Below are 288358 nucleotides of genomic sequence, written 5' to 3'. Positions count from 1 at the left end.
TCTCCTCTGAAGACCTATCACATAGTCAGTGACTCTCACTGGCTTGGGGGAAGGAGCACTCCCCAACCCCTCCTTAATCAGTGCCAAGGGACCTCTAACTGGATGGCCATAAAGAAGTTCAAAGGGACTAAATCCAACTCCCTCCTGAGGGACTTCTCTATATGCAAAGAAAAGGCATGGCATTAGAAGGTTCCACTTTCTCCTAAGGTGTTCCTCTAAAGAACCTATCATGCTCTTCATTGTATGGTTAAACCTCTCGGACAATCCATTTGTGTGAGGATGGTAGGCAGTTGAGAACTTGTAAGTTACTCCACAGTTTTTCCATATGGCCTGCATGTAGTGGGACATAAAATTGGATTCCCTGTCAGAGATAACCTCCTTGCTCTGGTAGAAATACCAAGTAGGGCCTTAGCCACAGCCTGAGCTGTAACAGTTCTCATAGGTATTGCTTCAGGATACCTAGTAGCATGGTCTACCGGTTTCCTGAAGATGTTGGTGGGTATAAGCGACCAACAATGTTGATTCCTAACCTCTCAAAAGGGACTCCCACCACTGGGAGAGGCACCAAGGGTGCCACATTCTTGGCTCCACTCTTGCCAGAGGTTTGGCAAGTGTGACAGCTCCTACAGTACTTGTCTACATCTGACCCCAACTTAGGCCAGTACCAGTAGAAGTACAAGGAGAGCATTTCCTTGGTCTTCTTAAAACCTAAGTGACCAGCCAAAGGTATCTCATGGGCTAACTGTAGGAACTGGAGTCTGCTTTCAAGAGGCACTACAAGTCTTCTGTAGTCCCCTGGGATAGACTAAGTTGGTTCCCTGTAGAGGAGGCCATCTTCCCAGTACAACCTTGTCATAACTCTATAGTATTCCTGGTGGGAGTTCTGCTCCGGCAGTTGAATCCGTTGTGTAGTCGATGAGTTCTTTCTGCCAATGTACCTCTCAGGGATGTATAACAATCGCCTGAGGAGTTAATTGACCCAAAGATGAATGGCTGCCACAGGATTCCGCTGACCTGCAAAGGAAAGTCAAGGTTAGTACAAAATGTATGCATGTGAACAAATGACAAAGCAAGATCGAGGAGTAGTACCTTTGGACTAGCAGGTAAGGTCCCAGTACTAAGATCAGTAATCCTGATGATATGTTAACAGGCATATCCTATGAAGTGGATAACAGTATAATGGAATTGCGTTAGTTAACCAAGAAGAGTAGCAGTATCACGAACAGTGTAACAAAACAAGACAACACTCTTACCATATGCCCAAAAGTAGGGTTCTGCAGATTGTAGTGTCCGGAAATTGATTAGTTAGGGAATGATGTTGGAAAGACCCACCAGCCGAAAAACAGTTCTTGTCCAACTGGGGTGAAGAAATGCTCCTCCTAACAACCGCCGACACGAGGACACGCCGACACGAGGACGCCTAGCAGAGTTCCCAGAAGGTAGTCCCAGGTCAACCAACATGAAGAAAGGCTCCTCCTAACACCCGCCGGCACAAGGACACCTGCCAGAGTTCCCAGGAAGCAGTCCAGGTTCAACTGAAGTGAAGAAATGCTCCTCCTAACACCCGCCGGCACGAGGACACCTAGCAGAGTTCCCAGGAAGCAGTCCAAATTCAACTGAAGTGAAGAAATGCTCCTCCTAACACACGTCGGCACGAGGGCGCATGATGAAGTTCCTGAAGGCAGTCTGCGTACACGCAAGGAAAAGAGTCTCAATCAAGGTAAGGGAGCAAGGATTCCTAGGGTAGTGGGGGAATAGTGTTTTGAATGCGTGTGATGAACACCAAGTTGCGAGAGCAGAAAGAGTAGTCGAGGGTTCTGGGCCAATATCCGTGCAGACAGAATCAAGTACAAAATCGGCAAGCGTAGCAGGTCAAAAAGCGTTCCAATGGTCGTAACGTGGATTTCATGAACATACAGACAGGGAGCAAGACAAGGAGATTTCGTACGACGTAGCCGGGTAGGAACCAAGAAAGCAAATTCACCAAAAAATGCAAAGGCCGCAGAAAACGAATTCAGAAGCAGTGAATCCAAAAATGGGCAGGGCATATATAGGAACCATAGATCACATGACAAGATGAAACAGAGCTTAACGTGAAAAGACACGTGACTGGATGAACGCAGAAGGACCACGTTTCCATGGTAACTTCCAACGCCGCCTGATACACGGCGGATATTCACGGCCTTAGGATTACGTCGAACAGTTGCCTGAGAGTGCGAACGGGAGGAAGAACTAGGGAGCGGAACCCTAGCTTGAATAAGAGTTCTTATTTTCCCCAAGTGTCTGGGCCGACTCAGTTTCCTGACAAACCTATGCTTCACTGGCTCTTGCCCATCCGGCTGGGAAGCTGTCTGTTGGCGAAGACCGTCAAGAGTAGGACACTCTCTTTGACCTTTGCAGAAGTCTGCCCTACAGGGTCCACCTTCTGCCAGTTAACACTGCAGCTCAGGGTGGTCTGCAGGATCCAGATCTCCAACAGGAGAAAGGTCCTCTTCCAGATCTGATTCCTCAGCAGCTGATTCAATCATACAAGGTTGTTCCACATACTAAGCCTCAGCTAGTGGGGGTATCACATGTGTGATCTTAGACAGTCCCCTAGGGGATGTCCTTGTTGGTAGCACAGGAGTACTGGCTGGTTTCTTCCTGGAGGTTGAAGGTTTCCCCTTTTCCTCCTTTTTATTTGAAATTGCAGTCAGTAAGTCCTGTGGGCTAGGAGTTGTAGTTTCCTCTATATCCTCCTCTTGAGAGCCCCTTAAGGTACTCTCTCTGGCCTTCCTAGTCTGCTCCTGTTTCCTTTTGCTGGGAGGCCTGGGGGTGCTTTATACAACTCCAAGAGTTTTTATGTCATTCCCCAACAGGACTCTCCCAGGTACTTCACTCTGCACACTAACAGGTATCTTGACAGTCATATCATTACTGTCATGATCTCTGCTTCCAAAAGATCAGGACTTGCCCGACTCCCGTGGAAGCAGACCCATAACCCCGGTTCCGAGTGCCAGCCAGTCCCAATTGGGACCTTTTGGACCCTGTCCTGGCGCCAGTGGCACCAGGCTCATAAAGATGCCCAGTCCCAGCGCTGGAAGCGCCAGGCTCATAATGCTTGGGTGGACTTACCTGCAGCAGACCATGCTGCTTACTTACCTGCCAGTTGAACCCCTGATCCTCTTCTGTTTGGGACTACTTTTCCTGTTGGGTGGGGCAGGAGCCACTCCCTAGGTTCAGAACACTGGAACTCTTCTGGAAAGCAGGAACTCTTTTCTTACCTAGGCGTGGCTGTGGAAGGAGACACCTAAGCACTACAGGAGGCTATTTAAACCACACCCGATGGATGAATCTTGCTTTGCGTTATTCTGCATTCTCTGCAGCAGAACGCTCATCGTGTCTTCTGCTTCTGATCCTGGGCCTAAGGGAACAAAGGCTTACCATCCTGGAATCCAGTCTTCAGCAGCACCTGTAAAGACAGTCTTCAGCAGCACCTGTAAAGACAAAGAAAGAACAGGTTAGCACTACGGTCTTCAATGGCAGCGCATCTCTTACCTGGTCCATCGGCTGTCACCAACGCCTCGCGCTGCATTCCGGCATCTGAAAGACAAAGGCTTACCTACTCTTCGCATGCTCCGGAGGTCTTCGCACTGCATTCCGGCATCTGAAAGACAAAAGCTTACCAGCTCTTCGCACGCTCCGGAGGCCTTCGGCGCTGCATCCCGCATCTGAAAGACAAAAGACGGTGCGTTTAAAGACATTGGGCAACTTTATTACTCACGTGCCATTACTCCTTCCCATGCCGAATCCAGTGGGTATTCCAGCACCCTTCAGCTTCTCTAAAGCTCCGAACTTGTACCTGCAAGATAAAAGGGACAGTTAGTGCGCATCGTGAAGCAGGCTACAAGCGCTTACTTACGTGCTTCCAGGCGCTTCTACTCCTCACGCGGGTTCGATCCTCAACTCTCATCAGCCCGCCATCCGCCATCGCCGGAACCCTGCAAAACAAGAGATATCATTACAAAAGACTTTTAAGACATTTGAAGTGCCCAGAACTTACAGTTCGTGCAGTTAACGATGGACAGCAGTCCTCTGAGGTCAAGAGGCCTGCACCCTTATCCAGTGAAGAAAGTGGTTACGGCACCCTGCCCCGAGGCAGATGGAGAGCTCGGCGTTCACTTACCTAAGGTGAGGGTGTTAACCTTTGGGGTTCTACAGGAGAAGAGAAAGGGAAGAGGAGAGAGGCACCCAATAACCCCAGTTCATTAATCCCATATTTTCTATCTGCAGACATCTTACTCTTCGAGTCAGACATACAGTGCACAGAGGTCCAGCCCAAAGAGCCAACCGTGTGTTACACATCACCTTTGAAGATACGGCATTCACCCAGTCAAGACCGGCGCCTCTGCGGGAATCAGGTGAGCGTTACAGAACGCAAAGCCCTATCGCAAAACTCCCACCCAGGCGCTATGGAAACCTCGGATACCGACCAGCTAGCCCAGTTACTTGGGGAACTAAGAGCAGAAGTGCATGCAGCCCGTCAGGAAACGAATGCTCTAAGAAGGGAACTGATTATTTCCAAGGAGCGAACAGACGATCTCGCTAGACAATTGCTACAGTCACAAGCCGGACAAACTCCGTTACCCGCATCAGGGGAAAATCTTCCTTCAACATCCTCTACGAACCCAGTGCAGATCAACCTACCTGGAAATGTACCTCTGGCTCCGCCCGAACGATTTTCTGGTGACCCAAAGAGGTTTGCAGTATTTATTAATCAGTGCCGGTTGCACTTCTTATGCCGGCCAGCAGCCTTTCCAACTGATCAAGCTAAGGTAGCTTTCGTACCTTAGTGGCAATGCGGCAGACTGGTCGATCCCTCTAGTTAATCAAGATGATCCGGTTCTCCATGATTTTCAAGCTTTTCAGCTCAGTATGGAAAAACTGTTTGCAAGACATTCACAGGTGCAGGCCTTGGACAATGAGCTCCTTTCATTGCGACAGGGTAATCAAGACCTTTTGGCTTATATTGCGTCTTTCAACAGATTGATAGTGGAAACTCGATGGCCTGAGGACAAAAGGATTACGCTGTTTTATAGAGGTCTACGTGGAGAGCTCAAAGATGTGTTAGCCCAGGTAGTGAATCCCCCGCAAGACTGTTCGGACTATATTGACTTAGTCGTTCAAATTGACCACAGACTGCAGAACAGGAAGGCCGATCGTTCCAAGTTTGATGCTCGAGTATTTTCCAAACCACCAACTCCTACCAAAGGAGTAGACTCCGGGGAACCCATGCAAATAGGGAGCCTGAAAGGACCACTAACACAAAAGGAGCGGGAAAGGAGAAAACAGCTGCAATTATGCCTCTATTGCGGAAACTCGGGGCACTTTCTTCGAGACTGTCCGGTGAAACCAGCCAAGAAGGCAGTAGGAGCTGCAGTTACCAGGGTCACAAACTCTGAGCAGGGAAACGACCTCGCCCGACAAGAATAGAGGTCCTCTTGCCGAGCGTTAAAACCAGTTCCGTGACCTCGAATTTCGTGATACCTATGGTCCTCATTAACCCTGAACATCCGGATCGATTACATGCGATTGAAGCTTACGTCGACAGCGGTGCCATCGGCAATTATGTGGATCATGAAATGGTTTTGAGGATGAATCTGACTCTTTGTCCAAAGGCTATAAAGGACGTCATTACTACGGTGGATGGTACGGAGATAGCCTCCGGACCAGTAACGGATACCACCCAAGAAGTGACGCTAGTAAGTCAAGATGGACACCATGAGAAGATCGTGTTCGATGTGATCAAGGCCCCTCAGTTCCAGATTATTCTAGGAATTCCTTGGTTAGAGAAGCACAATCCTCAGATCGATTGGCGAGCAAGAACGGTTCAGTTTCCAGAATGTGTCTCTACTTGTCACCCTCGACCTGGTGTTGCACTGGCAGCAATTTCCTCGGAGGCTCCCCAGTTACCTCCTGAATACCTAGAATTCCAAGATGTTTTCCGGTAGGATCAGGCTAACTCTCTACCTCCTCATAGGTCTTATGACTGCCAGATAGACCTGATACCTGGATCTACTCCTCCTTGTAGTAGAATTTATGCCCTCACCGAGCCTGAGAATCTTCACCTCCGACAATACCTGGATCAATACCTAGCGAATGGGTTTATTCGTCCTTCCAAGTCCCCTGCTTCCTCAGCTTTGTTCTTCGTTCCAAAAAAAGAAGGGGACCTTAGAACTTGTATAGATTATCACGCCCTGAACCAGATCACCATTAAGAATAGATATCCGTTACCTTTGATCCCTGAACTCCTGGACCAAGTCAGAAAAGCATGCATATATACAAAGCTGGATCTTAGAGGAGCCTACCACTTGGTACGAGTAAAAGAGGGCGATGAATGGAAGACGGCCTTCCGCACCAAGTATGGGCTATTTGAATATCAGGTCATGCCCTTCGGACTTTGCAATGCCCCGGCCGCCTTTCAATATTTTATGAACGATGTCCTCAGAGAGCTCATAGATGTGTGTGTTGTTGTTTACATTGACGACATCCTCGTTTATTCTTCATCGGAAACTGAACATCGGAAACATGTGAAAATGGTCCTCGAGAGATTGCGTCAACACAAACTTTTCGCTAAGTTGGAAAAATGTGTTTTCAACGTGACTGAAGTTGAATTCTTGGGATTCATATTATCACCTAGCGGAGTGCGTATGGATTCAAAGAAGGTCGATGCAATTCTCAAATGGCCATCGCCATCCTCCGTAAAAGGTGTTCAAAGCATGTTAGGCTTTGCTAACTTTTACCGCAGGTTTATCCCCGAATTCTCTCAAATAGTCCAGCCCATCACCGCCTTGTTAAAGAAAAACAAACGTTTTGAATGGTCTACCGAGGCGGAACAAGCTTTCCAGAATTTGAAGACTAGAATTTTCTCTGCACCGATCTTAAAACATCCTCGCCCAGAACTCCCCTACATCGTTGAAACTGATGCTTCGAGCCTTGCCATGGGGGCAGTTCTATCACAAAAGGATCCAGTAACCAATCAGTTGCATCCCGTGGCATTTTGGTCCCGCAAATTCTCGCCTCCTGAAATCAATTACACTATTACTGATAAGGAACTTCTAGCTATAACGTCCGCCTTTAAGGCTTGGCGGCATTATCTTCTGGGGGCCCGACACACCGTTACTGTGATTACAGATCACCGAAACCTGCAATATTTGAAAACCGCAAAAGCTCAATCCTCTAGGCAACTCCGTTGGGCACTATTCTTTGCCGAGTTTGACTTCATAATTAGCTATCGACCTGGTACAAAAAACGGTAAAGCTGATGCCCTTTCTCGGATGGGAGTGGAAGAACATTTGATCAATCCTAAACCTGTACCTATCATTCCCGAACAAAGAATTCTAGGTGTAATCGCCACACAATCCATAGAGGAAGTTAAGGATAAAGCCAGGCTACTGGTAACTCCAGCAGACATACAGAATTGGCATCTGCAGGGAAAGGACTTTACGGTGAAGGACAACCTATTATATTTCCAAGAACTGTTATACCTGCCCAGCACAGATTTACAGGAAAAGGTAATCTCTTGTTATCACGATTCTTTAATGGAAGGACATCCCGGTATGACCAAGACCTCGGAAAAGATCAAGCGCTACTTCTGGTGGCCGTCTTGGAAAAAAGATATCAGAGACTTTATAATGTCCTATGGAGTATGCGCCCAAAACAAGAGTCAAAAGGAAAAACCAGCCGGCCTCTTACGCCCTATTGACATCCCGCCTCGCCCTTGGCATACGCTTTCTATGGACTTCATCACCGATCTACCTCCATGCTCCGGATACAATACAATCCTAGTAATCGTGGACCTATTCTCCAAGATGGCGCATTTCATTCCACTCAAAGGCTTACCAACAGCAGCAACTCTGGCCCGAGAATTTCTCGAAAACATTGTCCGACTGCACGGTTTTCCTTCAGTTCTAATTTCGGATCGAGGTAGTCAATTTATTTCTCATTTTTGGCGAAGTTGCTGTCGGTCGGCTCAAATTGATGTGAGAGTTTCGACCAGCCACCACCCTCAAACCGACGGACAAACCGAGAGGACCAATCAAACTCTGGAACAGTATTTGCGCTGCATGCTACAACACACTGAAAAAACTTGGAAAGATATCCTTTGGATAGCCGAATATGCCTACAATAACTCTGTCCACTCGGGAACTGGGAAGACCCCGTTTTTTCTTTTATACTGTAGTCACCCTCGACCACCTGCATTCTACAATCACCCAAGCCTTTAAGGAAGCCGTTTCTCACCTTCAAAGGGCTAAAGAACAATACAAGAAAGGAGCAGACCAACATCGGAAGGAAACCCCCCAATATCAAGTAGGAGATCAAGTCTGGTTATCCACCAAATATCTACCTCTACAAGGACCACGCACATTCAACCCAAGATACCTTGGTCCCTATTCCATCGTAAATCCAGTAGCGGTCAAGTTGGACTTGCCCCCTCACATGAAGATACATCCGGTCTTCCACGTCTCTCTATTAAAACCCGTGCAACCTCAAACCCGACTAACTACATCTCCAAAACCTATTCTAGTTGATGGAGAACTCGAGTTTGAAGTCAAAAGCATCCTGGATTCCAAGATCTCCAAATCTAAACTATTTTACCTGATTGACTGGAAAGGCTACGGTCCCCAAGAAAGATCCTTGGAACCTGCAGAATATGTCCACGCGCCTCGTCTAATCAAAAGATTTCATCGAACATTTCCTAACAAGCCCAAACCCCCGGAGAAGCCCGGTTTGGGAGGGGCCTTGAGGGGGGGTGCTGTCATGATCTCTGCTTCCAAAAGATCAGGACTTTCCCGACTCCCGTGGAAGCAGACCCATAACCCCGGTTCCGAGTGCCAGCCAGTCCCAATTGGGACCTTTTGGACCCTGTCCTGGCGCCAGTGGCACCAGGCTCATAAAGATGCCCAGTCCCAGCGCTGGAAGCGCCGGGCTCATAATGCTTGGGTGGACTTACCTGCAGCAGACCATGCTGCTTACTTACCTGCCAGTTGAACCCCTGATCCTCTTCTGTTTGGGACTACTTTTCCTGTTGGGTGGGGCAGGAGCCACTCCCTAGGTTCAGAACACTGGAACTCTTCTGGAAAGCAGGAACTCTTTTCTTACCTAGGCGTGGCTGTGGAAGGAGACATCTAAGCACTACAGGAGGCTATTTAAACCACACCCGATGGATGAATCTTGCTTTGCGTTATTCTGCATTCTCTGCAGCAGAACGCTCATCGTGTCTTCTGCTTCTGATCCTGGGCCTAAGGGAACAAAGGCTTACCATCCTGGAATCCAGTCTTCAGCAGCACCTGTAAAGACAGTCTTCAGCAGCACCTGTAAAGACAAAGAAAGAACAGGTTAGCACTACGGTCTTCAATGGCAGCGCATCTCTTACCTGGTCCATCGGCTGTCACCAACGCCTCGCGCTGCATTCCGGCATCTGAAAGACAAAGGCTTAGCTACTCTTCGCATGCTCCGGAGGTCTTCGCACTGCATTCCGGCATCTGAAAGACAAAAGCTTACCAGCTCTTCGCACGCTCCGGAGGCCTTCGGCGCTGCATCCCGCATCTGAAAGACAAAAGAAGGTGCGTTTAAAGACATTGGGCAACTTTATTACTCACGTGCCATTATTCCTTCCCACGCCGAATCGAGTGGGTATTCCAGCACCCTTCAGCTTCTCTAAAGCTCCGAACTTGTACCTGCAAGATAAAAGGGACAGTTAGTGCGCATCGTGAAGCAGGCTACAAGCGCTTACTTACGTGCTTCCAGGCGCTTCTATTCCTCACGCGGGTTCGATCCTCAACTCTCATCAGCCCGCCATCCGCCATCGCCGGAACCCTGCAAAACAAGAGATATCATTACAAAAGACTTTTAAGACATTTGAAGTGCCCAGAACTTACCGTTCGTGCAGTTAACGACGGACAGCAGTCCTCTGAGGTCAAGAGGCCTGCACCCTTATCCAGTGAAGAAACTGGTTACGGCACCCTGCCCCGAGGCAGATGGAGAGCTCGGCGTTCACTTACCTAAGGTGAGGGTGTTAACCTTTGGGGTTCTACCGGAGAAGAGAAAGGGAAGAGGAGAGAGGCACCCAATAACCCCAGTTCATTAATCCCATATTTTCTATCTGCAGACATCTTACTCTTCGAGTCAGACATACAGTGCACAGAGGTCCAGCCCAAAGAGCCAACCGTGTGTTACACATCACCTTTGAAGATACGGCATTCACCCAGTCAAGACCGGCGCCTCTGCGGGAATCAGGTGAGGTTACAATTACACTGGATGAGAGCTGGTAACTATGGAAGCATTTGGACAGGGCCTCCAGCAAGCTTAGTTAGGTATTTAGGTGTCTTAGCAACATCTTCTACCTTGAAAAATGATTAATTAACTACGGTTATGCTGGCCCCAGTGTCTCTGATGGAAGGGATCTCCTGACCATTCACAAGAACACAGTCTTTGGAATACTCTTTAGTATTGTCTGGAATAGAGTTATATGCATCTAAGTTCTGTTGTTCACACAGACCCAGGGATACTAAAGAAACACTGGCTGAGACTTTCATAGGTTCCTCAGCCATTAAGTGAAAGTTTCCACTTGCCATTGGTACTTCATCCACTGGGGAGAAGGCTAAGGAGACAGTGTGGACCCCTGAAGGTTTACCCTTGCACCTGGGATCCCCTCTCACATGGTCAGTTGACCCACAAGCATAACATTTTCCAAATGTCTTTATGAATGGGGGTTTGTTCTGACCTCCTTCTGGTTTGTTACAAGAGGGTACACTAGCCTGATTTGGTTTCCTTTGGGGCTTACCCTTGTTATGTTTGTGGCCCTCTTTTGGAGTAGAAGTATTAGAATTCTCTTTGTTGTCTTTCTTGTGCTGCTGTCCCTCCACCTTCTTCTGGGTTACCCCAGAATCCTTGTGAGCCCTTGCTAACTTCTTTGGATCAATTTTCTTAGAGTCAGCCAAGTGCTGTCTCAGCTCAGGAGAGCAGGCACCATAAATAGACTTCAACATAAACAGATGTTTTTCAAACATTCAGTTACTCAGGTAGCCCAAGGGGTACCATCATGCTTTATGAGGGTTCTAAACCTCTTAAGATACTGAGAAGGGGTCTTCCTAAATCTAGCTATCAAAGCTAGTTTCACAGTTTCGTACTCCATTCCGTCTACATCCCCCAACTCCATTACCACATCAGTTGCAACAGGGGCTAGCCTAGAAAAAAGACAAGGAATCAACTGATTCCCTCTAATGTCTTGAATCCCATGGTTATATTCAAAAGCAGCCAACCAATCCAAAATATCAAGCTTAACCTCATACAAACTTACTGCATCTTGGGGCATGCGAGCGCTCTTAGTACTGGAAGACCTAGAGAACCAGTTTCAAGAGACAACTTTTTCATTTCAAGTGCATGATTCAACTCCATTTCTCTGAGTCTAACTTCTTGATGTTTGTTTTCAGTTTGAGCTTGGATTCTTTTAAATTCTAACTCCAGTCTCATCTTTTCAAGTGAGACAAATTCAGGACATAGATTTGGACCTGATGCGGTCCCTGTGGTCAAAGGTTGAGGCCTATGAGCAGGTAGAGTTAAGACAGGGCCTACATTCTGAGACTCTTCTGCCCCATCTAACTCATCCACAATGTTAGAGCTGGGCTCTGACATATTATCATCCTCATCAACATTTTCCACATTTGCTGCAGGGGTGGGGGTTTCAGACCCACTCCTCAGAATTTGGTATTCTAACAGCTTTTCTATCAATTCCACCTTTTTGCCTTTTACGGTGAGATTCCTAGCTTTACACATATCTCTCAATTGATCAACAGTTAAAGTCACTAGGGTCTCCTGTCTGTAGCTTTCCATATCAGTCATGATAAAACAATTGCTTTACTAGTGTTGCTTAGCCTTGTGAGGTCTGTTTGAACAAAGGTAAGAGCAGTTCTCTAAATGTAACATGTATACTTTATCCTCACCACTGCACACCAGTGTTAGGCAGAATGACATGCAGTACCCTTCGGGAACACTACATGCAATTAAGACTACAAATGTCAGTACAATTTCACCTTTGGTACAAGCCTTTACTACACAGTTATGTGATAGCAGTGGCTGAGCAGCCAGACTTATCTCAAGAGTTGAGTGAGGATTAGGAAAAGGTTACACATAGGCCAACTAATAAAGTGATTCAAATACACACAGATTCATGGTTTCTTAGTAAAAGAATATGCATGCATTTACTCTGTCAGTTGGAAAACATTACACTAGCATCAGCAGCTCAATATCACACACTAATAAACCACAAAAATCCAACCGGTAAGTAAATGAACAAGTTTAGCTCCAAAATGAAGTGGGAGCAAAATGGCACTTCAGATACTTAATAAAGAGGGAACTAGACAAGGTTATAAGAATAGACAGCCAAATACATTCATAGGCAGGACAAAGGGTTTCTGTTAACTACAACCAGCAATTATTCTCAATAGGCCTGGGCCAAAGTCAATGGTTCAGAGTCTTTTGTATAGGATAGCACAGTTCTGGTAAGTAACGGTTAAGTCTTTTCCACAGATTTTTAAAGAATTTAGCTAGGCAAAAAGTTTGACGAATGTTTTGGGAAGGACAAGCCTTTCGTAGTTGAGGAAAGTTTCATGCACTTTCTCGATGGCCGAAAAGATTTCCGGACCGCGTTTGCACAGTACCTTGTCAATGAAGAAAGCTGTAACTGAGGCAGTTGTTCCTGGCAGTTGCTGCAAAGCTCGCTGTTCCTGAGCTTCAGTCGTGGGGACAAGAAGGAGGACGTTGGGAGGTTCCTGCACTGCCCAGGGAAGAGGCCAAAAGCTGTAGCGAGACGTTGGTTTAAGGTGTGAGTGCCTTAAAGTCCACAAGCTGGTTTCCTTTCCTTTGGCTATCTGGTTTTCAACCGCACTCTGATGTAAATTCGACCAGATGGGGACGTTGTCCAGGTGGCTTGTGAGTTGGTTGGTCCCACCAAACTTAAGGGAAGAAGTTAACCTTGAAGGGCTTCTCTGTGGTCGGAGTTTCAGGCAATTCGGACCTGCAGCAGGGCTTCACCGGTCGTCCAGGAGTTGCAGCAGTCCTCTTCTTTCCTCTCCTCTTTGGTTCTTTCGTTCCAGTGGTCGACTCTGCTTTCCAAGTTCCAGAGACCTGCTTTTAAACAGTTTTCCCCCATTCATTCCAGCCTGGCTCTCACTCACACAGCAGGGTGGCTGTCTTTGCCGGACAGCCAGACAGCCAATCACACCAGAGTGCATTCAGGTCTTCTAGGAGACTAAGCACAGGGAGTTTCGGGCACCTCCCTCACATCCTGTTCACCCCAGACACCCTGGCGCCAGAGGAGGGCTTCAGCACAGAAGCCTGCCAAAGGCCAACGAACAAAGGGACCAAACCTGGTTTGGCGCACAGAGACAAACACAAGAAGGACCTTTCCTAAAAGACATGGCGAAAAAGTTGACCGGAGTCTGTTTTTACAGATAGGTCTTGGGCGCCATATTGAAAAACATGGCTGACCCGATTTTTAGCTACCGCTCTTTGCGGTCAGGAAAAATCATGGTAGTTTGATCTAAACCACTGCCACCAGTCATTTCAAGTAGGAAAGGGTAACATTTGACTGTTACATGAGTGTTTTGACTCAAGGGAAGCTAGGCAAACACCTCCAGCACTCTATAGGAAGATAGTGTGTGCTGGGTCAGTAAATGTAAAGTGACTAGTAACGTCAATTTAACTTTACATGCTCTGGGAGACAGTAGTCAGTCCCAGAGATGGTATTTAAACCTTGGGGAGTCTGAAAGACACCCCTGTGCCACTGCACTAAATGTGCTGTGTGACACACAGAAAAAGATGATGCCATGGAGTTTGTTTAAAACACCATTACCAAAGAACACAAAAATAAAACACACATCAAAATACATGGAAGAGTGGGAAAAAAAGGCTCACACTCTTCCCAGGTAGAAAAATCAAATCCTAGAAATCCTCCAAAGTTGCTGGGGGTCTCAAATGGTAAGGGAAATAAGCACATTTTGAGAATACTCCCTAACAGCCAGTATGATTATTTAAGTGGTGCTCATTTCACTGTTTTACCTACCTTGGCGAATTCATCTATGGCCGCACCTACTGTGGTGTAGAGCATGTCATTGTCCATCTCCAATCCAGGCAGTGTACTCCTTTATGTGGCGATTCCTTGGGCTTCCCTCTCAGGGTCACTCTCTCTCCCTCTCTCTGTTGTGGTACGCTACACTCCTGGGCTGATCACAATCTGTGTCCTGTCACCCTCTTGCACCCTGTGGTGCTCCTGCAGTGGGTGGTCTCTGCATATTTTCTGTATCAAATCATGTGTTGTCATGGATGTGGATGTTGTTTCTGTTGTTACTATGCATGTGATTGCATTCATGGGAAGCATCTCAGGTGGCTGGTGGTTACCCTGTACAGGTAAGTGAAGGGCATTAGCAAACACTTGTGTGGTGTTTGCATGGGAGTCTAGCCCTGTGTGTGTTCACTTGGAGTGACTTGATTTATGGGGCACCAGTACTTCTTCATCGGTGCATGTTTCACAGGGTGTGCTTCTGATGATGGGTCTGGGCATGATGTTGTTTCGATGAATTGGTGGGGCCACTGGTTTCATATTCTAAATTGTGGGCGTTCAAACTGTGTGGGCCTTTCATGGTGTGTTTGGGAGTGGGTGGCATGGCCAGCTGTTTGTGGCCTGTGACGGATGTTCCTGGTTGTGCTGGTGTGTGTCTCATGGCACTTTGAGCAAGTGTAATGAGTGAAAATTCACATCCCTTGCAATGTTTGTGGGGTTATGGACTGACAGCACATTTAGGCTGTCTTGATTATGGATCAACCATTATGGTGTGCAGCACCAGTTAAAAGCCACAACATGTGGGTATTTATGCACTTTTTTGGGATGCTATGTTATGTACTAGCACATTAGGGTTAGTGGTGTTGGTGCTTTCTCATGCATGTACTATGCATGCTGCATTATGGTGTTTGCAGCTTCAAGTTGACCGCAGCTGGGTGCATGGTACTTCTGCATTCTATTGAATGCAGTATTTGACCAATTGTATGCTGTGACAATGAAGTCTGCATTGACCATGCTCTTTTTGTTTGCATCCTACATTTAGCGTGCATTTATCCTTGGATCCTGTATCACATTGCTTTGTGCTGTCTGCTAATGTCTTCCATTGCAGTTCCCTCGGTGGCCAGCATTCCATTGTGATATCGGCCTCCGTGCGTGAATTTATATGTCAAGCATGATCCTGCCGGGAGTGGAAGAGGTGAGTATTTGTGTACTTGCATTCTTGTGGTTTGCATCACGGCTGCACTGTAAAAAATGTGCTGCCTACTTTCCAACTCATCCGCTGTATCTTCTGCTCCTACTACGTCACACTCCCTTTGTGATGCACTTGCATCTCAGTTATATTCAAAAAGCCAGGACATACTGAACATCTTTGTGACAGGCTCTTCCAACACAGCCCTCCTCCCTCTGCCCCCGCCCCCACCACTCACCCTCCTCCTTCCTTTTCTTCGCTCCTGTCTCCCCTGAAGAAGTCACCAGAGTTGTCAACTCCATGAAGGTCTCTTCCAAACAGGTGGGCCCATGCTCATCCAGAACCATCAAGGGCAAAATCCCCTCTCTGGCCCCTGCTCTTGCTGATCTCTGCAAACACTCCTTTGCTGCTGTTTTGTTTCCATCATCCCTCAAGCACTCCCTTGTGCGCCCCATCCTTACAATAGCCCAGCCAACTACCGCCCCATTTCAATCACCCCCTTCCTGGGGAAACTGCTCGAGAAGTTGGCCCTCACCCAAATGAACATCCATAACGTACTTGTTGGCGGTGTACATGTACAACAGTGTGGATTCCAAGCTTCCTGAGCCATGGACACTGCTCTCCTGAACACCCATGAAGAACTGCTTGCATCTCTCAATTCCTAATCCCTTGCTGTCCTCATCCTTCTTGATATCTCATCTGCATTTGACACAGTGAACCATTTCATCCTCGTTCAAAATGCTCCATGATACAATTATCTCGGAGCGGCAGGGGACTGGCTTAGCTCACTCCTAACCAACCATTCCTACAAAACCATTCTGTGCACTTTCTCCTCCCCTACTTCCTGCTCCACCTGTGGCATCCCCCAGGTCTCCATTCTTTTGCCCTGCATCTTTAATATATACATTTCCCTGCTGGAACGCTTCATTGCCTCATTCTCCCACAAATTCCAGTGCTCTGCTGACGACACACAACTCTTGAGCAAAGTTCCTACTGACACACTTGCACCTTCATTCATCCCTGACTGCCTCTCCGCCATCCTGGCCTGGTGCACTGCAAATGACCTCGGCTTGTACGGCATCCAAACCGAGAGTCTCCCTATTGGATCCCCTGCAGCCTACTTCTTCCATTCACTTTGGCCTTCCTCCATGGGCACATCCCCTACACCCTCTTCCGAAACCAGGAATCTTGGCGTCATCTTCAAGTCCACCCTTTCCTTCATCCCTCATATTCTGGACATTGTCAAGAAGTCCAACTTTCGTCTCTTCCTTTTCAAAGTAACTGTACCCGTTCACACTTTCCCCCAGAGACTCAATGTTACCTGTGATCTGGTTCTCTCCAGCCTAAACTACTGCAACAGCCTCCTCCTTATTCTTCCTTGGTCCACCCTGTGACCCCTCCAGCTTACCCAGAATAGGGCAGCAAGACTTATCCTTGGCCTCAGGTCCAGAGGCTGCATCTCTCCTGCCCTACAAAGCCTTCACTGGCTCACACTCTCACCACAGATTACATTGTAACACCTCTGTATCATCCACAGGGCTATCTGGGGCCGGGTACCACTCTATCTTCAACGCTTCCTGATCAAATACTCCCCTTCTAGACTCCTGTGTTCCGCTGACAACAACTCCCTGTGTGTGAAAGGGCTGTTGGTGCATGTGTTTCCTCAGTGGGCTGCCTTGTGTGTAATAGCCTCACTCTCCCTCTCCATCTTGAGCAGGACCTCCTTAAATTCCCAATAAACCTCAAGTCCTTTCTCTTCTCCTCTTCCTTCTCCCCCTCTCTTCCATTTTAAACATACAGTAGCATGACTGATGTGCAGGGCCCTGATCCCCCATATGTATTATCAAAGCAACTGTGTATATACTGCACTTGCTCACGTTCAGCCTCACCACGGGACGTTGCACTTACGTTTATCTTTTATTTTCTTAGCACTTCACCCCAAGCTGTTCTCCATGAACAACTCAGGACCTTTTCCCTTACCGCCCTCACCTGTACACTTGCACTTTGGGAACACTCACAAGGCATAGTAGGTATGTCTCCCCTCCCAGTTATTGTCATGATTTGTTTGTAATATTGATTCTATTATTTATCTGTTAGTAATTTGTTGTCTACCTTGCCCTGTCCCCACCCTGTTGCCCTGGGTGAACTTTGAAACATTTTGAATAATTGTATAAGTACCTTACAAGTGACCAATACATACGTTTAATAATAATGTGCTCCCATGACTGTGTGCAGTGCACTTTGCCAATACTACGCAGGTGATGGCATGCCTTATCATGTCATTGGTAGTCTTCCAGGGGTGTCCCTGCTTTTTTGTAGGATCAATTATCTGCATATGTGATGTCTTCTCATTTTCATGCAGCATTTTGACTGATGCGAGCATTGTGTATGTGCCATCGTCTTGTGAATGAGGATATGTGAAATGCACATATGCTGCATGTCATTGAGGGGGACAGGCAGTGTGGGGGATGTTGTTTGTCAGTATGTGTGTTTTGTGTGTTTGATTTGCATGCAGTGTGCAGGTGTTTGTGCATGTGTGCTGGGACACATGGTGATGGTTGTCTTGTGAGTTGTTGTTTGCATGTGTTGTATGTCACTGAGGGTTGCCTGTGGGTCTTCAGTTTTTTGGTGCATGGATGTGTTAGCTGTGCCGTGTTTCATTTTGTTCATTATCTGCAGATCCTTCCATCAGGGAATGATGGCTATTTCATGGGATGAAATTTGACTGTCAACTGCATGCCAAGGGGACAGGTAAAATGTTAATTTATATTGATTGTTATGGAATGTTGAAGAACTTGTGGGTCAATACTGCACTTCTTTTCTACACCCCACAATAGGGACATGTTTGTGCGCATCATGCACAATCTAGGACATGTGTGCATATATGTACAATTTTGCTTGTTGAATTTTGTGGACATGTAAATAGTTGAGGCCATGTATGGCTTGCAGCTCAGATATGATGTTTCTGGATTTATCGATGCTTACATATTTGACCAGTATGTTAGTTACTCCGATCTACCAGAGCAAAAGGGGACCACTACAATGGGTATGGTGCACAGTATAAACATCCTTTTACATTACATATGGGATAGTTTTGGTGACACAGAGGTGATTTAATTGAATGGTTGGTATGGTGGTAGGGGGGTACTCCCTCTTCAAAGTGTTTCTTTTGGAAACACAAGTTGAAATGTCTTTTAGTTCTACGGGATGCACACAATTTAGCACTTCCAAGTGCACTTTTTCAGGGTGGTTTTGTGGGCACAGTGAATTGGCCCATTGTCATAATTGAAGGGCACTTGGTATGTAGCGGGATCGCGTGCACTCCACAGGAGAGGGATTTTAGGCAAAATACAATTGCACAAGCTGGGTGCAGCCTCTCCATGTGCCCTTTGCCCAACCATACGCAAGTGGTGGGCATGTGGGTGTGGATGGGGTGCCACCACCATGTCCACCAGGACACCACGATGTGTTGCAACATTGTGCAGGACACATGCTGCCACAATGGTCCTGCAGACTACTGCTGGTGCATATAGCAACACACTAACAGAGTGGTCAAGAGAGCAGAAACGTGATTTGAGCACTCCGAATGTGCGCTCCACTATGCCCCAAGTTGCAATATGGGCAGTGTTGTATCTTACCTCGGCAGGTGTGTTGGGGCTGTGTATGGGCGTCATCATGTATGTGCTCAGAGGGTAGGCACTGTCCCCTGTAGAGGTGAGAATGGTTGTCATTGTCATTTGTTGACAGTGTCTATTGGTCTGTGGGCAACATGCATGCATGTGCATGGCCATTCATACTCACCAAAGATCACGTGTTGCCATGCTTCCCAGCTTCCAGGGCCAGTTGTAGAGGGGACATCCTGAAGTTGTAACTAACATGGTTGCTGCTCGGATAGTTGGTATACACTTCAGCAATGATGCCCTTGGCATCACACACAACCTGAACATTGATGGAGTGCCAGTGTTTCCGGTTGCGGTAGATGTGCTCTGTTGCTCGAGGTGGACTTAGAGCAATGGGTGTGCAATCAATGGCACCTAGCACTTTTGGGATGTGCGCCACCCCATGAAAATCCTGGATCACTGCTTGCCTTTCTGCAGGTATTCTGGGCATATCGATATGCCGGCAGACAGAAGGATGTGCAGTTATTATTGCCAACACCTGGTGTAGGCAGCATGACTGCATGGCCTGTGAGATGCCACCGACTATGGCGATGGCCCACTGGAATGAGCCAGTGGCCAAAACATGCAGTATAGTGAGCACCTTTTGCAAGGGGCTCAATGCTTGGGAGCACAAGGTGGGTGATGTGAGGTCATCTTCCCAATCCGTGACCAGATCTAGAATGACATGGGGTGGGGGGAACCTATACCTGGCATAGACCTGGTCATCAGGATCCGGGCCCTGGCCATTCTCCTCCTCCTGTGGTGTCCTAGGATGACTGCTGCAACAAATCGTGGCTGTATATGTGCGTTTGTTGATCGCGTGTGTTTTTTATGCTTTTGTTTGTTTGCATGTTGACGTTTATGCCTGCTATCGCGTGACATAGGTGTTTCGGGATTTGCGCGTGGTTTTTCGCATGCTGGCGATCCCTGTTCAATTCCATGAATATGGTTGTTTTGCGCGCGTATGGGCGGTGTGATTGTTTGTGGAACATCCCTCATAATGCCCACATTTTTGCTTGTTCTTCCTCATTCCTGTGTTCCACCCCCTTTTTAGTGGGCTGCGCAGGCCCGGCCGGCCCTTCGCTTGGATTCTCTCGCAAAGCGTGCGCGGGGTCACAGTGAGGTGTTGGACCAGCGCAGATTCCTCGCAAGTCCTGGGTAAGCCCAGCGCATTGTGTTCCATGAATCGATGAACGGGGACTTGCGTGCAATTTCACTTTTACCTACACGTTTTGACTAGAGAAGCAAAACTAAGAGCACCCGAATGCAGGGACACAAGAATCGTCGGATACACCACTCAGCCCAGAAATGGGACATGGATAGATCTCTGGTTAAGATCTCAAAGCGCTTTGGAATCATTGTCAAATATATCACCTTACAAATCAAGTAAATAAAAAAAACAGCCTGCTGCACACGCCATCATTTTGATTGTGCTCTGCAGCTTGCTGTACAAATATAAAACAAATAATCCAATACCAGGTAAGAGCAGCGTATCCATTACAGAATGTTATCTGTATTGTGGTAAATACCGTTCTGGGCTTCTGGTAAAATTAGCATACAACATGGGTACACAAATCCAAAGAGACAAACAAGGCAGAGACATTGTGTGAGGGGACATATAGCTCTGCATCAGATCTTTGATATAGGGTAAGTATGTTGAGGTGGGAAAGTAGCAATCCAGGGGTCGGTCCAACTTTTTCAGCCAACAGTCCTTAAAATGTGAGGATTCATAACTAGGTCCAAATCTATAGGAAAAGCTCAACTACAATTCCCAAAATACACACTGCTGTTGACTGAGCAGCCAATGCTAGGTGGAGATGTCACATACAGCAGGACCTAAATCTGTTTCTGTATAGGTATCTGCCAATGTCAAGTTTTTGATAATATACAAGTCCTGGGCCGTATGGCGAAATCACCACGCACATCTGCCACTTTATTTGTTGATTTTCATTTATAGGGTTACATTTAAACTTCACTGCAATGTAAGGGACAAAAATGGTATGAGCTAAAAAACAGGCCCGAGATAATTCATAGCTGCCATTCGGTACGTGTTATTCTGCATATTTTTCAGAAATTAGTGCAAATGAAAGAGTGGCCAGTAGTTTCTGAGTATTACTGCCCTTTAAAATGTTCTTATTCAGAAGTTACTTAGCATGTTTACTACTCTAACCAAGCCAATATTCGTTGCTTCACCATATTGCTAATTGAGAAATCTTAGAATAATTACAGCCTAAATGTTTCTGGCCAAGATATGTCACTGGTAGTAGTTTATAATGCTGTAAACTATGACCTGCCCTTTGTTTCCCCATGAGGAAAGGGGCATTGGAACTAGTAAAATGTGTGGTAAACCTTCTGGCACGGAAAATAGGGTACTTGTGCACCAAACTGCGTGTGTAATCCTGTGATTCATGAAATTAAATGCGTGGGATATTGGATTTTGCGCATGCTCGACACTGTTCTGCGAGCGGCCGGGTGCCTTGCCCGAGACTCCATGCAGAGCGTTGGTCGAGGCCTGCACAGAGGGCGGAGCAGGGGGCGGAACTCGAAAAATGAGGAAGCCCAAGGTAAAAAGTAGGCATTACTAGGGGCGGGCCGCGGGCAGTCCATAGCACGCCCACAAATGCTCACAGCAAAGCGCATTCATGGAGGTGACCGCGCAACCTTCTGCTTGCGAAATGCCCACTCAAATCCCTTGATCGCTCCGCCACCCGAAGGCAGCGTAACGACACTTGCGCATAGGATTTGCAGTGTGGCAGTGAGTTTGCATGTCGGATTTGGGGGTGCGAGCATGCAGATGGGGTTCCGATCAGACTTTGGGGTGCACGTACGCTGCGCAGTAGGGTGCTGGGCCGGTTTACGGGGGTTTCGCGTGCAGAATTTCCAAGTTTTACCCGATTTACAAAGTGTCATATGCATGTTGTCAGGGTGCCGGCAACAGTTATGGGGGACCATGCACAGGGTTCCCGAGATGCAGGCCTGCTTCTGGGGGACCCCACGCACTGTTTAAAGGGTGTGTGTATTCGTGCCAGGGTGAGCACGCAAATGTAGCTGTTCTGGCTGTTTATGCTTTGCCTGGGGGTGTGTCAGGGGCGTTCCGGGTGCGACTTGCGAATACGGTTACTTTGCACTGTAGATTTGTGATATCCCCTTACATCCTTGTGACTTAGTTTGATTAGTTGACAAATTGACATCCCCTACAAGTGATTCTTCTTGGTGTGCACTACACAAAGAGAATCACTCAAGCAGAATGTAACATATTACTGTTTTGCAGTGTATGTTATAAAAAATATACCATTTATATAGCCCGTGTTCCAAACTCAAATGGCTCTTATGCCACTTATGTCTACGCCAATATTGATTGGAATATTTAGGGAAATAAATTAAAGTACATTTTTTTGCGAGGTGGGTGTAGGATTGTCGGGTGTTTGGAGAGAATGCACCATTTTAGGTCGGGGGCGTGAAAGGATGTGATTACGACTGCGATGCTTGCTCCACACGTGAGGTATTACAGCGAATGACCTGCCTGCACAGCAGCCATAGTCAAACATAGCTATTGGTGCCTTTAAAAGTACGTCATGAAGTGCCCGTTCCCAACTCTCCTTTTTAGTTGGGGACACCAGGGAGCTTGCTGGGGAAAACTCAGCCGCACTCCCCTTCTCCCCCATAGTATTGGCTGCGTTACATCCCTGGGGATACCAGTGCACCATTGGAGAGCTGTGTGGATTGTTTAGTGCTGTGGTGTGGCGCATGGTGTAGATGAGGAAAGCGTTTCATTGTAAGGCCTTCGTGCAGAACAAGGCAATGAGGGCATGGCACCCAACAGATAAGCTGTGTGTTGATACAGCAGTACCAGGATACAAATGCATAGTGTAGGATAGAATACAGCTCCATCGCGAGAGCACGTATATTAGTGCATACTGCACGTGCGTTATGAGGCCGGTGTGGCTGTTTAAATGCTTGGATAGCAGTACCGTATGCGGAAGTGGACAGAGGTGCCTTGTGGGCAAAGTCTGTACTTTGGTGCGTTATGCTGGTCGGGATAGAGATGGATTGGGCCAGTGGTTGTTCCATTGCTGGGCTACACAGGACAGGTCAAACATATGTGTCCTTTGCGAGAACACTCCCCACCCCCGATTGTTTCAGAACTAGTGACCAAAGTACATAGTCTGTACCTATAGTCTCAACGCCTTATGTAGGTGCTGTGTCCTTAATGTTTACCTTTTGGTTGAACTCACTGTCTCTTGAATTATACACTGCTATGTAATATCAGGAACATTTGAGATAGTCTATCTGCGTTGTTAGGATTTCTACAATTTTTTTGTATTTTTATATTTCTAAATGTTTTGAATGTTTATCATTTATGAACTGCATCGTGAACGTTTCTCATGTGATCTTTGTCTACTATCTTAACATATAACACAATGAATAAATGAATTTAAAAAACAAAAAGAACTTGGGGGGCATTCTGCAGTTGAAGGGCAGCATAGAGGTACGTTTGGTGCAACCTGCAAGCCTTGGGGGTTCGCATCCTGTCAAGTTCACTCAAACGTTGTGTCCTTCTGCGTTGGGTAATAGTAACACCTTATATTTACAGCACTACAGAGCTGCGCTAGAAAGCACCATATACAGACATAAGTTGCAATGCTATTTGTGGGGGAACGGGCAGGTCAAGATAGTCGACTCGTGCGTTGTTAGAGTTAAGTTGCCAGTGGAGTAACTTTGCTGAAAACGTTGGGGGGGCGGGGGAAAGGGGGGGCATGACATCTAAAGGAAAGCGGCCTCTGTCAAATGAGGGGGACAAAATGGCGTGCCACAACATTTCTGGGGGGACAAACACCCTTGCCCGGTCCCTAAAATTACGCCCATGAGTTCTGTGCATCCCAATAAGTGGTTACAGAAAAGAATTGAATTGACTTCAAAGTAGTGAAAGGGAAGGTAGACCTAAAAACACGTGCATTGTAGCCAGAGGTGCGGTCATCAAACGCAACATCCACAAGGCAGGGGACAAAGCCACCGAAGATAAGAGATTGCCCAGCAGACCCCAGACCCAACCATCAGACAGGAGGAAAACTACTTCGAATTCCAGAAAGGTTTGAAGACATTATTTTCCAACACGCCTTTCATGCCCCATTGATTATAATGAATACGGTGCGGTCTCTGTTCAAATGTTGGCTGAGCGTATTGCTGGGGTGTTATTTCAGCTCTTCTCGCCCTCTCCCCTCCTTTGTACCTTGTCCTGGAACTCTAATGTTCCTCTCGCTCCCCATTTCCCTTTTTTCCCTCCGTCTTCGTCCAGGTGGCTCTAAAACGTCTGTATTGTTTGTAGCCCACTACAATAAAACAAACACACAGTCCAGGAGGTCAGGAGAAGTGCTAAGCGCTGCCTCCCGCAAGCCTGCCATCGTGCAGTGGATTTGCAGTTAGCGTTTGGTTTTGGGAGCGGCACGCATCAGTCAGTGACAGCTGTAAGGGCTCAGGGTGGGGCTCTGTTTATCGGGGCGTGCAGGTCTTCACCCGCCCGGCCACCGGGCAGCCTCTTCACAGCTCCCAAACTCCGGCAGTGACCGAGCGAAAAGAGACTCAACGGACTGCAACTCTTTAAATGTTCAGCCTGAGGCCTGATTCACTCACTCCTCACATGGACCGCTGAGGCTCAAATGATACAAAACAGGGGCCTACAAGTCCCATTGTTCCTAGACAGCACAGTCAATGGCAAGGGGTCATGGGAGCTGTAGCAGCTTGAAGGTGCCTGGCGTATAAGAACAGCCTGGTCTGATGCATCTTTACGAAGCGTCAAGGAGCTGGTTACAGCACATTAATGTTGTGCCTTTGTATTGCAGCTTCTACTGAACTGTCTTTCAGGAAAACACCTTCCGGCTCATTCTGCCCAACCCTATTTTGTCAAATATTTGGCTGCAGAAATGTTTTTTTATTATTTTATGTTTAGTGTTTAATAATAAACCTTAACAAAGACATTCCCCAACATGCGTAGAGTTTTAATGTCTAAAAGTAGTAACCCTCCCTAACACTTTTAAAACAAGAAAACTCACAAATTGCAATGACTGCAGTCAACACTTAAGGTATTAAAATGTACTTACCTCTCTGTTTTATCCCAGTTGGAATGATGTGCTCCTGTGGCCGTCGCTTTAGACATGACTTTCCCCACAGGTCCGTCATCATCCGCATGCAAACAACTGCACAAGCACACCTCAAGCTCACAGGCACAACCCAGCACTGCCACCCTCCCATTCATTAAACAAACATAAAGCAAATAGGTATAACATTTCACCCCGATATTCGAGGACCCTGTCAAATCACGCCACCTGGGTTGTGTTGCGGATTAAGTGCAATATAGAGAACTCTTTCTAAAGAGTTTGAGTGGGAGAGTTAATGGTGATGCAGATACACTAAACATATACCATTGCACGGACACTGTGAATATTCTGCGATTGACAAACTGGGAATAGGTTGCAACTGACACGTATAGGTATTCAGCACGGGGACCGTGGTAACATTTAAATATCCTGACATTGTGCAAAGTGGGGATATGTTGGGAAATGTTGGGATTGAGAAAAGTAAAATCTACTATGGTTCTTCAAACTTTAAGGCACTTGTATTGATCAAAGTGGAAATATTCCAGGCTTGTGCAAAGAGAATACACTTATCACATATCACAATGCAATTGTGTTATTTGTTAACAGCCGTGCTCAGATTGTGCAATCTGGGAATATTCTAGGAATGACAAACTGGGCATTTGTGTAAACTGGAAAGTTACTGTGATTGTGAAATAATATATATTGGTACTGCGCAAAGTGGGAATTCTACTTGGGGGTTGGGGGCGCTAGAGAGCCTGACCAAGATAGCCGCAGGTCCGTGAGCTCTCATACACCTAATCTAGATCTGGAACGCTATCCGGCGGATTCCCCCATTGGAACCTCTTCTGGAACAGTGTTAACAGTGTAGGAGAAGCTCCTGCGCAAGGAGGGAGCAATCTCGACAAAAATGGGTGCTGTACAACCCCGGATTCGTGCCTTCGAACTGGCCTGGAAACAACGTGTGGGCGAAGAGGAGGAGCCCTTCAGCACGCAGCCAAGACCTCCCATCCTGGGTACGTCGACCGACAGACGCTGGGTCTGTGTCTGCGGCTGCGTAGGGGGGACGGAGCCCCCGGGGCATACATCACCCAGCCGGGAGTGACCGGCACCCTGGTCGGAGTGAGGAACGTGGGGGAGGGCTGCGGAGCACTCAAGCTGGTGCCCGAGCACGCCGGAATATCCATCCGATAAACCGAGGCAGGGAACTGCTCCACCCGACCCTCAGGAAAATGGGCGAGACTGCTTAGGGGCATGTAGATCCCAGAACCAGAGGCGGAAGACCCGAGGCTGTAAAGACAGTGATACTGCCTGAATGTGGATAAGGCCTGCACCAAGGAGCTGGCGGAAAGTAAGGATTACTAATAGCACACTAACTCGTAGTACGGAACACTATAATAACGGATGTGAATCGGTGGCGGAAGACACAGGCTTAGAACTCTGGACCAGCCAGGAGTGACGGTGAGAGCTGCGAGGCATTGATGGATCCTCCTTCTGCATATGCGCCACATGGTGGTGTTGTAGCCCGGGACGATCAGGGGGCTACCACAGCATGCCATAAAACCCTGAGCAGTGACGGCACCACCCACCGACCAACGCAGCCTATGTGGCCCGGACCGATGAACAGGGCGCTCAGGAGCATGGCCGCATCAGTGACGCTCCCTGGGGAATGTGGAGTGTGGGTGCTGACTGTGCAAAACACAGGCCCTCCGCTGAATGAGACGAGAGGGAGCCGGTGCTCTTTATCTACCGCACACCCCACAGGGATTCACGCGCAGCACAGCCCATCATACTTTCCCCCCCTGGCTACGCAGGAGCCGAGCCTAACAGCAAATCCGACCTATGGTCCATCCGAATCCGCACAGGATGCTGTGCACCACAAAGTGAAACGCTATCTGGGGATACAGCAGGAAACCCAACAGAACAGATCTCTGACGCGGAGGACGCGGCAGGGCGACCTGCACATATTGGAGAGGTACACTAGACGACTCAATATAAGCTCCACATATAAGACACAGTGGTAAGACACAGTCCACTTCGAATCCGAATCAGAACCACCACAGAGCATTTCATACCACCGTAGTGTGGACACTGGGGTCACTTCCGGCAAACCAGAACCTCAGATAGTAATCGTACAGAGACGAACCTCAGTAAGCGGATGGTCGCATAACTGGGGGCCTGCACCGGGACTGAGACAGGAGCAGAGAAACCGGTGGACTGTCCCAAACCCCCTCCCATGAAGCACAAGCGACGTGGGTAAACAGGGCTATCAGTCCCCCCTGAGAATACTGGGACTGCATGACGGGGACCTTGTCGCACGGCCCGCCATAGCGATGGGAGGTATGGAGTCCCACAGCATATACCGTATATGCTGAGCACGCTAACTGACTAGGTCTGGGAGGGCGTCCTGTAGGAACTGCCACAGCCTGAAGAGTGCAGTACCAGCTACACAGTGAGTGTTGTGTGTGTCAAGATACTACCACATACTACAACAAATAATCAATAAGGGGGCATTACCGTGGACATACATAGTCCTGGGGGCAAAAAGCCAGTGTTGGCTACGAATAAACAAAGGTGGGCGAACAGCTGCAGCACCACCGATCCTCTGAGGTGTTCAGGTCCACGAGTGCAGCAGCGGGGTAGTGGCCCCCATCCGCATACGTCACTGCAGGGTCGCTGAGGCCACCCTAGCGGATCCCCAGATGGGGGGTGAGACTGGTTTGGCTCCCACTGAGAGCTCTGTAGTGGCACAGTCCAACAGAATACTCCACAAGACAGTCCTCAGCTGACCACGGTCGGATCGGTCTGTTGAAGCCTTAGCTCTGTGTGTCGTTGGCGCAGGGCGGCGTCACAGGCTTGCCTTAACTGTGCATGACTCAAGCTGGTGTGAGAGGACCTCCGCAGACAAGGATCAGGTGTGGTGACGGCCCTCCTCCCACCCAGAAACCAGGAAACCAGCAATGTCCAAATCAGGGAAAGGGAGCAAGCATCAGTCGAAATTACATTTCGACTCACCTGCGCCAGCTAAAACCAGCAAAACGATGGAGATCACACCAGAGGTGTACCTCCAGGCGCCTCCTCAGGACCTGGCAGGCGCATTTCAGGAGGACATTAAAGAGATGTTCACACAGCTGCAGTCCAGCATTCAATCCCTGGACGGCAAACTGAACTTGCTCACATGTAAGGTGGACCACATGCAGGTTCGCCTCGACAAACACGGGGAGCGGCTGGACGAAACAGAAAGAAGAATTTCGGAACTGGAAGATGCGTCCACCTCCACGACCAGGGAAATGTCTGGAGTTAAAAGAGCCCTGAAAGAACTTATTGACAAGCAGGAAGATTTGGTATCCAGATCTAGGAGGAATAACCTCAGAATTATTGGACTCCCGGAGACAATCGATCAAAAGGACATTGAGACCCTAGTGGAAGAAATATTGCGGGAGGCTCTGGGCCCTGAGGGGTTCTCGGAACTATGCATAGTTGAAAGAGCGCATCGTATACCGAGCGGAAGGAGGTCCCTCCCGGGAGCACCACCCCAGCACGTTTACTGAACTATCGGGAGAGAGATGTGGCACTACGCAAGGCTCGAGAGAAAGGGACAGTCCACTACAAAGACAACACGATCAAACTGTTTCCTGATTTCTCGGATAAAGTGCAGGCATCGAGGAAAACGTTTCTGGAAGTCAAAAGACAGCTATGAGACAGAGGGATGAAATATGCGAAGATGTTCCCGGCTAAGTTGCGAGCTGAACATGATGGCCAGACGCTTTTCTTCAATACCCCGGAGGAAGCCACGTCATTCCTGAAGACGCAACCAAGGAACCCCCGACAGGGGAACTTTCATAATAAAGTAGAGGTGCCCTCACTGTTTTACCTCCTATTTTGACATCCAAATCTTCTGTAAAAGGAACCGTTACTACAGCCCCAGAGAATCCTTGCGTTTCGAAATATTTGCCAGATAACAGAAAATCACCTTCTTTTATGCATGATTTTCCCACCCCCGAGTCCATGAACTGTTTGTTCCCTATCTCTGCCCCCACAGTGGTTCCTATTCTGGATGCAAGGTAGTTGATAGGACTGGACATGCAAGTGCTCTCTGTGGGCTGTCCTAGTCGGGATGGGTGTCTGTTCCCGGGCAGGAAAAGATGTTTTTATTAAGTACAAATGTTCCTTGATAAGGTGCAGGTGCACCATTTGCAGTGGTGGCGAAGGGATTTTGGTTTCGTTGGATTTGTTGAGTGGGGTGATTGTGTTGCGACAGCATCTTGTGGGTGGAGTGATGTAATGTATTATAACCGGGTGGCGGTGTCTGTGATTGTTGTTGTTGTGGGGGTCCCTTGTATGATCCCTGGGACAGTCCGTAGGGGCTTACTGGGTGTAGGTGTCTGCATTGGGGAGGGGTGTGCTGAGGTGTTGTGTAGTAAGGTTGATTGTATTGGTAATTTCCACCTTGCCAATTGCGGCACTGTCATGAAAAGTGACCCCACCTCCCTCATGTCCAGGACTGCCCTTGGTTTCCTCCTCTGCGGCCTGGCCCTCCATATCCCCCTTTCCCCTGTATCCTGCTCCCTGAGGTCCCCTGAACCCACCTCATCCTCTTGTGGGCCTTCCTTGCCATTGGGGTCCCATATGTGGCTGTTCTCCTTCCCACTGCCCTTGTCTGTTATCCATCCACACTGCCACCATTCTTGCCTGTGTGGCTACGGAGACACACCCCTCTTCTCACAATTGATCTGTGGGTGGTGCGGCTGTAACTGTAGCGACCTTCACTAATTTTGTCTGCACGAGTTTTGCTTCTTCAGCTAACCTTCTTTGAACAATCTTTTTTCTTTTTCTTTGTTTCTCCTACAATGGTGCACCATGATGCTTTGAATTTCTGGCCACCCCTTTGCTTCTATTCCTGATATTTTATCTAGGGCCTTCTGTACTTCCTTGGGTAATCCCCTTTTTATGATAAAGTAGAATAGGGAGGTCGATTGGTCCACGCGGTGCCCGTTTCCGCGCGCCACATCTCCTGTACGCCGAAGAATGAATTGCGCAGGATCTTCATCCTCCCCCATTGTACATGGCATTATAGAGTGTAAGTCGGGGGTGTCGGGGAAAGTTCTCTGTAATGCATCCCACACTTGTGCCCAAACATTATTAAATGATGCCCCATCGTGAGTGTCATTACTCAACGTTACTCCCGGGAACCCTGCTTTCACTCATACCGTGTCTACTTGATCTCCTACTACAGACACCAAGAGGCTTTTAATGTCCCCTATAGTAAGGGGTACTCTTGCAGTATTTTTCTCAAAGGCATATATCCATTTTCCCGCACCAGAGGTGAGCGGGGGAGGGACTTGAGGAGATTGTTTTTATCCATTTGAGCCCACGGAACATAATGGGGTCGCCCTGCTCCCTTATGGATGAGGGGCATTTGCAATTTTGACTTTATTTTTCCACCCTGAATTCCAGATCCTTTCTTTTTAGCTAGTGCCATTCTTCCCAATCTGTTCCTCAACCTCCCTTCCCAGGCAGCTTCTGCAGTAGGCATGATCCACTGGACCGGCTGTATCCCTCCTGCCGCCCCTTCGTCCGATTTGTCAAAATCATTCCATGATTCTTCATCCCTCACTGAGGCCACAGTATCATACCCCACACTATCGGCCTCCCCCTCCTGCTCTACTCGCACGCATGGCTCATATGGATGTGCTGTCAATCTTGAAGAGTATTTCTCCCGATTTCCATTTATCTTCCTGTTGGGGTACCCAGTGGGGTTTGGGGGTCCCCTTCTAATTCCCGTGTTGGGTCACATGTGGCCCGTAATCGAGCTAGTTCTGTGTGGGTGGATGCTAACACTACCTCAAGGTCTTGAACCCCTACTCCTGCAGGGGTGGGTGTGGTGGTCGATGGGACGCAAGGAGCGGGTGGAGCAGTGATCGGAGTTACTGACGTGCTCCCCCCAGTAACATACAGAGGACTTGAATACCCTTCTGCTGGTTTTGTGAGTAAGGGATAAAGTCATTTAAGCTCTATTTCCCCAGTTTCTTTGTCTTTCCCTTCACCTCTCTCCGCTGTCGGGGTTTCTGACCCTCGTTCCTTCTTATTTGTGGTCAGAGTTTCTTCAAACATCCACCACAAATCTAATATGTCCCTCCTATTCTACAACTGTTTCCCCTTGTATTTAGCTGTTAGGAATGTGGGCAGGGGTTCTAAAGTTCCCTTATCAAAGGATCCACCCTCCGGCCAAGCATGTGAGAGTCCCTCTCCTTTTGTTTCTGTTACCCACTGCCCATGGTATTTTTTAATACGCTCATTCTACAGGGGGAGCTGCTTACAAATCTGGGACAATGGCGTTTCTGCCCCCATTGTTTGTCGTCCCTGTTCTTTTTAGTTTGTTCTCTTTCTTTAAGGCTTGTGCAGGGAGAAATGTACCCTTCCCTCCACTCATGTTTCCTTCCTCAAGTTTCTTTTCCTAGGTAGGTATTCCCCTCCTACCGCACAAATCTTGTATGTGTTACTATATTACATACAATAACAATACATAAATACAGATATATATATATATATATATATATATATATCAACATGAAACAGTTTTCACATCAACAGGACATAATACATAAAACGTACTACATATTACTGAACAACCATCCCTCCTGCGTGCATATATATATATATATATATATATATATACATATATATGAAAAAACACTAAAAATAACAACCTAAAATAATAAGCTAAAACAACAATTTCTACTTGTTCCCAAGCCCTCTAACTATATGGGGCTCCTACATTTTTGTCTCCTTCTTTATTTCCGACACTGGACAAAACAGTTCCCTGTGGCGCCACCCTCCAACCTCTCTCTAGGTCAGGCTACCGTACTTACTCTTTTATCTTTTCATCACGTGCCTCATCCAAAAAATACTAATGCCCATACAAAATTGAAAGCGCTTTACTTCAACCAGTTACCCAATTCAGTCATCCATTCATCCACTGCGTGTTCCCCTCAATAACATTGCTCTATATTCCCCACAATAACCCCTGCTTTGTGTTCTTTTCAATTTAGTCTGATGGGCTTGTGTTCTTCCAGGAGACTCCATTTGCGGTCTATCCACAACTTCTGGGCCTCTCCTTTGGGGCCGCACCCAGCTCAGGTGACCAGCGGGGAATTTGCAAAGCCGGGACCCACAAGAACCTTCTCCTTTTGCGTATGCGTTTCTTGGGGACAGGTCAGCCGTAGGTGGGGGCAGCCTTCGCAGAGAAGCCCTGGATCTCGGAGCAAGTACGGGTGCCTCAAGGATATCACGTCTATCAGGGTCACCAAATGAAGGCACCCACAAAGCACGTGTCACAATATAATTGTAAAAATAAGGTAGACTCCTCGTCAGGGGAATGAGACCAGGAGATGAGTTGCAAAGATAACAAAGTTTAGATAATCATAAAAATTGTCAGCAAAGAACTCTGCTGCCCATGAGCGATCTGCCGAAACATTACACGGGCAGCACATTAAAAGGACACACAGCATCACTGATGACGACATGTATATGTATATGGTACATTTTCTTGTATTGGATTGGTGGGTGGCATATAGGACTGTCGATAATTTATGGGCTACAAGATTACAAGATGCTCATTGCTGGCTGTCTTGCAGTTGCTCTTGGCACCTGTGGGTCAGCTGGGCTCATTTCCGCGGTGTGAAGGTCAGGGCAAGGAAGCAAATTCTCTAACTAGACTAATCAACAGGAACTGATAATGCAGAAATGATGGCACACATAAAACCTTGCCTGAATTGGGGAATTTAGGTCAGATGAGCTAATATATCGGCATTCCGACCCCTGCACTCTGTATTCTCTTTGATACTGCAGGTCTCACACCCGGTGCCCACCCCTAAGGGTTTGATCTACCATCTGTCCTCCTGGGGTCCTAGTGATATAGGGGGGCGTGTGTTGCTTTTGGGAAGATATACTGCTACACAAGGTTAGGGCTGTGGCGGGGGTCCTGGAGTGATAGAGGTGCAGGTGGGTCAGATGGGTATCAGCATGAAAGGAACTGGGGGGTCGGGGATGGTGGGCTGTGGCCTGGCAGGGTGGGGGTTGAGAGGGCACGGGCAGTTTAGTGGAGATGAATGTGCACTAGGGTTTATGACATGTCACTGTCTCACGCTCTCTGCAGAGCACATTCTTTTGGAAATGATACTATGGCATTGCAACAAGGCATGGCTGGGCTTCCGTGAGAACAGGGCTCGTGCGGAGCTGGCAAGGGGGAGACGATGGTGTGGACTGCTGGTGTGAGGTGCTGGGGATCGGAGACCTGCATTTCTACTGAGAAACGGATTTTCAGGCCTAGTAAAAAAAGATGGCGTTGGGCCTAGTTCAAAATGGCTTCTTATTGCGGGGTTGGGGGCTACAGTATGTATATGTGCTATTCTCTATAGGATATGATGCAACAGAACGCCGTGGGGGGTGGCTACGCCTCCCCCCTTGTTTATTTCACATGTTATGTCCTTGGAGTGATAACAAAGAGGTGGGTGTTCCTAAAAGGGTTATCTAGGAACTCCCGTCCCCTACACACTATCCAGTATCTGAAAACAGATCAGTAATTTGATAAAGTAATCAAAGGTTCTTTTACACAATTTAGTATAAGCACTTAGTAAATAAGAAAGTTTTCCATATGACCATTTTTGTAGAACATAGAGATCGTCCTTTATTATTGTACAATGTTTAGGCCCAACGCGTTTCGAGTTTACACTCTTCTTCAGGGGCAATATCACAATTCTTTCAAAATATTTCTAAAAAGAATAGAAAAAGGTACAATTTAGCATATTGTTTGTTAACTGTGCTTCCCTAAGTAGGGGAGCCCAATTTTTCAATCAAAATCAAAAGACATAGTTTTGTAATCTACACTTCCATTACTTCATTTCCAACATTGGTTTAGACAGTTGTGAGAGAACTTGTTGTACTTAATTCATCTGAACAAATAGTAATTATCAAAACCCTTCTGCAGCAATCGAGTCGAGAAAAGTACGGGTGGTCATGCCCTCATGCACTAAACCTAACTCAGGAAAAGATTGTCGGGTAAGTAAGTCGCTTACCACAGGTGAGAGTATTTTGAAGAAATAATTTGAAATGGTGCATCCGCACGTATCTGTGGTAGTCAGTCCAATCACTGGTATAGATTAGGGCAATAAATCAGAGAGAGTATTAAATGGTAAAACAAAATGTCCTATATAGCGAAAGATCATATGGAAGAGAAAAAGTATTCAAATGAACACTTACAATTAAGTCAGAAAGTGATGCACTGTGGTGGACCCCGAAATAAAGGGAGAATACTGGAAGTACTCCTTCTGGTGATTGAGCTGAAAGATAGAGTATGAAAGATAGGAAAAATAATATAAGTACGGTTTAGAACCGAGATTTAGAGCAAAGCCGACCCACGGCTATCTATTACTTACATTTCAACAGGTCAGAGTGAGGGAGTCATGGTGGCGCTCATCCCGCAATCAGGATGTGTTGCCTTCATGAACGGTCCCTCTTTTATACTTCCGCAATAGAGATACGTCAGAGCGTTGATGGCAGATTGCTGCGTGCGCACGCGTGTGGCGAGTGTTATCAATCGTCATGGCTATGACGTCACCTCAGTGCATGCGCGGTAGACTGTAAACATACAGTTCCATCAATATAAGAACTACAAGTGGGTAAGTTGAGAAGTCCTGTGAGACAAAGGACTAACGAGAAGGTTAAGGGCAGTGAGTAAGTCAGCCTATAAGGGCCCCCCGCGGGTGCATGAAGTACAGGGGCGAAAAAACAAATACAAAAGCGCGGAGATGCCGTGCAAATAATAATCCGATAACTGCAAGGAATAACCCACAGGAAAGGAATAAATTCCGTATGTAATTTTCCAGAAGGAATGTAACTAGAATAAGAAGAATAAATAAATAAATAAATAGATAAATAAATAAAGTATTGAGATACCATTATTTATTTAAAAGGGAGGATACAAAAGTATTAGTGTAATAACAGATAGAATAAAAATAGAAGTAATAAATAGTTATGTATGGGAATATACAGTCATTTATTAAAATTGAGAAGGAATCTGTATCAGTCAGAATTGGACCAAGGGTGTAGTGGTCATAAGTAGAAGTTAGTCTAAGGGTGAAGTAGTCACAAGTTGTAGTATCCAGAAGTCTCTGTCACCATAGGGACTTACAATCTATTAACCCATAGATTATGCTCAGCAGTATATCCAATCAGGAAACAACAAAGTAAAAACGGTGGATGAGCCATATAAATGACAAAGGAAATAGCAATAATTGTCAGGTAGTCATTGATCAAGGAAAAATGTGACTAGACAAATACATCCTTTACAAGTACCAAACCCATGTTTATCAAAATCAGTTAGGTGTATTTCATAGGTAAGGACCCAGGTAATAATCCTCATTCATGCCTAGGGGGGAAAGAGAGTCAAGGCAGTGTATCCAGAACAGTTCTCTCCGGGATAGTAATTTCTGTAAATCTCCTCCTCTAGGGAGTGGGTGTATAACCTCTAGAATTACCATTCTCATTTGTGCTACTGTGTGTTGATGGTCTCTAAAGTGCCTATATACTGGTGATTTTATATTCTTTGTGCGGAGGTTGGATTTGTGCTCCATTCATCTCTCCTTGGCTTTTTTGATAGTTTTTCCAACATAATATTTTCCGCAAGGGCAGCGTAAGGCATAAATCAGGTTTTTGGAGTCACAGGTCGCAAATTGTTTCAGTTGGATCTTTTTTCCAGTGTTTCCATGTCGAATGTGATCACCCTTTATTATGTTGGAGCAATGTTGGCAGTTCAAACATGGGTAGGTACCATTTTTTGGTTTGTTCAACACAGTTTGTTTGGTAATTTTCTGTTTTTCTGCTTTGATAAGTTTGTCGCAAAAGTTCTTCCCCCTCTTATACACTAGCATCAGTGGTTCCGGAAAGAGATTGTTCAGTTGGGGGTCTGTTTTGATGATGTCCCAGTTTTTGTGAATTATCCACTTTATCTGAAAACTTTGGCTGGAGTATTTTAATGAGTGGATAAGTCCTGTTTTTTCATTTTTGATCTTTGGATCTAGAAGGTCCTCCCGACTCTGTTGTTTCGTTCTTAAAATAGCTTTGTCAATAAGATCTGTAGGAACACTTCTGTCTTTGAATCTAGATTTCATGATGGTATATTCTTCCTGTAGTTTGTCAGCTTCTGAAGTAATTCTTTTGACTCTGAGAAGTTGGCTTTAAGGTAGGTTTTCTTTTAGATGTTTTGGGTGGAAACTCCGAAAGTGCAGGGTGCTGTTCACATCAGTAGGTTTCCTGTAGATCTGTGTCTTTAATCCTTCGTTGGTAATCTCAATCGTTACATCCAGAAAATTCACTGATGGTTTCCTATGTCAATTGTGAATTTAATTCTGTCATTGCATTTGTTCAGATATTCCCAAAAAAGTAATAGTTCTGATTCAGTCCCTTTCCATATGCCAAACACATCGTCAATGTATCTGAACCAACTTTTGATTTTGTCTTTCCACATGTCATTGCCCAAGACGTGGGTATGTTCAAAGAAATACATAAATATATTTGCATAGGAGGGTGCCACTGAGGACCCCATAGAGGTACCAGAGGTTTTCAAAAAGAATTGCCCATTAAATCTGAAGTAGTTATTAAAAAGAATGATGTTAATGAGTTCTATAGCGAACACTTTGTGTATACTGACGTCTCCATGTCTTAAGAGGAACCATTCTAAAGCATCAATTCCTTGGTTGTGTGGAATTGAGGTATACAGACTACTCACATCCATAGTGAAGAGTAGCAAATTGAGTTCTTCCATATTCAGTTTATTTATATTTTGTAAAAAATGGGTAGTATCTTTCAAATAGATCTCTGTTTTTTGAATCAATGGTTGTAGTGCTGTGTCAAGGTATACAGCTAATGGATGAAAGATACTCTCTGTGCCTGCAACAATCGGCCTAAATGGTGGGGCCGTTTTATTCTTATGGATTTTCGGGGGTCCATAGAATACAGGAGTCATTGGATTTTTGTTGATTAGAAAATGGCTGTGTTTTCGGATATCCAATCCAAATTTTCAGCTTTGTCAATGGTTTTTTTGATAGTTTCCTTGATTCTGTTCACCGGATCGCTCTCCAATCTAAGGTAGGTATCCTGGTCTGCTAGCAATTTCTGGCAGCCTTCATTGTAGAATGAGGTATACATAATCACTAGAGCACCCCCTTTATCAGCTTTTTTAATCGTGATGCTGTTGTCCTCGGCTAGATCTTTAATAATTTTCAGCTGGTGTTTCTTAATGTTCTGTTTATTTGAGGTGGTGTATTTGAGGCATTTGAGAGCGCTGGTAGTCTTAGTTTTAAATAGATTAATTAGAGGATGATTAATCTGGGGATGAAAGTGGCTTTTGTTTTTCATTTCTAGATATGGAAATTTTTCTTTTGCTTCTGTTTCCATTGTTAGATTGTCAAAAAAGACTTTAAGCTCCATCTTACGAATGAGTTTGAAGAGGTTGACCTCTTCTTCAAATAAACTAGTATTATTAGTTGGTATATAAGAGATCCCTAGATTCAAAGTGTCCAGTTGGGTTGAGGAAAGTGGTTTGGAGGAAATGTTAATTATTATTGCTTCCTTTAGTGTTTGTTCTTCTGGCGAGGTTTTCTTTTTCCCTCTCCTTGCTTTTCTCCTCCTCCTAAAAAACTTTCCGGTGTTGGTGTAGGTACAGTTCCAGTTGGTGAAGCAGTTACTAGTCCTTCCATAGGTACTGGAGTTGGTGGTGTGGTCCCGCTAGTGGAGGGGGTTTCTTCCACTTCTCCGCTGGTTACTTCACTACTGTCTGTGTTATTATTTGCTGGTCGTGGATTTGGTTGTCTTGGTGTAAAGCTACTTGGTTTGTTGTTATAAAATTCTTGCCATGAATACACAATATTGCGGGCGTAATCAAGGGTATCACGACTAAATTTCCTTATTTTTCATTGTTCTATTTCCTTTTTATAGTTGTCCAATTTGTTATTGGTATCTTCCAAAATGGTTTGAATTCCGCCGCTGTTTTTAGTTTGGATAACTGTGAAGAGACCTCCTCAATTTCCTGATTGATTTGAGACAAGGATTTCGATAATTCTTCAATTATGAGTAGAATCAAGTCAAGGGAGCATTTATTTAATATTTGCTCCCAGCGTTTAACAAATTCTAGATTGTCTTTACAAAGTGTTGGACGGAGATATATCCAAAGTCCTCTTGGAATTCTTTTAGATTTGAAATATTGTGCCAAAGTTGTAGCGTGAAGTTTCTGAGAAATTTCTCTACGAATAAGTCTTTCTAATTTTTGAATCAGGTTTTGTGGATTTTCAATACTCAATGGTTCTTTACTGGTGTCTTTAATAAGTCCAAGTATCCTCTCGGCTTCTTCATCAGAAAAGGCCAATGTGGTAGCTGACTTATCAGTAAGTATAATGATTTTAGAAAAAGACATCACTTGATCAATCAGGGTGCCAGTGTTATCAATGCGATGCCAACCCCTCCCAAGATGGGAGGAGAAACAAGCAGTAAGAGGATGAAGAAACGCTAAGGCACACCTATTTAGTTTGTAGATTGAGATAAATTGAGGAAACAACCTAACTCGGTTTGAAAGGACTTGAAAACAATTTGAGGTGCGGGGAGAAAAGCTCAACCTTGGCATCTAGGTTGGATATCGCAAGAACAAAGAGGTGGGTGTTCCTAAAAGGGTTATCTAGGAACTCCTGTCCCCTGCACACTATCCAGTATCTGAAAACAGATCAGTAATTTGATAAAGTAATCAAAGGTTCTTTTACACAATTTAGTATAAGCACTTAGTAAATAAGAACATTTTCCATATGACCATTTTTGTAGAACATAGAGATTGTCCTTTATTATTGTACAATGTTTAGGCCCAACGCGTTTCGAGTTTATACTCTTCTTCAGGGGCAATATCACAATTCTTTCAAAATATTTCTAAAAAGAATAGAAAAAGGTACAATTTAGCATATTGTTTGTTAACTGTGCTTCCCTAAGTAGGGGAGCCCAATTTTTCAATCAAAATCAACAGACATAGTTTTGTAATCTCCACTTCCATTACTTCATTTCCAACATTAGTTTAGACAGTTGTGAGAGAACTTGTTATGCTTAATTCATCTGAACAAATAGTAATTATCAAAACCCTTTTGCAGCAATCAAGTCGAGAAAAGTACAGGTGGTCATGCCCTCATGTACTAAACCTAACTCAGGATAAGATTGTCGGGTAAGTAAGTCGCTTACCACAGGTGAGAGTATTTTGAAGAAATAATTCAAAATGGTACATCTGCACGTATCTGTGGTAGTCAGTCCAATCACTGGTATAGATTAGGGCTATAAATCAGAGAGAGAATTAAATGGTAAGACAACATGTCCTATATAGTGAAAGATCATATGGAAGAGAAAAAGTATTCAAATGAACACTTACAATTAAGTCAGAAAGTGATGCACTGTGGTAGACCCCGAAATAAAGGGAGAATACTGGAAGTACTCCTTCTGGTGATTGAGCTGAAAGATAGAGTAAGAAAGATAGGAAAAATAATATAAGTACGGTTTGGAACCGAGAGTTAGAGCAAAGCCAATCTATACCAGTGATTGGACTGACTACCACAGATACGTGCGGATGCACCATTTTGAATTATTTCTTCAAAATACTCTCACCTGTGGTAAGCGACTTACTTACCCGACAATCTTTTCCTGAGTTAGGTTTAGTACATGAGGGCATGACCACCCGTACTTTTCTCGACTTGATTGCTGCAAAAGGGTTTTGATAATTACTATTTGTTCAGATGAATTAAGTATAACAAGTTCTCTCACAACTGTCTAAACCAATGTTGGAAATGAAGTAATGGAAGTGGAGATTACAAAACTATGTCTGTTGATTTTGATTAAAAAATTGGGCTCCCCTACTTAGGGAAGCACAGTTAATAAACAATATGCTAAATTGTACCTTTTTCTATTCTTTTTAGAAATATTTTGAAAGACTTGTGATATTGCCCCTGAAGAAGAGTGTAAACTCGAAACACGTTGGGCCTAAACATTGTACAATAATAAAGGACGATCTCTATGTTCTACAAAGATGGTCATATGGAAAACTTTCTTATTTACTAAGTGCTTATACTAAATTGTGTAAAAGAATCTTTGATTACTTTATCAAACTACTGATCTGTTTTCAGATACTGGATAGTGTGCAAGGGACGGGAGTTCCTAGATAACCCTTTTAGGAACACCCACCTCTTTGTTCTTGCGATACCCAACCTAGATGCCAAGGTTGAGCTTTTCCCCCCCGCACCTCAAATTGTTTTCAAGTCCTTTCAAACCGAGTTAGGTTGTTTCCTCAATTTATCTCAATCTACAAACTAAATAGGTGTGCCTTAGTGTTTCTTCTTCCTCTTATGTCCCTGGAGTGATGCAAGGGGGGGGGGGAGAGGGCAAGGATCATCTCCTTCCCAACAATACCAAAGACCAGTTATCGCACTAATCACTAGTATTTTTCTCTCTGTTTTCTAGTGTGGCACTTCTCTTACAGTGAGAAGCAAGCATACAGATGGTTATCTCTCTAACCTTTACTACAGCTCCTGTAACTGTGATTATCTCAAAAGGGCCATGCCATGGGTGCCAGTGCCACTTTGCTTTGATACTCTTCCACACATATACATTTGCCAGGCTGAATGGAGTGGTAAGCATCATCAGGTTCCTTTGTGTCTCACAACTGTGTGAGTGTGTGAACATGGTCGATTTTGAGGCCCTGCAGGGGTCTCTCGCCCACGTGGTGCGTTCCCTGGTGGTCCAGGACTTTCGCAGCTGCATGGGACTACAATTCTCAGCGGCAACTACATGGGGCTCAATCCACGTGGCATGCCTAGGAACACAGGACACAGCCATTTGACTGATGGCGTGACACGCTGCGTTAGAACCAGTGGGGAAGCTGCAAACAGTGAAAAGTCGCAGTTAGAATAGTGCCCATGCTTTTTAGCTGTTCTTTTGCTGCAGTTGTATTGACCTTTGTTACTTCAGGATTCCGTGTTTTTTGATGAACACAAATCTACTATCGTGAAATTAGTGGCAGTCGGAGTCAGACAGAATATTATAGTAGCTGGGTTCAGACCTACTTGGAAAGTTGGTATAATTACTAGATTAACAGCTGTTAGATCCTAGTTTTCTTACAGTGCTTTGGCTCTTGGTGACTTTTCTTCTTTCTGGTTTGACCTCGCTTTATGCCTGGATTGTTTTGGCAACTTTATGGATTACAAATACTCTGGGATTATTTTGTGCTTTTTCCTTTGGGACTTGGATTCTGGAACTTGGAACTTGGCCAGATTCCTGGAATTACTACCATCTATTTCATCTTGAGAAGATTTTGAACAATTGGGACCACTGTGCTACATCTTGTAAATTACTCTATCTACCCTTCCCCCCCCCCATTAGTTGTGTGCTCGTTCTGCTTGGGGTAGGTCCCTGTGAACCCTGGTTTTCTTTTTCTGTAGCCAGCCTGTGTACCCTGTTTTTCTTTTTCTGTAGCTGCCTGTGGGTACGAGGCAGGTATTCCGTCTCATTCTACTTCCTGTTTCCCCTTGCAGATCTGGATTACCAGGTATTGGGACATCCCACAGCGGAAGTGTTCTGGATCTATTGGTTTTCATCATAATTCATTCTAACCTTTTACTTTGTTTTCCTTTTTAGCCCTGGAGTGAGCTGGGTACAGTCCTCCAACCTTTTGCATCCTCATCATCATCCTAGTGAAGTATACTATAGATTGTTAACTAGATTTGGGGGGATGTGTTTAGTCCACCTGTGGTTCCTGTGCACACCCTTGATCATGACATTAATAGAATCAATCAGTCTTTGCCAATAGTATATCAAGCAATCAGCAGTCAAGTGGATTCAGCTGAACATGTTATATAATAATGGTGATGAGGAATGATGTACTGTGTGCCAAAAGAGCACCTCGTGGGGGCTAAGCCCCATGTTTCAATTTGCAGTGATTGTGCATACTGAACAGAACCAATGGCAAAGCCTCTGGCCACTTGAGTGCAGATTCTGCACAAAGCTGTGCTAGACTATTTTTCAGGACACCATTTCATCTCTCCAATACCCCTGGTGGATGGTGTGGGCTGGGGAGATTGTGTTGAATGTTTAAGTCAGTGCACAGTCCCTGTGCTAACTGTCCATTAAAATGGATTTCCCTGTCACTATTCTACTGACCAACGCTGAAAATCTAGGTGTAAAATCCATGGTCATATTTTTGACTATGGTCACAGTAGCTGTCTTTATACTTTGCTTTTAGTGTACTTGAAAACGTATCTATCATTGTCAAAACGTTTTGAAAATATTTGCACTTTGGGAGCTGTACAAAATCCACCTGCAGGTTTATGAAACGCCCACTATGCTGCTGATGTGCTCATGGCACCGTCTGAACAGTGTTCCCCATATTATTTTTCTGGAACATTGTCTGTATTATTTCTGTGCCATTGTGGAAATGTTTGGAGCATACCAATCTTGGCTATGGATCGCGATCACCGCCCACTTTCAACAAAAGCAAGTCCATGATAAATACAAGACAATTAGGAAACATGACTTTTTGGGGCGACTAGACCATGTTCGTCATGCCACAAAGAGTCACATGCAAACAAAAATCACTCCTTTGCATGACTAATTGTCTATTTTTCAGACAGCATCTTAGATGTATGCTAATTACCATAGTATATTGAAAGGAGAGACCTGTGTTGCACCGTTTATTCTCAAAATATTTTTAGCCTGAGAATCAGGAATGGCTGCCTGCTTAGCAACTGCATCTGCTAATGCATTTTCCTGAGATACCTCATCATTTAGGGGTTGGTGTTCTGCACACTTGATTATGGCTATTTGTGGCACCAACATTAGAGCATCTAGCAGGTTTGCTTCATATTCATTGTTTTTAATTGGTGACCCAGATGATGTCAGGAATACTCGCTGCTTCCTTAACAGACTAAAATCATGAGCTACGCCAAAAGTGTACCGGTAGTCTGTACACATGTTGAATGTATTTTGCTCAATTATGGCGATTTGTTGTGCTGATATTAGAGCATCTAGAAGTTTTGCCACATATTCATTGTTTTTAATTGGTGACCCAGATGATGTCATGAATCCTCTCTGCTTTCTTAACAGACTAAAATTATGAGCTATGCTAAAAGTGTACCGGCAGTCTGTAAACATGTTGAATGTATGTTGCTCAGCTAATTTTCACACTTGTTTCATAGCTACTAACTCTTATACTATCTATCTATCTATATTTATTTTTATATAGCGATGTTCGCCCACAGGCCTCAGAGCGCTCTCTAAGACAGACAGACACCAAACAGACAAGCAATCGAGAAAACGGTCGGAGTGTTATTTTCCAGGAGCACAGAGGGGGGTGGAAGAGTTTGTTATACTGTTTCTCCATCAAACAACCAGATCTTAAGCTGTTTCTTAAATGTGTTGATGGCTCCACAATTTTTTAAGGAACACAGAAGGGAATTCCAAACCATGGGTGTCAAAAAGTTAAAATTGGTACTGCCAACTCTTAAGAAGTTGTCGCAGTTGATGCAAATCATAGTTGCTATTTGATCGCAGATTTCTTCTAATAGGAGCTTTATTTATTTTATCAATAAGATAGTTTGGCGCGGTACCCGCTAGGCATTTGTAGACCAAAACTGCTCCTTTGAATTCTATTCTTTATTCAACCGGGAGCCAGTGGAGCTTCTTCCTAGCTGTTGAGATCTTAGAGCATTGGCTGAGCCCATTGACAGCCCTGACAGATCCATTTTGAATTATTTGCAATTTTGTTATATTAGATTTCGACGTGCCTATTAGTAGACTATCACAATAGTCTAATTTAGAATTTATTCTGGCACCGGCGATCACAGCAAGATTGTGTTCAGTCAGGTATGGACGGATTTGCCACAATAGGTTGCAATAAAAGGCACATGCAGATTTTAGTTAAGAAGCATGACTCGTGAAGGAGAGATGTGAATCCATGAAGATTCCAAGTGTTTTTATGTGACCAGATACTAAAACACTGTTGTTATTGATTTTAAAACTTTGATATTGATCATCTAGTTGTATTAGTCTCTGCAATGCACTAACTATCAGCAATTCCTTTTGTGCTTATATGACACTGTGCAACTTTACCCTCCCATTGAAGTCACTAAAGAAAAAGCTCTATACCATGTTACTAATTGGCTGTTACTGTCTCTGTTACAAGATCAATCTACAAAGTATAACAACTCAGCATTCTGAATGGGTGTATCAAGCAAGTGTTTACTTGGCTGAAATATTCATCAGACTTAGCAACACAGTCATGTGGCTCCCAGTGATGGGTAGGTCTGCCCGATGTGGTAGATGGTAGGGAAGCTGGATTAAGAACCGGTCATTGGTTTAAGGTAATATTTGATGAGTTAAATAACATCTCGTGCATTGTGAATCGTGATAGTGACTTGTGCTGTAGCAACTATTGCATGAGGAACTGCTATTCCTAAAGTTCACAACAATTGTTGTACTGCTATCGTAGCTGTGGCTGGCAACCTAAAACTAAGTGCCAGCCCTGCTGCAACCTGGCTGTGCTGTAGTATGCGATAGGTCATTGATACTGTCTGTGTGCCTGCGTGAGGACAGCTGATGCAAATCTGTTTCTCTCAGAAAAGTAAAGTGTGAATGTCTTCTTGTAGTCTGATAACCCAAATGCTGGAGTACTTGACTGTGCTCTCTTAAATGCACTAAATGCCTCTTCTGCATCAAGTGTCCACTGTAGGGGTTTTGATGTGTGCACTTTAATGTACTGTTGTAAAGTTTTCCCTATTTCAGCATAAACTAATATCCCTCCCCATTACAATAACCTACAATTCCCAAAGATTTCTTATTTGTGTTATGGTCTGAGGTTTCGATACTTTCAGGGTAGGTTCTGTAAGAGAACCTGCTATAAATCCGAGGCCAAACATAATGCTGTGTCTTAAATGATGCCCCCTTCCCATGCACAATTGTAGTTTGTGTTTAGGTGTTGTCTGTCCCGTGTTAGCTAATGTGGTTAACAATACCTTTGTATCTTGTTTGCAGGCTTCTTATGAGGGTGAGGCAAGTAAGATGTCATCCACATATTGACCCAGAACTGAATTTCCAGGGAATCTAACATCATCTAGATTCTTCGTAAGCTGCTGTGAAAAGAATATGTGTTATTATGTGTACTCCTGTGGGAGCCAAGCCCTAATGTACTGAATTCCATGATAAGGACAAGTGAACAAAGCTGTCTGGTTGCATGTATGGGGATTGGAAGAATGATTAACACACATCTAATATTGGGAAACGAATGGCAGTTGGAGGAAGACAGGATATTATAGTAGCTGGTTAGGAACTGCTGTGAAAGTTGGTAAATCACTGCAGTAACAGCAGTTAGATCCTGAACAAATCTGTATGCATCTCTTCTGGGATTTTTGACTGGAGGTTCAAGCATATTGCAAGTGCTGCTTGTAGGGACTATTATGCCTTGTTTCAGCAGGGAGTGTATTATGTGTGCTACTTCTTCAGCTTCTGGGTGTTTTGGATAGTGTGGAATTTGGGGCAGTTTCTTGGACTGATATACCTACATTTTAACTTGTTCTGCATTGCTGATACATCCTACTTCATTGTCATGACTAGACCAGAGCGTATCAGGGACTGAGTTTAGCAAATCCTCTAGATCCGGGGACCAAAGTGTGCATATGTGTCAGCTTTTGTCTGTGTAATTTGTAATGTTTCCAAGACTGCTTCTGTATTCTTACGGGGGGGGGAGTGGGGGACATCTAAGAACACTCATTCCAGAGTACAGTGTATTGTGCAGTTGAATTTGCATAGTAAATCCCTGCCCAACAGGTTAACTGGGGCTAAAGGACTTAGCAAGAAAGCATGTTCACTGCTAATGGATCCCATGGCAATGGGCAATGGCTCAGTGGGTGGAGTGTTTGAAATGCCCAGAGCATTGACAGTCTCAGTCAACAAGGGGTTTTCGGGGAAACAGTCTAAATGGGTGGCTGATCTACTTGCTCCTGTGTCAACTAAGAATTAAATAGTCTGTCCACTAACTTCACACTGAACAAACAGTTCATCCTGATCTACAAGGATTAGGGGATTCATGATGATGTCTTCGCTCAGGCCATCTAAGTATTCATCTGTGTCTGGTGTTGTGTGTTCTGGTTTGTTCAACCTAAAATTGGGGCATTTAGGTTGGGGAAAGTACCCTGCTACGGTGGCACAGGTATATATTTCCTCTGTGGTCTATATGGACATTTATTCTTCCAGTTGCCCACTTGTTCACAATACTTGCAAACCATCGGATCTGGAAATTCCCCTGGCTGACCTTCCTGTAGGGGACCCATGTCCGTTTCCCATCCTCTTCCCCTGAAGCTGCCTCTGAAAGCCCCATTCCCTGCCAGAGAACCCTGGCTGTGGAGATTCTGTAAATGTAATACATAAGCATGCTCTGTTTTCTTTCTTTTGATCCTGGCAACCTACACAGTGGTTCGCCACTGTGACAAGTTACACTAGAGATGTATTTTTCCATCGGCTACATATCATATTCAACTGGGTCTGCAGGTTGGGCTGGAGCCCTGTGGGGATAGGCTACTGCCTCCTTGGCAGTACATTTGGGTTTGACTATGCCTGCATGTTGGGTGAATAATATTTTTAAACTGTCAAAATAGACCAGTGGTGACGCTCCCTCATTTTACTTGCAGTTAATATTGACCCAGTCTGTTTTCCAGGGGCATACCTCTGGGATAGTGGTCAACAGTCTGTTCAGAGCTTGTTCCAATTCAGTCTCTGTCTCTGGGTCTGTTGCAGGCCGCTGACTCTGTTGAGTAAGTATCTGTCTAGCTTCTGGTCGTATAATCACCCTCATGAGCTGACTCTTATCAATCGATGCAGGGTTGTGACAATGGATTACAGTCAGTACTATTGTTGTTTGGTTTGCTTCTGCACAAGCTCAAATCCCTCCTCAAGTGTATAGACTATCCTCAGCCTGCGCTACTGAACAGAGGGTCCCTGGAATGCCCCCAGTGATACCCATAAGCATGACAGCCTGAAGAGCCAGAAATGCAAGATGCCAGTCCGTGTTTGGCCAGCCCCCAAGAAGGCCAGTGACATCTACATATCCGAACAGATATTCTCTAAGACAACCATTCAAACCTTAGCCAGCTGACGTCTTCCTGGATACAGGTACCTGAACAAGGGTCATGGATGCAGGTGCCTCACTGGACCTGATCAACTAATGATAAATATTCAGCTGTGCTGATGTCATTAGAGACACCACGAAATAGTAACGTTAGCCATGAAGCAAACTGGCATCCCTGCTAGAAGTTACACAGACACACACTTGCACACACAGAGAACATGCCTACACAGTTGTGTAGATAGAGGACAGACACATATACATATTGTCGAAAGCCTTTCTTATTTTCTCATTAGCCAAACGCAGAAACGCAAGAAAAGCAAGACATGCAGAGCAAGCTTGCAGCCACTTATTGCAACTAACCATATGGAACTACAGGATCGTATAAGGAACCTGGAAGGACCAAGTAACACCAACCCGTAAGGAAAATGATGCAACAAAGATGTATAGAAATAATAGCATAACTGTAGTAGAATTACATGAAGCCACAGGTCTCAGAATATGGGACAAAGGAAAGCAGATTTTGCAGCCCACTGTCCAAGGCTGGTGCTCGCAGCCAAGGTCAGAGATGAGCAGAACATTCCTGGCCCCAGAGACAAGGAACCACCTGCAAAATAACAGAATAAATCCTCACTAATTGCAGACCGAAAAGCTCAGTTTTGCTGTCTACACCCACGTGGTATGGCCGAGCCGAACAATAGCCATTTACCCACGGTGGGAAGAGGAACATTTCCCAGCGAAGCAGAAAAGAATTGATACGTGTGTTGTTTTACAATGTTGCAACCCTTCAGGCACTCTCTAAGGCAAAGTGGTTATATCAGTGGCAACTATGGGGATACATAGTCTTTCTCATCACCCTGAGAAGGTACACAGAGCTCTGAGAACAGAGCTGGGTCCCAGGCCTGGGGAGGCCAGCTCCAGCCAATCAGGGAACACAAATCCAGGGGTGGATGGCAAAGGGCAAGGGCCAATGGTAATCCGATGACCCTGCAACAATGTAATAGATAGTTTTCGGGGAAGCCTCAGGCAAAGCCACCTGACATGAGAGGACCAGTCAGCTAACTTCTATAGGGGCGGCTATAGGTAATAACATTCCAGACACCCAATTGTGTGAACTCATAGGTATTTGTGGAAGAGCCCTAACTTGTGACAACACACCACCACAGCACCACACCACGAGGCCAGGAGCTGTGATTGCTGGAGATTCCTCTATTTCCTGTATGATCCCTGTCTCTTATGGAAAATAAAGGACAGTTCTAACTTGCCCTTGGCCGAGTCCTCTGTCTCTATACTGGGGAAGGGTTCATTGGGCTCTGGGTGCTCTGAACGGTGAATGTATAGTGTGAACCCGAAACCTCTGGTATACCTCAACAGTACCATAAGAGGCGAAGGAGGTATGGTTGTCGGACTGTGCCTGTTTCCCCTTTATGATTGAGATAACTGCTGGTTTAGTAGTAGTGTGGGCTGAGTACAATTTGTATTTACTGCTCATCCCTGTAATCCTGGAGAGCAGTAGCCATGCCATCACAGTGTGATCCTGGGCAACTCATATAAACGTAAAGTGCATGACATGTCAAAATTAGTATTCCCTACTTATTTGAAAATTATCAGCCATTCACAGTGAGTTCCTTCTCAAAAGTAAGATCTTCAAAAAAGTCTCACTCATGGTTTAGCTGGCTATAGTTTTGCCTCGTATATAACAACAATAGTGACGATTGATATATTGCACATCACAAAGTCATTTGTTTCTTGGCTCTCACAAAAACCATGTCCCCCTTCTAATCGCAGTCTGTGCATGGATATGTTCACCTTATTTTATTTACTTTTGCATTTATGTAGCGCCCAAACTCGAAGGTATCACGGCGCATGTACAGGGTAAGTAGGTTCGTACAGGAAAAACAGTGATCTTGGTAACTTCTAATAAATATCCTCTGCTATTGTGTCTGCTGTGTTATGCACACCTTTTTCATATGGCTGCTGGTCTCTGTCCTGAATCTAGGTATACGCCAACAAATTGCAACGTTTCACCGGGAACAGTGAGTCGACATTTTAGTGCATGTTACTGCCATATTTTTATGGCGGGTAAAGGGTCAAACCTGGTGAAATAAAAAGAAAATGGATTGGGGATTAAGAAGGAGTGGTAGAATGGATGGTGTGGGCAGCTGGACCCCCATTCAAATTACTGCATTAGCATGCAGTGAAATGTTCATTGTGGTGAGTTGCCATAGATCATGCATCTATACTATGACCTCTTTACCTTGCTTGTGGATGCTATTGTAAAAATGTGCCCTGTATCTTTGACAAAACACAAGTACCCTCAATGTGGACTCTAATGTTGCCTTTGAAATGCTACTTGTGTGTTATTCTGTTTTCAGCTCAGATTAAGAGGTCGAGGGCCTAAGGTTAAAGTGGCAAAGTAGTTCTTGTGCCTTTTTTTATCATTGTTGGCCTGGCACCGCATCAAACTCTGGTTGGTATTGTGAAGGTTGGGGGAGGGAGGAACAGAGATTCTTTGATACCTAATTTTTCTGGTTTGGGGAGGCACATTTGGCAGTGCTGTAGGTCCCAAATTCCATTAAGATGTCTCTAGTTTGTATTCTTGGGACACATGTTTCACCTGAGTTTTCACTGTATTTGGGTGATTCGGGTCCAGGTGAATTTTTAAGAGATTGGGATACATATTCAGGTTAAGATTATGACAATTCCTGCTTATTTAATGTTGCAATGAATGAAGAGGCATTTTCCAGCCTGCACATGTTCAAAGCAAACAAAGTATAAAGTTAATAGAATAGGTCAAATGTACAGAAACGTTCCTGCCAAGAATGCTCAAAAAAGGTCTTGCATCTGGCTGTTTCTTTAATATAGAAACCAAAATTAACTCTTTATTTGCAGATGGAATAAAATCGTTTAAAAAAAACTGTGTGAAAAATCACTAAAAGTAATGCAAATAATTAAGTGCAGAGGATGTGTCTTTTAATTTGCATTACTTTGAGAAATGTGCAGATATCCTTATTCACAAAGGTGACTTTGTATTTCCAGTGGGCTGTGCTAAAGCACATATAATGCACTGCACATCCCCCTTGCATACATAACTGCTGAACCCATATGCATGCATTAGTGTTGGCCAAACCCCAAACCCTCTCCCGTAATAATAGGCTCACAACTTGTGTCAAGTGTTAGCAATAAAAGGCTGTAGGATTTTATTGTACAGATATGGGTTATGGCAAATACACAATATCACATATCATAATGGTATCATACTTTTGGGCACCGGGTCCTGAGGTTACCCCCTCTGACCCGTGCCGCCTTCTTGTGTCCCACGACTTGTTGTGGGCACCGTACAGTGCCTTGTACTTCTTTTTGTTCTTCTCCCCTTTTTGTAGGGTGGGTGGGTTCTGTGGTAAAGAAGCAAGAAGATTTGGAAGACACTGAGTAAACAGTGAACCTCCTGTTTGCTTGGGTCCCCGTTCAGGGTCCACAAACAGACTGTGTTTACTCAGAGCATGCTGCTCTTATTTATAGGACCCAGGGAGGCCCTGGGTCTTTGTTATGTATGTGGTGGGGGCTGCTGTTGTCGCAGCCCCTGGCCGGATAGCCGACTGTCTGGCCCCCTGGTGGGGGCAGGTCTTTGAACCTGGGCCCTGCCTGACGGTTGGTTTCCTTATGGTGCTTAGCACCTTGCTGTTTGGAGGAAGGGTGAGGTGACTGTTCGCACCTCACCCTTCCGTGGCTTTGTGCTGCCGAGACTGTGTGTCTCTGTAGCTGGGGAGAGGAGAGGAGCAGGCACAAATAAGGTTGGGGCTGCCCCTCTCCCAGCTGCTGATGGTAACAGCAGTTACCCTGCCTTGCTTATGGGATGCCCATGCAGCATTGCCCATAACTGCTGAACCCATATGCATGCATTAGTGTTGGCCGAACCCCAAACAATCTCCCATATAAATAGGCTCACAACTTGTGTCAAGTGTTGGCAATAAAAGGCTGTAGGATTTTATTGTACAGATATGGGTTATGGCAAATACACAATATCACATATCGTAATGGTATCATACTTTTGGGCACCGGGTCCTGAGGTTACCCCCTCTGACCCGTGCTGCCACACGCGGGGAGTTTGTGCGGCTGACCGTGTTCCCCCAGAAGTATGCCCTAGAGACAGCCCCTGTAAGCAAGAGTTGCATTGATTTCCCGAAAGAAATGCTCCATGTCCTCGTTAGATAAATGGGTGCCATCGTGAAGAAAGAGGTCTGGGTTGCCTAGTGTAATGGCTGGGTGTTTTATGAAACCCAGTCCTCTTGTCATACAGAATCTCTCTATCCCCCTGTTCAATTTTCTTCTGGAGATGTCTACAGATGTGTAGCAGTTGGCCCCTAGCCATTTCTTTCTTGGTAAGATGGCTCAGAAGTATATTTCAGTACCCCTCCAGTTGTGCGAAATGCCTGCTAGGGAGGAGCAGATTTCTTCGCATATGATTCGTCTAGCCGTGTTGACTAGGTCGTTGCCCCCTAGATGAATGATCAGGAAATCTGGGGGGTCCCTGTATGCCACCAATTCTGCTAGTGTTTCGTGGACGTCGGCCCACCGTAGGCCTCTGTATCCCCACCATGAAGTAATGGTGTTTCTGAAAGGTGGCCCTTCTTTAGTCTCTTCTGCCCATCTGCCTGTCCTGAAAATGAATGAGTGGCCGACTATCCATGCTGATCGGAGTGTGGTCCTCGATTCGCCTATTGTTTCTGTAGTGGTGGGGGGGGGGGGGAAAGAGAAGAAAATTTGAGGGAGGATGGCTATATCAGTTGTGGTCTGATATATCTATTATAACAGTCTGACTTCCATCCCCCTATGTTTTTTAGTTGTTGCGGTGCTAGGCCTCCCTGCCATGCTGCAGTGGCGGCACCTATCCTGAAGGAATGGGTGCCGAAATGTTTGGGGTCCCACCCAGCCTTGCTGATTGCTTTTATCAGCACCCCTTTAAATTGGTAGCAGCTTAGTGCCGATGCATCCTTGTGGATTAAAAAACTCCCCCCCCCACTTTGGGTCGTTGTGCGTAATAGAGGTTGGTGATGCAAACCGGACAGTTTGTTGCTTCATCAATGCAACAAATGTTGATGGTTCTTTTTGCACCCGTTTTTGACTGTTGCATTTCTATGTTAACACTCTCCTGTCTCACCCTGACTTCCATGACACCCAGGCCGTTTGTGGCCTTGGTGCTGGAAGCAATGAGTTCTCCTACCCGGAAAGCCCCAAAGTAGGCTAGGAAAAAGGCTGTTTTGAATAACATTATCTCATAAGGGTGCCAACATATGGCTTCCAACTGGCTTGCTATCTGCACAAGATTGTTGAAATCAAGGGGTCGGCGGGTGTCCACTTGGGAACCCTCTATTCTGCCCCATCCTTTCATTGCATAAGAGATGAGGGCGTTCTGGGTGGGGTCTGAATCGCCCCGTATTTTTGTAAAATATGAAATTGCCACCAGGTGTCTTTTTGCCCAATCCCTTTTGAACCCTTGTGCCCGAGCCCATTTTAAAAATACTTCTATGTCTTTAATCGTTATTAATTCTACATGGTTTAAACCTGCGGCATTAAATACTGTCTGCAAACACTTACTGTACTGTGTTGCAGTAGTGCTTGCCACTGCCCTCTCTACTATCTCCGTTAGGAAGCCTGTGAGGTTGTTGGCACCCGTTGATGATGTGCCTGATTCTTGTTGGGCATCCCGGCCTGGGCTCTCTGGCGCTGGCGTTGATGCCAATGTGTTGTTGGCACCCGTTTTAGAGGTGCCTGTTTTATGTTGGTCATCCCGGCCTGCGCTCTCTGGTGCTGGCGTTGATGCCAATGTGTTGTTGGCACCCGTTTTAGAAGTGGCTGGTTTCCTTTGGACATCCCGGCCTGAGCTCTCTGGCACTGGCGTTGATGCCGTTATTCTTGTCTTCCCATTATTGCCCAGCATTCTGCTGGTATTGGCGTCATCTGTTCTTGGGCGTGTGGCGCTAGCTCTCTGAATCTTGTTCACTGGAAGCGAGATAAAGCATCAGCAATGTTATTATCTGCCCCTGAAATGTGCTTCGCTTTGACTACAACGTTTTCTTGTAGTGTGAATGTTGTAATGGCTCGTAATACTTTCAGTACTAAAGGGCATCTTGTAGACCTTCTGTTTATGGAGCCCACTACCGCCATGTTATCACACCAGATCAAAAGTTCTGTGTTCGCTAGTCGCATGCCCCAGATGTGTAATGTTAGGCAGATGGGAAATATTTCTAGGAGGGTGATGTTTTCTGTCCACCCTGCTGCTTGCCATGAATTGGGCCAGTGTCCTGCCACCCATTTAGAGTCTAGTATGGCTCCAAAACCCCTTGCTCCCGGCTGCATCGGTGTATAGGACCCTGTTTGACCAGGTATTTAAAGGCATTTGCCAAAGTAAAGACCCGTTGAAATCTCTGAGGAATTTTGCCCATGTTTCCAGGTCTTGTTTAACCTCTTTGCCTAGCCAGATATGCAAGTGGGGTTTGGTGAATGATTTGATTTTGAACTCTAGGCTTCTGGAAAATATCCTCCCTTGAGGTATTATTCTGGATGCGAAATTGAGACTGCCTGCTAAGGATTGTATTTCCTTTACTGTCCCCTTCTCTTTCATTATCAGGTTTTGTATTTTAAACAAGAGTTCTGTTATTTTTATTTTGGGGATTCTGCAGAGCCCCTTTGCTGAGTCTATTTCGATGCCCAGGAAAATTATGTTAGTGTCTGGTTTGGCGGTTTTCTCCTTCGCTAGGGGAATTCCCCAATGGGCGGCCATGTGCTCAAGTTTTGCTAAAGCCCTGCCGCATTCCCCAGAGTTTGGTGGCCCCATAACCATGAAATCATCTAGGTAATGTACTATTTTTGTCCCTGGTCTCTGCTTTTGGAAAGCCCATTGGAAAAAGGAACTGAATTGCTCAAATAGTGCACAGGATACTGCGCACCCCATGGGGAGGCATCTATCTACATAGAATTTGTTGTTAAAAGTGAAACCTAGCCACTGCTGTGACTCTGGGTGGACTGGCAAAAGTCTAAGAGCAGATTCGATGTCCAGCTTGGCCATCAAAGCGTTTCTGCCGCATTCTTGTATGAGCCTTACCGCCTCTTGGAAATGTGTGTAAGATACGGCGGATTCTGTGTGTGGGATGCCGTCATTTAAAGACTGGCCTTTGGGTAGGAAAGATGATGGATTAGCCTCATTTTCCCGGGTTCTTTTTTGGGGACCAGGCCTAGTGGAGATATTAATTAGTTCTTTAAAGGCATGCCGTCCCAGGGACCTGCTATCCTGCCTAGTTGCAGTTCTTTCTTGATTTTGGTTTCTACTTTCTGGGGGTTATCCCTGGCTGACTTCACTCTTCTTCCTTCTTTCAGGCTGTAATGCAATTGCTTTGAACAGTCCAATGTTCAGGAAGGAAAAATGACGCTGCGATGTACAGCGAACTTCAAGATTTGCTAAAGAAGCAAGAAGATTTGGAAGACACTGAGTAAACAGTGAGCCTCCTGTTTGCTTGGGGCCCCTTTAAGGGTCCACAAACAAATTGTGTTTACTCAGAGCATGCTGCTCTTATTTATAGGACCCAGGGAGGCCCTGGGTTTTTGTTATGTATGTGGTGGGGGCTGCTGTTGTCACAGCCCCCGGCCGGATAGCCGACTGTCAGGCCCCCTGGTGGGGGCAGGTCTTTGAACCTGGGCCCTGCCTGGCGGTTGGTTTCCTTATGGTGCTTAGCACCTCGCTGTTTGGAGGAAGGGTGAGGTGACTGTTCGCACCTCACCCTTCCGTGGCTTTGTGCTGCCGATACTGCGTGTCTCTGTAGCTGGGGGGAGGAGAGGAGCAGGCACAAATAAGGTTGGGGCTGCCCCTCTCCCAGCTGCTGATGGTAACAGCAGTTACCTTGCCTCGCTTATGGGATGCCCATGCAGCATTGCCCATTAGTGCTGAGGTCATGTATGTTGCTCCATGCACTCTTACTGTATATGTATGTTATGTGTTTTTTCCCATGTACAGAGCTCGTAACATTGCAATCCTACCTGACTAAATGGTAATCCTTTAAGAAACGTCCGAGTCTACATCATGAATGCTTAACAGGTGATTGACTGCCTGAGGCTTACTGGCCTTTCTGAGGTCATTGCCCACCAGCCATGGACATTCCCTATTATTAAATAAATAACCTCAGTAGTCCCCATGGAATAAAGCTCAGCACGATTAAACTTTATGCATCCCTAATGCATGACTGACTTCCACTCCCTGACAGGCTTTCCAGCAGTAGTTGTCTATTATGCGTTCCCTATAATGTAATATTGCAAACCTCAATGAATTGTCCACCCGTGAATGCTGAAAAGCAGACGCATGCAGGATTGACATGTGACTGACTCTCCTGGTCTGACATATCCTACAATTCCCCACTTCAACTTTACTAATGTGATCAGCTTCAGAAGGTTGAAAGGCTACGCTCTCCTTATGCATTCAAACCTGGGACTGGCAGGTTAAAGACACCTCTCTTTAGTACGTGCATTAGTTTACTTACATATCTAACTGCAGAGAGCAATGTGGACAACATTCACAGATGCACAGGACTCCACTTATTCTTGCTAACCCGTGCCCACCCACCTCTCCCGTGCCCCTAACCTTTATCTCCCGTCCTGAAGCCTTTTCGGTTATTTTGTACACTAGCTCGAACTTCTCCCAAACTTCCCAGAGGATTTATGGCTCTTGAAGGAGGTTCAGGAAGAAGAAAACTGTGCATCAACCAGAGAACCTATCCGAATCTCACTAGTAGATTCACAGGAGCCAGCGGATCACTTTTGAAAAGGTTTGCCCAGGCTTACTACTTAGGAGCACCGAAAGGTGGGCGGTTAGGTGAATGGGTGGCAGTTTAGTTTAAAGGTGGGAGGGAAAGTGAGCTAGGAGGAGAAGTTTCAGATAGTAGTTGGAGGAATGCAGTAGCGAGGACAAGGGAAGGATGGCAGGGCCACTGTGATATCTCATATTAGAAGTTTGGGGCAAAGCCCTCAGCTGTGTGTGAGGAGAAGACGGGGTGGGGACAAGGAGTATCAAGCATGGGCTCTAGGGTCTTGGGAACTTACTGGGGTGGGAGCAGAGAGAAGAGGTGAGGTTGGTAAATATACATGCATTTTGCAAACTGTACATAAAATTACTGACATTTTGCTGAACATACATGGATAGTGCAAACTGGAATGTGATTGATCGAACTGGGAATGTTCTGGTATTGTGCAACTAGGAGTATGTTCGAATTGTGCAAACTGGCCCTATACTAGCATTGTGCCCTCTGTGAATATGCTGGTAGTGATGAAAAGTGAGGTGAGAGCGGAAAGGTATGCTGCCCTAGCTTAAAGAAACGGGGGTCTTTTTGTAAATTCCCTGTGCTTCGGTTTTTTGGGCGTGGTCTGATGACAGAGATGCCCCGTGGTTTTGCATGTGTGTGCTGTCTGGTGAATGGGGGGTGGATGTAGGGTTCTTTGTTTCTGGGCAGGCTTTCATCATACCTTAGAATATTTGGTTTACGCACACTGGAAACACGAGGGGACTGTCGAAACTGGGACATTTTGCCATACTGGGATTGTGCAAACTGGGACTATACTGAGTTGTATACACTGGCTTTGTATTGGAATGAGCAAAATGGCAATACCTGCCACACTGAGGTTTGGTTACATAAGGTGATGGTACTAATGGCCACATGGTCTGGCATATTGATCACAGCACTTATATTACGGGCATGTTTTGCAGCCGCTTCAATCAGATTTTAATGGCGCACCGTGGAATCTTGAGCCAAACCAAACTCTGATATGTAACACCGTAGAATACTTAAGCACATAACACTAGACACGCACTGCCAGCACCTGTCCCCGGCACATGATGGCAGCCCCAGTAAATAAGCATGAAGCAGCCTTACAGTACTGAGTCTGACAGCAACGGGGCATGTGTATTGCAGCACCTGGGATGTGTATGCAGCGTCCAGGTGTTTACTGGAAGCGCACTCTAGAACATACATGCTAACGTTATCTTCCATTCAAGAGAAGCTAATTTAGTCCTGGTTTTAAATGCGCATTCTTTTACTTGTAGTCCTAATTTTAGGATGGGTAAATGCAGAACTACAAGTGCCAAAATGCAAAGTTATAACGGGCCTCGACTAGCGTATACAGAATGCAATGGACAGTACTGGCATCTATGTCCTATGATCCCAGCCCGTGCTTTAAAACTCTATAAACACTATATTTGTCCCTGCCGGTATTCTTGGACAAATTAATGAATGGAATGTGGGTGGTGACCACTGCACTGTCTCGCAATCATTACCTCTCTCTGCGGTTTGCTCTGGAGGCACTGTCTCTTTAAGGCCGTGGGTTATGAAAGAAATGTGACGCCCACCCCTACACAGGCCTCTCCCCTTCCCAGATAGCTCTCACTCCAGGAAGCAAAACTCGAATCATTTGCTCCCGTCACACTGAAAGCTCTGTAACTGCTATAGACGACGAATACTCCAGCCCCAGGACAGTTGTTCCATATCTCAGCTCACACCCCACAGCATGGCGTCCTTGGTAAAGAACGTTGTAATCTTCGGAGCCACTGGCATGACCGGGCAGGCGTTACTACCACAAGCCATCAAGGCAGGTGAGAAGCTGGCGCAACACAGGACCGGGGACAGCATGTGTTAGGCAGGGAAGCGGGTGAGAGGACACAGGCAGTGTATCATGTGACACGGAGAAAGGACACAGGCACCCGGTACGATGCTGTATAGAAGGCAGCATGAGGGTGGACAGTCTGTAGAACAGCTTCTCAGGCTTTGAGGAATTCGGCGTCTAGAGACGGGAGTGAATGGCTCTGATGTTAAGCCATCACCAATTCTGTTAACCCAAATTTGACAGAAGGGGCAATTGCCAAGAAAAGGCAGTCTCTATGCGACTTTTTCCTTTTAACCAGCTGTGTGCCTGCATAATGAAAAGGAAACGCCGTGGTGTAGGACGTTTTGATTTTGCAAAAGGGCATGGTTTATGCGCACAGGGAAAGCGATTAGCAAGTGTAATGTATGTATTTTCTCTGATTTCTCCTTGAATTGGCCCATTGCACTGTATTGTACAATGTGCATTCTTTGATCTACCTTGATAAATATGTTCTTTATTCTACTGCTGAAAAATGAATACAAATACTGCATTAAGGAACAAGGGGCATGTGAAAGTAGTACCTATGTATTTAGGGCGCACCCGCAGGTTTTTCAGTTGGTGGCCTTTTATTCCGATGTACGTGTCTGATCACACCACCCAAATGCGATGAACATTGTGAATAATTATTGGTTCGTTTCATAATTGCTGGCATTGTTTTGAAGCCTCGCAGAGGTTTTGGTGTCACACTCTTATCTTTCATGCTAACGTTCCGGTTCCCTTTTCTTCCAGGACACAGTTTGTGTATGATATGATAGGTTATTTATAACGTGCTTAATACCCAGAGGTTTCTAAGCGCGGACCGGGGATCGAACCTGTGGTGTGCTCTGTGTCGTCTTGCTTCCAAGGAGAGCACGTTGCCCCTGAGCTATCCTCCTGAGACAATATAGAGAGTTCTGGCCCCTTTATGGCCGCAGGGCTTCTACTTCTTTCTGAGTGGATTCACTCCTGCTGGATCGAGCAAGGAGTGCAGGCTCGCATACCTCCTAATCTGAATATCACTGAAGCCCCCCAAGTGTCGGAAGAGTCTGGCAGTGCCTACAGACATGGTTATGCAGTGACCTGCATCTCATCACGCCCACCACAGGTGCCCCTTGTCCTCATGACACTGAACCTAGCTTCTTTTTCGGCCAGCTTCTCATTCATCGGCTGAATGAAATTACTCTATTTCCATTTTTTTTTTGGGATTCTCTGTTTTTTTAATCCAGAAATTCACATTATGCCAAGCTCATTTCAATGCAATTCTACTGCGATAAGTCCGAATTAGTAACTATCGGTTCCTATGGGAAAATCCATTTGTCGCAAATATCTCTTTCTTGGTCCTCACTCGCAAAATTGATTAAACTGACATAACCAGTCTCTGGGGCCCAAAATTGGACTTAGGGGTTAGTTACCAGTCAATCATACCTTTCTGCAGTTCTTGGTGGTTTGGCAGTGTGAAATCAGTATTCTTGATGCTGTGCAAGCCAGTCAAGCTAAATTCTTTGGCAGTGATGTATTTAGGCCCAAGCAGGGAGCAAAGGTTGACGGTTGCTTAGCACAGTTCGAGTACAGTGTCCGAGCGATGCGCTTCAGATGGCTCACCAGGGTAGTTTAGAAGATCGGGTCTGATTCGAGACGTGGTTACTGCTGCTTACGGTCGGCATGTGACACTCCAGCTGTTCGAGTCCAGTGATCGTGATGATCCTATGTGTGCTTCGATGAGGTGGCAATTCGGTGTCAGGACATAGATCTCAATGGGGAACAATAGCAGATAGGAAGTCTTTGTCCGAAGCAAAGTATTCAGACTGAAGCCCAAAAAGTCTCTTTTGAAAGCAAAGCCTTTTCAACCCCCTCTTCTAGGGCCAGCCAGGTCCCTTCTGCCAAGAATTCAGTCTCTCTACAGACTGTTTTCGCTCATGCTTTCTACAGCTGGCCTTCAGGTCTTTCTGCTGTAGTTAAGTTTGGTGTATGTAAGGCATTGTGTCTATGTCAGCTGATCTCATAAAGCAGAGAATGTGAGTGTCCCTTGAAATTGTAGCTGTTGCTGCCTGTGAGATTGTATCGCAGTTTTCATGAACTGCTCTCAAGGTTTTTGCTCACCTGCCTGTCTCTGGTTACTAACTTTTCTGCACCCAGGATTGCATCTAGAACCTTCTCTGTTCATGGCCTTTGCCCTTCTAGCAACCTTGCTGACCGGACTGGATCCCTCCTTCCGCTGAAATTAACTTGGTGCTGTCCACGTCGTAATATCTCCTCTTCACCTTCTACAATATTCCTCTTCAGTTTCTTTTGACTCTACCCAACCTACGCCTATGGTGTTCCACTATCTCTTATGTACCAACTTCACTCTTTCTGCTTCTTCCCAACGTACTCCTTCCTTCCTTCCTCCACCTCCCTGCAGCTCTTTCGACATCTCTTCTGCTCCTCTTCTGCTCCTCTTACCGTGCTCCAACTCCTTTCTTCCAAAGCCCTTTGCTCTGACATCCCTCATCTGAAAGCACCTACCTCCGGCTGACTCCTGTGCCCTATTTATCTGCAAGGATGTTTCTGTGATTGTCCTCAGCTGTGTTTGTGTTTTTTTTTTTTTTGCGTCACTGATACATGACCAGGGATTGCACAGACGCAGGCCAAGTATCACAATGTGGCTTGGCGCACTCTGCCTCCTTAGCTACCACATCAACCACCCTTGGAGACAAATACGGGATCTTATCAATCACAACACTAGTCCCTGTAATGTCAAGCACTTCCTCACTTTCACTTGACTGCCCTTTCTTGAAAGGAAACATATTTCACAAGTTTGTCTCACTGAATGCGAGCGAGGGATCCCGAATATTCATTTAGTAGCCAGTAATACGGATAGGGAATTGAAGCATCCATTTTGTAGGCAGTGAGCTAACTGGGACTCAGACACCCATACTGTATTCTGTCCCTTTTTGCAGATAATTCAGACAGATCACTACAAACTGAAGCATCTCCCATAGCCTGTCCACAATAAGCTGCATGTTCTCTTGGGGAAAACTAATGGTGCTGGTCTGGTGCCACCTTCACAGGTTGGGCTACACCAGAGACTCTAGGAGATTTCTACCTTGTTGAATGTTGCTTATGCTTGACTGTGGGCTTTGCTTTGTCTTGAGTACATGAATGCAAAAACTGAACATTGCTTTAAATATCTGTCTGACCACTCTCTGTAATTGTTGTCTTGAAAGATCAGCCTGTTGTTCGGGTCAGGAATACCCCTGCAATAATCCTTGCCATTGCTCATAACATTGCCAACTCATTTGATAGCTTGTGGCAGGCAATGTTTGTTAACAACTGCCCCATTACCTTAATGTCAAGAATAGAAGGGGAAAGAACAGGCACCAGGACTGTGGCTTACACGTGTTGGCCGTGCCCAGACACCTTTCTTCAAAGCACAAGCATGCCTCATACTTGCTGAAAAATAATAGGGTCATGCAGGCGTCTACTACTGCAGTCCCCTTTGCACCTGTAATGAAATTACTATGCTTTATATAAAAAAAAAACGTTTGTGAGATACCAGGATGTAGGCTTTTAATTGCATATAGGGAAAGTATTGTCACAAAGTACCGAGGGGATTGTCGGTTTCTTAAAACAAACGTGTGAATGCCAACAAGTTTTTATTAGACTGGTTAACAAGAAAAGTGGATAACCTAAGCAAGCACAACTTAAATACTTTGCTGGGTCTCACTGGACCTCCAAGTGATTTTGGCAGAAAAGGTGGATTTCTTCAGACATTGGAGGGAGAAGGGGGGTGACAAAGCAATGTGTACCTGTCTTCAAAATGGATCTGATAGCTTAAGACAAAATCAAATTTCTTTAATGGAAAGCAAAAGAGAAAATATTGCTCTTGAATTAATATAACACGCCTCTCCATGGCACAGTCTAGACCCCAGGAGATAAACAATTGCTGCTTTCTCCAGGGACTTCTGGCACACCTGTCATTTCTTGGGGATCTCTTACTGGCACGTGGTAATGGAGTATATAAATAGAAGCTGTGGCCCTTAAATATTTCCAGCCTTGGGCCACCACAGCTGGATAGGTGACTGCACAGGTAGCCTATGTAATGTGGGGAATCCTGCGGATACCTCACCAAAAACCTGCCTAATGTCTCTTCCTAGGTAGCCAGGAGAGGGCAGACGCTTCCTGATCCCAACCCTGGGGGTGGTCTACTGTGGGAGAATCACCTGGGCGGGGGGGACAGGGCCCAGGGTAGTGAGGAGATTCGATTGAGAAGACACAGTATTTCTCCTCTGAGAGAGATCCTCTTTCCACCATGTCGGAGGAGGTTGGGCCTAATCGTCTCTTTAATATATCTCAACCTTCTAGTAAGACCGAAATGGTAAACTCCAAGATTGTAACCCTGCAACATAAATCAAAAGAGCAGGTCTTTTATATCCCTAATAATAAACATCTTCCTCAATGCCAAAGGTATAACAAAAGGAGTGACGGAAATGTAGCCTTTTCTACATCTGTCTCTAATACGATTAAACCCCATAATCCCTCTTCTAAAAATGTTAGGGGAATTAAAACCATCCTTAAAGGAATGGTTCGCCCAAAAAATGTTATTGCAAAAAAAGATGGGCAATAATAAAAAAAATCGATTGGCACCTTTTTTTTTTTTTAAGTCCCTAAGTAAAATTTTGAGAAAATGAAGCTCAAAGGGGAGCACATGGGGGCATCCATTTTGTGAAATGGATGCCCGCCGCTGTGCTTGCTTTGGCTTTTGTGGCACTAATGAAGGAAAAGCCAGCCAGCTGTAGTAAACAAAAGCTACCACTTGGTGGCTTTTCCTTCATTGGTGCCGGGACTCGGAGGACGGAGACCGGAGACTACAGGCAGAAAAGCTGCAGCTGCATCTCGGTAAGTGCTATTTTTTAAATAAAAATAAACCCTACCTGCGGTTTTATTTCTAAGTTTTCCGGGCTGGAGGAGCCCGGAAAACTTAGAAATAAAACGGCAGCTTTAAAAACTTTGTATTTATGTTTGCTGTAGCTTTTGAAGCTACCGCACACATAAATACAACGTTATTGTGTTTGAAAACGCTGCGGTTTTTATTTCCAATTTTCTCAGGCTCCTCCAGCTCGGAGGAGCCTGAGAAACTTGGAAAGAAAACTGCAGCGTTTTTGAAACACAACCGCATTGTGTTTCTGCTGCCGTGGCTATCACTTTGGGTCTCAGGTGCTCCCGGAGACTCAAAGTGAAAGCCAAGGCAGCAGAAACACAACGCGGTTGTGTTTCCATGCCGCAGTGTTTCTGCCTAAAGCTGTTTTTCCATATGGGGCTCTCGGGCTCCCCGTGGGGAGCCCGTAAGCCTCAAATGGGAAAGCAGCTTTAGGCAGAAACACTGCAGCGTTTAGCATTTCAGAAAACAACCGCGTTGTGTTTGAAAACGCTGCGATTTTTCTTTCCAAGTTTCTCAGGCTCCTCCGAGCCTGAGAAACTTGGAAAGAAAAACAACAGCGTTTTCAAACACAATAACTTTGTATTTATGTGTGCGGTAGCTTCAAAAGCTACCGCAAACATAAATACGTTTTTAAACTGCGGTTTTATTTATAAGTTTTCCAGGCTCCTCCAGCCCGGAAAACTTAGAAAAAAAAACACAGCTAGTGCTTATTTTTTTAAAAATAAATAGCACTTACCAAGATGCAGCTGCAGCTTTTCTGCCTGTAGTCTCCGGTCTGCGTCCTCCGAGTCCCGGTACCAATGAAAGAAAAGCCATCCAGTGGTAGCTTTTGTTTACTACAGCTGGCTTGCTTTTCCTTCATTCGTGCCGCAAAAGCAAGCACAGGCGGGCATCCATTTCATAAAATGGATGCCCCCATGTGCTTCCTTTTTAAAATTTTGAGCTTCATTTTCTTAAAATTTTACATGGGGACTAAAGTGGCAATCCGATTTTTTATTTTTTGAACATTTTTTTTTTTGTATTATTGTCCATCTTTTTTTGCAATAAAATTTTTTTGGGCGATCCATTCCTTTAAACTTATAAAAGGAGTGGAAAACGCCAATTTCCATAAAAATGAACTACATGTCCCAGAATCCACATGGATTGAGATGAAGAAGAGGGCTGTGGCGGCATGTAGAAGTAAAGAACAGGCAAGTAGGCCTAATAGCCTTTGCCAGGGTCAGGCAATTAACATTAAGGGTCTGCACCTGATTGTCAGTTGCCCCACCTGAGAGGCATAAAAGGATGCAGCAGGAAGGAGCTTGAGCTGGAGCAGGAGAAGAGCACGAGGCTGGCAGTTCATGAGGAAGTGTGATCACTTAAGGACAAGAGAAGAACAAATTTCACCTGCAGATTCTGAGTTGTTCCTGTGTTCCCAACCCCTGCCTTGCCGTGGCTGCACTGAGAGATGCGCTGAAGTTGAAGGTCTTTCTACGAGCTCCTAGTAGCTGTGAGTGCAGAGCTGAGATCTTGCTGCAACCCGAGGCCCATGTACAGAAGCAAGCCGAGGGACAGAGGAATGAAGGAGACTTCTCGTGGTCGAGGCCGGGCTGGAGACACCCATGCTGCAGAGGGGTGTGGGTCCCATGGGTGCTTGAAGCAGTAGTAGCAGGAAGAAAAGCTGAGAAGTGGAAGCAGCCCACAACCGCAGTGTTTCTGGAGATCTAGTTCTAATGCAAACATTGTACATCTTTGTAGGCAAAGGTTGTTGTTACATTCACAATGCAGTGCCCTTTAATAAAGTTACATTGAAAAACATTGGTTCTATTGCACAATGTTGAGGTCAAGGTAATAATTTAGATGAAAAAGAAAGTACTGCAAAGATTTAGTGATAAAATCACATCTCTGTTAAAGTAGCAAAGAAGGCAAGTTGAAGTTGCTGGGGAACTTTGATGCTGGAAATGCATCAGAGGGACAGGGCCTCTGAATCCTTTGTCCTTTATTGCTTTTAATCATGTGTTCTGTCTTGTTTTTCGCACAGGAGTTCATGTGGGACTCTTGGCGGTGCAGCTCTTCCTCTATTTGGTTTGGTGAACAGACCCTTGAGATACCCTTATGGCATCCATGGGTGGGAGTATGACCCTGTACACCTAGTGTATGTTTTTGGGCACCTTTGTGTGGCCCACAGAGCAGGGTACAGGCTGGTGGCAGCTCTGTGCTGAATTGGACAGGTGCCCTGCGCATCCTCCATTTTGGGATGCCCAGGCCCTGTCATTGGAATCAGTGGATTCCTGATAGGAAACAAGATGGCCTCTTGCTTTCTATTGCCTGTTACATTACTTTTCCCGAAGTCCTGGGAAGCCCTGACTCTGTCTCTTCCCCCTGACTGGCTGTTGAGTGGAAGTTCCATATATGGTATTATGGGGAAGTCCAGACCGGCTAGAGCCTTCCCAATGACTGTATGTTGTGGGTGGGACCTGGGTGAATGGTGTGTGTGACAAATATGCATTGTGTGTCATGGGTATCTGGTATTTGACACAATGACTGAGACAGCCCTGCCCGAAACTGGTATGAATGCAGTGTGTAGTGCTGAATGGCAGAGTGCTTGTCTGAATCCACATTCTGTGTTGTGAGTTTCTGGATGGAGAAGAATGGCCTGAAGGCACCATGTGCCTGATTGGCTGCCTAACTGCCCTTCTGAGTGATTGGTTGCCTAAGTATGACCCAGCATAGTGAATGGGAGATCAACAGTATATCTAGGGGCCTCTCTCATGAAATTGTTCAGAAGCTGAAGTTGAAACTGATGCTTAACTTTGAAGCCACTGGAAGAAGAACTGCTGCTGTCCTTCGCTAATCTGAAAGTTGCTGTGCTTTCAAGGAACTGATCCAAGAGAGGACCGGGCTAGGGGACCTCTTCCTGAGCTACGAGGGACCATTGTGCACCAGCTGTTCTTTGCCAAAGCTCCCTGTTAGACAGACCTATGGAAGGCTGCCGACCCTAGACTGGGACTGCCGTGGAATCACGAAGAGAAGCGCCTGGACATCGAAGTCCATCACAGTCGCCGACCGCCGTCGCCGACCGGAGCCGCAGTGCTCCTTTGCCTAAGACATTTGATCCAAGGACTCCCTTGCTCATCCTCATCGACCGCTTTCGTCCTGCCGGAGAAAGTGAAGGCCACTGAGAATCCGTCAGTGGGTTTCCCGCCACCCGAAGGCCTCGGAGACGAAGCTTTTGAAGCCAACCGTGGTACCGTCCCATTCGCCGACGACCCAAGTTCTTCATTGACTCTTTGCGGCAACAAACACTCGTTGAGGTGCACCGCACTCCTCAGCTTGCAGGACGTTTTCGATTGATCGTCAACTAGCACCCCAAAAGCCGAAGCTGCTGCTGCAACGACAGTGTTCACCCTTTTTCCCTTTTTCTCAACGATCCATGACTCCTGCTCAAGAAGAATCCGTCGATGACCCAATGTTGAAATCTGCTATTCCAGGTACATTGGGGTTGTAGAACTATTTAGAAGGAAATAATACTCTTGTGAACAATATATGGACTGGGCTTATACGATATATCTTTTTTTACAGGTTGCTCAGGTGGGGGTATCCTCATAATGAACTGTGCCTCGTGGTAGGGGGTCAGTATTCTGCCAACTGTTCTAACCAACTGCTTTCCTCCTATGTCTATTGTTGGTTCTCTTTATTACTTTATTTGTGTGACATTTAAACTAAGTCCAGTTGATGCACTTTAATTAAATCTGATAGTAATTGTGGTACCACATAGAACTGTGTATATATTTGCCATTGTAGATTAACTGAGCACAAAGTGAGTGATTGTGAATGTGTATATAACCTTGAACCTTAATTATATAAAGACTGTGGTTTAACTAACCGCGTGTGGACATTCCTTTGTGGGTGCTTGGAGACTACACTGTACTTAGGAACCAGCCCGCATCACCCCCTGAGAGCTAAGCCTTGATTGCTCGCCACGATACCAATAATAGAGAATCTTGGCTGGGGCCTTCCGTGCCTCTCCTCTGCCATATAGAGAGCAGGAGTATAGACACCCCCATCCAGTCTTTACAGGAACACACACCTAAAATGGACGGTTTTGAAAGTAGAGCAACTGTGATGCATGCAATGCACTTTTGTTGTGGAGAGAAGAGCAAATTCTTATTTTACATCTTTAGGAATAAGTTCATTTTCAATTGCAGCAAAACCTATCGTTTTATAACCTCTGATAGTGGTAAAATGAAGCCATGGATTATGAAGTAGGAAAGGATTCCTTTATAGGAATACATTGAGTAGCATGTGGCACACTCTTTGTTTTGTATGAGATAGTGTTTGGCTCAGGCTAAATGCACCTGAATCTCATCGAGGGATTCCTTGTGAGCGAGGAGCCATAAAGAGGTGAGCCAAATGGATTTTCCCATAGGAAATCCAAGTTCCACATTTGGACTAATCTCAGTAGAATTGCGTTGAACTGAGCGTATTATAATATGAATTTCTGGAAAAAAATACAGAATCCCAAAAACTAAATTGAAATAAGCTAATTTCATTCAGGTGGTGAATAAGAAGCTGGCCGAATAAGCAGCTGACTTCAGCCTGCGAATACACGCTGTCCGAAATAAGAAACTAACTTCAACGTCATCCTTCCCTCAGGTTCTGACAATTAAATATGTGAGCAGCACAGTACGTGCCTGTGACATTTGGTGAAACTATTTTCTTAATGTAGTCCCATGTCTGGTTGGAAGACTTCCCTCTAATGTGCTTCTGGTTATGAGGGAGGCTGACTGCAGGACCCTCCTGTCTGAGAGCTACTGCCTCTGAAAATCACCTTAGTCAAGGCAGGGGCAGCTACAGCCATGGGCGTGAGGGCTTACATCACCCCAGAAAGTAGACAAAAGTAAACTAGGCCAGGCAGAGCCATCCTAAGATTCCCCAGCGCTGCTGTCTTTCGCACAGATTCTTAATGTTAAGCCCTTCATTCGGACCACAGGGCTGCAGCGTCAGGGGTGCAGCGTGCAGGTGTCGGGGGGGGGGGGGGGGGGGGGTAAATAAACTATGAGGGGGACCATATTTTCTGACCAGTTGTCACTTCTATTAAGTGGCGATGCTTGCTAATTCTCTCTGTCATTGAGGGATATCCATTTCAGCCCCAAGCTGGGCTTTGACTCTTATTCCTGCAAAGTAAACTGAATCTCAAAGTAAACCTAGCTCTGAAACATTAGAATGCTGATTGGACTATCATATATGCTTGCTAAATGCACGCATAAATGTTACTATATCTGTCTTTCCCATCAATATGTTACAAGCCTGTTTCAAATGATGAATTAAAGTGAGTGAATTTATCACACAGACTCTTCTGGGCACCGCTTTTAGATCTTAAATGTAGTAAAACCCATTGGCAGTTTACAGCACTCTAAAGTTGTCTGATATCAAGTGTGAAATCGGCCAATGTTCCCTTTTTAGGCTCTCTTCGTATTGCATTCATATTCTTGTGGTCGTGCATTTTCAAACAAGTACTTCACATAGAGGCAAAGTGGCATGTGCTTCAAGAAGCCAGTCCTGCACAATATGACCTGTACACTTTTTCATCACCAACTGCTTTTCACTAGTGAAGTAAGGTGAGAAAAGCGGGCAGTGGTTTGTTGGCATTATTAGTGTTTGTGCACACATGACAACATCCCCCATTCCAGTCAGGAGATGCTAATCTAGGCCTCATTTTAACTTTGCACTCTGGGACTTTTGGTTCTCTTTCCCCTTTACAAAGCCAGCACTAAAAGTCCTAAAATGCAGTTCAAACCAGGATGGGATTAGCACCCCCTGACTGTAATGGGGCATGTTGGCATGTATATTTGTGGGCTGTTAGATTGTAGCAGTTATAATCTGCTACACATGCAGATTAATGTTGTGTGGCAAAACATTGTTAAGGATACCAATCGGGGGTCATACACCGTAAGAGGACACTTGGTCTTATCCTGTTATGTGGCACTCAATAGGAATGCTTTTTTAAAAATTTCAACGAATTCAAGTTGAGCCGATACCCGATCTGTCTCACGCCCCCCTTTTACAAATACCCCGGGTCACAATGGACCATGAACCACGCCGGTTGGTGAAAATACAATATTTATTTATTTTTAGAATTCACAAAAATCGCATATATTTTAATATTGCGCAGCAATCACCAATGGGGTGATAATTACAATAAAGACTACTGTAATACACTTGGTTAACCTTCTACATGAACATATCCAAAGCACAATTGAATAGGAACACTTTTTGAATTAGTATAGATGGCACCCAAGTTAAGGTTTCCCCCTGCAATGTTCCCTCAACCCACAAATAATCAAATTCTGAGTGGATGGAAAGAAGCAGCAGGTAGCTGGTGATAGGAGGCAGCAAACAGAATCAACATCCGACCTTCCCTCACAAAATAAGATTTTAAACCTTTTGTAATGGCATAAAATGACACTCAGAAATTGACAATTAATGTGCAGTTAAATGTATGAGGCATATATGATTTCTCACAAAGGCAGTAAGGCATAAGCACTAGCAATCACAAGGCAATGGATCAACAAAGGGCATACAATTCTAAAACAAGTGGAAAGCAAGAACATGCTGCAGCCGAATTCACACGTTAGAAAATTGCATTTTTGTTTTCAATTCCTGTTTAAAATGACACCAACTAATTTTATGAAAAACGGGTGAAATACTTGGATTTTAAATTTTGTGCTGAGAGACAGATGTATATCACAGCGATAAGATAGAGGTGAAAGGATGTTTCTAGCTACGAAACTGGATGAGATATACAAGCTAGAAAAAGGTTCGATTTGGGTAAAATAAAGCTGTGAAAGAGAAAAGAAAATCAGCTGAGAAAAGTACAGGTTTGACTTAAACTAGATTATCAAGACTAGAGGGACACAGTAAGATCCAAGAGTGATTTGCAACATCACCCCAGTGTTCAACCTTATGCGGAAATTACTTTGATTACTCAAAATATGACTAAGGATTTATGATCTAGGCAGGACAAAAAGGAATAAGAAAGTGGCGCTAATGTGTGGAGATAAATGACAAGATGCACAGAGAATTCTGACAGTTGCACAAGTTATCATAGGGTTGCTTAGAGAGTTGGACAAAGACACAAATCAAGATGGGGTTGACTGTGTGATGGAATGTGGATACTTACAGTCCGCTCATTTGAGATTAGGCACAGTCAACCGGGTTCTGGACTCCAGGACTCGGGTCACCGGATGGCGAACTCTCCTGGCAAAAGACACCTGCATAAACGTCTTGTCACAGCACAGCGACGCCTCGGCAGGATGGAGCGGGTTGCAGCGGGTATGCAGTTAGTGGGCAAAAAGCCAGTCTGGTTTCATGATGCTTCCCAAAAGAACACCACAGCTTTCCCTTTGGTTATTGGGATTTTAAGATCTGGGGTTTCTGGATTGAGTTCTTGCTGGGATGGTCGGCAATGCTTTGGTCTTGCAGTGGGATCTGGAATCGGCTATGCTTTGGCTTTGCATGGGGATCTGGCAAGATGAATGTAGAAAATCAGGAATGCAGGCGCAGGTAATTCAGGAAAGAGTGTCAGAGTTCTGTCAGCCACCCTTTATATAAAGCATGGTGACATCATAGAACTATACGGTGGGGCAGGCTTAGCTGAGCACGCCTCTTTGGTCAGGGGTAATGGTTGATGCCTTGATCTCAGTTGGTTGTGTTTCAAAGGCATGCTGTCAGATTTATGATGTGAGTGTTACAATGTCCAGACCCTCCCACAGCTACTTAAGCTAAAATCCAGTTTTGACATAAATGGCACATTTGTACAGTGGTAGTTTTTTAACAAATTACATAGGCAGGTTACATATTCTATGCAGCATATGCCAGTCTAACTCTGCAGTCTGTAAAACATTGTTTAGCCCTTCTGATAATTTTTGGTCATTTTTAGGGTGACATTTTCGGCCTAAAATTCTATAACTTTATACATGCATGTGGATTATCATTAGGCATGTCAGCATTGAAATTTGCAGTGGCATCGGGTATACTTTTCGTCGATTACCCAATTCTCTGCCATTTCTATTCCCAATATAGCACTGAAATCTACAATGTCTTAAATTAAAACCCACAATTACGTTAAAGCTGTTTCATTTTTTTTTCATTTGTGTGCATTTCTGTTGGAAAAATAACCGTCTTCAAAGTTTCTTAATAAAATAGTCTTTTGAAACCAATGGGCTGGCATTTGTCCTTCACTGGACCATTTTATTTTTCTTCAGCTACCACCAACTGTCACTTCAGCTCAGAGTGGGGCTAGGGGTGTCCCAGTTTGCTTGAAGGTTTTATGGCCGCTTCCACGTCACAGGTTAGTGTCCCAGATTTCCATTGTCCCAGCCTGGAGCACAGAAGAATGTCTGACGAGCATGTGAACTTTTTTTGTCTTGGTCCATTCAAAGTTTTTCAAGCTAGCAATTATCACTTTCGTGTCCTGGAAGTTTATAGTGGTCCCTTTTGGGGGAAGCCTTAGCTTAGCCAGTATGGAAAAACCTGTTCTGGAACTTGCAAAATTCAGCCAATGCAGTTTAATTCCTTTTTTATTTTATTTTTGTCCTGGATCAAAACAAACATGTTGGATAAAACATTATATATAATCTCTTTTCTTTTTTTCTTCTGGTTTGCAAAAGCCCATTTTTTTCCATGTGTAAAGCCAGCTGGCATTTTCCTTGCAAATTCAGTTGGTTTATTCCATCTGCACTTCCACATTGTTTTGTAGCCATAGTTAGCTTCTTGGACACAACAGTCTGTACAAAGCCAAGGTCTCTTGAGATTGACATGTGCGCAGAGAGCTAGAATTTCTTTTAAAGCATTGAATTTTTACATTTTATAGCAAAGGTCAAGCATTTTTCCGTGTAACTGAAGTAAAAATGTTGTTGATTTTTCCCAGATTTGGCTGACAGAGCCTGACATTCAGGGATCATGCTTTCTTCTGCTGAAGCACAATGTGAATATGAATGGGCATGGCAAGGCCTTATTAATAAAAGTAGTTTTATGAAAATAGTGTCAGAGCAACATCCTTTTCAATGTGAAATATTCCCTTTTTCAATGGGAACTTTGGGCTTGCAGCAAAGCAGTACTGCTTTTTCACTCACCTTATTTTGTACATGTACGCAATACACTGGCAGGCTTTTTTCTGTGCGCCCCCTTGTTACATCCTGCCCAATATGTGCTTGGTAAGCTGGTGCACCCATCTTTTTGTAGTTGCAAAATGCAGTTTTGGTGTGAGGCAGTGGTGCTCAAAGGAGCCAGCGCATCCATTTTGTTGTTTCTGCCAAAGCGCGGCTTGTTTATGGAGAAGAATTCTGTTGAGTGGGTCAATGTAGCCCACAACATGAGCATAGTAATGGATCTCCAGCATGCATGTTGGTATATGGGAATGTGGGGGGTTGTGCAATCATTCAAAAGGCCCCTTTTTAGTTCACATCTAAACCCCCTAACCTCAGGATATCTCTCACCAGATTGCAATCTGTTGCACTTCTTCACAGCCTGGATAGCTCCTTTTAAAAGGAGCTATCCAGACACACACATGAATACAATTCAGCCTTGGAGTCTAAAGGGTAATCCCCCTAGACCAGGGGTCTGCAATCTTTGGGTCTCTGGATGTTTTGAACTACAACCCCTCACCAGTCCTAGTCAACATGGTCAATGGTGAGGGATCATGGGAGTTGTAGTCAAAAAGAGCTATAGGTTGCAGACCCCTGCCTTAGACTTATATACTACTATTAAACCAGCAATTAACATCATAAAGGTCAAACCGGCAGAGCCTGATAGGTATACCTTCTACCTCAGTGTAAGGGCAAGTTATATCTTTAAGAAGTGGGTGAGCTGATAACATTAGAAACCCCAACTGCAACAGTACAAAGACCAACTCTGTCAAATCAAGGTTCTATAAAAATATAGACTTTTAATTAGCCAATAAAATGCAAACAAAAAAACCACCCCATTAAAGTAAGCACAGCCTGTACAAGGGCACTCTGGGAAGATGAGCAGGGGTCTTCAGGCAAGGTCTGGTCTTGGAAGAAAAAGGTAGAACATTTGGGCTAAAACGTCACTACTGTCCAAAAGGTGGATCAGGGCATGGGACCTCTTCACAATGCCTCGTCTTTGAGGGCTCAACATTGTTGAGCGAGGCTTCTAGGAGCTTTCAGAGGTGGTGATATTGGGTTGGTGAGTTGGTCAACGTGATCCAACACGTGGTGCGGTCCAAACAGCAACAGTAAGTGGCATGAAGTAGCTTTGGACAGGCAGGTTTTTATGGGTTGGTTCAGTTCAAAAGCAGTTCAATGGGAGCCCAGATCTGTTCCTTCACTTCTGGGAGGCCCAATTCAGGGTCTGCAGGGACAAGGAGAGTTCTTAATCTCTTCACACACTCCAGGAGGCTAGATGGCATGTACATGGGGCCCTTCACCTCCAGTGGCCTGCAGTGAGGCCTTGCTCCAACAGCAATCTTCCCCCACAGTTCTCTGTGGACAGTTGGAGGACAGAGCACACCCTGCCTTGGATGTCTTCTTTCTTCACCTCTATGGAAGAGGACTTTGAAGTAGCCAGTACTTCCAAAAGGGGTCCAAAGAATCCTTCTTTTCCTTTAAGAGGACAAAGATGAATCGAAGAATGAGGGGATCCCCCTCTCATTTTGAAGATAAAATGTAAAAGGGATTGGTCCAGAGCAAGCCTGCTGTGAGGGGTCCAATCCAGGTTGTTGTAACAAGTGTCCACTATCTTATGACATCAAACCCAGCGTACCATGCCTGCAGGAAATGGAAAAGAGTCCTAACGGGAAACCAAGATGGTGGTACCCGTCTCTGAGCCCACCTTTCCCTTCTTGCTACTCCAACTGCACCCCTTCCCATGCCTTCTTATTTCAAAGGGACTCTAGTGGTCTGCACCATGATGTGAGAATGTCTTTGTTATATCTGTGCTGCCTTTTGAAGCACCGCATCTCAGGAGACCTCCTTGGGGGGAAAGTTCCTGTGCCCTCAGGGAAGGTGTTACCTTTGCTGCAGGGGAATCAAAGGTGTATCATTTTGGCCATTGTTCCACATTGCTGTAGTGGAGACAGTCAGACCAGACACTAAGGCACATCTGTCCCGTCATTGCTGCAATCTTGCTCACAGGGCTGACTTTGTATGAAATCACATTTTTGGCTGTTTAATTGTGTGACCTGAGTAGCCCCTCCTCCCCCCTGCTACAACCAGGCATGGCTTATATTTAAAGGTGTTGGGATACCAGAATGACTATGGCATACATTTAAGTTTGGAAATGGGGGTGCAAAAGATTAAAAAGCCACCCCTACCTGTATGAACTTTGTGTTCCAGCAGCTGTCAGGAATGCATGTGTGACTTTTGAACCTGCTTCGTATCACTGCCCAGTGGGTACTGTAGCTGTCGGGAGACTGGTTACAGTACAGGCACATTTGTGCACTATAATTTTACCATGGAGCATTTCTGAAAGGTGTCTTAACTAGTGCACCTCCCTTTCACAAATAGAAAATGGATGCAGTAATTCTATCGATAAAAAGCTGCCCATACCAGATGGCCTTCTGTCACAATTATCAGCAGGAAACATGTTTTATTCAAGATACTCTTTACAGATTGCCCAGTTTGCGAACAAATTGCAATGGGATGTGTTTGTGAAATTCGCATTTAAAAAAAGGAATGTGAATATATTGCAGTGCTCTCGTCTTTCCCCATGCTATGCTTGAACTGGTACTCCTGTGTTTTTCCTTATTCTGCCCTTGTTTTTTCATAGTCTCATAATCCGTCCAGTTTCACAATATCATGTTCCTCTGTATTTATCGGATTCCTCAATATAAGCGCTTTTCACGTGTACTTTACGGCATATGGTTTCCCAGCAGGTTGATAGCTCTGGTACATTTCATAACCTTAACCAGACTTTTTTTAATTAACCATCTCGTGCACTTTTTTGAAATCCATTAGATATGCATAAATCTAATTTTCATATCCATAAATGTTTTGTATCTATTAAGTGTATATACACAAGCACACGGGTGTCATTATTATTGACTCTACTTTTTCCTGTGGCCCTCTCATAAATATGATTCCTGGAGATGCCACTGGTGGAATGAAGGAGGTTATTGGTGTATTTGGCACATGTTCCTGGCCATCTGATGTGGCTGGCTCCCTGTGGGGCTGAAATAGATGCCTCGGGTACAAAACATAATTGATGTATGCATTAACAGTATAAGTAGACAGAGCCGGCCTGAGACATGTGCAGTGGCACAGGGCCCCGCTGTCAGGTGGGGCCCCGCAGGCACCAGTGCCAGCCTCCACTATAGCAGGTTGCATTATTTTAAAGAGGTGCTGTGCTTTTTTCGAGTGAGGACAAGGCGTCATCTCCCAAGCCATTATGAATACCCCCTCCGAGCTGCCCATCAGATGCTGCAGGCCCCATAATTACTGCTAATCACTTTCTTTGAACTAGCTTGTCTTTTAAATGAGCCATCATGGCTCATTTAAAAGACCATTGTTTTGGGCAAGGCGTTTCTGTGTTGATTAATGCAAAGGGTAATTTTTTATCTTGAAGCACACACAAAGCACCAGTTGGCTGCCTAAATGTACACCTTCCTCCAGGCCACTTGCCATTTTAAACTAACTATATCTTCTGATGTATGACACACCAAAAATAGTTTTTGTTGGTAGCATGTAATATTTTCATCACACCATATATAAAGCTTGGATTTATCAAACATTGAAACACAAACAGGTAAGTTACCTTTTCTAATAGTTTTTCTTGAAAGTACATTTTCAAAACTCAAGGCCATCTTTTGCCTTCTGCTGAATTGCATTCTTGTATTTGTAGTCTCAAGAAGAGCAGCATAATGTCACAATCAAACCTAACCTATCTCTATAAGGATTTATATATTTGTGTGAATACCTTACTATGGTTTGTGTACTTTGTCATAGTTATAAAAACAGGAATACTGTTCAAAGCCAAACATGGGGGTAAGGGTAATCGATGAGCAGGCAAGCAATTCATTTATATATGCCCAGAGGTTGCAATCCTGGAAATGTTATTTTCCCTCATTGTGGCCATGTGTTGTTTTTTTGGGGCATAGGTAGAGGATGCCTGTGGGTGGGTACACTTTTTTCAGAGGGTGTCCGCTACCGAGGTATTTTGAGTCCGGGCAAACTTGCTCAAGTGTTTGGCTACAAGGATTTCACTTACCCACAGGACCACATAAGTGTCATCAAAACACATCTCTCTTACTGGGATTTTGTTTTCCTGGGAATATTTCACTATGGATTGTTGGGATTAAAAGATGGGCACCTTTTGCACTTAGCCCACTAAATTATTGGAAAAATCTCCCCTCTCAGGTGAAGGGTCATTTGAATCAAACATATGTATTTTACTTTAAGATATGTACACTCACTGGGCACATGTGCCAGCTTTTTGATTCTTGCTATTGGGCCAGAAGTTCCCACACCTATTGATGTGAGGGAACCATAGCCATCCCATAGTCGCAACACCACATTTTGCAGCAGCAGTGGGAAAAAGTCATATGATTTACAGGAAGATTTAAACATAACATATCAGCAACAGTCCCCTAACCTGCTCAGTTGCCATTGCAACTTTCTGTTATGCCATTCCCTGCTTCCCCTTTCAATTCCTGCGCCTCCCCAAACCGTTGTGGCCTGCTCGCCCCATCCAATGAAGGCTCAGGGGGTACATTGATGAGGCTCCCTTCTCATTTTGTCTAATACTACAAAATAAAGCCTCACTCCTGATACTGCCCCAGTGACAAAAATGTACTGTGGCCGCCCCCCCACCTCTGCAATTATCTGGTCAGGAGGGAGTCGTGATAAGCTTCCTCCTCTCAACAGAAGGGCTCGGAGCGTGCAGCTGCTTTTTGCTGAGTGAACCGTGACTCGGCACAAATTTGTGGAGGTGAAATGTCTTTCTTGACCAACACAACAAAAACTCGCAGGTTTCCAATATTCACTGCACGCATTTAATCCTGACTGTTCGAAGGATCTTTTAAACAAGCTTTTTGTTTTATCTATACAATGTTATTTGCTATAGATGTGTTCACTACTGCTGGATTTTCAAACTACAATATTTTTTTTTCAATCTCTTTTTTTATTTTTTTCCTACGTTTTCATTCTTAATTAGGGTTGTCCCCTTTTTGTATTTTTGAGTCTGAAAATTGTTTGCTGCATAAATGATAGCTGTACATTTTGCTTGAGAGGCAAAAACACATTGGTATCTTCTGCAAAAGAAATGTAGATCTCTTTCCTTAAAAATATCAACTCTAGGCTAGATGTACGACCTGGAATGATTGTAGTTCTGTTGCAATTCGGCCTGTCCGTTTTTTTTTTTCTTTTTATTTTTTTTCCCCTTTCACCAGTGTTCTAATCGGGTGTAAGACCTTGGGAGCTCGTTGATATTACACGTGACACAATCGGCAGAATAAAAGTGCTGCATGGCTTCCCCTGCAGCAGTTGACCACCAAACTCACGGACTCGTGCGTGTATTCCTTCCCAGCATGCAGGAGGGAGTCTGGCCATACCAGGCCCGTAACTGTGATGCTGGAAATGCATTGGAGGGTTAGGGTCTCCATGTCCTTGTCCTGTACTCCCTTATGTGTGTTCTGTGTTTTCTGCGCAGGAGTCCATGTGGGACTCCTGGCAGTGCCGCGCTTCCTCTTTTGGTTGTGGAGACCTTTGGGATACCCTTATTGCACCAATGGGTGGGGGTGCAACCCTGTACCCTCTTTTTGAGCACCTGTGTGTGTGGCCCACAGAGCACGGTATGGGCAGGTGGCAGCTCCATGGTGGATTTGACATGTGCTCAGAGTATCCTCCATTTTGGGATACCCAGGCCCTGCCATAGGAATCGGTGGATTCCTGATAGGAGACAAGATGGCCCCTGTGACCTCGTGGCTTCTATTACCTGTTACCTTGTTTTCCCAAAGTCCTGGGATGTCCCTTCCCCTGACTGGCTGTTGGGTGGAATAACGTAATATGGTATTGTGGGGGGGGGGGGGGAGTCCAGGCCAGACTGGATGGAGCCTTCTGAGTGACTGTATGTTGTGGGTACACCTTTGGGGTGGGACCTGGGTGAATGGGGTGCGAGATCAATATGCATTCCATGTTATGGGTGTCTGGTATCTGTGTGTGTGACACTATGAATGAGACGGCCCTGCCCGAAACTGACACAAATGCATTGTGGTGTGCTGAAAGGCTGGGTGCTTGCCTCAATCCACCCAGACACCAATAACAAGGAATGTGGAAGTGAATGGCCTGAATACACTGTAATCCTGATTGGCTGCCTGCTTGCATGAATGCCCTTCTGCATGATTGGCTGCCTTGGCTTGGCAGCCTGTGCATTTTAAAGGAGTCAAGAGTGAACTGTGGTACCAAATAGACATTGTACATATTTACCATATCAGATTTGCCAAAGCACAAAGTGTGTTATTAATTGTGTGTGTGTATGTATATATGTGTATGTGTGTGTGTGTGTGTATATATATATATAATATAATTTTAAACCTTATTTATATAAATAACTGTGTTATCCCATAGCATAGTGTGTGGACATTCCTTTGTGGGTGCTTGGGGACTACACTGTACTTAAGAACCAGCCTGCATCACCTCCTGGGAGATTTTGGTTGCTCGTCCATTGCTACCCTATAGAGAACCTTGGCTGGGGTGCTCTGTGCTTCTACTATAGAGGGCAGGAGTGCAGGTAACCCCCCCCCCCCAACCCTCCAGTCTTTACAGTAACAATGGTGACAAGGACTACGGCAACTTGCGTGCAGCCCGGCCACACATTATAGAGCTTCTTAAGCACCCCTCCTATTACTGATCACACAGCATTGTCACTTCATAGGGGAAATGCCACAAAGAATGCTCCAACACTAATCGCTTTTTTAAATACTCAGCTCATAATAAAGAGGCCACCTTGTGTCTTTCTTTGCACTAGAAATACAAAGTACATGTAGCAAGCAGACAATCAGAAACCTAGCTGTCGGAGTAGGCATACACCACACTTCTCCTTTTTCATCATTAACAAAAACAAAACCTGCAATCCTTGCACCGGGCAACAACATGTTAAACACATAACAAATGCACCAACGTTGCAATACAGTTGGGGAAAGTTCTGGCGGTCGTGCCGCCTGTCATTTAGGGAGTGCTGATCACAAAGGCCTTCAGATGCTCAGGCGGACTGCGTTGAACCCGCCTAGGTTAGCGCCTACTTGTCACTCCCTGTCGTTGTCTGGAGACCTTCTGCTTCCTTGGTCCGCTTTGATCATCAATGGGCAGTGATCCCTCTGCATTTGACTCTTCACTTTCAACCCCCCCCACCCCCCATTGTGGGGATACAGCAGTCCAGCTCCTCGTTCCTGTGACCTGCCAACTGCCCTACCCGGCAGAAGAAACTGGCATTCCTTGTCATTGTTGCTGTGCCATCAGAGGCTGTGACCATGGTTCCTTTCTTGTCCACAATCTCCATCGGATTGGGCTCATTGGGAAGGTCCACCCTCCCTCTCGGGTGTCTGGTGCATACCAGCACCCGGTCACCGACTTTGAGGTGATGATCCTTTAGGCCTCTCCTGACAGTCTTGCCCGTTGGCTTTCCTCCTTTGTTCGATCATTTGCTCATCATCGATCGCACCGGGGACACGGCTGGAATGTTCTGATAGTAACCACCTTGGGCATGGTTGGAATAAGGCTTCCACTGGGGAAACTCTGGTCGAGCAGTCGGGCATAGTGCAGTATTCGGACAAGAACTGGTATAGTGCGCCTTTCTCACACTCCCCTTGCCCATGTGCAATATGGAACACTTTGGTGAGGGTTCTCATTGTTCTTTCAACTTCTCCACTTACACAGGGCCTTACTGGTGTTATTTACCAATGATGAATCAGTAGCCCTGTGAGATAATCTGAGAACCCTCTGCTCTGGAATGCCGGGCCATTGTCCGTACATATTTCTTCATGGAGCCCATGAGTGGCGAAGATCCTTTCCAGGACTGGAACGACGTCCTCCAGTGAGGTAGATTCCACAAATTCTACCTCTGGGTACCTTGACCATTGGTCTATTAGCATGATGAAATGATTCTCTTGGCAGGTGGACCCGAAGTCCATGTGTACTGTACCCCAGGGGATGCTGCTTCGATCCATGGATTCTATAGGCAGATCCTTTTGATGGGGTAGTGCCGCCTGACACCAGTCACAATTGCATATGAACTCGTCTACTTTATCTTCAAGGCTGGGGAACCACACTTTTGTCCGGAGTCGGGCCTTTGTTTTCACCACCCCTTGATGACCTTTGTGGGCTAGCTCCATCTTGCGTGCTATTATACTGGAGGGAATAACCAGCCTCAAACCCCTTAGTTCTGATTCATTCTCTAGGAATGTCAGTTCGGATCGTATTTGCCACATTTGTTCCAGGGTTCTCTTTGCCTGTGTTGCTTCAGTTTGTCAAGAACCCGGTTCCATCAACCACTGGTTCTGGCTGCTCGCAGTAGGCAGAGGTAGTCCTCTTCAGTTGAAACCTTATGAATTTCTTTGATGGACATGGAGGCTGGAGTGGCAGCCACTGACACGGTGAGTAGGAACTCTTCTACCTCGCTTCCCACCTCCACCTCTACTTGATTTCTTGACTCTTTGGGGTGTCGGGAGAGGTAATCTGCTGCATCTGTGTTTCCTGGGTATTATGATGTAGTTCCTTTAGGGCTAGCAGCCACTTATCAATTCTCGCCGGGGGTTTTGAGGACGATCCGACCAGTATGGGGGGGGGGGGGGATCGGTGACTTATGATCGGTGACTGATTTTTCCATGCACGTAATGGTGAAAGTGTCTGCAGTCCCACAGCACTGCTAGTGCCTCATGTTTGATTTGAGAGTATAGCTGCTCTGTGCTTGAAAGTGCCCTGCTAGCAAATGCAACAGGGTGGGCACGCCCTTTTGTCCCTTTACAACAGTACCACCCCTAGACCAAACGGACTGGCATCCACTATGAGATCTGTGTGACTGGTGGGGTAAAAAAAATGCCATTTGTGTCATCCGGTGTCAGGGCACTGCTCATCTCATAGAAAGCATTTTGCTTCAATGCAGTCCACTTCCAGACACCCCCTTTCTTGGTGAGGTTACGAAGGTGTTCTGGGAGTGTAGGCAAGTTCTGGATTCATCTCCCACAGTAGGTGGCCATACCCAGAAAACTGCGCTTCCGAGGCATTTGATGGTGGTCCAGCCGTTTTGAATGTCTTTGACTTTCTCTGGGCCTGTGGGGATACCTTTTCTTGGAAGATAAAGAAATATCCAATGTTTTTCTGTAAGAATGCACTCTTCTGCAACGTGAGTCCAAGTTGTTGAATCCACCCAAGCACTTTACCCAGTCTTTCTAAATGTTATTGTTCAGTATTGGAGTACACCGGGATGTCATCGTTTATGTTGATGGCTCCTATCAGACCAGCCGGGGTGCTTCAGATCGTGTTCTGAAATACTTTGGCTGTGGAGGATATGCTGAGGTTAAGGCGCTTGTATCGGTAGAGCCCCTTGTGGGTGGTGAATGTAGTGATGTAACGGGAGGCCGGTTCTAGTACTAGCTGGTGGTATCCTGATCTCATATCTAAATTTGAAAAAAACATCGCTCCTTGCAGGTCTGCTAGGATGTCATCCAGGCTCTGTTGGGAAGTCACATCGCAACACAGATGCGGATGGCATCAGGCTGTCTCAGCTTACTGGCAGCTACGATGGGGGAGACCCTTGGGGTCGGGCCTTATACCTCTTCGATGATGTCCAGATTGACCAGGGAGTCTAGTTCCTTCTCATCTTTTGCACGAAGATGAAACTGTACTCACCTGTGCTGGAGTGCTATAGGCTGAGTTGTAGTGTCATATACAGGAAGATTAGGTCTCCTGTAAACTTGCCAATACCAGGGAACACTCTGGCGTACTTGATAAGTAGGGTTCGGATGTCATGTACATAGACACCAAAAGCGAAATTGACAATGTGCAGAGCCTCCCTCGCAGCACATCCTAGCAGCATGACCTTGCTCACCTTGGTGACAAATAATCTTGCTTTGATTGTGGTATCCTCGTGGCGGACTGGTGCTACGAAAACACCTTGCAGTGGAGAGGCACTTCTGCCCCAAAAGTGTAAATCTGTACCGAGTCTCCTTCAAGGGGGTGCATTGGATAGGCTGTGGTAGTGGTTGTTTGCCATAACACAATGTCGGCAAGTGCAGGGATTTTAGACCCACATATGTCGATGGTGCACTTCTGCTTTTGTCCTTAGGTTTTCATCACCGACACACTAGATATGAAGAACACTTCTTCTGTTGGTTGATCTTCATTGATGGGTATTTGATCCGCCATGGCCACCTTCCGTGCTTGTCTTTGAGGAAATTGTCTGGATGATCCTGCCGCACATGAGCAGAACCAGCTCACGGCAGACTCTCGGAAAGTGGTTTGCCACCCTGCATCTCCCGGAGGTGTGGCCTTTGCCTGGGCAGTCGGTAGAGTGAGGCAGATCGTAGCCACAGTTTGGACATGGAGTAACTGCCGTCCTGCGTTGCTCTTTCTTGCCTCATTGCAGACTTCTCTCTGCTATGCAGTATTGTTTCCCCATGGCACAGGATTCTTCTACTTTCATGAATTTCATCGCTGCAAACATCTTGTCGACTCCCACATCGGCCAGCTCATGGGAACGTCCGAGCTCCAGGATGCAAGGTAGCGTAATGCCTGGCTCTCTGGATTTGTCGCCGCAGTTTGACTGACGAGCACCCTTTAGTCCCAGAAATTGTAATAATTCTTCTGAAAGCTTCAGTGCGGACACCTGTATTGCTCCAGATCACTTCTCCTTCTACCACTTCCCACCTAGCCTTTTCTTTCTCGTAGTTGGTGTGGAATTAAGGGTTGCTTCCACAGTGGGCTAAGAAACCCCATCGAGCCACATAAGCAGGTTACAAACTGCACACCGGTCTCCTCTGTGCTGCCTCGCCAAATGATTCTGCAGTGGAAGGCTGTGCACACCAAACTGTTGGTTGGAGCCTCGCACAAGATTTTAACTAGCAGCTAAATCTCGTGTGATGACTGTACTCGGTTGCTGGATTCTCATCGGTTTGCTGGTGTCTCCTTAACATCGCGGGATACTGCAGTTCTGTGGGCCGGGGACGCCCAGGTGAGCCCCTGCTCTAGAGCAGTTTTGAGGACTGTCCTGACTCCACCCTGGCCCACTTAAAGTACTGCCCCCACCAATTATAGGGCAGAAGTCTTGTTTGTTTATTGAATTTACATTATTTGCAAAGGCATCTTTAGGGGTGCAGGCAGCCTTTTCGTGGTTGACGTTGGCTTCAACACCAAAGGCTGCTGCTGCTGCATGGTTGATTGAATCGGTTCACTTTTACTTTGCACTTAGTGGGAGAGAGATGTCAAAAGCAGTGCTCCTGTACCCGGCTACCTAAGTAGAAATCTTGTTTAAATGAATCCTGTGAGGAACTTGTTATTCACCATGGGGCGTGTCATTGCACGGCATTGAAATTGATATGATGGTGGGGTTGGGCTGTAGAGGGGATACACCTCACACCACAGCCTCGTCCCATTGGTCCCAAACTACTTTTGGAATTGCCGTCTCGGACAGAACCAACCACCATGCCAACCACTATGCTAGGAGTGCCACCTCCACTGGCTTTTCTGCAATGCCCAGGCCCTGATCCTATACCTTCGGCCCAGTGAAAAGAATCCTTCAATGCATATATTGAATCTATAGAAACTACTGGGTCTGTGTCTGCTGGCTTTGAGCGCTACTAGTGAATGTGTTGGGCTCAGAAGGTCAACACCTGTTCACCATTGCTCCTTTGGAAGCCCAACCAGATGGTACCACTTGTGATGATGTATACAAGGGGCACTTGCTTTTTTGGCTACACGCTTGGGCAAACGCATACTAATTGTGTTGGAATGTAAGAAGCTTTACAATAGATTACAAGCCCCTACTGAACCCATTGATGACTTTGACAAGGATCTCGCCAAGTTTTCGACCACGTGTGCATTTGGGAGAATGACTGATCAGATGATCCGTGTTCAGTTAGTGCTTCACCATTTCATTGAAAATGTGCAAGAAGCTCTGTGACTGTGCAAAGGTCCTTTGCTCGAGGAAGCTATTATGACAGCTGAAACTATATTCAGTTTTGCATGAAGCAAGCTACACAAACTGAAAAAACAGTGGAGCTTGAGCTATTTGCCAGAGCCAAGTGAGAGAACAATAGTACAAAGTGAAAGACTATCGTCCTCTGTTGCCCATGAAAGGTATAACTAGACAATTGCATATGATTCCACTCTCACTCTTGGTCCTCCTTGATCGGGTTTCTCTGGCGTTCTGTAATGGTAGCCACATTCAGGATGAACCTCTCGCAGAATTCTATCGTACCCAGAAAACCTTGCACTTCAGCATGGGTAGTGGGTGGGGAAACATCTTTGATGGCTGGAACCTTCTGAGGGTCAGCGGACACATCTGTGTCTTGGAAGATATATCCGAAGACAAAACAACACTTTTTCTCATGTAGGGTGAGGCCCCTTCTGTTGCAAGTGTTGGAACACCGCCTCAACTTTTCCATCCTAGAATATATTTGAGCATCATCATTGACGTTTCAGGCCTGTCATTACCTCCTTACTGCATGTTGATGGACTTCCGCTGCCGAAAAAGCCTCTTGTCGCAGAAGAGGCCTCTATAAGAGGAGAACGTCATGATGGGGCAAGAGTCTGTATGCAGGGGTATCTGGTGGTATCCTGAGTGGAGATCAATGGTGGAGAAAGTTACTGCTCAGCTAGTAAATCATCCAACATTTGGGTAAAGTAACGATCATGTTGAACCACCCTATTGGATATCCTTATTTCAACACTCTGCTGCTTGTTTTGGTTTAGGGGCTATTACTATCGGGGACACCCATAGGCTTTGCCCACTCAACCTTTCTTTTCCACTCTTCTACTTTCTTCCAGAGGAAGAATGGAAGGAAGCAATGTCTTAACGTCACTGGTTGTACGGTGGCACCTATGTGTAGCCTTAATTTCTAATTTTGCAGAACGCCCACTTATTGAAATGGGTATTGATATCTGTCCGCAAACCTTCAACATCCGTCTGGTGTCAATAAAAGCAAATTGTACCAGCCCTAAATCCTCAGCGTGTTGCAACTAAGTCATGTGTCTTTGACCTTTGTGACACGAACTGTAGCTGGCGTGGTCATTCGGTCAAATACGACGTGTGTGGAATGCTCGTCTAGTGGTAATGGGTGTTTTCCCCCCATAAATGAATATACTTATCTTTGGTTTTGCCAGATGGGATCAGGGTGGCAATTTGTAAAACTGAGGCAAAGCCATCCTGTGCACAGAAGCACCCGTGTCTATTGAGACTGCCACCTGACTGATGGGGACAGTGTATCGAGGTTGTCTCCTCTCCCTTTGAAAAGAAAAAAAAAAGGGCTTCCTCTAGAGCTGTGCCTCCCTGCAGACGTTGGCAGGCTTAGTCTCCTGGATCAGCCACGTTGTCTACCCATAGCCAGGCAGCTCTGTACAGGTTCCGGATGTTGAACATGTGGTGGCCAGATGTCTGTAGAACACACCCAAGGATTCTGTTGGGCCTTTATTGGCTTGTCAAAGGTGAAACCTTGTATATTCGACATTCACCATAGGAGTGAAATAATTTTAGGGCATTCCCTGTATCGAAATGGGAGACTTGAAGCGTTTTGAACAACTTCTGTACTTCAAGCAGCATCAATTTCTTGGAGTTGTCTTCTACTCCCACAGCAGCAAATTACTTTTCTAGATGTTGTTTCCATAATGCCCATCGAGGGTGGTAGGCGATCCAGGCACATCGAACTCTGGCACTGGAAAACAGTGACATTGTTGTGAGACTCTCGCCTCACCTGTCCTTTCGTGTCTCTACTTCCTCTTGGTCTCGACACTAAATCATCTTCATCCATGCGTACCCTCTCCCTAACTTGTCTGGACATGGGCTAGGAGGCACATGCCAGTAGGTTGATGTGCCCCTTGGGAGCAGTCATGTGCACTGGTGCTTTGGCTCTTTGCATCCGTTTGGCTTATTCGGAACTTAAAATCCCATCAAACACACAACGTTAAAATCAACAATATACATACAATAGGTCAAATTATAAAAACCATGCATAGAAAAGTCAGGAAAATTCATGTAAAGGCGCTGCTGCAAACCGTTGGGAATGATAGTGATGTAAAAATGTCAGTTTCTAGTAAACAGACATGTATTGAGAAGGTATTTTCGATCTAAGAGTAGATGGTGTGTCACAGATAAGTCTCGGACAGAAAATAGAAGCTTTAAGGCTGATTGAACGTGCCTGACAGCCCCCACGCCCTCGGCAAAGGTAAAATCTATCTTTCCCAGGTAAGAAATGTAGGACAAAAGAACAACAAATGTTGTAAATCATGCACATTATACCCGGAGCATGCACATTTCCGTCCAGTGATACTATCATTCAGCGAGCAAAATGCTGACGCATGCACAAAAAGCAGGTTTGTCCTGAGGTGGAGAATAATTCCCCTTTTCCTCTGGTTATTGAGCCAATAAGCGTAACTTGTCCATGGAGCTATGGGAATGACATTTTTAAGATAGAATTGCACGCTTTGCTTTTGCAACTCCATCCCTCTCCTAGTGTTTGCTCAGAGAGAGTTGAAGTTGCGTGCAAGCTCTCTTTCTTTGACCTTACTGGTCGCTCCTTCGTTCGGGAGGCATGCATGGCCAAATTTAAGAAAATAGGTCTTGATGTGGGTTATCCAAGGGGAAAAGCCACCGCCATGTCAATTCAAATTTTCTCTCACCAAGGTTCAAGTTAACGATAAATTTGGGTTTCCCCATAAGCGCAAGCAATAAATCGCGTTCAAAGATATGAGGTTCTGTATGTGAACTAGACCCAGTTCTTCATGCAGTAAATGTCCTGAGATACAAACATTATTTTCCTCAGAAGTTGATTTCCGCAGACTTTGACTGCAGATAGCTTCAAACGGCAGTGCTGTAAGTCAGTAACCGTGTCATTTTTGCTGAATAGATACAGAGAGTATGGCATATTGGCAGTCTGGCCAGTCTTGAGCCAAACCTCAAGATTGAGCCATTAATTTGCAAGGATTTCAGGGCTAGTTCCTGGCACAGACGGTACAAACGTTCTTCTTCCTCCCCACCAAAGCAGGTCACTGACTTGAAAAATAGTTAGCCAGGTGTATCCCTGTGAGCGGCCTCTGTTGTACTGCCCCTCCCCCTTTCCACTCTCTCCGTCCACAGTCATAGAGGAGCAGGCGGAGGAATGACCCATGGTGTTACAAGCCGCCACATCGTCCAAATCGCGCAGTCCATGCAGTATCTGCTAGTGGGGCCTTGACGCCAGAAGTCAGAAGACCAGACATTCCTCCTTCGTCCCCAGATGTTATGTGGCGAGGGGAGACCTAGTAGTCACATTTTTAGTAGCTACGTTGATGCCCACTCATGTGGCCCCTCTGCCACTTACTCTCTCTGTTGTCCTCCACTGACTCGCCCTGCCTTCCCCTATTGGCTCTTTTCTGCCCTCCTGCTGACTCACCCCTGCTTTGCCGACTGACTTTCACTGGTCACCCGTGACACACTCTCTGGCCTTTTGACTCTCCCTTGCCTCACTTCTTCACTCTGCCTCCCTTCCTCTCCCCAACTCGCCCTCTGGCATCAGGTAAACTATCTCCTGTCCCCTCCCCTGACTCTTCTGCTGCACACCACCCATCGACCCTTGTTACCCCCATTGATTCTCCCTAGCCTCAGACCTACTGGCCACTCATTAGCCCTCTACCCCTCTTACCTATCCCATTGTGAATTGCTTTTTCCTCCTACCACACAGACACCTGACTCCTTTCTACCTCATTCTTTAGACACCCATTTCTGCCATTTTTGACTTTTCATGCCACTTTTTCCTCCATCTTACTTTGCACACTTAAACCTCTATCGCCTGGATCTTCCCCCCCCCCCCCCCCCCTCTGTACTCTCGCTGGAAGTCTTTGGGAAGACGTGAAGGAGGGCAATGTGTGTGGCCAACGTGGGAAGGAGGATTTATTTATTGTGCATTTGTAAGGCGCTTCTACATCAAGAAATTGTGTTTCAAAGCGCCCACAGGGCAAAGGGGCAGGAACAATGGCACAAAACAAGGCAATGGAATAAAATAAAATGACAATGATGAGCAAAAGGAAGAGGCAGTCCTACTAGGCCTTGTGAACATTGTAATCTGTGGCTGTCCTTTTAAGCATGAACAGTTCTGACTGTAAAGGTCACCAGCCCATGTCCAATTTTAAAAACGACTGTAACTAAAAAAGGAATAGGGTAGTACCTAGACCTATGATGGCTTTAGCCTCACCTGATTATATAGTGGCAGTGCATGGCCGCATTGGCCATACCTGGGCCCATAACGGCAGTAAAGGTCCATATGTGCCTAATGCTAGGTCTAGGATGCCTGCAGCTGAGCTTCGCCTATAAAACAGCTACTAGACATTTCAGTCTGACCTGCCCACTGTATTCCTCTTCTTTCCTTCACCCTTCGCTGGTCTCCGCTGTAACCTCGCCATGCCACTCCCCTACTGTGCACCATGCTGCTCTTCTTAGCCTGGGTAAACACTGTGCCACTGTGATAGAGCTGCTTTTAGTCATCAGCACTGGTCAATGGGCCGACTCTTGCCGTGTCCGAGATCTTGGATCAGATGTCAGGCAGGATCTCGGACCCGGCCTGTTAGCCGTGACAAGGCTTCGCAGAGGGTAGCTGGGGGCTCGGTGATCTAATCTGCTCTGCTCTGTCCTCTTTACCCAGCCGGTACACGCGCGTTTGCCATGATCTATTTGCTTAGCCTGTTTTTTGCTTCTAGTCTGAAAGGGAAACCACGAGAATTAATGGGCCATGACTATCACGCAGGTGAGGACAATCGCGTTAAAAGCAGTGTTTCTACACGCTGCGCAAACTATTGTTTTCCAAATGTGCATCTTTCACTTTAATGGAAAAAAAAATAATTTCCAAACTCAGAAATGCTGCTTAAACTTGTATTAACTAGTTTTCTTTGAAATGCGTTTCTTTTTTGTCGCACTACCACACAAATATCCTGTAATTTTTGTGCCCCTTCCTTTGTGTTTTTTCACAGGTTATATTTATAAAGATGTTATACGCTTGTTAAAATGCTTAATTACAAATAAATGCTTCTGTTGTGCTGACAGCAGTTATTCGGAAACTAAACTGTGGGTTCATGGGTGCCAAATTTTGATTTTCACAACCCTGAATATAAGCAAACGACCAGCCCAATCCATGCTCTGGCTAAGCACATTTTATAACACTTGTGTTTTATAAGGAATTATAAAAAGTCATATGATGAACAACCCGCTTTTCATATATAACAGCAATTGGTCTCTCAACCTGCTAAGCTACCCTGGTAACCTTCTACTGTCGAGCGTGTCTACGGATCACTTGATGTACTAAAAATCACTGCATTACCCGCAGTATGTTGGGTGCACTACTGTCATGGGAGTGATTTCAAGTGGAATTGATACAGTATGGGGTTTGGAAAGCATAAGCCTGAAATAAATAGCCCCATTTTAAAACTATTTTGAACATTTCCTTTGAGCGGAGTTCGAACGCCAACTCAGCCTCCTCAGAACTCTACCCCCTCATCCACAACTCCGCCGCCAACCTTAACCTTGTGGGATCCCCCATTAAATCTTTTCCATTTCCACCACTGTCATTGATTCTTTAACAGGAAGTTGTGTATGCAGTGCTGAACATAACTAAAACGGACTCCACAATTCTCGAATTGTGCTTTACAGAATTTTAACCCAGTACAATGTGTAGAAAAAGACAGCAAGTTTAATTGAATCCGTTAACTTTTGATTTAGAAGTTCATTAGCATTGCAATTTACTTGGATCACACTGCAGTACAGTCCCACCACACTTGCCTGCTCTCCATGCGCGGGACTATTCTGCTCTTAGCCAAGTAACGCATGACGCGGTATCCGTTTCAGCCTCGGTGGAATGTAAGGATTATAAAAGGAAGGCAGGTGATTGTGAGGTCACTGTAACTCCATATGCAGGCACCTGCTGCTGACAACTGAAAGGTGGACAAAACGCTGATACCCTATACCCGGCCAACTTTTACTGGAATAGTCCAGGTGTTCTCGCCTACCGACCTCCAGCAGCAGTGGAGTAAGGCCCCTTTTGCAACATCAATGGGTTCAATGAATCCAGTTGCACAGGTCCATGGGTGTGACGGAGATAACGCCAGGGCCCAGGAAGAGCTAGCACGTCATCCTAAGTGTCCAGACACAGCTGCAGGATGTTTCCACCCTCCTACTTGATCAAGAGCCGATCCACTGTCACTCGCTCTTCTAGGAGTGCAATCATAGTTACTGTGGTGATGTCCCCTTTAAGTTTGTAAGTCATGACCACATTATGGCATGCTTCCAATAAAAGGAGCCTCACGCCGGCATGTGCAGCAGTACGATGGCAGACTCCATGCATGTAGTACCTGTCTCTGCTCATGGCACTGCTTCATGTAACTCTGTGATCATGGATCCAGTCGGAGAACGCTATGTGATCACAGCAACCATCTTGCTGTGGGATCACAGCCACAGCATCCCCTGCCGTGTGTCCATGGCAACGATCAGGCTGGCCGGTGTGGTCACCAGACCAGACACAACAATGGCGACAAAGGGTCTTGGAAACATGCTAGGCTGAAGTCGGCCACCCAGTGCCTGTGGCCACCGATGCAGCCTTGGACTCTGCGCTAATCTGTATTGCGCTTGTCTGGCACAGGGTGTACCCACAGCCCCCTCCTGCTGCCAGCAGCGTCTCAGTCCCATGGTGGCCCTGCTTCGCCCACAGCGGTGAGTGCCGCTTCCCTCGTGTTCCTGGACCACAAGGGTGGTGATTTTGGTGAGCTACGTGACCGGAGCGAAGAGAAAAAAAAAAGGGGGGATGAATTTCGATGTGCTCCATGATCGGAGCCGTGATAACAAGAGGACTGTGCGCTCTGTGACGGAGCCAGAAAAAAAGGTGGATTGTGTGATCCATGATCTGAGCTCTGCAAAAGAAAGGAAGGGTGACTTCAGATAAGGGAAAGTGCATTCGATGCACTTCGCTGTCGGAGCTGAATGGTGTGCGCTCCGTGACAGGAGCTTTAAGGGAAGGTGCCTGATGTACGCTCCATGAACAGAGCTTGAAAAAACAAGGGACAGTTTGCTGTGCGCTTTGTGGTCCGAGCTGGGGGACAAATAGACAAGAAAATACTCAGGGCATGTAAAGATTGCGGCTCCCAGGAGGGGGTGCTGGTGCGCCTTTGTTATCTACACACATGGCATGCCCGTGAGCCACCTTACAATTCCAGTGACTTTCCGGCACAGGGAGGCTTGCCATTTCCACCATCCGTGTTTTGTAAATGATGGTGAAGGAAATAATGACTAGCAGGTATACGTGGACACACCAGTAGAGACAAGCTGGCAGGGTATAACAGTCAGTAGGCTGTGTCTGCATAAGGTCTGTCCAGACAGTGTGGCTTGTTTTGACTCCGTGGGCTCTGAGGCTTCTTTAGAGACAGTGGGCCTCATTACACGGATGGCGGTAGGGATTTACCGGTACCGGTAAATCCTTACCGCCTTACTACGAGGTCCCTTTGCGGGTTGGGGGATTTAACGCCTGCTTTTTGCAGGCGTTAAAATCCAACCCGCTAAGGGACCTCGGAGCTAATTACGGCACCGCAAAATTGCGGTGCCGTAATTAGCGCCTTCCCCATTCCCATAGAGCCCTATGGGGCAGAAATGGGAATGGGGAAGGACAATGGTGGAAGGGGGATTTACCGCCCCTCCAACCTTGGAATGGGGCGGTAAATCCCCTTTCCGCCAAGGCGGTGCTGGTATTTTACCGGCATGAGCCATGGCGCTAATAGCGCCATGGCTCACCGCCTACCGTGTAATGAGGCCCAGAGGGTGTGTTGTTGTCCCTTTGCGTTGGGAGGTAAGAAAACCTGCCTATTTAATGCACCATCAAGATGGGGAATGATTAAATGCTTTTCATTTTATAAGTCATGTCGCACTAACTGCAATGCAATTTCCGAGAAGGTGGGCATGTTTGTTATTCTTTGTACCAAGTTCCAGGACAGTACAGGCCTATACAAAGGAAAGCAGAGATCCATGCTGCATGCTGACCCCAAAGTTCACTTTTAATTAGCACTTTGGCTGATGGGAACTGCAGATAAGGGTGGCAGTGTGGGAGCTTGTCTGTCTTCCACTGTGAATATTGGGAGGGACGCAGGATGGCACTAAACAAGTTAGCCCTTTCTCTCTGATCAGTCATTGCTTCCACCTCTGTTCCACAGCATTTTTCTATTTCACAATTTGTTTGCTCACTTTTGGACCCTTAAAGGTTCTACCCCTTTTTTGGTTCACTTTGCTCTCATGTATCCACCGACCCTATAACTTTCTCTTGCCCATCTCGCCTCATCACTTCTCAGAGGCTCTTCTTTCATCTATTTCTTTCGCACACATCTTGCTTCCTAAATCAATTGTCTAATTCCCCTCTCTTCGCTTTCCACCTTTGCTGAGCTCTATATTCCAGACTGCAATGGCCTTTAACATGATAGGCTTTGATGTGCGCATGCAAAAGGCTGTTGTATCATGCATCTGAAAGGATGTGAACGGCTGAGTATGCACATGTATATTTCTGGTGTGCATGCATGTGAAAGGCTACAGTTGTTTGTGCCTGATAAATATGCTGCATATGAAAGGCTAGGTGTGCACACGTAAGGCTGAGGTCTGTGTGAATGTGAAAGTCTGCATTGCTCATGAAATGCTACGGTGCCATGGTGTGTGTTGTTGTGCGTATTGTACATGTTACCATTCGGACACCATTGTAATTCAGTGACCACACCAAAAGCTAAGATTATGGCTAACCCATCTATGACCAGGTTCTATAGTCCGAACCAAGCATGCAAAGCGTAGGCTAGTTTTTATTTATTATTATTTTTTTTTTTTTAAATAATGCACATGCCAAGTGATGGGAACTTGATATGCATGCTGGCATTAAACTCATGACAAACGTGAACTTTGCTTTCCATTGAAGGTTGCCAGGTATATAACTTAAGTGGCTGTGCAATACATGAAGCCTCCCCTAATTTGCATATGTATTGACATCGCTGGAAGCGCTACCACAGAAAATGAGCTCATATGTAGCTTTGGATACTAAATGTGGTGATGGTGAGTTACATTGCAAAATGTTTTTATAAGTAAGCCAAGAGACAAATAGCTTTGCTGTGCAGATTATATACAAAACAGTAGAGTGAGCTTTTTTTGTGTAGCATACATATACCAACTGAATGGCTTGTGGGCACTTCTGTGAGATCAAATGATTTGCCAAGGATCACACACTTTAGTTAATTGTGAAGCTGGGATTTGAGACCAGTCTGCAACATAAGGCCCTTAACCGAATATCTTCCCAGCTTTAGTTGTTAGAAATAGTACTTTGGTTTTAAATAACACTGTTTTTAGAGTTCTTTGGAAAGTCCAGTAGGAGAGTTCAGCACGTAGGATGGGAGAGGGGAGGTTGCAGTTCTTGGCAGCTATGGCTGGGAAACTAGAGCCTCTTGAATTCAGGCGGAATGGTGCGCTTGGCGTAGGCAGCTCTAGGAATTGTCTATTGTTGACTACTTGCGAGGCACTAGTGGGAAGCCCTGTTGAATTTGCAAGGGTAGCAGTGTCCAGTCGCATGTCCAACAAAAGGCATTCTAATTGTAGCGCCAGTGGTGAAACAAGCCTGCAAGGTCCTTGGGGCCTCTGCTGCCATACAGGGCCATACAGGGCAAACCTGTCTTGCATTGGCCCTGATTGAAAATAAGGATATACAAATTTGGTAATCGTATATGTTGAATTGCTAATCAAAATATTTCTATTTAGCAGTCTCGACTAATCAATTTTGCAAGACTAATTTATGCCTTGTACCTCTACAAGGGAGAGCTGCTAGTGGACATTTATTCTTAAGTGTTACTTGCCTAACATATGCCAAGTTACTGTTTGCTTATAGGTAAAGAGAACCCGCCTGTTTATTGCGCCATCAATATGGTCGATGAGAATGACAGATTGACTGCTGGCAGAGCAGCCAGTCAACGGGGACAACTGGCACCGCTAGTTAAGTTTGACATATCTGGGGCCCCATCCAGACTTGGGCCTCAGTGGACCTCATGGGTCGAAATACTCAAACGGTATTTTGAGGCCGTCAAAATCAATGTACGAGCGAAATGACCTACCATGTACTGTGCGTACCTGGTGGTCCACACTCTCTTTAAGACCCTTCAGCCCAGAGACGACTCCTACACTACTACTGTCAAGGTGCTCAGTGACTATTTCATTGTTATGGTCAATCTTGTCTGTGAGCCTGAGACAGGAGGAGTGCAAGAGCCTAGATGCCTTTCACGGGAGAAGGAGACGCATCACATTGTCCTGTGCATTTGAGAATGAAGAGGAAGAAATGAGGCAATAGATAATCTGCATAAACGTGCAGCTCTGCCAAAGTGATGAGACGGATCCCTACGTAGACAGCCATAACCCTGGCTAGAATCCTGGAGGTGGGGCGATTCCCAAGAGCTTGCAGACGGGAGAGCATCTGCCATGGATGCGCCAATAGAAGCTGTGTCCTTCCTTTTCAGTGTACGCAAGGATGAGCAGAAGTTTGAACATCAGCATAAGTGCGACACATGCATCGGCATTATGCGACGCATGCATCAGCAACAAAAGCAATCTAATCCCGATAGACACAGATGAATATTGTAAAGACCTGGGGAGTGAAGAAGGGGAAAAAACCCCAGGGCACGTGTCCGACAATTGCAAGCTCTAGCAACGATCACCGATGGTGAGGCATCCAGCAGAGAACTGGTCACCCTGTCGGGACCACTAATGAGCATCACCAGAGGTCGAGGAAACGAGATATGAGAAGTCTAATTGAAAAGGGCACCCTAGCCCTCGAACTTGGCCCGCCCCAGGCCACCAATGCAGTAGAGAATATGGTGACGGTCTCAAGTGGACATGCTACCTTAATGGAGAGCCCCTCTTGGGTTAAAAGTCATCAGCTGGATGATGATCGAACTTCTGGGGTTGGAGTTCTGCCCTGAACTTGGGTCAAGCCTCTACGGGGTGAACTGAGTTACGTGTTTGACCCAGGAATAGAGGATTACCAGTTTAATTGCAGGACTAGGTTCGTAGGTAGTTAGTGAGATGGGTGCAAGGACTTGAATGCACCCACTGATGTAATGTTGATTAATGTATTCCTTGCATGTGGTTGTTGCGGTTCATTTGTTATGGAAAAAGGTGTGTGGTGATGTCCCCTTTAGTATGTAAGTCATGACGTACTCCCAAAAAAAAGTGTCCAGACACGGCTGCAGGGTGTCTCCACCCTCCTACTTGACCAAGAACCCATCCACTGTCACTCGCCCTTCTTGAAATGCAAGCATAGTTACTGTGGTGATGTCCCCTTTACCTTAAGTGCCAAGGATGAGGTATCTCGTCCGTGGGATCACCTCCCTGTTGCCAAGGATGAGATACCTCGTCCTTGGGGCTTAAGGGGTTAATGAAAGGGAAAACGTTAGAAGGCATTGAATGGCGACATAACCGAAATCACCAAAAAGGTCTTGGCACCGGGGGGAGGGGGTGGGAGGGACGATGGCAGTTAAAGGGTTAAGTTTGTAAGTCATGACCACATTATGATATGCTCCCAAGAAAAGGAGCCTCGTGGCAGTACATCGGCAGACTCCATGCATGAAGCGCTTTGAAACACTTCTGTGTATAGGCGCTATATAAATAAACAATCATATCATATCATAAGTACACGTCTCTGTGTCTGTTATTTTGGGGAAGGCTGTGTGCTCACGGTACTGCGTCATGTAACTCTGCATGATCACGGATCCAGTTGGAGAACACTGTGATCACGCAACTGGTTTAAAGTGGAATTGATATATAGTTTGGAAAAGAAGCAGCATTAAAGAAATAGCACCGTTTTAAACTATTATTTTGGACGTTTCCTTTGATCAGAGGTCCACTGCCAGCTCTGCCCCCCTAAACTCCACCTCCTATGGCACGGCCCCTCCCACCCCCCCACAAACTCCGCTCCCACCACGCCCTTGTGGAATCCCCCCACCTATTTATTTATTTATTTATTTATTTATTTTCTCCATTTCCACCACTGGTGCCCAGAGTGGCTAATCCCCCACATTAACATGAGATGGGGGTTTAGATTCTATTAAAGACAAGGAGGTGATTATTATGCATAACAATCTTTACTCTGAAACCACAGCAGCAAAGAAAAAACCTTTACAAACAAAAAAGTTGTAAAGAACAGAACTAAATAGAGTTCAATGTCAATGTAAGGGAGCTTCCCAATCCAACATGGAGGACAGGTCATGCCCTGCAGGAGACCATGAGCAGGGACCCTTCCTTATATAAGTCCATTACTCTAAACCCCACTCCTTTCTGTAGCTGTCTTGAACTAGACGTCCACTGCACAGATCAGATGATAAACAATGAAGGCAAATCCAGCGAAGCTCTCGTACCACGCACTCCACAACTTGTAACTGTGAGCCACACTCCTGATCAGAATCTCAACTCGTAGCTGTAACAACAACAAGCAAGAAGGGTGGGTGGATGGGAAGAACAACAAACCAAAGAATGTTCTATCTTGAAACACCTGTGTACATGCGTGTCATAACTGTCATATATCAAGGGTGGGTGGGTGGGATAATTATCGCCTCCTTGTCTTTAATAGAATCTAAACCCCCCATCTCACGTTAGTGTGGGGCATTAGCCATTGTATGATGAGACAAGAGGCTCATATTATGCAGGTTCCAAGCCCTTGCATCCCATTTGTACAACTTGATCAATCCAATAGAGACAATATAACAAATAATAGGAGAAGAAAATGTTTTAAATGCTTTCATTAGATCAATCAGCTGACCGCAAGAGAATTGCCCAAGACTAGGCTGCCCGAATAACTGTCTAAGGCATAGCCAAATCCACCGCAAGAAAAAAACAACTGGAAGATGTGCCAATTCCAGCGTTCCTTACAGGCCACCAAAACCAACTGGTTAAAAAGAGGGGGGAAAAACACTGAACAAAGTTTTCCTATACTAATAGGTTAGGAAAAAACCAATCGGAACAATAAACTTCTCCATTGTCCAATCAAACCTTTTGAAACACTTAAATTCATACCATCTTTTGGAACCTAGAGAGAAAACTAAAAAAGATAAGCACTTAGCTCTCCTGGAGATAAAGAACAATACCCCTTAGGAGTGAAAGCTTTGTAGGTTCCATCCCATGCGTTAAAGGAAGATATCGCATTAGAAACAGGGCATGTCACATAACTACACTGGGGAACCAAGCGGCAAAGGCAAATCTTAAAATGGGAGTAAAAGGTCATTTTAATAATCTGTAATAGGACGACCCATCCTGAGCGGAGCTGAAAAGCAATAGACTTAACACACAATTGTCTTCAGACATATGTGTATACTAAGGAAGCAGAATGGAAAAGAGGGGCCCCACCTGAAAAGCTAAACCTGCCAAAACGCCAACACGGAGACCTTCAGACCTCCCGAGCACTTGAAGAAGGACTCTGCTACCATGTCAAAAGGCAGATATTTACAAAACCCTCATCCTTAAGAGACCAAACTTGGCAAGGAGAAAAAATGTATCTTGCCTCCAATCGCTACTTATAGTGATATCTAAACCCCCTTGTAGATATGCCCGGTGCTTGAACCGTGTTCCTTCCTCCATGGTTGATAAATCCCCTAGAGGATCAAAAACTGACCGAAGGAGGACCCCTAAATTCCAAAGTCTTAGCAAAGACTCTAAACTGCAAAGAACTGATCACTAAACAGCTAAACTGAAGTTGGCTAACCTCTATCTTAGCCAATTTGAAGAACCTTGAAGCTCTCAGCACCCTGAGCTGGCACCTTATTGCAAAAACAAACTCCTGTGAAAAACCCAAAGGTCCACCTGCCATGCAGGTAACTAGGAGAATCAAGTCATTAACTAAATATATCCCAGCCCTTTGGGAATCTTACTGACAGACACCTTCTAAAAGGTAATGTAGAGACGCTGGAACGCATTGTGATAGAGGGTCGTAATAACTTGGATGGGAGATTAGTAGCACTCCCGGACCCCTCTATCCCACTAAGGGATATTGAGCCTTCCCAAAGGAGGAGAACCCTCCCCCACTTATCTAAGGAAAAACCTTGCAACCCAGAAGAAGGCTACCCTGAGGACCACACTAAAGCCCCGCTTTACACCCTTAAAATAAATACACTCTTGCACTTCTAACCAACCCCTTGACCGTGGAAGGGCTCTGCTTAACTTATTGAAATACCAGGAATTAGCGCAAAGAAAAGTAAACTGACGGGAGGGAAATGTTCAGTGCGAATCTGCACTGGTCACGACTCAGAACCTCTGTAAAAGGAAAAACGGAAAACCATCGGGTGTTACTCCCAGAGGTGTAATATTATGATGCAATCTCCCCCAAGGATGACGGGAAGGGGAATGAGGGGGAAAAGGACTCTGGGATAATTATCATGCCCCGTAAATGAAAGGTTGTGAAAGAATACTGGGACGACTGTCCCCTCAAACCCTGAGGTCTGAGTCTCTGTCTGCATGTGAGGCTGACTGGCCACTAAGGGAATCGGGGGGGGGGGGGTTTGGGAGGGGGAAATTAAGCACATTGCCCATAGCAAAATAGCACTTACATATAGTGCTACAAACCCTCAGGTATACGAGTGTTGCTCATCACTACTACCAACAGTGTGTGGTGTGAGGTGCTCACTTATCGCTTGCAGCAGGATGAAAGACTGATTTAGACCTTTCCAAATTAGGAACCTGCATCAGTATGGTGGGCACGGATGTGCAAGCCAGCACTCTATTCGCTGCACTGTAGAAAAATATATATATATCGAAAGAGGCTAAACAACTCTCTTGAGGGTACAGAAGCCTGCTTGTACTCCTTGAGCAGAGGAGAAATTGTAACACCCTGCTAGACGGTTAGCTGAACAACAGGCCAAGCTTTGGGAGGAAAACCATGGGGCAGGCGCCAGAAAGTTATTATTTGGGAACTCGTCCATCTGATACCAGCAAGTGTTTCCAAACACTCCATCCAAGTAGAACATGGTTGCTCAACTTGCCATGCAACAAAACTGAACAGTTACCCTCGAGCTGACCTTGTCTCCACCAATAGGCCTATAGTATAATGAATGTCAAAATGGGATAAATGGTAAGGGAAAACACGTCCCCACTAAAGAGAGCCTCAAGCCCTGCAAACCTCAATAGCGGCATAAAGTATCATTTTTTTCTTCCTCATGTCGAGAGAAATATTCTGCAGCTTAATCAGCACGGGTACTGGGTGAAGCAATTGCTATTGGTGAAAGCAAAACCTAAGGAACGGACTGAGTTGTCCTGAAACTAACTAAGGTAAAGGGCGACAGAACTTTACTAAAAGACGAAGGTTAACACCTGAGCGATGGCTAGAGAGGAAGGTACAACCCCCCCCCCATGGCTAAGGTAAAGGGCGACAGAACTTTACTAAATGACGAAGGTTAACACCTGAGTAATGGCTAGAGAGGAAGGTACAACCCCCCCCATGGGTCTGTATACAACCACCTCCACATACTCTTTTCTTTAAAGTACTCAATGAATAAATAAATAAAATTTAAAATGCCCACTGAGCTATCCGGGGTACTGACAATTCTGAAAACGCAAAGGTGTCCCAGGCACCACTTAAATATGTTGTTTAGCAAAAGAGTACACCGAGCAAGTGCACCTCTACTGCTCACCTTACCAGGGTGTGGAACCAGCAGTATACGAGGGGTTCACCTGCAAATGAACAGGCAAAGCCTGCCACCGAGCAGGTGACGGCACACCTACAGGGAAGATAATGACAACTGCCACATGCACCACATAAACAAAGCTGTCGACTTTAAGGGAGGAACACACTGAGCCAGTGCACCTCAACTGCTCACCTGAGCAGGGTATGGAACCAGCAGTACACAAGCGGTTCACCTCGCATTAGAACTCGGGCAGAGCCTGAAACCGAGCAGGTTATGGCAGACAAACAGTTAAGGTAATCACCAATGCCATATGCATCACCCAAACAACGTTGCTGACCTTAAGCGAGGAATACACTGAGCAAGCGTACCTCAAACTGCTCACCCTAGCAGGGTGTGGCAACCAGCAGTACCCGAGGGAGCACCTCTCAGTAGAACCCAGGCAAAGCCTGAAACCAAGGAGGTTATTGCACGCTTACAGCGAAAACAATGACATCTGCCATATGCAGCACCTAAACAAAACTGCCGACTTTAAGGGAGGAATACACTGAACAGGTGCCCCTCAACTGCAGGGTGTGGTAGCTAGCAGTACACGAGGGGCAACCTCGCCATAGAACGCAGGCAAAGCCTGCCACCGAGCATGCTATGGCACGCTTATAGAGAAGGCCATAACTTAAGTGACATGCAGTGCTTAAAGCTGCAGATTGGCAGCGCATCAGGCTCCTGAGTGGGTGCTAAAATATCGATATATTTTGGAAAATATCCCTATTAAAAATGGCAATTTAAAAATATATCTAAAATAAATATGTACTGGAAATATCGGGCAGTGAACCCAGGACCTCCCGCATGGAAAACATGCAGCTCCATTATTGAGCTAACCTGCTTTCTAAATGAAGCAGGGGCTGTGTTACACTCCAATATAAATCAATGAACATAGCCATAAAGGGCAGGCAAATCCCAGTAGCCTACAGCACCTGGTGTTACCAGGCGTCACCTTAATCATAAATCGCATTCAAAGTTACCACCTAATAATAAAATGCTCATACATGCGCCCAAAATATATTAAAATATTTATAACATTTTTTGAAAATATACATATATTAAAATATAATCATCCAGAGAGGTTTCCTGAACCATGTGTGACAGCACTGGAGGACTGGAGCTCTAACTGTTGAGCTATAGAGTCTCCACCTCCGCACGCTGGGCCTTAAGCAAAGCTTCTACCTGGCCGACGCGTGTTGCGTACAACGTAGGTGGGCCCTCCCGGGCCTGTAACTCCCGAAGAAAATGCCGGGAAGAAGACGCGAACGGACGCGTAATCAAACATGAAGCATAAAAGGCCCACACGTGTCGGGTCTGAAGTGAAAACCTCTAATAGACCCACACGTGTAGGCCAGTAGTGGGTGGACCAGAAAGCCGACACGCGCCTGGCCTGAAGCTAAAGCTTCCATCAGGGCCGCGCGTGTCGGTTTGAGTGAAAGCAGGACTCCGAAGCGTAGCTGCTTTCCTAACAAAACAAATACTTGTTAAAAACAAAGCGGCATTCGCACACATACGCTACAAAACTGCAGTGTCAGTGACACACGAGGATTAACAACACCTAATGAGTGACACCAAAGTGAAGCAGTTAGAGTGTAACTCAAAAGTAAAACACTATACACATTCTAACATATATATATCCCAATAAGGTATAAATATTATTATGCACTCTACTGACTAGCATGCAAGGCACAACTAGGAGTGACTTAGCTGTGGTGTCAGCAGCAAAGAAAGAGGAGTTGGGTTTAGAGTAATGGACTTATACAAGGAAGGGTCCCTGCTCATTGGTCTCCTGCAGGGCATGACCTGTCCTCCATGATGGATTGAGAAGCTCCCTTACATTGACATTGAACTCTATTTAGTTCTGTTCTTTACAACTTTTTTGTTTGTAAAAGTTTTTTCTTTGCTGATGTGGTTTCTGAGTAAAGTTTGTTATGCATAATATCAGCCTCCTGTCTTATCATAGAATGTGATAACAACATTTCCTGTGCGGAAGCGTGTGGCCTGTAACACTGCGCAAAACAGCGTGGTCGCGTTGAGCATCTATATGCAGGCGGCGTGGGAGCGGCACAGTAGGATGAGTGTCACTCAAAATGAATGCATGACAACGGCTCGGTGGACATGCGCATGTCCGACGGTGGACTACGCTTGGCACGCTCCAGGCTTTTGAAGTGCTTATCAATAATTTTCAGATGGCGCCGAGTGCTCTGAATGCGATCAGTTTCTGCTCTGTTTTCTTGTGGGTAATAGAAAGCACTAGAAGAGTTCTCGCAAGAACTTTTAAAATTGCTCAGTGACTTTTGTAGAATTAGCCTTGAGCCAAATTAGCATGTTAGTTTTCTTACTCGGCTAGGGTTGTTAAGCAAGTAGACTGTACGCAACTTATCTGTGTGCTGTCAGGTCGTGTAGAATGGATGTGTGCGTGTGACCGAAGTGAACGGGTAGGTAGCGCATTTTATACTGTCGCTATAATGACATTGTTTATATAGCGTTCAGCTCCAGCGTTTAGCACTGAATGTTAATCTTGTGAATTTATTCGTACTGGGCTAGGGCTGTGTTTAAGCATTTAGTTATGCATGTAGATTGTGCTGTTAGTGTGGCCATTTTCAGGTACCCGTGTAGTATAATTTTTCAGTTATGCGTAGCGGGTCTAGGTCTATAGTAGAGTAGCCTGATAGTGAAGATTTGCAAACTAAAACAAGATTATTAGACTTGTTGATTGGGTCATTAATTTTATGACCTGGATACGCGGAGTGATGGAAGGCTATACCCATAGTCTTACTCATCCAGGTACATATTGTTTCTTCCCACTTTCTGTTTGTGAGAGTATTCTTTGGAGATTCTGTTTTGTTGAGTTGTGTGTGAGGGTTGTGCAGTGATGTTTTGGGGGTGGGGGTGTCTAGATGTTGGTGGATGCTGACCCCCACGCCCTTTCTGAGTTCCCACATAAATGTTTTCTATATTCTCTCATGAGATGCTCAGAGTTTGTTCTCGCTCCTCATTCTGCTTAGTCAGTCTGTGAAATGGTATAATGACCACATGATCATTGCAAGTGAGTTAATATGATGTATTGAATGTGTACAGATATGTTGTACATTACCAATAAACATGCATATTCATAGTACCATTGTTTGTGGACAGATATTATTTTGCACTTTGTCAATAAAGCTATATATTTAAAGTACCTTTGTCAACACGTGTTTCACTCTAAAAGAGCTTTATCTGGGCATACCTTATTTTTATTTTTTATTTTTTTTATTTCATGAAGCCATTTGATCTTGAATTTTGATTCTCAATAAAGAAAGCACTCTTCATGTTCCCTTTAAAGGTTTACGTTGCCTCTGCCCTTCAAATTGATGTGTTGGAGGTTTTTTTCAGGTACTTGGTTCTGATGTACTTTTATTTATTTATTTATTTTTGCATCACGGTTATACGTTCTGTTTTTGCGTATACGAAAGCATGTGCACGGTAGTGCTATGAATTGTAAACCATCGTCCAACAGCTCCATATATATTTGATTTTGGAGGTTTCCCGGTATAGGGTGGGTGTACGCACTGAAATAACTTCCTGCGGTCTTGTGTTTTTTTTCCCTCTCTCTTATTCTGCTGACATTGTATACATGCATCCAGCCTTGAAAAAACGAAATCCGTGACTTGTCATATGAAGACCACTCAATTAAATAAAAAGATGGCAGACTTGATGAGCGGCTCAACCATTTGATTTGGTTTTCTTTAGATCAAGGAGCCTTAAGGTGGTATTACAATCCAGGTGAGACTTACTCGGAATGCACCCCAGTTATTCACCAAAGATGAAGCAGTAGGAACACAAGGAAACCTAAGAAATGACAACCCTGTTACATTCATCCCCCCTGGGCATGCACGTGGGCATGCACGTCAGTATAATGGGGGCATTAAGACACCTGTTATCACCACTTTAGATAGAGTTTCTGTGCAGATTAGCATTATCTAAGTAAGGACAGTTGAAACCTTGGAGAGTGAAGTCTCAAGTTGGAATGTTGGCAAAGGGTTACAATGTGGCGCTAAGCCCCTGTTCCAAGGGCTGGAACCGCGAGGGCCATTAACAAGGGCTCCAAGCCATTACTCCCACCCCCCCCCCCCGTTCCAACTTTTGGAACAGAGGCTTAAGGCCATTAGCACCCCGGGTTACCAAAGTGGTAGTCTGGGTTGTTAATTCCACCCCCTCTCCCCCAAAACACCCCTTTAAACTTTCCTTATTTGGGTGCACACCCGGGGGCACCGGACACAGCGACCACACCTGACCCCACCCTCCAGCTCCTCACTAGGAGTAGAAGGCCCATCTTAATATGATATATAGCAATTGGCCTGTTTCGTTACATCACCAACCAGCTGCTACCGGCCAGCCTCACCACTTCAAAGCTAACAGCACCACCTCCTCTAGCATATTGATCATAAACATTCCTACAGTAGTGCCAAGTAATGTTATCATCTCTCAGGTTGAGGGCAGGGAGTCTACAAAGGAAATCACCTTGACAGGATTTGTAAAGAAGAACATCTTATTGTTGTGGACCATCCGAAACTTTGAGGGGTACAGCATTGAGTATTGAATCCCCTTTTGTCGTAGTAGGCGTTTTGCTGCCAAGAAAGACAACCTAGCTGTTTGCACCAACGGGGTAAAGTCCTGATAGAATGACATTCTAGCCTCTGTAGTTCCCCCAGTTCACGTGCTACCCTCAAAATGGTGTCTCTATCTCAGTAGTTGAACAACTTAACAATGACTGGGCGCGGGCTTTGCCCTAGTCTAGGTGTCTGTCCCGAAATCCTATGCACCCTCAACGATAAATTGAGGAGATCCTGCAAGACCTCCTTGAAAAAGGACTCCATAAATTGTTCCATATTGCATGTAGTTACTGACTCCGGGATCCCCATCACTCTGACGTTATTAAGTCTAGCTTGTGCCCCAAATCCTAATTTTTTTACCTCCTTCTGTAACCCACGAAATGCTGCAGTCCCTTCACCACTGGTGTCCTCCAGCACTCCCACCCTATGCTCAGCCTCTTGCAGTCTGCTACTCTTTCTCAATTCTCTCCTGCATCCATTCTATTTTGTACTCCATACTGTCCAGTTTCGTATTGACTGCCGCAAATCCATTCTTCATTTCAGCCAGCACGAAGCTCAGCTCTGACCCCTTGTGCTTGCCAGAGTACCTTCATTCAAGTTGGGCAGCCCCTCCGCCCCACCCGAAGCACATTCAGGTGAGGCCATGTACCCTTATGTAGTGGCAGTCCCTCCTGTGTAAACTGCAGGTGGCCCTACTTCTTATTACATTTTGCCATCTGGTAATGGGGCTGCGCATAGGCCCCCGTAAATTGTATGGGAGTGGCTCCCCCTCAATGAGACTTCCTCCCGGCCACCTCTTCTCTGGAGCCTCATATCTGTGTACTCCACACTCAACGCCGTGCAGCTGCTCACTAGTCGAGTCACAATCAGGAAGCCTCCAGAAACAGGAAGCACAGGCCACAGAAGAGGGGGCCCAGATCTCAATATGAAGGTGCACCAATGAGCCGGATAGCACTCCCCAGCTGCACGTGGTCCACCCATATGGGTTCAGTTCATACAATGATCAGTCAGCCTCCACTACAGCAGCTCCAGTGCACATTCAGGACACCCTACCTCTGCATCCACGGCCAAAAATGAGCCAATTCAGTTTCTCCTGCACCGAGCACCGAGAAAATGCTCTCAATCCTGGCAGTCCTTTGATCCGGTGGACCACCGGCATCCTCCCCTATGGTCCGCTGAACGTCGGCTACACTCATGCCAGCTACGGCACAGGAAAGCATGGGCTACGGGCTCACTAGACCAGCCACTTCCCCAGCGGCACTCTGATTTACTTCCTCAGAGCTCTGGGGTGCTCTGCTGAGCCATCCGCCATGGACTCCACTTTCCCCTTCCCACGGAGGATCAGTGGTACCCAGGCCCAAAGGACTGCAGACTGCAGTTTAGCATCGATAGGCTGCCGGATCCGCTTTCAACTCAGTGTTCCCAGGCTCCTTGCCTCGCACACAGCTCCTCCGGAGGGAGAGGGTGGGGGGGCCCACTGCCGCCCTGCCGCCAGCTCGCCACTCAATATTACAGCTGATTTTTCGACCCGGTTTGGTATCCAAGACGTCAGCAGCGCTTCGCGCGAATAAGCGACAAGCTAACTCTGCAAAGACTAATGTATTGGAATTAGTGTGAAGTATCCTAAATTTACTTGGTCTTTAGGTGGAAATTATTTGATAGTTGTGCAGTCCGTTAAATATTTGGGATAAACCTTAACTAAGGTGTCACACAGGGCTGCATTAGAAAATATGTAATTGGAGAAAGGAACGCAGCTTGGAACTCGGATGCTTTTTATTTCTAAAAAATATTGCTGCTTTACGTTAATCTCGCTTACTTCCTATTGTAGTCCGAAAGGGATTCCAGCCATTTTATATGGTTTGGAAACCTCTTCTTTTTCAGAGAAATATGATTTTGGGAAATTAGAATGGAAGATATGGCCTAATGCCCTAAATTTAGCAAGCTGTGTCCCGTTTACATTAATAAGATCTGAGATGGGATTAACATCCATGTCCTGTGTAATCACATGGAAGTCACTGTACCTTCTATAGAAAAATTGTCATGGCAAATGTGCTTTCTTTATATTACTTGATATCAAAGCACATTGAGAGTTCCAATCGAGGGTGCCTAATTTCAGGAGAAAATGTGTTAATGCCTTGGACAAAAGGGATATTACTCTTAATCTCCTTATCAGCAATCCTGACCAGATGAAGAAAAAGAAATATAAAATATAGATTGGGTTGAGACTTGTGATAGGAGAAGCGCCTCTAAATTGTTTGGTGACTTGTGTTTAGAGAATAAAAAGAGGGGATTCCTCCCTGGCTATATCAGCCAATGCACAAATGTCGAATTATGAAAACCTTTAAAGAATTCGATTCAACCTCATTCACACACGTGACATTCTATTTATTAGACGCAAGTGTGAATAATTTGTGTAGGTTCAGCCATCAAATCGCAGAATCTCTTAAACACATAAGAGAATTATTTTTTAATTAATTTATACATGATGCTGTGTATTTGAATGTAAATTCTTTTTGATAGTGGTCAATCAACATCATTATCATTAAGCGCCCTCTTACCTCCGGGTCTGGAGCGCTATATAAATAAAATAAACAAACAAACATTATTATTCAATGTTGTCTCCTTTTTAAATATTCTGAAATTGGATGTTTTTTTAAATGTTTTTTTTTGTTTGAAATATATTGGATGTGAAAGTTTTGATATTCTTATTAGATTACACTTTAATGGAAGTGCAAAGCTGGTAGCCAATGTATGTTGGAAAGCATGACATTGTAATTTCTCTTTGTTTTTTATGAGACCATTGATTATATATTCTTTTTAATCCTAATTCTTGTTTGATGTATAAGATTTTGAATTAAGCCACGTACAATAAAAAAAAAAGAGAGCGAGGGAGAGAAAGCGAGAACATTATGAAGAACGAGCCGCAACAGTGCTGAAGGCGGTCCACCACTATGGTTCTAATAATTCCCAAGAAAGCCCAATAATCCAATCCATGCAGTCACTATGATCACTACCAAGACAAAACTGGCACCAATCACAGAGGTTGGAAATGGCACTCTCCTCAGGAGCCAAGGCAGAGAACAACCAACCAGGAGTCTGCTAAACCCATGCCGTCTTGCTACATCGGAAAGGGAAAGGAAAAGAAATGCCAAACGGCCCACAGGCAATCACTCGGGAGCCAACCAGAGAACAATAAAGATTAGCCTCAAGGCATCCCACATAAGAAAATCCAGAGCAGGCGAAGGACAGGAGTAGAACACCACAACATATAACACGCAAAATTTACCAACGACACAGACGTGCTACTCAAACAACTGGCACTGGCATACATGAGACGGATTGAAGATAAAGTTCACAGCTGTACGTGTGGCCAGGATCAATCCCTGTAGCTGCTGAAGTATACGCATTGGGCTGAGAACGATGGCAGCAGTCCCTATCCCACATGCCACCAACACAAGGACCACTCTATAATCAAGCACTACAACAAAAGTACTTTTGAATTGCAGACGTTCCCTTCTGTAACAACGAAATGAAACTAAGTGCCCAGATATAGAGGAAAGGGGTATTTAAAACTCCTGCTTCAAAGAATTACCAATTATCCATTATTGCCACCCTGTCCGATAAAGCTTGGGAGGGACTTAAGTAAGGGTACACCTATACTTGGTCCAGAGGAAGGCTTTTATTCTAATATGCCGAAACGTCCAGGGAAGGCAGGACATTGGGAACGTTTGAACTAGTGTTCAGCGACATTGACCGTGCAGGGGTCGTATGATTGATCAATACCGGATGGGTTCAGATATCAGTGTACCCCCCCCCCACCCGCCCTCTCCAAGATTCAGGGTCCATCAGACATGATGGTTCTCACACGTAGGAATGGTGTATTGGTAGACTATACCGTATGGAACACAATGAAATGGTGTACATTCAAGAAGTTAATTACCAGGCTTTGAGGAACCCTTTCCTTTCTGTATCTAAATCTGCTGTACTGGATTGTGATTTGCACAGGCTATAACAAAATGATTGAGATATTTAGCACTAGATATGTTAGACATTGATTGAGTAAATGACAGACACAAAATTTGTTTTACACTTTTGATATACACTTTGTATTTAGCACATTTTTTGCACAGGATTGTCAGTCTTCAGGTATCTGTTTTATAATATTGTATTTGTATATGTTTTCATGAAGTAGTGTGATAGTTTACTTTCGAAATCTAAAACACCAGGTTCCACAGATAAATGGGCACTGGTGTTCAACCAAAGAAATGTTGAAAACCTTGAAAATAAGATTTAAAAATGAAAAGGTCGGTGGGTAATAAATACACCCAAATGAAATATTGAATTATCTTTTTCTTGAAAGACTGCTTGGAATAACTTAACATTTGTTGTCAAACAAAGAATAACTCCTAAAACGTTATGTTAGACCACTTTTCTGCGTTCTGTAAGCTCAAGAGCAGGCACCTACCTAAGGCTGGATACTAAGATTGTACACACTTTTCTTTTACCTTTCAGGCTACAATGTCACTGTGCTAGTCCGAGATGAATCGCGACTCCCTGCTGGTGTTGCAGTGCCCAAAGTTATTGTTGGAGATGTGCTCAACAAAAGTGATGTGAGCCGTGCGGTCGAGGGGCAAGATGCTGTGCTTGTTGTACTGGGCACCAGGACTGACCTAGGTAAGAAACCTGGGATGGTTTAATGTTTGTCTTCTGGCCCCACTGCAGAGACAGCTTAGTAAGTGTTATGTACCTTCATGTATGTCTGTGAGGCAGTCCATGTGCTTCACAAACTGGATTGCTTATTATTGACCGTCTTCTGCACACCTTCATCCATCATATAGTGAATTGAAATCGCTGATAATTTGGTGGTAATGACCCAGATATGTGCTGTGTCATCTTACCAGTCAGCTAGAATGAGGTAATGGCCCGAGTGAAAAAAGAGCCATTACCGAGGGTAGCAGCAACATTACTGGTGTGGGACCACTCTTCCCTCAATGTCATTATCTACACTTCCAGCCCGGCAAGGGTGCTAAAGGAGTCTTTTGAGCATATTTTCAATTGCAGGTGAACAACTTCATTCAAGGAAAAATAAAACCAATCCAAGATGTCCACCATGAAAAAAGCAAAATGATCTCTACATCGAAATACCTTTCGATTTCAACAGCAGCCCCCAAGATGGAGGTGGTGGGGCCAGAAACAAGGGAAAGTATAATCAATGCAGCAGATCATATGTGGGTGTGCTTGGTGAACAAGAAGCAGGAGAGGCTAAACGTGTGGTGCTAGTGTAGCGATAAACTGAAGGGCTGTCTGCTTGTGTAGAACACAGCTATGCACCAGTAGTGCTAGCCCAGGATCCACGCAGTATGATTGGGCAACTCGCCTGCTGAGGGTGGTAATAAGCGGTTAATTAACTGCTGTACGAACAGAGAGAGAGGATGGGTGAGGAGGAAGTGGGTAAGTGTGGTGATAGTTGAACTGATTGTGTACAGGGCATTGCCCTCTGGGCAGGGCAAGCATATGTAAATGAGAGGCCAGACATTTGGCTAAGAACCACTTGTAACCCTCTCTTTTTTAGCCAAGTGCCCGCACTTTTGTGCAGTAGCAACATGGAGTGTATCTTATGCGCAGAATGGAATTACCATAGTAAATGACCTCCGACCCAAATGACCAGACAGACTCAAAGAATAAGGTAAAGTACTACTTTATTGTAGGGAAATATGACAAGCATAACAAGTCAAAGCTTACACACTCTGTTATATTTCTCTGACACAAAGACTTTTATTCTACGTGGCAAACCAACCTATTGAGAGTAGGGATTGGTTAGGGAAAACAATATATGCTTCTAGTATATCTAAGTGTTAATAATATCATTGGCTGCCACTATACTGATTATAGCCAAATTCCTAACAGCGGATTGGGTTATGCAACATTGTCTAGCATGCTGCTCCATGACCACTCATGATTGGTTGACATTGTCTCCCAACCTTGGACATTCGGCTCGTTAGCAGCAAGTGAACAAAACCATGGTGTAGCGAACAACGTCGAACACTGCCCACTTTGGTCAATTAGCCTACCATGTGTTGGGCCACAAGCCAACGCTTGTCCTTGATAGTTGACCTTGCTGACTGTTTTCTTCTCTGGATCTTTTAAGGTAGTCGGGGAACACCACTATTTTTGTTTGAGGCTTAATGAATAGACCTTGTTTTTCAAATTTTGAATCTCGTTTTAGTAGACCACGAATTTGTCCATTTCAACCTTGTATTTACGGCTATTTGATTTAATTATGTTGGCTGCTATTACTCTTCTTCGCCTTTGGAGACTTGGTCCTTCAATCTTGCATATGCTTTTCGTATCCCTGATTGTCCAATACTTAGCACGTGCAGATGTTTTTGTTTCTGCTTAATCTAAGAGAAATGTGCTGTCCATTTGAAGCTTATCCTGGTTAACCCCCTTTGTACTTTCCAATTATGCCTTGTTGTGTCATCCTTAGTCTTAGCAAAACTGATATTTTTTGTTTCTTGTCGGAAGCTGTTTTCTGCAGCGTTTCTGATCTGCAGTCCTGGTTTATCTCTGAAGTAGTTTCAACACAATCCAACGTCCATCTTTCCATCATGGGCGCTTTACTCCTGTTATAATTTCTACTGCAGTAAGCCTCTATACGTCACCTCTACCTTGCGGTTCTGCATATGTGCATTCATTGAGCTTCATCCCGCGTGTCTTCTCGACATAGATGATTTGTCCATCTCTTTATAAGCAATTACTTTATTAATTGAATTAGCCCTTCATTCTTTAAGTATTCTTATATTGTTTTTGTACACCCTTGTATCTTCCCTTTTATAATGTCACTTTACTTGTCAACTTGCACTTACAATTCTTCTATGTCCAGTGGTGAATGTCGAAGTCCTTCCACCGCTTCAGTACGGGGGGGGGGTTCATTTGATACGGTTGTTTTATTGCCTAACGTGTCTCATACACGCTATGTGGTACTGGCACAATACCTGGTGTCACACACAAAGCTCTTCTATTGGTGTTCACCCAGTATGATGGTGGTGAGGGGGTGGGCACTAGGGATGACGTCACCTGCTCCTCTACCATCTCATAGCAGAGCACTTAATTTTAAATCATCTTGTGTAATGTTCATAACCCTTTTAAATCCACCAAGAAATGTTTAAATCTGAGATACATTTGATTAATGCATAAACTTTTTCTTTCATATTCCAAATCACATGTTTCATGCCATCATTCCTTTGCGAAGTGAGGCAGGTCAAAAAAATGTGTATTTTTACTATTCTGCCTGGGAGGTAGGTAATGAGGCAGTTCGGGAATCGGGTAAGTAAATGTATGCATGCTCGGACCGGCCTATGTGCAATGCTTAAGTGCCAGCCCGTAATTCTAGTATGGGCCAGTTTTTGTGGCCAGAATGGGACACTTTTTTGCCAGACTGGGTCAGTTTGAGAAGTTCTTACCCTTTGGTAGTGCTCAAACAGTCAATTTTGGAAAGTAACGAACTGCAATGTGTGATTCTGGGCACCTGCATTTTTAGGTGTCTGGATAGATTTTTATGTCCCAGTCTGACCCCCAGATGTATGTCTTTATTTGTAGCAGCAGTTACGGGGGAGTGGATAGAGGTAGGAGACTACGTACAGCAATTCCCTTAGGACCACACCTCTCCCATATTTACCAACTAACACACTCGCCACACGCCGCTGACCGAGCATACACCAGCAGTCCACATTGCCTCAGCAGGCAGATGAAGCTAGGATAATGCACACCTCCTTTCTTTTAATAATGAACGAAAGGGAAAGTGTGCCTCCTCACTCCACAGCAAGCACCAACAACAACCTGCAAGTATCACGAACCACCGTCCACACAATACAAATATCTCACAGATCTTATAATGTTGAATTAACTCTTGCCCAAAGAACAAACACCCACGCGCAACCATTTGCGCCGGTCGCCACCACAACCAATCTGCAACACACAAACTCCTCCATCAGTCCCCAACAAAAATTCGTACCTAGCAATCAGAAATAAGCAATCCCATCAGGCAAAGCATTCTTCCGCCTTCCTGCCCCCTTAACAGAAAAACACTTAAAATAAGGAAATGACAGGAAAGTGACTTGCAACATAGGCAATCGCATTCAACACACATCCACTGCCCATGGGATGAGTCCCGCTGTAAGTTATGCAGACATTGGTTAATTACTCCCATGACCACATAGGCGCGGCGCGCAGGGGGATTTGTGAAGAAAATAAACTGAATCGAGCATGACATTATAAACCCTCCAGGGGAGATATCAGGAACAACATGCATATGTTAACAATAACGAATGGGTATGTACTGCAGAGGAGATGCTTAAAGGATACCATCCATATATCTGGGGTAGTACGACAACAAGGGGGGAAATTAACACGACTAAATTCCAGTAACATGGAACATACACCTGAACATGTGATTCGCTCAGTAAATAAGGGATTTGTGGTGGTGCGCTTCATCCCATGGGATTCGCGCCCATCCGTTCAATACTTAAGGAGTTAATGACCGTGTTCTCCCGGAAACATGTGATTAACGCCCATTCGTGAGCACGCGAAGGTCTAACGGTGACAATGCATTAGGTGGGGAGGGGAACTAATCCCATTTCTCATAACTACTCTTTACAAACGAGATCCTGTAAAAAGTGACATGCAGTAACCTCAGAAACATCAACAATGCATGTGAGAAAGAATGGATGGAGAAAAGCTAACTTTTCCCATGGGAATGAACGTTCAAACAACTAATTTGCTTTTACAGCATAAAGCTACAGGGAGAAAAAAAACAAATGTTCAATAATGCCTTGAATCGACATTGGCATGTATATCTTCCAAGTGAAATTGCCCATTACAATGTATGTTAACAAAATTGAAATCCAAAAAAAAGCACTATACAGCCTGGCATGTACCACTCGCACCTTAATAGGGCATTCGCATTACTCCCAATATGGGAATAAACCATGGGGAGAGACTAATATATTTTTTTTAAATGCAGTTCCCTCTACCATCGATCGCTCATAATAAGCACTAACATTGGCATATATGCGAATGAAAGTATCCAAACACCTGCACCACCGGGAACTGCAAAAGAGCAAGCTAAAACATGCCCATTCTACGAGATTAAACCGAAGTTATGTAATGCACCCAAGGAAAAGGCCTGGCTACTGCCTGCTTGCTGGAACCTAAGCAACCCAAATCCCACCCACACACACACGCTGGCATAATGACTGGCCGGAGATTCTGCCTATATTAGCAAGGGACAAAGACCATACAACTCCATCGAGTTAAACAAAAGCCATGTGAGTATATTTATACAGTCTGGACGTGAGTCCTGCATGAGCCCCAACACATACATACAAGTGTACACAAAATGGTTGTTTAATACAGCAGAAAAAAGTGGCTTAACTGCTAACTAATGATCAAGGGCACAAGTTGTTCATTTACTTGATGATCTGCATTCAAAAATACAATAAAGACACCAAGAAACGCACACACACACCGTGGCTGCCTTGTGTGTGTAGAGCATGGAAGAAATACAAAAATGCACTGAAATCACACAAACTTAAAAAGCAGAAGAAGCCTATAACTAAAAAAAATAAAAAAATTCAGACGAATCAAAACAGTACAGAAAATACACATAAAAGAAAGGGATGAATATAAGACGTACACTAAAGGTACAGTGTAACTTAATCACAAACTAGAATCTATCACATAGAATTCAGGGTGCAACCAGTTTAAATTAAACACAAATCTCCGCCAACGCGGAGTGGGTAACACAACCCACAAAAGTGTCTTGTCATCGACTGAGTTTCAGGCCAATATTGGGGTCTACATTCTAACAAAAAAACTTTTAAAAAGTGAACTCGGCCCTCTTCAGGACGTGTAAAGAATTACCTGAATCAAGGTACAACGTGCATGGGTAGGTACATTTCATCTGTGGTTTCCAGCACCAGCGGATGCTGAAAAAACAGATGCAATGAAATCTGTATGAGAATCAGGCTCGGTCCAATTTCAAAGTGTAAAGTGGGCCAAGCAGCCATTTAAAATATGATATGATATGTCATGTACACAAGTGTTTCTAGGCGCCACAAGAAAAGGGGTGTGGGGGGGGACACAGGGGGTGAGACAGAGGGAGGATAAGACAAATTATCTTGCTAGGCCTTGTCATTCAGATCGTGCAAGTGCAACAGCGTGAAAGTGCAGGGGGAAGGTGCAGTAGGAAGGGAAGAGGGGACAGGGCAGCATTGCTCTGAGTGGTGCAGCCAGGGCAGGGTGGCTCTGGGTAAGTGCGAGGAGGCAGGGGACGGTAGAGGTTACAGTTACAGTGGTAGGCCCAGAGGCAGTGCAATAAATGGAGGAGCCTGGTATCCAGTGAGACTCTGAGGGTAGCCAAGAATCAGTCGGCACAGCAGTTGGGTAGGTCAGCACAGGAGGGCGAGGGAGAAAGCGGAGGAGAGAAGGAAGGCATTAAGCTGCTTTCAGGGTCGGATTGGCCCCTCGGCCTTTCAGCCGTGGCCGGGCCGAAATCGTGCCTGGAGAGTGGGGTCCGGTTTCTGGCCATGCCTGGGCCGGTTTGGGGAGAAAAAAAATAGAAAAAGAAATATATATTTTTTTTTCAATTTTTTAAAAAAAAAATATATATATTCTTTTATTTTTTTCTTTCTTTTTCAAAAAGCCTTTCATCCTTCTTAGGTCAATAAATGAGTACCAGCACAGGTTGGGTGATATTGTATGCATATTTGTTGTATAAAAAAGAGCTTAAGCGTAAGTGCTATCCAATAACATTATCATTTGGCCTTGGATGTCTGCTTGGATTCAGTCATTTAGTGTACTTCTGAACAATGCTATTTGATGCCACTTCCTGTTTTGTCAGGGGGTGAAGGGTTGTGTTTCATCACTTCCCGGGATGTCACTTTTGGGGGGAAGGGAGGTCAAATGACATCACTTCCGGTGATGTCATCAGAGGTCTAGGGTCGTGAGGCGAGGGGTGGGCCTATTTCTTGTCCCAGTCCGACCTTGGCTGTTCCTGGAACTTCAGGAGGTCCAGCTCAAGTTTGAGAGGTGCAAGGAGGCAATTCCAGAGGGCTTGTGTCTGAATTTTCTGCAGGTTTGCTCACCTGGATTTTATGACGTGTGCTCGGGGCCAAGGCAGGTGCACTTCGAGGTGATCTTTGAGTCCTGGTGTCTCAAAGATAAGGGCAAGTCTCTTTGGTAGCCACAAAGTTGGCCGCTGTGGAACACTAGACTGTAAGGTGGTGCTTGTATACGCCATCTTGGAAAGGTTTGCACATCGGATACCAGGGGATGCAAAGCACCAGGAGGAAAACCATGACCAATGACTGTGAAACCTGAGAACCGGCAGAAGAGATTTCCCCCCCCTCCCCACACCTGCCACTCTCTGCCTGGAGAAGCGTCTGACCCTTAGAAAGTTGGAGGTAGCTGAGCCCTAGCCCCAGAAAGCCTTTTGAATGATGCAGAGGGTCTTTTACTTGATCCTTGCAGCCACCGAGAGCCAGTGGAGAGATTTCAGGGCTAGAGAGATATGGTCCCTGGGTTTGATGCCATGGATAAGTCCTGTTCAGGGGGAGCGGGGGGGAGAAGAGAAAGAGAGAAAGAGAGATTTCTCCATGCCTATGGCTGCTCAGAAGCCAGACTGATTCAGTGTGGAGAGTAAGCTGGGAGATGGCCAGCTTTTCCAGGTGGGCGATATTTTGCCAGACAGGTAGGATCAGCAGAAGGCTTTTTAAGGAGGGCGTGTACAAAGGAGTGCTTGAGGGGAAAGATCCAGTGGTGAAAGAGTGATTGACAATTTCTGCAATATGGTTCTGGAGGAGCAGTGGAGCACCTGTTTGGACAACACTTTCATAGATCAGACTTGTCTAGAAACAAGAGAGAGGAGGTGGAGGTGGAGAGGCGTCGAGAGGTGGGGGAGAACAGGAGAGGTGGAGACTGCAGAAGGGTTGGCCAGCTCCTTGCAGATTTTAGAGTTGGGCCATGGTGTTGGAGGCCAGAGACGCGGGCTTGGATGTGGACTCTTCTCGGACAGGATAGAGAGTCTGTATTGCCTTTGAAGCAAGCGGCAGGCCTGTTTGCCAGGGGATGTGCCCAAAGCCCTTCCCTTCCTCTAAGCCGTCCTACACTTGTGTTTCAGGGCAGCAAAATCAGAGTCATACTAAGAGGTACACTTGGAGGTAGGCTTCAGAGGAATTTTCACGATGCGGGGGCGGGGGGTTGTCCAGAGTGTTGGAGATGGAAAGATGCAGGTTAGAGAGGTCTGTGTCAGAGTGTGAGTCAGCCGCAGGAGTAGGAGGAGCAGAGTAAGTAGAGGCAAAGGCGTCCACTGGCAAACGCTTCATGGGCCGAATGACCGAGAAGGTAGGTGGCAGTACTGGGGAGGGCTTTGCAAAGAAGGTCTTCAACCCTTATGTTGATTTATAAGAGAAGGTGGTAGCAATCTGAATCTGGATCCAGTCCCACCATTATAATGAAAGAATGCCAGCACTGCATGTCAGGTGAGGCTCCTGAGGGGCAATAAGGAGAAATATTGTGAGTGCTAACTTTGTGCCACCTAGAAGTAAAGAACCTGCCTCTGTCCGATGGTTAGGAAAGATTTCCTTTTTATGGGTAATTTTCCCTCCAGTTTTGTACCCCCCAACTTTTTTGCTGATTTTTGCACACCATAGTCTGACTTTGCCAGAGGAGCACAACCTTCTGCTGCACTCCTCTGGGCATTTCGCTCACTTCTTATGGGGAAACTGACATGCCCTTAAGACAGTCAGTACGGGGAGACTTTGTTTCCCTTAGTCTTTTCCAATGTTGAAACTGTTCTGCAACCTGTAACAAGTGTACAATGTACCTTCCAGTACAGTACACCTGGGTCTATTGATCATTTCCAAAGGCCCTAGATATTGTCAAAGGATTTTTTAGGAGAAGTGCGGATGCGTCTTGGACTGGGCTGGTGGCAGCTTATCATTTCGTATCTTTTCAACCCTTTCCTGCCAGGTAAACCATGATTACTGCATTTGGTACGAATAGGTGGTCTGGCTCCAAAATGGACATGCCACGAGGTTCTTTGTCCTGTCCTTTGGCCATCTTGCCCCTTTCCCAGGTCGAGCCAACCCGGGGCAGTCCTTATTTGGGCATGCATTCTGCCACGTAAACGCCAAGCTTTCGCGGGCTTCTGCATGCCTTGTGTGTGTGTGCCTCCAGGATGTCGGCTGGAACGTCTGTCTGGTTCCAATACACATCTTGGGTGCCAGAGAGTCTGGAGTGCTGTGAATGCCTGGGACCGCTATGGTCCGTGATTGGTCCACGTATGGTATACCTGTATGTGAGCAGATCTCCCATTGGGTCCTCTTTGTTTTGGCACGAAGGAGATTCTGGTTAAGAGAAGGCCCCAAACACCCATACCATGTCGATCTCTGGAGTTCTCCCTGAACGAAGGATCTGATTCCAGTATCCTGAAACTAAGAAGCTGAGTCGAGGAACCTCTGGTGACCCGCTGGAAGGTTTGGCACCCTGAGCCCACTGCCATCCCGTGGGACCCCTCTGCATCTGGTCATCCTAGAAGGTCTGCAAAGACGCTTCGACCAATTGGAATAATGGGGCCAACTATTCTTGGCACCTTCATCAAAATCTGCAAGTAAGCCTTCTTGGAAGTGTCCCTGGCCCAACCAGTGGGCTGACCAGCTTACGCAGACTCTTTGCCCTGATACCGCCGCCGTTTCGAGGAGGCCCTCGAAAGTTGGTATATTGCTAGCTCTGTGTTCACGGCACCCTCAGACCGAATTTCGTACACTTGGCGTTCCCAGGTCTGAAGTGAGACGAGTGCGCCAGAACCGGCGCATACGCGGTTACCGTGTCGCACAGCCATGGTGACAATTTTTGCAGGTGCGCTGCATTTGTGAACCTCTTGCCCCTGAAGCCGGCTGCATTGAAACTGACCTGATCCATCCACCATGAGCGGAGAAATTGCCACTGTCCCATTTGGGAATCATCGCTGTATCTTTGCTGCTGAAAGCCGCAGAGCCGTCAAATTGCCGCACTTGAACCTGCAACGGAAGTGGAATCGACTGCCGAAGTTTGGTCTGGAGTGCGCCGGGGGTCGTGAGTAATCGCAAGCCTAACCGGTGGTCCCTAGCACCTCCATTCATTTTTATACATGAGTGGCCCCTGGGGTCCCTCTCCTTTCCACTGCTAGTGCGAACTAGCAAACTATTCCCAACTCTTGGAATTGACTCTGCCCTCAAATGGAGGCACTCCTCGAATAGTGGAAACATATTCTGCATCGCCTCACCCGCCTTGCTGAGCTGCTACAGCCCCTACAAAAGACCCTACTTTGCCCATTTGAACTACTGCGTGCGTAAAGCTTGCAAGTACATTTGAGCATTAGGCTCCCCTCATCTTAGGGACTGAACTGCCTTTCAGTTAGACTAGTATTTGATGCAGAAGGGTCAGAAGAGTATTTACACTGCCCGTTTTCCTTCCCTGTCTAGGTTGTGGACCCATTGGTGCAATTCATCCATCAGACCCCATTGGTCTTGTATATATGTGTATAGATAGTGTGTTGGTTTGATAGTATTGCTGTGATTTTCTACTGTGTTGAAGTGATAAAGGCCTTGTAATAAATGTGTTTATATTTTTTATACAAATCACTCCCAGACAGGTGTGTATATATAAGTGTCCTTTGCTCGGTGTGCTCATTGTGGTCCTTCAGTCACTCTCACCCCTCCTGAGACCTAGTCTTGACCACTGACATCGCTACCTTGATTGGTCTGGCTTGTCCAGAAGGTTACCCTGTTTCAAGAAACTAGGCTGGCCTTCTGAACCTCTGCCCACCAGGTCAGAGTTCCGAAATCCATCTTAACACTAATGTAAAAATGCTTGCAAGTGGTGGAGGTGGAAAGCCTCTTCATAGCGCGTCATGCACTAAGCTCTGAGGCGGTGTGTACTGTGCTGAAAGGGGTGACTGAACGAGAAGTGTTTAAGCGTGTCCCAAAGGGCTGTCCCGTAACCATGACCGAGCACGTGGGTCAACCTGTGCCTCAACCCAGCAAACGTGTGCTGTATCAGGAGGGAGTGAGATGTGGGTGTGCCCGAAGTTGTAACTGTCACCATGTGCGTCCGACACTGTGAGTCCCAAAATGTGGGAACAGACTGCAAAATGTCATCACACTACAGATATGCCTTACCTCACAGTGCATATGGAAGCCAGTCGAATCACGCAGTTGCCAGCCGTGTGTGCCTGCTGCCGCGGGCCAAGATGACCACAGTGGTGAGCCTGGCAGTCCTGTGCGTTGAAGGATATCCGACGAGAGGTAAGGAAACAATAGAGAGAGGACTAGAGAAGCCTGACCCGGCATTACTATCGGGTGGGTATGTTGGATATTACAATAGCGGCGGCCACCTTGGAGCAGTGACTGCAGATGGGTGGGTGGGGGAGGGCCTGTTGTCTAGATCACGTAAAGCTGGGAACTTACGAGGTTTTGTGCATACAAAGGTAACTGTGTGTAGCTCTAACATGGAGAGTTAAAGTACACTGCCACAAAGCCTATAGAGAAAGATGGATTACTGCCTGTGCTGGTAACCCCAGCAAGGTGTACAGGGCACAAGGTCGTAATCGGCTAGAAATGGCAACAGGAAAGATGGCTATTACAGTAAAATTGACCAGTTTATGGACTCATTAAGGCCGGAATAGTGTGTATCTAATCTGAGAATCCAGTGTTGTTCCAACTTGTGTAGCCTGCGAATAATGGAAAAGTTATTCATTATGGGCGAATGGCTTCCAATATAAACCACCAACGGTCATTGGCTGTGTGCCCTTTTTCCAGAAAATGTTTGACATGGGGTGCTTGCATCTGAGCTGAAACTCCCCCTCCCAGCAGCCTTACATCTACTTCTCTCATCATATCAAAGGCAAACCACAGCCACCCCCCATTCCGTCACCCAGCCCGCAGTGGCTCATTCTCACCCCTCACATTCATATACATACTCACACACACACGCGCTCACATCACACACTCGCAAAACACTCAAACACACTCACAGTTTTTATTTGAAAACAAACATGATTATGAAGATTCATCCAGAAGCAAGAGGAGCAGGCGTCACTCACTGAGCCCCGCCTCCAGCATGGCCAATAGGACGACGTGAGCAGAAAGTTCAATTGGTCTCCTTTCATGGCATCCTGTGAGCTGTGACTCCCTGCTGCCATCTAGCAGTGGAGGCTTTGTAGGCCTCCATTTTAAGCGCCCCAAATGAGGGTCTGCAGAGCCTCTCTCCCTGCAGCCAGAAGGTAATCCTTTTGGAGAGTACTCCTGAAACGGAGCACTGTGCATGCAGAATGACATCTGTTGCATAATAGGGAGCTGAGCCACAACCCACATTCTGCACTACTCTGCGCTGCTTCCGACTCTTGTATCAAAATTAAGTGCCTGGACGTCACTAAATCTAGCCACTAAGTAACAAAAGACTGCTGTGACGTAGGATGCAACAAGCACGAGAGTCAGACATGAAGATCAACACTTTTAAAATGTACTGTCAGCTGGAATCGGTGAACCTAGCATTTTCAATACGGATAACCATAATAAAGAGGTCAAGATAGGGTTACTCAAAATGGTGCAAGGGCCTACCAATGGAACCACCGGTTCTATCAGGATATCCCTAATCTAATGTGCAGTCATGTGGGATATAGCTCCCAGTTCTTCTTGACTTGGTCTACCAGAAAGTATTTCTCCTACCTTGTCTTAGGGTAAAAGTCGGGTATAGACGGTATCCTGTGAAAATGTAGCCAACAAAAATGTAGTCCGTGAAAAAGCTGTGGTGAAAATACCTCTGCAGCAATAAAGTTGCCAAGAAAAAGTAGTCCATAAATTCACTGAAAAGTAGCCAAAATGTAGTGCTGCTCGGGTAATAGTTAGGGTTATGGTTACATCCTTGTACTTTTGTGTATCTAAAAATAGCTTTTTGGAGACCTTATTACTGGCAACGGTTTCACATTCAAGATTGATTTGTATTGAATGACTTCATTTTTTTTAAACAGCTTTTTGTTGGCTACATTTTCCTGGGGACATCACATAGAACCGCATACACTCATCTTCCAGCCCTGGTTAGCCCTTCTAAGATAATATTAATACATTGTTTGTTGGGTTGTGTTTTTTTTACCCACAGGTTACGCACGGGGTCACACTGCTTGGCTATGCATAAACAGTCAATGTTGGTAAATTTTCTTCTCTCTCCCAATCTGATCTACTCCATAGCGTAAGAGATGGCAATCCAATGACATTTGGATCTCTCCTTCCAGCTGACCTCCCCACTGTGTGAGATCTAGCCCACGGTAGGTTTTCATTTCTTCTCCTTCTCTGTCTGGTCTCTGCCAGGGCTTGGGATCTAGCTCTCGGCGGGCTGTCTGATCTCTCTGGCTCTTCTCTGCAATCTTTATGCTTTGGTTAGTAGCCTGGTCAGTGTCATTACCTATCAAATTCTTCAATCGATTGTAGGGTCACGTGCCCTCTGATTGTCTGATCTAATTTGTGGTTGTTCCGTTACCGCTCGGGCAGCTCTGTCTGTTTGGTTATTCCCCAATTTCAATTGCTATCTAACCACTGTTGCCCCAAATATATTGAAGGTTCTCATTTTGGTGCTGCTTAATTGTCTTTTTGCTAATTTGGACAAATGAGGAGGGGTGCAACGATGACCACACTTAAAGAGGCAGACAAACAAATAAAACTTTCACTAACATCCATTTCTGCCCTCAACTCTATACTCGGCGTCTCTGTTGAACTAAAGCACATACCTTGATACTTAGTGAATTGAATGTCAAGATTTGATACATTGAGTAATTGGGCCTTTAAGCAGAAACGAGCATCTATAATCGGATGTGATAAACACATAAAATGTCTCGAGTTGTGAATTTAGTTCCCGATGCTAGAACGTAGATAATGGAAGAGAAAAGGACTCTTCTCTAAAGCTAGCAGAGTCGAACAAGAGGATTCAGGGACAAAGTCCAGATTATTAAGAACCCCTTAAAATATGCAAAGTGAAGCTATTATCTCAGAAGTACGGAATTAATAAGTCATTAAAAAAAAAAGAATCCGCTTTGGTGCAACTCCAGAAAGTTTTCAGAAATCTTCACCTGAAGCACCGGGAAGAGGATGGTTGTGCCATTGTTGGGAGACTTAGCCAGGAAATGACTAAGGGTGCTCCATTAGTCATTCCCCATCTTTATCAGTCACAGATGGCTACTCAAAAAGAATGGGGGGGGTCCTCTGAGTGTATTGACTTAACTAGTCAGCGCCAAATTGAACAACAAAAAGAAAAGGATTTGTGTTGTGTAAGAGTGAAGGATGTATTTATCATTGGAGATCTAGGAATTATTAATAAGGAGGCCATCCCGATGTCACAATCTACAAGAAAGACCCTGGGGCAAATTGATTTTGATGATTCACAAACCCTAGTATTTATAGATTTACAGAAGCCAAGAGGTTCTAATCCTGATTCCACTAGTTGTAATAAAAAGAACAAAGAAATGGATTAAGCTTCCGTAGTCAAGGAGGGTAATCTGGGGTGCAGACGATGGGCTGCAATTTCTAACATGCCAAAGCAGGTAGAAAAAGTTCCAATATCTTTGGGAAATTAAACTCACATAAACAAAAGTGTGGAAACTTTGGCCATCAACCTAAGTAATCGGGGGGGGGGCAAGGTGGGAGTAGGGGGGCAAATAAAATTCAAACTAATGCCTTTGGGCAAACTAGTGAATGCCCAGAGTTATTAACCATCTCTGAGTGGAAAGCAGGGGATAGAGAACGGTTGGTTAAATTGTTTGCTGCAAAGGAGAGGAGTGCAGTTAAAGAAAGATTGGGCAATATCTTTGGTATATAGTGTACGGCAGGATGCCTGTAACTCTAAAAAGGAGGAAAGCGGGATGCTCTTTTGAATTGTATCCACAATTAAACTTGGAAAAAGCTCTGACAAAGGAATGAAAATATATATCGGAGGGATTAGTGCTGCACAGGCTAAATACTCTGGGACTGATAATGAGTAATGAGATGGAAAAGGCTGGAACCTTTATTGAAAGGTAGAGACATATATACATATTGGTGATGCACAAGGAAGTTGGTTATGGATGCATGACACTCTGAAATATGAATTGACAAAGGAAGATGGTGGTAATAATGACCTTTGATAGCAGGCGCAGCACGCTTGCTATTTTTGGAATACAAGAGAATACAATCGATTTATGAAACCTAAGGAAGAAAATCAAACCTTTAACACTTGTGACATTGTCCTATTACAAGAAACATGGCTCTCCTCTAAACTATGGATAGATGGGTTCACTATAATTCAGCAACCAACCTTGAGAACAAATGGTGGGCGTCCATCGGGAAGATTATTAGCAACCAGAAATTCTAAAGTAACATCTACGACTATTGTGTCAGATAATTTTCCTGGTATTCTGGCAGTTTCCATAGACCTGGGGGAAAATGGAATGAAGTTATGTGCCCTTGTCTTAAATCTATACTGGAATCCAGCAGTTGTGGAATTAGACCTATTTTTTAAAGATCATGGGCTCATGCTTGACTAGTGGTGAATCCCATGCTATTCTTGCTGGTGAATTAAATTCACATTGCCTTAACAATTGTAAACTTGACAAGGGTCATAATAGTTTAAATGGGGGGCGGGGGTGGAGAGCCCTGCTTCAAGAATGGCACATGATGATCGCTAATGGTAATGTGACTGGGGACCTGCAAAAATAGGCAACTTGGAAAAAGGTGGGGGCTCAATCGTCAACCATTGACTATGTAATTCTCACGAGAGATATGTTCAGCCTATGTACTTTCTTTGAAGTGAAACATACTAACTTAAGTGACCATGACATTCTTATTTCATCAATTAAACTCGATGAAAAAGAACATTTTTCAATCGGTCATAGTGATCTGGTAGTAAACAGCGGCGGCAGTCGGATCCTAAAATTTAAAAGGGGTGGGACTTGATTGGTGAAGAAACTAGAAGAATTTTCCAATAGTGCTACCGTTGAAAAATTGACAGTTTATGTTCAAGTCTTGGCTTCAAAGAGTTTATATGGGAAAAGGAGTCACCCAAATGTTTACAGGAAAAGAGAACTCCCCATACTTACAGATTTGATAGGGTGCTATGGGTTAGAAATAAGATCCACCATCATAAGTTACGACAGTTTTGATTGTTAGGTTTGAATGATGTGAAATATCATGAAAAAGGAAACTGAGTTGGTTAGATCACATAAACAATGGATGCGCTTACATAGACCTCTGATGGTTCAAATATACAGGGAACTAATGCTTAATAATCGGTCTTAAAAATACATAGAATTTTCAGGCAATAATCAAGAATTAGTAATTTGCAAATTGAGATCCAGAGCAATGGGGTGTGTGAAGCGAATTGGCACTCACATTGGTTGGCAATGAATGGAGAAATCAAATTGGTCTGAATCCCTTAAATTATTGGTAAGGGATGTAAAATTTGAGAGGACACTGAGCGTCACATTACCAAGGCTTCATTTTCTACAGCTGCTGGACCCAATGGGTTAACTAATGCTATACTGAAATCCAACAGAGCGATGCAGTCTATATTGCTGACATTCATCTTTAAGGATATGCTCAAGCAACAAATATTGCCAATTACGTGTAAGGAATTCATTATAATACCAATTTTTAAGAAAGGCAAAAATGAGGGTCCTAGCAATTATAGACCCATTGCTCTGTTGGACGCGCACAGTAAAATATTTGCGGCCTTGATTTTGGAAAATCTGGAAGTCTGGGCCATAGAAAAGTGTATTCTGTCAAGTCCAGACTGGGTTCAGGAAAGGGATGGCACTGAATGTAAATGGCCTGATTTTGTCTGTACTAAAAGAGAAGATCTGGTCTACGAAGAACCCCTCTATCCTGGCTTTTTTGTGTGGCTATGATGGATTTCTCCAAGGCTTTTGATACGGTCAACCGACAATTGCTCTGGCAAAAAATTGCAAAATTGGAATATTCCCCCTTCATTGTTAGCCATCCTGGAGCATTTCCAAACAAATACAACGGTAAAAGTTAGACTTGATGGCACCGGTAACCTCACCGATAGTTTTGTGACTATAAGAGGTTTGGGGCAGGGTTGCGTCCTAGCTTCCCTGCCTTTTTAACTTTTAGCAGACCTAGAAGAAGCTCTTCAGGAGGTGGCGCTAATATGTCCGAAGATAGGAGAAGGCAGAATAAACTGGTTAGCATACACTGACGATGTAACCCTCCTAGATCTCGCCCCTATTGGTCGCCAGCGGCTACTCACGGCACTCGGTGTTACATATCTATCAATCATAAGCAATGAAACATCATTTGTTTCAGGAAGTATAAGAATGTAGGTTATACATTTAAATGGTTCCAAGATGGGATCCAGATTGTGGATATGACTATTTACTTAGGCTTCCTTCTGACAGACTGACCGAATAAGGAAGATGTGGAGAAAAAAATTGAGAATGAAATAGCCCAGTTGGGCTATCAAATGAAGAACATTTATCACAAATGTTCTAAGTTCTCAATTAAGTAATTGCTAAGATTTTATGTAGGGAAGGTAATTCAAAAGGTGCTATATTGTATTGAAATTGATCAAGTGGCGTATGGTTTGCCATGGGAGATATTTGGGGGCAGAATCTGGAAGTAGGTCTTGGGCCTGCCAATCTCTATGCTCATGGCCCCACTGCATTGTGAGCTTGGTCTCCTTTCTCTCCAAGGTTGGTTCCAATTGAGAATGGCATCACTATTGGGGAAAATGTATTCACCGTTGAAAAACACTTTGTATAAGGAACCCGTGGAGATGCATAAAGAATCATCAAATTTACTAACCCCTGTGGAGACACAAACTTCCAGTATGTAAGCTAATTGCAGGATTGGGTGGAAAGAACTGGTGGAAAATCTGTTAAGGGTAAATAAGAAAATCAAAGAAATGGACTGTAGTGCTACGATCGCTCCAACCATGAACTATAAAGTACATTCCACATTTGCACTAGTAGATAAACACCTGGGACATTTGCCTACCCCCGCCCCACTATTCGAGAACAATGTTTGCATTTCCACTTAAATTTACCTACTAGAGAAATGTTACATATACGTTCTAAAAATTGGAATATAAGTAGTAATATCTGTACTTTCTGTAAGGTTGCTGGTGTCACTCAAACCCTGAAACATATCTTGGTTGAATGTTCTATGTTGGTGGAAATAAGAACGAAATATCTTGGGTGCTTTTTTAGATTATGTAATGATGCAAGTGTCGAAGATATATGGAATTGCGTGAATGCAGGCCAGGAACTTTCTTAAGTACTGAAATTTTGAGAATGTTATGAGTATTTTAAAAGTTTAAAGAATTGATTATTGTAGATACATTATTGGGAATTCAATAATTTTAGTTTTGTATTTGTGTGTATCATCTGTATAGGGAAAATGGTGAGAAAGATGAAAAATTTGATATAATTCTGAAACATTTTCTTCTGTTTGTAATTGATATGTTCTATTTTAAGTTGTATTAACTGTTATTTCTATTTTTATGATGTTTTTGTGAAAGATCATAGTTTTGGTCATAACACAAAAAAAGAAAGGGCTTCATTGCGCATGTGTACTGCAAAAAAACTGTTTATCCAAACTCCACCGAATTTGGAGTGCCATTGGAGCTAGCTCTAGTGTATTGACTTTGACCTTTTAGAGGTAAAATATATTCCAGATAAAGCGCAGGATAGTAGCAAAGACCTTAAACTGAAGGCATATCATTCCAATCCACTACCAAAGAGCTGGTTGTGGCTACTCTGTGCGCGCACAGAGCCGCAGGCCTTGTATCCTATCCCGCGGCGGGCAGGATCTCCGCAGAGAATGCGTGATCAATATGACCGGTAACCCGAACCCTAACTGTGCCGGCACTGAGAGGGGGCATGGCAGCATGCAGACTCCCTCTCTGGTATCCACCATAGAACCAGGACACAGGCTGAGCACAGATTGAGAGTTTGGAGTGTTTAAGGAGCAGGGCTCAAGTCAAGGGTATGTGCGGCCGGACGGTGTCCCCTGGGGTGTTTTAGAGGCTGTGTGTAAAACAAGACACTTTGACTGTCTTTTTCGAAATTAGGATTTTAAGCAAAACCTGGAGATTCGAACCATGGTCGCTAAGTTCACAGGTCGGGCGCTTAATCACTACACCCTACACCGTATAACCTGGTGAAAAACAATCAACAACTAAAGGTAAAATGTCACATTTTGAGACTGCACTCTCCAGGGAAAACATTGGCATTGTTCCTTGGGGTTTAAAATGTGCACACTTTTTAACATTTTGAAACCCTATCAGAAGAAAATATCCTTGTTGATTTTATGAGGAGCAAATGCACATTTGTCCTGCGCAATTTGCATGGTTATTCAAATCTAATTGCATTACATTTGCATAGTTCACCTTGATATGCTCATTTCTGTTGACATCACATCACGCATGTGAGCCCCGCCCCTTTTTTAAAAATGTGATTTATTTTACATTTATAAAGCACAGAAAACCCTCCGGCATCACAGTGCTGACTCCTGGAAAGTTGTAGCGTCGGGAGGGCTGTCTGTAGGGGTAGACTTGGAGACCCGTTCAAAATTCTTTAACTATTCCTCTGCATGTCACACACACAGCATAGTAACCACGTGTGCTCTCATAAACACTGCCACAAATCCAGGAGACTTCTATGTCCATTGCTAGCATGTCGGTGTCAGTAGTAAATGGATTGATGTCCCATTTTAATTGGACGGATTTTCTCAACAGAAGAAAAATGATTCTGCTCATCAACACGTTCCCTGCAGAGCAAGCACGGATCTGAACACCTTGCCTCTGATACCGCGAGATATAAGCCCTGCATGGTATAAGCAGCCATGGAGATGCAGATGACTAGAGTATAACTACAGGATCTTGGGAGAGAGGTGCTCTATAGAGTTTCACAAGGCCTTCAGGTATGCTAATATGGCATTATCACCCCGTTCCAAGGGCTGAAACTGGGGATGGCAGCGTAATAGCCCTTAGAACAGAGTGATACCATTAGCACCTCTGGTTACCAAAGCAGTAACCCAAAAAGTAAACAAAAACAAAAAAAAAAGGAAAAGGATTTTCATTCATTCAATGCGCACGTCCAGTTAAATGAATGAAAATCCTTTGCTAAGATTGCCGCCATGGTACTGGAAGGTGTCCTGGAAAAGCGTGAGGTGGTGAAGCAGCGGGTAAGTAGGACAGGTGAGGGTGGTTGGGAAATAGTAAAAAGAAAAGAAAAAAAACGGGATGGAGGGGGAAAAGGGAGCGGGGGAGGCAGCTGGCAGGGTCCGTGGAACGAGGGCTGAGATTAAAGGTTTCGGCCCATGATCCACAGGACCGGATTGGCTGCGCCCTCTATGCTGGGTGCTAATGTGAGCTATTTAATTGCCCAGGCTCTGTTGATGCGGCCGGTGGCTCAAGAGTAAAGCGGGAAGTGACAATACACAGCGAGGCAGCCCTACATCAACACTAGGGCAGTCACGGTGCCAGTGGTGGGGCTTGCACAGCAGGCGAACGCTCAAACTAAGTGCCCAGTACGCCCCTGGCTGTCCGCTTCCAGCAGTAGCCAAGTGAAGGAATGGAAAAGATTTTGGAGCTACTGGTGACCCAATCCACCTTGCAGTTCTAGCTTTTGTGCAGCTCCAACACCACCCCCTGCCCCCACTTCCCAATTGCTATCTTCAATGGAGAACAAGATGATGAGTTTGGTGGGTGAGACTTCTCAACTTGGTTGGAGAAGCAAGGGTTTTTTTATAGCCGAAGTGTAGTTTTGTGGCCTTATGGTGACTCACCATGCTGAGCTCTTCGACCCTCCCCCACCATCGCCCTCTTGGACCGATGCCCTCTGTGTCCCAGAATTTGGTACAACTACCAACTACACAAACCCAAATATCCTGCTTTAACCAATCTAGGGAAATTAGCCAGTTCACATTCACCAAATTACTTTTTCCCTGATATTGTAATGTATTGAGTGTGAGCAAAACCTCGTAACGCAATGGGGTGCTGAGCATTGGTATGGGTTCGAGGAATATGGTAAATAGTTACATGGGGCCGCAGACCTAACAACATAGCATGTACTACTAGCATACCATTTGGGGTATTGGGGGCATAGTTATTATTTATAGTTGGTGGGTAACATGTATTAGTGTTGACATGGGGGGGCCGGTTGAGGATTCGCATCAGGGGGGCTGCTGGGCTGAGCAGGGCTCCAGATAAGGCGAGTACCAGGCCTTTTTACGCATGAAAATTTTGTAAATACGCAAGCTTTATTATTTTCCTGGGTACATTTACACACAGGTTTAGAGCAGAGGGCAGTGCAAAGGTCGGGTTACTTGACAGAAACCAGAAGGCTTCTTGTGATTTTTATCTACATGGATGTAATTGCAAGCCACCTCTGAAACAGAATGTATTTCTCTGACGCCTTTCAAAAAAATAAACTGCACACTGATAAAAGGAATGGTTTCTTTCCATTCAGCTTCAGAAGCACTGTGCATGTTTTCCTAGAATTTTAGTATTGTATAATTAATGAGATGGAAATCTAAGCTGCAATTGCGAATTTGTTTTTTTTAACAAGTTATGCTTTTTTTTCCAGTGAAAGCAAACCAGTATTGCACAATTGTATTGAGTTACGGTGCTATGTGTATAATCATGCTGAGGCAGATCATTTTTACACTTTTAATTTACAGTCTAATTATAAAAACAGTGTGTAACATGATGACTATGCACAGTCTAGTTTAAATCCATTCAACCTTGCAGTCAATGGGGTACATTACTATAAATGGTCAGTGGCAGCAGTGTCTTTGCCCAAGGGTGAGTAATTGTCATTACACTGATCACAGGTGTTCTATCCTCTCAAATCTTCAAGACTACAAATAAAACATCCAAAACCTGACTCTCAAGAAAATGCAAGCACCAAGAAAGTGCAAGCGCTAAGAAAGTGCAAGCGCTGTTCAAAAACAAACAAATGAAAGTTACATTGGTAATTGACATAGAAACTCAGCAAAGCCTGTCCCTGTGATAATCCGAATAGGTATTTAACTTTATGTAGCACTTCATAAATGGTTTGTCATACATCTAGGTACTGTGATCATTATACCTCAGTCGATACTCAGTTAACCAACCTCTGAAGGACTTTAGCCAATAAGATAGCTCAGCCGGTTGAGCACTTGTTGCTGCAATCTCTGCATGATCTGTGGGTTGCGGGTTCGAATCCCGGCAAGTCCAACTCAGCCTTTCATCCTTTCGAGGTCGATAAAGGAGTAACGACTTTGGTTTGGTGGTAATTGTGATAAATATGTTCTATGTACAGCGCTTTGCCAAAAGAGCTATATAAATAACCATTTGAGCATGAGATTAGATATAGAATTTAGCATGGATTCTTTGCTTCTCTGCACTGTTGTATCATAACACTGGCATACCATTAGGTAGTAATAGCTCCAGGAAATTAGGACTTTCATTAAACATCAAAAGACAATTCGTCTATCGAATCTCAAAAACACACAATACAAATTCATGTATGCTTTACTATATAATTGGCTAGGTTTTAGTGGTTTCAACATGTAAATATATACAGGAGAGCTCAAATGGCCAGAAATAATGAAAGGTGTATTCTGTCACAATGCAGAAAGCTGCTGCATAGTAATGATTTCCATACAGGTTTTGCACACGTCGGCTGGATGTCGCATACATTTTACTCTCGTGCGAAGGAGAAAAGTCATTTTTACTCTCCTAAAATCACATTTACTCTCAAAGTTTAAAAATAGAGAGTAAAATACTCCCATCTCAAAATCTTATCTGGAGCACTGCTTGTTGCATTTGGAAACTGAACATGGTACACTCCCAAAGGTGGATGCAGTATCCCAAAACGTATGTCTGATTTATCGACAACATTTTTGGGGTATGGTCTGGTCCATTGAGTGAACGTGCTAATATTTTAGAGTTTATGAATTGCATTGAACCGCGTATCAAATTCTCTACTACTTGTAGCTAAGCTATTCAAAGATCCATTTCCTGGATGTCGAGATACACTGCAATAATGATTTGTGCACAACAATTGTTTCAAAACCAACGGATACACTTTGCTTTTAGTAACAAGCTATCATCCTAAGAGAACACTACAGCGTGTTCCTCTAAGTCTGTGTTTATGCTACAGACGCATTATCTTTAGCGATTAGGACTATAAAAAACAGTTGAAAGTCCTGGAACATAATATTTTGGATAGACAGTACGACAGTGAACATATTAAGTCAGTTCCACAATGAGTGGGTGAGATGTTGGAACTCGCTGTTGATGCCTAGGGCTGAGAAAACTAACCCCGTTTTGGTTTACGTTACGTTTTCTGAACAGCGCTTGAACATCCATCAAGTAGTTAAAAATAACTGGCAGGTTTTGAAACTTGACCCTAATTTGGACAGACTATTTCTATTTCCATCCTGCCCTATCTTTGCATATGGAAAGATCTTTGAGGAATCACTTAGTGAAAGCGGGTGTGGAATCAAATGAATTGAGTGGATCCAACCATAAGGGAACGCAACCCTGCAGTAATTGCCAACATTGTGATAACATCATGAGAGGTGAAAGTATATCTCGCCCTCATTCTGGCAAAAAGATTGTGCTAAGGCATTAATGCACATGTGACTCCATGAACATTGTTTATAGTTTGAAATGTCCTTGCGGGCTATTTTATGTTGGTGTTACCACACAAAAAGCTAAAACATGTTGGACGCAGCATAAGTCAAACATCCGGTTAAAAATTACAAAATCTCCAGAAGCTGTGCATTTTATGGAGAAACGACATAATGTAGCACAAATAAAATGGGTTATTCTCGAGCAGGTGTTGCCACACAGGAGAGGAGATCTTCTGGATGGAGCTTTTGGGCTCTATGCTTCCAAGAGGAATGAATGCTGAGTGGGATTATTTTGCTAAATATGGGAATCTCCTTTGGCATGTTCGCATTTTGCACTCTGTCCTGCTATGTAATGGCTGGAGTGCGTGTAGACCATGATTCGAATTTTTGCCATGTTACTGTATTCACCAGAAATGTTTGATATTGAAGACTGTGAGCTGGTTTAATTATCATTTCCCGACAGTGGACACATGACTGTACATGGACCTTGAATACCTTCTTTAAGATGTTAGTAGGGAGGAGTGCTTAGTAGCAGTAGAAGGCTTCTCTTTGAATATGAATATACGTATGGGCTGCCCAATTTGTGAGTTAATTGTGATCATGCAATGTGTGATCTTCATCTCCATGATGCATGGTAATCAGTATTTACCAGTATGAATATTAATATGTGAAAATTGTGAGTGGGCCTTGTTGCCAGCTCCGGACCGGTAATAGAATGAGCCCTGTAATAAGGTGGCTAAATAACGACGCAGTTCCTGATGTAGGAAGACTAGGGTAATAACATCCATCCAAGATGTCTGCCAGGTGAACACCTTGCATAATAGGGTGGTTTAGTTCCGGGGCACGCAAGGCTGAGCGCCAGCATCTTTAAAAGCATGGGAGCAAGGCACCCGAGTGGTTCACCGGTTTTGTGCCTCACTTCTCGTGGGGAGTGCTTCATATTCAGGCAAGCAAGAGTGTAACGAGTGGTGGCTGAACAATATAAAATTGAATTTTATTGAACTTTTCAATAGGTGGTGCATTTACAATGTAAAAACAAACGTTGATATAAGTGCTTCTTGAAGTGGTGAGCCCCTCGCTGTATTACTTTTAAACTATATATTGGTGAATGTGCGTGAGATCCTTTATTCCATATGTGTTTTTTTTTTGTCTCTAGGCATTGTGTTGGAGTAATTTATCTACTGAAGGAAGGTTGGAATTAATTTTTATAGGTGTCGAGTTATTTAATAATGACTCTGAACAGAAAGGTATAGATAAAAATACAATTTATCGGTTTGTTTTTCGTAGGAAGACCGCATGATTTCCCTTGATAAAGGATATGTATTATCCGAAGTGCGTTGGGAGCATGGAAAGAGTCTGCAAAAAATGCGTGCATTACAATTTCCTTTTGGATTCTGTTATGCATTTGAAGACTGATCTAAATGGAACAGTGTCATGATCGGCATAATTGACAGCTGAGGGCTGACATGTATTTGGAAGTGGTTTTTTGAAGTATATATATTTATTAAAATCAATGTACGTTGTAGGAGATTGAACAATTACATTATATGTGAATCAAGAAGGATATTCCCTATTAGCGTGGATCTGGGTTGCTCATCGAATTGATGGGTCTTTAGGTTAAATATTCAGTCTGTCCTGTTGGCCGAGGACATTACCCAGTTGCACCAGAAATGTTTCTTAAAGTACCAATTGGTGCGAGATATTTATGTATTTAGTTTATATGAGGGACTGAGCTGTGCACCCTCACGTTGGTGGTTGTTGTTGCAATGTGTATGGCATACAGATGGCTTTGAAGCTGATGCTTGCTTGTAGCAGTAGCCATTATGTGGTCGTATTTATGGAGACCTTTAGTTGCTAGGTACAGTTCTGTAAGACGTTGAGAAGGATGCTTCCCTGCCAGATGAGGAAGGGACACAGCATGTATGGTGGGCCTGAAGCTCCTAGCAGGACATGTGTAACTTCCTCTAATAAAGGTAAGACAAAGGTAGTTTTTTGGTGACACTTCCAGAACTTGATTATGCCACAAAGCAGCCCGTAGTGAGCAGCTGGGTGGCAGAAAGAAGCTGCTGTGCCAAAGACCAGCGATCTTCTGGATAGCGGGATCTTGCATGTGCAAGATGCAGCTTCGAAAGGATGTATACCATCTGACTGCCCGCAGTAAAACTGTTAGGACCCCTGTTTTGACCGTTCATTGAAAACGGGTGCCCGAGCAATTTTTATCCCCCGCCATGTTCAGGTAAGTAGATGAAAAGGGAAGAAGGTAAACGCGCAAATCAGAAAATAACGATCAAAAGTGAACCAGCAAATGGGGCAATTCCGCTACTGAAAGCTATCCGTGCATTCCCAAGTCCTTTCCGCCTCAGATGACATAATGCCAACTGTGATGCTGGAAATGCATCGGAGGGACAGGGCCTCCGTATCCTTGTCCTTTACTGCCTTTGTATCGTGTGTTCTGTCGTGTTTTCCGCACAGGAGTTCATGTGGGACTCCTGGCGGTGCAGCTCTCTTTTGGTTTTGGTGAACGGACCCATGGGATACCCTTATGGCACCCATGGGTGGGGATACAACCCTGTGCCCCTAGGGTATATTTTTGGGCACCTGTGTGTGAGCCACAGAGCAGGGTACGGGCAGGTGGCAGCTCCGTGCTGAAATGACTGGTGCCCTGAGCGTCCTCCATTTTGGGATGCCCAGGCCCTGTCATTGGAATCGGTAGATTCCTGATGGAGACAAAATGGCCCCCGTTGCCCTTTGCCTTCCATCACCTGTTACCTTGATCTTCCCAAAGTCCCGGGAAGCCCTGACTGTCCCTTCCCCCTGACTGGCTGTTGGGTGGAAGTTCCATATATGGTAGTGTGTGGAAGTGCCGACCAGACTGGCTGGAGCCTTCCCAACGACCGTATGTTGTGGGTGGGACCTGGGTGAATGGAGTGTGTGACGAATATGCACTTTTTGTTGTGGATGTCTGGGATCTAGTGTTTGACACAATGACTGAGACAGCCCTGCCCGAAACTGGTATGAATGCAGTGTGTAGTGTTGAATGGTGTGGTACTTGTCCGAATACACATTCTGTGTTGGGAGTGTTTGGATGGAGAAGAATGGCCTCAATGCACCGTGCGCCTGATTGGCTGACAGACTGCTGAATGCCCTTCGTAGTGATTGGATGCTCCAGTGTGACCCCACGGAATGAATGGGAGATCAACAGTATATCTGGGGACCTCTCACTGCTAGGAATCGTGTTCAGAGTTGAAGTACAAACTACGAAGAGTATCTGGAGTGGAACTGACGCTTGACCTTGAAGCCCTGCTGGATGAGAAGAATTGCGCTGTTGCTCTCCTTCATCAATCTGAAAGCTGCTGTGTCTCCAAGGACTGACCCAGAGAGGACCTGGTAAGGCGCCCTCTTCCCAAGCTACGAGGGACCATCATGCACCAGCTGATCTTTGCCAAAGCTCCCTGGTAGACAGACCTATGACAGGCTGCCGACCGGAGATAGGGACTGCCGCGGAATCCCAAAGTGAAGCGCCCGGACTGTTGTCCGCCACTGTCGACGACCACCGTCGCCGACCGAAGCCGCCGTGCTCCCGTTTGCCTAAGAACTCTTGATCCAAGGACGCTCTTACGCGTCATCGCTGCTGTATCCCGCTGGATAAGGCCAGACCGTTGATGCGCTGAGGAGTATCCACCGGTGGGTTTCACGCCACCCAAAGACCACAGACGCTGATGACTCGACGCCTTTGCTGGGCCACAGTTCTTCAAACTCTTTGCGGTCCAGAACTATCGACCTCGAGGTGCCCCGCACGCCTCTTCCTTGCAGGACGTCTACGCTTCTCCATCAACGAGCACCGCTAGGAACGAAGTTGCCACTTCACCATCATAGCTCACCCTGTTCTTCGTCGGACGTTCGACCCGTGACTCCTGCCTTAAAGGGAGGACACGCAAGAAGGGCCGTTGATTCCCTGATGAGGAACGCTACAACGCCAGGTACTTTGGGGTTGCAGAACTATTGGAAAGTCTCGTGTGAACAATATATGGACTGGGCTTGTGATATCTTTATCCTACAGGTTGCCCAGGTGGGGGGATCTCCACACAGGACTGGGGCTCGGTAGGGGCCAGTATTCTGCCAATTGTCTCAACCAACTGCTTTCCTCGTACCTCTATTGCTGGTTTCCTTTACGACTTGATTTGTGTGCCATTTAACCATACATTTGATGCACTTTAAAGAGATCTAATAGTAACTGTGGTACCACGTACAATTATATATTTACCATTATAGATAACCGAGTACAAAGTGAGTTATCGTGATATTGTATATAACCTTGAATATTAATTATATAAAGATTGTGTTTTAACTGATAGTGTGCGGACATTCCTTTGTGGGTGCTTGGGGACTACACTGTACTTAAGAACCAGCCCGCATCACTTCCTGCGAAGCTAGGCCTTGATTGCTCGACTACGTACCAATAATGGAGAATCTTGGCTGGGGTCCTCTGTGCCTCTCCTCTACCATATAGAGAGCAGAAGTACAGACACCCCCCACCAGTCTTTACACCAACCCCCTTCCTTAAAAGTAATGTGTTCTCTTTCTCTCTGATTAATTTAAATCTGGGATTATGTAGATATCCTGCCTGGCCTCAATGTGTGCCTAATTCAAAGTTCCCTGGTCCAGAATGTATGTGTACAAGCTATCCATACACAAGCCCAGAGCAACCACTGGGCAAACGTGGTCCTAGACTACTGTGGCAAAGTTTAGGGGCGCCAATGAAGTAAAAACTGCATGAACAGTTCGGTTTAATAACGTGATGCATAGGCAGTAGTTTGTTTTTCAAGGCTCTGCGCTGCTGAATCTGGCATGAAGCGATGGATAAAGAATAAAATTACATTTTAATGAATTGGATGGCATAGAAACTCTTCTTGTCCCGCCCCGACCAGTAGTATTTACTGCAGTGGTGCAGAACATGCGGCCCTTCTGGACATTGTTTATGGCCCGCCGGGTCACCTGCGTTTAATGATGAACTGTTGCCTGGCCTAAAGTCCGTTTTTGTCTTTTGCATTCTGATGCCTGCAGTTTTGTTTCTATTTAAAACATGATTTCACTTCACAGTGCAAATAAATCGGAGTGGTAAGTCCATTACAAGGCAATGTATAACATAGGTTACAATTAGAAAAAATACCTGAAATAAATGGGTTGCACCTCAAATCCTATGTTCACATTTTTTGCATACTCGGGCCCCTACCACCTGCTCATCCCCATAGACCGCTCGGCCCACTGTACACGACCTGCGTGGTACATTTGACCGAGCAGCAAAATCAGTTGTACACCCCTGATTTACAGTGACAAAATCCTGAACCTCAGCTGCTCAGCTCACCGATTCATACCTCTATCTTTGGAGTGGGCCAAAAAAGCAGCGTGGAAGGAATCTCGCCTCCAGTGACCAGATGGTTCCGTGTAAGCAGGAGCACACTTTTACAGTCTTAGACGTTGCTCTTACAATTTGTTGCTAAGTGCGGAATTTAAAAGTGGAGTCTCCGCAGGGTTTCTACTCGAAGGTGGCAGTTTGGGGTGTTAACCCACCTGACCCCCCCCCCCCAATGTTTTCTGTGTGGTTAATTGGAGTGTCCTGTCTGTTCAGAAGGTGTGTCCGGTCCAGAACTGTAGTGAAGGGGTCCCCCGTCAAAGATGTCTGCTACCCTTTCATTTGTATTTACAGTCTCTGTTTTGCTCAGTGCTTTAATCCCCCTTGCTCTTGTCCGTTAGTAATTCATGGGGAAATGGTTCTCGAGAGCAGGTTTATCTTCAGTGATGCTCTTTTGTGAAAAGTTTACAAATCTTTGGAAAAGCGCTATTGCACTGGTGGTTAATGTGATGGCAGCCTGGGGGCGGCAGTCCAGCAGCTGGCGAAGATGGCCCCAGCATTTTACTTGGTTGCAGTAGAAGCCCAGTGTGACTAGGCACGCGCTGGTAAAATCGTTGCGGTTTGTAAACAGGCCACGTTTCCGGGCCTCACTCATTTAATTCAGCGGCTTGGCCTTCTCGGTTCATGATACCGCCCTCTGAAATTCTCTTTTTCGATCTCCATAGACACAAACTAATAACCCAACTCTTGGCAAAGTAATCAATTTCACAAATTCTCTGTCCAGCACCAGGGAAAAGTACGCTATACGAGGGCAATATAGCATAAATGGTTGCCCGCGCCATGGTTTTAAATATTCTCCACCAAGACCTGCTGCAAATAGTGCAGGCATGTTAAGCAGCTGCCCCATTGCCAGTGAGAAATAATGTTATACTGCAATATATTACTTTCGTTCTGAGACTAGAGGTGTGCATTGCAGCGTCCCTTAACGATCTACGTTTGCTGGCGCCTTTCCTGGCGTCACTTCCCGCTTGGTATACAAAAGTGTTATCATCTCTAGCCTTTTAACGCCAGTTACTCCACATCAGCCACTTGCTGACAAAGCAGGATTTATTGCTTTTCAGTGGTCATTTAGGGCCTGATTCACAGAGCTTTTACCTATGGGAAAAAAGCCATTATAAAACGTTTCTGTGAATCGGGCCCTAGGTGTTCTGACTCTCTGCTGGCTGGCCGTCCTGTAATATTTGACGGCTATTGACCGCCTGCTCTATTTCTTTGTCGCCATTATAATATGTGCACCCCACAAGTGCCCCAGACTGTGTTTCACTCTAAGCCAAGGGAGGCAAACATTACGTTGAAATGGGCCTCCACACATCTACAGCCGGGCCTGATGCAGTCCTCTGTTGAACGAAGGGATGGGACTGGAATAGCGTTGTCGTAGGTCATGGAATAACTGGGCAATGTTTAAATCCTTCTTGGATTTGTGGCCCATTCTTTGAAGATCTTTTAGGCTGTACCATGTCATGTGTAAAATACAACCATGTGCCTGGTTCACATATCTCTGCAAATACACGACTTGTAGTCTTGCATTCATAAGGGGTGGATCTTCTAAATGAAATTACTGGTGGGCCAGAAGACTGAAAATGGATGCCCTTTGCGCAACACATTCGTACTGTTCAATTTTGGAATGCTCATGGACCGGGACGGTGCGGGCGCCGTTAATTAATTAGTCCCATCACCCGTGATTGATACTTTCAAGCCCACTGTCCTCGGGATATAGGCATTTGCTAGCCCTGTGATGTCAAACGGGCAGCACAGTATATTCATCACACCTTTTTTGCTCTGAATTTCAACCCTTAGCGTGTGGTGCACCCCAGGGTCATGTGCCACCCCCTCATATTTAATGTGCATCTCAGCCCGCTAACGAATCCGATCTGCTCATGTGGCTTGTCGTTTGGTAATTATGCCAATGATGTTCAGCAGGTCCTTTAAATGAAACCCTTATCTTCTTTATCACAGCAGAACTGTCTTTCAGCATGTTTGACAGCTCTGAATATCTGGATTAGTCGAAACCCTCTGATGTGCAAACATTCAAAGATGGCACTCCTAACATGTTGGCAACCCATCTGTTCAAGTGACCTGCCACAGGCATAGTGTCTTTGGCAAATGCCAATTTTCCTTGATTATATTTTTGAATTTATATAACGCTTAACTAACTGCAATAGTACAACGGACAACACAACAGCGAGGACGGTAAAAACTCCAGCGGAAGAGGAGCAACCTGAATGGCCCTTATGAAATCCAGAAATCTACACAATGCTGCATCAGTGAAATCCTGGGAGGTGACGACTCTCACATGGGAGAGAGGCGATTCCAGTGCAAATATCGACTACTTCTTCATTTCCCACAGTCTACTACCGAACATAGAAGACTACTCGGACTCTAAAACCACAGAGAGCGACCATAATCTTCTGGCCATAGCATGGACATTGACACGCCCAGTGACCAAAAGTTATAATTACCTGATAGAGGTGAATAACCAACAAACCCGTTTACGCTTAACAGCTCCTAACATCAAAAGCATTACAGAGAATTACAAAAGGAGAACATGGTCTAAAGAAAAAAAGATGGAATGCCCAGATTACCTGCCTTTTCTATTACAGTATAGGGTGAACATGAAGGGAGGCAAACCAGCGGCACCCCAAAAAGACCACGTGTACGACAGAGCAGTGGTGGAAAAAAGAAGAGCATTGAGAAAAACAAAGACAAGCCATAAAGGCCAATTCACCGATGGCTTGGAATACATGGCTACTGGAAACCAGGAAATACAAATCGTGACTGCGAGGATAGAGACCCGCAATGTACCAAAAGGATGCGGAGGAAATGCTCCGGTCACTGAGTACAAAAAAAACCAGTGACTTCTGGGCCCTCATCAAAAGGCCAGACAAGGCGGTGGAAAATCGAACCGCCAACTCAGTAAGTGAAGATGCATGGGTCACATTTTTTGAAAACCTTTTTATGGCCCCGCCAGACCATAAGCCTCCGTCCCAAATAGACTCGGGAACTCCATGGATCAACCTATCCTCAAAAGAGGATATAAAGAGCGTTGTAACAAAACTTAAAAATTCAAGAGCCCCGGGCCTGGACGGCTTAAGCAACATAGACCTTAACCAGAACGCAGAGGAATGGGCTAATTTCATCAGTATCCTATTCGATCAGTGCAGACAAACCAGAGCCATCCCATCATCATGGTCCAAAGCAGTGGTGGTACCGATTTTTAAACGAGGAAACGGGGAAGAACTGGACAACTACCGCCCCATCGCACTGCTTGACATAATAGGAAAAATCTTTGCAACCCCCCTTCTAGGCCACTTTCGTAACTGGGCCAGAACGTCACCAGCCAATGATCCATTCCAAATGGGGTTCCTAAAAAAAGGGAAGCACCACAGTCAACATCTTAATGCTAAACCTCATAAAATCAAAGGTCAAGCAAGGTTCCCCCACAGTCTTTCTGGCATTTGTAGACCTATCACAGGCCTTTGACAGAGTGGAAAGGCAAATACTGTGGGCCAAAATGGAAAAATGGAAATGCCAGAGAGAAGTGCTTGACCCAGTGATGGCCCTTCACATGAACACAAAGCGTGAGTGCGTCTGAATAATCAAGGCCTCCTATCTAGAGAGTTACCTTCATAATGTGGGGTGAAGCAGGGTTGCCCTTTGGCCCCAGCGATGTTCATTGCCTTTTTGGGGGACCTTAAAGAAGCCAAATTATCAACCAGATCCTTCCCGCCCAAGTTGGGAAATGTCAACATATCATGTCTATTGTACGCAGATGATCTGATTCTCCTAAATCAAACCCAAATTGGCCTGCAACACGACTCACCAACTTGGCACTATACATGGAACTAAACAATCTAAAAATAAACAAAACAAAAACCAAGCTAATGATCCATGGAAAGTGGTCTGTGAAAAACTAGACAAATTATAAGTGCTCTTTGGACAAAGTCAACATCGAAGTGGTACCGAACTTCAAATATCAAGGAGTGTTTATTGACCATTCAGCGAACGAATCAACAATGCAATTATCACTATGGGGGAAAAAGCGAAAAACCTTGCAGCCCAAATGAAGATAATCGACAGAAAATATGGCAAATTTTCAGTGGTACCAGTGATACAGTTTTACAAAGGAAAAGTTTTTCCAACACTTACCTATGGAATGGGTGCAACCCTGAACATTCCAACTACAATCTGGCGGAAACTAGGTTACCTATGGAAATCTGTACTAGGTGTACCAAATTCGGCTTCGATGGAGATCATTGGGCGAGAGCTTGGGCTGCTTTCCCTGGAAGCAACAGTGCTGCAAAGTGCAATTCAATTGTTTAGGAACACCCTTTTTATCTGATACTCCGCCGATGTATAAGATAATTACGAGCGAAATAGCAAACCGCAACTTGACCATCCGATCGCATGCACCGAAGAGGACCTGAAAGTAAACCCTGTAAGAGTAAAAGCCAAAATGGAAGCCCAAGATTGGATTGTCACCCTTGAGAAAGCACAGGCAAACAAACTTACCAAGCACCTCCCTCCAAGTTTTAACAGACTGAAAGTGCCCCTGACCTACTGCATTAAATTTCCGAATAAACAACTAAGGAAAACATACATGAGAGCACGCCTAAATCTTCTTCCAACGCGTGAAATCCAATCCAGGCTATCCGGCTACAATCACACACCAAAGAATGCAGACTATGTGGCCAGATAAATCAACCTGAAACAATAAGACATCTCCTGCTACAATGCTTAGCGCTAAGAGATGTAAGAGCCGCTTACCTGAACAGCCTGTGCACAGACTTTCTGGGAAAGATAGAAGAATATCTACGGTAAAAATCCTAGAAAGTGCCTTTCAAAAGATCGCTACACAAACACACACTTTGAACGGCTGTCCGACCAGAGTTGCGGCTGAAAGACAATATCTGGACTGAAATGACCCTCAAGTGAGGGTGTCATTGTCTTCTTCTTTGTGGCGTTTTCTTGTCTTGTCTTCTACGTCTCCCTTCTGCTTCTTCCTCTTTTCCTCTTAAAAAAAAAATAACGCATATTCACAAGAAACCAAGCAGATGCTGCATCAAAAGAGGGATAACTGGAAATGATGGTCGAGGTGTGTTACAGTTTTCAATCGCTTTCTAAATTGTAGGAAAGATTACATTTTGCAAAGATCAGCAGAAAGCCTATTCCACGCTCGTGGGCCTGCAGTGGAGAAACATTTGTCACCCTGAGATGTGCACCTAGACTAGGGCACCACTAACTGGTTACTTACTATTCATTGCCCAAGTGTCTTGGTAGATCTTCTTGAGAGACTGCATCTGTCCACAGTGGCCTGTGTGAGAAGCAGGCATATGGACGGTGCATTGCCTATTTTCAGGTTCAGCGTGGGGTGCTCCAGGGTTCTTGTGCTGGCCCTCCCCCTTGCTCTTGTCTTTATATGAACTGCCTGTATCACCCATTTGCTTAAATCCACTCCAGATATTCAGAGGTTGGGCAATAGGGGTCTGCCACTATTGGCCTATGCAGACAATATGGTCTTGTTAGCCCGCACCCCAAGAGCCTTGCAGCGTCTTATTGATGACTATTCTTTATTTATGGACTCACTGGACCTAAACGTGAATGCCCAAAAATCGTCTGTCATGGTCTGTAGTAGGGGGAGAAACGTCAACCCAACTTCTGGTCCATGTTTAGAAAGGGTGTCCTGATCCCAAGAGTGGATAGTTTGGACTACCCAGGGGTCAGATTTTCATCAACCTTTTAAGGCTGAAGACAATATCAATCAGCAGACTGTAAGATTTAAACAGGCTATTTGGGCAGAGGGGAGTTGCCAGAGACTTTGCTGCTCAAAGTCTACAATGGCAAAGTTGCCTCTGTTGCTATGTATGGCATGGAGCTGTGGGGATATGGCAATATTGAACCCATCCAGGTGGTAGAACACTTATTTCTTTTCTTTATTTATAAAGAATACTGAGGCTTCCTCGATCGGCTCAAAATTTTGCAGTGCACCAGGAACTGGACTGTGTTACTAAGCGATTTATCGCAGCCCAGCATGTAAGAGATATGCTCAGAGTTTTGGGGCACTGTAAAGCTGTTCTGACTCTTGAGCTAATCAGATATCTAGTGCCCAGGGACCCCTATTTTAAGATCCCCTGGCAGTCTTGTGAACACATTTTAAGACCAGACATAAGATTTTGAATAGGACCCCCTGCTGCAATGGAAGCCAATGAAGGCTTTGACGGGCCTGGGATAGGGGTGCAGATCTAGGCAAAGAAAAGAGAAGCATTATGCGCAACCTGAAAGCTTTGCATTTGATGGGTTGGAATACCCATATAAAGAGAATTGCAAAAATCTAGTTTAGCATTGACCAATGCTCTGACCACCGCTAGTTGGTCACCTTCTGAGATAAAAGATGGAAGCGGTTTCAACAGTTTGAGATGGTAATACACAGATTTAACCGTTTCACTAACTTGGAGATGGCAACCCTGGTTTGCTTGTCAAATACAGCCGGTGGTTTTCACCTTGTGGGAGAAAGCAGTAGGCACATCAAAATGGGCTGGGCAAGGGGTACTTGGCTCAAAATTCGTGTTTTTGGTCCATGCACCATAATTGTGGGCTTGGAAGGATTTAATTGAAGCTTATTCACCAGCATCCATTTTTTAATCTTACTAGTGCAGGCTTGCACTCTATCCACTGCTTCCCTAGGTTGTTTTATTCTGACATATATTTGGGTGTCCTCCGCGTAAGCGGGATATTGCAAATCAAACTGGGGAAAAATGCTCAGTAGGGGGCGGATATAGATGGGTGGTTAAAAAAAAAATTGACATTTACATTGACGCCACATTGGCTATGGAACCCTGTGTCACGTGTTTTGACAATTTTCTTCTTTCAGCCCTGATCTCTAAAGCTCCGCTTCCCTAACCTCAACAAGTAACTCCCACCCCAAAACACAAGCAAATCACTGCCCTGGTTTGTTCACGCCAGGGGTACCTTCCAGCCGTTCTGGAAGGACTCCCACACGAGCTCCTTCACAGAACCACATCGCCCCGTTAATAACATGGTCACCTTTAAATCTATAGGTATTCATGGTTAATTTCTGGGATCTGGACCAGAATTCCTTTGCAACGAAGGACTTCCATACCCAGCATCCAGGCCTGTTCAAACTGCCATTCCAAGACTTCTGACCCCTCCTGCCTCTCGCCGTAGTCGAATGAAAGTCCAACCCTTCCCAGTTCAGGTTACACCATCTGAGTCTCTCCCCTCTTTGACCTCTGTTCTACCACAGGCCATGGCATGTTCAGGCTCTCACTGAAAACCTGGCTCCTCGCACATAAATCAGTCTCGTATGCTATTTTGCTTCTTTCATGGGCAGGAAGCCCTCTCGGTGGGATGGGAGGGCATTGGTGCTCTGTGCAAGTACACTATAACACAAGAAATCCCTGTACCCACCTTCATTTTATTTAGGGGGGCACATCATGGCTTGCAAATATTAGGCAGCTCGAGCTAGCCTATGCCCTGTGAAAGCAGGCCACCAAATCCAGATGTGTTCTTTGCATTTGAATACCTAAGGTTCTGCATTTGTAATTGTGTAATGCATGGGTACACGAATGCAAAGAAACTAGCACAGCAGGATTACCCACTCAGGTCTGACATGATGTCAGCAACACAACAGCACAGAGGGAAACTAGCTGACAAGTGGACAGGGTCGGACGGGGGCATACAATGGTCTCTGGCACTAATGAAAAAGTGGCCCACAGTTGCAAATGGCAATCGTTCTTTTTGTGACAAACTGTTTACGTAGTACCCAAGAGGGAGGTTTTTAAAATGTGATGCAAATTGTCAATTTTAAAGAATATTTTATTGAGTAACACTGGTCAAAACTACTGGCTGCATTGTGAAGTAACTTACCTGGCCCACACTAGCATTTTGTGTTTTCTCACCTATTGCGGCTGTAACCCCATCAAACCCTCCCCTCACATTGTTCTCAGAAGATCTTGCAGACTGTCCAAGTCCTGTGTAAGCGACCGCACCCGTCTCTGAATAGAGGTCCACATCCACTATTGTAGTCTTGCAGGAAACTGAAAATTCAATTATTGTTTAACAAAGGAAAATGATGTGCACCAAAAAACCTGGATAGACAGAATATCTGAAATCTGACATGGTACAACACAGGAGCTTTGTATCTGTAGCTCCGAGTTTGAGTGGGCAAGGTAACCAAAGCATAGCAGTTTGTTCATATCAAGACGAATAGGGGACGTCCTCTTTCCCTCTCAAAGCTGAAGGACCAGGCCCCCGGGCCCCAAATGGAAACCTCTGTTGGTTGCTCCCTTTTAACCCCAGACAAATTAACCAATTGAGCGATCGGACAATTCACGTGGCTTATCAATATGAGGCCTGAACTTCCATCTCAACACTTGCCACGTGACGTGGCAGACCAGAACTGTAAAGCAGCAGTATGGTAACCTATAGCCATCTACAAAATGCCCAAATAAATAATTCAGTAAATGTGACTCTCTCCATCAAAAAGGTCCTAATGCCCACAAGTAGACCAGCCAAAGGTGACAAAAAGGGGATCTATTTCTGTGTGTGTCCTCGCTGTTCTCTTCCCTCCCCTTTTTGATGCAGACTTTAAAACCATCTCAGTGGTGGAGCTGGAGTTTTTCATGTTATGAACATTGCATTCTACGGGTCTTTGTTGCCCTGCCTCGCCCCATCTTTAACCCTCATGCAAGATGTGCCATATGAAACTCCCATTTCACTACCCACTGTCAGTCCTTCCTCTCCTGAGCCCCAACCCTCTTTCCTCCAACCCCGCTGTCTGCCTGATTCCTCAGGGTTTGGGTTTGCATGTGCTCACACAACCAATACATTAATAACTAGCCAAGCCAAATACACACCATATCCCCACCTAACAGATGACAAATTATTTGGCTTACTGCTAAGGTTAAAGTGTTGGATTCTCTGCCTTTGTTGTTGTGTTGTATCCCAAAATACACTGAAATGGAGTGCCGGGCACAGTCTACCGGATCCCCCTGAGCTGCTGTAGCGATGGACCTCAACAGTCCTCAGCGCTTCAAGGACATGGCAATGGCAGATAAATGATAAATGTGCTCTAGAAATGCCATCTACTAGAATATTCTTGAGAAATTAGTGTAATGAAGATGTAATGCTACATGACGAACGTGGGCAGTTATTTGCTGTATTGGCCTCTGCTATCATATGCAGCAGTTGATGTGTATGCTCCTTCGTGTGACGAAGGAAAAATCCAAGCTATTCTCTCCCACATTGTTAGTTGGGAAATCTCCTCAAACACATGCCACAGAAATGCTGGCTACGATATTATCAATCAGCATAATGGTAATAGTGTTATTGAATGTTATTAGTCCTAGCATTTTTGTGAGGGATTGGAGAATAAGGCTTTATACTAAAACACGTAAAATGGTCATCCTGCAGAAGGGAGCATTGCTTTCGAAGGGTGCTCTACTTTGGGAGGGGTAATGTTGTAAAAGCAAGAGGACCAGTTGCAAGGGAAGTGGGATGATGCAGACTAGCAGCCAAGTTGCAAAGCAAACATTGATAGTAATGCTTGTAATCTGCATAGGTGCGCCTTGCAAGCAGGGGCAGATTGGCGGGGGCCTTCCAAGACAGCGAGGTGGCTCCTTGATCTAATTTAAGAACCTGGAGAGTGGCAATATATTTAAATTTCTGGGGGTAGAGGGTTCCAGTGGCAGGGTGCCATAAGTGAACAGGGGGACTAATGGGTTAAGTAGCGCCTGGCATTGAACAGCGCAGGAAGGGGAGGAGGGGCAGTAAAAGACGATGGGATTAGCAACATTTTTGGAGGGTGTGGGAGGGGGAGGGGTAGGTGCACAGATTGTTTTAGAAACCAGTTATTACAAATTGAAGTTGCATGGCAGCCATTCCCCATTGATTCTCGAGGACACTACAGAGTGTGAGTAGCAAACCTGAGCGCGTTGTTGGGTGGGGGTTTAGAAGTAGAGCAGGAGTCTGCAAACTTTGGCTCTCCAGATGTTTTCGACTACAGTTCCCATCTCCCTTAGCCATTAACATCAATAGTGAGGGATCATGGGAGTTGTATTCCAAAACATCTGGTGATGGGCAGGTTGCAGACACCAGAAGTAGAGGGTAGTAAAGAAGTAGTCATGACGACTGAGAAGAAGGATGGAGATCACGTTTTGGTGGAGTTTTAGGTAAGATGTGGATGGATTTTGCAGATGGTTTGGTGTTTCATTCCAGTCACTGCGGCAATGTGAGATCAATTACTGACGAGGTGAACTGTCCGATGGAGTTGGGTAATGCAATGACAGTGCAACTTCACCTCACGAAACTGAATAGTATTTGGAGCTAGCAACACCGATGCAGACGGATACAGGGAAGCATGTGAGATGAAGTGCCACCAGACCAAGTTCAAACATCTGCAGCCTCTGAGAAGCATTGCGTATCCTGGACATATAAAGGAATCTGTGCAGAGGGAGGAAGATCTCGCCATACTGAAAACAAGGTGGAAACTAAATTGGATGATGTAGTGCAATAAAAAGAATGGGAGAATATCATTGTTTATTAGAACCGGTTTAAAAGACCCAAAAATGGGGTTTATGCAACAGAGGACAATATGTAGAGTATATTGGATGCTCGAAAGAACGATCAAGTTTGGGATAAAAGACTGAACAGTGTTGGTACCATATGGCACAGGGTACATGTGATTTGGGTATGCATTGAAGACATTTTGGGAGGGAGATGTTGCACCAAATTAGCCTAGTGTTGGGCTGTCCCAAACGGAATGTAGGTAGCATAACTATTCGTAGCAATAAGGTAGGGAAAATATTAGAAAAATTAAATTGCCTGGCAACATTGCCCAATTTTATCATGTTATGCCACATCAAGGCCTCCTCACAGCACTGATGGCAGAGAGCCGGGAGGAAGGCTGAAGCTGCAGGCCAATAATGTAAGCACCAGTGTACCTAAAGGTGTAGCACTGGAGTTCCACTTCAGCCCTGAATGGCCACAAATGGCCGGTTCTACAGTAGGATAAGTGGGTGACCCTGAACGCACTCCCTTGTAAGGATGTCATCACTATTTGTGTTCCCTAATAAGAATACAGTCCTGAGGTTGCTGCCCAAGCTATCGTTGTGTCCTGCCAGTACACATATTGGAATTCATGAGGGGTTAGGTTGCTGATCTCCCCATGGAATATTCTGCAAATATACTACCCCTTTTCAAATGCCACCCTGAAATGCAGTTTTTTATGTTAACAGGTAGCAGTAGGATAAGCCAGACATTTTTGGGAAAACCTCCTAGTTTACTGGACAGGCCCCCAAACCCCCCGCCCCCACATCCCGTGTATGTCTTGGAAATTCAAAGCATGCTACGATTGGAAATGTGGGGCCGTTTTAAGGCCCACGGTGGAGTAAATGCCATTGCAGCACAAATTAATGTGCCTCAAAATGGACTCTTAGAAAAGGCACCTTTGCCACAGGCAAGAGACGTGGTAATCTGGCCAGCCGATACACACGAGACCCTTCACAAACCCTTTAATGAACCCAAGCAGAAATGTTTAAAACGTGTCAAAACACCAAAACGTACTCCCAGACATTTATTATAGTACATCCAAATACCTGATGTATTGTAGGGGTTGCAACCTGAGCCAGATGTGTATATTTGGCTAAGGTATTGCTCATTTTCCATCATTTGTCCCCTAATGGAAAGGACGGGGCCGTTTAAAAAACACTTTTCAGAAACCAAAATTGATTTTTGCTCAACCCTGCAAGCATCGCAGTCGAGTTAGTCACTGGACCGTTAGGATTTGTTTGTTTTCAATCCGAATTTAATTTCATGGTGTTGAAAAATATAAATGTGCACCGCTAGATGGCTCTATTGCGAACCATCGTCCAATTCCTTGGGACGTTATTGTTGTGGTTCTTTAACGTAACACTAGGTGGCAGTGATGCTAAAGCGATGATAAGGTGTCTGGCATTCCTCTGTATGGTTTACCGTGGCACCAACTATAGTTAAAGCACAATTATATATCTGACTAAACGAAAGCGTTGAAGGTTAGTGTGTTCTTTAGATCGGTGTAGTGTGCAAAGCTTCAAAGTATTGAAGCATAGTCTCCCTCCCGATACCTTGCGCAACCAATCGATGTTACTCCCTTACAGGAATGCAAAATAGTTGCGGAATTGTGTAAGGACTACTATGTAAAAATATACTTATTGCTGTGTATTCGTTGATTTGGTTACATGCATGTTGGGTGGTGATTGCAGGACTCTGTCGGGCAGTGGTCGCGGGAAGCAGTCGATGGTTGGTGCGCAACACTAGAGTCCTTAGTTTCATTTGGGAATAGGGTTGTCATTGAGCCGGATCGGGGAATCCCCCTCGCGATCCGGCTCCTTAATGTCGGGGCTGGGATTTCACCCGTAGTCGCTAGCTTGAGGGGTGAGGCACTTCCCCACAAGAACACTTGAGAGTTTGAGCAGGACTGCTCTGAATTCCCATTTCAATGTTGCACTACACCGGAAATATTGATGTGCATTTTTGGTGAGGGGCGAGGGGTTAAAAGGTGCACGCATTCTGTGCTTGGCTGACAACATAATAAGAAATTTGGCTTTATGGGGGGGGTGACTAAAATAACCCCCCTTCTGTAGTGCGCTGAACCCTTCCACCACTGGTTGGGAACATCTGGCGTTTGTCATTGGCCTTCTAACAGACAGAACGATATTCAGGCAGGGCTGTATAGAGATCGTGCAAGTGCGGGAGAGAGGGGGAGAAAGGTAGAGGGGGAGGGGGAAAGGGAAGGATGGAGGGAAGGGGAGGGAGAGAGATTGATTTCCATAACTTGAGAATTTCAGGCTCAAGACTAAGGGTGGCAGGGAGGCTGTCCAGAGGGAGGGACGGGATCTCCCTCCAAATCTCTGGTTGGAGGTAGAAGAGCAGAGGGCTCAAGAGGAGCAGTATTTAGGAAGGTGACGTTGAAGGTAAGTAGGTCCCAGGCCCCAGAAAGCCTTATGAACAATGCAGAGGGTCTTGAATTTGATCCTTGCAGCCACGGGGAGCCAGTGAAGGGATTTCAGCACCAGAGATATGCGGTCCCTGGGCTTGAGGCCAAGGATAAGTCTTGCGGTTCTGTTCTAGATGAGTTGAAGAGGGTGCAGGGCGGATGCAGTGAGGTTGAGGAAGAGGCTGTTGCAGTAGTCCAGCCTGGAGAGAACTAGGTCTCTGGAGACAGTGAGCCGCTGAGGGAAAGTGAGAAAAGGTAAAGTGCCTCTAAGGATAGTTGATGGGGCCAAGGGAGGCTGGCCAGAGTGAGAGGGGGAAAGAGGGAGCAGGTGTCCCAATGCGAGCAATCCGTTTTACTGGCATTGAGACAAAGGTCTTTTGCAGAACACCATGACTGAATAGCGGAGGAGGAGGAGGAGCTGCGTGTCATCCGCATAACGCTGGAAATTGGAGGTGAAAGTGGCAATCGCGCGTGCCGGGTCAGCCATGTAGACGTTGAAGAACCAGGGGGATAGGTTAGAACCCTGGGGAACGCCGCAGGTTGAGAGGGTGATAGCTGAAAGAAAGGCAACAAGTTTGACCTGGGATGGGCAGTCGGAGAGAAAAGAGGTTAACCGAGCCTGACCTGTGATTCCCAAGTTGTCACGAAGCCAGGAGATCAGGATGTTGTGGTTAACCGTGTCAAACGCAGAGGAGAGATCAAGGAGAATGAGGACAGGGGGAGTGTTTGGGTCAAGATTTAAGAGCGATTCCATTATTGATTTCCAAAAAACAGATTATGCAAATTGAAAAGATTTTTCAATGTTTCTTGTGGGGGTTGGGTAAAAAGCCGCGGATCCCGAGATTTATGCAGATGCAAAGTGTGGATGAAGGGGGTTTTGGATATCTGACTTATATAAGTACTGTAAGGCGTTCCTGCTCAAGAAGGGTACTTATTATTATACGAATTATGACTTTGCAGGTGCTATATAGCTACGCATGGAGAGAGGGGCAATCCAGATCGTTTAAATAGCCTTTATACCATGGGCAATATGTCGGTTAACAGATTAAAGTTGAAGTCTATAGTCGCAACCAGGCAAACCTTGCAGGGGTGGTTTGGAGAGAATAGCCAGGCGTATGGTTTTAGTGAAGATGCTTCTCTTTGGCACAATGAGGTTTTACAATTAAACGATAGATGTTTGATTTGGCAAAATTGGGTTCGGAAGGGGGTTTTGACAATAGGTGATATATTGGATGGTGATGATCTTTTGGCATTTAGGGACATACAGAGGAAATATGGGTTGCATGAAAGAGAAAGACAAAAATATGAAGACCTGAGCTCCCTGATCTATCTTAGGAAAAGGATGATTGGCAATTCATTGGGTATCAAACCCGCACTGTGTCAATAGCTTACAGGACAGGAAAATTCTGTGCGTACATATGACCTTTTATGCAATTGGAAGATAAACATGTTGCGGCGTGGGATAAATTGAGAATGGTGTGGTCGGATGATCTAAATATGTATTTTACGGACAGGGAATGGAAGGATAGTCTTAGGGTAAGTGCCAATGTCGGTACGGATTTGAACTTGCGTCTGATTAGACAGAAGGTGGTGGGTAAGGTGTACACCAGTTAAAATCTATAAACTGGGGTTGCAAACTGATAGTCTATGTTGGGGATGTGGAAATGATGTTGGTACCCTTATGCATCTTCTATGGGATTGCTCTAGAGTTCGGACTTTCTGGACTGATTGATTGATAGGATTGATTTAATTTTGGATGTAGCTTTAGAGATCGGGTGAGAACATTATCTTATTTCTACATCGAGGTAGGTGTAGGCGTTCTTTGAAATATAGTGGTTGGATAAATAAGGCTTTATTGGTGGCCATAAGACTGATCCTTCGAGTTTGGAAAACTAGGAAGAAGCCTACAGTTGAAGATTGGTTAGTTGATTTGCGCACTCATCAAATTCTCATTCAGAGTGAAAGACAAGGAAGAGATGTACAATCTGTTTTGGGGTCCACTCAATGCCTTGTATGATTGACTATATAGGCTGCAGATTAGTATGAGGAGTGGGTAGAAATGGTGTAGTGGGAAAAGGAAGAGGAAAGGAAAAGAGATAGGGAAGGGGAAAAGAAGAGGGGAAAGATAATATTTTTTTTTCTTCACACTATTATACTTTTTGGGGGATTTGGTTTGGTGTCTGTGTGTATGTTCTATGTTCAATGTTTTTATTGACTGTTGCATTTTGCTCTTTTATTGTTTATAAAAATGAAAATTTTCTTAGTATGTCGGAGTGATCATTTGATTATGCTGTTTGTTTATTGATATGTTCTTTAATTGAATAATTTTGATTTGTGTTCTCTGGTTCACTATTCCTTTCTGTATTTGATTCTTCTATGATTTAATTTAATGACATACTAATAAAGAGATTTAAAAAAAAATAAAGATTTAAGAGCAGGTCTTCACAGGTGTTCAGAATAGCAGTTTCTGTGCCTCTGGATGCTCCAAAGCCAGACTGATGGACGTGGAAACAACTGATTGATTCGGTGTGGAGGTTTAGCTGAGAGATGAGCAGCTTCTCCAGGAGTTTGCCCAGGAAAGGAGTGATAGAGATCGGGCAGTTGTTTGATGGAATGGAAAGTTCAGCAGAGGGTCTCTTGAGAAGAGGGTGCACAAGGGAGTGCTTGAGAGCAGTTGGGAAAACTCCAGTGGAAAAGGAGAGGTTGCAAAGGTTGGCCAAGGGTGGTGCGAGGGAGTCAATGTTGTCCTTCATGGTTTTGAGGGGCAGGGGTCAACTTGCTTGGATGAGGCCTTCATAGACCGGACTTGTCTGGTGACCTCATCAGGTGTGACGGGAGTGAGAGAGGAAGTGGAGGTGGGGCCAAGGGAGACACAGGTGCTGGTGTGTGCTGTGATGTGGGTGGGAAGTGAGGAGAGGATGTGTTGAGACTTTGTAGCAAAGTGTGCTGCCAGGGCTGAGCAAATGTCCTGGGCGGGAGTGACGGAGGAGGAGGCTGCTGCAGAATTGCCCAGTTCCTTGCAGACTTTGAACATTTTGGCTGTGTTTGATACCGCAGAGATGCGGGCTTGAATAAAGCCTCTTTTCTTGGAGCGGATGCAGAGTCGATATTGCATATGAAGGAAGCTGCAGGCCAGTTTCTCAGATGGTTCACCAGACGAATTCCATTTCCGCTCAGCTGCATTATTACAAATGTAATATGTCCCGGTTTATTTGAGCTTCTCTTATCCTAACTTCCTTGATAGTCGTAAGTCATAGAGTTAGTACTCCGGTTTCTTGCCCTCTATAGAAATGCTCATGTTTTTCTTATTTCCAAATCTAACACTATGTATAGAGTCAATTTGAAGTAGGCACACTTCTCTTCGTGAACTGTGATGATGCATCCTCCGAGGCCTTGAAAAGAGGGTGCGTAGCCGGTGGAGCTGCTCAAGCTTGCTTTTTGCTGAGCACACTAGGGTGTCGTTACTAACTGCAAGTGCTCCTCAATTTGCTGTTTAGTAACTCCTCAGCTGCTGACGCGATGCAAAAGTTAAGCCTCTTGTATCATCTGGTGCCAACGTGGATTAAGAACATTGTGATGCTTCATTCGGTCTTGTTCACTATGAGCTGGTGGTATCCCGCTTGGAGGTCAAGTTTTTAGACGCATTTTATGCCTGTTAGATCAGCCATGATGTCATTAGAAGTGTTATGTGGTGTTCCTGTTTGGCAGGCTTATTCAAAAGTGTCCTGGTGACACAGATTGTTACTTGCCCTGACAGTTGTCACTTGAAAAGCCAAACTATCTTGAAGACCCATTGAGTGGGACCAGAGATTTTTTTTTGTCTACCTCCCCTTTTCCCCCCACTCCATATCAACCTTAGTTCTTCCTCTTTCTTGCACATGTAGAGCAGGATCATCTTGTGCCAGAGATTCACTGAGAAAACGGAGTGGTTGATGTGGAGCTTGATTGGCTTACTCTTGAGGACCACTTTCCCAGTGAAGGGAGCTGAAGTCTTCAATCTGTCTTCCGTGTCGGCAGAATGCATATGTATGCAGTTAGAGGGCCTGAGCCGCATGCCAGTGCAGATCCCGTGATGAAAGCTCTCTTGATGATGCAGGTGGAGCCTTCTGGGATTTATTGAATGGAAACCTCTTTCAGAGGAATGAGCTTTTTGTTGCCAAAAGCAAAGCTGTTCACATTTGCTCTGTGTAGGTCAGAGGTTGGTATGATGTGCTGTAACTTTGAGGCTGGCAGTACGTTTTAAGTTTGGATTATTTTGGAGATTTTTTTTTTTCCCGGCCAGAAGATGGCAGTAGTTATATTTACGATAATGTGTGCCAAAGGAACAACTGTGGAATTAGTTGTGTTTTTTCATACTGTAATAAGTATGAAACAGAATAGAGGTATGCTATGGTCATAGAGATCAGGCGCCTAAGGATAAATTGTCATGATTATTGGGGTCTGCATGCCCACTTGGGGTTGTGGCACGTTTTTCAGCAGTGAAACGTGCTATACCCAAAGTAAGGCTGTGGAGAATGTTCGGTCTCTGTGGTATAGTGCAAGAGAAACTACTACCCCATAGCACCTGACAGACTTACTATTGGGCAGCAATATTGTTGTGGGTCCTCCTTCTGGGTGAATCCGTATGATTACTTGTTGATTTATCATCCAAGAGTAATATCCTCCCTACAGTTTTATCACTAAAACCAACAAGTGTTTGCTCTTGCAAGATTGTGTCTTTTATACTCGTAAATAGAAACACATTAATAATGCTCACTCTCTTGTATAGAATGTATGTATATTTTCTTGCACGACTAATATGAGCATTAACAAAAGAATAGTCAAGCAATATACAGTTCCTAATACTAGCAATAAAGTAGTATATACAGAGCATCCTACACTTCTTAAATGTTAAAAACCTTTATAAAAAAGTCCATGGCTTCTATGCATAGTTAATTAAGAACAGCCTAAAAGCGATCTCGAGCCATGTATCGAAAGGGATTACAGGTAAAACATTACAAATAACCCTGCAAATAATTCTAAGAGCACTTCTCTGTGTGTTGATGGATCCACTAATCTCAGCCAGACAAGTACGAGGGGCAACACAGGTTATACGGACACTGTGTCAAAACTTGTTAACACCCTAAACTCAGTGTCACCAACATAAGAAAGATTGAACTGCTAACCTAACAACAATTTACATTATGTTGTCTATGAATAGTCGGCTCATGGAAAAGAAAAATGTATGTGGAAAAAAATGGGCAAAATTGCTTGTTTCAGCCACCAAAGTATTGAAAATGTCAAAAAATGTGAATAAATACAAATTTGCCCAGTGGCAATGTTTGCCCCATGAGCAGTTTACTGTCTCAGGGTGAAGGCATCTTAAAGCGGTTTGCTGCTTGTTTCCAAGGCAATTCAGCTTTGTAAATTAGTTTTTCCTCCAAACTATTGAAGCAAGCATCAAAAATCAGAATTTGGGAAAAGTGCCCATTTTAGGAATAAATACTATAATTAAAGCCTTGGCTTAACAATTGAATTTGCTTACTTTTCTTAGGCAGGTCAAGAGCTTGTGGACCAGCAGTGTCCTCCAGGCCCTGCTCCTTCATGCTTCAGTGTAGCATAGCCTTCTGTGAAATCTTGGGGACCCCTGTCTGGCTTCTAAAACGGCTACGTTTTAAAGGCCAGGTCGCACCCATTTCCCTAGTAGTCAATCACATTCTAATAGATATCATTAATATAATCGGTAGGAATATTGAAACGAAACATCCTGTCTGTTCATATTGGAGTTGAAACCAGTCTTATCTGTATTAACTTGCATGCTTGAACAAGATGGGCAATTGATATAAGATTTCAATGCTTTATTCAAAACATTTTTTGATTCCTGCATCTCCCAACTAAGTATTCAACCTTGGTTAGCATTTTATCAATGTTGGGGAAGTATCGTTCTTTTTGCTTATATAATCATATGTCAATGTAGATATGTTTTGTTTAATTATTTGTGCTTTTATTCATTAATAGTGCACGCAGGTTGCGCTGCTCTCATTAAAACACTGTAGCATGATTGTTTTGAAAAACAATAGAGCAGACTGGACTAGATTAGTGGATAAATGTTTCGCTCAGGCAATGTCTTATTTTGTGCATGCAGTAAAGAAAGAAAAAATGTGTTTTCCCATTTTCTCAAGCTTTTAGATGTCCAGTGAACACATTAACCCTGTAATGTATTCTGAAACGTTTCAGTAATGTTTTGTTCATTTCTAATTGTGCTTGAGAAGAGAATGCTGGCAAATTCAATAGTTGGAATACACATTTGTGAAATGTTCCTTCTGTTAACAGTAAAAGGAATGTTTCATATGTGGCTACAGGCTAATGTGGCCCGGCTTGGACTTTAGAGCTGTTTATATTCTATGCATATAATCAATTTATGACAAAGAGGGCTCTGAACCTGACGTGTGTCTACCTCTTCTGATGCAGTCCCACACTACTCATTATGGTCCAGGTTTGACCGACATGTACAATCAACTCATTTGTGCTGAAGAGTAGTTGTCCTTTTCCTGAATTATGTGTTAGTAAGGCTGCTTGAGGACAGAGTGCCATCTTGGCCACAGAGGGGTATGACTCATCTTGGATGATGAGCATGGGCCTGGGTGTGTGGCTCTGTAGATCTGTGAGGTCTGTGGATATTGTCATAAAAGCAGTTATGCATCAAGTGAATGTGATGTAGGAATTGATGCAATGTACATACACGCCACCTGGAGGTGTGAACTCTGGACTTGGAATACAAACAATGGGGGTGCCTTCAACATTGCATGCACGCCAGAGCACCTCACAAACCGTGTGAATTACTGTTTGCCACCTGTTTCTACCATATTGCACCCTTCAAGAAAGGGCGCCAGTAGTAGCAAACCACTCATTGCTGCTTGTGGGTTGGCAGATTCTGAGTAGAATAAAATCCCTAACCCATTTTTGTTGTTTGCATTGTAGAAGTTCCTAGGGCACGTTTTCACTTGTACGTTTTGGCTTTCAACATGACAATTGTCTGTGATGGCATAGCCTTGTCTATTTGAGAGCAGTCTCGCACAACGACCAAACCTGGAGACTGTGCAGTGGCTTTCTCTTCTACTGTGCGATCAACTCGGTTCGGGCCCCAAAGCAGCAACTTTTACTAAAAATAAAAAGCACTGTGGCGCAGGCAAGCCTTCTTGTTACATGAGTGCAGGGAGGATGAGGTACCTTAGATCTCGGACAGGATGCTTCCCTAAAGCTGACAAACTCACTTTGCATTGATGATTACAGAGCAGTAAGCTTGCCTGTATAACTCCCCAAATTCAGGGCACTACTCCCCAGCAAAGCAAAATGGAGAATAACCAGTATGATTTGTCTAACTACTTATTTATTTATTTTGTATTTTTTAAATTTGTGTTTGGTTAATAAAACCTTTACAAAACATCATACTTTCATTATTAAGTCCATTATCTATTTACAATATTAAAATAAATCATGTACTTTTCAACACATAAGAGACAAGAATTATCATATCTGTGGTATATAAAGACTATTAAAATATCAAATTCATCTTTTTCAGCATAGGCCATCTTTAGGCATACAGGGCCAGCTCGCTTTCCATAATCCTCAAAAGATGGCCTAATGCAAATATTATTGGATAATAATTGCAATTCATCAACATTTTCGACATGTTTTCTTTTGAGTCAGCAAGCTCAGATGTTGCAAATTTCATTAAAAGCATAGAGCGTGCTGACTTAAAATGTTGACATTCCAAGATCAAATGTTTTAATGTCTCCAAAGGCTCCTGACAATCAGGAAATTGGCATTTCATACATTGCATTTCATGTGACATGTTAGCCCAATTACTGCATCGCTCTTTTGTATGGTACTGATTCAATGTAAATCGCATATAATATGCTTTTATGGTCACACTTGGAAAAATACAAATGTACTTGCTACATGGGACACGTTTATGGATACATTTGGAATATTCAGTATATGTTGAATATTGCTGTATTTGATCAATAGTATGTATCCAGTCTTTCTCAAACAGTTTTCTTTTTTAACATATGCCGGTCTGAGGTAGAGATCCTCATGAGAAACCAGTAGACAATCAAGTACATTCGCTATACTTTTTTTGTACTGATTGATCGAAGGGACTGTGAGCCTTAAGCAATACTTGCAAATCAACATATAGGCTGTGCTTCGTTGGATTTAACATTTTTGCATAGTTGCATAAGGCACGCCATAGTACCCTACATGACAGTGAAATTAACCCCAACTCATGCCTAATGAGACAATTGGGTATAGCTAGTGCTAAGTGCAGTGCTCCTTTAATCAATCGGGCCCTGTAACGTATCAAGGAACATAGTTAGGTCAGACAGACACATGTCTAAGATATAAGCTAATACAGTCTGTGCTTTCATTATGTGGAAATCCCTTACCGGAATTAGGGAGAATCAACAATATTTCGCAAAGATGATTTTCATTTGACTTGCAAGGGGCCGTGCTTTTTGGTTCAATCTTTCTTTCCAAAAGCTAACCTGAATTTGTAACCTAGATAACCTATCTCGGCTGGCTGAGACACCACCACATCCCCCAATTTCCATTTGAATGTCTTTAACTTCTTTCCAGCATGAAGGACCATAATAGTTGTTTTTACAGCATTAGGTGCCAGATTGATCTCATAAGCATAATTCTCGAAGACCTACAACTTTGCTTACAGGCCCGCTGGCGTAGAATCCATAATAATTAAATTGTCAGCAAAGGCCAGCCAGTGGATTCTTAAACCACCCATTCTTACAGGATACATACCCTTTGCACTCCAGATACTCTCCACATCACACAGGTATAAATTAAAGAGTAGCCGCTAGGTTACATCCTTGTTTTAAACCTAGCAATGTTTTGAAGGTATCGGGCATGGCTCCTTCCTTATTAATTCTCACCCTGTATGCTGTGGAGGAGTATAATCTCATGATCCAGTATATTGGTCCTCCTGGAATGCCAAGGTTGGCCATTTATTTTCCAAAGAAGCTCCCTTACCACATTATCAAATGCCGCCGTCAAATCGACACTTGCGATATAAACTGGAGCCGCCCCCTTTTTTTTTGTATTTGCCAAAATGTGCAACATGATAGTTGCATTCAACGTTGTCCCCATATTTTTCCTAAAGCCAATCTGTGCTTTAGATAAGATGTTCTGCTGTGATATAAAGTTCTCTAGTTCGTATAGTACTAGAGACGCAAATATTTTTGCACTAGTATCGATTAATGATATCGGCCGATAGTTCCTCGGTTCACTACGGTTGCCTTTTTTAAATATAGGGATGATTATTGATGTTCCCCATTGCTCAGGGGTGATCCCTAGCTTTTGTATTAAGTCAAATTTGATCTTCAAAATGCGAGCCCATAGGACAGGGTCCGCTTTCTATACACACGGGGCAATCCTGTCCGGACTGGGAGCTTTGGAATGGGAAAGCTTTTTTTATAGCCCAAACAATGTCAGATTCAGTGCAAGCTAAGGATTTACACTCTAAATTGGTAATGGCACACTGTTCCACAGTTTCAAAGCGCAGTGGTAAGGCACATTTTTCAGAAATACATTTTTGCCAAGTTTGTGCAGATCTAGTGCTGTCACTATTAGTTGACTTAATATCTGATATACTCCGTATCATGGTCCATACTGACTTAGTATGTTTACAAATATCCATCCTATGAGTTCGCAATTAAGATTGTTCTCTTTAGTAAGTCGCAGGAATACCAATTTATTATTATATCTCTGAAGGATGGGTTTTTTTGAGTTGGCATACTGCTCAAGGTTGCGGCTGTGTTTTTTAATTAAACGAAGATCTTTATTTTTCTTACATTTTAACAAATGGATCTCATGATCAAAATATAGGACTGGAGCGGTTGGTTTATTAATCCATTTATCACAAATAGTTTTTATTCCATTGACAACAATCTCATCGATCATATATTCATCTTCGTATATAGAGGCCATTTTTAAAAATGTACTCGAGTCATTTCTTACTGACTATTATTTTTGAGCATAGAAATGGATTCCATCTCAACGAGATAAAAGGTTGATCAGTTTCGATCAGTGGGAGTAATTTATTAACTTTATGACAGTCGAAGAACATGCCTATTTTAAGCTGTATGGGAGCATGATCACCTATTATCGGATGAATCAGAACAGGGTCTAGTACATGCCTCAAGGTGTTTGACATTGCGAAAAAATCAATCATTGATCTCGAGTCCCCACGACTCCATGTAAATTTGAATGAGACTTCGGCACATGGTACAAAAGATATCCCAACTTTCAAAGTATTCAATCCACTTTTTTCCTATATTCTCCTATTTCCTTCTAAATTGCAAGTCAATTCACCAGACCCTGGTAGACCCATTGCATTAAAATCCCCGCCAATTAAGATTTTGCACATAGGCATTGATATTGAGATATTCTCTAAACATTGATCTAAGTCGTCAAACATGGCCTCCATAACAACTTTCAATGGGTTCCAATATATTGTGATGGCTATTATCGTTTCTTTCATGTTCTGACCCATCCTCAGTGAGACTGCAAGCACATTAGGTGTTCTATGTACAATTTCAGATTTACACTTCACATGGTTACCAATAGCTATTACAAGTCTGCCCGTTGGACGACCTTCTGAGCCCCTACTTTGCAGGCCAACAATAAGTATCAAAACCTTCAAGCGTTGGCATCTGTACACTGTTTCTTGTAAAAACATATCACATTTCAAATTGCATGAGTTAGCTGTCCACCACCTATGCAGCATCAGATGCCCACAAGAGTTCCATGAAATAACAGTCAATCCCAACTTGATATCATGCTAGGCTGAGGGGTTTACTGATTTCATATTAGAGATTGAACGCAGTAACGGTTCCACCCAAGCTAATTACCCGCTGCAAAGGTTAGTAAATCAGTTATACATTTTTGTTGGTCTTCACCTGACCTATTTGTTTCAGGTTCATTCTTTTTTTTATCGGTTTATAAAGAAACGCATGTGCTTCGGTTTCATATTTGAATGTGTAAAGGAGGAAGCCCATCTCCTTTAAATTAGCTGTAAAGCTCCAGATATGTTTTAAGACATTCGCATTAGATACGTAGCATAGCATGCGGTATGTTTTCTTGAGCTAAGGCAATCCTATCAAAGTCAATACTCTTTAAGATTCGCAATGTAGGAATATTAGCAGTTAAGTCCATAAGATATGTCCGATTGATTCTTTGACCCCGTAGGACTTCGGGGTTACCCTCCAGACCAATTATGTCAAACCCCTTTGAGGTGTTTTGTGGTTCCACTGGAGTGTTTTGACCTCACCACTGCCTGTGGGTTTGTGATTTTAATAGGTATAGGAGAGGCCCTATTGCTCCTAGGTGAACCCCCTGCAAGATCTTCAGGATAAGCAGACCTTCAGCCAGTGGCACAGTGGCTGATAGTTCTGCGGATTTGGCTATCCCATTCGATTTCATAGTAGGATAACTACTGCTATTAGTTGGTGGGATACCATTTACCTCCAATGTACACCATTTCTCACCCTGAACATTCACTTCATTTCTGGATGGTTGGACGAGGGAAGCAACATCTCTGCTCTTAATATTAGGGGGTACCTCAGTGCTCACATGATCAGTTTTCAAAGTTGGCAAAGATTTCGAATTCATAATCGGACCTAAGGGAAATCTTACATGTTCTTGCACATGTAGCGCCAGATCTTACTGATGCCGTGAAGGGTAAGATGTAGCTCATTAGTAGAACTAGGATCTATTACGGGGCTCCTTGTGTCACAAGTGGATTTATATTCCTCTACTACAGGTAAGTGGCTACATTTACCCGACCCACTGATTATTACATAATTGTTTTGGATGGATGGGTGTATTATAGATTGCTTTTCCTGTGGACGATTGCACATTTCAGCATAAGAGACATTTGAGTTAACCATTGCCTGATTTGATACTTGGATGGCCTCTTTGAATCCTCCCTTGCTAGAAATGGAAACAATTTGTCTCCCTCTTAAGTAACCTTATTGGCTGTTAGGTTCTCAGTGGTAGTTAGTGAACTGTTAATATGCTTCACACCCGCCCTAGGAAAGTAATTCAACATACTATTTCAGGGTTTGTCGTTCTCATTTGAATATGGGAGAGAGAGTCCAGTCGCAGCCTTTTTGGGTCTCACATTTCCCATAGTATCCAAATTATTAGATGGCTTTAGCATAGCAGGTTGTTTGATTTTCTTCCCTTTGTTATTAGCACAAAGGGACTCACTCGGGTTCGGAAGCCTGGCAGGGTAAAAGAAGCACACGGCTTTCTTCCGTTAGTTGGTCTGCATCAATAATGTCTTCATCGTATAGAGATGTTTGAAGAGAAGTCAGCCCCTGGTCCCTGTTATTTGTCGTTGTGGCCAGAGGCGGCTCTTCTCCTTCCTTGGGGAACAGCTCCCTTCCGAGGGACTTTGCCTCTCTCCTACGTTTCTCAGCTTGTTTAACGGCTTTGAGGTGTAATTTTTGTGGCCTACGGGATTGGAAGCCTTTTTTCCCTTTTAATTCAGAATTTGTATTCACCTTGAGGTTAGTCTCTTCTATTATTTTTATCAACACGGAAGGACTATCAGGTGTTGCTTCCTCCATATTTTGCGTAGGGTTTATGGGAACAACTAATCCTGGGCTTAGACTAATTTTTATTTCCCTGATATTTTTTTATAGCATCAATGTCCTTTTGCAAGATTTCATATGGGGAGAGATTAGGCGTTGCAATATTATCCACCAACTCATCTTCTAATACCAGCGTTTGAGTATATTTCGTCAATTTTTTATCAACTAGTTTTCTTTCCTTAATTGACCCCTCTATATGCTTCATACAATCATGATGACAAATTGCTACGGTTCTGGTTTCTTTTGCCATCACAAAACCTTCCAACTGATTAAGTTTTAGAAGTAATTCATTGGACACTGCTTTTAGTTCCCTTAGTTCTAAATGTGTAAGATCATGACCCTTGTCCAGTAGATCCAGGATTCTAATTATCACTGGGAAGGAATAAGGACTAGGTGGAGTATATTTTTGGTCTAACACATCTTCCCTGTTTTCTTGCTGCATATCCAGGTGTTGAATCTTTGTGGGTGTGAAGTTACTTACGTTCTCTCCAATGGGCGCTTGAGAGATATCCCACTTCATGTCCTGAGTTTTATTTGTCAAATATATTGGATTAGGGTCCATATTATTAAATGAGAGCTTATTGTGCAAATCAGCGCCTCCTTATTGATGTAAAAGATGATGTTCATAATGGACATTACGATGAACTAAGGGTGTTAATACACTAATAGAGTTGCTAATGCGCTTATTTAGTTCCATGATTGCCGCTACGTCTACTTCAGATAAAGAGGTATCTCCCTCGTTGTAACTTGTATTTGAAATAGGCGCAGAGGACATTACTGATAATGGCATCTCCTTTTCAGAGTGTTTGGAAGTCGTAGTGATCTCGGGGTCAAATCGTTTTCCTATGTTCACATAGGAGCCTATTGCCATGGTTTTGCAAGATTCGTTATGTAAATTAGGTGGTGTAACACAATCAGCTAAAGGGCCACTACACAAATCACCATTTGGTTCGGAGGTAAAGACCCTCGCATTAAGCTCTGGGAATTCAGCATTTCCAGGGCAAATTAAAGCATCAACGTTAATTATATTAGGAGTAGCCATTTCAGTTAGGCGCCCAAAGCGTAACCCTGATGCCATACCTTCGTGAATGAACACACGTTTCTATACCAAGAGCGTTGGTAATATCAGGCGTTAGCTTTCTTACTAAGCAAATTTTAACTACGGCTTACATATAACTCATTAAAAGGTAAGCAATACAGTTAAGAATGAAACACCGCTCACCCCTCAGCCCAACAGCCCATACACTTTCGATGTCACTTTGCGATGCATGCTTATTTAAAGATAGTTCCGGGAATCAGGTGGGCGTGGCTGAGCGGGAGAGCGAGTGAGTGACGTTGATACGAACCATTGCAATCAATGCAACTGAAGGGAGAACAATGAAAAGAGAATCAGTCTCCCTTATTCCTCGGCTATCCGAGAGCAGCAGGAGCAGTTAGAACAAAGTTACCAGGTAAACATAAACACTAGCTCAATCCACTTCATTTACTTGAGGTTGTAGCTCGCAGGCAGAATCCACGTTACGCAGCAATGAAACTTCTTCTTGCCGACTCGTAAAGCGAAATGAGGAAATGTGAAGAGGGCAGCACTCCAGCCCAACAGCCCATACACTTTTGATGTCACTTTGCGATGTGTCTAACTTTGTATACCACCTGCAATACTCTGAGTTCAGACCAGTGGCATGAACACCACCTCCAACAAAGGGGACCTCTGCTATAGTGCATGAGCAAGACCTCCAACAAAGGGGACCTCTGCTATAGTGCATGAGCAAGACCTCCAACAAAGGGGACCTCTGCTATAGTGCATGTGCAAGACCTGTTACTGTTACCTAGAATTCGAATCTGGAGCCTTAAATGAAGTTTCTAAAACCTGTCCTCCCCTAACACCCTCACTGCATTGCAGTTTAAAATATGGGAAGGAATGTTTCTGACTTTGCCTTTTGTCTAATGCCTGACCATCTTTCTAGATAAAATGACTCTTCTGATGCAGGGTACTTTTATTCCCTTCATCGGCACGCATCACTATTCAGAGGAAGATCCCTTTATGGCCCCATACTACAACAACCTCTGACTCGCAGAAAAATCAACCCTGTCTGTGCCCAGGAGTCCACGGTGGAGGACTCCTATCAAGTTGGTCTGCGTGGTGTCGGTACTCTATTAATTTACTAGACCCATATTTTTCAGAGGATCGGTTGAATTTGAACCTCTCAATGCAACCTTGTTCCCTACAAACCTTGTTAAGAAATCGCTAAGGGCATCCCGATTATGTGGTAACCAGGTTAGTCCTCAATTTGGTCCAAAGCATAAATGATCTGTGTTTCACCTCATTACAGATTTCCCTACCACCAATTTTCATGCAAAGTGATACTAAAAATGTACACGTGCCAGAACCATTTCAGCGTCCCCCTGGTAAACTATTTCTATCCAAAGATGCGGGTGAACCGTCGAAACTCTCAGCAAGGGATGATTCTAAGGTCAGGAAATGTGAGGTGGATGCAAAGGATTTCTTGTGGTTTCAAAATTCTTTAAAAGTGGTATTACCCCATTTGCTAATGAGTGGGTGGCAAAATAGAATTGTGCTTGGGCCACTAGCAACCCAAATGATCATCTTTCTGTTTGTTTGATACTTAATGCCCCCATGCCCAGTGTTCTACTGGCCATCTGGATTCCAAGGGTTATATGAATCATCGAACGCACATGGGCCCCCTCTCTTTAGTTATTTGGGACCATTGCATTGGAATCTGGGTAAAAGCAGATACCTAACATCTGAGGATTCATCTTCCCGAGGTAGAAAACGGGCAGGCAGGGTTCGTGATGAGATCTATCCCCCAGAGCACAGATGCCTGACCTGGTTGGGAGAGTTGTCATGCATGGGAGCAGCTAACCTAGGGATCAAGTGGTCATCTCTGCCCCCAGTGGCATGAACGCCAGGATGGCAGGATGTTGCTCTCGCCCTGCGATATCCGTGGCATAAGATCAACTGAACACATGCGTGTCATAATTTTCAAGTTGAAAAATTGATTATTAACTTTGCTTGGATGGTATTTGGCTGAACTCCTATGAGAAACCGATTATTGTACAACAAAACATGAGCTTTTTCTCTGGGAACAGTATGAATTGTGTTGGGCTGGAGTAATATATAACATGTCTCAAGGGACCAACTAGGGGAGCACTACTCTTCCCTAACCTATTACAGTTTTTGTGCTTGTTCCTTCTCGCATTCCTAGTGATATGTTGCCCTGCTGACTTCCTGGCAGTCTTTGCCCTACGAATATAGCAACCTACTTGCTTTTTGGCACACTTCCCAACATGTATGCTTGCCCCTGCTTACGGTAATTGTTTGGTCTATGTGTTTTCTCCTTGCAGCTGCAGTCTGGGCCAAAAGCAATACCTTTAACACACTCCTACCAGCGAGTATTTCCTCCACACTGTTTAGGATAGTTCAGGTGTAGCCCTCTAGGCCACAGGTTGCCCGTTTCAGCCAAATAAATACCTTCAATGTGCTCCTATCAACAGATATTTCGTCCACCTGCTTTGGGGTTTTGTCAGGCTGTAATATTGTTGCCCTTCAGCCTATTGTCTACCTCCGGAGCTATCGTTTTGCTTAAAACCTTTGCAATTGCCAGAGTTTCTCAATATCTCCAGGACCACGTACACAGCTCCTAGTATGCTTCCCAATCTGCCTCAGGAACAACCATCTGGGACAGTGCCTCCTCTTCCTTCCTCCAACCTTGATCTTGTGCTCCTTCTCCCTCTGGTCTTACTCTTGGGGGGGGGGTGTCTTTCTCTCTTTCTCTCTTTCTTACTGCAGAACCCTGGGCTCTTTTAGGCTATGTCAATAAGCTTTTGTATTGAGCCCATCACCGCAGAGCAGAGGCTGGTCCGGATAATGGTGTATTGTGCCCCTGCCAGAACAGCCAACTTTTGGTTCTGGCATTTGTCATTCAGCACCCCGATAGTATCCTCTCGGTGATTGGGTGGGTGGCATTTAAACCTTTTTCTGGTGAAGAAGCTTCCAAGCTTGAGGAGGGCCTGTGCTCACCAGCGACACCTCTGTATTTGTGTTTCTCCCAATAGCGGGTGAGCTCCAAGAGAGGGTGCGGAACATGCGAGCAGTAGCCCCATAAGCAGCAGGACCCAACATATGTTCCCAACAAGTCTCTTTTAAAAGGGACCCTATATGCATAATAAAGCAGTGAGGTGGATACAGGGAGAGCATATGAGGACTTTTTCCTGGTAGAACCTTTGTCCCTGCTGAATATCTGTGCCTATTTTCTGTGTTTGGGAACGTGAAACAAGAGGGAATGGGACATGATGGGCTATGGGAAATCCCATTTCCTCCTCCGTGGAACGCTTCTTGTAGCAGACAGGCCATCCCTTGTCCCACAGCCAAGCTAATCCCATTAGGGAAGGAGCTGAAAGTATCTAGCATTACTGAGCTTTGTATTGGCAGCACACTGCAAGTCAAACTAGCTGAAAGTGCTGCTGAAAAGTCCACCTGCTAACTTTGATTAAGCTCTGCTCAAGCGTAGTTCATTGTGACGCAACCAGGTAGAGTAGGATGTGCCAGATGGGCCAACTTTGCCGGCCCTAGTGTGGAGCTTGGTATGCTCTCCGTTGGGCAACAAGTTAAGATTGCGGGACTGTGGTACGTGGGTCGAGCAGGACTATCCTATAAGGTTGTACTTGCGGGCCTTTGCCAGATGGTTTTGAGCTAAGCCAGCAAGGTGAAGGAGAGGTCATGGCCCCCATCATCTAAGGCACAGACCTTTCCTGCACATTCGGCCCCCTTTACGAGTAAGGTTGCAGCTGCATTTAATCCAAATCAAGTTGTGGTGTCGGAAGTACTGATAGGCCCGACTCCTCCATATAGAAGTAAATGATGGAATTGACCTATTACCGTTGTGGTGGGAGTGGCAGGTGTATGGGGATTAGTTACTGGAAATCTAGTTTTGGGGGTTTAGCATTCCAGTCGGATATGGTGAAATTGTACATGGTTATTACAAACCCCATTTCATTTCCTTCCTGTCTTGTTCCAGTGAACAGTGAATCTCTTACAAACACTACATGGGCGATTGCAAGTCTCTGAATTTGTCTCACTGCTGTTCCAGGCATGGCTAGAACATCAAATATTTGATAAACGAGCGCTGAAGCTTCTCAAACAGATGTGACACAGAGGATGGGTGCTTCATCAAGCACGGCTTTGCCGTCATGTATCTGGCTGCTTGTTTATAAACCTCCTGAAACCATAGCGGAAAAAGACGGCGGCCTCCGGTCTGAGTAGGATTAGTCTCTGTGATTGCTGGGGTGTCCTTTTTGACTGTATTGTATCTTGAAGGGGATTTTCTTTTCCTTTTTGAAATGGTGGTATATACTGTCGCTTTTATGTACCCCTTGAGTTTTCAGTACAGTTTCCAGATGGAAGGATGTTCTCATGGGTGGGAGAATATTACATGGCCATTGATGTCAACATATCCTATACCGTCAAATTTTTCTACCTGTAGGATTTTCTGACAGAAAAATGTGACATTACCAACATTACCAATGCTGTCAAATTTTCCTACCAATTGCAATGTTACAGGTGTGGATTTCTGACATTACACCGGGCATACTTTTCTCTGGCCAGCAGCAAGCACGTGGCCCCGGACAGCGCATCTTCCGGCCTGTCTGGTACAGGACGTCTAGGGCTGGGCCATCTGATAGCAGCAGGATAGTGGTGCAGGCATGAGTAGTGCACTCTGCCTGGAGTAATTTAGGGTTTCAGTTCAGGGTCCATTAAATGCCACTTAAGGTCCCAACCCTGGCCAATGCTAGGAGACCTCATAAATGCCTGTGTGAACCCCTGGAAGATCCTACTTGATTTCTCTGGTGCCTATCTGTACCCCACATGGGCTTGCTGATCAGCTGTAGCCCACACAAGGTGCAGCTGGACACCAGGGGGAAGGTTACCTGAGATGGGAGTAGAAGCGAGGTGGGCTGTCCCCTAGCCAGTGCCATAGTCATCGGATCGGAGTGGAGTGGATATCCCTTAAAGTGTACCTTGTGCTTGCTCCTCTCCGAAAACCATACCAATATGCTTTATGTACCACAAATAGTCTTCTGTGTGCACGGGCAGAGGTGGGTGATGGTGATCTTCAAGGCGTTCCCTTGCTTAAGGTGGAAAACCTGCTTGCTATAATGCTTTGGTTGGTGAAAACACAACCGCATCAAGGGAGTAGAGCAGAGTGACCTGACGCCACAGCCTAACAAACCTGTGACTTTCATTCTCACTCCAGTACACGTCATGACTTCAAAAGATCCCATTGACGTGTAATTAACACAACAATGTTTAAGTATACATTTTGTGTTAAATTACTATGTTTTGGTTAAAAAGCCTTCAGTCTTCTGTGCGCCCTTGGAACGTGTGATATTCTGATAAAAACGTGCGTTGAGGGGGTAGTATCACGTGGCTTTTAAGACTAATTCTGTCACTTCATTCCTGCCCTCCTCATCCTATGAACTGACCTAATTGTTTTTGCTTTCAGGTCCCACCACGATGATGTCGGAGGGGACCAACAATATTGTGGAAGCAATGAAGGCTCACAGCGTCAGGAAAATTGTTGCCTGCATGTCTAGTAAGTTCCTGCAGATTCACTGTGGCATTGCATCTTGGAGCCCGTTTAAAATCTGAAGCAGTTGCTCTAGTTCTGTATCAAAGCAGCAATGCTGCCATAAAGCACCAGATATGTAGACGGGTAACTACTATTCCCTCTGTATTTTATATGCGTATACTAGACCCCATCTATCGCATCATTGCCAGTTTACATTGTGCCAGTGTATCAAAGTACATTATGCCCAGCAGATCATTGCCAATTTTCATTTTGCAGCCCATCATGAGCAGTTTCTAATGTCCTGATTGGAGAAAAAAAGTCGATTCTGTTTCCTGCGCTCGCCCGGAGCATTTCTTGTTTGTTACTTTGCTGCACTTGATCAGAACAAAGATCTTTCCAGACTACCAGACTATCACAGAAGAGAAACCAGCGATCCCAGAGTACAGGAGTCTGCACTCACCACTGTTTAGTTGTTGTATCGAACATTTATTGTTCCCTTAAGTAGGAGCTTCAGGTAGCAAACAGAAAGGAATGTGTTTAAATGCTTAAGAAACATAGGTTTTTGTAAATACTCGTGGTGCTGAATTGATATTTGTTGGTTCCCAAAAAATCTTTGATTCATAAGAAACATAGCTGCGCATACATAAATACTAAGTGTGTAAAAGTGTTTCGGAGCCTCAGGGCACAACAGGGGTCTGACTTGGCTAGCAATTGGCATATAAAGTAGTAATCGGGCATCATTTCTACAAAGCCACAGTGATCATTTTCTTACAAATGTTATTTCACCATTATTCAAACGAACTGGCAGAGATGACCATGTGAGTTAGTGTGACTATCCCCTCCGTGAATACACTGAAGGACACTGCTCCTAACTGGAGATTGTGCAACTAATCCTCACCCTTGTCAACATAAGTGGGGCTTACGGCGACCATTGTTCTCGGAGCAGGCTATCGTCAAGTGCTAGAAGACTGCCTTTTTCTGAGTAGACCCACTGCTGCAGATACGTGGAGTAAAGAAACAATAAAGCCAGGTCCTTTTTCCACACCTTTATGAACAATTTACCTCAGTTCTTTGAATATCAGTGAAATACCATTGGAATGAACAGGTCATTGTAGTGGTTATGTAGAAATTGACCCGAATACCACATTGCATGTCAATTACTGTGTAAGCCAGGCCAGTGTTGAACACATACACACACATGCTTCTTATGCATTTGACACATTCCATTCTGTTTGCCATGCTCCTATGCGAAAGTACTACCTGGAACACATAGCTAAAATACAGAAAATAAGGGTGCGATACATTTTCCTGGGCAGTTTTTTCTCTTCCATTTTCTGGTGTGCCCATTTAGGACATGATTGTTGAGCTACATGAGGCCAACTCTTCACATAATTGTCAATGTCCATATTATTTTCGCTTTTCGTGGTGGTGTATGAATGGTGTTGAACGCTTGTGTAACGGGAGTATGAATCATGAAAAGAACCGGGAGAACAGCCCCAAGACCCCAGGAATGCCCTCGCTTCCTTACCACCAAATGAATGATGTTCACAGATATTGAACAACTTTGAAATGTATATTTTTTTTTTTTAAAAAGGAAATATTTAGATATTTACAAGAAAGCCTTCTTCTGTGTGGCAATTTGCAAAATATCAACGCACTGACTCCACCAGCTTTTAAAGCAGATCTCGTTTTAATCCATTTCAATCAAACTGTATCTCACTAGTTTCCATTATCTCAATCATGCGCATATTCTCAGCACAGCAACCGTTGGGGACTCATTCCCCTTCACCTAGGAAGAAAATGCATACATCAATCCATTAAAATGCTCAGCATAGCAACAAAAAATATATATATAATCTGATTCCTTCAAGAAACGCTCATTTTCATTGCGCCCTAAAAGTACACCAGGTTTCCATTCTGTCCAGTTAACACACCATTGCATGGCCTTAACGGCCCTCTCTCAGCAGTGTTGCTTTTTGCTGCCCCAGTGCTCCCACAGTGGAGGCGGGGGCACTGCAGCTTTTGGGGGACGTTGAAATGCAGACTCCATGATCCCATTTGTGCCGTTTGAGCACCGAGGCAAAAATGGAAATCTTGTGGGTGTTAAGGCAAGGGCAATGAAGACGTGTCCTGCTGTTCATGCCAGTGCTTACCCCGCTGCATATATGTTCACTGTACTGACTGTATCCCCTTTGCTTACAGATTGGTAGTAGTGGGATGGACTCGCAGGCCCTGGCCATCGAAGCCTGCCAATGACAGGCCGGTTTGGCCTCCAACAGTACTTTCCAATAGGAAACTTTTTGGCAAGGATACATTACTTGTCATGGCACTGGGCAATTGGCAAACTTGAGGTTGGATCAGTGACTGCATACGCACGGGTTATATTACTATTTTAAATGACAAAATATGGTTGGTTGCCGCGATGCCTCAGTGTCCAGGTTCACACAGGGGAAAGCATTGTATGCCTGCCCATAACCAAACGCAGACCCGAGCGAGATCACAATAAATAACCACGTGATAATGATGGAGAACCCGCACAGAACCAACTACAACTGGTATCCCGTTGCTTTCTCGACAGTAATTATTTTGTGGTAATTTACTACAAAATGACTTCGAAAAATGAAAAATATGGGTTAAGGGTTAAAAAGGGGGTGGGGAGGGTTTTGGGTAGGGGTAATAATGAAGGGGAAGCAAGGGTATGCGGGACCCACCAAATAAACAAATTTGAAGTAAAATGTCAAAGTAATTAGGCTGTAGTAAATCACCACAAAGTAATTACTGTCGATGAAATGACATGGAACCCTACAGCCATGAGACTGGTCTACATAAGAAGACATAGCGCCAAGTATCTTCAACCCAAACACCCAAGTACAGCTTAGGGGTGTGTTCATGAACCCTCACAGTACAATGCACTTGACTCCTCAAGTATAGATCGAAGTCCGGTCACCATTATCTGGCACGAGCGGAGTATGGCTCTGAGCCAGGTCTGGCACAGAAGCACAGGTGTCAGCCTGGTAATCAACCCGCATGCAACTAAGCGCAAATATGAGACCATTCCCCATCAATAGACGCGAAAACCTAAATGCAGATCGGAGACTGACCCCCATAAAGCCATGCATGACTAAGCACAGAACTAAGCCAACCTGCACGATGTATGTATGTTAGTCAGTATGTTTAAGCAAGCTAAATAAATGAAGCCAGTAAAACATTTATCAGCGATTCTAAAATCCGCCTTCTGCAACACTGTTACTTTGGAGCACAAAGTTAAATGTTAACGAATAAACGTGTGCGTGTGCGTGTGCGTGTGTGTGTGTTGATGCTCACTTTGAGTATGTTGGGGTTGAGTCCTCTTATACACCAGGGGTTGGGGGTCAGGATTTTAAAATGACAGTTCTAGCAATATAAAAATACATTTTGGAATTTTCTAAGCCTTTTCTTAATTGAGACAGGACCTCCTTTCTGAATTGGCAGGAACTCCAGCCAAGTGTGGTATCGCAATGATGGCTGCTGATGCATGGACATCCACATCCTCACTAATCCATACATTTAGGCGGGTAGAGTCCCACTGTCTAAGCCGACTTCCATTACCATGAAGTGTTAATAGTTACAATTATAAGGCATAGAAGCCCTGAGGCTAGTTTGGTACGAGCTGTGGAGGTCACTGCCTTTCTGCTGCTTTTCTCTTATGAGGAGCCAGGAATGAGGCACCGACGCAGAGGAGACATGTTTGTGGTTGCAAACATTTATTTAAAAGAAATGGGAGTTGTAAAATACCTCACTATCCCTATTCTAGGAGGGATTTTCCCTACCTCAACTAAAAAAGCCAATGAGTCTGTCCAGTGTCAAGATGTCAAAACAAAACTATGTCCTGTGACTGTAATCCTCTTCTCGCCCACACACTCTGAATAAAATCCCCAGTGCAAAGTCTCTTGTTATTCACAAGTGCTCTAATGTTTCTTATATTGCAAGTACCGGGAAGGATCCTGCCTCGGATAAAGTACCATGTCAAACGTCCATCATTCTGGTATCCATTCTTTATCTGAGACTGGGCATATCCTAGAAAAAGCTAAATAATCACAAAATGGGACAACCTAACCTCTCTGCTTTTTCACTCTGTACAGTCAGTCGTTTGGGCTAAGCAGTCACTAAGAGACGGCGTCTCGCATCATAGGGTGCAGCCTCACACATTAACTGCTCTCCTGCTTTACCCAAAAACTGCGCTCTACGCCTCTCTAATGCCAGGCATGATAGTTTTTTTTCTTGAAATGCCATGCAGGCCAACTGAAGAACTATGAGGTCAAAAAGACCCTTTTGAAGTCATGGTTAAATAACATTAAGTAAGAAAAGGGGGTTTGAGCGGGCACCGCTATGTTTGTTTAAAGTTCGTATAACTGCTTGTTTATTTAAACACGCGGTTAATGGCGTCACCAAGTGAACCAGTATACACTATACTGGGGTAAAGGGAAAACTGCAGTAATGTCTGATGTGAAAAAACTTCCATCAGACCTTGGGTCGCCGATTGTAGTGAAAAGTACTGATAAATGTTGAGTTCATTCATATCATGAAGATAAGCCATTCATAAATAGCTGTATGCTTAGGATACCATTCAGAAGAAAACATCCCATACAACTTCTTTTGTCAGTGACTTATTTAATTAGCAAAATTCGTTAATTTAGGAGAAGCAGAAAGCAATGCATTTCAGACCCACACTTGGTCCTTCATCAGGGCGAATTCTATAGTACAAAAAAGAAACACAAACAAGAAAGAAACAATGTAAAAGTACTCACACAAACCTGTCGTGTTGAAAACATCATGTTACCGTACTAAATAGAGTAAATCAGGATAGTTATTAAATACATGCAGATGTATCCGTCCTTGTCACTTATTCATCACAATGGTTTTTTCATTATCATAAAACAAAACAGCGCCTTTGCCTCTAGAGTTGATATGTATCCAGCAGTATCATGTACATTTCCACATAGTCTCACAGAGACTAATCAAAAGGTAATTCCCGTCTATAAAACATTAAAATGGAGCCATGTAGGCAAAATAATTTGCTAGCTATCCAGCTAAAATGTGTTTGTTATAATATTTAATTTCACATCATTACGGTTGAAATACACATTGCGCATACCTGATCGTACGTGTTGGTGTATGCAAAACTCATATGGGAACGTGTGCTACTCTTCCTGAAACACATGCTGACTACATGAAACAATCCACCGTTCCGTTTTCAATCCAACAGTCCTATCTGAAAAAGCATACAATTTGTGTGATACTTAATTATCTGCATGAGGATAGCTACACAGAAATATTATCCAGTTCATATTCTTCTTACCTCATAGAGTGTTATGCTTTCCTTTGTTGTAATAGAGGACAGCGGTTATCATTCTCATTAGGACTTTTCCCACGGATTTTATCAACTAAATTACGTATGTAACTGTTCCCTGTGTTAGCGGAACCAGGATGTGTTTGTACCCGCCTGCCGGATATAAAAAACTAATATCGGTAATGACGCCCGATACTGAGAGTGACAATGTGAACATAATGATATATTTAACAGTGACGTACCTCAAGTCGCTATAATAGTTTAAGGAGTGCAACTCGCTGCAGTCTTCGTTCAGCTGCGGTCTGTTAAGGGTGAGCACGAACGTTGCCATGGGAACGTTCTTGTACTAGACGCTACGTGATCACGTAACCTTACGTTTGTGTCGCTGGTTGTCATGATGAAAAGACTTGATTAGTGTGCTACCATTGCGTTGCCATAGCGGCAAGCCTCCATTAGTGTACGGCGATTCTCTCTTTTTAAAGGCATTAGACTTGTGTCAATGTGTGGGGTAGTACTAGAGAGCAATCGTGCTCTATAGCGTGTACACCTTCTATAGCCAAAACTAACTTGTAAGTTAAATTAACTCTGACGGATACCTCCTTGCATCTAAACAAGAATATCTCGGACAATAAATTGAAAAGACTAAAGAGGTACGGGCCAGTGTGTGGCCAATCAAAATCTTAATCAAATAGTTCAAAAAAGTGAAAGCACCGATCATTAGTCTCACCGCTACATAAGATTAGATGATAATCAAAAATGTTGCTGAGGAGATGCCAACCATCATGATTTATGTAGTTGTGGATGCCACCGACTTGCTGTTGGACCAAGAGTGACTTGTTCAAAAAAATGTTTTACGGGTAGTATGTCTCAACAATCATTATTTAAATGCAAAGTGGCTCAATTTCACAGATTGTCAGCAATGTAAGGTCACTGCTGGTCCATAAGTAACTAGATCATGCAAAAGAGCATGAAACACGTAGTATACATATTACCAGTGCTTTGTTGTTAACTCTTACAGTAGCTATAATCAAAATATTGATGTCGCTCTCATATCTCTACTCCACTCATGTCATATCATCTGGCTTGACTCCAGCCAGCATAACTACATTGTGAACATACTTACTGTCATAATAGCATTTGTAGTTAGACCATCATGATAACTGGGACAAAGATAAACAAATTAATGTCTCTTTTCATATGAAACAATGCAGATTCAATTCTTCATTCAACCCCTGAGGCGATGGCGTGTCCAGTCTTTCGATCCAATGTGCTTCACATTGTTCTAGTCTTTCGGTAGAGCTGGTTCCGATATTCGCCATATTCAAGGATTTGGCGATCGCATTTGTCCAATCTGATGTTTGGCTTGATTAAAATGTCTGGCAACTGGTGAGTGTTGATTGTTAGTCCTGACATTCGATTTGTGTTCATTCCATCTCACACGTGCTTTTCTGCCAGTCTGTCCGATGTAGAGTAGACCACATGGGCACTTGATACAGTAAATAACACCCTCTGACATGCAAGTAGAGTAGTCCTTGATTTTTATCTTCTCTCCAGTTCTGGGGTGTGTAACTGTATTCCCTGTTACGATATTATTGCAGTTGCTGCACAGCATGCATGGAAAAGTACCTAGTTTATATTCCCATGAATTTCTTGGTCATTTTGGGTTTGGTTTTAACCAACAGGTCCCTCAATTTGCTGCTCCGTTGGTTGGCAAAAAGTGGTCTTTCTTGAAACAGATTCTCAAATTTATCTTCACAAGTCCACATCGGCCAGTATTTAAGAATTATCTTTTTAATTTTGGATGACTGCACCCTATATTTACTGACAAAGACAAGTGGATTCTCTTTGTTGTTTGATTCTTTCATCTTTAATAGATGGATTCTTTTTTGTGCGTCAGCTTTTTTCCACAGCACAGAGAAGTTCTTCTTTAAAACCTCTTTCTTTGAACTTGAGCATCCCTTCCTTTTCTTGCACATATTTGGAATGGTTTATAGTGATATTTTCGAATTACATTATGTCGAAAGTCATGTCTAGAAAAAAAAAGTCCTTTTTTTTTTTTTTTCTTTTTTCGAATGTCTATTTTTGTTTGTTTTTTGTTCGAAATGGGGGGTTCCCCTTTTTTTTTACTTGCGGAAACCCAACAAAAACATGTAAATAAAAAAAGAAAACATTGGGAATTTTTTTTTCGACACTTTGTTTTCGACATTTTTGGCATTCAACCTAATGTTTTCGACTTTGTCACTGCACACCATTTGGAATCTGTTAGTTATTCTTTTTATGCGCAATAGCTGGCTATATGGTAAACTCTGTATTCTAGCTGCTGGATGAAAACTCATCCTATGGAGGAGATTGTTTCTGTCAGTTGGTTTATGGTAAACTTCTGTATCAAATGATGGTACCTTCGGAATCACTGGAACATCTAGGACATGTACACAAGGATGACCAATTTCATATGTGAATTTAATTCTTTTATCAATCAGGTTAATGTATCCCAGAAATGTATCGAGAGTTTCTAGCGCACCGGTCCACACCTGGAAGATATCATCTATATATCTACCCTAGTGTTATATGTATTGATGCCAGACAGGATGTTTGATAATGTGGTCCTCTTCAAATTTCAACATGAAAGAGTTGGCGTATGCGGGTGCCATTGTGGCCCCCATGGCCGTACCGCTAATTTGTGAGTAATATTGTTTCTCATATTGGAAGTAAGCATTCTGTGCTATGAAATCAAGTAACATCATGATCCATTCTTTAGACCTCCGTATCTCTTCTTGCAATAGAAGCCAATCCACTGCTAATTTGACTAGACAGTGCGGGATGGAGGTGTACAGGCTGTTCACATCAATGGTTACTAGGAGGTCATGCTCCTCCAATTGGATGTTTTCTAATCTGTTCAGAAAGTCTGTAGTACCTTTTAATATAGGTAGGATGTTTCTGTATGATTGGCTGCAAAATCGTGTCGATGTAAATACCTAAAGGTTGAAGAATACTCTGGGTGGCAGCCACAATCGGTCATCCAGAAGGTTTCAAAAGAGATTTGTGGATTTACGGAAGCAAATAAAGATGTGGTGTTTGAGGAAATTTCTGAATCAAAAAATCTTTGTTTTTTTCGCTTATCCATTCATTCTCTTCTGCCATTTCAAGGATAGGTTTGAGATTGTTCAAAATCTCTCTGGTTGGATTCCAGGGTAGAACTTTATACATTTTGGTGTCATTTAATTGCCTCTGACATTGATCTCGATAGTCGTCAGTATCATCACCACCAGGGCTCCACCTTTGTCTGCTGGAGGTGCCCGCTCAGCAGCCCACATCATCAAAAGCTGGACCCGACACTGACTGGCTGCGCGGATGTGCTGGCAAGGGTGCAGACTTGATGAGTGCTAATAAACGCATAGGCTAATAAGTGCCTACAGGCAACGTTACACAGTCGCCGTCACTAGCAGGCTGGCACGGGAGTGGCGGACTGGGGAGAGCAGTGCAAATAGGCCAACCCTGGGAAATACTCCTGTTATTGTGTGCGGGAGTGCAGAGGTTACTAAATTGTAACACAGACTATAGAGTGTGTGCTCTCCTTTTGACTGCACCCTGCATGGACCATGCCGAGGTTTGACACTTGGAACAGTTGATGTTATGTGGCTAAAGCAGAATTATTTTTTTTTAAATTTCTTTACATCTTTACATCGAACAAGTTCGACAAAATGGAGGGTTTTTCTGAATCGCCTCCGGCTTTAGAGAGACCAACCTGTAATGGGACTGCAGGTTTTTTCGCCAATGAAGACCAGACTCTGACTAGTAGGCTTGACTAAGTACAATGATGTCCACCAAGGTAAAAAAAAAAAAGAAGCTATACCGCAAGTATCTTTAATGGAAAACAGAGTTGTCATTGTTATCACAAAAGATTACACTGTTGGAATGGAAAGTGGGGAGGGAAACGAAGCTTAAACCTGTTACAGGCCTTAGAAAAATCTAAGGCACACAAAGAAGATGGCCAACACTGACTTCAGCGCTAGCCCCAGAAACAATTATTCAATCAAAGTCACAGGTGGGTAAGGAGAGGTTTTTAGGCAATACCAAAAATAAGTTGGTGAAGATATGGTTCTAGGAATTGGTAAGCATGTACTTGCAGGTTTCTAGAAGAAAAGGACCATATGTGGTGGGCCTTGCCCAAAGCGATGATATACTGGTAGGAGTTCCTGGCACATAAAAGAGACCACATGGAAACCACTCCCACTCACACCAAAGGTGGTATTACTGGGAAATGAGGTAGGAGTATCCGCTGCGACAGGGATAACGCTGCACTCATTACCCAATTACTAATGGCACCAAGGATGACCTTAGCCCAGGGGTGGAAAACCGTGGAAGGCCCCATAATAGCATGCTGATGGGTCAACATCTGGAATGTCCTGACAATGGAAAAGGTGGGAGCTCTGAGGGAGGGCAAGTACCAGAAATTCCTAGTAATATGGGACCCATTCCTAGAGCTTGTCAAAGATCGAGAAGCCCAGCACTTCAGACCAGTGCTACTGAGAGCAATCCTTAACTAAAAGAGCAACGGCCTGAGTAAGAAGTAACCTGCGAAAACTAAGCCTGGAGATGGAGCATCCCACAGCCAATAAATACCCAAAGGAAGCTGAAAACCTAATCATACCTGTTGGGAAAAGGGTAGGAAAGGGACGGGGGGGGGGGTAACAGTTAGAACTGTTAGCACATTCGAAAATGGACTACCTAAGCGCACAGCTACGGTCTTTGGTGGGAAATGATTTGGACTGGCACCCAAAACTGTAAGGTATTACAAACCGTGCTTGCCATGCCGTTGAAATGATGTAGCTATGATTGTGCTTGAAAATGAAAATACAGTTTTGAAGGAAACAAAAAAGAGGAGGGTTGCCACTAATGTGCAAAGTCAGAGGGTTCCCACATGAGATTCCTGCTTCCAGGTTTCAACACCAGCAATAAGGCCAAGCCTGGCTTTGCACCTTTTAGAGATGTATGCAATCTCGGGGGCGGAGGGGAGCAAAAAGGCTATGCAAGCATGCCCACGGAGAGCTCTGCTAGGAAGACCATCGAATCCAGGCAAGTGAGAAGGGTTAGTGGGGACTAATCACACTGAAGGTTGGAGTGAAGAAATAGCTTGGGTCATGGGTGCAGTGAGCGAGTTTGGGTGGGTTGATTGGATCCGGCAGGTGGCGTTGCCAGTCTCCACTTCAGGTCTCCATCACAGAAGAAACCTGCAGCTGGACTGCGAGATCCCAGTAAAGACCAGAGTTCCACGATGATGAAGAAGGAAGGGCAGATGATGCAACTTGCATTGAGCACTCTCAAGGTGACCCAGCAAGGGCCTGCTGGCAATGATGAGGAAACAAGACTTCCTCTCTGGTGGGATAGCATTTGTATTGCCCATTGCAGTAGCCAACTTGAACTCTTGAACCACAGTAGCTAGTGCACTAGTACAATATATGAAAAATAAAGCTACACTGCCAATAGCCTATAACTAACACCATGTATAAGAGATGAATACACTTCCAAGAAGGCTAAGTGGGGATAGGGTCATCCTGCACGTTCAGCCATAATGGAGGTGGTAGTACTAGAGAAAAAGGTTATAAGGGGCCCCATGCACTGGAAGCCTTGGGGACAGACCAGTACTTGTCCCAAGTAGTGAGTTTACATAGGCATGCAGAGTAGGAAAAACCATCTTAATTTGCCAAAAAGGGTCTGGGGGAAAAACAGAGCTACCAAATTTGGTGGGGGTCCCAAATAAATTAGGCTAAAAGCATCATCTTTCCTAACAGTGAGGTAACTTTCCTTGAGTGAAGTGCTGGCATTGTCCCATCAAAAACGGAGCTTTAGGGACAATTGTTATTACAATACCACTAAGGTTCATGCTGTTGGGCCCCCTGTAATTTTAAAAATGTACAAAGCGTAGTGTAAACGCAGAGAGTAAAACTGGGCAAAATCACCTCTACTCTTGACTTTTTTACTCTCCAGTTTGTAAAAAGTGTAAACCTCACCTGCCAATTGCACTAAGCATGGAAGAGTTTACTAATGGACTCCTTTGAAATCCACCAGCTCTTTAGCAGTAGCAAATGCAAAGCGGATTCCATTGGTTTTTCGCCTTAATGAAAATATGCACACGTAAAACTTAAGGCTCTTCCAAGAAGGAGGAGGGAAGCAAAGCTGTGATGTAAACTCTTCTTTGTGCCCCTCCTGTAACTTGGAAGGCCAGAAATATCTGCTGGAGCGGACATTTGAAACGCAAAACCAATGTGAATTGCCTTTAAGCTTTCATTTTGCACTCCGCTTGGTGCAAAATGACTCCCTAAAAGTATTCGAGCCCTACTGAAAAAATGCTAGCTCTTCCTTCCTATGCAGTCAAAATAAATGTAGGGAACAATAAAACTTGTTTAGAAGCACTTGCAACAGTATACGTTTTTTTACCTTTGAACTGGCAATATACAGACTGGTAGTGACCAGGCCACCAGTGATGGCTGACATTGTGAGGGGGTGGCACAACTGTGAAAGTACAGTATAGCCAGTGTACTGAATTTAGCTGAACGTTTGAATACAGCCACTGTATTCAAGTTAGCTATACCTTTGATGCAACTGTCCACTAACCATTCAAAAAACTCAGGAGTATCCTGCATACTCTCCAAACGCAGAACAAAACACACGCATACCTCTACCGCAGCAAAAACCTAAAACCCCCACAAACTGCACACACTACAAGAAACTAAACCCGTCACACACGAATTGCCCCAGTCGCACTCATAAATCCACCAGAGCACCTGGAGACCATGAAAATGGCAGCGGCACCTGGTGCAAATCACAATAACTTAACATAGGTAACATTCTATCCCTGGCACTACATTTTTTCTTTTACAAGTGAAGCACTGATTAGGTAGAAGTAAGAGTAACTTTCAGCATTATAGAAATAGAAAATATGGCCAGGCAAGGTTATATAATGTTGAGATGTCCACAAAGTCCAACTGGACATTACAGTGAGGCTCATAGGCCCCCTAGATTTATCGCAACCCCAAACTTCCAGTGTTAGCATATGGCTCAATATAAGTCGATGGCTCTCAATTATCCATTGGCGGTGAGTAAAAGATTAGCATACTAGCACCCACAAGATGGAGGAGCCCAAAGAAGACCCTCCGGTGGATGGAGGGAAACCCAAGAAGAGTGACTCGTGCGCACATGTTTGTTTGTTTGTTTGTTTATTTATTTAGTATAGCGCGCAAAACCCAGAGGTAACAGGGCGCAACAGAGGTCAGGAAGATAGGATTACATAAAAACTTGGTTACAGAATAAGATAGGCATGAGAAAAAGAGCATTACATTTACAGTTACATTGTGTGGGATGTGCATATATACATATAATTGAGCGAAAGCTTACAAATTTACATAATTAGTGCTGTGCATAGGGGCAGTTCGGTTGCATTTACATATTTACATATTTAAGGCTGTGCATGGTAGTCAGGTTATAGCACTGGCATGATCAGATTAGATGGCAGGGTTAGTCGTGAGGATCATTGGCCCGCAGCCAAGTGAGGGTGTTTCGCCTGAAGCTATAGTAGGATTGGTCTGTCCTAATGTAGAGTGGGAGGGCGTTCCAGTGTTGGGCTGCCAAGACAGGGAAGCTGCTGCCGCCGGTTTTCTTTTGTCTGAAATTGGGTACCTGCAGGCAGTAGGAATTAATCGATCTGGTGGGGCGGGTGGACGTTTTTTTCTTTATTCTGGATGCGAGATAGGGGGGGGCTGCGTTGTTTAAACATTTGTAGGTGAGTGATGCCGTTTTGAGGGAGATGCGGTCGTGGATTTTAAGCCATTTGTGTTCTCTCCTTTTGTTGGAGATGTGTTCCTTGGAGGGTAGGTTGAGGGCTGTTCTGAGAGCGTTGTTTTGTAGTGTCTGTAGTTTGTTGGTTATGCATTTGTTGGCTCCTAGGTACATGGCGTTGCAATAGTCCAGTCTGGATAGTATTAGGGCGTTGGCTATGATGATGCAGCTAGCTTGGGTGAGGAAGGCTCTACTTGCCCTAATTAGCTTGCATGTGTAGGCGGTGGAGGATGCTAGTGAGTTAACTTGTTTTTTTAGTGACATGGTTGCATCAAGGTGAAAGCCTAGTGTTTTCACTGTTTTGGCCACTGTGATGGTGTTGCCATCAATGTTGAAGGCCTTATAGTTGGAACTGAGTTTTTTGAGATTGGTATTGGATCCGAGGAGCAGGATTTCGGTTTTCTCATCATTTAGACATAGACCGTGTGTGGCCATCCATGCCTGAATGATGAAATATATTTTGTTAACCAAGGCCGTATCTGAAGCGTAGTTGCCTGAAAGGGGTATGAGGATCTGGGTGTCATCTGCATAATTGGTATATGAGACACCCAGTCTGTCCAACTTGTCAAATAGGGGCTTGGTAAAGATGTTGTAGAGGGTGGGAGAGACGCAGGAGCCTTGGGGCACCCCACAGGTTATTTTAATGGGGTCTGCTGAGGCTAGGGTGGAGAAGACCCTCATAGTTCGGTTGTCCAAGAATGATTGGATCCAGGCTATGGCCTCTTTCGAGAAGTGGGCTGCTGAGGCCAGGTGTCCGCACAGGACTGCGTGATCTACCAGGTCAAATGCTGCCGACAGATCGAGGAGTAGTAACATGGCAGTGTTCCCTTTGTCGTTAATCTCATTGATCTGGGTTTTAAGATCGATTAAGGCTGTTTCGGTGCCGTGCTTCGGTCTGAAGCCTGATTGGTGGGTGCCTAGTAGTTTGTGAGTTTCAAGATATTGCTGAATCTGCAGGTATGCTACTCTATCTATTATCTTTAACAGGAATGGCACCGTGGTGATGGGCCTGTGATTGGTGGGAATAGCGGGGTCTAGGGTTTGCTTCTTGAGGAGAGGCAGGACCCAAGATTCTTTGAGGTTACTTGGTATGGTGTTGGAGGAGAAGGATGCGTTGATCAGCTTGGTTATAAAGGGGGCTAGATCCCTAGCAGCATCCTTGATTATCTGGGGAGGGCAGTTGTCGCCTTTGCAGTTAGATGGTTTAAGTGAGGCTATAACTTTTTCTGTTTCTGGGATAGATATTTTGGTAAATCTGAAGAGATTCTGGCCTGGACGGTTGGCTGTTTTGTCGTGGTTGCTGGGAGATGCTTCATTGGTGGTGAGAGAGTCTTTTTTCAGAGCGATTTTGGTTTGGAGAGTTTTGATTTTATTAGTTAGGGCGTTTTGGACGCTGGTGCACCATACTTTATCTTTAATTATATTGTCTGGTGGGGGTATAGGGGATTCTAGTTCCCTTAGTATAGCAAATAGTTCTCTGGTGTTGGAGCTCGATTTTTCGATTCTTTCATTGAATAGTTTCTTTTTGGTGAGTAGAATTTCTTTTTTGTAGTTGTTTGCATAAAGTTTGAGTTGTGATTTGTTCTCTTCTGTAGGGGAGTTGCGCCATTGGCTTTCAAGTTTTCTTTTGTGCAGTCTAAGTTCTTTCAGATGTGGGGTGAACCAGGTGTTCAGGTGGGCTTGCTGTTTGCTTTTTTGCAGTTTTAGAGGGGCAATGATGTCTAGTCCTTTTTTTATGGTATTGTTATAGTTTTCTACTAGGCGTTCTGGTTTTAGATTATCGGGGAGAGCATTGAGGGTTGGCAGTAGTAGTGGTAGGAGGTTGTCAGGGGTTATGTTTTTTTTTGCTCTAGTGGGTAGTGGTGGTGCCATGATTTTTCTTTTGTTGACTTCTTTATTGAGAGATAAGGTGAAGTCAATGAGGTGATGGTCTGTCCAGTGCTGGGGAGTGGTTTTGGTAATGACGGTGTCGCAGTTTAGAGTGGCGATCCAGTCCAAGGTCCTACCTTTATTATGGGTGGGGGTGAGCACTCTTTGGATTAGGCCGTGTTCATCTAGCATGTTGGCTATAGCTTGTGCTGATTTGTCGTCAGGGTCGTTTAGTCCTAGATTCAAGTCGCCTAGCAATAATATTTGGGTGGTGTCTTTTATGTTGTTGGCTAGGAGGCTGGATAGGTCTGCTTCGAATGAGCCAATGGGGCCGGGTGGCCTATATATTAGAAGGATGGTTAAGGTGCGACAGTTGGAGATGGGTAGTTTGGCTACTAGGAGTTCGCAGGATTTGAGAGGTGCTTGAGGCAGTGGTCTTAGCTCGAGGTTTGTTTTAGCTATGATGGCTAGGCCGCCTCCTCTGTTGTTGGGCCTGTCCATTCTGATTATTTGGTAATTTTCTGGAATGGCTATTGAGAGTGCTGGGCCTGCTGCTTCGTGCAGCCATGATTCAGTGATAGCTAGGAGGTAGAGGTTGTTTGAGGATACATACATACATACATTTGGTGATCAGAGGTGAACTGCTAGGGAGGTTGTAGTTCCCATCTGGTTGGGCAAGGACTGTAAGTGAAGGTCCTGGGACTCAAAGGGTTGAACCATGACCTCCAGATGTGTAAGAGGAACCTAAGAAGAGTTCCAGTCAAAAATATTACCTAGAAGCAGTGCAGACTCTGAGATTGTGGAAGAGTGACCCTACACAGTGGTCAACTGTCATTGTTGGAGCTAATTTCAGCAGGAAACACTACTGGAGGTCTCGATGCTGTGAGGACTCGGGCAGCGTCCCATTATACAGCTCAAGCATCAAAAGAAAGCTGCAGCAGCCACGCTGCGACATCTAAATGATGTAGTTCTATGATTCTACGTTCATCAGCACAAGCCAGTTCCAGAGGTTGGAGGAGAAGAAAAGCCATTCAGGGCAATGACCCTGGTGGTCCTGCCAGGTAAAGTGCTGTTCAAGGCAGAGGGAAGGAGGAAGAAACCAAGGAGATAGGGTGCCAATACAATGGGCAAAACAGAGGCTTCAGAACCGCACAAGGAGTGCGAAAACAGGAACACGAACTGGGATACACTGGGAGGAGCTCACAAGCTACTCTTCAAGACCTGGCCACCTTGAATGGTTCTTTTCCGTATTTCACAGAAAATGTACACTTCGCATATGTCAGCACTTGCATGTGAGCAAAGCCCTGGGAATACGATGGCTGTAGCTGGGCATATGTAGGCTAGATGTAGTATTACATGAAGTCAGACCTTTTGGCTTAGTCTTTGCCTGTATTTCTGCAGTGATTAAACCATGGGGTATCTATGCACTGTTCTAACATGTTAGTACTCCAATACATTCTCGATGTACCTTTGCAAACGCAATCTGTTTTCCAGATAGGCCCAGAGTAAAACTATCTAGAGCAAAGAAGCCATTTGTTTCCTCTAAAAAGTAGATGAGATGAAATTGACTGCTGATTATTTGCAAACGTGTGTCCCTGGATGGACAAATATTTGGTGTCATCTCCTCCTAGCACATCTGGCAAATTGTGGCGTACAGCTGTGCCACAAGTAGCTGGAAGCTTCGTACGTTAGGCATTTGTGAACAAGTGATGAGGTCCGCAATGACCAGCCAGTAGACTTTACCGTCAAGCACAGAGAAATAAAGCACTCTACATGAAGCACATCAGTCTCCAGCCTACTCCACACATCAGAATGGAGATCATTATAAGTTTTCCGGTGCGGGAAAAATGCCAGTAAAAGTAGCGGTAATACCGCCAACGGGACGAACACTTGGAAACTACATGTTTGCCGGTGGTGGAGATTGATTTACTTTCAGTCAATAGCTGGAGATGAATCATGCCCCCACTGGCAAAAAATGACCATACCGGTACAAGTAATTTCCCCCACCCCTCCCATGGAGTCCTAGGGGACTCCATAGAATGGGTAATTACTGGCATTCCTGCTACCTGTAATATCCCAGAAATACCGGGATATCAGGCGATGGAAACGCTAATTCCATTTAGTGGTGGTGGGATACCACTTATAATGAATAAGCTCAGAGAGATGAATGTTTGATTTTTCAAATGTGGGGGTGGTCTGGTGTCACTGAGATGTCTGCTCTTCGGGGTGTGCACCTAACACCGACCTTAAGTATTCAGTACTCTGCCACTGCCCCACTACCTCACTCCAGGGTAAAAATGTGCGTCAATCTGCTTAGAATCACATGCTGTGCATATGGTCCGACATCCAGTGGTAACTGCAGAGTATTGCATCTTGTCTTTTGGGACCGAAAGGGTACGTCGGCATAGACGTGTCTGTAACATTATCCCTATCGTGACATGTAGTGTACCCAAAAATCCTCATGCGCTGAGGTCCCTCAGATTGTTTTTTTCCACCCAGATAACTGGTCCCCCTATAGCAGAGCTCTTACATAAGAAACATTGTTTATCTTTATTCCGACTTTGTCGGTTTGTCCCTTTATAAGTCACTTTGACGGCGATTAAGAACTTCGACGACTGTGGGAAGTTTCTACGGCCGTGTATTTCTGTGCCTAAGATCCAGGAGCTGAGGCATCCACGTGGCCGGGCCCTCTGGCCGGCCTACACAGTAGGGAGAGTGGGGTCGGGGTGGCCATATGTTTCGTTATGTCTTTCCTCTTTCCCCCTCTTTGCTCTCTAGGTCTGGTCATCTTTGTTTGTACCTTTCGCTATGGAAAGGACTCCATTTAGGTTCTGCCCTAAGTGAAGGGTCAGATACCTGTGGAAAGACGAGCACACAGCGTGTAATTCTTGTCTCCCCTTAGATCACTATGAGAAGCGGTGTGCGGCATGTAAGCTCCTCTGGCCTAAGACCCGTAAGGAGCGCCGTGTAAAGGACTGGGCTGTGTACGGTATGTCGCGGGCTGAACCCTCCTCCCCCACCACCACACCCGCCGAAAGTGATGGGAGCACCTCTGATGACCAAACATCCATATCGGATGTTATAGACCTTGAGGCGGACACTTCTAGGTCCACCACGCCCGTCCCCGACCCTTCAAGGCCAGACACAAGTCACACTTCAGGGTCAACAACCGGCGACGGGGGCTTACAAAAACAGCAACACACTAAATGCACAACCCCACCACCAATTTCGACAGTTCTGTCGAAAAAGTTGAAAGCGCCAACAGGGCCGTTGAAAATTTCAGCGGATTCCTCTGATCGGGTAGATCAGCAGCCTTCCCTGCATCCGCACCAGCGTCTTGCGACTGGGCACTCCAAAAACAAGGGCACTGCCCCTAAATCTGGTTTACACGTATAATAAGCGCGGCCATTCGACGCTCCCGACGGTGCCTAAAGGCCCGGTAGGACTAAAATCTACTACTAGGCCTCCAGGTGAAAATTCTACCGCTAGGCCCTCTAACGCCGCGGTAGGCAGTAAATCTTCCGATAAGCCTTCAAACCCGTTAACTCACGCCGATTCGGTGGAGATTGAACACAGCATTGCGAGAATTACTTCGGCGGTTGGCCTGGACCTACACCGGCGAAATGCATGGGGCAGTCCGCGGACAAGTCTAAAGACACGCCATGGTGCCCCGATACTCGCGATGACTACGAGGACAGTCAGGAGCCTCTGTCCAACACCCTAGGAGACGAAATACGATGCCAAAGAGCGGAAAAAGACGTTTTGCCACCTTTAGGCTCTTCTGGTTCATCGAAGTGGACAAGGGAGCAATTTGAAGGGTGCATGGATCATCTTGAAAAAAAATGTCTTTTCTGAACAGCCTTCCCCTAAGAGATCTCATGGGAAACCTGTTGTAAGGTCGGCTTCACGTTTTCAAGAAAAGACTCTCAGCCCTCGGTTTCTGTCCATCATGAAGAGGTGGTCCAGATGGACACTTATCAAGACATCTACAGCGAAGAAGACCCCTCATTCCTGCAGGACTACACTGAGGACCAGGCGGATGCCATGGACAACTGGGAGGAAACCCAGCAAGTGGAAACAGAGCCATGGACGCTCCCCACGCAAGATCAGGCCACAGAATGTCTGGATTCTCCTCCATTCAACCCAGCTCGCAAGGCCTCGCCTGTAGACGGCCAAATGGCCTTCAATGCCATCTTAAGGAAGGCCGCAGATCACTTTCAGATCACTACTCAAGAGGCGGTACCCGAACAAGGCTTTGTGGAGGACATTCTCAAGGAGAAACCCCCCTCAAGCCAAGCCATTCCCCTCCTAAATTCTGTTAAAAGAAGATTGGCCCCCTCACTGGTGTGGCCAGCTCAAACCAGGGCAGTGAACCGAAGAGTAGAAAAGCTATTTCGGCCAGCCCCTTCGGACTCTCAATATATTAAAGGCCACGCCACCCCCGACTCCTTGGTAGTGACCAACACCCGGAAATGGGCAGGAGTACCCCTATGGGGGAGGCACCTCCGGATAAGGAATCCAAGAGGTTCTACGCCCTAGGTAAGCGTGTTACCTCGGCAGCTGCATACACCACACGCATAGCCAATAACGCCACGCTGCTGGCGAGTTATGCAGACCCTCAATGGAACCTGGTACAGGAAGGTCTCCAGGAGGTTACTGAACCCGCCAGGTCCAGGCTTCTCACCATTGTGGCCGAAGGTAGGCAGGTAAATCAGAATATCATCAAGAACACTCTGGACACTGCTGAGACAGCAGGCAGGTCTCTGGCCCAGGGCACTTTACTCAAGCGGCACACTTGGCTTTTGGCTTCATAACTTTGGGTTCAAGCCTGAAACACAGGCCGCTCTTATCAACAAACCCATCGAGGAGACCAATCTCTTAGGGAAAACGATCGACGATGCCCTGGAGATGGCCATGAAAGAGCTTGAGACTCTGTCATTGCAACAGATAACTCAAACCCCCCCCCCCCCCAAAAGGGGAGGTGGTTCTCGTCTGTCCTTTTGAGGGCAGTCCCGTGCAAATCAGAACAGTACGGGAAACTATAACATTGGACAAACATCAAGAAGCCCTGCCTACTACCCACTAAGGGGTCAGCGATGTGGCAAAGCCAGAGGTAGAGGCCCCAATCCCAGAGGCGCCGCCGCCTCTGGTAACAAATGACCATCAGATCCAGGTCCCCTCCCATGTCACCCCGGTCAGGGGGCTTTTAACATCTTTCCTCACAGCATGGGAGGGGACAACTTCAGACCAGTGGTTTATAAAGACGGTCGGCCATGGGTACTGCGTGGAATTCGCCCGACCACCACAGTTCAGACCAGCGCCTCTCACCGGACCATCTGCAGATCCTGAATCAAGAGGTGGAAGCACTGCTGGGAAAGGACGCCATAGAAGCCATCCCTATTCTTCAGGTAAACAAGGGTATTTATTCAGTGTACTTCCATGTACCCAAAAAGGACCTCACTGTGCGCCCTGTTCTAGACCTGCGCCCAGTGAACCAATTTATAAAACCTCAACATTTTTGTATGGTAACGCTACAGGAGGTGATCCCACTGTTGATCCCACTGTTGAAACCTCTTGAAGGGGAAAACCAGGGTTGGTCTTCAATTCCCTAAATGTTCATCTGGCTGCTCTTTCAGCATACACCACGCCACAAAATACCAGTGATTAAAGCTTTTATGGAAGGGGTTAAGAGGATTTATCCTCCTATTTCTCACACAGCTCCTGGATGGTATCTAAATGTGGTTTTAACCAGACTCGTGGGATCTCCCTTTGAGCCAATGCATAAAGCAAGTCTAAAACATCTTACTTACAAGACGGCCTTCCTAGTGGCTATCACTTCTATTAGAAGGGTTAGTGAACTACAGACCCTTTCTGTTCTAGACCCCCTTTGTGACAGTCCACAGGGATAAGGTAGTTCTGCGCACCCACCCCAGATTTGCACCTAAATTAATCTCGAAGTTCCATGTGAACCAATCGATTGAGCTACCTACCCTTTTCCAGAACCCCATTAGCATGGCCGAAAGAAGCCTACACAAACTAGATGTACGCAGGGCAGTCGTGTTATACCTGGAAAGAACTAAACCACTGAGGAAAACAAATACATTTTTCGTTTCAGTGGCAGCTGGTAGAGAAGGGGATCCTGTCTCTAAATCGGCTATCTCAAGGTGGATTGTCAAATGCATCACACTATGTTTCTCTCTTGCTAAGAGAGAACTGCCCTTCAGGCCTAGAGCACACTCTACTCGTGGCACTGGGGCTTCCATAGCATTCATTGCAAATGTTCCCTTGGAGTCAATTTACAAAGCGGCAACCTGGAGTTCTGTACACACCTTTTATAAAACACTATTGCCTAGACACTCATTCTAGGTCTAATTCTCAGGTGGGACAAGCAGTACTAAGACATCTTTTCTCTACTACTACTGTTCCTTCTCACAACCCACCTCCAACTCTAGGTACTGCTCGCTAGTCTATGCACATCATGTAATTCTAAGCAGATTAACAAGCATAAGAAGACATGCATTACTCACCATAATAACATTTCTGATGATTGTATCTGCTTAGAATCACAAGTGCTATCCCTACCTCCCCGCTCGGGGTGGAAGGAACATAGACGTCTTACTACTTTCTCTCTTCATGTACTCACTCACAATAGCCTTGGGCTCCCTCAAGGCAGAAAAAATACAATCGGAGGGACCCCAGCGCGTGAGTGATTTTGGGTACACTACACATCACGATAGGGATAGTGTTACAGACCCGCCTATTGATGTCGTCCCCTTTCGGTCCCCAAAAGACAAGATGCAATACTCTGCGGTTAACACTGGTCTCTTATCTCTATCTCACGCTGGTGGAAGGCACAGAAGTATCAACTGATTTGCTGTTTGCCCCGGATCACACACTTCAATGTAGTGGTGAAACTGTGATTTAAGACTAGTCCACAATTTGCTAATTGACAAATGTGTGCAATGAGGACATTTCAAGAATTCTCTTTTAAAGGGACTACTTGAAAAGTACACAAATCATAATAAACCAACTTAACAAATGTATAAGCCCATATAAAAATGTGTTCTGCAAGAAGGCTAAGTGAAGGGCATAAAACTCTCCAAACTTTGTATTCCTCAAACAGCTCAATAGCTTCGACACCATGGTGTTTCCAACAACACAGGTTCGAGTCCTGACGAGGCATGTAAACCCGATAGTTCTTGTTCCTCCCAAACAAAATCTACAAACTAGAAATCCCGGTGTCTGGGTCAATCCCGGAGGTTAGACAGCTCTGATTGACACGCACATAGATGGAGGGATCCATGTCTGGACCAGGAAGCCGCAATGACGTAGCATGGCTGGCTGATCCGCAATTGGTAACATAGCTCTCTATATCCTTGACCTGGAAATCATCCACCAGGCAGTACCCCTCACCCCCCAAAACTAATGGCCGTTTACACTAGCATTAGTCAAAAAAGTTCCTAAAAACTATTACAATCATCTACTAATTTCTAAAACTTAAATATTGAACACCACTAATTTCTGTACAGTGTTACTACACAACATAATATGTATTGTATTGATTAATAAACATTCTTCCTAGACACAGGAAAACACTGCTTTGTACAGAAGTGAAAGGGTAGCTGCCACAAATACCAAAAATCTGTTTTCCTTGTAGTTGCTTAAAAAAGAAACAAAATTTAGCAAAACTTCAACTCACATAGATAATCATAAAGATGGCAAATAAATTAATGATAAAGAAAGAATTTGGGAGAGATTGAAGTTCAATGTTGAATTTAAAGATTGTGAATAGTGTTCGACGGACATGTTTCGACTACTGGTGTGTGCAGAATTAATTTACGCCTTTGTTCTTCCTCAGGGATATGTTTAATATGTCGTCAGCAGCAGATCTAATATTGCCAATTTGTAAATAAAGCTTGTGTCTGGGATTTTGTCACACTGATGCTCATGTATGTCCTTATCAACTCTAGTGGAGTAACTATATTGGCTTCATTACGAGGTTGCCATACCAGCAACCTTGGCTTACCGTTTCCACCACCCGATATCCCGGTATTTTACAGGCAGCAGAGGATGGTAAGTTTCCATTCCCACGGAGACCTACATGACTCCATGGGATGGGAACCACTGAAGCCCCGGCACTTAACGGTGCTGGAGCTTCAGTGAATTATCTATCGGGCCTGAAATACCAGCAGGTCAGGCCTGCCAGTAGTTCACTGCCCCTACCGGCAGACTCTGAGTATGCCAGTTCAGAAAATGTGCTGGTACATATTACTGGCACCTCTTTTTGGACCATCATACTCCTAATGACCCTCCCCCACCCAAGACTGTATTTTGAGAAAGGCATGTCTCGGATGTATTGCTGGAAATGTTGCATTTCCAAGAAAATGCCAGCGCCTCCCTCTCAATGATGAGTAGTGGCCATTCTTTGGCCAAAGGGTTCTAGATGCTGATGCTATGACCTGTTCAACTCATGCTGTGATCTAGGACTGAACAGCTAGAGTACTTTTTTGCTGGTGTCAACTGCTATTATGGTTGGTCTTTCTGTGACGAATGGCTGTAGATGTTACCTTCTCAGTGATCAACTTACCAACGTCAAACATCTGTTGATCTGTTAATCCGGTTTTTAAAGCAAACCTCGCTCCTTTCTTGAGAAGTCTACTTCCCTTTGGGTGATAGTGTGCCCAAGATACTCTACTTCAGTGCAGAACAATTTGTATTTGCCCTTCTTCAACATCAGAACTCTGTTTTGGAGGATTTTGAGGCCATGCTCCAAGGCCATCTGGTGGTGGTCTACATCACTCGAGATAAGTAGGTCATCCTGGAAATACATGACCTTCTCTAGCCCTTGGAAACAGATGGTCCATGAATAGCTGAAAGACAGATGCAGCCACAGATGATCAAAAAGGCATCTTGGCAAATTTGATACATGCCACAATGTGTGGCAAATGCTGTGAGGGGATTGATGGTAGGAAAAGCAAAAGTCTATCTTGCCCATTTCTCCTGTGTTCGGGAGGGAATGGCGATCTACCAAGATGCTCCTTTTTAGGCTGCAGAGATTGACACATGCACAAGGCCATGTCTGCTTTATGAGCCAGGGTAATGGCTACACCAATTCAGATGAATCCATGTCCACAATGACTCTGTCCTTCATCTCTTTGAGGAGAAGTTTGAGTTGGTTTGTGAAGCTGTAAGGGCACCCTGTCCACAGCATGTTTCATTGAGTTAGGTCCCTACTTGAGCTTGATGTGGTGTTGGATGCCATTGAGCATTGTGGTGTGATCAGAGAATATTTTTGGGTGAAAATGTATAACTTTGGTTGCTAGGGCTGCTGCTTCTGGGAATATGGTGAGAACTTGCTTGGTTTTTCCACAGGGTAGTTAATCCCTATTTTTCGCATGATAGTCAATTTACAATTGAACCCCCACTGGCAGCTACCTGCACTTGTCCCCATGTTACTCCTACGTTCCTTCCCGTTTCCTCCATACTGTATGAGCGTCCCTCGCTAGGGACAGGAAATTGAACCTTTTTCACCAGATAAATTGCCTTCCCCCTTAAAATTTAGAAGCACAGGGCGTGGCCCCGGAAGCATGCACTCCCTTGATGCCACCCAACGGCGCCAGTCCTCTTTTCCGCGTAAACGGGAGTGGCTGTCTTTCACCTTTAGGCTGTGGGCCTATTTTTTTACTTGTAATTCCATGCTAAACTTCCCCAGGGACAATTTCTTTTTTTGTTTGTTTTTTTCCCCTTTTTTTCCATCTAGCTAATTTAATTCAGAGTCATAAGTACTCTGTTCTCCAGTGCTACGCTTCTCCCTGGTGCATGCCGACGGCAGCGGGATTCAGCAGGTGTCCGGCCCATGAGGGCTGCTTCCCCACGTTGGATCCCCACACGCTGTGCCTCTGGTGCCTTGGCGAGGACCACGGCTAGGACAGCTGCTCGGCCTGCAATGCGCTCAGCCTGCGCTCGCTGAAGAACCGCTTGGCCAGGTGACGGGAGCTGTTCTCAAGATCACCACCAGAGCACATCAAGGAGTACGTCGGATGGAAGACCAGGCCAAAGGTAGGTGCCCTATTCTCCACTGCACCCCTCAAGGGCGACTCCTTTCCCGGGAAGCGTCCTCACTACAGGGGCCTTCCAGGCCCTACTACCAGCAACTGGACCGAGGCTCTAGGAGCTACCGCATGCACAGCAGAGGGGTCCAAGGATCCTCCTGGTCCTGCCGCTGAAGGGCCGCAAAGCTCTGGTACCAGGGATCTTACTTCATTTTGATTTTGAATCATTTTTATAGCGCACCTAATCAAACCAAATTGTACCTGGGTGCAGGTGGAATCCGTATAGACTCAAACAAATATATGGGAAGAGCATATAAACTACATTCCAGACCCTAACACTAAAGAGTCCTTCATAGCCATCCTGTCACATTTACTTAAACAGGTGGCTCTTTAGAGCGTTATGGAAACAGCAGTTTTCTTATGGCCCGAATTGCCAGTGGGAGTTTATTCCAAATCTTTGGGCCATATATTGCAAACCGCCTACCACCTGTGGGATATATTAACCCACTCAACAGCATTGCCTCACATCACTAAGCTGCATTTGCGCAAGAAACGGCAACCTGGCTGCGCTGGATCCTGTGCGCACAAGGACCTCAAAACTGCGTTTTGGCAGCAACAAAACATGGCTGAACCATCCTGCCTACTACACTTCAGGCAAAATGGAACAAGGGGACACACTGAAAAAGTATGCCAGTGTGTTCTGAGACATATATATGGAATAAAGTGAACCGGCATTGTTGGTAAAGCCAAACATTCCCCTTCAGAATGAAACCTTTTTTCACCCGAGGATTCCCAGCGTGACGACGGGGAATATTCTAAGCATGTGAATCCATGAAAGATCCAATGCTGGAGAATATTTCCATCTGTGCATTCTGAAACCACTGTGATGAAAATGGCCCTGCCAAGGGCAGGATAAGTTATTGTGCCTCAGAAAAACCAGGCATAATTCCTGAATGACAGGTCCTGTCAAAGTAGATTTGAAAGAAATCAGCAAGCAACTTTCTTTTCACTCGCACAGGAACTCGTGTTTATTTCTTGCCAAAATGTATCGTGGCGCAGCAGTTCAAATAGACGTTTTACTCTCTGAGGCAGGTTAAGGATAAATGTATCTATACTTTGGCTAAGAGTCCTGCTGCAAGGAAAATGACTACAGCTGCAAAGACAGTGGCAATCTAAGGAGCTGCAAACCGAATTAAAGAAAGAAATGCTAGCAGTTTTTAACACATGTGGAAAAATTTGCTGTGCAGACTGAAGAGAAAAAAAATGGCCTGTTTACAACTTAATTGTTAATGAAAGCCTGTTTACTTAGCAATGTAAAAGAATTATGTTAGTGGTGATAATACACACATAGGATATCATTTGTCATAGGTTTGTTTAATTCAAGACCCAAAGTAAGAAATTAAACAGTTTAAAACACATAGTCTGGAGTTGCAAGCTCTCAGAAAAACTTGTTATTCCAGTTGCCAGCCATGAAACTCCTCCAAGGAAGGGAGATGCACCCTAAATCCAGGACACGTAGGTGCGAAGTTCCAGCTTGAAAAACTTTGAATGGGATAGGACAATGAAAGTTCACATGCTCATCAGACATTCGTCTGTGCTCCAGACTGGGACAATAGCAGTCCTGGGACACTCGCCTGTCAAGTGTGAAGGGGCAATACAACCTTCAATTAAGACTAGAAACCCCCTTGCCTGGAAGGAAATGACAGCTGCTTGCAGTTGGAGGAAGAAATAAAAACAGGATCAAGTAACAATGGGACTGCCTGTTGGTTACAGAGACTATGTTATAAAGAAACTTTAAATACTTTTATTTATGTAGCAAGAATCAGCAAAAAATTTAAAAGTTTGCAGTGTTGCATCTGATTTTGTGGGCTATCGTTTAACACTTGGTAGAACTCATTGCCGCATGGAGAACAGAAGCTACGAAATATGACAGATTCCAAGGAAAGTATTAATGTAGCAAACATACAATTTTGTACATACATCCCTGGGGACAATTCACATTTGTGTATAAAATTGTGGAATTTTAGGCCAAATCTTTAAGGTGTAAAACTACAAAAATGTATCAAAGGCAAAACAAGGTCACACAGACCTGAGAATTGGACTGCAATGTGATGCACATATGTGAACTGTGTGTATAATTTCCCAAGAGATTGCAAGTGAAGAAATGTAGGTTTTCTGGCAAAATCGGATTTTAAGTAAAGTAAATGCAGGCGTGTTGGGTGTAAACCTCACCTCATAAACCTGACATCATCCCCTTAGAAATCTAACCAACTGAGAGCGTGGCAAAGACTAGCTCTCCTGCCCAATGAAAGTAATTTAGGGGCGGGTGTAGTTAACCCTGCCTAGCTTCTACCTTGATGTCATTTTGCATTATAAATGAGGGTCCCTGACAAGACCCTGGGCAGACACACTCTTCCTGATTTCCTGCGCTGCGTTCCTGTCCCTGGTTCATCTTCAAGACTCCAGATCCCAACCACAAGGCCAAGTATTGCTGATCCTGCTTTAGCTAAGCCTCAATTCTAAAATAATCCCAATAACCAAGGGAAACGCTGTGGTGTTTTGGGAAGCATCCTGAATTAACCTGGCTTGCTGCTCACTAAATGCCTGCCTGCTGCAAACCTGCCATCCAGCTGATCTGTAGTATCCAGTAACCAGAATTGCCAGTCCAGAAGAACTATCCCTTGGTATCCAGTCCCTGATCAGCTGATCTGGTCCCGCTGATTATGTCCAGCTCCCTTTGTTAGACCAGACCCGTGTGGTGACCCGAACCGCTGACTGTCCAAAATCCAAACCAAAAAGTGGACTGTGAGTATCAATAGGAACCATAGAACCATAGTATACCTTGTTGTGCCTTGTTCCATCCCAATCTCCAAGTCATCCCATCCTTATCCTGATACTTGTAATATTGTCAAAATCATCCTTGAAACCCTGCCTTTGATTTCTTGTGCTATCGCCAACATCTTTAATAATTTTGTCTTGTAATATTCTAAGCTATTAATCCTGTTTGGAGTGATCGGACTTGGTCCGCCAGAGCGGGTGCGGAGGTGCTAGGGTTGAACTCACGAGTTAACCCCGGAGCTTACTGTGTCGCAATCTGGTAGCCTGGCCTGAATGCTCTAGTGCAGAGTAAAACTGTCCTGGTCCAAATTGATTTCTTTTCCTTTTTCGCGCCTTCATTTTCTCAAAAACGCACCTCACTAGATCTTGCATAACTCACTCAATTTACCAGCGAGAGACCTCTTTTCATTTCCATATTGTACCTAGGATCCATAGCTACACCCCAACACAAACAATATTTCACCAGTTTCTATTAAAAACCGTTTTGGTAAATTCAGGCGGGAATTGCAAGTTTGCTAAATTTCCAACGTGTCATTTTGATTATAAACTGTTTTAAATCCTCCATTGCATTTCGAATTGTATGCTTTTGCTCAATCCATTGCTTGTGATTACTAGTATCTTTCCAGTGTTGCTGGAGTAAAGAATTGTTTTTGTTTCAAGAGTTTTAGACACATTCATTGTTTTATTCATCCATTTCCGAGTGTCCTTTTTAGCATTGCCAGGGTTTAAAATCGATTTTTATGAGAATCCAAGATGGCGGCCGACAAGAGCAGACGCGCGTAGTGGTCTCTCCCGCCGGGCCGCACATAATAAGCACCATATATAGGCTTTGCTGGCGCTGTCCGGATTTGGAAGGCATTTGTGGGCCCCCGGGGGGGCGAGGAAGAGCACAGTGAGGCGTGTCGGCGTGGAGGTCACGGTCTGAGGTACTTGGATCAGCGACGGTGGGACAGCTCGCTGGGCCGGGGCTGCGGTGGACTGAAGAAGAATTCGGAGGCGGGTCAGGGGCCCGACCTACTGATCTGTGATACAGTCCACTGAACGGACGGGGGCAGCAGTGGACCGCGGATCCCGGCCGGCGGGCAACGGCCGCGTCATCAGCGGAGACGTAGAAGGCTGCGCCCGTGATGGCTGTGGTGGCGGCTGCCTTGGGGGTGGCGTGCTTGAGAACCAGCCTGCGAGACCTGCGACCAGGCCCCAGGCTGCCCGGGCGGGGAGAGAGGCGGCTGCAACTGGCACAGCCCGGCCGGCCGGAGTATCATGGGACGCTGGGGTCCTCTGGTGGTTCGGAGCGCTGTCTCCGCGGGGGGGCATACATTAGGAATCTCCCGCTGGTGAATAGGAAGATCAGATACAAATGGACCTTTCCGTTTGGCTTGCTTTTCACTTGGGATGGCAGGTCTAGAAGGGTGACATCATGTGAGGAGGGCCTGCAACTGATGGGCTTGCAGGAGGACGAGGAAAGCGACAACCGGCAGCAACGATGGGGGGGGTCTCCTAGTAGGCGGCTCTCGGGATGGAAGGAGATCCAGCGGAAGAAAAAGCGCCAAGAGCGACGCTGAGGGTCAGTGGAGTTTGCCAGTGGTTTGTGCTGGGGCGGCTGGCCTTGGAGCTTGGCATCTCGCTACCCCGGGGGCAACAGTTGGGACTGATCGCAGCATTGGACGATTGGACAGCGGCCCGGTGGAAGCCGTGGAGTTGGAGACCCAAGTGTGAATTGGTAACAGTATGCAGGGTTTAGGATTCCCCGTGGTGTTTTACCTGAGTGTTCTGAGAGGTGGGTGCGACGGACGGAACGTCCTAGCAACCATAGGTTCCCGGGCCCTCCTCAGGTTAGTTGTGGGGTGTTGGGGGGGGAGTTGGGGTGTGGGTGGGGGAGTTGGGGGAGTACGGGGGTGGGACAGGTGAGACCCCGTAGCCGGCACAGGGTTGCTAGTTCCGGAGGAGGTCTTCCTACATGGGGATGTTGAGAATATTGACTCATAATGTGCGGGGCCTTAATGCCCCAGTGAAGAGGAGGAAAGTGGAGGATTTCTTAAGAAGAGACATGGGAGATATTTTACTCTTGCAGGAAACGCACATTAGGGCATGGGACAAGGTAAGGTTGCACCTCCGAGAGTACAAGAGGATAGTTCAATCTAATGCAATCGACAAGAAAGCAGGGGTCCTGGTGGCCTTCCGTGATGGGCTGCAGCTCCACATTCGTAATATACTGAGAGACGATATGGGGCGCTTTGTGTTTGTCAACGTAGATATAGAGGGAGTGGCGCTTGCCTTGGCCTCTGTCTATGCCCCGAATACGGGGAAAGATGGTTTTTTGAAGGATGCCCTGGAACGGCTGGAGGTTTTTGCAGAAGGGGAAATCATTTTGGGGGGGAATCTGAACATGGTTTGGGACCCTGCGATAGATCAGAGTTCGGGTTCCCGGCACGGGGAATCAAAAAGTGCTCCTATTTCCTGATGTTTTGTAGATGTATTAATAGAAGGTTGACTAAGTGCATTTCTTCATTCCTATTGTTCTTATCACCTCATTGGTGGTTGCTGCCCCATATTAAAAAAAATTCAAATAAATCAATATTTTTTATCAGCCAGCCTGGTTCATGGTCCGTTGTGACCCAGGGTATCTGAAAAGGGTGTGTGATATGAGTGGTGTATCATCTCAATATTGAATCTAATCTAACATAAGCATTTCAATCGCGCTGCATGCTGGGCCGAGACTAAGGTGTGTGTCCCCTGATTGAAATCCTTAAAACACCCCTAGATACACAGTTTGAAGGGGGAATACGCAACAAGAGTTTGTCGCACGGCTTCAAAGGTCGGGTAGGTTGATACCTAGTCATTTATTCTGAGTGTTAGCACATTTAAACACCAGGCACAGCATTTTAAAATCAATCCAATCCTTCACCGTAAGCCAGTGGAAAGAATGACGCAGGTTAGAATAATCCAATCATGAATTCACCAGGGATCCCACTACCACCACTGCATGGTCTTTTTTCCAGCAATGAACAGTAGTGCCTGTCTCAGGATGTGCAAGGTGCCGAAAACCAATTGCACCTTAGCACCTACCTGGGCTTTGCTCCACAGGTCCTCCTGCCAATTGCAGCCCAGGTTTGTTGTTTTAGGGGCAAAGACTAGATGTGAGCCCAGAAAGCAGGGTGCCTCTGGACGCCTGCTATTCACCAAAAGGTGTTTGGGCCAAACAATGCTACCTCTGTTTTCCCAGCATGTAGAAGCAGCCAATTAGAGGACATCCACCCTTTGACTTTATCCAGACATTGTTCGATTGTCTGGAAAGTTTCCTCCACCTTCCCAATTTTGATGGGGTATCATCTGCGTACAAGTGAAATGTCACTTTGTGCTTCCTCAAGATATCCACCAATGGCCTAAGATATAGATTAAAAAGGAGGGGAGAGAGTGAAGATCCCTGTGGAACACCACAATTCTGTGGGAGGGAATTTGAAAGGAAACCACCCAGTTTGATCCGTTGTTCCTAGTCTGACAGAAAGGATTGGAGCCAACTCAGAGCCTGGTCAGAGAGATTTCTGATCTCCCCGAGGCGTCTAAGCAAGATGCAGTGATCCATTGTATCAAACACCGCAGAGAGAACCAACATTACCAGTAGGGATAATTCTCCCTGATCAGCCACTTCAAGGAGGTCATCCCACACTGTCATCCGAGCCATTTCGGTTCCACTGCCCAGTCAGAAACATGATTAAGAGGGTCCAACAGAGATTTCCAATCCACATAATACTGTAATTGCGAAATAACAATCTTCTCTAGAATTTTTCTCAGCCTTGGTACCCCCGCCACTGGCCGATAATTCTGCAAGTCTTCTGGATCTAGTTTTGGTTTTTTTAAGAGAGGGCTGACCACAGATTTCTTAAACATTGCTTGTACTGAACCAGATAGTAATGATTTATTAATGAATTGTGTCAGGAAAGGGGATAAATCACCTGCAAACCATTTTGCTACGCTTGCTGGTATCGGGAAGAGTCTGTCATTGCTGGGCTTTGGATTTTCCAGGAGAGATAACCCCTCATCTTCCTTGACTAATGAGAAGGAGAAAGGCTCCCCCGCCGAAGAGGCATGTGTTGTCTCGGATACCTTGATACCATTATCCGGGCCTATTCCAGTCTGGGATAGTGATGTGATCTTTTCCTGGATTAACTCCATCTTCCTATGGAAGAATTATTTGAAAATATTGGCCTTTCTCATCGAGGCTTCCATGGCTGAAAATACGCATTTTAGTTTAACAAAATTTGCAATATCTTAGAGTTCTCTTGGTTGGTTAATAGAAACCTCGATTTACTAATCAGAAACTCGGATTTGGCTTTGAAGAGCGCTTTTTTTATATTCCACTTGCACCAGTTTCACACTACCAGCACAGAAGGAGTTTTATATTTCCTCCACTTTTTTTTTATGTTGCTCTAAGATGTTGTTGCAGTGGAGGAAATCCTTTGTAAACCAGGCTTTCAAAATTCTTAGATTCCCCCTGTTTAAGGGGGGGCTACTCTATTACAGATATTGCCCATAATCTCAGCTCCTCTATTAAAGAAGACTTCGCAAGGCCATTGGGAGTTGGTTGATTCTAATTCCCTCTTTAACTCACTGCCTAAGATCTGGAGCATATCTTTGGGCCTCCGGTATTGAGCAACGATACAGTTCTTTGTCCACGGGAACACCTTCCTTTCCCGATCAAAGGTAAACAGCCTTGCAACATGTTGGAACCAGGACACTGGCAACGTACCCGTCAATTCTATGCTCTCTCTTCTACATGGCACGTCCAGGCAGTGGCCACAACTATGGGAGGAAGATACTGTTAATGGTTTCAGATCCTGGTTTGTTAAAATATTCCACAACTCCTTAGCATCCAGTTTGAAGACATCGTCCAACCACATTTTAAAATCACTGAAGCATAGTAATTCCTTGTGTTTACTTACTATATTTATTAAAAACTGGTCTAAGTGTTCCAGAACACTTTTGCTAGGCCCAGAGGTCGATAAGAAAACATGATTTTTTATATCCTTTGTTTGAGAGCAACATATACAGGCATGTCACATCTGGGCAGAAACATCCCATTACAATATTTCTAGGTGGAACATTTTCACTGAAGATTTCAGTATTAGTGCCACGCCTCCCCCTCTTTTGTTGGTCCCGTTAATTAACTGAATGGTATATTCCTCTGGAACTAACCAATGGAAAAAGCGACTGGGGTGACTCATTGAACCATGTCTCAGTAATAAATAATCTATCTAACTTGTGCACTTAAATGAAATCATGTATCTCATGCATGTGGCTAACTCCTGATCTAATATTTAATAGTGCGACCTTAAGCGAGTCCTCCAGTGGTCCTAACACCTCAGCAGTAATGTTGTCCTTAAATTTGCCTATGCCTAGATCCCTCATTTTATTGAGGGTGAGGTGATGAATTGATGAGGGATTTTGGCCTCTGCCAATATTGATCTCCCGCAGAATGGGGCAAGTGACCATGGACCGCCCAATGGCTCCGTTCAGACCCCTATTATCCTTATACCAAGGAACTCTAAAACAAGTATCCATACACAGACAGTACAAACCTTACAAAATAGCAAGAAGCTCGGGCAGCGTTTCGCGCCGAGCGCCATAGCCAGGCTGTAAACGGGCCTAAACCTGCCTCGCTTTAGCCGTTTGCATTGACGCAGGCCAGTTACGGCCAGGCAGCGCACTAGCACTGGTGCTGATGGTTAATGTGGTTTTAAAAATAGCATGATCATGCTTCAATACCCAGCCACAAGTTCAGAGACTACGAATTTTAGATGGAAATAGGCAATTTAGCTACCATCTATTAGCATATATACCAACATGCACAATTCCTAAAGGAAATTTAAGTGAAAAAAATTGTTCCTTAAAAATAACATTTGTTGCAATATGATATAAAATACACAACTGGTTTAAAACAGCACTGTGAAATGCTTCCCTGAGCACAAGCAGCTTTAAAAGCAGTCCTGAGCTGCAAGATCAGTCTTGGTTGCCCTAAGCCATGCAGTGGTCCTCCTATCGGTAGCAACACATACAGCCCTGACTGCAGTGTCTGTATATGCCACTGTCAACTCCATAATATCCTGGGCCACTATTTTTGCCTCTGCAAGACCTGCCTTGAATCTCGCCCGACTGTGTGCGGGAAGCTCGGGAAGGAATTCTGCTATGTCCCTCCATCGTTTTTGGTTCACAGCGGCTAGCATGGTGTCCGCATTAGCCTGCCGCAGGTGGAGAGTAGCGTTGGAATATATCTTCTACCCATAGGCCTCTAGGCGTTTTTCTTCCTTGCCTAACAGGGCCGACGTGGGTGTAGACGTGGAGGCCTATGGCTTTGCATAAATCGAAGTTGCCGCAATAATCTAAGAGTGAGGCTGCGGGTGCACCGATAGAACAACGGAGTCCCCTTCCGCCTACCGATCTTTGGTATGTAGGCTCTTGTTAGTTTGCTGTTTAGGGTGGGGTTTAATCCAGCCCTTCTTTGCCAGGGACCCGACGTCCTTTTGCAATGGGATACCCGTTTTTGTGGTTGCCCGGATGGTCAGCGCCTCGGCCAAGACCCCCGCCTCTGGTTGCTCTAGCTGCGGCTGCAGGATGCCTAGGTACTCTGCCACTCCTACCAGCCTTTCATAGAAGGCCCTAGCTGAGGAGGAGGTGTCTTGATCCTCCTCATCATCTGTGTCCCCCGCTGTGTTCTGCTGGTGTAGTGCTGGCGGTGCTGAAGGCAGTTGCAGCATGCTGATGGGTTGCGCCGGAGGGTGAGCCAGGGGTGGGGCCACTGCAGCAATTGGGGCCTGGTGTAACGCAGGAACCCGGGCCTGCACTGGTACTTATTAAGCAGAATTGCATGCAGTACCCTTTGGGACCACTACACACAATTAGGACTACAGGTGTTGGCTAAACCAACCTTTGGTATAAGTCTGTACCACACAGTTTTTGGTAGTGAGCTGAGCAGGCAGGCTTCACTCAAGAGTGAATGTGAGCAGTACAAGTAGTTACACAGAGGACTTTCAATCACAGTGGTTCAAGTAAACACTTACACTCAAGGTTTCATGGTAAAAACACATATTAATTTATTACACAATAATTTAGAAAACATTTCACTAGAAGAAGACAACTCAATATTATAAACAAATACACTTCAATACAAAATTCTATGGTTTTGAGACAGTTTGAGCTCGCCTGAAATAGGAGCCAAATAGCAGTTCAATACTTACAAGGGAGCAAACGGCACAATGTAAGTAAAATAGATCATATATACTTTTTAGACAGTGCAAATAGTTTCAGTTCACCAGAGGAGTTCAATTCAAGTCAATGGGCCAGGCCAAAGTCAATGGGCTAGTGTTCTGGATAGGAAAGAGCAGTTCTGGTATCAAACTGTAAAGTCTTTGCAAAAGTTCTCAGTTAGTTTAGGTGAAAAAGGATCATTTGTGGGGTCACAAGCTGATTAGGCCTGCAAGTTGAGAAAGTTTCACAAACTTTCACCGTGAGAGTGGCGTTCTCTCAATCGGGTTGGCACAGTGCCTTTTGTATGAAGAAACAAATGCTGCTGAAGTCGTGGTCCCTGGCAGGTCCTGCAGATCTCGCTGTCCCTGAGCCTCAGTCGTGGGGACAAGAGGGAGGATGTTGGGGGACTCCTGCACGGGATCGTCAAAGAAAGCAAACAAAATGGAGTCACTTCAGTTCCAGTAGCTGTAGATTCAAGAACACAAACTGGTGTCCGTCTCCCTGGTTAATCCTAACCAGCCTTCAGAATGGTATCCAGGTGTCTTATGAGTTGATTGGTCCCACCAACTCAAAGGAAGAAGCTGTCCTTGAAGGAGCTTCTCTGTCGAATGGAGTTTGGCAATTCGGACCTGCAGCAGGGCTTCACCGGTCAAACCAACGGTCCAGGAGTTGCAGCAGCCATCCTCTTCCATCTCGTCTTCGGTTCTTTCATTCCAGAGGTCGACTCTGCGTTCCAGTCCTGGAGACCCTCCTTTTTACACAGTTTTCTCCCATTCATTCCAGCCTAGCTGTCACTCATCCAGCAGGGTGGCTGTCCTTGCCGGACAGTCAGCCTGACAATCACGCCAGAGTGCATTTGGGTCTCCTAGGAGACTAAGCACAGGGCGTTTCGGGCACCTCCCTCACTTCCTGCCCACCCCAGACACTCAGACGCCAAGGGCGGACTTCAGTCCTGAAGCCTGCAAAAGGCACACGAACATAGGGACCAAACCTGGTTCGGCACGCATAGTCAAACACTAGAAGAACCTTTCCAAAAAGAAATGGCGAAAAAAGAAGACCGGGACCCGTTTAAACAAAGGGGCTTAAGGCGCCATCTTGAAAAACATAGCTCCCGTGATTTTTAGCCACCGGTGTTCGCGGACGGGAAATATCATGATAGTTTGTTGTAAAACCACTGCCACCAGCCTTTTCAGTAGGAAAGGGTAGCATTTGACTGCTACATGAGTCTTTAGACACAGGGGATACCATGTAACCCCTCCAGCACTCGATTGTAAGATGGTGTGTGCTGGGTCTAGGAATTTGGAAAGACTAGTAAAGTCAATTTCACTTTACATTCTCTGGGAAACAGTAGTGTATCCCAGAGAAGGTATTTAAAACTTTGGGAAGTCTAAAAAGACATCCCTGTGTCGCTGCACTGAGGGTGCTGTGTAACACACATGAAAAGATGCCTATGGAGTTATCTTAAAACTCCAAAGTCAAAGAACACAAATGTTCAAAACACATCAAAATACATGAGAGTGGGAGAAAAAAGGCTCACGTTCTTTCCAGGTTAAAAAAAAGCAAGTCCTCAAAATCCAGCAAAGTTGCTGGGGGTCTCCAATGTGAAGGGAATTAGCACATTTATGAGAATTCTCCCTAACACCTGTGTAGGAACCAAGACTAGACGCAGCATGGGCGCAGAAAATGTTTGATGACCCCTGCAAGTATAGTGCCCATTGAGGCGACCTAATGAGTGTGAGGAATTTCTCAAAGAACCTGTCCTCGCATGCTGGTGGAGTGTGTTCCTGTGTGGGTGCGGGTCCTTAGGCCTGTACCTGTTCAGTGGCCTTGCCGCGCCTTGCCTCAGGTAGCCGGGGTCTGTATCGCCCCTGAGTGGATGTAGTTTGGTACGAGGTGCACCAGGTGACTGGCGGTGACCAATCCCACCTTGGCCCATGCTCTGATCCCTGCGCACTGGAATGGTGAGGCTCAGGATGCAATATCACACAAAACAGAAGCAGGTTCATGGTCATTGATTCTAAAGTCTTTTTTCTAAATTCTATTATTGTGTTCCCTGATACTCCCCATCGCCAGAAGAACACCCTGTCCCTCCAGGGTGTTCTCAACCTAGGTTATGGTGGTGCGCTGCCTATCTAACAGGATAGGAGGAGGGGTAAACTAGCCCTATCACTGTAATGAAAAACACATTCTTACTAAAAAGCACAGTCTGGTAACCAGTCACATGGCTGAAAATGGTGATAGAGCAGTTCACGTGGGAGTATTCGATAAATGGTACATTGCCATATGATTTATTCACTCTCCGTGAAGTGTGCTCGACCTAACCATAAAGATAGCTTAAAAGGGGGAGAAAGTGAAAACACTCATCAAAAAATGTCCTTCGCATTTAATACGTTAACCGCTTATTTTACTTTAGCAATATATTTATCGCAATAACCATTTTTGCATTTTTGAGAGGCAATTAGAAAGCAAAACAAAACTAAAACCAATCTCGTGTCATCTAGGCACTGGTGGTTCATGATTATTGTTTTCAGGCATGTATCTCGCATGACTTCGAGATATCTGCATAGTCTCTGGTCGACCGGTTTCTATGACATATTTTTGAAGTCATCTTCTTCAGGACCGATTTCTTTATCATTTATGCGATCAGTCATCCACCCATCAAATACGACTGGGCACCCAGATCAACCTTGTTGGTGCCTTGGCCATGTATGTTATGCATGTCATTTCTCAGAGAAGACGTGTGTGAATGTCCGTCTGGTTGGCTAAAGGCCCAGTTCTATCCGCAGGGGAAGTTATCCGCGTCCGTGTCTTTGCATACTGTGCAGCGAGGCTCCGACGGGAATCTAGCGTGGGAACCCTTTAAAAAAAAAAGGATGCAACGCCATTTTGTCTGGCTGCGTGGCCATCTTGTCTGGTACTGCCACACGTGCTTGCTGCATGACTGTCGTAGTGGGGCCAGTGTTCGCCTGCTTGCTTGTCTGCAAAGTCTCAGACCATCCCTGCACCTCAGGCAAGGGCCTGGGAGGCAGCGTGTCCTAGCCGTGTCGCTGGTAGTGAATGTGGTACTGCGTTGAGGCGCCCCCTCGGGTTTGTGCCTGGTATCATAGCTAAGCCCCTCAGGGAGATTAACATTCCTGGGGCTAATCTGGGATACGAGGGTGGAGAGGATCTCCGCCCCCCCCCAGAGACAAGATCACAGCGGTCGAGAAGGCCACAGGTCATTTTCTCAGCAGACCGGTAACCTCGGCATGGTGGTACCAGCACCTGCTCAGAATAATGGCAGCTTGTCTCTTGACAGTGCCACACAAAAGACTCGAAATGAGGATGCTGCAGCTACATTTCTCAGTCTCTTGGAAGCAGGAAACGTGCTCCCAAGCGATTCTAGTCCGCATACCACAGCACCTTCACCAGGACTTCTGGTGGTGGAGGACAGAGGACTACCTGTTAGTGGGCAGGCCGTTCAGACAGCCACTACCGGAGGTCACCATTACCACAGACTCATCACTAGAGGGATGGGGGGCTACCCTGGACAACCAGTGTCCACAGAATGTAGTTGAGGCAGGAACAATTGGAAAACATCAACTGGCTCAAGATGATGGCCATCTGGCTTTTTCTCAGAGCGTTCCTCCCCATTGTCAGCAACAAGTCAGTTTGCATTCAGACAGACTGCTCCATATGCATGTATTACATCAAGAAGCAGGGGGGCTACCAGATTTCCTCCCATCTGTGGGCTGTCCATAGACTCATGGGAGTGGGCACTGTCGAAAAGCATTTACTTATCAGCAGTCCACCTCCTGGGGGAATCTAACCTGGAGGCAGACGGACTCAGCAGGCTGTGGGGTCGACAACTATGAGTCGCAGTTGAACAAAGGTGTCCGGAGGGAGATCTTCATCAAGTGGGGACCACCCTCAGGTAGACCTAATTGCCCCCCCCCACCCGCCGAGCAACAGGAGATGCCACCAGTTTGCGTCCTGGGTAGGACAAAGCAGAGGATCTCTAGGGGATGCGCTGCAGATTCAGTGGAACGACGTATGGGCCTATGTTTTTCACCCTATACCATTGATTCAAAAGGACATCTGCAAAGGTAAGTAGTCATGGAGGCTTTGGCTCACCTTGATAGTGCTATGGTGGCAAGCCAGATCTTGGTTCTCAGAACTCCTCCGGCTGTTGGGTCAACCGCCAGTCCTTCTTTCGTTGGGACCTAACCCCCTACTATCCCAGCAGGGCGGTACAGTTGTTCACTCCACTCCACAGAGGTTAGCCCTAGCACCGTGGTTCCTGAACACCCTGTGGGATATTTTTACCCATGCATCCGAGCCCTACCGCAAAAACTGTGCCTTACTGGCATTGAAAACATCATGATGGCCAGAACTTCCCAGAAAATGCACAGGGAAATGCATGAAGAATAGGCTGCCACCCATTTTTGCCTATGTTGTGGGCACAGAAGGGCACCGCCTAAAACCACCATTGGGCTACACTTAGTAGCCTGAAACCATTGCAAAAGGGGCAATGCTGATTGCCAAAAGCAACCCATAACTATTGGGAATTCATTGTCTTCAGGACAAATATGGCTAAATTATGGGCACAAAATTATTTTACGGCAGAACCACACCAGTGCCATGTGCTGAACCTGGATAATATACTTCCATGTAAAATCTCTTGTTTGAAATGCATTAATTCAAGACTGATCCAAAAAAAAATGCATGCAGTACCCGCTTTGGACTCAAGGCGGCGCTAGCGGTCTAAACTCTGACAGGAGAACTGCTACTTCAGAAGCTAATCAGCCTTCTGTGACAATTGGGACTTCAAAGCTTGTTAGTTAATTGAAAATCTAACCACCTGCTGTTCCCAGAGACAATCTGATTTGATTAACAGGCCAAAAGGCTGGGAAAGCCCAGGATATCACATGGTCATGCTAACCAAATGCAAAGTGGCCCCCTGGTCTGTTGACCTCAGCTTGCTGGAGCCCACACAAAAGACCTTTTCCCTTGAATAGGATATGGTGATTTTGACTGTTTCCTGTTAACAAAGATCTGCCAGCCAGGTGAGACATGTGATCACTGTCATCCCCAAACTTTGGGGGCGGACTCAAACACTGCAGTACTTTGAATTGAAAGCAAATATATATATTTACAGAAACACTTATAACTCTTGGTAACCAGATGACAGAAATGTGAAATGTGGGGATCCTTAAAATGAAAACTTTGCCCACAATTCAAGCCCAAACTCCAATTTGTGTGATGTTCTGGGGCAAAACCCCGCTATTTATTGATACTACAGACTCTGTGTTTAAGCTAGAGACATGGGAATTTACTGGAGTATGTATGGCCAGGCCGTGTATATGTGTATAATTTTTAATGAAAAACCAATGTTGCATAACCCACAAAAATTGAAAATAAGTTGCAATTTCTTTACCCAAGCTCCTAGAAACGCCAGAGTCGGAACAGTCCCTACCTCATGTGATATATGATGTGTGTAGGTGATGTAAAAACAACTGCGTATTTGGGAAAATATGTATTTGGATCAAATATAGATTTGTGTGTAAAGATGACAGGGGAGGGCCCTCTGGCCATAAAATCTACCTCATCACTCTGACTCACAACTCAGTTCCCCCAATCAAGGGAGAGAGGAGGAATTGGCCAATGATAAGTGAGAGGGGCAGGTTTTGTTATGACCAACGCACACACCCACTTTCCAAAACACATAAAAAGAGACTGCTGGGACAGGTAGGGACATTCAATTCCATTTGCTGCGGAGCATGCTGAACGACTACTTCACATCCAGAGATCCAACACTTAGACTTCCAAGCTAAACAGAGACTACAGAACTTTGAACCAAGAAGGCCCACTGCAAGCAAAAGTGTTTTTCAGCAGGCCTCAAAATCATTTGCAAACTATTCCACAGCCGGGCGAGCTGTCTGAATTCTTTTGCCAAGAACTCTTGCCAGTACCCAGAAAGCAGTGTTACATCCAGAATCCACTTGATCCAGACCGGAAAGCAGAGCAGTATCCAGAACCAGAGGCCGCTGAATCCAGAGAGGCTAGACTAGCAGAGCTGACCCAGATCGCTGTGAGCAGCACCGGTGCCTGATTGACCCGCCGAGCAGACAGAACCGCAGCCGGACGTGTTGACCAGATCCGTGACGAGCACTAGTTAAAATGTATATTGTGAGTACCTAGCAGAACTGTGCAGAACCAATCTCTTAGTTAAAAGTTTAAATATTTTAACCTAAGTAGAACTGCCTCCTAGAAATCGTGTCATCTGTCATTTTTAAAGCTGCACAACTGTCGCCTGTCAATTCTGAAGCTGCAAGCTGTCACCTGTCATTTTGAGTTTTACTTTAAATCCGAAAATCTACCTTTATTAAATCCTCCGTATCTCTGGAACCGTTTGGGCTAGGAACGAGATTTAACTTTCCTCTGAACCGACTTCCTACTCCTTATACTTTTTCCGCAATCACGATTTACGCACTCGCGAAATTTACCGCGATTTGCAATTTTGGCTCAATTTCTCCACTTGTCAAACTAGCAGCTCCATTCTTTCTTTTGTTAAAATCCGTTGCAACTTGGTAATAACTCATAGAGCATTGCTAAAGTGAGCCTGAACTAATACCAACAAACATCTCCCACTCACCCTGAATCTCTAGAGGGAATTAAAATCAGTTGGCACATTTTCCCATCCATTGCCATCACATTTAAAAGCATTTGGGCCTGTGTTTCAAACTCCTACCTGTTTCCTCTAAGCTTGCTGGGGGGGAACTGAATTTCGTATTGTATTTGATTGCATTCCTGAGAACTGTGTGCTCCTCTTTCCATCTCCTTCCATTTCTTACATTGCATAGGGGAGGGGTGTGAATTGCCAGAGAAAAAGTGATTATCTTATCTTTTGCTAAAATTCATATCAAGTATTTCTGTACTGCATTTTATTCCTCATTGCTTTTCCCTTGAAATCATAAAAGTATTTTTGCTACTTTATCCATCCTATACTAACTCCTCATTTGATTGTAAAGAAGTGTGCTAGTGCCAGATTACCCAATGTTGATCAACATCATATGTCTAAGTGTACTATCAGATATTAATTTATTATAAAGTGTGATATATATATATATATATATATATATATATATATATATATAGTGTTTAAATTCTCATATAAACATTTTAATTTGCAAAACAAACCTACTTCTTGGCTCAGTGGGGTCAGGGGGATTCTAAGAGGGGGGTGTTATAAAAGGGTGGTCATCCAGAGTACTGAACTAGACATAAAAATACATTAATAAGGGTTTTCCTCAGCATCCCAGAGTAGGCATTGACTTGGCTGTACTGTTGATTGAATATCGCTTACAAAAGTGGGGGCTCGGAGCTGGAATATTCTGGGTTAGATTTACCATTTGTGCAGATTAATAAAGTGTGCCAACTGACCAGATACACATATCCTGTTAGATCACCACGCTGTTTTACACTGTGAAAGCACCACTCAAAGGAACGCTCTAAGGAAACGGTCTGTTTTGCAAAATAAAATACAAACTTCTGTAAGTCAGGAAGGAACTCAAATTCCAGAATGACGACCTTGGTAGATATGAAAATAGCCAGAGAGCACTTCTTACATAAGCTATTTGTGGGAGGTGAGTGGACTCATCAGGACCAAACGGTCTGGTTGCAGGCAATCGCGCAACAGGTCACTGAAACAGGGTCAGATATATGGGGAGATTAGGGTCCCCTACATGTGGCCCAGAGTGAACTATATATGGCTCCTAAAGTCAAAGATGAACACGACAAGATGGTTAGGATAGCGGCATATTTGTATCTATATATGGGAGCCATGCAGGACAAATGTGCTGAAGGCCAAGATCTGGCAAGTAGGCAACAGCTGGCGTTAGAAAAGGCCCAATCTGACCTGGTCTCTTCTGAGCAGAGGCTGCAGAGGAAGGAGCCAGGAGTCTGAAAATGATAGTAGGCAGTATATCATTAAAATAAAAGAGGACATGGATAGACTGCAACAGGAGAAGGCTGACCGGGATACCAGATTTCTGGCCTTGCAGAAGGAGTACCAAGAAGGTTTGGACTCCCTTCTGCAGAGCCAGAAAAAGCTGGAGCAACAACTGGACTTCAACAGGGCATGCACAGAGCAGGTAGCCACCCTGCAAATTCGATTAGACCGAGAGAAAGAGGAACGCAATAAATTGATTCTGAAAGACCTGGATACCCAGGCAGAGTTTGATCAGGAGCGCCAGAAAGCTGGTGCCTTCCAAAGGAAAAGGGACGACCTGGCGGCACAGATGCAGGCTTTTAGTCAGGAAAGGGATACCTTAGGCCAGGAAGCCTGCCACTTGAAAAGGAAAATGGAAGAAAATCACCTGGCCCTCCAGGGAATGGGTGACCTCCAAAATGAACACCAGAACTTGTTAGAGCACACCAGGAGGGTGGAGGATGCTCTGGCAAGAAAGGAGCAGGCCAATAGGGACACAGCTCAGGAGGTAACCCTCCTGCAGCAGAGGCTGGCCCAGTACTCCAGGACCAACCATGAGGCTCTCCGTCAGCACAATGATAGGCTCCAGCAACAGGTAGCGATGCATGAGAGACTGGACTCTGCCACCCCCATGTCCCCTCACACACATGAGCCCAGGGCCACGGGGATGGCAGATTACTATCCAGGTAGAAGTATGGGGCTCATAGGCCAGTACCTCCCAGGAATGGATGGGCGGGCATCCGGGTATGGGAACCCAAGCACAGTGCAATTTAGTGGGGAACCCCAGGAGAGTAGGACCACTAAGGGCATCCTGAAAACCTCTGCCCAGTATGTAAGTCCCTGCTACAAGGAAAACCGACCCATCCTGGGTTATGTGTGGACTCCTCCAGCCCAAGGGGGGGGATCCAGCCAAGCGCCTAACCCGGGGAACTTCCCTCCTAATTTCCCCCAGGAGGGCATAAATTCACCAAATCCTGGGCAGAACTTTTTTTCCAGGTATCCACCCAATTTCCAACCCCAAAATCATTCATCCTTCTTTCCCCAATTCCCTGAGCCCAGACAACCTAATCTGGGAGAGGGGAGGCCAAGGGTGGAGGGGTACCCAAATCTTCCCAATCCTGGGTATTACCAGAGAAGGGATAGCTACCCTTCCCGGGATCAGCCCAGGGGAGAAAATAGAGCCCTGCATCAGCCTGAGCAGGTTTCACAACTTGAGCGCCAGGTCCAAAATATGGCACGGGATCTGGGTCACATACTGAGGGCTCAACAGAACCCTCAGATGAGCATGCCACCGCAGAATGCCCCAAACTCTGGACCTGGTGCTCCAGAACAATGACGTGGGCAGCACCCTGATAACCCACTGGTTCCCAGGGAAGAGGCACAAGGGGAAGGGGTGTGTAAAGCCTTGGAGGAAGCTTCCTTCCCAACTTGTAAGCAGCCCCTGGAAAACCAGGAATCGGAAACAAAATCTCCTACCCCTGAAAGTCTGCCACCCAAGGAGCAGAGAGGAGGTAGGAGAAACAAAGTACCCAAACAGACCCAGTTTGTGGAGGAGGTACAGATCTTCCAATTTGAGGGAGAGGGATCCTCAGAAGATCCTGGGGAAAAGGATCTTCTCCTTCAGAGATGGGGGAACTCCTCCCAAGGAAAAATGGGTCCCAAGGGATTCCAATCCAGACTGGGGAGATGTGGAGACTGAGCTACCGCCGCCCATCATCTCATCCCAGAACCGACAATACCAAAATCCTGTGGGTCAAACCCATCCTGATGACTGCCTCCAAAAAGGGCGGGGCGGCCCAGAACCGGAACCAGGGGAACCCATAATGGCTCTGATCTCCAGTTGCCAACTTTTTCTTTCAGATTCCCAAGGCTCTCCACAGAATTCTGCCCAAATCTCTTCGCTAGCAATGTCCAAAACCAGAAAGTTAGCCCACCAGTTGTCCAAAAATGTGCATTATCTGTGCCCCCTTGAGGAGAAGGAGGGAAGATACTATGGCCCGGTACAGGTACAGGGGCAGGGTACAATTTTGGCACTGGTGGACACTGGATCCCAAGCTACCCTGCAGGAAGGGGGGAGGATTACCGAATTCCTCTCACCTCTCTTCCTGGACAACTGCAGAACTTTGACGGGAAAGAAATTCCCATTGAGGGGACTGCAGAATTGGCCATTAAAATTGGGCGACACAAGGTGAAACACCCGGTCATAGTAGTGACTCCAGAGGGCACCCCTTGTTTACTAGGGAATGACCTCCTGAGAAGGTTGTCACCCCTAATAGATTGTGTAAACAAGGTCCTCTGGACCCAGACTAGCCGACCAATAAAATTAAAACAGAGTGTCAACCATGTTAGTTTAAGCGGCACCTGCCACATGGTTGAACAAAAATCTGACCAAGTAGATTTTCACTTCCAGAACAACCAAACTCCAGAAGTGACAGTAATAGCAGTAGGACAACAGTCTGGTGATGGGGAGTCCTCTCTATTTCTGAAAATCAACCTTCCTTCCAGTTTAAGGTTGCATTCCACACTGGAAGGAAACACCCTGAAATTCTTTACTAATCCACAATCAGAAACTCCCACTCCTATAGTCCAGAAAGATGTGAAATCAGCTCCGAGCCTGGCTTATATTCAGCAAATTGGAGAGCAGTTGTTCATCCCTGTTCAGTTAAATGATGGGAAGGACTCTGTTCTCGCTCGAGTGTGTGTGAACAACGGTAAGAGCTTCATCAGCGAAGCCATGTTCCGCCAACTCCCAAAAGATCCAGCCATTCCCACATTCAAACTGATAGACAAATGGGAAATGGACCTGGAAGCACCCAATTCCAAACATCTCCTGCCAAGCAGGTGTACGCTCAAAATCTCCATTTGCAACAAGAGCATAGTCCATAATTGTTGGGTCGTGCGAGACGTCACTGCCACCTTTTACGTAGGCAGTGACATTCTCAATCGCTTTGCCATTAGTTTGGACCTAATAAACTTCAAAGCTTGGTCCCGATTAGCGGATAATCCCATGGGCTTTGATGATTCAGAAAAAGCATTTAGGTCAGCTCAATTGCTACCTTATACAGTTGAAATTCAGATCAAAGAGGAAGTCACCATCCCAGAAAGGACCCGACAATTCTCCCTGGAATTGAAAGTTAAAAGAGGACAAAAATTGAAAAACCCTGATGCTTATATTCATCTAAATGCTTCTCTCCAACAGCAAGGGTTGGGGGTAAACCCAACTCCATTAGTCAACATAGAACATGACACCATTCCAATAGAGGTGGATAACAGCGACTTAAAGAGTATTACTCTAGCCGCAGGCACCATTATTGGAATGGCGGTTGATGACCGACATTTCTCCATTGATTTAGGAAATGAACTGTTAGGAACGATCCCCAAGGACTGTTTTGACGGTGACAGTGAGGACAATACAACACCAGACAGGATTTTCACCCGGCATGGGGGGGAACTTCCTGGTGTACACTTCTTGCCCTTATGGTAAGGAAGATGTGACTTGTGACTTCAGGAGGGATGAGGTGATTTTCCAGGTCCATGAGGGCTGCCTTTCCCACCTGAAGCCTCCAGTCCAAATCAGCACTCTGACCAGGGACTTCTCCGCCCAGCTGGAGGAGGCCGCTGAGATAGCCAAACCAGAAGTCTTTCCAGGCTTCAGGCAGATGGTGGAAGAGAGTCAACCTAGCTGATGCCTGTGTGACTCTGGAACAGAAGCAAAAGTTGAAACAAGTTTTCTTGGATTTCCAAGATCTCTTTGCGGTAGACTCATATGACTGTAGTCGCACCGACATCCACACCACAACAATTCCCACAGACCCTGGAATGACTCCAGTGTTTGTGAAGCAATATCGCTTGCCTCTCGCATCCATGGAGTCCCTTACTGAAATAATTAAGAACCTTGAGTCCCGGGGAATAATTTGTCCAGTACACAGCACCTTCAATAATCCGGTGCTGGGAATATTGAAGCCAAACGGCCAGTGGAGACTCTGCGCCGACCTTAGGGAGCTCAACAAACGGGTCCATACTTCCCGATGGCCTCTGCCCTACATTGACCAAGGGCTGGCCCAGATTCAGGGGTCACAGGTATTCACAGCAATAGACCTGACCATTGGATACTGGACCATGCCTGTCAGTAGGGAGGACCAATACAAACTGGCTTTTACCTTTGGGGGCCAGCAGTACACCTGGACCCGGACTCCCTTCGGATACCTCAACTCCGGAAATGAATTCAACATTTTCCTACATAAGGTCATGCCCGACCTGGGTGCGAGGGGTAACCTGGCTTTTGTAGATGATGTCCTCATCAAAAGTTCATCTGTGGAGGAACACATAGCGGAGATCCGTTATGTTCTGACACAGTTGAGGGCCCCCGGAGCAAAACTTTCCTTTCAGAAAGCACAGTGGTGTAGAACCCATGTTAATTTCTTGGGGCATGAGATTACTCCTCAGGGTCTCTGTCCCCAAGAAAAGAAAGTGGAAGCACTCCAGAAACTGAAAGACCCCACAACTCTGCGGGAACTAAGGAGCCTCCTTGGTCTGACTAATTACAGCAGAAAGTTCATTGAAGGCTACACAGAGATCACTAGACCCCTGATTCATCTCTTGAAGGGGGGGGGGTCAAGTGGGAATGGGGTCCAGAACAATCCGAGGCGGTAAGACAACTCAAAAGAAGCCTCTCACAAGCGCCTTGCCTAGCTTACCCTGTCAGAAACGAGGAGTTCTTCCTGGAGACGGGGTTCTCTAATAAGTGCTTGACGGCAGTATTATACCAAAAGCATGACAAGGTCAATAAAGTAATCTCCTATGCAAGCAAAACTTTATCCTCTGTGGAGGAAAAATTCAACGATTGTGAGAAGGCACTCCTGGCAACGGTGTGGGCATTGAAGAATTACCGCCCGTTTATCCAGGGGGAACACATCATAGTGGAGACTCCACACCAGCCTCTGCAATATCTCCAAAGTGACAGAATCCGGGCCGGAAATGTGAGTAATTCCCGAATTACTTCCTGGATTCTGTCAATGCAAGGCTTTCCTGTGGAGGTCAGATATGGCCAAAACAAGAAGAGTCCCCTCGCGCAAGGTCTGGCTGACTTGCATGATTGTGCCAGAGAAAACTCTCGAGGACGAAAGTCTAAATATCAAGGACAACATGGAGGCATACCTTAATTCCCCACATGGTCTTTGAAGAAGACAAGTGTGAGGGAATGCCCACTGTCTATGTGGATGGATGCTCTTACCATGTTGACAACGACGGGGAGAAAGAACTGGTGGCTGGCGTAGGGAATGCATGGGTGAAGGAGTTCCCAGGACCCTCTGCTGGATACAAAATTGGTCCCCGAAGTAGTCAGGTGGCAGAATTGATGGCTGTGCATCAGGCCATCCTCACTGCTGTCCAGCATCAACTCCACAAACTGGTCATAATCACAGATTCGGATTATGTACGGAACGGGTTTGTGGAGCACCTGGTCAACTGGAAAACCAGAGGCATCTTATGCGCTAATAACAAACCCCTGAAACATGGGAAGTTAATCCAAAATATTGATGATCTGGTTACATCGAATGGGATGACCATCTACTGGAAGAAGATCAAGGGTCATTCCAAAGTAGAGGGACCAGACAAAACTGGAAATGACTTAGCTGATCAGCTGGCCAAAACCGGAGCCATCCAAGGGGATCTAATAGAAATAGAGTCCCTGTTGGGGGAAATCCAGGTCACTGCTATCACTAGGTCCCAGACAAATGCTCATAATGATCTTTCAACTGCACAATGGAGTAAGGAGACCCCTGATGCTGATTTAATTACAGCTCAGAAGGGGGATCCAATTATTGGTAAGTTTTACCAACACCTTGAGGACACTGAGAACTTTCCCCTGACCTAAGAGGACCTAAGAGTGTTGATGAAATGTCGAAAAAGGTTCCGAATCCAAGACGGTTTGTTGGTAAGGAAATCCCAAGCTGGCCATGATCAGTGGGTGGTCCCTACCTCATTCCGAAGCCTGATGTTAAGTCACGCCCATGACGCGGCCACCGCCGGTCATAGGAGGTTTCACACAACACTGGAAATCTTAAGAGAGGTTGCATACTGGCCACACATGGGGCAGGACCTCGACCAATACTTGAAGGGGTGTCTTGTGTGTGCACAATTTCAGCCATCATCCCTCACGCACCGCGCGCCGCTCCAAAAGAGGGGGATGACACTGCCATGGTCAGATTTGCAAATCGACTTTGTAGGCCCTGTGATCCGCTCGTCTAGAGGAAACAAGTACATGTTGACCGTTACATGCTTGTTTACCAAGTGGGTGGAATGTCTCCCGGCCCCAAATTGCAAGGCAGAAACAGCAGCTGCCCTGATGATTAACCACATCTTTTCCTGTTTTGGTCTACCTCAAAGGATTGAGTCAGACAGAGGTAGCCACTTCACCAGTGAAGTAATGACAAAGATGTGGGAGATACTGGGGGTTAAAAGGAAGCTACACATTGCTTAAAGGCCAGCTTCTTCTGGAGCAGTGGAGAGATACAACCGAACCATTGTGAGCATCTTAAAAAAGTTTGTGGCAGATTCTGGGCCAAGTTGGGATATCCGATTACCTCTGGTCCTAATGGCCATCAGATCTACCCCTTCATCTGCAACCAAAATGTCACCATTTGAGTTGATGACGGGACGCAAGATGGTGCTTCCCCAGCATTTGCTCTACAGAACCCAAGAGCAAACGTTGATAAATGCCTCCACAACTCATGAGTATGTGGAGAATTTAAGGAAACACCTTCAGCATGCTTTTGCCTATGCTCAGCAGAATCTAGAAAGATCAGCTGAGAGTATGAAGACCCACTATGATTTGAAAACTACCCGAAAGGAATATAAGGTGGGTGATCGGGTCTATTTATACAATTTCCAAAGGAACCAGGCCAAACAGCGAAAATTCTTGCCTACATGGAAGGGACCGTTTGAAATTATAGAAAAGATCTCCCCTGTTGCCTATAAGATCTGCATCCCCAAAGGCAGTCTCGCGGAAGGGGAAGACAAGTGGGTACATATAAATCAGCTAAAGTGTTGCCATCCCAGGCACACTCTGCAACAACTGGAGGAATCCACTGGAATCCCAGAGGGGGCCGCTCCAGAGTAATTCAGTTCCAACCCTAAAATATTCCACGTATAGCATATAAAATTCTGTGATCCTTGTGTATATATATGTTCTTGTCTCCTAATTTAAAAAAAGAAAATGTATATGTTCATATCTTCTGATTCATAAAATGTATATGTTCGCCACACCATTAATAGTGGTGAAGAAATGTCTACAAATAAGTATTGCCGCTTTGCTTTATCATCCTAGGAGAGATGAAACCATGGAGACTGACCAAGGAGGACGACCGGGGACCGGGAGCAGAGGCCCGAGGGGCCCGGGGTACCGCCCAATATTCCCATCAGGACCGGCGAGGAGAACCGATCGATCTAACCGGATGGGGGAAAAGATGCTGAACTGTGCCATCTACCGGAAGAAGATGAGGAAAACATCCCAGATCTTGCGAGTTCCATCTGTGAAGGATCAGAATGGCCATCGCAAGAAGGGGGGCTTGTGGGATGTTTTTACCCATGCATCCGAGCCCTACCACAAAAACTGTGCCTTACTGGCATTGAAAACATCATGATGGCCAGAACTTCCCAGAAAATGCACAGGGAAATGCATGAAGAATAGGCTGCAACCCATTTTTGCCTATGTTGTGGGCACAGAAGGGCACTGCCTAAAACCACCATTGGGCTACACACAGTAGCCTGAAACCATTGCAAAAGGGGCAATGCTGATTGCCAAAAGCAACCCATAACTATTGGGGATTCATTGTCTTCAGGTCAAATATGGCTAAATTATGGGCACAATTATTTTACTGCAGAACCACACCAGTGCCATGTGCTGAACCTGGATAATATACTTCCATGTAAAATCTCTTGTTTGAAATGCATTAATTCAAGACTGATCCAAAAAAAAAATGCATGAGGAACCCGCTTTGGACTCAAGGTGGCGCTAGCGGTCTAAACTCTGACAGGAGAACTGCTACTTCAGAACCTAATCAGCCTTCTGTGACAATTGGGACTTCAAAGCTTGAGTCGGCACAGAAGCAAATGGATCAGGTTCTGTCACTGGGACAAGACAAACAAGATAAATCATCTGGCATGCACACTAGACCATGTGCTGTCTTTCTCTGCGCATCTGGCTAATTCTGCCGTGCAGGTAGACACCTTTCGTACTTACCTAGCGGCCATAGGGGCTTACAAAAATTCGAGAGAACCTCTTCTCCCCCTCCACACCGGTGGTCAAGAAGCTTTTGGTGGGTCTGACCAGATTGTATCCCCCAGTCAAGTGACCACACCCAGTTTGGGACCTCAATGTTGTGCTAGACGCCCCGGCCCGCAAGCCTTTTGAGCCCATGGCATCAGTGGATATCAGGCTGGTTACTATGAAGAGGGCTCTCCTGGGTTGGCCTTACCTCAGCATGCAGGATCAGCGAGATACAGGTGCTGGTGGCATCCGAACCATATACCACATTTCACTGGGACAAGGTGGTGCTAAGGATGCACCCTTCATTTCTCCCAAAGGTTGTCATCTTTTCACCTCAATGAGGAGATAGTGCTTGCAGCATTCTTTCCAAATCCGAAGGACGAGGAACAGAAAGTGTTGCACTGTAGATGTTCTGTGAGATTTTACCTGGGCAGAACTAAGAGCTTCCGCAATTCGGATGCCCGGTTTGTCACTTTCGGTGGGTCAAAGCCAGTCGGCCAAGCATCCAAGGTGTCGATAGCAAGGTGGATGGTGATGGCCATCAAGGGGTGGTACGAGGGGCAGCACATGTGTTTGCCAGCAAACATGCACGCCCTCATGGTCAGAGCCAAGGCCACGGCCATTGCCTTCCAAAGACACCTTACATGGCAAATAATCAGCAAAGTGGCTACTTGGGCTTCTCCATCAGCCTTCTGCAAGCACTATTGCTTGGACGCCAGTGCCAGATCAGATGCAGCATTTGGCCAGTTTTACAAAACGTGTTTTCCTAGAGTGGTAACTCTCCTCCCCAGGGCTTCATTCAGTTGTAATCGCCCATAAAGTAGGGAGGAAAAGGGACGGGACGTAGGAGTAATTGTTACTTACCATAGTGACTAACATACTCCTAGTCCATAGGTCCCTTTCCTCCATATTTCCCACCATCCTCCCCCTTAAAAAAAATCTGTTATCAGGCAATTGTTATATGGGTGATGCGTTTAAAGGGGACTGAGGAGTGGTGCTGGTGGGCTGAGTCAAGGGTGTGTATGCGTTTGGGGCCGTGCACATCTAGATTTAATGGGAAGATATTTTTTCTGGTGAAAAAGGTTGTTTCCCGTCCATAGTGAGGGACACCCATACAGTATGGAGGAAAGGGGACTATGGACTAGGTGTGAGTTAGTCACTAAGGTGATTAACATATCATTTTCCTGCCCTGTTAAGGTGTGACCCAGCCCACAAGGTCAATGGCATGACCAGAGTATGCACAGGGTTTAATGTTGGGATTTTGTAGGAGAGCAACCCACTTGCTGAGCTTGGTGAAATCGGGATCTCTGGAAATAACGGCATGGAGCAAGGCATAAAATAAGCAGTGCCGATTAGCAATTTGCTATGCAATTCTGTAGGTTTGCTAATTTAAATAGCTAACTTTGTTACACAAGTGACAATTAAGTATCCCTTTTGAATAAAAGCACAGCTCACCCTGAATTCCTCTCTGGCTCTCAAGGCTCTCGCCACCCTCTTCTCTGTTCACTACAAGTTTAAAGGGGTTAGTGGAGAGAGTGCAATAGTAATCATCTCCTCCACTCTTAAGTGCCAGCCCGTGTGGGAGTGCTAGGCAAGAATGTTTTTCTTTTTCAAACAATTGAAAACCTGAAGTAATAAGGATGATACTTTTATTAAACTGATTATATCCTCACTGGCAAAGACCTGTATGTGTAACTTTATTAAACAGTCATGCACTTCCATTCTTAACAATTTAAGTTGTTGCATAATGCAGAACTACAGTATTGGTTCTGTAAAACATTGCATTGTCTCCATGGTTTACACAAAAGTTTAGGTTAGTGTATCTAAATCTCAGTGTCAAGATGCCTCACATTGATGAGTGAATACTTTTGAAAATGTACACGATCACACGGCCAACTGCGTTTAATGGCAAATCTAGTTCTGTGACCTGACCCTGCTGGTTGCTTTTATCTGTGCAACTGGTGCTCAACGCATTAGCGGTTTTATATCAGTTACACTGAAAGTAAGATGACGGCAAACTATAATATTCCACCTAGTTTGACCCGCTCTCTGCCTGCTACACCTACTACTCTGCTTAGTCTTACTTTCTGTCCACTTACATAATTAATACACAAGCCTAACTAGATGTTTATGCAAAATAATGATCAATCGTTCCATCCAGACTGTACATCGACACATCTACTGCAATACCACACACTGTAGTTGGCCTCCAGAGCTCACTTTTCTCTAGGATTATGATTGCATTATATATTGGCACCTGTGGGAGAGAACTGGCCAAACTGTTTTCAGAGCCTTTTTTATCAAATCTATGTCCATTCATTTAGCTAAGAATTTAGATTTTACATACACACGCGGCCAGAGCTTGCAAAGTCCACTCGCATAGTCCAGTATATTTTATGAAGGGGGAGTACCATTTGCAGGGGATGTTCAAAACTTTTATGTAACATTTACTTTTTTTGCAGTAGTTGTCAAAGAAGTTTCACTGTGCATAGCTGGCTTGGGGGTGGCAGTAGTGTACCAAACGTGTGTTTCTGGTGACACATTTTAATGAAATCGCGATTACTTTGTTGTCACCCTTTGTTGTGGGTCGAGTGCATTTCTTTTAGGTCGAGTAGGTAAACTAAATTACTTAACATGCTAGTCTAGCAGAATTTTAAAGAATTTTCAAGGCCTGATTCGTCTCACTAATATCTTACTTCAGTGGCACGCAATAATGCTCTATTGATGATCATTTGCTGTTTTGGATCCAAATAACTTCTGGTGACATTAATGAAATGGGTGTGTTTGCTAATCAAGACAATTTTAATTGGCAAACTCTGCTAATCAATTCTTGAAAACGAATTTTTGTCCTGATGGAGGCATCTAGATTCAGCCATCATCATTAGTCCTATACCTGCTGTAGATCTACTACCCGTGGTCCTGTACATGCTGCAGATATGCTAGCCGTGGGATCTTTGAGACCCTGGCTCCTCATCGAAATTGGACTCGTCCTATACCAAATGTATCCTATTCTTCATAGCTTCCTCTAATTCTGCCAGATTGTTGCTTTTTTAGGTATTGTCTTGAGAATCCTCCAAGCATAGCATTTGGCTGTCCCTTCTTGGACCCACTGGCGAAAGTGATATTGCCATGATGGCCCACCATGGCAAAGTGGTGGTTGGTCTTGTTACAGCTGGTATACGTTTTGCCCAATGTGAGGCAGTGCATGTAGGCCAATCCATGCTGGTCAGTTCCACATCTGCAGCAGTTGGAATTGTTGATGAAATGTGGACTCTGAACCTTTTGGCTTGGCATACAATATAGCCCCAGTATCTGTGGATTGTCCCTCAGATGCGTGTAGTCCCAACAACACCTTCTCTCGCGTTATGGTATTTGACCACGCCATGGAGCGGTCAACACATTTGGCAAGTGTGATTTATTAGGCCTAGTTGCGGCATGAGGCTGACTAGAAGGGCTCTTGGACTTCATCTATACAGGTGTGAACCCTGTGCTGATTGCGTAAAACTTTGTCCAGGAATTAACTGAAGTGTTCAGTGCTGCCACATACTCAGGTGGTCTTGCTTGTCTTTCGGCTCTAGTGTAAAATTGGTGTTTCCATTGTGACACCGAGTTTGGCTAAGTAGTATTTATCCTGTCTTCAAACACATCTACCTCTCCTCCTGTGATGGGTAGGTTTCTTGCAATTTCCTGTCCTCTGACCCAAGACAGTGGAGCAGGGTGGCCTTTTTCTTGTAGACCAGTGCCTTGTTTCGATCCATGGCGTGCACATAGAATTCAGTCTTCCTTCTTTTCCAGAGAATGGGAGGTACTCCCGGTCTTTAATGGAACTCCAGGGGTGCTTCAGCCACTTGGGAGCAAAGGGGGGCGGGTGGGCAATGCGTTTGTGTGCGGTGTCCTAGGTAAATGTGAGTCAGAGGTAGTTAAAGAGCCTTGCATTAAGCAGACGAATCCGCATGGTAGTGGCAGAAAGGCTGATGCCTGGAAACAAGGAAGCCACTCACATAGACTCTACAGTTCCTTGGTGCCCTGGTCAAGTCAAGTGACATTGTGAGGAGGCGCTCGGATTCACCGGGCATGAGACAGTGTAAAGGGCTGGGAATGGGCGATGTGGAACACAGAAGATGGTGATGGGAGGCTGGCAACAGATGGTGAGCAGAGAGCGGGTGTGAATGCCCAGAAGTCCGCGACACAACCACAAAATAGTAATGAGCGGCACTGCTGCCCGCTGAGCTGTGCCCATGCTGGTTATAAGGACCAGCTCAGTCTTCAAATGCCAAGGATGGACTTCATTTCAGCAAGAGTGGAAGGGGCGGTCACAATCCAGACCTTGATTTTCCAGACTGCCATAGTTGGGTCTTCTCCTCCATTCATTACATCAGCTATCGTGTAAGTAAGGCAGTTCTCTAAGGTGTCGTTATGAGTTTGGCCATAACGGGAACAATACCGCGTTTCTAGGAGAAATGAGAATGTACTAAAATGCATCATGAATCCATTATAGGAAAGCCTCGGTTTTCCTCCTCCCTCGTCCGACTTCCTTATAATATGCCTCAGATTATTCTACTGTATTCCTGCAGCTGTTTATGGAACTTTGATTCATATAATTCAAATACTCAAATGGTATTTAGTTAAATGTGTGTTTATTGCCCGCAATGCTTTCAGAGATTGGCATGTTTGCCATGCAGCATACCAGGCGTTGCATGAATTGTGAAGATTGGCACTAAGTTAGGTGCAAAAAGGAACGATGACTGGTGGGGTGGGGGGCGTTAGCGATGTCTCGAGAATAGGTATAATGAGTGAGGAGGAAGAATGAGAACTAAAGGGGACAGCAGTGACAGCTAATACACGAGTTCGGAAACGGGGCATTAAAGGAGAAGGATGACTGATTGTTAGAAATGAGGAACCAAGGATGGTGTGCGAGTAGGAACTGTTAGAAATGAGGAACCAAGGATGGTGTGCGAGTAGGAACAATGACCATGCCATAACATATGCAGTCAGACGTGGGAAGAGGATTGAGGAGGAGAGAGGAATGACATGTGACACTTGAAAAGCAAGGGCTGATGAGTGAGGATGAAGACAGAGTAGTGTTGAAGGACAAATGAGGAGTAAGGAGTAGGAATGAGTGGGAAAAGTGAGGATGTCCATACAGGACTACAGCCTCCAGAACATAATGTTTAGCCTAGAACTGGAGATTTGTCCTGGTGAGTCATCTGCAGGGTCACACTGGGGAAAGCAAATCCAGAGCACATATAAACATGGCCCACATTCATGACAAGCTGTGCGAGTAGGCCCTGAGGTAAATTTTTTAGAAAATTGGTTGATTTTTTATTTTAAAACTAACTGGGCCTGTAACCGCAATCATGACTACTGGCTGCACAGTACTATGTCATTAAACGGGCCCACGCTTGCCAGTCTGTTCGGCATTGTTCTACTTCCGTAAAAGTCGGTTCAAGCCCAGTCACCTGACATTAAATCTTTGTACATGAAAGGTCAATCTGATCAATTATGACTGCAAATGCTGTTTTTTCTAAGAAACTTATTTTGAGAGAATTGCAAATGCTTTCATTATTATTATTATTATTATTATTATTATTATTGGGACATTTATTGAGCGCAGACCTAGCTTTGTGAAGCAATGCAGCGCTTTACAATCATAGGGTGAAGAACAAGGTGAGGGGAGCAGGGAAAAAGGGACTGGGGAGATATTTTGTGGGAGAGGGAAGGTGGGCAATTTGTTAAAAAGGGATATCCAAGCAACCATGGGAGGAAGTAATGGGAGGGGGTGTGGGGGGGTGGGCGGTCAGATCACCCAGTCTCAGGTAGGGTAGTGTGGGGAGGGGAGGGTGTGTATACCGGTATCCAGTGAGTAGACCGAAGATAAAATAGAGAATGAAATTTGAACAAATAAAAAATACTGAATGTTTGTTTAAAAAATGAACGTGGGGTAAGGGGTTGAATCTGGTCGGGGGGGTTGGGGTTGGGTGTTAAACAGAGGAAATCTGGGGTTTTGGGTATGGGGATGGGACCCCACCAAAAGAAAAACAAAATTGACATTTATTTCGTTATTTATGATTTGTTAAACTTTAATTCTCTAACTTTTAATTCGGTAAAATCAAGTAATCCTTGTATACCTAGGTGTTAGGGAGGAGCTATTCCCTGAAGAGGAGGTTCTTGAGCTCCTTCTTGAGCTGTAGAGGCTCGGCGGTGAATCTAATTTTGGCTGCAAGGATGTTGCAGAGTCTTGGGGCACCGGCACAGAAGGCCAGTCTTCTGTTTCTTTAATTCCTGCACCAGCAGAGTTAAAGTCTACATATGTCCTTATTTTGGTAAATTGAAGGCCTCTATGGATGCAGAGTTTCTCATTGAGGTAGCCTGGGGACTGCAGGGAGACAGCCTTGTGTAGATGCTGTAGCAAGATTTAAAGATGATACAGCCTTGTAGCGGGAGCCAGTACAGTTCAATGAGGGTTGGGGTGATGTTGTTGAATTTGCAAAGTCCTTTGAGTCATGCTGCAGCCTGCAGGCGCATCTCAGGGGTGCCAGGGTAGTTGCCAGAAGCCCTTTCAAAAGGGCATTGCCACCATCCACGTGGGAGAGGACCAAGGATTGGACAGCAGACCTGAAGTTGTTTTCTGGAATGAAGGGCTTGATTTTCTCCAGAGAGAACGTTGGTGCCAAGCGGTTTGTGTCTTCCTTCGCATGTGCTGTTTGAAGGAGAGGTATCTGTCAATGTTGAACCAAGTTACTTGGCGCAGGTGGCCAGCTAGGGTATGAAGCCCTCGAGGTCCATAGAAGAGAGCCAGGTCTGGATGTCTGAGTGTTTGGTTTTTGGGCAGGAGTAAATATTCAGTTTTATGGGGGCGGGGGGCTGACCTTCAGATAAGCATTGGATATTCGCGACTGGATCAGTGAGAGGCAGGCCTGGAGCCTGTGGATGTTTTCGATGGAGGATATCTTGAGGTAGAGCCAAGTGTCCTCTGCGTATTGGTGGATGTTGTGTGGAGTTAGGAGGGTTACCAGTGATGATCATGGGGGAGAGGGTGGAACCTTGCAGCACTCCACAGGTAATGGGTAGGGTTGGTGATCTGGAGAAATCCATTTGTACAAGCTGGTGGTGATTAGCAAGGTATAATTTGAAACAGCTGAAGTCAATCTTGCTGATCCTCGTAGATTGTTGGTGTCTGATGGCCTACTTTGTCAAATGCTTCTGAAGGCAAGGATGATCATCAAGGATTTTCAGGGCATCGTCTAGCACCTTTATGGTAGCCGTCTCTGTGCTGAATCTGGGTCTGAAGCCAGATTAGAAAGACTGAAGAAATGTGTTGGCTTTGATGTGTTGGAGGAGTTGCTTGGCTACTGCTTTCTCAAGGATCTTACTGAGGAAGGGAGCATGGGTGATGGGGTTGTAGTTGCTGAGATCGTCAGGGTTCAGTGTCAGTTTCTTGAGAAGCGGGAGGATTTACCAGTCTTGAGGGTCGAGAGGAAGGTGCCTTGAGTTAGGGAGCAGTTAATGGTTGTCGGGTAACTGAGAAGTGCTTCAGTAGTAAGGTTCTTGAGTACAGAGGCAGGCAGGATGTCTGTTTATGATGTGGCCTCACAGGATTCTAGGGTGGCAGTGAGGTCTTCCATAGTGAGTGTCTTGAAAGTTGTCCATGTAGATGTGGTTTTGCGAGATTGGGATGTGTACTGTGCTGTCAGTTGTAGCGTTGGGGTCTTTGTTGGCAGATCATGCTGATCTTGTTGATAAAGAAATGATGGTGGTGAGTGCGGTATGGGTAGGTCGAGCAGTGGGTTGATGCAGTACTTGATGACTTTGAGGAGGGCTCTGCTTTCATTTTTTTTTTAATTTATTTGCATTTTTAAAGTGCTCACACAGGCCGGGGGCATCGATTTGCTGGCCTTGGCTATGATGTTTTTGTAGTAGATGGCTTTGACAGTGTTGGTCATTCATCTGCGTGTAACATGGAGTCCCTTGAGCAGGGCGTGGTCAGGTGAGCTTGATGATTTTGATCTTTGAACAAGTCTTTCCTTGTTTTCCAATGGTTTGTTTGTTAAAGTTCAGTTGTTGAGTGTACCATGGTGAGGGAGGTATAGATAGCAGTTAATGTTGGTTTTGAGGGTGATGTTGAGTTCTTGGAGAAGAAAAGTCACAGTTCTGGTTTGTCATAGGTAGACCAGCCCATGAGAAGTGGTGTTTGGTGAGGTCTTCGGTGAGTGCCTCCACTGGAAAGATCTTGAATGATCTGAAGGCTTGTTTGCTGGGTTTCCGATGCGTTTGCTTTACTGGTGTGTTGTGCCTAATGTCAAATAGGATTGCCAGATGGTCTGACCAGTTCAGCAGGATTGGATAGGTGGGCAAGAGTGCTGATGAGGTTGAGTACATTATCTTTCCTGTGAGGTGGGTCTTTCATGTGCTGTGTGAGGTTGAGTGTCAAGTAGGCAGTGGAGATCTTCCTTCAGTGACTTGGTTTCTGAGTTACCACGGATGTTGATGTCGCCTAGGAAGAAGCTGTTACCATGCATGAGAAACATGGTGGTAACCAAGTCTGTGATGGTAGTCTTGGGTGGTGTGTAGATGAGGTGAAAAGTAACTGTGTCTAGTGGGGAGAGTGGGAAGTGGCAGCAAAGGTTTTCAAAAGAGGCAATGGTGGCCACATCCAGTTTGGTGCATGGCCATAATGCCTTGTGAATGATGGTGAGGCCTCCGCCAATCTTGTTTGGGCGGTCTTGTAGAATTTTGTGGCCGTTAGGGATGAGGACATCTAGGATGTGTGTGGAAGTGGATGTCATAGAGGTCCCAGTACTGAAGATGGTGTCCACGTCATGTGGTAATGAGGTTGGTGAGGTGTGCTGCATGGTTGGTTGCTGAGCCCATATTTGCAAGCATCGTTTTCGTGTAGTGGTGGATGGAATGCTGATTGGGTCTATGGTGATGCGGGTGAAATTGCTGCAATGCAGTGTCTGTAATGTTGCTGGTGAACGCTGTGCTTGCCCATGAGTGGTAATGGTGGGGATGGGCTGTTGGGAGAGAGGGTTGAAACACATATTCGAGGTAATATACCCATTGAAAGAGAAGCAGGGTTTGTGGGCATGGTTCCTCCCAGTCTGAACAGGTTCAAACCGGAATTGCCCTTTTCTTCATGTGCCCTCACTTCAAACTCACGGGCAAGAGACGCCTATGATCTGAGAGTTAAGGAAGGGACAGGGGGAAGCAGGCATGTGGGGCCTAGGTCACGTGACCAAGTTCCACTTGCACCTGCTCAAATATTACAAAGGAAAATAGGCTGCCTGGAAGGCGGGAAAACTGGTGGCAGGCGGAGCAACTGAGTGGCATGGCCAAGCCACGTGACCAACAGCCTCCTCAAAACTGTTCACTGGAAGGTAGGATTGACGTGCAAAGTGACGTAGGCCACCACACATTCTGAGGCTCACATTTACAAATTCTCCTCTATACTCATCCTTTTCTCTTTGCCGCTTTCGACACAGACATTCCTCTCTCCGCCCAACTCTCCAGGACTTTTTGGTTTCATCACAAATCTGCGCTCATCTGGATTGCCTTGTACCTGGAACCTTCAAACCCCCCCCCTCCCCCCATCCCCGCCAAAATCTTCAACATAAAACCCTCATCCTCAGCAAACTTTACTACTCATGCCTGCTCCTTGGCATTCCTCTCTACTCCTTCCTCCCTTTAGATAAAGTCCTCGGCTTTGCTACACACACCTACCCAGATCGTCTGCAATATCTACCTACTAACACCATGCTGGTTGGCTCTCCATGCACAACCACTCCCTTTTCAAGTTACTTCTAGTCTACAAAGATATTTCTGGCCTTGCTCCTCAATACCTGTCTGAATGTATCTCTATTTACTTGCATCACGTTCCCTCTGCTCCTCCTCTGCATTCAACCTCACTGTCCCATTCACCACCATCCCTGTGCCTCCGCTCACATCCGCTCTTTCTCCTTACTCATCCCGTTGCATTGGAACTCGCTGCCATTCTCAGTCTCAGGAGGATAGCTCAGGGGCAACGTGCTTGCCTTGGAAGCAAGAAGTCACGGAGCACCACAGGTTCGATCCCCGTGTCCGCGCCAGAAACCAAAGAACGCAACATACCATAAGACATAACGAGAGAGTGGCACAAGAGGAGGACTCTAAAGAATGAACACATAGACAGACCAAGACGAAAGCACTTAGACGATTCATCCATAGCATCCCGGCCCTGTACCACACCCAAAGTTGCAGCAGACAAATTCAAAAAGATAGCAGGCAAAGGGGACACCACCTCTCCAGCTCAGACACCCAAGGAGGAGTACAGAGTCACTCCAATCTCACTATACATAGCTCACTAGAATACAACACTATACATAGCTAATCAGAATACAACAAAGTGTGCCGCGCAAAACCCCCAATGGCTCTGTTAGACGTACACCTCTCTCCCCAAAACGGGACTCTCAAATCTGGCTGTGTTTAAGATTTTTCGCAACTGTTCAGTTGTTTCAGACCCGGCTATATGTGGTACTGTGCTCGGTTGTTCTGTTAGGCAGGGGCCCTCTCTCCCACCATACAGCACTCTCAAATCTAGCTGGTTACGCATCATGCAGGATTCCCGAAATCTAGGCATTCAACCATACTGTGAAGATTAGCTGTGAAACATGTGACCCACTAACCAAAAGGCTCCAACTCTCTGCATACTTAACTCGCTCAAAAACAAACACAACCACCTCTCACACTGCAAGCCGCATGCACTTCACCACACTGCAACAACACATAAACCGCACCAACAGCACACGTGGACTGACATCCTTCCAATACTCCCACCAATGCTCAGCGCACGCTGTATACCGAGATGAAGCTGCCACCAGAATACCACTCCTCTCACTAGCCTACTCTCTCTTCACCCTACTAACGCATCCCGCCAACTCGTTTACAAAGCCGCCAGAGCGCGGTGCACGGTACAAATACCTTTAACATTTAACATCCTACCCAACCCCACCACTCACCTAAAAGCTGCCTAATAGTTTAATGATGTCATATTGTTTTGTGCAGTACTCGTCTTTAGTTGAAGCACTCCCCGCCCCCCCCCCTCCCAGATTACTGTTACCTTTTGTAAATCACTGGTATCTCCTATACATGTATTGTTTTTTTGTTTTTTTATTCTGTCCCTGGTCATTGTCCCACTTTGTTCACAGCCTCATAAACTGGTTCACTATTTGTTCTCAGCTTTGTGCTTTTGTACAGGTACACTTCCAGAAAATGCTTCTGCCATCTGTGAAGGTGTTATTGCAAGTCATTTCTGATCGAAATTGGCATCCTGTTCTTCCACTCAGAATAGGACGTTTTAAAATAATCTTTTTGTGAAAGATGAAAGCATAGGCTAAGGCTGGGAGCTACTGGTAATGAGTTCCACACAATAGGCCCATAATCGGTAAAGTGTTCTCTCCAGGTCTATTAGCCGTTTAAGCTTTTGTGATATCAAGTCATACAAAGTTATTGTTGCGATTCCAATGAAAGCGAAAGCAAAGACATTAAAACGTTGTCGTAATTTCTCTTTACTACTACCAACTTAAATGCTCTGTGAAATACAGTCTACAGTGGTAGTACAGATTCAGGAGCCCACATCAGACGAGCATCGTGCCCCCAAACCACCCCCCCCCCCCCTCAGCGTAGGCAATAACCAATGCCTGCACAACTGACTGAAGTGATTCAGCTGGAAGAAAATGGGCAGCCTGGGCCTTTTTCACCACATAACCTTCAAAAGCCAATTGAAACCCAATGATCTAGCTATACCTGATAACTTGTGATCAAATGAACTTGATGACCGCCAATACAACCAATTCTGTATTAGCCCCCCCCGCCCCTCCCACCCTCCATATGATATCAGGAGTAACTCAGTCTTCTAAGGATTTAATTTTAGAGACACAGAAGCCATACAGGAGTCAATGTATGTATGGGAATCCGCCGGCAGCGGCTATCCACAGAGCATGGCACCTTCAAATAATGTTGTCGTTGGCGTATTGATGGGTGGAAACCCGCTGCACTGCGTCAGTAGACCTAGGAATAAAAAAGAAAGCTTCATTTACACAGTTATTGTAAATGCATGATTTGGACATGTGTTAAGATGTGCGTCGTTCCCCAGTAGTGCAGTTAAAAACGTGCTTAAAAAGTGGCATAGATGAAAGAATGGAAGGATTCACAGCCAAGTGTGATTGGCCATCGAGAAAATGAGTTGCATGCAACGGGGAGAAGTAAATGACAATCAGATTTGGCTCGTAAAAAGACTTTTAATTAAGTCTCATCGTATAGCTTTGTAGGAACAGCAAGATAGTTGAGAATCCAATTAAATAAGGAATTGGAACTAGCACATACATTCTTTACCCAAGTGACAGATGTAGTTGGAATTAACAGGAGTTTGCATTACAGTAAATGAGGGACCACTTTTAAAACCAGAAAGGAACCCATTAAATGAAATTGTGTACTGAAAGGGACCAGCTGCTAACTGACTGGCTTAATGACATTGCTGTAAATCTTGGATAAGTGTACATCTCAAATGTAAACTGGTCCTTGTGTAAAATGCTGCTAGATACTCTTGTAGTTGCAGTGCCTGCCTGCTGACATACAACAGCCACGGACTCGTGCAAGCAGTAGACGAGGTTCCAATACAACCATTTTTGTCAAATATACTACGGCTCCATCTTAAACAAATTCATGCCAGTGGTCACTCCACTTCTAAGACGTGGTCCTGGCCAACGGTGCATAGAACTCAACAATGCAAAATCCTGCGCGTGCTGCCGTGAAGCTATCAAACGCCTTTGACCTGATGATAGGTTGGGGAGGGGGAAGGGGGATAGCTGTAACATCTCTCAGGCTCAATTAAATATTAAAGATAAGTTAGAATTGTTGCGGCCCCTGGTGCCTTGGCTATGGGCAGATGCAGGCCTTTACCCTGTGACCCTGAAGTTTGTCACGTGATGATGGGCATCTGATCCCTGTAGAAACGTGTATTGCTAAATTAATTATTGAACCTAGAGAGGCTATGTGCAACCTTGGGCGAACTCCAGCCTTGTTACCACGATTACGGCGACAGCGCCCGAGCCGCACACTTACCCCAAATTTCACAGGGTCACTCACCAGGCACCGGGATCCATACAAGGCTGCCCATTAGAACCATCATTTACACTGTATATCCCCAGAATTCTCTGGTGGAACACCGAACCCCCATCTACCTCTGGAGCCACAGGAGGTTCCACACTGCTCCACGGTACAGGGTACAGGGAGACCTGAATATACAAAGGCCCCAGATGAAGATTGAAACTTTCTATCAATCGAAACGTCAGTGTTTCTAGTGGCAGTTTGTTGTAAGACCTCACCTCAGGAACACACAGAACTCTCTTTATTTTACTAACAGACGTCGGACCAGTCTCTCTCGGTCTCGGACCAGCTTCAGCTGGCCACCACTACTACTTCTGTACTACCTCAATACAGAAAATGTCTATCATTTGAAAAAAAGTGTTATATGCTAAGAAACTGAATTCTAATATGCTACTAGGAGGCTTTGTTTTGTTGTGAAATAATAAGGTACACACCTCCTGCCGACTCCTCCTAAAAAATACAAGGAGTTGGGACACACTGTGTATATCGATCTATGTACGGTTGAATTTGGAAAATGTATATCTCCTTTTTGTTCTAAAAACACAGTCCCAGACCAGCATTGTGACTGAATTATGTAAATGTTAAATCCTAGTTCTTCACTGTGCATTTCCATGCCTTTACATGCTTTTTTCACTTTAATTTTTGAGTTGAATTGAATGTTTGTTTTCTCTATATAAAAAAATTGCAAAAAAAGCCACCTGAGAAATAAAAACGGCTACTTTTACAAAAACCTAATAATTGTTTAAGGTTGTTTTCTCAACTCATGTTAGGGATCCACTGAGCCTGACATAAGAGACCTAGGAAGGTTAAAGAATTTACTGCCCTAAAATACGTGCAGTACCCTAAACTTCAGAGGACAGGACCCCCCATTGTGTATATATATTTTTTGCCACGTGATGATGAGCATTTGATCCCTGTAGAAACGTGTATTGCTAAATTAATTATTGAACCTAGAGAGGCTATGTGCAACCTTGGGCCCCTAGCTGGGTGGCTTAATGCTGCAAACCTTTTTCACACCAGAAATTCAGTGACCCGTACCCCTGCAGTCCCGTTAGACGTGACCAGCAGTAATTCATTTTCTGCTTAGCTCCCTCTTCTAAATAAGCAACCATCAAGAGTGATGCATTGGCTCTGCACCCGTCCAAGCTGATGAAGCACTGGTACACTAAGGGCTAAATGTGAGTGACACTGCTGCCTGCACGAAGGGGCATCTCTTGCCTACTCTGTGCTGTACCTTGCAAGAGTAAGAGCAACCTTTGTCACATTCTATGCCAGGGCCACACTGCATGTCGACTAATCTAACCTTACACTGAGGACAATTGGTGCATGCAGCATTCCTATAGGGAATACATCCAAAGTCGCAATGAGGCCCTACGTGGCTGATAAACCCTGCAGATCTTGAAGAACACACTGCCCTCTGCAAAACATCTGCAGAAGGAGAGGTCTCTCTGTGGATGAGGTTTACCTCTCTGCCACCTTGTGAGGTGACTGTGTCCCCAACAAACCGCCTGTGCCTGCTTCTTTAGATCTTCACCAGCTCGATGATTAGCGTATCCCAAGATGCGGGGGTACATTGCCTAAGGAGAGTTTGCCGACCTCTCAACTTTTGCTTGCAGTTGTACAATGTTGTTTGATGAGAACACCTCATTGAGAGCTCCCGATCTGCAGACGATTGAATTGTGATGACCTCTTTGTGCTGGGCAGTAAATGGGGACAATTGGATGATGTAAGGTGGCCAGCTACTGAGTGCCTGTAATGTTCTACACTGCATAATTTCCCGTTTTGCCCGACAAGTGGCAGACAGACCGAATTCAGAACATTATTTCGGGGACATATTGGAAAACGGTTATTTCCTATTTTGCATAATGTATAGATTCCCGATTGCCTTCTCTTGCCCTCGCTTTTAGTTGGGCAGCGTTGTGCTTTAGATTTCTGCATGCAGTAATAGCTGTTTTTGTATGTGGGAATGTGAACATTGCAGTAGAATGATCAGGATACCACTACAATGGCAAGTAAACTCATAGCTGAATTACAGAACTAACGCATGCCAAAGTGGTAAAAATTAATTTCCATCCATCTGACATGTTAAAATGATTACTCTTTGGGGTCACCCATCGAGTTTTGTCAATTATGGACACAAACTACCTTGGTGGAGGGCGTTAATAAAAGGTTTACCTCCATCGTGTGGGTGATGGTGGACATTGGTGGTATTTGGAGATTGGTTTTGACTGCCTAATCAAGCAGTGTTTACCCACAAGCCCCATTCCCAGAATAACCATGAGATAAATAGGCCTTCACCCGATGATTAGCAGGCGGTAGAACAGGCAGAATTTGAAACGCTGGTTGTTTTTGTTTCTGCCCAACTTCTAACAAGAGCCTGCATAGCACTATGTTACTGGAGGATGTGAGTGATGTGTATATCCGTTTACCGAAGAGGTTTGGCCATAGAAGCTGATTCCATTGCCATTATAAGGCATTCTAGCGAACTCCCACAAGTCCAGGAACGTGTGGCCTATCTATCGCGTGACTTGCATCCTTCTCTCCATTGCTTTATTGCTCTGCGGGGAGAGGGAAGGGGTGATTGGAGAGACCGAGAGAGGGGTGAAGGAAAGGGAAACGAAGGAGGAGATTCCAAATTTGTGCTGGTGCCTTCTTGCACTTTCTATTAAGACACTGCCACAACGCAGCCATCTCTCTCCCATCGCTGCCCATGTCATAACGGGACCTGGATAGTGAGGTAAAAGGATATTGCACTGCATGTGACCCACAGGAGAGTGAGGTATGTTGCTCCTTTCCTTTTCTTCCAAGTTAGTTGTGAGGATGACAGAAATGCTGCCACGTGAGTCTCCCACTACCTGTACCTACTCCTGCCCCACCCGCGTCCCTTATCCTGCAGTCAACCATTTTATTGACCCATGCAAAGGGGCGAGTACCTTGTCATTTGTGGGCAATCCCTGGAAATTGGGTATTTACCTGGATAGTTGATGATATTAAAGTACCTGGGCATACAATGACTTTTCCATTTCTATATTTATCTTTGTTCTTTTTTGGTGTTTATTTCCATTACTTGCTTTCACTTAATAAATGTTCTACTTTTTTGTTTGTTCACTTTTTTTCTGTGTTTATCTTGTGACTTTCTATTCGTTTCTCATTATTGTGTATGTTTTTTTGTTGTTCATTTATTGTTTTTTATCTTCTTTATTTTCCTATCATTACACTTGTGTTCGTCTTGTTTCTTGCTTTAGCCCAATCCTACCATTTGTGGTCTTTTTCTTGCATCCACGTTTTTTTCCTCAGGCCTTCATTCTCCTCTGGCTTGATTGCCTGCTTTTTCCTTATACCGAGAGCTGCGGAACATTTCAGGGCACCCAGAATTACGATTTCTCAAATTCCTAATTTTCTTTCATAGTTTGCGTTGACCTTACCTCTGAGTCTCCCTAAACCCTTTAGTAAGCGTGCTTTTATTTTTTCTTTCTTGTCCAGGCTTCCTGCTCTGGGATCTAGCCAAGGTCCCACCCCGCCTGCTACCTGTGACCGAGGACCACATCCGCATGTACCAGGTTCTGAAGGATTGTGGACTGGACTACGTCGCTGTGCTGCCTCCTCACATTGCAGGTGGGTTAATGGCTGTGGGGGTAGTTAAAAGTACTCGTACTTTTGAGGAGCTCAAACACTAACAGATCTTCATTAAAACTAAATGTCGAGTAAAGTTAGAAAAGCTTTACTTTTGTCTAATTTCTTGCATACTCCTTTGGGTCTTGTTTCTCTGGGCACTTAGTGGATGATGACGAGTCTGGTGAAAAGTCGGCACTGGGTGAAGCGATTGACGGTATTTATTTTAAACAAGAGTCTTCATCTATTTACTAAATATATTTTTTTGAAGACCTATTGCATTGACAGCGGGATCTGCAGGGCAGCTCCCATGTTGGATAGGACTATGCCCCCCTAACCTCCCAATGCATCATACGAACCTACGAACCAGGTTCACTTCTTTCTCTTGTTTGCAAATACAAGGACGCCTGCCAGGCTAGGCATCCAGCTATCAACTGGCACCAACATAGCCTGGTGGATAGCTCACCTCTGCAGATGGGGGGGGGGGGGAACCTGCACTTCACAAGTTTGAATCCATGGCAAGACCAACTCCGCTCTCCAGTCTAAGTAGTGTAATAACAGCACTTTGAAGTGGGAGTAATCTAGCATGAAGCCCTCAATCGAGGTTTAACATTTATTTTTTAACGTTATATATATTTTGTAATTTTCATTTTTTTATTTATTTTTTTTAAATCTCGATTGAAGGCAAACAAGAGCAAGCTGTAATCCTTTGCGGTTCCTTGTTTTTCCTGAGATACCGGTAACATTCAGATTACATTTGTTCTTTATTTTCTTCTATTTATTTCTTTATATAGCGCTTATACACAGGTGAAGTGCTTCAAAGCGGGAAGGCAACAAGGGAATACAGTAATCATTCCTAGGCCTTGAAGATTCTGAATGATCTAAACAGAAAAGCTAGCATACTAGACCTGATGACATTTCCCCTAGTGCAAGTGCATGAGGGGGTACAGTTGAGACCAAGCTCTGGCGGGTGAGGGGGCCAAACACGGTGGGGGCGTGAGGGGGGGACAGTAAAGATGAACTGCTCCTAGTACATTTAGGTCATGCATATGTACAGACGGAAGTGCAGAAACTGGGGTGAGGGGGGCAAGGAGTCTGGTCCAGCAGGACCCTGGGTTAAGTGCAGAGAGGTTGCCCCGCTCAAGGAGCGTAAGATGGAAGTGCAGTAATGTTGAACAAAGTGCAGTGGCCCAGAGGCAAGTGCAAAAGACTGGCGGGGGAGCCTGGGACCTGTAGGCTCTGGAAGTGAACCAGGCAACCAATAAGCAAAAAACTAAACAGTTAGGGAGGAGAATTAGGGTGGAGAGAAAAGAAAGGAGGTTAGCAGGGGGAGAGGGAGAGAGGAGGAGGAAGAGAAAAGGAAGGTCTTGATGAGTTTCTGAAACTGAAGGTGTTCCGGCTCAAGACAGAGGGAGGCCCCTGCAGAGGATAATTATCTACCCCCAAATCCCTGTTTGTGGCAGCGGCTCACCCGCAGAGAGCGGAGGACTCTAGAGGGAGAGTATTTAAGAAGATAGCATTGTAGATAGTTCTGTTATGTCACTTGGGATTTATAGAGTTATTCCATTTACAGAACCTAATTGTTTACATACATTACACAAATCCATGCTCACTGAGCTAAAATACTGTCTGCTTTAAACAGTCTACCACACCACACAGGTGGTAGCAGGAGTCACTATAACATGGTTTTGTGTGGGATTCTTAAATTCCTTCTATGGAAGCTTCCCTTGTGAGTGACTCGGAGGCAGCCGCTTCCAAACTTAGGTTATTATACTGGGTATTTCTAAACGCCCATTTAGTAGTGCATCGTTCCAGTTAACTGGGTGCCTGCTGGGCCATAGTCTGAAGCCGAGCATACATTGCATTCATAATGACAGAAAAATTACATAAAGAGAATTTTAAGGCTGTCCAGTAAGTTCTGCAATAGCTGCAGGCTGAAGCTATGTGTGGGTTTGTGTCCTGTGATGCTAAATCTGGGGCTAATATTAGTCCAGTGTGGATTCCAAATGGAGTGCGAGTCAAGTGAGAAATTAAGGGACATTGTACAAGAAGAGCAAGAGGTAGTTGCATGGTTGTGAGAAACCAGAAGGTGTCTCACCCGCTAGTCCCCAGGTCGCCAGGACACGGCCACCGCTTTTGGATCCAGTTCCTGGGGGTGGACCAGTGTGTGAGGATCACCTGGGTGAGGTTTAAAGGTCTTGTAGGAGTGGGACAACAGATGGCTAGATGCAGTATCCCTCCCCCTGCAAGACCTTTAAACCATCCTGTCAAGGTAAGACCCCATCCGTGATTCCCGAATACCTGAGCGTTGTAGTTGCTGGCGGTCTAGGATAGAGCTGGTAGATGGTGTTCGTCTGGTCCTGTAGCAAGTGTGATATGGAAATCTACCTCCTGACCCCAAACCAGAAGATGGCACCGGTATGGATTAGGAAGCAGGTCCCCAGTACCACGGAAAAGGACTTCTCACGATAAGCATCTATCGCGTGACTTGCATCCTTCTCTCGATAAGCATGATGCCAGGCAGTGCAAGGCACTGCAAGTGGGAAGTCAGAAAATGCAGAGAGAACAGGATACTGAAACGCCAGTATCAGAGCGAGCAAAAAAAAAGGAAACCGACTGGTTAGCTATCACAATCAAGGCAGGGTCCAAAGAACAAGAGCATGGCAGGGGCTCAGGCAGGATCAAACTGAGCAGAGCTCAGCAGCGTGTCCCCCTATGGAAAAGGTTTTGATGTGCTGGCTATAGTGTTTGTGGCTATATACTGTGGCGTTGCCATGGCCACAGACCAAGCCGTCTTTACCACACATCTGCGGAAAGCGGCCACTGGTCCTGTGTGCAAACGCTTTGCCCGCAACATGGCAGCCCCCCCCAGGACGAGGGGACCGGAGCTGTATGCGCCTACAGGCGCAATCAGAGGCTTCACCTAGCCCCCCCCCCACGGTAAGCAGACATGGCGGGCAGACCAGGTGAGTAGGGTGACACATCCTACCAGGCAGGATACGTGGGAAGTTTGCCCCCATTTCCATTCTCCAGCACTTTCCCACGGACAGCCTGCTCTGGGTGAAAACGGACTCATACCCGAGCAGTGTACCCAACATGTCCCAATACCATGGTCAGACGAGGTCAGGCAATTATTGACAATCACTCACAATTGACTTCGATTACACTTCCCCACATGGATAAAAGCGGAGCACGAGAGCACACAAGCACACTCTAAGTGAGGTAAAGCACACAAAGGTACAGCAGTTTAGTCGGCAGTTGAACGAGGGGAGAAAGATGGCAAAACACGAAGGGTTCCTAAGAAAGGAAGCACCCTTGATCTTTTCGGCAAGAAACCTTTAAGGCAGAAAGCATAAGGCCAGGAAACCCGACTGAAGAATCCTGCATTGTGTCGGGGATACCGAGGGCCCTCCCGCATAACTGACCAGGGCGGGGAGGAGCAGCAGACGCTGTCAAATCGTCCTTGGCTCCAAGAGCAAAGAAACGACAGATCAACACAGCCGGTGAGTTGGGGTGACTGATGCAAGACCGGTCTGTGTTGAAGTCAAGGTTGCAAGCGGCATTATTGTATAACAAGCGCTGGAACGAACATTGTTATGATGAGATAAAAGTAAAGCTAACTTGCTGATGAATGTTTGAACTTGAGAGGGAAAGATACAGTACAGTTGACAGTGGTCCGGCACAGTGAATGTGCTCAATCGAAGGTCTCTGTAAGGTACCCCAACAAGAGTACCAAAAGTAGAAGATTGATGTGAAATATAATTGCGTGAAGTGAATCGAAGTGGTCCTGGAGCGGTTTAAGCAAAATCCATCGCACATTCGAAAGTCTTTTCATTCTGATGTCAAGAGGATCTGACCCCGAACGAGGGGGATCCATGGTCCGAGCCCGAATGAGGGAGACCAGTTGTGAACTTGTGAATGTGAAAACCCTAACAAAGGAAAGTAACTTTTGTGTTTTGTTTGTTACATTTCGCCCTCTGCAATAAGAGACTGTCATTGGGAGAGAGACTTTGGCGGAAGGCTCTGATGCCTACGATTTGAAATGTTACCTCGTGGCCAAGAAGCCAGAGTTTGTGCAAAGCTTGCACGTGCCGCCTTGCCCCGTGCTGAAAATGTGGGGAAAGGAAGCCAACTGCTTGACTATCCTGACGTATCATTTCTTGAACATTTTTCTTTTGCATACATTGTTGACCCACACCATTTTGTATTGAGAAGTAAGGATTGGCAATAGTTTATTAGTATATGCCCTTTTATTTTGACAGACTCCACTAAGACTGCATTATTATTGTTTGATGGTCGTTTGCTCCCATCCTTCGATTTAGGTTTAGATAAGCGGTCAACCCAACCCATTTTGAAGTTCAATAAGCACCCTTGAACTGTGATCACGTGTGTCCGTCTTCACTGTTTGATACCATGGCTTCCTCACAGTGGTAGAGTGCTTGGTTACCCACATGTTTCTTTTCAAACTGAGTCCTGCCTTTCTTCACTTAAAACTGTGAATTCATTACAGATGATGGATAACGATGGAAATTGAATAGGGCTCATCTTGTCCTTGTTCTTTGTTCAGGGTCTTCTTAAGATGCAGGATGGAGGGGAATGCATGTAACTTGCCGTGGCATAGAGGAAGGTTTTAGTCCCTTGCAGGTTAATGGTAAATGGGGGTTGGTGGTGGGGTATTGGAGAGATAGAGGCTTTTGGTTACAGAATTTCCCCAAAACTGTGTTCCTTTCATCTAGCAATGCTTCACTGCATGCAGATCAAGTTTTGAAACGATTCAGATGCAGCGCTTTGAAGACCTACTGCCCAATACCAAATGTGTTTTAATGACGCCAGTGTAGAGTTAGCATCTTTGGGATAAAGGTGGACTGGTTGGGTGTGAAATTTCAAAACATGCAGAAGTACTTTGAAAAGTTCCCCTGCCTTGTGACTTCTAATGGAGTAACTCGAGGGACCAGGTGCCTCCCCAAGCCTGCCTGTGACTGTCCCGGGGCGAGCCCCTGGTCACCCCCACTTAGTCACCACCACTGGGCAGAGGACTGCCATATATGCCATCAAAGCATAAATGCCCCTTTTACCATCATTTATGCTAGCAGAAATGCTCCCAAGATATTCGCAACATACTTTAAAAAACGCCCATGCAACCATCAACAAGCCAAAAAAGACAAGTTTCACAATAAGTATCTTTGCACAGGCTATATTATACGCACACATTCATCCCTGAAACCAAAGAGAACGCAGCTCCACACCGGATCCCAATACTCTCGTGCATGGGTGACAAAAGGCTATTTCCAAATTGAAGTGGGCCTGTGCAACTCTTAAAGCTGCGCTCTGCTTGCCGCTTCTGTGAACTTCATGACCTCTTTCATGAAAAGCCCAGAACCACATGGATATTTAGGTTAATATTTAGTGCATTTAGATTTTATAAAATGTGGTTTTTAAACACGTTATCATGAACTTTGTGGTTTTCCCTCATTTCATTACCAACAGGTGGTTAAGGCTTTTTACGTGTTTTTCATGGAATGGTTGTCGGACCAGCTGGGTAATATCTTTTGTCGACTGAGTTCTATATAACGCTATGGTGCATGCACTAATTAAACACACCCTGGTATACAATCCCACAAGATGAGAAAACGTCTGTATTTGGAGTTAAAACACAAATAAGAGAACCAAAGATGGTCCCCAAACGTTAGGCTGTGGATATCGCCACCATAAAATATATGCTGTGAAAATCTCACTTGGTCCAGTGCACACATACAGTCATTCCATCAATCAATTAAGTATATTTGTAATAGGACAATCTTATTTCTAAATGCAACCTAAGTCAGCGACGTCATTTCACCAAAATGTCAGGGTTAGTGCAATTGACATCACACTACCCTTGGCCTCTGATGAAATCACAGGAAGTTTTGTCATTTGACCCCACCCCATGTGTCATCACGGGAAAAGTATGGTTACGATGTCACTGTAATATGTATACATGTCATACAAGAATGGATCACCATATGTAGCATAAATATTTGTGTATAGGCCCATATTACCAAATTACTATGAATGTAGCATTTGCTCTTACCTTGGCTTGCCTGCAGTTAGTCATCTCGAGATTCCAGACAAGGCAATACAAGCTGCTCCTGCTTGGTGTTGGTGTGCTCCGGCTGGCCTGCTCCCAGTGCTGTGCCACAGGATGCAGAAACCTGGCATAGAAGAAAATGGCAATGTGTGGTCAGGTTGCACAATTACACTTAAACTAATGCAACGTGCACCTAACGAGGCCATGTAGCAAAAGTGACAGCAATTCTGGCCTATCTGTAATACCCTTGGATTTAGTAGGGAATTTTCAAAAAAACCATGCCATCAAGAGAAAACAAAGCACAAAAAGAAATTGCCAGAACCCCCATCGGAAAGAGGCCATGACAATTGTATGCGAAGGCGAGGAAGCTTATAACCACAGCATCAACATCGCAGTGGACCTCGCAGAAACGGGGATTCAAACAAAAAGGGAATGGTGTTGTGCTATGAAGACAAGGATGGTAGCGCTGTACAGCCTTTGGACAAGAGGTACCACATAAAGTCCTAGACATACCGTTCGAGGGCGTAAACGTCTTTGGGTCAAAATTGATGAGGCCCTGAAGGCAGACTCTGATACCGCACGGTCATTAACCACACTGCAGGGTAGGAAGTCCTTTCGTCCCTTTTGGGCAGGCCAATCTAGACCATCTTCTAGAGACTCAAATATTCTCCAGGTCCAACTACTACTCTCAGGGTTACAAGAGGAACCATCAACGGTTCCAACGCTCCAAGGATTACTGCCAGCCATGTCAAAAGAGGCTCAGCCACCTCTCAAAGGGATAGGCAGAACAAATCCCAGCAATGACAACTTCAGTGGCGTGCCAGTGGGAGGAAACGTTGCGCATTACAGCGACAAGTGGCAAACAACCAAAGACAGATGGATACTAGTTATCATCCAACACAGCCACCTGTTACAGTTCAAGCGCAAACAAAAACCCATACCTTCCAAAACAGTGGCGCACCTGTAGGTCCTTCAGCGCGAGGTGCATCAGATGCTTGCCAAAAAAAGCAATCGAAAGGGTACCTCACCATTTGGTAGGAAAAGGTGTATACTCGAGGTTTTTTTTTTTTGTGATAAAGAAACCAGATGGAAAATGGCATCCCATCCTAGACTTCAGAAAACATTATAAAAAACAAATATTCAAAATTATCATGCTACAGGATATGTTATAAAGGTGGTACAACCGCAAGAAAGAACACCGGGCAGCTTTAGATTAAAATATGCTTACTTGCACATCCCAATCCGACACAGACAATACCTCGGGTTCAAGGTCGGCGAACAACATTACCAATTTGGAGTTCTTCCCTATGGCCTAAAATCCACCTCAAGGACTTTAACCAAATGCTCCAATAGCGGCCTACCTGCAAAGACGAGGGCACCATGTCTACCCATTTTTAGACGAATGGTTGCTCAGGGCCTCAACGTTCCAGGAGGGGGTAGTCTCTCTTCTCTAGCGCAAATGGAGACACTTCTAGGATTTGGGATCCACTACAAAATGTCCTGCACCACGCCATCCAAAGCCTTGGTATTCCTGGGAGCACAATTCTCCACGGCACAAAGCCTAGTCAAGCATCCGCCAACAGGATTTGCACATTAAAAACCTTGGCCTGCTCCTTCACCCCCACACAAACAGACGTCTGTGCGCAAATACATGGCACTACTCGGGACCATGTCATCTTATATACCCCTGATGCCCCATTGCAGGCTACACTTGCAACGAGTACAACAGTTCCTAGCGGCCAGGTGGTCGCAAACCCAAGGATCATGGGAGGACAAAGTCACCATCACTCCAGCTCTCTTGCACTCACTCCAATGGTGGGCCGTGGACAGCAACATAAGTCGGGGTCCCTCTACTCGAACCAAGCCATCAGTTCAGCTCACCTGGGGAAGCACCAAGTCGAAGGCCTTTGAACGCCAAGCGAAACATCTCTACACATCAACATCCTAGAGCTGAGGGCAGTCCACTGGGCCCTGAAATCTTTTCACTTGCTAATTCGAAACTGGGTGGTGTGGGACCTTCCTGACGATACCACCACAATGTACTACCTCCACTAGCAGGGAGGAACCAGGTCAAGCACCTTATCGCAGGAAACGCAGACCATCTGGCACTGGCTCATTCGCAACATCGCACTGTGGGCGTTTCACCTGCCAGGAGTACACAGTCCGTAAGCAGTCAGCCTCAGCAGGGCCACGGCACAGTCCCAATAGCGAGAACTTCACAGCTGCCAAATCAGCAGGCTCTTCGCAACATGGCGACGTCCTCCATTGGACCTCTTCACCACAGCGACAAACGTGCAACAAATGTTCAAGCAGACTTCCACATTGGGACTTGAAAGGGGACATGTTCTCCTTCCGATGGACCAGCACATTTTCTTATGCGTTCCTTCCCATACCGCTGATCAGGAGAACAGTCCAAATGATCCCGAGGTACCCCTGCAAGATCATCTTGGTGGCCCCGACAAACTTGGTTGTCGGACCTCCTTCAACTGTCAGCGGTCAGCCCGATCCTGCTAGAAGCACAAGCTGGCGTCCTACCGCAAAGCGGCACTGCAATTCTGCATCACAACCAACTTTCGCTCAAGCTAACCGCATGGCTCCTGATTACAGGTTTGGACACCTAACAACAAGTAATGTTGATGCATACTAGCAGCGGCGAGAGCCCCTTCCACAAATAACTCGTACAATCAAAAATGGTAAAGATTTTGTACCTGGTGCTCACAACAATCCAACCTGGAACCGTTGGCAATACAGCCACACCAGGTTCTCCCATACCTCCCTGAAGCTAGCAAGAGGGTCTTGTATTTTCCTCAATAAAGGTGCCCCTCGCAGATATTTCCAGATTTACTAGAAAGAGAGGGAAACCGCTGATGTTCAGTGACAGGCTGCTCAAGCATTTTCTTGAAGGGCTATTCCGCTCTTTTCCCCCCAAAGAAGACATTACCTCCGGTGTGGAGTTTGAACTTGGTTCTAGCAGGCCTTATGAAACCTCAGTTCGACTAACTGACTGCTCTTCCCAAGTTATCCTGGGCTCCTTCTCCTCTCCTACCTCCTTCTCCACCAGTTATGTCCCCAAGGGTTCTACCCTCTCCCCTTGGCTCTTTAAATACAACCTTGAGTGGACACTCCTTTTATCATTGGGTAATAATTGTAATTTTGCTGTTAAAACGAACCACAACCTTTCTTGGACAAAGAGGTTTATAATTTGCTTATTATTCCAATCTGTTCGGAACCCTTCTGGTGTATTAGAGGTGTGGGGCTGATTGATGGTTTAGAAACCCTGGCAGTTGATTCATCACAGTAGCGTTATGTTTAACTTAGTTTTATTTTCATACTGGTGGAGGAGGCCCTGCCACTTATCGGCCAGTGGTCTAATACTTCCCTTACCATTCATTTTCATAATCAATATTTTAAAACCGTTTATTTTATTTTCGCCCATATCCGAAACCAGTATTGGTTTCAGAGAAAAGTAGCACAGAAACATACATTTGCTAGATATTTAACATTAGCAGTGTGTTCATAGATTTCTAGAAACGGGCCCGGTGGACAGAATTAGGAGGCCACTCTAGTTATGATGAACAGGGAGCTAGACAGTCGGTTATAAAAATAGTTTTATTGATGGCCTTATGAACACGCTGGAAAATAAATATTACAGGGTAGTATTATCACACAATATTCTCTAATACAAATATATACAATCAGCGTAGTTTCAAATATAGATCGAGTAAGTAAGTGAGATGCAGTAAATGATGGGAACAAATCACAAGAACAATATCCTAACTTGAGAAGTCCAAACCTGAAGATGAATGGAGCCTTGTGCCCAAAAGTCACACAATGTTTCTCACGGGTATGAGTACTCTGTAGGAAGGATTCAATGGGCTTGTGGTGGTGATTAGTGTCAAACTATTTCAAAGGTATTCAACAATTTACCAAAGGAAAGGTAAGGGTTCTCCTCTCTTCCAGGCCCAAGGCTAACCCAGGGGCAGGGCACCCGATCCAGGTTCGATGACCAAAGGTGAGTGCGGGGGGAGACCGTAGACAAAGGGACTTGTTCTGAATGTTATCCTATGGCGAAACAGGGGAAGTTGGGGGGTAGGGGCAATGATGTTTACTATCCCCCTGACTCAGATTTTCCCAGATCATCTGCAGGTCGCTAGGGGGCTTGAACTTCCGTTGTTTGTTCCAGTGAGAGGTGCCCAGGCGTTGCAGGTTTGAGGTGTCTTCCAGTTGGAGTGGAATTATTATTGTAATTGGTTATTGGTTACATGCTTAATACCCAGAAGTTTCTAAACGCGGACCCGAGGAACAAACCAGTGTTGCTCTGCGTCGTCTTGCTTCCAAGGCGCGCATGTTACCCTTGAGCCACCCTCCCAAGATCAAGATGCAACCACTTATGGTGAAGAAATGCAGAATCCCAACAATGCAGATCACCTTAGGGCATTTCACTAGATGGAGGGCAACGAGTTCCAGTGACTGGTACTGTTTGCAGGCAACAGGGGTCATCCAGTCGCGGTCACAGCAGCTGCTCCAGGACTGGTTCCCTTGAAGGTGGGAAGCTGATATTTGGGGGGAAAGGGCAACTTAAGGAACAAGCTGGAGAGTACCAAGTTTCAGGACTTCAATTCGGAATTGTAACTGTTCTGGCGAGGTAGACCGCAAGAGAGCTGGTCAACACTACCAAAAGCTCTGAAGGGTTGGATCCTAGTAAAGGTGTTGAGGCTAGTTGGTCACACTAGTCCGGGAGCTGAAGCAACGGTCAGGGTCTCCGAAATCCAACCGAGCTTCACCGGGCTGGACACAGGTAGAGATGCTTGTCCACTTAGGATTTGTCTTCGGGTCTTCCGCAGGCTGCTCTTCAAGGGATTCTTGGCTCCAATGTAGATCTAAAAGAATAGCTACATTATTTTATGGATTCTATCCTAGCATGCAAACTTGTATTGTAGATGATTTCATCCTAGTATCCATATCTTTATTCACCAAAACATGGACCCAGGGCCGTAAATAGTGTTAATGGCATAAGCGTTAGTATTATGGACAGAAAAACACTGCCCACTGAACAGAACCAGAGAGCAGTGGGTGTATGAACGCCATGGTTGGCGTACTTCTTCAGCCTTCATTCGAACTGTTTTAATGCCACCGCAGAGGCTGGATTTGGTGTTGCTGCCAATATGACCCTCTAACTTAAAGTAAGTGAATAATGGGGTGGCCGCTGGCAGTGGGGTGTGGTAGCCCATGCCTCGCCCAGTAGCTCATCTTACACTCTGAGCCCATTTGCTATCCTGGAAAGAAGACTCCTTAGTTAGGGTGGCACATGGGACCACACATCGCCACATAATACAGGCACGCGCACGCCCTTTGAATTTATTTTTTATAGAAGGTAGTGAGTGCATAAGACAAACTCTCAGCATAGGTAATGGAGGCAAGGACCGTGCAGTCATCAACAAAAGCCTGGGACAGACCCAGGAAGGTAGACTTATACAGACTGCATTAGTAAACAAGCATTGGCAGTGCCAAAAGTTTTGGCCTTAGTGTAGGTATGGGAAAGGCACTTGCCAGGCACTGTCTCTGTGGCATTAAATGGTCATTGATGGTAGCAGGTGCAAAATGGTGCGAGTACCTAGGCATCTAATAGCAGTGCCTGGCAAATACATAATACGTATACACAAGCCAAAACTGTTGGCTTTACCAATGCTTGTTTTTAACGGGACTTCAGTGAAGGACACGAGAGTGCTTATAGACTGCCTGAAGGCAGTCCTGATTAACACATGTTTTTATTACACCAGTAGCAGGTTTACATCTCCAATTACGTCAACTCTCAGAAGACTGCTTTGAAAAAAACACTGGCAAGCACTTTGAGTGCAAAGTTTGATGGTGGTAGGGCTTGATAAAGTTAGCTCAAAGAGATCCCAGGAGGATGTGTTTTGGGTAGGGAGGGGCAGTGACTGTGTGGGAATGGCCATATAGGTTAGCATGTCAGTTTAGGCTTATAGGTGTTGCAAGTGACACCCAACAGCCCAAACTAACCAGAAAGCAAAGTACTGTGCAATGTAAAGGGCAGGCAAGATATATGACAAACTATATATACCTGACAGTGCTTATATTCTGTTTCTGCCTAAACGCACTTATAACTAGCTAGCCACATAGAACTACATTCAGGACTCTAGGAATGTTGGAGTGAGCTTGGAAGGATTTCTGAAAAATGTTTCATGAAAAATTGCTCAAAACTGCTGATCCGAAATCCAAATTCATTAGGGCCCCTATACTTGCGCGGGGTGGGGAGAGCGGGGGTGAAGGGTAAATTAGGGTTTGTGAGACTGGATAGAAAGGGCAGTAAAAAAGCCATATTCGAGGCATTTCACAGAATGATCAAAATAAAAAAAGGTACTCGGATAATTTATATTGGTGTGCATATTTAACCCCAGGTTCTGGAGTACAGTTACTTAAAGACTATAGCAGCAAGTGAGACGATTCCGTTTCTTTTCCTTGCATTACGGTGCGTGCAGGCCTGAATTTATAATGGGGATAAAATATATGGCCACAAGTCCCATAATGCAAAGGAAAAATCAGAACTGGACTAGCACCTCACGAAAGGAAAGGGGCACGTATTCACTTTTGTTAAAATGGGCACTGCCCTGGGTGTATGCTGGATGTAGACGGGCATTTGTGGTTTTATCTGGCATTAGAAATTGCAGAGAAGTACTTTTGCAGGTGGTTTACCTTCATGTCTGGTGTAGCAGTAGCACATGTGGGTGCCATATGGACCAAGCTAAAGGGAGGGAATTTCAGTGCATTTCTAAGAGAACGTGGAGTCTGGTGCTCACAGGGTTAGAAAGATGGGTTTCTTCACGGATTCCCACTAGTGAACGGACAGGGGGAGTGTATTCCCAGAATCTGGGCCAGTGTGGAATGCAAGGAAGGCACTTAAAAGAACCAAGGCCCAAGCAGAAGAAAAAAACAGCAAAAGGAAACGTGGTGATGCAATCTATTGGGTATGTTAGTGGTTCGAGGAAATTCAAGGGTGACTGGCGCTCTAGGACTGAAAGGAGACGAATCAGTGTGTGGCAGAGAACTGTCTAAAGACGAGTCTATGTACTTGTGGATTTCCAATTTTAAGGTCGCACCTAGAAGCGTCCAAGTATTTCAAAAACCTGTTTCTATCCGATGCAATGATGCACTGCAACATTTGTAATTTTACTCTATTTGCTCGGTTCCGGAAGGCCTTCAAGACACATTTGTTTAGTTAACTGGTCCTCTCCTGTGTGTCTCGTCATTAGTACTGTTGACCTTGGTGTGGGTAAGTTTTATGCGAGTACCATCTGTGCTTGGATGCAGTTCATTCTGTCAAAAGCAGGTTAAAAATTCATCAAAATATATGGGATACATTACTCACCGTAATCGTATTTCTGATGCTTGTATCTGCTTAGATTCACATGCTGTGCATAGCCCGACATCTAGTGGAAGCTGCAGAGTATTAGTTTGTTTTTCGAAACTCGAAAATGGGCGTCGACACAGGGCGTGCCAGTAATACTATCCCTAGTGTGACGTCCACTGCACCCAAGATCCCTCACGCGTCTAGGATCCTCAGATTGTATTTTTTCTGACATGAGGTAGCATGAGGAGTAGCGGGAGTACAGATAATCCAAGCAGATAGACAGAAAGGTAAGACTACAAGCAATCATGCGCCTTCTCTCGGAGGGGAGGAAGGGTGGGTCGCATGTGAATCTAAGCAGATATATGCATCAGAAATACGATTCCGGTGAGTAATGTATCCCTTCTGAGGCTTGTGGAATAACATGCTGTGCATAGATTAGCGAGCAGTACCAGAAGAAGGAGGTGGGATGTGAGAAGGGTCATGAGCAAATAAGTGTCTTAGAACCGCTTGTCCCACTTGTGTATCTGCCTTGGAATGGGTGTCAATGCAGTAATGCTGAGTAAAAGTGTGAATAGAGCTCCAAGTAGCTGCTTTGCAAATGGTGTCAAGGGGTACATTTGCAATGAAAGCCAGAGTGGCCCCAATGCCTCTAGTAGAGTTTTTTCCAGAGAGTGAGTAACACAGCTGGATACAGTTAATAATCCACTTCGAGATGGCACCTTTAGAGACGCGATTCCCCCTCTCTGCCTGTAGCTACGGAGACAAACAGTTGATCAGACCTGGTTTTATTTACATAGTAGAGGACCGCCCTACGCACATCTAGGGTGTGTAGTTTCACCTCAGCCGAGCTTTGCGGGTTCTGGAAGAAAGCCGGAAGCTCGATGGACTGGTTTACATGGAATTTTGAAATAAATTTAGGTGAGAACCTAGGGTGTGTGCGTAAAACCAGTTTGTCTTTATGGATAGTAAAGAAGGGATCCTGCACTGACAGAGCCTGAATTTCACTGACCCTTCTTATAGAAGTAATAGCTACTAAGAAGGCCGTTTTATAAGTCAGGTGTTTGAGACTGCTCTTATGCATGGGTTCGAAAGGGGGGCCCATGAGCTTGGCTAGCACCACATTAAGGTCCCACCCTGGTGGTGGGTTTGAAATAGGAGGGTGAAGTCTCTTTACTCCTTCCATGAAGGCTTTAACTACTGGTACTTTCCACCACGAAACCTTGCTATGGGAAGTGGTGTAAGCCGAGAGGGCTGCCAGGTGTACTTTCAGTGAGTTAAAAACCAATCCTGCATCTAGCGGGTGGAGCATGTATGTAACAATAGTGGAAGGAGTGCAATCAACTGGGTTGATTTGTCTACTCTGGCACCAGATAATGAACCTCTTCCATTTGTCAAAGTAACAGTGCCTTGTGTTTGGTTTCCTAGATTCCTTTAGGATGTCCATACACCTCTGTGGCAAATTGAGGTGTCCAAACTCTATGACCTCAGGAGCCATGCTGCTGGTGCACTGTTTGACCTTGTTGCTGGGACAGTAGGTTGTACCAGGCTGGAAGTTTGATGGGCTCGCACACCGCCATCCTGCGTAGGTGTGGGAACCACGGTTGTCTTGCCCACATGGGAGCAACTAGGACGAGCGTCATCGATTCCCTGTTCATCTTGTTCACCACTTTCCTGATGAGAGGAGTTGGTGGAAAAGCGTACGCAAACATCCCTGACCAGTTCATCCACAGGGCGTTCCCCTGGGAGTCTGGTTGGGGGAACCTGGATGCAAATCCTGGGCATTGTCTGTTTTCGCTTGTGGCGAATAGGTCTATAGTGGGGAAAACCCACTGAGAGAAGATATCTTCTACGACCTCTCTGTGAAGAACCCATTGGTGTTCCTCTGGGAGGGAGTCTCTGCTCAGAGCATCCGCTAGGGAATTGGGCTCCCCTGGAACATGTTGTGATGACAGGAAGATGTTCCGTCTGAGTGCCCATATCCAGATTTTCTGGGCAAGCTTGGACAGATTTGGCGAGCGGGTCCCTCCTTGCTTGTTCAGGTAGAACATGGCTGTAGTGCTGTCGGTCCGGATTTGCACTGACAGGTTTAGTAGGTGGGGCTCGAACGCCTGAAGCGCTCTGAATACTGCCCCAGAAGCTCTAGCAGGTTGATGTGGCTCTTGGCCACTGAGTGAGACCAGAGACCCTGAGCTGAGTGGTGGAGATGGTGAGCTCCCCACCCCGTCAGACATGCATCTGTAGTGACTACTGCCTGTACTTCGGGATCGTAAAAGGGTTTCCCCTGTGCAAGATTTTCTCTTGTCCACCAGTGAAGGCTTTGTACCAGTGTTGGCGAAACGACCACTAGATCGTCCCACTGACCACTTGCCTGAGACCACTGTTTCGCCAACCATTCCTGCATGGGACGCATGCGCAGGCGCGCGTGGGGGACCAGGTAAATACATGACGCCATCATGCCCAGTAAACACATTGCTTTGCGTACCGTTATTTGTTGACCGGACTGATAATGCGGAATTTGCAGTAGTATATTCCGAATTCTTTCTTCTGAAGGAAAGGTCAACCCCTCCTGGGTATCCAGGATTGCTCCTAGGAATTGTTTTGAGGTGCTTGGCACCAGGCTTGACTTCTTCTCGTTGATTGAGAAGCCTAACTCGTGGAGGAGGTCGATAGTCCTTTGAATGTTTGTCCTGGAAATTCCTGGGGTTTCCCCCGTTATGAGCCAGTCGTCCAGGTAAGGGTAGACTGGGATTGCCTCCCTGCGTAGGTGTGCAGTCGCCACCGCCAGTACCTTGGTGAATACCCTTGGTGCTGAAGCTATCCCGAAGGGCAGTACCTTGAATTGGTAGTGGCGACTGTCCACCTTGAAGCTCAAGTACTTTCTGTGCGCTGGGAACATGGAAATATGAAAATAAGCATCTTTCATATCCAAGGTTGCCATGTAATCCCCCTTTTTAAGAAGGGGGATTACCTCTTGTAGCGTGGTCATACGAAATTTTTGGGGCTTGACATACTTGTTGGCAGGCCGTAAGTCCAATACTGGGCGCATTGTCAAGTATTTCTTTGGCACAAGGAAGTAAGTTGAATAAATACCCTTGTTTACCTGGTGTCCCGGGACGAGTTCTATCACGTCCTTTTGTAGAAGAATGGCGATCTCCTCGAGGAGAATCTTCTGATGTTCTAAGGAGTGTACTCTTTGTCGTGGAGGATGGTTCCGGGGACGCTGCAGTAGCTCTATACAATATCCTGTGGATACTGTTGACAGAACCCATCTGTCTGATGTGATCCCTTCCCAAGCCTGGGTGAAGTTTGAAATGCGTCCCCCTACTGGGGTTGCGTGAGAAGGGACCCTGAACTGAGCGTCACTGCTTTGGTGGAGGCGTGCCGCCTCCCTTGCTGGGGCTGCCTCTGCCTTTACCACAACCTCTTCTATTACCTCTGCCATAACCCTGGGTAGACTGTTGGTTGTTGTTCCACGGTGTACCCTGCCCCTGGGAATAGTTAGATCCTCTTTGGGAATGTTGGCCGTGTGGGCGACAAAAATTACTATTCCCTCTCTGGTTAGGGGATTTATTGGTTAACTGGCCAAGGGATTTGAGTGTCTCGTATTCGTCCTTGGCATTTTTCAGTGCGTCTTCGACCGCCTTACCAAACAGATCGGTTTCCACCGGTTTGTCCAACAATGATGCCTGGGTTTCTGCTTTAAAACCAGACTGCCGTAACCACGCATGTCTCTTGATAACAGTGCCCTCCGCTATCAATCTGCCTGCGTTGTCCGCGGCGTCGAAGGTTGCTTTCAAAATGCAACCAGACACGGCTCTACCCTCTGCGGAAATCCGAGCTAATTGGCCCTTTAACGGTTCAGGAGCAGAGGCTATGAGTGCCACGACTTCTTCCCACTGATGGCAGTTGTAGCTGGCCAACAGGGTGGTGGAGTTAGCAATCCTTGCTTGATAGGCGGACGTTGAGGCTACCTTCCTGCGGAAACCGTATAGTTTTTTGCTCTCCTTGTCTGGAGGAGCTTCTGACGAAGACAAGGGTGTCCCAGCCCTCTTACGAGTGTTGGTGACAACTAGGGAGTCTGGCTTCAGATGTCCTCTTATATAGAGAGGGTCAGACTGTGCCACCCTGAAAAGTTTTTCAACCCTGGGATTGACTGCTCTGGTGAGGTTTGGGTTCACCAGGGACAGATCTATTCTCCGCTGAATGGATTTAAGGATAGGGATGGTCTGGGTAACAGGCCTCCTTTCTCCCACTAACTCTTCTTCGAAGTCCCTTTCCTCCTGTACACCGTGGGTGTCAATGTGGAAATGTTCTGCTGCGTGAGCGAGAACCTCATTTAGGAGGGGTTGGTTATCGACCGGGGAGTCGGTAACCGGGGCTTCGTTCTCTACCGGGGAATCTACTCTGTATGTCTCCGGGTCATCCTCTTCTTCTTCCTGGTCCTAATCATCCCCATAGTAGCCCGTCCCGGTTTGCTCTTCTATCATACCAAATTCTTGGTCTTCACAAAAGGAAGCCTCTCCCTGATACCGTGAGTATGGTCTACCGTAAGGTTGTACCTCAAAGGGTTCTGACCTCATCAGAGTTTCAAACCGGGCCTTTTTACTCGGGGGGGGGGGATGGGATCAGTAGAGCCTGAGGGTGTGGCCCCTTGTGGATCATACGAGAGGAAATGTTCTGGATTTTTATCATAAAAATCAGCCAAAGAAGACATTCTTGACATGACCCTATCTATGTCTTCACTGGACCATTTTTTGGAACTGGGAATGACTCTCTCAGCAAGTCTATGGGATTTATCTTGAGGAGCTTTGCTGGTTGTGGACCTATCAGCAGACCTGGGCTTGTCTGTCTGTTTAGGGGGGGTGGAGTGTTTCACAGGTGTGGAAGAATGTACAGGTAGTTTCTTCTGCTGTTTTCCCCCCCTTCCCGTGCGTAGAAAAATGTTTTCCCTGTCCCTTAGTTGCTCGACGCCTGGCGTCGAGGATCGGGAGAGGTGTCCCTGTCCTTCGAGCGTGGGGCCTCGCTGGCTTTAATTGCGGGCTCCGACTCCTGGAGTGTGGCCTGGGGGTGGAAGTCGTCTTCGTCTTCCGACGATCGAACTTCTGTTAGCCTAGGGAGCGAGGCACTCTTGGCAAGAGTGGATGATTGCCTGGAGTCATGTGGCAATCTTGATCGAGAGCGCCCAGAGGACACCGAATCGGACCGTTCTGTCTGTGCCTCTTTCCGAGAACTCGATGTCGTCGAGTCTCGGTTGGACTTAGTGTGTTTAGTGTGTGTAGTATGTGAAGCGCTTGTGTCGCCGGGGGTCTTCCCCATAGCCGCCCTGCCGGACGACCTTCCGAGGTCGGGGACCTGCGCTCGGCTGTCTTTCGACGCCGTAATGCCCTCGCCGTCCGAAAGTACGGCGTCGCTGCCATCGCTGAAGGTGCCCTCCACTGCCATGGCCGCCTGCCTGGCGTGGTGGGCCCAACGCTTCGTCGAACGGTCCTTAAGTGTTTTAGGTTTAAACCTACTACACGCTCTGCAGTTCGCTTCGGGGTGGTCCCTCGGCAAACAGAGATTGCACGTGGCGTGCCTGTCGACCCAAGGGTATTTGCGATTGCACTTGGGGCAGAATTGAAAAGGGGTACCCTCCATACGCACCTTGAGGCAGCGGGCTGTTAAGTGTAGGAAATGTATAAGGTGTACCTATATACCAAGAGTGTAGAGTATGTACCACCCCCCACTCTCCCTACTTGCAGGGCCGAGGCCAGCGGCCTACCAGGCCCGGGCCGAGGCCCAAATCCGTCGTGCAGCAGCCGACGGTCGATTTCTTCTCCAGCCGGCGTCTAGTGTCGAAGTTCGACGTTGGGGTGGGGAAGGATGTCAATAGAATATTATTTTAAATTTTAGCAAAAGTATGGCTAAGGCCAGGGGACTCTGCAAAATGATTCCGACCAGTATGGCGGAAAAAATCAATCTGAGGATCCTAGACGCGTGAGGGATCTTGGGTACAGTGGACGTCACACTAGGGATAGTATTACTGGCACGCCCTGTGTCGACGCCCATTTTCGAGTTTCGAAAAACAAACTGTAATACTCCGCAGCTTCCACTAGATGTCGGCCTATGCACAGCATGTGATCTAAGCAGATTCCACAAGCCTCAGAAATATATATATATATAATATGGGAAGGGTATATTTACGTTCTGGGGGCGGTGGGAGGAGGGGTCATTAAATGGTGTTGGCAGAGACCATACGAGGTGCCCAGGTGCAATGGAATAGTGAGCGGTGGAAGAGGTTCTGTCCAGCACACGGTAAAGAAGATCGACTGTGTCTCTGCTGATGCTAGTACAGTGTGGGGATATTCCTAAGAACATTTCACAAGGTCCAACCAACCCGTGCGTCCAGGGATGAATAACAGCAAGAAAGTCTTTTTATTCAAAAGTAAACTAGGAAGGAGGAGAGCCAAAAGCAGTCAGCTGCTTGGACGGCAAGGTAGCTCAGTGCCTGGTATTACAAGTGGCCACCATTTCCAGTCCCGCACTTCAGGCTGATATTATGCTGGAGGAGAGCAGATACAATCCCAGCTCACGTAAACAAGCCAATGGCGAAATCTGGTGATTCTAGGCCTGTGCGCGTAACCTTGAAGTCGGGAACATCAATTAAAAAAAAACTTGTAAAGGAAAGATTTATGAAATACCTGGAAACCTTAGGATTACTAGTTCAACAGCATCATTACACCCTTGGGTACAATTCAAAAATGTAACTTTTCACAAATTAAAAAGAAAGTAAAACCAGACGTGAAAAGGAGAAAAAAAAAAAAAAGGAAAAACAGTATTACACATCATGTAAAATGACAAAAAATAGTTTATATTTATTTATGATGCTGGGTTTATTACAAACCTTTCACCTTTTCCATCACAGATGCATACAAACAATTTTTATTATTCAATCTCATTCATATTTCCATTATAACACTGTTAATAAATAGTTCACATGTTTTTATCCCAAATTATCAATATTTCCAACCTTTAAAAATTTTCTCCATTGCTCAACTTCATAAAAGCTTCATTTAAAAATGTTATCAAAGCGAAAATCATCGAAAAATTGTCACTGATATAACCACCATTCCTCTGCATTAAGAGAACTCCTCAACAATGAATATTCCCAAATAAATTGTTCTCATAACCATCAAACCTGGCCAATGCAACAAGATGTGCTTTAATGTCGCCAACCTATCCTTCCCCTTTTATAACAGAACCTACAACAGGAGACTGCTTCCACTTGTTTTCGAGCAGTTTGAACTTCCCCAGTTGGATATAAATTAATTTGGAACCTCATAAATTGATAACGGTAATGTGAGCTAGGAAATTTAATTGGATATGTCGGTAGCACATTACAAGCTCTTACTTCATTATTTAAAAGTGAGAACAGCTTGTATTTTTTTCTGTCTGTTGGGTTTCTATCCAATCCAGGTGACAAAGCTTCTGTTTTACTGCACCTGTATTCATCTCCAACACCTCTATTGTGGTTTCCGAATTAGCTAAGATGTCCATACATTTACATTTCCAATGGTCTGTTGGCCAGAGGCTTCCCTTACACGCCACCTTTTTTCAATAGCTCAAACGGGAGTTCAGGGTTAGCCATTATACATTTTCGAAACAAAGAAAGACTTTCATATCACTACTGCATACATTGATATTAACCCAAGTTCATGTCTTATGATAGCTATTGGGACTCCTTTAGGGATGTGTCAAACTCTCCTCCAAAAAATGTCCTCTTATCCAGCCCAAATTTGCCATGGAAAACATAAGGAGGCCTCTGTCCCATATGTAAGGATTGACACTAGTTTCAATTTTATCAAGTCAACACCGGGAAGATGGTAAAACTTCCATATCTCTTATGTATTAAAGACAAAAAAAAAGAAACTGAGAAGAAAAACAAAAAAGTAAAATCAGCAATTAAAAACACTTTGTACAAAATATTTTGACTTTGTGAGTAAGGACTCCTATCAAGATAGATGTGGTCTACCGGTATTTCATAAACAAACCCATTATTTTTTAAGAAATGTGTGAGTTTGCTGAATACAGGACAGGTGTGATGTTAAGTTGGGTTCCTGGCAAAGTACGACACTGACGCCAGTGTAGGAACAGGAACCATCTTTACTAAGCTCCAGCCCTGGATCCAGGGTACAGGAATACATTTAGGCCACATCAGGTAAGTTACTAGGACAGAACATCCACCAGCATCCTCTCAGCCAACCCATCTTCTCAACTGCACATTCGCAGACCCATTCAGAACATACCATTCTCACACACAGCATTACATGCCAGTCACTCCTAGCATTCCATGCATACAGGGCAGGGTGCAGGGAAAGACAAGACACACCATAGCTGGAACTCAGTAAAGAGGTTTCCTGTTCCTACACTGGTGTCAGTGTCATGCTTGGCTAGGAACCCAATTTAACAATGGCTAGTGAAGGTTCAGATTACAGGATGACACCTGGTGGAGAGCAAATAGACCTGCACTGATATCTAGTGGCCAGTGTATGGCAGTGACTGACATTGTCAAACAGCCTAGCAACTGGGGCCCTGAATGAGAATTGGATATGGCATTAATTGAGGTACCAGAACAGGGAGGGAGAAGAGGGACAGGCACTGATATACCTTATGGGCAAAAGGAATATTGTATTTCCAGTGTTCTGTGATGTAGTCATGCATGCTTCCTCCCTGTTGTCACAGCAGAATCTGTCTCTGCTCTAGAATGGAGTCTGATGGAACATAGTGATAAAGAAGGCATATTGGCGGAGAGGGCCGGTAATATGTTGTTTAACAGTACATGCAGCACTGGGCTTGCATTAGGGTGCTCATAGTTATTTTTAAGGGAAATTGTGGCTGTGAATTATGCACATGCTCAAATTCCATTTAAAAAGTACAAACAAAGATGGCCATCGCCGAAATCGGTGAAAGGAGTAAGTCCCTGGACTATTTTCATGGCAGCCATCTCTAGAGAAGACGGAGTAGGGGAAGAAGGCCGTTGCTGAGGGATAAGTGGAGCTTGGGGGAGTGGGAGAGATGAGGAAACTGGGCGGAGGTACAAGAGGAGGGTGTGCATATTGTGTGGATGGAGACCACCACATGACAGACCCAGGAGAGGAGCCGTGGCTCGGAACGCAGCAGTTATTGGTGAATTATGTCCATGTTCCTGGCCACCTGATTGGTCACTGTTTCCCCCTTGGGTCCTAATGAGAAAGAAAAGGTGCCTACTAAGTGAACTATTGAACCACAAAGTAGCCAACTTGTGGTGTACTGTGGAGTCGTGCAGTGTGTACTGGAGTCTAGAAAGAGCAATAAAACGATGAACAACAATGGTACATTGCTAACTATCACTATTGTGTCCCCATTTCCCTTTCTTAGGAGACAAGCCTCTAACAGGAGCATATACTGTTACTGTTGATTCCCGAGGTGGAAATGTCATCTCCAAGGATGATTTGGCTCACTTCTTCCTCAAGTGTCTGACGACGTCGGAGTACGATGGCAAACGTGTCACAATCTCAAAGGACTATTGAGACGTTTGATGCAGCATCCGGCTTCAGAGTCTCAACAGCCCAGAGGCATCAGTTGCCACATACTTGTACTTTTATGGTCAACTTATTACTGACTTAAACTTTACACAGATTGTATTCCTCTTTTACCTTTTACAGATATTCTAGCAGGACTAATTTCAATAAAATGCCACCAATGCTGGTCTTGCCAGAACATGATTGCATGTTTTTGCTTTTTCTTCTGTTGCATTCATTTACTTTTAATTGGTTTTTTATAACACGCCTAATTCCGTGCCTGAGTTTGGTTTCTAATCATGGATCTGGGATGCAAACCTCTGTTGGTCTGCAGAGCCTTGCTTCCAAGACCAGCACGTTGCCCCTGTTCCATCCATTAAACAATCTTCTAGATGAGCTGCTAGGGCAGTTACAGATGTAGCTAGCTGAAATGTAGTGCAGCTATGCGGTTTTGCTGTGCATGTATCAAGTGGGGGGCGTGTGTGTGTACTTTTTATTTTTAGTATGCATCCATTGTAAGGTTGGAAACATGTCTTTCAATAACCTTCTATCACTGTTGACCATTTCGTTTTCCTTCCAGGTCAACAGGCCACAAACCATGCCCGCCTCACTAACAATTGGCAAATTGATCATTTACTCTTGCAAGGGAAAGAAATAAATGGTGTGCTCTGTGCATATGGAGAACTTGCATTCATGCCAAGAGCAAGTGGCTGCTATACCTAGTAGCTTGCAACTGTTCATCTGACATTCAGTTCATTTAGTTTAAAGGGAAACTCTTATCTGCCGATCGAAATGTAGTGGAACACCATGCGCTTTTCAATTGTGGGTTCAGAGTCTAGATAAGCCTGCATTTATTTTTCCATTTTGTTTTGAAGAAAACGACTGCCATTCCCTGTGCCCACGCTACTGTCTCTTTTAGCCAAACAAAGAGAAACGGAATGGCAAGGTAGAGCCGCTGGGTCGGCCCTCTAGTAGGCGGAAGCACTTTTGAGTGGTAAAACAGAATGACAGCTAGAAAGTGTCTAATCTGGGGAGGAAGCCAAAGCCTCCAAACAGCACAGGATAATTGATAAAATCTGGAGTTCTGAAAAACCTATTGATCATGAATCAACCGGGTAAGAGTCTGGTAGCAACCATGGAGAGCAGAAGAGCTGTGAGCCACCCCGATCATGTCGCCGACCATTTATATATTCTGCACGGACTTGTGACCAGGGACGTCATTTAGGGGTTGGCAAGGGTCCCAACTGCGACCGCTGTGGTCTCCCTTTCTTCTTTTTAGTGCAAGCTCGTGGGCTGTGGCCAGCACCATGTAGCTCTTTGCTTCTGGAGTGGCTGGCTATCTTGTTCAGACCTCTTACAGTAAAATGAACACGGGCTCCACAAGTCTAACACTTTCAGCAGTGACCCTAAATAAGAAAGAATAGGAATACCAAATAATGTGTCTTTCTGTAATTCTATACAATAATTGCTACTCATTAAAGGTTTATTTCAGGCACACTTCAGGGGGTTAGTCACTGAATTAGTCTTAACTACCTCAATTCAGCCTTTCGTCCTTCTGAGGTCCATAAATGAGTAGCAACACAGGATGGGTGATATTGTATGTATATTTTATTCTATTTAAAGCGCCTAAGCGTAAGTGCTATGTAATAACACATTATCATTTGGCCATGGACGTCTGCTTGCAATCACAGTAATTTGGTAACATGGCCTATATACACTGATCTTAATGATACATATGGTGATCCATTATTGTATGACATGTATATCACATTATAGTGATATCGTAACCACATTTTTCGTAGTGTATTTTGGAACAATGCTATGTGATGCCCCTTCTTGTTTTGTCAAGGGGCAAAAGGTCTTATTCCATCGCTTCAGGGTGGGGTCAAATGGCATCCCTGCCTGTGATGTCATCAGAGGTCAAGGGTCGTGTGGTGTCACTTCCGCTACCCCTGGCATTTTGGTGAAATGACGTCCCTGCTTGTGACAAGGAGCATGTGCACCACTTACCAACCAGAGTTGCACAGGTAAGTTAATCGAACACCCGATTAGCGAATCCCGTTAAGCATACCTTCTACGGCTGAGTATTTTATTCCAGTTTGAATAAAACATCTACTTTTGATGCTGGAAAACTGAGCTAAGCAATGCGGGGAGTGGAGGAGGAGGGGGGGGTCATCCAACGGCCACTTGCATCACTGGCAATGTCGATCATTTTGTACCAAAACTTGCTCCCAGTACACAGCAACTTAAGATCATATATGTCCATAAAATCATGTAATGGATTGTGGCAAAGCTGCGTAGACCATTATCTGACCCCAGCTTTTCAACAAACATGCGTTAATGTAATGCACTCCCATTTTAAGGCATGCAGCACTGTTTTTTCATTTATTAATGTTTTAAGAACAGTGTAGTCTTGACAGTCTACCTGTCAGGCTTCTGGTACTGGCAGGCTAGGTGGTGGTGGCATGGCAACTAACACTGCTCATTGGCTGGGAAGTTCTTGAGACTAGTACGCTGGCTGGTGTGTTTTTGATCCACATATCAGATAAAGGGAACCCCCATGCAATATTAGTATGGAATGTTTTTTTTAATGCAAATTGCAACTTCTCAGTGCTATCTTTTCAGCTTTGCAGTGTCGCTTAATTTTTGCCACTATGGCTACAAGAGGGACCGAAACCCATTACCCTGTACAAATGTTGTAGTGCTGGGCTTAGATGCCCTCATTGGGGCATTTAAAGTGGACTTACCCCCCCCCCACACTCCGGCCAATCCTCCTTGTTGGGATGCATGCCCAGCTCCTCTGCCCCCTCTTCCCCCCCACCCAGCAGTTTAGATGTATAGCAATACTTAGGAGTTTGTGTTAATATGAACATGAGGTGGTAGGAGTTTGTGTTAATATGAACGTGAGGTGGCAGGGGGGAAGGGGAGATGTGGACACAAGGGACGATAGAATGCAGAAGCACGTAGTTAGTGCAGAATTTGTACACATTCAGAATTCTAAGTGGTGAAATATGCTGAACTGCCGCAGTCTTGGAAGCTAGGCCCAGAATGGCCAGCACCCAGTACCAGGGAATGATGGATGTAGGCCCCAACACTAATGCACTCTCCCATCCCCATCTCAGGCAGTAGACTAGAAGGTCACTCTACCAATAAAGACACATCCTTTCATTGTTTTACACTGCAGGCCCACGTAAATTGAAAGGAAATGTGAACAATGAAACATGGGTAGGGTTGCGCTTGTCCCTGAAGGACGATCTCAGATGCCAAGGGGGGAGGGACCACAAGTAGAAGGCCATGTGATTTCTACTGTAAGGTGCGCAGTGTGAGAGTAACACATTTAGGCCAACGATGGGGAGGACGCCGGAGTGTCTGGGATCGAAAGTAGCTCCTCGCATTTCAGAGCGCTTTCTTGACCTCGAGAGTATCCACTGAACTCCATGTTTTATTACCAGATGCACATCACGTGGTTGATATGTGGGGAGAGAAGCTGTCTTAGCTAATGAACCAATTGTGTTGAGGGTTCAAAATCAGGAAGGCCGAGGACCACGTGGATGAAGATTGACATAAGCAAGTGTATCCAATCACTTTGTTTTCACTAAAGACCAGACTATATGTATATAAAGGCCCACCAATGAGAATGAGGAGAGACTACTGTGCATTGTTTGTGTCACGAGTGATGCTGCTGCCCATTAAAGTGTCCTGCTTGCTTTGAACTAATCAGTGTGCTCTTTGACAGTAGGGTACGAATGTTCCTGCTGACGAGTATTATTTATTTTGAGAATTAAAACTTTGTTATCCTTCCAAAAGGTGTATCAAACTTTTCCCCCTAGAGCAGTGGCCTTTAAACGTTTTTGGCCTGGGCCCCCCCCTGAGCAGAATTTGGGCAGGCCGCCCCCCCTAAAATTCCAAATATACAGTATGTACAAATGGCGAATAACTATGGCTTGCCATCATCGCACCCTACTCCCAGTATAGTCCCTGGGCTCCCCCACCTGCTCCCATCGCAGTCGCTGGGCTCCCTCATCCCACTCCTAACCAGTCCTATGGCTCTCCCCAACCCATCGCAGACCCTGGGCTCTCCCCACCCTGCTCCCACACCTATCACATGTCTCCCATCCATCCTGCTCCCACTACAGTCCCTGGGCTCCCCCTGCCCCTTTGCCAACACCGTACGAGGGACAGGGGCGGCTGGTGAATTTTTTAAGTGGAGGGGCATAAATATTTCCCCCAGAAAATGCTATAGCGACCGAGCGCAGCGAGTGAGCCTGAACCAATCAGGGGGGGGGGGTTCTACAGGGTTTCCCCCACCCCCATGAATTTTTTTTTTAAATAATGGGTACAAATTTTGCATTGTAGAGCATACATAAAAAATGGGTAAAAAGCCAAACAGCTTGCAATTGGTGCTGGGGGGCACAGGGAGCAGGCATGACATATTCTATTTGACATCTATGATAGATGTCCAGTAAAAATATACCGTCCCTGTCCCCTGGACCCAACTGGGCCTAACGCAATCAGCATGGTTATGTGTGTATGCAAGGCGCTGGGGTGCCAAGGGGGAATGCATGGTATTTTTGACTTGACATCTATAACAGATGTCCAGTAAGAAGAATACCATCCCTGTCCCCTGGGCTCCACAGCGCCTCAGGAGAGCGGATTTTTGCAGGTGGGTAGGGGGATTGTGCAACAAAGGCATTTAGAGCCCAGAATGAAATGTGAATGTTAAAATACATGTTTGTACACAAAAGGAGAGACGGTGCACAACCTTTAGTCTATCAAATTACTCATCTGTCTAAGCGAAGATGATTAGTATTGACCCATACCGATTAGTCCTGACAAAATGGACTAGGTTTGTAATGCAAATTTATAGAATAAATCATTTTAATTTTTCATATTCAAATTCAATAAAACATTGTTAAAACAACTTTTTAAAACACATATCACCCAGGATTATAACCCACATGGAGGGTATAACACCAATAAATTGGATCAAATATGCCACAAAATTACAACATAGAAAATCACAGACACATGACAATTGACATCCACTATACATTAAACAAAGAACTTTCTTCATGGGAGAGAACCTTTTTGTATCAGTTTTCACCACCATGCAATCCTTAGTACAGAGCAAATCGATCCAAAATTGGGGATCACCTACAAAGGATAACAACCAATACCAATATTTCAGACAGTGAGCCATAAGATTATCCTAAACCAAAATACCCTTAGATACCATCCTATTGAAGTCAAAAGGGCTCAGACAACAGGTCTCAAATAGACCTGCCCTATAAAAAAACAAGACTTCTATACCTCTACGTGTGATAGTAAATAGCGCTAAAAGACTCGATCCAATCGAATAGAGTAAAACTTCTCAAGTCAAGTTTATTTTAGTAGCTGGGTGCTCCAAGTCACCCTCCTGGTTCCAAAATCTGTACATCAAAATAAACACAAACAGAACATGTAATGACTAACCAAAGCACCACACATGTACAATCATTAAATCCTAAACAGCAGGAATTTACATCACCACGTATCCCAACTAGAACACCTTATATTTAAGTGAGACTAAGCTACTACCAGTGACAGCCACATATTGCCAAAACCGTGATACATCCCCATTTGTGTGCCATCACCTTTTCAACAATAAAAATATATTACCTCTAGTCTCCACTACGACAACGGCCTCAAAGTATCACAGTAGTATCATAATATGACTCTTATGTATGCCCAGGGTGCTTGCAGCATTATCTCAATGCTAGAATGGAAAATGTACACACAATCGATCACTCGATATGAAAGTACGTGACAGTTCCCCTAAAATGCTCCCCGGCAATGCCCATTACCTTTCGTGTTAAGCAGGAACCACTTCTTCTGTCTCCGATCACCGCGGGTCTAACTAAACGCGGCGCTGTATTTACACGCCCGCTCGCGCCTCCACCCAGAAGTAAACAACGGACACCAAATACGGACTCGTCTTTCCATGTACACTCGTGTCTTAACATGGACACAAAAAACGGACTACCGCTATACAGGGTGGCCGGCCCCAACATTGACAAAGGACTCTGTGTCTCTGCATACTCCATAACCCCTACATGCCTATACTTAAATTGAATGACATCAAATTGTAATAGTTCAAGAGACCAGACGGATGAGCCAAAATAGGTTTACAGCGGGGCATTAGTGACTTTGTGTATAATGAAATGTTAAAATAAAAACACCTACCCACATTAGAGACAGAGAATTCTTGCGTGCTCAGTCATGTCTGTCACTGCGGACCAAGAAGAGGAACCCTTGGTGGGCACGGAGATGGGCGACCAACCTTTTATTTTTATGGTGGACACAGGCGCCACCAAATCATGCATTAAAGAGGGTCTTTTTCTGTATCAGGCGAGATCATGGACATGCAGGGCTTCTCTGGGGCAGTGAAAATGTTTCCTTGTACAGAAGAATTGGCCATCAAGGTTGGGGGCGGCAAGACAGTGCAAGGTCCCTTGCTGTTTTCAGAAACCTCCCCCATCAACCTGTTGGGACGGGATGTGCTCAGTAATCTGAACATGACCATCTTGTTTAAAGTTAGAGGGGTGGTGGGTTTTACTCTGTTCATGCCGTAGGGAGTGAGTTAGCTTCCCAAGGAGTGCCTATACACCCAGATTTGTTTATTTATAGGGCGCAATTATTATGCTGGACATTGAAGGGGTGTTAGTGTCGAAGACCAGAATTGTTTTGATAGGGATAGAACCTGAGGTGGTGTAGTGGTGCATTGTTGCCAATGCGCCCCTGGCCAAGCCGTTAAAAGGAATTGACTGACTCTTGATGTGTTTGATGATGACAAAGGAAATAGTACTAGCAATATTTGTTCCCTGTGAAATAATCTGTCATGATTGCAGTAAGTGAGCACAGTTCCCATTCAGGCATGCAGGAGAAGCAAGGGACAACACATCAGTCAGCAGGTCACAAGTGGGTACAAGCCTGGCAAACATGGCATCTGTACATTTCATAGCATATGCTCCCATAGTCTCTCATAGTGCTTACAGTGGTTTTATACACTAAACATGGCCACCACCAGATCCATTGATAATTTACAGCACACACTATACATATTGCAGAGGGAGCTACTTAAGCCCCGCCTCTGCTGGAGCGCTTGCTTCACGTCTGCTCCGCTGACAGTGGGTAACGCTACCGACGCCTCTCCTCACAGAACCTTTCAAAGGAGAAATCTGAGACATCATTTTTTACCGAAATAAACAGAATTCCATAGTCCTAAAAAAGACTTACCGAAGCAGTTCTTCAGTCAGCTGTGTTCGTTCATAGCCGCAGCATCTTCTGTTAGAAGTTCTCTTACAGCCGCAGCATCTTCAAGCAGCAGTCTTCGTTCGCAGTCGCAGTACCTTCAGTCAGAAATTTCCTCCGCATCTTCCGAAGATATTTTTCCTCAGCTTTCCGAAAACCTAAAGACAAAAGGTATTTAATTAATGAACAAACTTAATAGAAAATAAGATTAAATAAGTTTACGTACCTGAAGTTTCTTCAGGTTTTCACTGCTCAGTTTTTAACACGCTATTCCTTGAAGGCTGCAGTTACTCAGTATTGGCAAACTCACATTTGTTAAATGTTTCTTCATCCCGAGTAACGTTGCGGCTATTCCGCAGCCATTAGCCTTTCCGAATTCCAAGAACCTGCAAAAACAAGGGAAAATATTAGAAAGAGCGATCTCTCCAACATAGGGACTAATCTTAAAGATTATAATATTTTCTCCAGTTACTTACCCAAGATAAATCCTGGAAAAGCAAAGACATTATAAAGACAAGAGTCTATTGAACACCTCAGCCCTCCAAGTTTAAAGTTTCTTCATTTCAACGCGCCCCTGTAGAATAACAGGATGGAGACCTCCACAAAACATAAACACAGGTGAGAAGGGAAGGTTTTCCAAAAGTACACAGCTATACAGTAATTTCTCAGAGGTTGGATACTATAGCAGTTCTATTGTTTACACAGAAAAGGAATCCTAAACGTGGCCAAGTAACAGGTCCACAGGCTGAGAAGGCATTACGCTTCTGAGGAGTCAAGGTGAGCATTACATAATCTCCATGTTTGTGGCAGGAAGTGTCCCTTCATTTAAACAAGAAGACTTGGCACAGGTCCCAGATGTTCTATGGACAACTAATCCCCATGATGTAGGTCTTCAAACCAGGTGCAGTACTGCCCCGAGTGAAGCAGTATCCATGTTCAAAGGAGGCAGTGGAAGGAATAAATGGCACCATTAACCCACTTTTACACCAAGCGATTATTGTATCTTCCAATTCGCCCAGTAATACAGCCATATAAATTCCAAGAGACCTCTGGTCACCTGTTTAATATTCGATTCAAAAGTTCTACAACTACTTGTAACAGCACCTCGATGCCCCTGGGCTGCAAGTGCACTATACAAATGCAAATAAATAAATAAATAAAAATATACCCTTTAAAAAAAATCGTACGGGTCCAGTTGGAGAAAGATTCAGGATTTGCACCCTTTGAATGACATAGTACAGGCAGAATTTCCAGTTGTCCCGAACCCTGTGACAATATTATGCAACATACACATAACCACTACCTACTTCACTGTCATTGATTAAAAAACAATGTTCTTTTTGGTGCCCCTACATCCAGATTCCCAGTATGTCAGTCATTACCGATGGTGGGAGGAGATTCCAACGTACAAGGTTGCCCTAGGGCTATTGTGAGTCGCTCAGTATTTTCAACATGCAGAACTGGGTAACATACATGTGTGCAGCACTATTATTCAGCACAAGGATGATTTGCCGTACAAGCGAACATCAATTCAGAGCAGAATCTATCACTCTTTTGAAATTGCTAGCTGATAAGAGGTACAAAGTGCACAGGGAAAAATTAAAGTATTGCCAGCAGGAAGTTTAATACCTAGGTCGGCCCATTTCTGTTCAAGGGAAAAGAATAACACCTGAATGCGCAGCTGCTGTGTGAAACACGCCTCAGCCAATGACAGGAATGACAGGCAAAGGTTTCTGGGGCTATACAACTACTGCAGAGCCTGGATCTTCGACTACACCACTTATACATGACCATTGCTGCAGGTGCCCAAAGAGGCTCAAAAGGCAAAAAGCATTATTGCGTGGCAGAGAGGGCATGCTCATTGGCTTCAATGAGCTAAAAGAAGTGATTGTCACAGCCTGAGTGTTGGCCGCCCCTGACTACCCAGGAATCCTATCTCGTTTCATACTGTGACTGCCAAATGATGACATCTGTATTGACACAGAAGAGCACAATGGGACAGACGCCCTCAGCCTATTATGGTGGTATGCTGGGCTCGGTCATGCAGGGCCAGTTTCCATGTGGGAAAGCCCTCTCTGCAGCTGCATTTGCCATAGAGAAGTCTGTGATGATCACCATGGGGTGCTCAGTGACTCTGTACATAGATCATGCCATTTTTGCTATTCTAGAGAGATCTAAATCCATGTTGACTATGCAGCACGCATCAGCATATGTGATTATATCGTCTAGTCCCATTATTCGTAAATAGTACGATGTAAAACAGTGAATCCTGCAACCTTTTTGACTGATCAGGTCACTGAAAATGACAAAGTACATGACTGTGCCACTTATGCGGGACCAGATGATGACACCCCAAAAGCCTGTAACTATGCCCTGGATGAGGGAGAGGTGTTCTTTGTTCATGGGTCAGTAACAATTGACCAAGAAACAGGGAGAAGGCATACAGGTGCAGCTGTGGCTCACCTACTGGATGGAGAGTATGAGACACTAGAACAGAAAAGGTTGCCCATGAATTAATTGGCCATGGCAGATTAACTGATTGCATTAATAGAGGCCCTGGAAGCATCCCAGGGGTAAAGAGTGACAATTTACTACCATTCGGCATATGTCACTACAACAGTACATTCTGATTTGGCTCGATGGAAGAGGAGTGGATTTAAAAGAGCAGATGGGTACCCCGTGCAGCATGCTGCCTTGCTAAACAGACTGATATATGCCACATCTTGGCCCACGTTAGTGGCAGTGGTGAAGTGTGCTGCCCACACTAACAACACTGATAACATTTCTCTCAGGAACGCCACAGCGGACACATCGGCCAAACATATAGCCTGCCTCCCCATACCTGACATAGCAGAATATCCTGAAATTGCAGATATGCAAGTACAGTTGCCACCACCATACATGTCTTTACCAACTACTAAAATAATTGAGTTACAGGGGGTGAGCTCCACAAGATGAGAAATTGTTGTGGCAGAAGAGAGGGTGTGCACAATCCCCATCTAATATAGTGTGGAGACATGGTACTACAGGTAAGGTGGTAATGCCCTACGAGTTGATGCTTGTTGCATTTGAGCAGCCCCATTATCCTTCTCATATGTCCAAACAACATATCGCTGTAGACATACAGGAGGACTGGTTTGTCCCCAATATGCAAAAGCTGCTGAATGTTTTTATTTTCAACTGCACAGTGTGTCAAATTTATAGTTCTGGGCAAACACTCTAGACAATAAAAGGCACTTTGCCCCACCCTTCTGCCCGTTCTAGGGGGCTACACATAGACTATGCTGACATGGGGTAACGGCGCAACACATACCAATATCTCATTGTGGTGGTATGCCCAATGCAGTTATGTGTTGAGCTCAGAAAGTACTAGGTCTGCAGTTTGCCCTTCACCATGTTCAGCTTGTGGACACATCCCTGTAAGGATCACCATTTATTGTCCCGTGAGATAGTAGCTGGCCAGCATGTGCATACACCAGTCTCCCCCAATTAGGAGTGGTTCCGATGCTCACAGAGCTGCATCCATCCTGGGGAATGAATTTAAACAGTATCTGTCTGTGTTGATGCGCTCAATTAAACGTATCTCGCAACAGACAGCTCCATGGTGGGCAGAAGATGTCACCAGTGCTACACCAGAGTTTGCAAGCTCGCCACCTACTCGGCTGTTGCCTGGAGAAAAGGCATATGGTCAGAACATTGTCTGCAGGTGGAGTGAGCCCCTGTACAACGGGCCGTTCACAGTCGTGTATGCAGCACTCCATTTTGCGGTCAAGGTAAAGGAGCTGCGCTTTTGTGTGCACCTTTTGGATGTCTGACGGGCCCCCCATCCTGCTCCCCTGCATCTGATGTAATGCCAGCAGTCACTGAACAATAGTCTGGTTTTTCTCTAATAATGTATGAACTGTTGGTTATGTGCTAAGGGAACACACATTTTACGAAAAGGAAGAAAGTGGCCCTGAAGGGCTTCTGCATATATGCTTTCTTTTTTTCCAGCACAGCAAGCATAACTCATCGGTGCAACGCACCGTCAGCGCCCTCAAACCTGAAAATGAATAACGTTGATCAATACTTATTGGTACAAATATTTCCTTTCCTGCACTGTCAAGAATGTACAGCACTTTTAAAAGCACTACAGGCCTGTATTATTGCCATTCTGATTGCATTATGTTCATAATAGGTGATTATATGTGTGGGTTTTCTTTTTGGATTGACAATGTACATAAGTAGTGTTTTTTTATGGTGGAGGCATATAAAGGGGGGGTTGTGTAGATGTGGAAGGGAATTTAACGACAGGAATGTTTTCTGAATGATCACTTCAAGCACAACCAACAAGTACTGTTATAGTGTTACGTAGACTGAGAAGATAAGTGGGTACCAGAAGGAAATATGATGAATACAGGGGTCTTGGTCTAGGTACAATGGAGGATGTGCGCCATCCTGAATTTAGTAACGTGGTACAATGACATGCGCTCAGTGGGGAAAGCAAGGGCAAATGGGAGCTGCTATATTTGCTCATTGATTTCCCCGCCCCACGTATCAGGGGAACCCAAGATGTTAGTACCCCAGGAAACATCGTCTTAAGATGCTCAGTGCTTAATCTAACATTGTCGAGTGTGGAGCCTGTCCCAGGCGCGTGGAATACGACTCATGTTAACGGACAAACACAGTGAAAGGTGTGCCAAGAACATTAAAGACCTGCAGTGCATGACGTGTCCGCTCATAAAGATGGACGGTGTATTGTTTGTATCCAATGGGAAGGAGCAGTGGTTAGATGCACAGATGGGGGCCTGGCAGGGTTCGACTAAGTGATATGGGAAGTTAACAACTTGTGCCATGACATCCCGATGGTACACGTTTCTAAGCTGACATGGATCAAAGCAAAGGAAACTCCAGTAAAGATGCAAATGCAGGAAGAATACCAGGTGTGCTTTCAAGGTGTTGGAACTGTTCCTGTAGGAAAAAATAAATGCAATAAGACTGTGTACATTCCAGATCTCAACAAGGGTACTGCAGCACTCATGGACATGTACTGGATTTGCCGTCAGCAGGTGTTCCTGCACCTCCCACAATCATGGAGAGGCGCATGCTCATTGGCTACCCTGCATTCACCCTGCATTCACCCATCCTTGTGGTTCTTGAGGTTCACCTAGTTGTAGCACCAAATACTGGCACAATAAAACCTGAACATGGACCCATCCCCTGCAAGCTAGAAGAAATAAGCGCTTGCACAGAAGACAGAAGAGGCACTCTAACTACTTGACTGAAGATCCAAATTGCTGAAAGAAATCCCTGATAAACATTAGCTGTATAACAAATCTGAGGTCTTCTTTGAGTCAATATTGTAACTAGGGGTCGACGCTGCAGCAAATGCAAAGTAGCTGCAGATAGTGAGGTGGGAGGTGATCCAATTGAACAATGATACAGAGCAAGGACTAAATGCAATCAAGAGTGAAATGAGGGCCATCAGGTTGATGACGCTTCAGAACTGCTATGTTCTCGACCCGCTGACAGCCATGGAAGGGGGGGTCTGTAAAATAATTGGACTATCATGTTGCACTTGCATATGTCCAAATAATGCAGAGACAAGGTCCCTTACACACATTGTAGGGGCCCTGCATAAGCTGAAGACTAACATGCAAACTGAGGGTGGAATTGAAGCTGATTACTGGCTGGATAATACGTTCTCATGGGCACCATCCTGGATGGAAGCACTGGTGAAGATACTGGTCGCTATTGTAGTGCTCCGGTTAGTGATGTTCTGCACATGCCAGATGATCCTTTGATGCTGCGTAAAATTCTTCTGCATAGCGCAATGATGATGGTTACAATTAGGGTAAATAGCACAACTCGTGGTACAAAAGATGGGCAGACCCAAACAGATGATCCCTGTAAATCTTGTATGGTGAGGATTGAGCATAGTATTGACCCCCCAGGGACGGTGATCACTCCTCTGCCAGACCCAGAGAATTACACCAAGCACTGGGTTGATTTGGCAGGTGATGAATGGTGTATTTACCTGAAATAACAGGATTGATTGAGCTACAAAAGCCGCAAGTACTACTGCCTTCCCTAACCATTAAAGAGCAGTTCTGGTACACAAAGAAACGGTTCTTTGGGAGAAAAAAGATATGTCTGCGGATTGGTGTGAAATCACATGGTTGTTGAAGCTTCATGAAAATCACAAAGGAAAAACAAGATAATAAGCTGATCTGGCCCTCAGGAAGAACACCCTAGCCCTAGCAGGGGTGCCTGTCCCTAGACAGCAGATGGTGCAACGCCTATCTAAGAGGGATAGGTCAAGAGGCTGTCCCTTACTCTATACAATGTGTGCAGTTTGTTGGAATTAGATCACACTCGTTGAGAAAACAGCCAGAAAGGACAACCACCAAAGGTGAAGCTCTCTACGGGAGTGTGATTAGATCTCGTGGAATAGACTGGGCTGCATCAACTAACATGTGGTAGCTGGGGTCATAGGGATTTTCTCTAAATGTTGAATCACCCTAATGGCTCCTGTTCTCTGCATGTCGGTGGTTGTCAAAAGAAGGAAGGAAAAACTGTAGAACAAAACTTCTTTAAAAACACAAAACCCAAGACTATGGGGCTTGCTAAAAAAAAGGGCTCACTGTCTGTGTTTGAATGCCCCTGCTGACATGTATTATTTCTTTTGAGAATTAGAACTGTTATCCTTTTCTCCCCTAGAGGGTTGCATATTTTATGTGTCTCGTTGTCGGGATGTCTGCCTTGCATCTTTCATAATCGATTTTCTTTTTCTTAATATAGAACATTTTTAAGTGTTTCTCACGTCACAATATTAGAATGGCGGGGCAGTGACCATGTGCCTTTAGGCTCAAGGATTACCCTTCAAAGGAAAATGTGTACTGCAGTCTGTTACTGACAGACTTCAAATTATGGTTGGATGCTGTATTCAATTGTCCCCGTAGATTTTTGGTGGAACATCACAAAGTGGGAACTCTGCTCCCCTTTCGGTGGCAAGATTTGATGGCAAGTGCACAGAGGGAGAAAAACGTTCTACAATTCCTGTTGTAGAACGTATAAAAAAAGATCTGTCAACCAAGATTTCTAGCAGGATATGCATGGTTCAACAGGAATCGTGCAAGTTGAAATGTTTGGTTTGTAATGTGTACAAACAAGGTGTTGAGCAATTCCATTTCCAAAATATCAATCGTGCCAGAAGGGAATATAAGAAAAATACAATGAAAAACAAGGCATGCACATAAATGATGGAAGCAAAGTATGGGGCGAAGGTGACCTTGCTCGGCTTCTATCGTGGAGCAAAGTGTCGGCGGGCAGTGTCTTGGGCATTACACAGTCGGTGTCTCTATGTGCCATCAGAATGGTGGGTAGTATTTATTTTAGAGTGTAAGGTCAGAAAGCAGCTGCATATATGCTACCTCGTTATACCAAAAGGACCCATGGCTGGAAAAGCACCGCTGTTGACCATTCAGGAAACAGACTTAATAAAAGGGCATGCCTGACACCACCTTAAAACAGGCTGTGTGCAGCTTTCAGACAGACAACATTCAGTCGAAAAAGCAGCCCACATAGTTGAGCACATGGAAGCACACGCGGGCTTCCAGAAAAGGACACATGCTTTCATGTCACCTCTCAAAAGAAGACCAACATAATCGAGGTGACCAGATACAAAGACAACACGCCCACATACCTCTTAACCACGACAATGATCCCCAAAACAATGTGCAGATGACCCACAAGTAACGCACCCACATAGTCCCCAGGGAAAAAACAGAGCAACCGCTTCGCTGATTCTTAAAGACAGACACACCATGTCCACAACTACCCTTGTCTAAAACATTCACGAGTTCCACCCATGTTCAATTCTACCTTGCCCAACGCATAAATGGGTCTGCTGCATTGCCACTAGGAAATGGCCCCATTCAACAAGCCCGACATTTTCCTGCAACCATCTCAGTGCCGGGTACCACAGATGTGGCTGCAGGACACTGGAGCATAGAGGTGCCTAGAAATCAAACCCTTGAATAGGGTTCCAAGAAACTTCTCTGCATGTTCTAGGTGATGTGACGCCCCAACACTTGCAACTGACCATGATGTCCACTTATAATCACTATAGGTTAGATTTGTGGTACACAGACATGCTGTCCTGTGGAGTGCGTACATAGGTTTGTAAATACAGATCAAGTGTAGATAAAGATGTACTCTTCTTATCGTAAGTTGGGCCTCTCCATCCCACTGGGTGATGTGCGTGCCTTCCCTTCTACCATGCATTAGGCCACCCTTCATACCACTCAAAATCCCTCACCATGTGCCAGCAAGCAGACCTAGCAACAGACTGCAGTTACCCACTCCCCATGCTCAGTACATCATTAGTAAAACCGGAAATTACGTTTTTAGAATTCTTATTTTTCTGTTTTACTGAGTGTCTAAGTAATAATAAAAGCAAGAACTTCTCTGATGAAAGCACCAAGTGCATGCTCATTAACCACTTCTGGGACTGCACTTAGAGCAGAATCAAAAAGGATCTTCCGTACCTCCATGGTGTCCCTTCAAACCTGATGGATTTGCTCTTGAATTTATAGTCCAGAGTGGGCTAACTGACCTGAAGCTCAACCGATTTGCTCCTTAATGCTAAAGCAGGGCATAATCTCTCAGCGTTACTATCAACTGTGATTTCTTATTAAAACACACCTCACCAACACCCACCCAGCATAGTATCAGTTTGCACACCTACGCAACGTCAAGCCTTTCATCCTTGCACCACGTTTGTTCCCCTGGACGGGGGTGGAGGGTCACACTCTCCTCACAAGAGACCTAGATGATCCATGCACAGACATTCGTCATCTTCCACCTGGAACATCTTGCTAACTGCTGATCGCTTCATGCAACCCCATTTCTTTTTCTCTGGAGTTCCCCCACCTCAAACCACCCATCCTGGCTCCTCTGATACTGCTGCATCTAGCTTGGTAGTATTGGAGCTCTGCTACTTCTGCACCCTACAAGGGTAGCAGCACTCTGATGCTGCCAGGCTAGGACTTTGCTTTACAAGTCCTACACATACAAAAATAGCTGAGCCGCTGCATTAGAACCTCATTGGGAGTGTGGCAGTAGAAGTAAAATCAGAGTTATTTATAAATACCACTGGTTTTACTGCTCGTCCCAATTATGGGCTTCATTTCTGAAACTCGCAAAAACAACCTGCCTTTGTATTGTATTTTATTGTAATCATTAATATAGTGCCATTTTCCCATTTGTATGACCTCAATGTGCTTTGTGGTTGATCGGCCTCGGGACCAAAGTCCAGGTATGGAAAAAACATTCTAAGAGTAGACTTTAAGATGCGTGTGTGCATTCTGCCGAGATTAGGACTGGCTAGGCTCCAGTAAGGCACCCAAGAGGTCCGGTACGTGGTTGGGTCCTGGCAGTGGTCAAAACAGAGCGCTAGTGCAGGAGACTCGATGTGTGCTTGACCAGATTTGTTGTAGGTTGTTGCTCTATAGTGATGACAGAGGTGTTGAGGCATGTCTGGGGTTTCCGTGCGATAGGTTATGTGGGCAGCTAGATCGAATTTGACATAGCCGTAGCTCCATTCTAGAGTGCATGGATGGAGAAGCCGTGCCTGTGTCCGGTGTCCAGACGTGGTGCGTTTATACATACCTTAAACTCGGACTGAGTTTATCTTCGATGTCGCTTTGGTCCGATTGTCCCCAAGTCTCTCAAGGTTTAGGCTGGTCGCCCGAGTGCATCTCTTAGTGAGGGTAGAATACTATAAGAAGGGCCAGGCTAATGGGATTTCGTTTGGAAGTAAAAATTACCTTCACATAAATGCTGTAATCGTGGTGAGGTTACCTATGCAGTACTACCACATGTAGTAATACTGCATGTGCTATAAAGAACTCATGGTGGCAACAGTAAAGAGACAAGTGATCACAGTTCAAGGGTGTTTATTAAACTGTATAGGCGGGTTGGAAAAATGTCTAATCTAAATCTAAGATGCGAGCAAGCTACGACCACCAACAAATATGGCAGTCCTTATGGCGTGTTGTCAAATAAAAGGGCCTATACTAAGAAAAACCTATTGCCAATCCTTACACCTAAATACAAGAGTGTGGGATAATATTCACAAGAAAGAAGTGTTCACAAATGATAAGTCGGCATGTAGTAGCCGGGGGGTCACCCTTCCCTACGTTTTGAGCACAGGACAAGGTAGGACTCCAGAGCACAGCACACGCTCGAGCGACTCCAGCACGAGACGACGGCTCTGCTTCTCAGATATCAGGACCTTCGGTAGTTAAGTCTCTTTTCTACAAAAACTCTAGTGCCTCAGAGGACCTGATGTGTCTCAAAATAAAACAAAGGTTCCTTCCTGCTTGTACATTGGGTAATGCCTTTTCACCCCTGGATCCCCCTTTTCGGGGCTCAGATCCACAAACCGTTCCTTTCTACAAAATCACAAACAAAAGTTCTGGTTCTGATTGCACTTGGGTGATTATTCACCCCTGGGTCCCTCTCTTCTGGGCTCAAACCCCTCTCGAATATCAGCCTCCCTCTGTCGATTTCACTCTGGCTTGTATTCAAAAGCTTTCTGCTGTTGCATTCACCTTTTGTTGGGGTGATGGTTTTTCACCCCTGGATCCCCCTCTTCCGAGCTCAGACCCTTCTCGAATATTTGCCTCCCTCCGTTGGGTTCACTACTGCCTTTTCCAGTGGGTGATGATGGCTTTTCACCCCTGGATCCCCCTCTTCCGGGCTCAGACCCTTCTCAAAGGTTTGCCTCCCTCTGTCGGGTTCACTACGGTCTTTTTCCATTCACTTTTACTTATGGCTTTCACAAGTTGTAATATCTTTTTAAAGAGTTCACTGTGGACATCCCATCCTTTGTCAACTTGCTGTTCATTGGGACTTTAGGCTTCGCACCTTTCCATCAGCATCCTTCTGTCGGGTTCTCTTGCCAACCTTTGCCATTCACCAAATTTCTTCTACTTTTTTACGATGCAGGATTCACCTCCCTTGGCTTTACAATCATCTGCCCGTCAGACTTTCGACTGTTCAGAGGATTTTGCTAGATCCCTGTATGACCACTTTGACCCCCTTTCATACGCTTCCCAAGGCCTTCTGGTATCAGTAGTTTCAACTATAGGGTAATCGCCCAGAGTTTGTCGAATGAGCATCCACTTGGTGCCAGACTCCCCTGTAGCTGGTTTTCCCTTTTCGAATTAACGGTTCTTTGTACCGTCTTCAATTTACCATTTGCTACTTTTGTTCAACACAGTTCGGTCTCTTATCGGCTCTTCCCTCGACTCACTGGCTGTGATGAACCGATTGGCTTTTTTGTCCCTGGAGTCAAGGACGGTACCACAGTGGCAAGCGTTTCTCCCCAGCTTGGTTATCAGCATAGGAGGGCCCTGTGTACTGTTGACATCTGCTGCAACACACAAAGGCTATTGTTCGTGGTCTTACGGTTACTTCTCTGGAGGTTTCATGGGTCTGGGTTGGAAAGGGCAAGGTCGCGTCTCTCCTTGTCACCCTTTCGGTTCTAGCCACCTTTCTCCTCCCCTTGAACTGCTGTGCAGGGTTAGCCGTCTCCTTGTGCAACGTGCCTTGCTCCTTTTTTACTCTCATGCTCTACCTTTTATCCCTGTGGGGAAAGGAAAGGGCTGTTGGGTGTGTTCGGTTCTGGCCAATTGCCTGACTTTGCCTGACCTTTGGGTTGGGACATGTCAGGTAAACGGCTTTAGTGTTAGTGGTCTTGGAACAGGAGGTTGAGTTTCTAGGTAGTGGGTACATCTCTACGTGTTAGGATGGGGAGAAGGTGTTATAAGAAGGGGAAATTATATTTTTTGTCCTGGGGGGGCTGTAGGTGAATTTGGAAGGGTAAGTTTGGTAGGGTTTGTGAAATGAATAGGGGGGATTATGGGAACAGTAGTGTTTTGTCAATGCTGACTGGGAGTTTTGGACAATAATAACCAGAGGGACATGGAACAGAATGACCAGGAGTATTCGGGTAGGACAAAGAAAAACAGGGATTCTGGGAGATAGTTTCTGGGTGTAACGAGGTTTGAGATCCTAGGGGATTGGTTGTAAACGGGGTTTTGATGGTGTCTGGGCAAGAAAGATTCAATGGGAGGAAGGGAGGCAGATGTAGTGCAACCTACAAAGGTCTTGGGGATCTCGTCCTCTCCTCCTTCTCTGGTATAATACTGCATCATACCTGGGGTATTTTCCCAAGCACAACTCTGGGCTCCCCCATCCAGGTGATCTTCTCTTGCTCGTCCGCCCCTAGGGTTGGGGTCTGAGAGCATGGGTCCTTCCCAGGCTGCCTGATTAAGGGATTCTCGAGGCTTGCTTGGTAGGATGCCCTCCAGTTTCTCGCAGTACTCAGTGGAGTACAAAATTGGGAATAAGTCTAAATCATGCATACCATTGCTGTTGCACATTGTTGCTGTATGAGGTAACTGTATTTAAGTTTGGCTGTATTACAGAATACTGGCATGTATTGAGTCCAGCATGGGCCTGTTCTTACGGTGGCATTGCTCACAATATGGACAAAGTAAAAGGAGTGTTCTTGCATGGCAATGCTGTCATATTTTGGCACATACCGCATAGAATTCTCTTCTTAGAGTGGCAGTACTGCTATTATAAACAATGCCCACGTGAATGTGTTCTTAGGTGAGACTACTGAAATATATATTGGCACAGCCAGTTTGGACGTGTTGTTTTACGGTGGCGGTACTGGCCACAACCAGCAGTAAAATATCTTCTTACATTGGGAAGAATGATGGAAAATGCTGTGAACAAATGCATCGTGACACTTCTCCTTTGTGGTAACCTGGAATGTACTGGATGTTTCCATTCGTTATCCTACAAAACTGATTGTGAAAATCTGGGTAGAAAGCCATACAATTTACAAAGTGTGCAGTACTTGTGGGAAATATCTATGCCCCTCTAATGAACAAACTGACCAGACGCCACTGCTGCTGAACACCCGTGAATGGGAAATGTTCACTGAAAGCTGGGCCATCCCTCAGAAAGGGATATTTCAACTGTGGAAAACCCTAGTTGACTGGAGGAAGGTGTGGGCCAAGGTTCCTTGAGTCCTGACCAAATGGCCGCTGACAGTGGTCTAAAGGAGGGTGGTGAACGAGCAAAGGCCAGAAGCTGCCAGCATGCTGCAGGTCTGCCGATATGAACAGGAGACATTTCCAGACCCCTAGAAAGAGAAGGGTGGATGGGCTGGTCGGCGCACAGAGAGAAGACAAACTGGACTGGGCACTGAGGTCATGATTCCCAGATCTACATTGAGGGTCTCTCTGCTGGGTGTTCCAGTCAGAGATCCGCAGCCCCGGTCAACCTTTGGCATAGAGGACAGCCAGCAAGATGGAGGTGGCAGGAAAGGTGTCACTGGGAGCTGAGAGCTGGTGTTGGAAAGGAGGCAGCAAGAATACGCCTTTGGGTGCCTGAGCCCTGCAGGCAGCTCAGCATCGTGATTCAGGGCATGAGACGCCAGGGTGCAGGGAAAAATAGTTTATTTAATGTGTATGTAGTGTTTTGTGCAAAGGACGTGCCTGGAGTGGGTTGGGCAGGGGAGATGGAACTTTTTCAAATAAATGTTGAAAAGAAGACCGCTAGGGGGGAGGGGCAAGACAGGAAGCAGTACACCTTAGCTCTTTGGTGGGGAGTAATCGTGAACAACCCCACCTGTGTGGGGCAAGCAGCAGTCTACTGTGGACACCCTACGGGACCCTGATGATTGTCGGCCAGACCGATTGGGTCCAAACAGTAAACCCCACAGACTGCTTGCATGAGGCTGTACAGGTGAGAAGGTGCCAACCCAGCCCAGGCCACGTGGACCAGTTGACCCAAACCGGGTGACATGGATGTTCCCCCATGATGACCAACCCCAGAGCCAGACCCTGGAGAAGATAAGTGTTCCTGGGCCACGTATGCAGAGTGGGAAGAGGTGGCAGAAGTTTGCCCACCTCTTCGGGTGGGTTGATGAAGATCAAATGCCGGGCTGCTGCGTGTTAGCAGCCAAGGTGAAGAAGGGAGCTCTGGAACACTGGCCGGACCACTGGGGAGATGGGCAAGCCCGTTCGTTGCACTGCAGATTAACGATGGGGGCATGCTGCATCAAATGATCACCGGGGCACAGCAGTTTATAACTGTGGCATCCCCATGACAATGTGGACGTGCCTGAAGAATTCCAACATAAAGACCCAATACTGGGCGTTCAACCCATTTTCCAGCTGGGGGAAACCTCCATCCATCATGAACAGGACAGTACCACAGGTACTACGAAAGAAAGGGGTGACTGACTGCAGCAGCCACCCCCTTGTAACATAATGCTAATGTCTGTTAGTTATAGTTAGGGTCTTTGTATGTATGTATATGTAACTGTGTAGGCATGTTGGGGTTTATATGGTAGCTTTAGTTATAGGTATGTAAAAATATAGATAGTATGTGTATGTTAGTTATTAGGTAAGGGGCATATAGGGTTGGGTAGGTAAGGGTTAAAGATAGAAACAATTGTTGTGTTGGGTACCCTGTGTGGGGGAGGGAAGGGAAGTGGTGGCCTGCCAGATGCCACCTATAATTAGGGGCCGCCCACTGAGGACATTACTGGCCCCCTCTACATTGGGTGGTGCCAAGTAGGGGTTGAAGGGTCTGTTTGGTCAGGACCACCCTATGGGTCTATGTAGGACCCCCTCTAGGGGAGGGCGGGTTGACTGGTAGATTCCTCTAAGGGAACTCACTCCGGGAGAACAGAGTAAAGAGTTGTATTAATAGGAGGAAATATTTCATCAAATACAGTGTTGTGTTTTATGAGTAAAAAGGGGTCCTTGTTGGGATCCTTGAAAAATCCACCTTCGTCTTTGTCTCATGAACAAATAAAGTATGAACTCTTGGCATAGCCCACCTCCTGTTTTTAAAAACAATTTTATTTGCAGGTGCTGCAGTGCCTCTTCTAGTCCAGCGTGTCTAGGGGTTGGGTGGCTGGGTCTCATGGGATCTGTCCCAAGCCTGGTGTAGGGAAGGTGCCCTCCTTTGCCCTGCACCAAGGCCAGAAAACAGGGCCTACAGTATTCTTGGCTACCTGCAGGCCTTTAAGTGGGCTGAGGCTAGCTGGCCAGTGCCCTCGCAGTCTATGAAAAGTGCTCCTAAGCCACGGCTCCCTCAACTAGTCCTAGCCAGCAGCTTAACCTTTTTATGCACTCTATTATACCCCTGGCTCAAGCAGGTCTTCTTTTCCCCTGTGCGAGCGACGGAACGTTCAAGAGTTGACAGTAGGCACTTAGGCTTTCACTCTGCCTGCCTCTGCTGTCTCTCTCCCTCTGCTCCATACTTCTTAATAAAGACTTATGTTTTACCTTTATATTGGCGTCTTTTAATACCCCACAAGTGGCGATGAGCACTAGGTACAAGAAGACACGTTGGTGGTTCAGGGCCATCTTAAGCATTTTTTGGGCCCTGGGCACGGACATCTTTGTCCCCCCCCCCCCCTCCACCAAACCAAAGGAATTAAGGGATAAAAAATACTGATTGCGCCCCCCTTTTCCCCCACCAGTCGCGCTCACATCCTATAGGTTGATATGCTGTCTCGCAGCAAAGTAAGCACGTTTACTCCCTTTGAGTCCCCTTACCCTCTTCCTTCTTGCTCTAATCAGAATGATAAACAAGTAGCATTTGAAGACCAACATTAGCAGTCTACGAAGCAGGAGAGCTGACTTTTGATATTCCCGGGGGAGTGCCGGTGGACAGATTTTTATGAAGTTCCATTAAAAGTATAGGGACTTCTAACGCAAATGGCTTTTCCCAGTGGGTGCCCAGGCCCCGGAGCACCCGCATGCTCGGCACCCCTGCTACGAAGAGTTTACTGTTCTCGTACATACAGAATACTTTTTATCAATGGCATCCAGGAAGGTATGCAGCCTGTAGTATTAAAGCAGGGCCATATGTAAAAGGTACATGTAACCCATAATAGACAGAGAACTCGAATTAGCTGCCTCACAGAATGCAAAAGCGCTCATGCATGGATAGAGGAGACCAATTGGAAAGAAGGAGAAAGCTACACATACCGTAGCATGGATAGTGGATGCAGATTACAAGCTACCAGGAAGGTGTCTTTATCCAGACAGAAATTAGAAGTGGGATATGGTTTTCAAATAGTGTAGCCGTAACATATCAAAGGAACAAATGCCTGTGGTGTGCGATATAAATATGCTCACTATTAAAGTGGAAGCAACCCTATAACCAGTGAAACCATGAATAAGGCTTTTATGAAGATCATACCATGAGAAGTAAATCACTCTGAAGGGCTGACAATTTTGAAAGGTTTAGGGACTGGCAATATTGAGAGGTTAGGCAATACAAGATTAAATGAAATGGCCAGGATCACACATTTTCATTTATAAACGTGCATAAAAACCTTTGACTTTTACCAAAAAGCAAACCGTTTTTTGTGTCAAACAAGCAGACCTTAAAATATGCTTGCCTGAGGCCTGTAATATCTGGTCCGCTCTCTTCTGTCTACTAACCCTTCCGCCCGAATGGCCTACATAAGAAGAAAGTAATGGGCTAAACGATACCAGCAGCATGCAAGAAGGCAAGCCTCACGGAAGACAGTCCATTAATATAAGATATATTAGATGATTTGACCAGGATCACTGTATCGTCTGCTGGCAAATTCAGGATACAAGCATGAACTCTTTTGTTCCATAGTCTTGAATTTGGATACTTATTCACCTCTTGGACAAACCGTTTTTGCCATTGTGGAAGGCGATTGCCTAGGTTTTACAACATCCCATCTGAACAAACCAGGTTCTAGACTTTCACCATATGGATGATATGTTCGTTTTTATAGAAACCCCTATTTGGTGCAGGTACTTTGCTGATTGTAGCAGATGTTGTTCTGCAAAACCAAGTACATATGCAGGCAGGTTTATAAACTTCAGGAATAGGAAAGGCTCATCCCGCCTTGCTGGAATGTGATATTCTAATTTTACATATGAACACATATCTCTGCAATGGGTGCTTCAGAACCATTGTGGCACTCAATTTATAAAAATGTATTTCACCATTGCCTATTGCACATGATCAACATAATTCCCACAGGAAGGAAAGAATGCTACAGAGTTGTGCTGTAAGGAACACACAAACTATGTATACCACAGGGAACACAGAGAGCAATACATGATTAATTGATCAAGGCAGAATGTACTTGTCAAAACAGAAAGGCAATGGGTTTAGAGCTTCAGCAGCACCCCATAAAATATCCTGACATGTGCCATTTAAGACTGGTGAACAATGGAATCTTTCCGATCAGGCAGTCCTGTGGGGCCCCCTGCAAGGTGGGGGCCCTGGGGAAGTGCCCCTTTTGCCCTCCCATAAAAACATCTCTGCGGTGGTGAGAACTGAGCTGTGTGTTTACACACGTTGCTCTGCATGCCAACGTGTAAAGAAGAAAAAATCTGCCTTCTCGGCTTTGAGGCAATCGCAAAGGAATATTAACCATGCGAGCGCCGAGGTCCTGGATCAGCATCATTTGGTTGGTAAGGAGCATATTGGAGGGAGGGAGAGAGGGGCATATTGAAATTAGTGAAGCATCGTCTGGCATTTTTTTAAGTGACTTAGTTACTGAAGGAGGCTGAGGAGAAGTTATATACATGTAAAAGAAAAATAAGGAAGGAAGTTAATACAAAGGAACAAGAAGTTACCTCAAATAATATGGAGGAGGACTGAGCATACCTGAGGAGGAATTTTAACATGTCAGTACAACCGCCTATGGCATTTTTACTGTCTCCAGGCAATCCCAGCATTTTCATTGTGGGGAGAAATATATGAGGCTTATTTAGATGCTCAGAACGTCAAGGAGTTAAGAGCTTCTAAGAAACTGTCATTGTTGAAAACTGCAATTGGTGTGGAAGCTATGACGCTTATGAAATTCTTACCTCCAGGTCGGCAGGAGGAAGATAAAGATCTATTTACCATATGGATGTTGAGGCTGGAGAAGTGGTTTGCAGAGAAAACTAATGTAGTCCTTGAACGATTCAATTTCAATTCAAGAAAACAGATGCCAGGTGAAGGTATCGATGACTACGTGGGAGCATTAAGAGCTTTGGCGGCTAGGTGTGAATTTGAGAAGATAACCCATGATCAAGTGCTGCAGGATCAGATATTGATGAGTGTGTTGAACGCGAAAATTAGAGAGACTTTGGACAGGAGCAAATCCTGATTTTCATTCCACCATAGAGATAGCCAGGAGTATCTAAGCATCAGAGTTAAGCATTAAAGCGCTTGATGGGGAGAAGAAAGATGATGTGTACGTCATTGGGCCAGTCAAGAAGGTGACACAAAGAGGAAGAAGGGATTCATAGAGTTCCTATGTGCACCAACCTAGAGGTGACAAGAGACATTGCTTTAGATGCGGAATTGGAAGATCATCTTGCTAATAACAAGAACTGTCCAGCCTTGGAAAAAGACTGTTCGAATTGTAGTCGCAAAGGACTTTTTTCAAGAATGTTATGTGAGGCATAAGAACAAGGTGCATTACATTGAAGGGAATGCTGTCAGCAGTGAGGACGGCGTAGCAGATTATGCTTTAATGGTGAATGGAGGTCTGGAACAGGATGACCGCGAAAGACCTTGGTGATGGGTTTCATTTGATTGACATAGGAAGAGAGAAATGGCAGACTTGTGTTCAAAGTGCACCATTTTAGGGTTGGAGGACTTCAAGTACGTTTTGGGGAGAGTAAAGTTTTCAAACCTGATATTAATCCAGGAGGTTATGGAGGTGGTGAAATTCACATTGTAGGTTATGTGCTCAGTGACATTGAATACAATGGCAGGAAAACGAGAACTAAAATGTATATGGCAGAATCTGGAGCACCCATTATGGGGTGAATTCAGCAAGGCGAATTACAAATGAAGTTGCATCGCAAGGAAGATGAACAAGTGTTTTGTATAGGTGTAGGAAAGACTAAAGAAATACTTCGTGCTTATCCAAAATTATTTAAAAAAGAGTTGGGCATGTTAAGCAAATTTGAGCATGAGATAAGATTGAAGGAGGATGCAGTGCCTGTAAGAATCAAGGCATGCAAGGTTCCAATTACAGTGAGGAAAGCTTTGGATTTACTATTAGAGAAAATGGTAAAAGAGGAAATAAAATAACCCGCTGAATGGGTTTCTCCTGTTGCTCTGACAAGAAAATCTGATGGAAGAGTTAGATTGTGTGTGGACCTAAGGAATGTGAATGAGTTTGTGGTGGCTGATTGTCATCCCCTAACCGAATCTGCAAGAGATGCTAACTTTTGGGGGAGGCAAGTGTCTTCAGCACTTTGGATTTGACGAGTGCAAATCATCGGGTGAAATTACATAAAAACTCAAAACCATTAACCTCTTTTATAACATCTAACGGTCTATATCAATTTAAGAGGATGCCGTTTGATTTGGTGAGTGCCTCTTCTGTGTTTCAGAGGATAATGCATAATGTTTTCAAGGGGTTATGTGGTGTGGTGGCATTTCAGGATGACATTTTGATCTATGGTAAAATGAGGCGGAACACACTCCAGGAGGTTTTAGCAATCTGGGAAGGTCGTGGCATGACCCTTAAACATGGAAGGTTAAGGTTTATTGTAAAGGAAGTAGAGTATTTAGGACACTGTATTTCAGAGAATGGCATCAAACCAAAACAAAATCACATGGATGCAATACAAGGAGCACCAGCTCCGGTGAATGCTGAACAGTTAAGGTCATTTTTGGCATTGACAGAATATTACTCGTGGGGTGTGGAACATTTTGCACACAAAACAGAACCCTTGAAGAAATTACTTAGCAAAGGCACATTGTTTGAGTGGACAGAAGTGGAAGAAAAATGTTTTCAAGAGATTAAAAAGGAAATTAAAGTGGCGTTTACCACTAAAAAAATTTGAGTGGAAAAAGGTGTGTTGGGTGTGGACGCAAGCAGTTAAGGCTTGGGTGCTACTTTATCACAGAAGGATAATGGTCAGTTACAGGTGTTAGCACATGCATCTAGAATGTTCACTGAGGGTGAGCAGAAGTTATTAGTCATTGAAAAAGAAGCCCTAGCCTGTACCTGGGCAGTGGAGCATTTTAGGATGTTTGTGTGAGGGACAGAATTTATGATTAAACCAGATCATAAGCCATTGCTACATGTGTTGGCTTATTGTAATCAGAGGGGCAGCCTTAGAGGCGGAACCTGGGGGTGAAATTAGGAGTGTATCATAAGGGGGATAGCCACCGGTGTCAAATGGACCATATCATTTGTTCTGTATGCTGTTCTGTTCAGG

The 288358-nt window shown here is 45.2% G+C and overlaps 1 protein-coding gene across 1 annotated transcript; it reads left to right on the top strand.

The window, feature by feature from the left end:
• The first annotated feature begins 57626 nt into the window (after positions 1–57626).
• BLVRB (biliverdin reductase B) lies at positions 57627–260967 on the top strand. Its single transcript, XM_069644493.1, has 5 exons — positions 57627–57863; positions 108802–108963; positions 169569–169658; positions 237665–237796; positions 260626–260967. Exons 1-5 carry the CDS (start codon positions 57779–57781, stop codon positions 260775–260777), a joined length of 621 nt encoding a protein of 206 aa, XP_069500594.1. The 5' UTR covers positions 57627–57778; the 3' UTR covers positions 260778–260967.
• The last annotated feature ends 27391 nt before the right edge of the window (positions 260968–288358 follow it).

Source organism: Ambystoma mexicanum, chromosome 2p (genome assembly GCF_040938575.1).
Source record: "Ambystoma mexicanum isolate Mex_15411 chromosome 2p, UKY_AmexF1_1, whole genome shotgun sequence".
Taxonomy (NCBI): Eukaryota; Metazoa; Chordata; class Amphibia; order Caudata; family Ambystomatidae; genus Ambystoma; species Ambystoma mexicanum.
This window is presented reverse-complemented; position numbering and strand designations above follow the sequence as displayed.

Bases quoted from the DNA above. Each gene is read 5' to 3' on its own strand.
- BLVRB (XM_069644493.1), top strand. From the start codon at position 57,779: ATGGCGTCCTTGGTAAAGAACGTTGTAATCTTCGGAGCCACTGGCATG. The intron at 57,864-108,801 runs GTGAGAAGCTGG...TTTACCTTTCAG, and splicing joins ACCACAAGCCATCAAGGCAG to GCTACAATGTCACTGTGCTA. The intron at 169,659-237,664 runs GTAAGTTCCTGC...TTTCTTGTCCAG, and splicing joins AATTGTTGCCTGCATGTCTA to GCTTCCTGCTCTGGGATCTA.